Source organism: Vitis vinifera, chromosome 6 (assembly GCF_030704535.1).
Source record: "Vitis vinifera cultivar Pinot Noir 40024 chromosome 6, ASM3070453v1".
NCBI lineage: Eukaryota > Viridiplantae > Streptophyta > Magnoliopsida > Vitales > Vitaceae > Vitis > Vitis vinifera.
Window position 1 is genome coordinate 18018591 of NC_081810.1, and position 288358 is coordinate 18306948.

The 288358-nt window shown below is 34.8% G+C and overlaps 10 protein-coding genes and 1 long non-coding RNA gene across 21 annotated transcripts; 8 read left to right on the forward strand and 3 right to left on the reverse strand.

Annotated features, from left to right (window-relative positions):
• The first annotated feature begins 5697 nt into the window (after window positions 1–5697).
• On the forward strand, window positions 5698–7324 carry LOC104879682 (uncharacterized). Its single transcript, XM_010653378.3, has one exon. It carries the CDS (start codon window positions 5698–5700, stop codon window positions 7048–7050), a length of 1353 nt encoding a protein of 450 aa, XP_010651680.1. The 3' UTR covers window positions 7051–7324.
• Window positions 7325–8513: 1189 nt separating this feature from the next.
• On the forward strand, window positions 8514–18212 carry LOC104879681 (uncharacterized). The gene is made up of 2 exons (XM_019220450.2): window positions 8514–9968; window positions 16659–18212. Exons 1-2 carry the CDS (start codon window positions 8583–8585, stop codon window positions 17943–17945), a joined length of 2673 nt encoding a protein of 890 aa, XP_019075995.1. The 5' UTR covers window positions 8514–8582; the 3' UTR covers window positions 17946–18212.
• Window positions 18213–19387: 1175 nt separating this feature from the next.
• Window positions 19388–24715, reverse strand: LOC100246221 (transcription factor GAMYB). 2 transcript variants are annotated; one of them, XM_059737595.1, is made up of 4 exons: window positions 24575–24715; window positions 23540–23879; window positions 20002–21028; window positions 19388–19928 (listed from the first exon to the last, which is right to left on the reverse strand). In XM_059737595.1, the coding sequence occupies exons 2-4, from the start codon at window positions 23873–23875 to the stop codon at window positions 19717–19719; spliced, it is 1575 nt and encodes a 524-aa protein (XP_059593578.1). In that variant the 5' UTR covers window positions 23876–23879; window positions 24575–24715; the 3' UTR covers window positions 19388–19716. The 2 variants fall into 2 exon arrangements, with proteins under 2 accessions (XP_059593578.1, XP_010651548.1); XM_010653246.3 differs by having other exon boundaries at window positions 24214–24713.
• An 8928-nt stretch (window positions 24716–33643) lies between these two features.
• On the reverse strand, window positions 33644–41760 carry LOC100266725 (urease accessory protein F). Of its 2 annotated transcripts, XR_786061.3 has the most exons (3): window positions 41568–41760; window positions 38785–39734; window positions 33644–33895 (listed from the first exon to the last, which is right to left on the reverse strand). XR_786061.3 is itself a non-coding variant. In XM_002265771.5 (2 exons), exon 2 carries the CDS (start codon window positions 39716–39718, stop codon window positions 38987–38989), a length of 732 nt encoding a protein of 243 aa, XP_002265807.1. In that variant the 5' UTR covers window positions 39719–39734; window positions 41568–41759; the 3' UTR covers window positions 38675–38986. The 2 variants fall into 2 exon arrangements, 1 of the variants encoding a protein (XP_002265807.1); XM_002265771.5 differs by lacking the exon at window positions 33644–33895 and having other exon boundaries at window positions 38675–39734; window positions 41568–41759.
• Window positions 41761–74368: 32608 nt separating this feature from the next.
• On the forward strand, window positions 74369–75674 carry LOC100244402 (early nodulin-like protein 18). The gene is made up of 2 exons (XM_002265666.4): window positions 74369–74768; window positions 75067–75674. Exons 1-2 carry the CDS (start codon window positions 74570–74572, stop codon window positions 75564–75566), a joined length of 699 nt encoding a protein of 232 aa, XP_002265702.1. The 5' UTR covers window positions 74369–74569; the 3' UTR covers window positions 75567–75674.
• Window positions 75675–80127: 4453 nt separating this feature from the next.
• Window positions 80128–199775, forward strand: LOC100244477 (uncharacterized). Its single transcript, XM_010653244.3, has 35 exons — window positions 80128–80417; window positions 89400–89567; window positions 89702–89791; window positions 110316–110452; window positions 110550–110640; window positions 110809–110891; window positions 111011–111117; window positions 116959–117111; window positions 120659–120723; window positions 125304–125391; window positions 125510–125588; window positions 125705–125813; window positions 135877–135936; window positions 136102–136220; window positions 137516–137897; window positions 137976–138160; window positions 138276–138348; window positions 155866–156016; window positions 156124–156293; window positions 156419–156769; window positions 157461–157628; window positions 157729–158022; window positions 158287–158463; window positions 171762–172025; window positions 179183–179281; window positions 179500–179684; window positions 185290–185625; window positions 188254–188407; window positions 188550–188660; window positions 188900–189067; window positions 196001–196124; window positions 197613–197771; window positions 198199–198311; window positions 198399–198458; window positions 199127–199775. The coding sequence occupies exons 1-35, from the start codon at window positions 80241–80243 to the stop codon at window positions 199319–199321; spliced, it is 5445 nt and encodes a 1814-aa protein (XP_010651546.1). The 5' UTR covers window positions 80128–80240; the 3' UTR covers window positions 199322–199775.
• Window positions 199776–204686: 4911 nt separating this feature from the next.
• On the forward strand, window positions 204687–230093 carry LOC100249625 (replication factor C subunit 1). Of its 2 annotated transcripts, XM_059737596.1 has the most exons (23): window positions 204687–204833; window positions 206409–206551; window positions 208332–208463; window positions 209467–209838; window positions 209928–209995; window positions 210268–210343; window positions 210426–210487; window positions 210569–210717; window positions 211396–211547; window positions 211663–211851; window positions 211968–212089; window positions 212183–212390; window positions 214102–214155; window positions 218504–218673; window positions 219399–219489; window positions 221911–222092; window positions 222462–222501; window positions 223431–223555; window positions 228454–228526; window positions 228624–228716; window positions 228783–229029; window positions 229543–229599; window positions 229713–230093. In XM_059737596.1, the coding sequence occupies exons 2-23, from the start codon at window positions 206537–206539 to the stop codon at window positions 229859–229861; spliced, it is 2826 nt and encodes a 941-aa protein (XP_059593579.1). In that variant the 5' UTR covers window positions 204687–204833; window positions 206409–206536; the 3' UTR covers window positions 229862–230093. The 2 variants fall into 2 exon arrangements, with proteins under 2 accessions (XP_059593579.1, XP_010651545.1); XM_010653243.3 differs by lacking the exon at window positions 204687–204833 and having other exon boundaries at window positions 206257–206551.
• Window positions 214163–217928, forward strand: LOC109122807 (uncharacterized). Its single transcript, XR_002030309.1, has 2 exons — window positions 214163–214418; window positions 214510–217928. It is a non-coding gene; the product is annotated as an uncharacterized LOC109122807 (long non-coding RNA).
• A 1249-nt stretch (window positions 230094–231342) lies between the features above and the next one.
• LOC100249562 (uncharacterized) lies at window positions 231343–241351 on the forward strand. Of its 8 annotated transcripts, XM_059737598.1 has the most exons (7): window positions 231421–231552; window positions 231707–231773; window positions 231861–232114; window positions 233589–233710; window positions 240548–240618; window positions 240711–240797; window positions 240882–241351. In XM_059737598.1, the coding sequence occupies exons 4-7, from the start codon at window positions 233620–233622 to the stop codon at window positions 241137–241139; spliced, it is 507 nt and encodes a 168-aa protein (XP_059593581.1). In that variant the 5' UTR covers window positions 231421–231552; window positions 231707–231773; window positions 231861–232114; window positions 233589–233619; the 3' UTR covers window positions 241140–241351. The 8 variants fall into 8 exon arrangements, with proteins under 8 accessions (XP_010651543.1, XP_019075856.1, XP_002264937.1 ...); XM_019220311.2 differs by lacking the exon at window positions 231707–231773 and having other exon boundaries at window positions 231387–231552; window positions 231866–232114; XM_002264901.4 differs by lacking the exon at window positions 231707–231773 and having other exon boundaries at window positions 231390–231552.
• Window positions 241352–256297: 14946 nt separating this feature from the next.
• LOC100259858 (uncharacterized) lies at window positions 256298–266599 on the forward strand. The gene is made up of 6 exons (XM_002265772.5): window positions 256298–256474; window positions 260327–260380; window positions 260501–260570; window positions 261655–261695; window positions 266249–266308; window positions 266397–266599. The coding sequence occupies exons 1-6, from the start codon at window positions 256409–256411 to the stop codon at window positions 266463–266465; spliced, it is 360 nt and encodes a 119-aa protein (XP_002265808.2). The 5' UTR covers window positions 256298–256408; the 3' UTR covers window positions 266466–266599.
• Window positions 266600–267755: 1156 nt separating this feature from the next.
• On the reverse strand, window positions 267756–272003 carry LOC100254674 (10 kDa chaperonin, mitochondrial). The gene is made up of 3 exons (XM_002264804.5): window positions 271795–272003; window positions 269302–269441; window positions 267756–268082 (listed from the first exon to the last, which is right to left on the reverse strand). The coding sequence occupies exons 1-3, from the start codon at window positions 271897–271899 to the stop codon at window positions 268034–268036; spliced, it is 294 nt and encodes a 97-aa protein (XP_002264840.1). The 5' UTR covers window positions 271900–272003; the 3' UTR covers window positions 267756–268033.
• Between the last annotated feature and the right edge of the window lie 16355 nt (window positions 272004–288358).

A 288358-nucleotide genomic window follows, 5' to 3' on the forward strand; every position in this document is an offset into this window, starting at 1 on the left:
AATGATGATGAATGGCAACAATGAAAAAAGAAAAATTTAAACCATTCTCTATAGAATTTCTATGCCCGTCTCCACACCTTTCATTATTTACCTATATTTTTTCTCTCTTTCCTCAATTTCTTTCTCGTATAACACAATACATTTCTTAGTTCTAACCACCCTAGAGCTATAAGAGAACTTGGCCCCCAGTTGTTCATAAGAAAATAGGCTTTCTTTTAACCATATCAAGATTCTGATGGAAGGTGGCAAATAAGCTTATTAAGTGGTAATTTTTTTAAGGCAAATGAGTTGAAATTTGACATGAATAAAATATAAATAATATGAATGATTTATATAATAAATATTGTGATGAAAAGGGATGGTGGTAATGATAGAAAATTAAATTAAAGATATAGATTATAAGAATGATTTCATAGCATGTTTTATATTATGTCTGTTGGACATTTTATTATGTCCAATGATTAGGCTTGTTGTCAAACTCATGTCCTTCATATTCTTTGTTTTCTTCTTGTTAAGGGTTTCATGGCCAAAGTTGTGCCTTGAGGCAAAAAAAAGTTGAAAATTAATCTAAATAAAATATAAATAATAAATATTGTGATAAAAATGGGTGGTAGTAATATTAAAAAATTGAATTAAGTAAGATATAGATGATGAGAATGATTTTAAAGTATGTTTTGTATTATTTGTGTTTCATGTCTTGTTGTGGTTCACTAGAAAATATGTTTTCTTTGAACCTTATCAAGATTTCAATGGGAGGTGATGAAGAAATTTATCAAGTTATATCTTGTGAAGGCAAATGAGTTGAAATTTGATATCAATAAAATATAAATAATAGGAATGATTTGTATAATAAAAATTGTGAAAAATGAGATGATGGTGATGTTGGAAAAATAAATTAAAGAAGATATAGATGGTAGGAATGATTTCAAAGCATGTTTTATATTATTTGTGTTGGATGCCTTGTTAGGTTATATAATGAAGCTTGATGTTAAATGTTGTTTCCTATATCTTCTAGTTTTCTTCTTATGAAGATAAAAGAGTTTAAAAAAAATGATATAAATAAAATATCAATAATATGAATGATTTATATAATAAATATTGTGCTAGAAAGGAATGGTAGTAATGTTAGAAAATAAAATTAAGGAAGATTTAGATGATGGGAATGATGTCTTGTTACGTCTAACAATGAAGTTTTTTGTCGAACTCTCTTTCCTATATCTTTTGTGACTTCAAAACATAATATGAACTAGTTGAACCTAGCTTCACTTTTCATTTGTGTACAAATTAAAAGATTTTAACTTTAACAAACATATTGGAGTATCTTGTTGCTTATTACTTTATATGGTAATACCATTTTATATAATTTCTACTTCTAGGGTTTTTTACATGTTCTATTAAATGTGATATAAACTAAATGAATGTCCTTGTAAAATAATTTTGAAACTATCTACCATTAATATATATTTTTACAAACATATTTTGACAATAAAATAAAATTTGTGGCAAAATATGTTTTGCTATAAAAATATTCATAAATTTGTGGTGTAATACATTTTGCTATAGAAAAATACACATGACCAATAGTCACATTTCATCATAAATATATATATGTGGCAAAAGTTCACATCCAATATAAAAATTTATAACAATTTCTCTAGTTATCATAATAAACATCACACTAAAATGTGAAGTATTCACTAGACTTCGTTATTTCTTATTTTTTTATAAAGATATTTCTTGATCTATTTATGATCATATTATCGTGATAAACTATAGCACCACTCTAAGCAAATGATGCTATCAGGAAGGTATGATTTAGCATCACTCTAAGCCCAAATAGCTATGTTTTCTAATAAGCAAGTGGAGGACACTTTGACATTTAATTAAGTAATCAATGGATTTTGGGCAAATGAATACGACACAAGGAAAACCACAAGCAATGGTATGATAAAGATTGAATATAAAAATGTACAAGAAAGACAATGAAAATTACACAAATCGACTTAGAGTGTGTTTGACAATATTTTTTAGTGCAAGTGTTTTCTCTGGAAGTGTTTTTAGGCGAATCATCTATCAAGCATTTTTCTAGAAAACATTATAAGTAATTTTCCAATCATATAAATGTTTTTTCAAATTTTCAAAAGTGTTTCTTAAATTTTGTCAAACACCTAATATTTTTCAAAAACACTTTTTAGACTAAAAGCGCTTTCTAGAATCACTGTCAAACAAACTCTTATTAAACTAACTAAAAAGATGATTTGACTTTCACAATTCAACACATTTTTAGAATAATTAATATATATATACACACACATTTAGATCTCCAATACAATAATTTTTATAATTTTATTTACAAAAAATAATCCCAATCCAATTTTATGTACAAGATATCATTTCACAATTTTTATTAAAATTTTTAAAAATTAAAAAAAAAAATACCTTTTAGAATTTGATTTAAAAAATATTATTTTTACAAATTTGTTTAAAAAATTATTTTTAAATTTATTTTATTTACAAGTCTAATGATTGGGAAAGTATTTCTTTTAGCAAAATTATTTATGAAATCAAATTGCTATAATACGATAAGCATGATAATGAAACAAAATGAATTGAATGGTCTAAATGAACCAAAGAGCCTAAGCCCAAAGCAATACCGATGTATCAATTAAATTCATCGTGTTCAAATAAATCAAATGAAAACCCAACCCAAAGACAAAGACTTAAGGCCCAATAGCAAAATCTAAGTGCCATTAAGCTCTGGCTGACGTAGGTCCATAAGCATAAATCAATGAATGAAAGCCCAAATAAAAGCCCATAAACAGCCCAAATCCTCAAACTAACATTGTAGAGATGAAACACACTTTTAAACCTCAATCAAGAGTGAAACGTCAACCATGGTTGGAGTCTTGGAAAGGACAGTGGTGTAGACTGTGGACATGGGGTGGCTCCGTGATTGACGTGTGAGGGAGTGGCGGCCACTAGCGAAACGTGACAATGCGAGCAATAAGGAAGATGGTGAGAGTAGGGAATGGCGTGGAGAGAATTGTGGGTGCGTGAGTGGTGTGGAGACGAGGTATATTGGATCTAGAAAATTCTTCGATGGCAATCACGTGAAGAAGGGGATAATGGTAGCGCTTTGATGACAAGTATGGTGGGCTCCACCGACTATGCTAAGATAGCGAGGGGGCGTTGGTCGTGGTATCAGTGGCGAACGAGGTGTGGCGGAGATGCGGCGCTACTGCGAAAGTGTGGATGTGCATCAGAATCTACAAGCTTGCAATGAAGATGGAGGTACAGAGTGATGGTGCATGCCGCTTGGTTTCGATGTGTCATTCTGGTATAAAATTTTAGGAGGATACTCTATTTAACGTGATAAACACTATGGAGTTGGATTTTAATTTTAATAATTGAATTAATTTTTTGATATGAGGTAATATTTTTTTTTATAAAAAAATTATGAATTTTGTTATTGGGAAATAAATAGGTGTTATATGTATTATTTGAAGTGTAATTATTATTATAAGTATTTTTCTTGGTGGTTTATGGATTCCTTTTATAAAAAAAAAATTGTGATGTTTGAGATGATTTAATTATAAATAAAAAAATCATTGTGTTGAGTGTTAGAAATTATTAAGCTTGTCAAGAATAAATAAAGTTTATATGATTAAGATATAAATTGTGTTTTTGTTAATATATAGATTATTGAGAATTTTATTTAATGGTTGTGGTGATTTAATTGTAGAAAAACTGTTGCCTTGGGTATTGGAATGTTTTAGCATGTTTGGATTAAATAAAAAATTATGTCCTACAAAAATTGTGGATGATGATATGTAAATTTATTACATTTCATATGCATCATGGTTGTGTGAAGGAAAATGAAAAAGAAAAATATATTGAAAGGTTTGTATGAAATGGCCAAAAAAAAATGATGATAAAAGTAAAAGATTCGTGAGAGACATATTAAAAAGGGAGTGAGATCCCTAGTATGAAAAATACAGAAGCTTACCCTGAGAATACTCCAAATGAAGAGTATATTTGAAAACAGATGCATATCTTCAGTGAAAGTCCAAGAATAAGTGTACATTTATGGTTTAAATGCTCATTTTGTTTATCCTTAAACCATAGTAATACCAATTAATCCCTTTGGGTGTAAGACACCCATGTGAAAATGCTCACCCCCTTTCATCTTAAAACTTTTTAGATACAGATATTATTTCTAAAGACTAGCAGATAGAGCAAGAAGGACTCCAAATTGCCCAAGAAGGTTCTGAAGTAGTTAAAAGGGTTTTTAGCATTTTTGCTTTGTTGGTGTGAAAATATATAGGTGATACCACCTCATTGGTGGTGTCTTTCATATTTCTATAAATAAATAAAAATACATTTTTATATTGTACCATATTTTTAATTTGGTAATGAGATAGATAAAGGAAATTTTGAATTTTTTTTTCCAAGAGTATATATATAAATGAAAATTGATTATTTATTTATAAGATTGATTATTTATTTATTTTTCCGATTATTATGAGTTAGTGAAAAATGATTATTTAATTATAAAATTATTTATTTATTTATTGGAAATTTTGATTTTACCACCACTTATGTTTTTTTTAATAAAAAAATAAAACTCGGAAGTGAATTAATTTATTCTTAAATTCACATCTTTACCACTTTCATTGCTATTTGATCTCTTTTATTCTAATTATAATTTATGAGAATATATTGATGATTTAAAATATATCTTTAAGGTAGTTTTATCAAACAATCTTAATATTTAAAGTAAAAATTAATAAATTTTAAATTAATAATTTAAATATAATTTAACTTAAAGTTAATTTAAGTTATTAAGTAATAAATATTAAGTTTTACCAAACACCTCACTTAAATAAAAAATAAAAAATAAAAACAAGCCATCTATGTATATGAGAATATATGTATATCAATTTGATGATTTAAAATATATCTTTAAGGTAATTTTGTCAAATAATTTTAATATTTAAAGTAAAAATTAATAAATTTTAAATTAATAATTTAATTATTATTTAAATTAATAATTTAAATATTATTTAAATTAAAGTCAATTTAAGTCATTAAGTAATAAATATTAAGTTCTACCAAACACTTCCCTTATAAGGGAAAAAAAACAACCTATCTATTACTCTAAAACCGTATCTATTAATGAATTGAGGTGATTTTAATATTTCATTAATTAATGCATGGATTTAAGAAGAAGCCAGAAGAAAGTCATGAGAATTACATAACTGAAAAACATGATGTTAATGATATCTTGAAACTCGTCATATTTATCCTCAGGATTTCTCAAAAAATCTTAAAGAGATTTTCAAGTCTTTTATTTAAGAACAAACTGCACAACATAAATTTAATTATTCAGAATAATAGAGTGGGAAATAACTTAGTACCTTTAAATTAAGATGGAGATTAGATTAGGGGATAAAAATAATTATTGTTATTATTTAATACCCAAATAAATATACTAGTATATTTTATTAAGGAAAGGAGATCGGTAAGAATAGAAACTCTAGGGCCGTAGGTTTCTATTAGAATTATATAAGATAGGATTCAAGAAAGCAGAATAGAAACCATTCTCCTGATCAAATCTTTCTCCGGCTACACTTCTTTCAGTCCACTTCTCACAACCAGGTTCCAGGTTGTTTTTTTGTTTTTTTTGTCAAGGGTCTGATGGGGGAAGCTGTACCTTGTGACGGCGAAGAGAGGCAAGGTTTAGGCTCCGCTGGTTTACCGGAAAATTGGCTTTCTTCGAAGCCAATCAACACTCCGATGGGAGGTGGCGACGAAGTTGATGATGGGAAAAGTAATAGAGTAATAGTGGAGGCAAGACTGGAATGCAACATCAGCAGCAAAGGGTTGGGTTGTTCAGAAGGTTTCAAGGGTCGGATGAGAGCTCGCCTTGATGATCAGGGCAACAGAGTCAGTCGTTCCAACAAGAATAAGACTTGGAACCTCAAGAACGGATCAGAGGGTGGTGTTGCTGAGAATATTGGTGGAACTGATCAAGCCAAGTGCCCTGTTTGTTCCAAGAATTTCCATTCGAAGAAGGCCATGTACGGGCACATGAGGTGCCATCCTGAGAGAGAATGGAGGGGGATCGATCCTCCGCCCTCCGCCAAGACTGTTTCTTGCTCCTCTGTGTCGCAGGGAATTGATGGTTTGAGCCATGCGTCCATGACATCGACCGTGGTTTCATCTGATATTAGTCCTTCTCAGCCTCCTTTGCAGTGGACGAAAACTGGAAGGAGGGGCCAGAATCGCATCATCAACTTATATTCTTCTTCGGGTTCGTCCTGTAATATCAGCTCATCGCAGAACAAAGGAATTGAGGAAAAGCATCAAGTTTCTGAACGTGCAGGCCTGCAGAAGAGGCAACAACTTAAGATGTTACAAGTTGGGAACCTAAGGGATTATCCATCCAAGAAGCTGAAAATCCATGAAAGAGGGGCTTTGGGGTTCAGAGGCCAAGAAGATGCTGGAAACAAAAGTGGTGCTTCTTGGAAGGACTTTCTAAAAATAGGGTTCAATTTGGGACCAAAAGAAGTTGATACGGACAAGAAGAGTAGTGATGATAGAATTATACCTGGGGGACAACTTGATGATCAGATTGCAAAGAATACAAAGAAGAGGACTCCAAAGTTCGTAAGCTATATGGATGTTTCTGATAATAACCGGTTTCTGAAGACATTATTACCGAGGAAATATAAATGCGGCACTTTTCCGACTTACCAAGCCTTGACCATGGGGAATAAATATGCATCATCTTCACATACCGCAGCTTCTGAGGAAGAAGGCCAAGCCCTTGGCACTTCCAAGCATGCCAAGCAGGTGGTGCAAAAATCCCACAAGTGCCGGATCTGCAACAAGAGCTTCCCCACGGGTCAGGCTCTTGGGGGCCACCAGATAACTCACCGGCCGAAGCCAGCCCAATTAGCTACAACCAAGCAAGAAGCCAGCCAGAATGCAGGTCCAAGAGTTTTGGATTTTGATCTCAACGAGCTTCCCCCAATGGGAAAAGAATGAAGGTGGTGCAGTGTTCTCCCTACAATTCAGTAAGTTGCACTTATTGAGTAAAGGCTTATAGATTTTGTAATTTTCCTTATGGGATGATTTTATTGGTCCGAATAGAAGTAAAATAGTTTTGAACTCTCCCAGATGGAACTGCTGAAATTTATTTGTCTGCTGTTGGATTCAGCCCTAGAACTGATAGAATTGGATTGGAATGTAATGGCTTTTGTACACATGCATCGTCTCCTAAAACAATCAATAAGAATAAGAACAAGCATTGGGGGGTGGTTTTGTGGCTTCTGTGTACCTTACAAAAGTTACTTTCTTTTGTATACGTATAATATGAGATAGGATAAGAGAAAAATTATCATATCCTTTCATCCTATATTTAATCAGATTAAACATGTGATAGTGAATTAGATATATTATCCACTCACTTTCTTTTATTCATTTGATACAAAATATGTTAATCACGATAGACATATATCAAAAAATTATTTCTTATCAATTTTTTATTTTTAAATATACTCATTTTACAAAATAAATTTTTTTATTATAAATTAAATTTATGATTAAAAATGAAAAACTAAAAAAAAAATATTTAATTATTTATTTTTAAAAAATGATTTTACCACTACTTACTTTTTTTAATTAAAAATAAAACTCTAAAAAATTAACTCGAGAAAGTGAATTAACTTATTCTTAAATTCACGTTTTTACTTTATCTTTTTACCCCTATTATCTTAATTACTTTCACCATATTCATTGTTTCACCCCCACTTTCATTGTTACCTATCTCCTTTGTTTTGGTTATAATTTATATATATATATAATCAAACAACTTTAATATTTAAAGTAAAAAATAATAAATTTTAAGTTAATAATTTAAATATAATTTAATTTAAGTCATTAACTAATAAATATTAAATTTTACCAAACACCCCACTTGAAAAAATAAAAAATAAAAAGAAAAATGACCCATCTATAATGTTACTCTAAAACCGTTTCTATTAATGAATTGAGGTGATTTTAATATTTCATTAATTAATGCATGGATTTGAGAAGAAGCCAGAAGAAGTTCATGAGAATTACATAACTGAAAAACATGAGATTAATGATATCTTGAAATTCGCATATTTATCCTCAGGATTTCTCAAAAAATCTTGAAGATACTTTCAAGTCTTTTATTTAAGAACAAACTTCACAACATGATTTCCTTAGTAGATGCAACATAAATTTCATTATTCAGAATAATAGAGTTAGAAATAACTTAGAACCGCTAATTTAAGTTGGAGATTAGATTAGGGGATAAAATAATTATTGTTATTATTTAATACCCAAATAAATATACTAGTATATTTTATTAAGGAAAGGAGATCGGTAAGCATAGAAACTCTAGGGCCCTAGGGTTTCTATTAGAATTATATATATCAGCAAAATAGAAACCGTTCTCCTTATCTACTCTTCCTCTGCCTACACTTCTTTCAGTCCACTTCTCACAACCAGGTTCCAGGTTTTTCTTTTTTGTTTTTTTTGTCAAGGGTCTGATGGGGGAAGCTGTACCTTGTGACGGCGAAGAGAGGCAAGGTTTAGGCTCCGCTGGTTTACCTGAAAATTGGCTTTCTTTGAAGCCAATCAACATTCCGATGGGAGGTGGCGACGAAGTTGATGATGGGAAAAGCGGTAAAGTAATAGTGGAGGCAAGACTGGAATGCAACATCAGCAGCAAAGGGTTGGGTTGTTCAGAAGGTTTCAAGGGTCGGATGAGAGCTCGCCTTGATGATCAGGGCAACAGAGTCGGTCGTTCCAACAAGAATAAGACTCGGAACCTCAAGAACGGATCAGAGAGTGGTGTTGCTGAGAATATTGGTGGAACTGATCAAGCCAAGTGCCCTGTTTGTTCCAAGGGTTTCCATTCGAAGAAGGCCATGTACGGGCACATGCGGTGCCATCCTGAGAGAGAATGGAGGGGGATCAATCCTCCGCCCTTCGCCAAGACTGTTTCTTGCTCCTCTGTGTCTCAGGGAATTGATGGATTGAGCCATGCGTCCATGACATCGACCGTGGTTTCATCTGATATTAGTCCTTCTCAGCCTCCTTTACAGTTGACGAAAACTGGAATGAGGGGCCAGAATCGCATCATCAACTCGTATTCTTCTTCGGGTTCGTCCTGTAATATCAGCTCATCGCAGAAGAAAGAAAGTGAGGAAAAGCATCAAGTTTCTGAATGTGTAGGCCTGCAGAAGAGGCAACAAATGAAGATGTTACAAGTTGGGAAGCTAATTAGGGATTATCCATCCAAGAAGCTGAAAATCCATGAAAGAGGAGCTTTGGGGTTCAGAGGCCAAGAAGATGCTGGAAACAAAGGGGGTGCTTCTTGGAAGGATTTTCTAAAAACAGGGTTCAATTTGGGACCAAAAGAAGTTGATACGGACAAGAAGAGTAGTGATGATAGAATTATACCTGGGGGACAACTTGATGATCAGATTGCAAAGAATACAAAGAAGACCCCAAAGTTCGTAAGCTATATGGATGTTTCTGATAATAAGCGATTTCTGAAGACATTATTACCGAGGACATATAAACACGGCGCTCGCAATAAAGCCTTTCCGACTTACCAAGCCTTGACCATGGGGAATAAGCATGCATCATCTTCACATACCGCAGCTTCTGAGGAAGAAGGCCTAGCCGTTGGCACTTCCAAGCATGCCAAACAAGTGGTTCAAAAAGCCCACAAGTGCCGGACCTGCAACAAGAGCTTCCCCACGGGTCAGGCTCTTGGGGGCCACCAGACATCTCATCGGCAGAAGCCAGCCCAATTAGCCACACCCAGACAAGAAGCATTAATATTGTCTGATGAAGAAGCCAGCCAGAGTGCAGGCCCAAGAGTTTTGGATTTCGATCTCAATGAGCTTCCCCCGATGGAAGAAGAATGAAGGTGGTGCAGTGCAGTTGTAATTGTGCATCTTTTTTCCTACAATTCAATAAGTTACAGTTGCTGGGTAAAGGCCTATAGATATTGTATATATTCTTATATTTTCCATATGGGAACCATACAGTTCTAAGCTTTCTCAGGTGGAACAGCTGAAAGTTATTTCTTTCCTGTTGGATTCAGCCCTAAAATTGATAGAATTCGTTTGGAATATTGTTAGGGCTTTTGTACGCATGCATTATCTCCAGAAACAATCAATAAGAATAAGAACAAGAACTGGAGGCTGGTTTAGTTTCATGACACCAAAACTTACTTGAATATTGTTACTGATCAGCTCCATTGTTTGCTCCATACCATACATACATACATCATACCATAATTGGATGAATTGTTTTTACAAATAAGTTTTCTATTCTGATTTGTAAAATCACTGTAAATTTAATTTATACAATATTAATTACATTTAATTCAAATATTATTAAAAATGAAATTAGTTTTGTAATTATAAATAAATTTAAAAAATACATAGTTTTTAGTAAAAATGAATGGTAATGTTCTAATAAAAAAAATATATATTTTTTATATTAAAAAAATATAATATTTTAATATATTTTTAAAAAATATGGATATTAATATCTTTAAAAGCACAACTGATTTCCTTTTTATTAAAAACAAATTATAATAATAATTGTTAGTAAAATTTAACTTTTTTAATATGTAAACAAGTCAAATTTTTCATTACTTGTACATATTTAATAATTAATTACCAAGTATTTTAGAATGTCTTGATTTAATATGTAATTAATTGGACCAATTTTTTGAATTCTAAATTATTCTTAAAATTTAAAAGATTCATTAAAAATATTAAATTATTAATTATATTTCACTTAATTTAGAATTTATTGACCCAGTAAGAAAATTTAAAAAATTTAATTGTGCATATGACAAAAACAATAAGGTTAGGAATCATAATATATTAATTTTTCTATATTATATTTTGTATTGATTACATACATCTATGTTTTGAGTTACAACTTATTTTTAAAAAAAAAAATTGAAACCCATTAATAAATTCAATACAAAGTATTTGTTTAGTTTGAAATTCATTTATCTAAAGAAAAAATTTACAAAATATATAATTATATGCTCAAAAAAAATAATAGAGTCCTTATAAATCAATTTTTATTCATAAATTTGTAGTATTGATAGTTGTTTATTTTGTTTTTAAATTATTAGACTCGGTTTTATCAAAGATTCGATGGGAGGTGGCAAATGCTGATGATGGAAAAGTAGAAGAGGAATAGCGGAGGCAAGAGCGTTTTGCAACACCAGCAGCAAAGAGTTTCGAGGGGTCAGATGAGATCTCACCTTGATTATCAGGGCAACAGAAACATTGGTTCCAACAAGAAGCAGGTCTTGACAACAACATAAAGGAGGAATCAGGTAGCAAGCACACTACTGACAGAAGCAAAAACAGAAACAAGCTCGATCAAGAAATAGAAAGCGAGTCGCTTCTTGTGGCACCCAGGGAGTCTAAGTGCAGCACTTGCCATAAGGTCTTCCCAACTCTCCAAGCCTTAGGTGGACACAGGTCCAGCCATAGTTATAAGAACAACCTCCAAGCCATGGATTCAGCCCTAGAACTGATAGAATTGGATTGGAATGTAATGGCTTTTGTACACATGCATTGTCTCCTAAAACAATCAACAAGAATAAGAACAAGCACTGTGGGGTGGTTTTGTTGGCCTAGTATAAAATGAGATAGGATAAAAAGAGTTTTGGATTTTGATCTCAACGAGCTTCCCCCAATGGAAAAAGAATGAAGGTGGTGCAGTGTTCTCCCTACAATTCAGTAAGTTACACTTATTGAGTAAAGGCTTATAGATTTTGTAATTTTCCTTATGGGATGATTTTATTGGTCCGAATAGAAGTAAAATAGTTTTGAACTCTCCCAGATGGAACTGCTGAAATTTATTTGTCTGCTGTTGGATTCAGCCCTAGAACTGATAGAATTGGATTGGAATGTAATGGCTTTTGTACACATGTGCGCATTGTCTCCTAAAACAATCAATAAGAATAAGAACAACCACTGGGGGGTGGTTTTGTGGCCTAGTTTCTGTGTACCTTACAAAAGCTACTTCTGTACTTTTAGGATATGTTGAATATAATAGAAGATAGGATAACAGAATCCTATCCTATCCTCCTATATTTAATCAAACATGTGATAGTGAATTAGATATATTATCTACTCTCTTTCTTTTATTCCTTTGATACAAAATATGTCAATCTCGATATAATTATATCAAAAAATTATTTCTTATCAATTTTTTATTTTTTAATATACTCATTTTACAAAATAAATTTTTTTATTATAAATTAAATTTATGATTAAAAATGAAAAACTAAAAAAATATTTATAAAATAATATTAATATATATATATTATTTTTATATATTAAATAACATAATATAAAAAAATTATTTGTAAAATTTAAATATTCTAATCATGAATATTGTTAAACATAACAAAATTTTCATTTTTTTAAATAAAAAATATTTGATTATGATATAATTTTTATTTTAAACGCTGAAAATAATATATATTTCATATTATTTTTTATTTATTTAATAAATAAAATATAAATATAATATAATATAATATAATATATCTCATTGGATATGTTATCTTAAAATACCATCTTCATAGTATATACATATCTCATTGGAAATAATAATCATATCTTGCCAACCAAACATAGCTTAGGTAAAATCAATTAGTAATTATAATTGAATAAATTACATTTAGCAAGTTGTTTAAGTTAAAAGAATAAAAACAGCTTTTTAAAATTTCATAAAAATAAATAAATAAATAAAAGCTTTTAGTAAGTTGTTTTTAAAAATAAAAAAATTTGTTTAAATAAATTATTTTTGAAAATAATTGTGTTTTGATTTTGTAAAAATATTATAAATTTAATTCATATAATATTAATTAAAGTAAATTTAAGTCTTATTAAAAATGAAATTAATTTTGTAATTTTATATATTTTTAGTAAAAGTGAATAGTAATATTATAACAAAATCATAAATTATATTTTTTTAATAAAAAAAATACTATTTTAGCATATAACGCACAAAAAAAATATGGATATCAAGGTACCAAAAATAGACTGCTATATCGCATATTTTTAATTTGGTAATGGGACATAAATTATTTATTTATATGATTGATTTTTTATTTTTTTTATTTATCCAATTATTATTAGTTAGTGAAAATTGATTACTTATTTATAAAAATATTTATTTATTTATTGGAAATTTGATTTTATCACCATTTACTTTTTTTTTAAAATAATGAATAAAATTCTCAAAGGTTAGAGTCCAAAAGGAACTCAAATGACTTTTGAGGAAAAAAAAAACTCAAAATCATCTCTATTAATGAATTGAGGTGATTTTAATAATTTTATTAATTTTTTATTTAATTGATAGATGTAATGCATGGATTTGAGAAGAAGCAAAGAAAGTAGAATTACATGTATGAAATGCATGAAATTAATTACATCAAGAAATTCGTCATTTTTATTCTCAAGATTTCTCGAAAAAATCTTCTAAATATTTTCGAATATTTTATTTAAAGAAAAAGTTTTTTCAAACTATGTTTAGTAGTAATTTAGGAAGTGTTTTAACCTTTATAATATTTGGAAGATAAAAAACACTTCTTAAAATCTCTATTAATTGAATATTAAGCTCACAAGTGATGCAAAAAGCCCACAAGAAGCATTAATATTGTCTGCTAAAAAATAATTAAAAAAGAAAGGCCTCCATGAATTTGATTTTCAAAATAATTAAGAATTAGGGGTCATTTGGCCATATTTTCTTATGCTTAATTTTAAAGTTTGTTTTTAAATTAAAAAATATTTTTATAAGTTGTTTTTAAAAATAGGTTTTTAAAAATAAATAAAAAACTTATTTGAATGGATTGTTTTTAAAATAATTTTTCTATTTTGATTTTTTAAAAATATTGTAAATTCAATATTGATTAAATGTAATTAAAATCTTATTAAAAATATAAATAGTTTTTAATTACAAATAAATAGTTTTAATAAAATAAATAAATAATAAAATTATAAATTGAAGTTTCATGAAAATATACTATTTTAATGTGTTAAAAAAATATGAATAATAACATCTTTATAAAAGTATAATTAATTTTTTATTAAAAATAAATAATATCAAGAGAATAATAAAGTATCATAGATATTGCATTCTTATATTTTCATATGGGAAGATTTTCTTTCTAAATAGGGCTATAGTTTTAAGCTTTGTTACAGATGAGACAGCAGAAATTTTCTCTCTCATGTTGGATTCAACCCTAAAACTGCTAGAATTCGTTTGAAATGTTAGGTTTTCTTATGCAAATATCATCTCCTGAAACAATCAATAAGAAAATTAATATATAAATCTGTGATCTGTTGTAGCTCTCCAATGACAAATATGAGTTTAATTTACAATTTGTAATTTCCAATACTATTTTTTTTCTATAATTTTGTCAATGTTACAGTTTTCTTTAATTTTTTTCTAATTTTATGTCTAATTTGTGGGAAAAGGTGAAAAAATAAAAATAAAAAATCCCCTAGCTTCTTGGATGAGATTCATCCTCGATTATTTATTTACCCTATAGTAATATGTTTTAAAAGGGATGCGATAGTTTTATAAATATGGATATTATTATAAGATTAATTTCATTTACTTTCTTTGAGGTTTTAGCTAAATATATATAGCATCTATGGGTTTAAATTTGATCATACACTTCCTTTATTTTAAGTGAGAGGGGAGGAGGTGAGTAAAAATAAGAAATGAAAATGATAAAACGTATAAGGGTTAGAAGCATTTAATCGAAATATTAGGGGAAGTAAATGAAATAACCCTATCATTATAATCTTGTTAACCAAATAACCCTTAAAAAAAATATTAGTACTTATTAAACTTTAACTATATGTGCAACCTTGTTTGAACTACCATCAAAATGTGTTAGAATTAATTAGTTAATTAAAAGGGATGAAATAATTATCATATATATGAATTTAACGTCTTTCATGTTATTGCTTGAAGAGTAACTTATTTTTTATAGAAATGTCTTTAACTATTTCAAATATTTATATTAAGGTTTTAAAAGAAAGAGTTATTTTTATAAGAAAATAATAATAAGGTTGGCAATGGGGTGGGTTTGGGATGAGTCGGCCCCATCCTAGCCCCGTCTTATTTATTCAAAATATTTCTCATCCATATTCCATTAAAAAAATTAAACTGAGCAAGGTGAGTATGAAAATTTAAAAATAATAGTAATTTTTTTAATTACATTAATATATATATTTTTATAAATAATTAAAATATTATAATTTGTTATAACTTATTTGAAAAGTATTTTATTATTATTATATATTAAAAATAAGTAAATAAAAATTAAATTAATTTAATTTTTGAAGTTAAATTTTATATATAATTGGGTGGAGCAGGAGAAGACAATACTCAAACCTATCTTGGGTTTTTAAAAAAATCTCAAACTCATTTCAAATCTATTTATTTAAATTTCAAACCCGTTCCATTATGGGCAGGTACCCAAAAAAACTCCACCACATTACCATTCCTAAAAAATGACGATATTTTTGTCAAAATAAAAAGTATTGAAGATTAGATTTTCAAAATTGGATTTTCAATAGCCCTTTTAATCAAATAAGTCAATATATTATCAAGTCAAATTATATGTTTATGTAGCAAGGGTGATTAATAAAAGTATTTATGTTATATATATATAGTTCAAATGGGAACCAAAAAATTAATTTCTAAAGTTGGATTTGCTTTTATACATGTAGACGTGTCTCATAATTTAAATTTAATTATTGATGAAAGTAAATTAAGAAGGGGATAAGGATTATATGATAACAATAAGGTAATAAGATTATGTGATGGACTTTTAACTCCAAGATTGATGTTTATATAGAAAAGACAAGTTAAGGCTTACCATGGACAAAAATAAAATTAATATAAATCATATTTTAGACCTTTTCATCAATATCCTATCTCTACTCAAAATTAAACCTCTTGATTCCAATCATTTCACCTACTCTCTTTTTCTTTTATGTACTATATAAAAAAAAATTAAGAATTAATGGTTAAATAGAAAAAAAAAATTAATGCTACAATTAAAGAAAAGAATTTTCAATGTGCTTAATAATTTAATTACAACTAATTTTTATAAATATTTTGAAACTAGGGTTTAATTTGGAGTTCATCATCACCCACAAAAGCATTGTTAAATTTCAACCCAACCTTAATTAATTATATTTTAAAATATAAAAATAATTATTGTTATTTAATGGCCAATCAAATATAGTATATTTTATTATTTATGCAGAGGATTGGGAGGATGAATCAAAGTATGACCTTGAAATTTATAAGGAAAGGAGATTTGTATCTATAGAAACTCTAAAGGGTTTGTTTTCTATTAGACTTCTAATGGGATGGCACTGTTCTCTAACGGGTTTCTATATCCATCTCCACATCTTTCCTTATTTGTCAATATTTTCTATTTCTTAATTTTTTTTCTCTTATATCTCAGCATACTTAACAGTTCTCACTGCCTAAAGCACGGAGAGAAGTTTAGCAGTGGGATGGTGGTTTTCCTCTTGTGATAGGGTTTCATGGCTGATGATGTATCTTGCGAAGGCCAAGAGGGGCAGAACTTGGCCCCCGGTGGTTCACCAGAAGAAGGGCATTCTTTGAATCTTATCAAGATTCAAACGGGAGGTGGTGAAGAAGATTATGATACGGGGAAAAGGAGGGCAGTGATAATGAAGACAGAAGTGGTATGCAGCTCCAACAGCGAAGGGTTGCGTTGTTCAAAAGCTTTTAAGATTCAGACAAGAGCTCTCCTTGATGAGCAGGATTCCGACAAGAATAAGACTTCGAACCTCAAGAATGATGGATCGGAGGGTGGTGTTTCTGAGAAGAATACTGGAAGCGAAGCCTTGTGCCCTGTTTGTTCCAAGAGTTTCCGTTCGAAGAAGGCCGTGTACGGGCACATGAGGTGCCATCCTGATAGAGAATGGAGGGGGATCAATCCTCCGCCCTCGGCCAAGTCTGATTCTTGCTCCACTGTGTCGAAGAAAAATGATGATTTGAGCCCTTCAGCCATGAAATCAACTGTGGTTTCGTCAGATACTAGTCCTTCTCAGCCTCTTCTGCCCTGGACGAAAACTGGAAGGAGGGGCAAGAATCACCCCTTGAGCTCATCTTCTACTTCGGTTTTGTCCGGTGATCTCAGTTTATCGCATAAACATGGAGTTAAGAACAAGAAACAAGTTTCTGAATGTTTAGGAGAGAAGAAGAGGAAACAAGTTGTGGTGTTACAACTTGGAAGCTTGAGAAATTATCCATCAAAAGAGGTGAGCATTGATGGAAGAGGGACTCTGATGCTGAAAGAGAAGGCTTTGATAGATACTGAGTTAGGGCCCAGAGATGCAGGCCATGACAACAACATAGAGGAGGAATCAGGTAGCAAGAACACTACTGATAGAAGCAAAAACGGAAACAAGCTCGATCAAAAAATAGTAAGCGAGTCGCCTCTTGTGGCACCCAGGGAGCATAAGTGCAGCACTTGCCATAAGGTCTTCCCAACTTTCCAGGCCTTAGGTGGACACAGGTCTAGCCATAGTTATAAGAACAACCTCCAAGCCATGGATGCCGGAGAAGAAGAGTCTAAAGAAGGTAGCTCCAAGGTGGTGGTAGATGGGTTCAAGTGCAACATTTGCAGCAAAAACTTCCGGTCGGGTCAGGCTCTTGGAGGCCACAAGAGGGCTCACTTTCAGGGATCAACCCAAGCCACACCCACCCAAGACTCGGCCTCTGGAAAAGCCAGCGAAAGTATGGGAAATAAAGTGCTAGGTTTTGATCTCAATGAGCTTCCTCGAATGGATGAATGAGGATTATGGAAAATTTGAGTCAATCAACTTACTTCAATCAATATGTTTAAGCCCTTAAGTAGTGGACTGCTGCAGCTGGTTATTCATCTACCTCGTCTTATAATTCAGCCTAACACTTTTTTCTATACACTGATCATGAATTAGTTATATCATATGTACTTGACGATGGAGACTCTTTTTGAGATTTTTTTTTTTTTTTTAGCCCTGTACACAATGGGATAATTTCTTGGTGTTCCATTAGCCTTGATGTGAAACACCCCCATATGTTATTTTCAATCTAGTTTTGGTTATTGGTTTAATCTGATTTGGATTAAGTATTAAGCTTTAATTCCTATGTTTATTTCTGAGTATATTAATGTCTATGAAGCTTTAATTGGAGAGGTACTTACAGTTGAGGTTTTTGCATTGGTAGTGAAGAATATATACAGAAGCCAATCTAAAAGTTTAAAAGTAGGTTTGTGTTCCTCTTACAAATGTTTTCTTCCCATCATATATGGCCCATGTTACCATTCCTCACACTAACAATATTGATCAAAATTTTCCCCTTGGAGCAGTAAGGAAAGTCATATACAAGACAGAACACAAGAAATATTACCATTGTTTGGATTTGGAAAGGTAAAAGAAAGAAAAAGGAAAGCAATTTCAATTTCTGTTTTTGAATTACATTAAACAACAAAATAGAATTCAAGTTTTGGGTAAGAGAATCAATGCTAACTCTGAAAGGAGGTCACTAAGCACCATATCCCATAAATAAAAATTCTAGCAATATCTCTTAAACAATAGTTATTAAATCAGCAGGAGATTTGTTTCAGTCTTTATATGTAAATAATAATAGTTATTCCTTTATTATCCTGAAGATAAATTACACTCACCATCTAGGAGTGTACAGTGCCACTACAAATCCATGGTACCAGTACAAACAAATGGGTATAAATATATGAAATCAGGGAATGAATATACAGGACCAAAATACAAACAAATGGGATGTAAGTCTGAATACAAATCAATAGGATCAAATTATATACATGGCAATTGTACACATGGCATGTTGTGATTGGTTGTGTTTTTCGATATGTACCAATGTGGTACTATAGGAGGACCCTCAGGAAATATTCTATTCCTATAAACCCCGGTGAAGGAAATCTTTTTAAAATGAAGCAGTAAAAGCTTAGTGAATCCACACCTGCAAATGATGGAACAACAGCAATGGCAGAAGGGAGGTAATATCATATGACAATCTCAAAGAGACTATATATGAGTAGTGATGTTCCTAAAAAGAAGCTGCAGGTTTGCCAGATGCTCATAGAGCTGGGAAACCCAAAAATGAAATACAATTCATCATCATCTTTACAATAAATATCTCAAGGGCAGATCAGGAGTAAGTACCCTTGCTCTGCTGTATAAATATTTTAGTTAACCAATCTTTTCAAATCACTGAGAAATGGAAACAGAAGATGGGTGATTATAACCATAACAAGTTCACAAAATAGTTTGACAACATCGAATTCTAATATTCAAAAGCAAAACCCCAACTTCCAAAGACAACCACACAACACAATGTAAACATGTTTTTCATGGTTCTAATACAAGGAAAGTTTTCCCCCTGAAATACAGCCTAAGACCCAAGAGAAAATCTGGTAAACCTGAATAGGAGGAAAAGAAAATAAAAGCCACTACCATTTTCAGCAAGTTGGCTGTGCCTGCATGTTTCCTCTGCTGCATTAAGACCCAAGGCTGCATCCAGGTTTGATGTAACAAGTTAAACACCCATTTACTTCTTGTTGCTGTTGATATCTTCACCAAGAAGGGCATTTAGAGCATCTCTCCAGGTAGCTTGTTCCCTGCCACGCTCAGTATCCGGTCCAAACCAATCCGCATCAAGCAAACGATCAGGCCTGGATAAGTCCATCTGGTTTGGGGTTTCTTTCTTTCCATCATAGTGAGTAGCAATCTGATTAACTGGTTCTGGATGAACTTTGCACCCTGAAGAAGAATTCTCAAGTCCATTAATATACTGTAAGCTTCATTCTACAAAGTTAACACAAAATACTCTCACCTAGCAAGGTCTCAATCGACTGGGGCTCATCTGGCGAGCTTCCGCTGATAGGAGTATGCACATTAAATACAGATGCAGCAGAATTACCTAAAGGAGATGTTGGGTCAACATATACATTCCATTCTGCTTCATAGGGATTAAGAGGCAAATTGCCCACTACATCATTGCACTCAATAGCAGTATTTGAAGCCTGGTGGCATGAATCATACTTCCTTTTCAGATTCCGCGATTCATAAACTACTGCTTCCAATAGGCCACTTTTGGATGGTGAAAGACAATCTACCTGAATTTGCTCAGTTTGAGGGGACTGAATCAGAGTATCAACAGACTCAATTGAAGGCATTGGGAAAAGTGAGCCCCAGTTGCCAACTTGAGCCTCTGAATATTGGAGAGAAGGGAGCTCCACCTTCATAGCCCCAGAGATGGGCTCGGAAGAGAAATTGCCATTTGAAAGGGCATGGCTGCCAGGAAGTCCACCTAAGGATGTCAGGTTAGTGCTTAGATCAGGATCATATGAAGAAGACCACTCAAATGGCTGAGGATTCTTCTCACATGTATCATCATACAGATAATAAGGATTGTTGTCACATGTATCATCATACAGATCTAATGCTGGGAAAGCATTGCTGAAATCATCATTCAATCCAGAGAAAAAGGTCTCTGATTCTCGAAAGCGTTTGGGGGGATGCATTGCTGGAAACATAAAGTTCTGACCATCAGATGAACCAAGATTTTGCGTTAGCGACCCACTCGGAAGAATATCAAAATATGTCGGTGGATAAGGATAGATCCCTGGATTTTGCAAATTTTTGAATTGCACAGCAGGAATCTCAAAACTGTTTCCCTGCAACAGATCAGATGGGCTTGCCTCACCAGTGGTTAATGAACCCATGCTTTGGCTTTGCTGACTCCCATTCAGCGCTTTCATACTAACATCCGGAGGGTAAATCGGTAAGCCAGCACGCTGCAGTCTCTTGATCCGGGTATTCCAGTAATTTTTTATTTCATTATCTGTACGCCCAGGCAACTGAACCAGGGCAGAAGAGAGAGGAGGAATGCATTAGCAAAGCAATAAAGAACACTGAAGAAAGCAAGAAAGGAAAGTTTCCTGTTAATTTCAGAGGGAAAAGAAATCAGAAAATTAAATGTATCCGTGTCACTTGTTGAAATAATGTGATGTAATAAAGGAAAGCTGTCTTGTTGAAGAGTTGCCATATGTGATGAATAAGGAGGATATGCGCATTTGACACTAGCATCCAAAGTAAATAAAAAATGGAAGTCACCATCATTGTTAAAAAAAATGTAGTGTGGTTATTATAGGAACAAACTATCAAGCATTCGAGCTTCAAAACAAGAACAATGGGGGTTTTCTTCATTATATGCAATACCCAGAATTGACTTTCCACAAACACCAAACTGAGCCTCAGTTCTCTAATTCTAGGCAATAAAAGAACATTCAGGATCCATTTGTTTCAAAGGAAAAATGAAGCCTACAAAGAGGATGATTTCGAAGCTATTGATGCCACCGGATGGGCCTACCATTATGATTAACAATGTAGTTTGTTACTGAAGTAACAGTGTTTATTGGAAATGATAATTTCCTAAGAAAGTTTATACCACCTTTTTAGGATTATAAAATAATCTATCAATGCCCCCCTAATGCTGCAGAAATAAAAGCATGGTGATTTTCTTAAAAAAATCTCTCTCAAACTGATTTCCCTGACACCGAACAGAGAACTATTTTGGTCTCTGACATCCTATAATAAATACCACAACTATTCAATTCACATGAATGTGTGTCTGATGCAAGGAATTGGAAGTGAAATCCTTGAGTCCAACTCTTGTGTTTTGGGTGCAACCTTGGATTTTAAAGTGGGACTTCATTCCAAATCTAAGAATTTGAATCAATCAATCTTCTATAAAGGAAATGAACAACTTTCAAGGGGAAAAGTATTGATCACAAATCTCACTAACTATGAGACCAAGAAAAGGGGAAAAATCATACAAAAAACACACATATCACTACCACCATCCCCCATTCCCCATTTCTCTATCCCCATTATCATTATCACTACTGTTTCCATCACCAACACCACCTCCTTTGCCATTGTTGCCACCTCCTATTACCATTGCCACTGCCACCACCTGGCACTACCACTGTGACCACCGCTACTGCATTTTCTTTTCTTTCTCTTTCTTTTTCCCTTTTTCTTCCTCACAACCAAAAAGATCATGTGAGATGATTACCACCAAGACTATCAGCTTCACAGTAGAAAAAGGCACTCAATGGACGTGCTGATCTACAAGTCAACTCCATAAATTAGCCACTAAACAGCTCAGCATCCTAACAAGAAGTGATCTAAGGTACATCCTCTTAAAAATCGATAATTCCCCTCCTCCACACCTGCTTTTATTACTCTCCAAAATCAATAATCCTGTCAGTAAAGAATTGACCTCCCTAATTTTCTCAATACCAGAAGATCACTCAAAACAGGAAGCACTCTCCTCAGCAATCAAGACCCAAGCCAGACCTCAAAACCTAAGACTAAAGGAACTCCCCACTAATATAAATGAACAAAGAATTTATTTATTAATTCACAGGGTTACAATCCAATCTGCATGGATTTTTCTTGTAGATTCTTTCAATCCAACCTCGTGGTTTTGGGTTTCCATTCCCATTGGAAACAAGCAAGCAAAGAAAGAAAAAAAAGGAAATGGAAAAGGCCAGTGGTCACCAATGATATAACTGGTGATTTTGACAAATATCATCTTCGTTCCCACCTACACAATACTAATACTATTAATGTGAAAGGGTAACAAACTAAAATTAAACAACCTCCAATGATTCCATTCTCCTCATGGTGTAGCAAGATATATGCCAATTAGATTCTATTTGGGCCTCGAAGAAACCACAATATATCATACCTTAGACAGGCAGCTCTAAGTGGCAAAAGAAATGAAAGATAAGGCACAAACTTCGCCCAGAATCAAGTCTGAATGCTCTAAAGTTCACCTTCTAACATCAGGATAGACTTACTGTTCTTTTTCTTACTCCCACCACTCACTGTATGATGCAATCTAAAGTTGCAGTCCCCTTCCATGACTCCATTTCAGCCTAGGTTATTTTTCTAGGCTGTAAACTCACATTTTTGTTTGGTGTCGATATCCTCAAATTCTGCCAACCAAATACCAAAAAGGGTCTCAAAATTCTCATCATAAGGCTCTGGACTTCATTGAAAGCCAGATTGACAATCACCTAAAACACCAGAATTTTCCTCTCATATTGCCAAAGAGCCTACCTCCAAATAAGATTAGTTCTTGCATAAACTACAATCTTCTTGTTTCACCTTTTTTGTTTTGATTCACTAGACTAACACCACATAGAGCCTAAGGCAGAAAAGGGAACCAAACAATGTAATTCAGGTTTGAAAATCACATAATTCTCATGTATTTCCAAATTAATTAGTGCTAATACGAAGTGAAATGTGATTGATTTATGAATATGCATCTAACCAAAACATAAAACATGTGAACACACCTCAGCAGCCATCCGTGCCCATTTGTTTCCCATTCTGGCATGGAGTTCGATTATGCGGTGCTCCTCCTCGGGAGTGAAAGCACCCTTCTTCAAATCCGGCCTCAGATGATTTGCCCAGCGGAGGCGGCAGCTTTTCCCACATCTGGAGAGTCCAGAGTGCTTCATCACTGCATTCCAATTCCCCTCTCCATGCTTGGTGACATAATCTATCAAAACTGCATCCTCTGCTGAGGTCCATGGTCCTTTCTTCAGAGGACCCCCTCCCCCTCCGCCTGATTTTCCTCCACTTCCAACTTCTTCCTCACCCAATGGAGAACCTTCTTGATCACCGGCCATTTTCCTGAATTTTCCATCATAAACATACAACAATCACTTCTACTGATAACAGTTACATGATGACTACAAAGTCAAGCCACTTGTTTCAGGTTGCAACAAACTATCGATATTGCTTCCAAAGAAGCTATTTAGGTTGCTTCCATATCGGTATTCTTCAAATATCAAATTCCAGTATTCATCCAAAAATAAATAGAGAGAAATCGACACAGTATTGATCAGTAGAGATTAATGTTTCAAACAAGTCAAATAATTTTATAATCTTATTTCGAAACACTCATTTCAGATTTCCCCATTTCCCCATTCAGTAGCTACCTACAATGACAACCAGATGAACATACCTGAGATTATCAACCACTTCTCAGAACCATTAGCACAGCCAGTTGATATCATCCCAAAGACATCCAAATATCCACAAACAATCAAGACAATCCGACAAAACCCTCCAAAGAAATTTTTCAATAAAAAAAAAACCCAATCATAAACCTGAAAAAGAATCCCATAAACCCTATACCTTGAACCCTCAACCACCGTTTCTCACAATCCCAAGCCCCCTAACCATAATCTGTGACAGAGGAAGTACACAGTCCAATCATTTAGAAATAGCCCAAAAAATATATTGAAAATTACTTTTGGGTCCGAAAATTAAAAAATAAAATTAAAAAAAATGGTAAAAGAAGAGGGAAAATAGAAGAGATATACAAGGAGAGAAGCCCATGTAGATTTCATCCCTCCTTCAACCCCATACCATTCTCTCTCCTCTCTCCTCTCTCCTCGAATATGTGGGAATTGGAGAGAGAGAGTGGCTGACTGAATCAACTGTGGGATTGACTCAGACTCTGTTTTCTTGGGCCCCACTAACTATCACTTCGAAATGGGAATCAATCAGATCATCTCAAAATCAACACTGCTTTCGTTTAAACATACTCTGACTAATAGCTAATTCATCCACGCGCCTTGGCGCGTGCATATACGCCCCAATGGGGTTGCGAGTTACGACATCGCTCTATAGATATTTTTTCAAAGTAACGAAAATTTCTCAAAAGCTGTTTTTTTTTTTTTTTTTTTTTTGAAATTTTAAACATGAGATAATTAAAAAATCCACTAGAACATTATTATCTGACACAATTAATTTTATTACGTAATTAATTAATTTAATAGAGATAAGATAATTTTTAATCCACTAGAACTTTATTATCTGAAATAATTAATTTTACAAATTAATTAATAAATTTAATACAAATGACAGTTTTAATTATTTTTTAAATATTATTTTATTTTAATGATAATGTGTTGATTTAATTCTAAATTTACAAATCGCCAAAAAAAATAATTATTAAAATTTTTTGCTAGCCTCAATTTGAAATTAATAGATAATATAAATCTTTTTTTTCTTTCTATTTTAGTTATCTCTAGAATTCTCTTCTAAATTTAGCTTTCTTTTACTTCAAATATCTATATTTCTAATAAAAAATAAAAATAAAAATAAAGAATTAAATTTTACTTAAATAAAAAGAAAGCAAATTAATATATATAATTAAGCAATGTCTTCAATTGGATACTTAAAATAATTGAAGAACATAGAGAACTCGAATAAATGAGGCATAAGAAAATCACGATCACAAAAATTATAAATTTAAAATTTGATCTAGGTCAATAAAGAACGTGGACATGCACAACTTACATCATAAATGACAATGAATGATATCGGGTCTTATTCATGTCACGTCATGTTGATGCAAAAGTATTTTAAAAGCTTTAGTTAACTTAAATAACAACTTATTCAATATTTGAATCTAACCTCTTAAAAAATAATAGGAGTTATATCTATTTAATACATAATAGTAAGTCACTTATTGAACTTATAATAGGAGTTGAAAATAAATTATTTATAAATGAATATGATAGAGATGATAAATGAGTCAGAAAAAAGATTATTATAATAGGGTGCCATTAAATTCATGAACTTTGTACCATTGTTTAGTTGTATTCCTTAGTGCCAATTCCCTTTTTCTCTATTTTTATTTTTGGACTTGTTGATTCCCTATTTTCAAATTATAGCATATATAGTATTCAAAGAGAAAGCATGAATGACACTATCTCATGATTTCATTAAACTACATCACAACTAGAATGAATAAAATTATGATCTTGTGTATTTTTGAGGCAATCGAAAATAAAATATGAACCTTTCTATTATTTTAAAGACTAAAATTATTCAACCATTTATGAGACAAATAAGAACTTCGAGCAAAAAATATGCCCTTCTCCTTTTTCAAAATCTAGTAAAGAATAACTTTTATGTCAAAATCTTTTTACAAATAAGTATAGAGTTCATGTGTAAAAGAGAGATAAAGAGAGAAATAGAGAGATATTCTTTCTAAAAATCTCTCAAGAGAGCTTTGCAAGAACACAACTTGATGGAAACGACACTTAAAAGTAATATACTTTGTAAAAAAAAATGTTAAACTAATAGGATTAAGACGAACACCAAATATAATTCAATATGGTACAAACAAGTATCAAGTTCATGTGTAAGAGAGAGAGAAAGAGAAAGAAAGAAGAAGAGAGAGATATTCTTACTAAAAATCCCTCGCGAGAGCTTTGCAAGAACACTGTTTGACGGAATCAACACTTAAAAGTAGTATACTTCGTAAAAAAATGCTAAACTAACAAGATTAAGACGAACACCAAATAAAATTCAGTATGGTACATATGAGAGCTTAAACCATCGGTATTTATACTAAACATTTTATTAGTTGTTGATATGTTTGTATTAAATTCTATTTAATGTTGATATAATCCACCGTCCATAAATGGAAAATAAAAAATATTATGGCATTTTCAAAGTTTGACCGCAATAAGACAATTGACTCTTTAAATGTATTAGACGACCAAATTTATCGCTAAAGGTCAAAAATCGAAACCCTTGTTATACTAGTTACCATTAATTACAATTTTTTCTTTTTTGCCAAATAGTATTTATTGTTGGTTCCTTTATAAAAAAACGACAAACCAAACAATTATTTAAAAACCTTTATAATATAAATTTCTCACATAAAATTAAAAATAAATTTAAATATAATGAATAAATTTATTAAAGAAATTAAAGACAATGAGCGAGAAGTACAAAATGTTTAATATCAGCATTGATTGTTCTTGATTATTCAACATTGCATAAACTCACAATTTCATGACATTAAACTTGATCCAGATATTTTAATAATGTCTAAACTATCTAGCTTCATTTGAAAAGGGATAAGTTACGGCCTCCATATCTTGTTAGAGGTGTGTTGAATTAGACATTAGTCAATAGAGGATAATAATCATTCTAACATTTTATAAATTGTTCGGCCTTGATTAATAGGGGATAAGTTATTAACCTTCTGTGTCGTAGTGGAGGTGTGTTTAAGTAGAACTTAACAAGTAGTTGTAATAATTAATGTAACTCTATTTGAACAATCTAGTCCTAGTTGATAGGGAATATGTTCTCAAACTCCAAACCTGTGTTATGGTGTATTAAATTAAACCCTACTAATTAGAGGCTATGCTACTAGCCCTTGAGAGTGTCAATGACTTATTCTTTAAATCAATTATACTCTTAGAACACACTATAGGTTAGTTGCCCTATCTAATCATAACTAATAAGAAATTAAGCTATTTGTCTTCCATGTTTAGGATTTAAATGATGTATATCTTTGCCCTTAGGGTAAATTGTGGAAATGATCGCCAAAGGTTAATTTGATTTATTTAAATTTTGTAACTATGCATGTCTTTAATTAGACACATGAATTGAAGTAGTTGATGAATGTTTTTGAAGCAAATCACTTTTATTTCTATAATTTGAAATATATGATAATATTCCATTTTTAGGTGTCACTCATCTATCATACCAAAATATTTATGAATTAATAAGCTATGAGTTCATCCTTATATTATCCATTTTTAGGTGTGATGGACTAGGTGAATATTGAGTATGCATGGAGTTGATTTATGTTTTAGTTTCAATATGTGAACTCTAATTTTCATAATCTTATTTAGCCTTGTATTTTTTATCTAAGCATGTTTGGTGGATTATAGTTGCTTGTGTTAATTTTTGCAAGCTTAAGATTGAAGTTCGAACCTTAGTCATGCCATGATTGGATCTTTGATTACTTTTGTCTCAAAAGTTATGAAATCCCCAAAATTATGCTAAGAACTTAGAAAATTAGAAGCAAGAGAATAGGACAAAGAGACTAAAAATTACTACCCAACCTGTCAAATAATTACCCTAGTTAATCAATTGGCCTAATAGAAATAACCACTACTAATTAGGCCTTTTTGCAAGGTTAATAAATTATCTTCTAGTAATTTGACTGTTTTATGTATTTTGACTCTCAGTATGATTTTTTTGTCTCTTATTGATATTTTCATAACTATATGGACTCTATGAGTAACTTTTGAACTCAATGGATCGATTTGATCATGTTATTAGAATATAAAATATGAATCGGCATTTAATTGAATTAAATAAGCAATGTGAATTATCTTTATTGTCAATTATATTATTTTGTCAAACATTTAACTTAAGTACTACTATCCAAGCCTAAAAATTACAAGGTGACCTAGCCTAAGTTTGACTTGAGTCTAAACTTCTTATCTTCCTCAATCTTCCTTCTCATCTTGCCTCCTAAGGTCAAGCTTATTTATACAAGCCAATGTTTTTTTCTTCTTTTTTTCCCAATCGAACCAAAAGCCAACATTGAAAACCTTAGCTTAGATCAGCAAAAAAGCCTATTGAGATTACCCAAAGGCTATTAGAATTTAAATGTAATCTAATTATTATATAAATATGTTCTCAAGCACTATAACTAAGAATTTGTTTTCCTATATTTTATTAGGTTCCACTTGTATCTTGGAAAGCTTAAGGAATGTTAAGGATAATGATAAGAGAAAGTTATCATGGTAAGTTGCAATTACAAAAATTTGGAAGTTATGAGATTTTGATTGGATGATGTTTTGGTATTACATTTTCAAATCCTTTTATGGTATTACAGCTTCCTTGACTCATATCAACATGTTTGCTTCCTCCACTGCTACTCAATTAGATACTTAAGGAACTCCCTTTTCAAATAGCTTTAATTATACCTTAGACCAATCCAACTACTTGCTATGGAAATCACAAGTCCTTCCCTTGATTAAAGGACTTTTAGTTGAAGGCCATATCATAGGAACATGTTTATGTCCATTAAAGTATATCAAAAGCAGCACCAAAAACACCACAATAGCCTCATTGATCCAAATTATTAATCTTGAGTATGTAGCTTAGCATAAGCAAGATCAATTCTTTCTAAGATGGCTTATTTCCCCACTCTTTAAAAAATTTATTACCCAAATCATAGGTCTACACACTTCCTATGATATATAGGTAGCTTTTGGAAATAGCACTCTTGTAAATCCAAAGCTTGAGTTATTTAGTTTCAATCACAATTGCAAACTACAAGAAAAGTTAGTTTGATAATGAATGAGTACTTATCCAATAAGACTAATATTATAGACAATCTTCTAGTAGTAGCAATACTAATGTTAGACATTAACTTCATTCTCCATCTAATAGTTAGGCTAAGACTCAAGTGTGATGCACTTGTGTCCATCAAGCCTAAGTCATTCACTTTGTAAGGCATCTCTATTGTTTTGTATAGCCATGAGACTATACTTACTAACCAATTCGATATCCTCAAAACTAAATACCATAGGGTTGATATATTGGTTCATTTATATTCCTCGAGCAAAGGACAACCAAACAATTTCAATTGATTCAATGGTGGAAAAAATGGTGCTAAGAACAATAGGAATAACTAGGAAATAAGATGATGAGATGGAGACAAAAACTCATCTTCACAACCAAAGTGTCGAGTATATGGGAAACTTGGACATGATACTACTCAATGCTTTTATTTCTTTGACAAATCTTATCAAGGTAGAAGTTTAAGCTAAATGTTAGTCATGATTGTTTCACTGTACATAATACAACATAGTACATGAGCATAGATACAACAAACCATGTCATCACTAATCTTAATAATCTCAATATTTGATGTGAGTATGGTGACTTAGAAAAGCTAATAGCTAGAAATGGAGGAAGTATATATTAGGATAGAGCCTTAAAAGCATAAAATGATGTAGTAATAAACAATTTCATTAATATCATATTATGATTTCAATTTCAATTTACTATTATATTTATGCATTATATTTGTATTGAGCATTCTTATGGTAATGTAGAGACTAGAAAAAACACCCCTAAGTACATTTTTACCCTTAGAAAAGGAGCATTCTCATGGTTTTTGAAAAAACAAGTTGCAACATTATAGACCATAGAAGCTAAATATATGATAGTGACTTGTACAACATTTCAGACAATTTGGCTTTAGAGGATGCCTAATGGGTTTAAGCATGAGCAAAAAGATCCTATAAAGATTTCGTGTGATTATAACTTTGCTATTGTATTGACAAAAAATATAATGTTTTATGGTAAAGACAAATATATAAATACCAAGTTTCATTCTATTAAGAAACTCGGGGAAAATTGTGAAATTCGTCTTGAGTTTTTAGATGTGAGAGGTATATACTTTTACAAAATTATTAAAGATTGATGTGTTTGAGAAGTTGAAGATGATACTTGGTGTAATTAATGTTAAAACTTAGCTTACGGAAAACCGTTGAAAATATTAATCTAACTTAAGTCATATTATAAGAATTTAGGAATATAAAAAAGCTATAATTACTATTTATTTTATAAATCATAATTTAATTATAAATTAGAGTTATAGTTATGGTCATTATTATCAATTCCCAAAAGTGTCTAGTGTTGGTTCCAATAATTCTCCCATAAAACAATAAGCTTAAACTTAATAAATTCTCTTGCAAATATTTTTTAAAATTATTTATTTTCTTTTGTTATTCATATAAAGAATGAAGAATTTGAAAATATATAATTTTTTAAATAATTTTTATCATATTTGATTCTGGGTAGAAAATCAAATAAGAGAATAGGTAGATTTTCAAAAGAGTCTAATCTTCACAAATTCTAAGGTTATGTTTGACTATTGGAAAGTACCAAGGAAAAAAACTATTAAGAAAAATGATTTTCTCATGTTTGGTTTCAACATGAAAAATATGTAAGAAAATAAAATATAATTAAAATTAATTAAATATTTATACATTTTTAAATTATTTAATCTTTATATAAAAAAAGAAAAATAAGTAAAATGTGTTTGAAATAACATATAAAATAATTTATTGAATTTAAATCTATTTTTTATTTTCCTTCGCTTTTTTTTCTTTCACTTTTCCTTTTTATTTTTTATTTCTCGCACTTTTCTTCACATTTTCCAAAAACCAAACATAGCTTAAATGTTCTATGAATGATTCACCCATTTCCAATTAACATTATTAGACCACTTTGATTTTAACACTCTCTTGCAGTCAAATCCTGCAATGTGAATTAATACGAGTGAATCTTTTGTAGCTTAGACCTAATCACCTTCAATATAAAAGCCTGTCAACTTCCAATTCTTTAGAATTGGGTAAGCTTCTACTTTCAGAAGAAAAGAAGTAAAAGTCTTCTTTAGAATATCCAAGTAAAGAATACTATTCTTTTTTCTTTTTGAAAATAATATTTTAAAAATGATTTGATAAAAGACATAATAATTGAAGGGACCACCCCCAAACGCACACGTGGCAGCCTCATAGAGCACTCCTCCATTGGACACTTGGCACGTCAACTCTCTGTCCGCATTCCCTCAGGGGGGCATGCAACACCCTTAAACTCGTCATCCGGATGACCCCCACTCTCTTGTCCGGACGTCTTGTCCAAACCCAGTGCTAGTGTCTTAAACAAAAGTCTTGGCCGCAAAACGCGGGCCATCATTGTCTATACTACTAAAAGCATGCTCGACGAAACCCTCCTGAGTCACTTCAGGCAACCTGTCACAGCTTACACTCCGCCGCCTATAGAGCGAAAAGACAGGGATCACGGCAAGTCATCCCTCCCATAATTTATGACAGTCGCCTACAGGGCAATGATGGCTCTGCCACCACCTTAGCACCATCATGACAAGTCAAAAAGTCTTCCCACCATTAAGAGGGACAAAGCTCCTGACATTATAAAAGGTCCTTACACAGTGAAAGAAGATAAGTGTTCTTACCCAAAAGAGGAGGACCCAAGAGAGAATAGAAAAATGTTAAAGATAAAGGCTAACAAAACCATCGAATGGTGTGTACAGACCCCCTATCGGGACATCTTTTGCAGGTTGAATGAAGCGGGTACCATCTTCAGTTGAGGAGACGTGTCCATCTGGCAGCTGTAGTGGTGATACGAGACGTCAACAATAATGATATGGCCTTTTTTAAATTTTCCTTACAAAATCTACTTATCTAATGACATGTGAGGAAAAACCAAAAAGGATTTTCCAACACAAATAAATCACATCCAAAAAATATGGGACCTATGATTGAGAATTTTATCTAAACAATATAAATTATATTTTTTTAAATGATTTTATAAAAGATAAGAATAATGATGACATTTTTGTTAATTTTAATTAAATAAAAATCTATTTATCTAATGTCATTTCAGGAAAATAAAATTCCTCCGCAAATAAATCAATGGTTGAGGATTTTATCTAAACAACATTGCCATCAAAGGTTAGGATGCCTCATATTTCTTAGAGTGTGTTGGGCAGTATTTCTATTTAAAATATTTTAGTGAAAATATTTTTTTATAAGTGTTTTTAGAAAAATCATCTATCAAATGTTTCTCTAAAAATAAAATATTATAATTCAATATTATAAATGATTTTTTAAACTTTTATAAATATTTATTAAAATTTATCAAACGCATAGGGTTTATTTGGTAACTGTTTTTAAAAACAATTTTAAAAAATAGATTTTAAAAACCATCTAAAAAAAATTGTTCTCTAATGTTTTATAGAATAAAAGTTTGAACCTGAAATGTTTTCAACATGTTTTTAATATTTTTAAATATGATTTAAAAATAATCTTTATGTCTAATGTTTTATTTTAAACCATTTTACATGTTTATATAATTATTTTTTTAAATAGTCTTTAGAAAATTAGTGAAAACAATAGAAAATAACTAAAAAATATTCCCTTAAAAACACCTGTTTTTTGTTCTTAAAGATGTCAAATGAGTTTTTCTATTTTTTTATTTTGAAGGACAAAAAACTATTTTCAAAAATAATTACCGAACATGCCCCTAATTAATAAAAAAAGCACTTTTTAAAATAAAAATAATTCATAAAATCACTACCAAACAAACTTGTACTAAACCTTGGGATGCTTTATATCTCTTAATCATATACTATCTTACCTCAGGATGTCTAATATCTTTTAATAAACCTCAGGACGTTATCTTCCAAGTAACTTTATACTCAACCCCTGGAACTCTCCATGAAAACCAATGGAAACCAAACCTTACGATGCTGGCGCCAAAAGTAGCACCGACTAATACAGGGCATTCAACCAACCAACCATAGGATCGTGAGCATCCACCCAGCTGGGCAATGGGCTTAATTCTATGTGATCTATGACAACTCTCAAAAAAGGGTAGGAATTAGAATAAAGACAAAGATACAACTTAGTTGAATCCAAATATGTTTTCTATTTATGACTTTGTTATTTGCAAGCGCACTAGTTAAAAAGGGTCGCTCCATGTTCATTGAAATAATTCATTTCAATTGGAATTCAGATGGAGAGACGTATCTTAAATTTTCAATTGAAGATGCAGAACACTTGGGGCCATCTCATTCATACCACATTTCAACATCATGGCAAATACAAAAACCTACCACCGGTTCAAATACACAGGATGAAGCTCATTCGGCTTAAGAATCCAGAGCTGATCAACTTCTTCCATGAACAAAAAAAATATGCAGAAAAGAACCAAGCATGCTCTGGGCAAGTGCTGGCACCTCTAGAGAACATTCAGACACAAATCAATCCATCTTCTTCAAATGCATCCTGCACAAAATGAAACTACATTAGTATGGAATTTCGTGTTATCCCTAGAAGGATTCATGATTATTCTCAAGAAAATTGGTCAACATTCAATACAAAATATTGAGCAACCTTTTTCTAGTGGTACGCAAAATATGACTCCCATTGCTTCATGCCTACTCACTGAGGCAGAGACATCGTGAAAAACTCAAATAATGTATTGCATGAATACTGTAAGGTTGGGGGAAAAGATCAAGCTTTCCTGCTGGTAATTTTGGTGCTTAGACATCATAGAAAGTCGGACAGTTGGAGCACCTCATTTTAAGATCATATCAAATGGGACTTCAGAAAATCGGAGTACCCTGTGTAAGAAAAAACTATGTTGCTAAAGTAGGAAGAATAAGAGACAATTACTATTGCTTCTTTCTTTTAACTATACTAATCTATTGCTTGTCTCTTGCAACTAATCTTGTCATAACTACCTAGGGGGTGTTTGGTACGTCGGAACAGGGAATGGAAATAATATTTTGTTTCCTTTCCTATTTCTTAGTGGAATGGAATGAATTTGATGATTCCATTTCTAGCATTTGGGTGAACTTAGGAATGCAAGATTGGAATGATTATTTGTTTCCATTCCAATGTTTGATAATAATAGGAATGGAAATGAAAAAGAAATAAATTTACAATAATATCCTTACATATAATTTAAAATATTTTTTTATTTTTACTTTTATTTAAAAAAAAATAAAATTTGAGAGGTTTTTTGTTATTAAATAATAAGACTAAAATATATATATATATATATACTCAATAAATAAAAAATCGTATAACCCTAATGCACAAATATTCAATTATTATTTTTATTAAAAATTTGAATAATTTGTCAAGCTTAAGTAGTTATAAAATTATATTTTTCAAAAAAAAATTATTTATTATAAGCAAAATTTATCATTACAATACTCTTGCTTGGGAAATCTAGCAAAAATTAAATTAATCTATTTAACATAACCATATGTTCTGTTGACATTTTTGTATATGGTCAGAATCATGGTAGTCCTCACAATCATGGTAGGCATTACTTCTAAATTTATTGTTACTTGAATCATTAATCCCAAATTTTGGTCCGTTTATTCTGGCTACTGTTTCAATGTAGGCAAATATGCCTTAAACAACTAATAAATATTAAAAAGATTAAATATTCTATGTTTGACCTCACAATGATGGGTTTTTTAATCATTAAATTTATTGGTTGTTTAAATAATGTCCATAATTTGCCTTAATCAGATGCCCACAACAGAATGTCTGGGAAGATCAGTAGTGACAATGGTACAAAGCTCATCTTGACTTTTTCTTGAAGTTGCAGATTTTAATTTAACCCCACCTAAATATTTTATTACACTGTTGCTTGAATCTTTCTATGTGCCATCGGTCGGTCATTCTAGTAATCTAATTTATTGGATCTGGAAAGGTATGAAAATCATGTTTTATTGGCATTGGTGTTGTGATGTGATATGGCTTAGGTCGGGAGATTTGCATCATGCAAACCTCCTTGGGCTGTCTACATCAAACTTAAAGTTGGGCCGATATAGATCAATAGCAATTGGAATAAAAAAAATTAATCAATGTTGGTTTCTCGATGCTTAATGGTTTGTTTACTGTTAAATAGCAATGATATGAAGAGATTTTCACTGTGGCCCATGCTAAAGTTCCAAAATGAGCCGGAAACGCAGCAGATTTTCTGCGAGACGGCAGAATCCATAGCTTTAACTAGGAAAGGAAGACGCCGATAATAATAAACAAAGGGGAAAAAAAACCAAAAGTTTTGTTTTTGTTTGTTTTTTTCTTTTTATTTTTTTCCTAACCATTAAAAATTTTCAATATTGTAAACACGTGAAATCGAAAAATCTTTTTCCAACCATTTCAATTTTTCTCTCCAGTTTCCATTAATACAAGATAAAGAAACATCAAAGATTCCAAACATAAATTAATAAAAAAAAAAATTAATCGATTTATAGAGAAGAAGAAACACATATAAAGAAGTAGAAGAAGAAAGAGAAAATAAGGTAAACCTAATCGAAGATGTAGAAGGGAGTTTTCAGAACCTAGTTGCAGCAAACAATGACGAATCCTAGATCCAACAATCAAAATGAACATCCAAAACCCTATAAATTAGAAATTGATTTTTTTTTTTTTAAATATCGTGGAAGGTTTAATTGATTCAATTTGGAAGAATCACTTGTTGCAGAGAATTGGATGATGAGTGGGTCTCTAGCTTTGCAAAGAAGATAAGAAGTGGATGATGAATGGATCTCTACCTTTACAAAGAAGATAAACATCGGGTTTGAAGAACAAGATAAGAGGGTAAAATAGTAATTTAGGTTATTTTATATTATCAAATAGGTTTAATGAATCAGAATACCACCTACTTTTAATGAATGCAAATCCGACTCATAAGTTGGATTTGATTTCTGCCGGAATAATTTTTTATTTCATTTCTGCCTTTTTAACATTTATCCAAACATAGGAATAAGGGAGAAAAGGAATGAGATGTCTATTCCCACTCCCTATTCCCGTGTACCAAACACCCCCTTTAACTATACTAATCTATTGCTTGTCTCTTGCAACTAATCTTGTCAAAACTACCTAATGTAATCAGACACAATTACAAATAAACACCTTCCTTTGTACTTGTTCAATTGCATCATATTCTTCTGAAAAACTTCTTCTGCCAGCATACAGCATCAGAGCCCTTTTGACCAATGTCCTGACAAAGGAAACAGCTCCCTCCCCTCCCACAACCTGGGTACTTCTTTCCTACTTAATTGAGCAAAGAGTCTCCCCCTAAATTGGTAGGAATATGGCCCCTTCTCAAATCACATAGTGTGGGTTTAGCTCAGCTTATTTGGTTGCATTCCCTTCCACAAAACTGAGGTAAATGGCCTCCACGTCAAATTCTCCAGGCAAAATTCCCTTTCATCTAATTGGAAATGCAGGAAGGTGTGCTTCTTGGTTTGCTCCAATTCAAGGCCCTACTCAAATTCCATAAGGGCATACAACCTTGGTGCGACAATGCCTAATTAAGTTGACAGCAAGGCCTGAGGCATCCAACATGGACAAGGTTGCAACTTGGTGGAGTGGATCCTCCCACCATAGGGTAATTAGGAACTGTTGAGAAACTTGGTCTGGTGGATAGAGCTGGGCACTCATGCGAAATGAAGGGAATCTGCAAATTGAGAGGGAACAGATCCTGCTAATATTTAAGGAACATGTGTCAGCATCCACATGTGATATTTCTCGTCAAAAGCCAACCTCCTGCCATGGTAGACCTTGATTCTCCAACTAACCATGTCTTGGAGACCTTCCACTGGTTGGCTTTATACCCATTGGCTAAGCAATCCCTTGAATTCCTATATAAGAAGCCAAAGGCCAAAGCAAGATAACAACTACATACCTTTCAAACTCCTGCCTCAGAATTCACTAAATTCCTAATTCCTCCCTTCAGAGTTTCAATGTTTTGGATCTACGACCTCAATCTCCAACTCCCTGTTACCTCATGCTACTAGATCTCCTCTCAAGCCCTGGATGATTCACAGGTGCATGGCCAACCTCCTCCAAATAAGAACCTCGTATAAACAATCTATCAACATGAAAGGTCCAATCCCCAACCTTCTGTTTTCTGTTGTTCTTTCTTTTCCCCCGTTTCCAGCAATCAGTCAATAAGGTTCTAGATTGGGATTTATTTCCATCCCTACGCTAATGGATTGATTGTTTAGAAAGGAATAAGAAAAGTAATTTCATTTTGAATTGTAAGTAGAATGGTCCACCAACACATTCTAGTATGATTTTTAAGCCACAACTTGTGTGGCTTTACAAATATGAAATTTTGTCTTAGTTTTACAACACCTCATACCTCTAATGTCGCCATCAATTAACACTAGTTCTAGCCATTTGGAAGCAAATTAAAAGCATGATACCTACATTAACGCTCATAGGTCTCAAAGGCCACATGTGAAGGCACTGACTAGTTTTTCTAAACGGAGAAAGACATTTCACTTTGTCCTTGAGGTAAGTAGCTCAACCTTTTTCTTATCTGAGCACCAAACTGAGTATACTTCCAGTAAGTTACTTGACTAAAAATTACACATGTGCCAGATAGAATATATGGAATCACTCATTTAATTGTTGATATTCAATAGGTAACAATATCTAATGATTGATAAAATTTTAAGTAATCAACTTGTTTCAATAGTGGATGAGCAAAATTCTTCCATAATATTTAATCATTAAAAAGGAATCTATACAGAAAGAGTAATATACAAATCCATACACACCCACATAGAAAAGGGACACATGGAGATGCAGACACTGGCCACACATACACACTTATCTACAGGTACATACATATACACATAGCAACAGAAAATAATGTCTACAAATAATAACCATTGGTCACTAAAATTTTCAACAGATTAAATTAGAACTTTTTGTGCTATTTCACCAATCTAAATTTGCCGGCCCCATGGCTTATTCTTTTCATCTCTTTTCTGTTTGAGTGATGGATTTGCAGTAGCATCTCATTTATTACATGAAGTTATATACTTCTGAAAAATTCTTTTCTGATGAAAGAATAAGTAAAAAAAATTTAACATTTTAATAGCTGTATTAACAAATAAAACCTGCATCTCAAACAATTATTAATTATTAGACCGTAAATGATATCTGGACATAACATGGTAAGAAACTGTTGGATCTCCATCTTTTTGTTAACAAAAAAAATACAGCATTCAACAAAGCAGACAACAATTTCCCCTTTTCAATCCACTGATAAATAAATCCAACTTATATATATACATATATATATATCTGACAAAATAATTATTTAAAACACCACTATCAGTATGGAAATCACTTACCTGCAAATAGAGGATGAAAACACATGCTTCAAGCATAATGCCACTCTTTATGGTCATCAGCTCCTCAAGCTGGAAAATGAAACAAAAAAATTTGTTTTTGATTGACAACCACAATGCCATTCACTCAGAGCTTCAAAAACAATCAACTAGCTTCTGGCCTAGGAAGACTTCAGCATCAGCATAGAAGAACAAAGATTGACATTCAAGAGCAGAACAGCCTAGAAAACAAGTAAGCATGGCAACCTTGTACTGTGTCAAGCAAAGGAGCTGTTTGGCATGCTTCCTCAAATTTACGGTTCATCCATTTCTTTGACATTTCTTCAGCAGCAATAGCAATATCATGCTGTAATTTAGCTGCACCAAGGGGTCCAATTAAGTTCAGCCTTGTTGCAGCAGAAATAACATCTCTCATCGTTATAAACATATAAGCCCTCTGAGAGATTCCAACATCCAAGCCAAGAAGTCCACATACAAGCCCAAAAATAGGAGCATGATGGAAAGCAACAGTCCCAGAGCCCAGAGAGTTACTTCTCATCATTTTAAGAGATGGCACTTCTGAAAACACAGTTGCAGCTACCCTCATAAGTGCTGATCCTTGAGCAATTGAGGCCTTTCGACCCACTTCATTTGTAAGTGTTGCATCCAACATTCTGTCAAGTTTATGCCATGTTTCTAAGTTTGGAGACATGTTTGCTGAATACACAAATGGAAGTAATAAGCTCCCCGTGTTCTCCAACACATGAAGTACATAAGTTTGAAGATCTTCAGGCCCAGAGATCATGTGGGCCTGAAATGCTGCCTCAAGACCACAAGAATGGGCAAAGCCACCAGTAGGGAGAATGGAATCAAGCAGTTGCCACTGGCTCCACTGCAGTAGAGCGTTTGTAGAAGCAGGCCCATGGCTCCCTTTGTCTATCTCCATAGGAACCTCCATAAAAAATGCAAGTACTCTAGCATGGACAAAGAATAGGGAAATGCATATATTTTGAAGAGTAAGAAATCATGGTAACAAAATGGGACAAGAGATCAGACATAGTGGAGAAAATTTAGTATCAGATTGCAGCAAACTTTGACCCAACATCATATACCATGGTAACAAAATATTTTGAACAGTGAGAAACCAAGGTAGCAAAATGGGGCAACAAATCAGACTGAGTGATGAACATTCTAGCATCAAATTGCAGCAAACTTTGACCCTATAACATATACCATTTTCCTCTGGCAATTTTCCAAATATCTGTATGTGCAGAACATCACTAAACATAACATATAATAATAATTTTAGCACAAAACTCAAAACAAGCCCCTTGTAGATCACTAGAGTCCTGGTCTCACGGCCAGGAGTTTATATTAATGCTCTTTTACACAACCAGAAAACAAAAACAAAAACCCATCAATGCTGCAAGGGAGGTACCATTCGTCCATGCACCATGCATGGAACATGATTAAGTCCGAATTGCAGAATTGTAAACAAGATGTCATGTTGGCCCTCTCTGTAACGTGAGGCAAAATGACATTCACAAAATATACTAATTGTGGCCTTTGAGCAATACCAAATTATTCCACTTTCATGGGCAGATGCTTAAAATGCTCATTCAGGAGGCTTCTAGACTTCCCTAGAATGGCAACTTGCCACCCCAATTCCTTAAACAATGCAATGTAAAGGAAAAGGAAGGCCATTGAAGAGCAGCCACACACCAAAGAAACAAAAAAAAAATTGACAATGGAAAAGAAAAGAAAAGTTGGAACATACAATAGGCAGCATGTTTGGACATGACATGGCTTGAAGCTAGATGTGGGCACATCAAGCTTCCACAAGCCATATAGTGTTCTACAAAATAGTACCAGCAGTGCAACCAATGGATCCATGGACATCGTCCAGCAAATATCTGATTCCAATTGGTAGAGTTATGGTGGAACTTTGAAACAATTAATACACGTATATCCAATTCACATTCCAAATATGATTCCATTTTAGTATGAATATGATCATGTCTAGCAAGCAAACAACCCAGTTTCCAGCTTAAAAGGACTTTAGGCCATGTTTGGTTCCCGGAAAATATCAGGAAAAATCCGAGGGAAAGAAAATGAGGAAGAAAAATAGAAGGAAAGGAAAAGTGAAAAAATAAATAATAAATAATAAATTTAAAACTAATAAATTATTTTTATAGGCTACTTTAAACTCATTTCACTTATTCCCCTTATTTAAAATCTTTTATGTAAAAATCAAATAATTTAAAATTACATAAGTTTCTAACTAATTTAGATTATATTTGATTTTCTTTGTATTTTCTAAAACCCCCTTATTTTAAACCTCCTATGTAAAAATTAAATGATTTGAAACATAAGTTTCTAACTAAATTTGATAATACTTTATTTTCTTTGTATTTTCTAAAACCAAAAGAAATTATTTTCTGTATCAGATTATTTTTCTTTTCTCAGTACTTTCCGGAAATCAAACTAGCCTTACATAACTAAGAGTTTTTCATACTCCAGAGGATCAAAAAGGGGAAAAAAAATAAATCTCCCAAGCCTTTGTCATATACCCCCTAACAACCCAAAAACCCCTTACTCTCCTCACTGAAACAAGCACCCATCAAAGGGAAATTCACAGGGACATGAAGACACCCAACATTAAATTATACCCCCAAATACCACCCATAAAAAATTCAATTCAAAAAGTGCATTCAATTTGGCACAACACACAACCGAACTCCCATATTCCAACAAGTTAAAATCAACTAGAAAGCACGAGATAGAAATTGTGGAGGATGAATTCTCACCTCAAGCCCCTCCGCAGAGTGAAAAGTTCAGATCAGTCGCTGCACAATCTGCCGATCAGGGAGGTTTGTTGTACCGGAGAAATTCAAACGAGGAAATGTCCTTGATATTGAAAAAAGCCCTATGAAAAAAAATTTATAAGATAAAAAAGCAATTAAAAACATTTTAAAGCCGCCTTTCACATCTCTTTTTTCAAAAATAGTTTTTTTCAAACAGTTTTTCAAATTTATTAATTAAAATTTTGTTTCGAAACCTTTCTCCTATTTTTAATATATTTTAAAAATAATTTTTATATCCAATATTTTATTTTTACTCCTTTTACATAGTTATAAAATTATTTTTTTAAACATTCTCATAAAATAAGTAAAACCAATATAAAATAATTAAAAAATATTTTATAAAAACAAAAAATAGTTTTAAAATTTTTTATTTTTTATTTTAAAAAATTGTTCTACCAAACAAGCCATAATTCGCGGTTATAACAACTCTTAACTTTAAACTTATTATTAATTTGATTTTATTATGTCATTATTTTTATTTTTTGAAAAAATAATTGTTGTCTCTAATACATTATTATACTAAGTTAATGTTCAATTTTAATAGAATTAAATATGTCATTATATTAATTTAAAATAACTGTATTGTAATGACACTATTGCTAATTTTCATTCATAAACAAATTTTTCATTTTCAAAAATGAAATTTCTTAATTAAATATGCCTCTAAATTGTAGTAAATATTAAGACTATGTTTGGTTTATTAAAATTTGAGAGAAAATGTAGACGAAATAAAATAAAGAAGAAAAATGGAGTGAAAAAAAAAAGGAAAATAAAAATAAATTTAAAATTAATAAATTATTTTTAATAGTTATTTCAAACTAATTTCACATGTTTCAACTTATTGGTAAAAAGATTAAATAATTTCAAAATATATAAATTTTTAATTAATTTTCATTATATTTGTGGACCCCGCATTTCTACACTCATGTGTTTCCCACTCAAATGGCACGACTCGCTTTTTATTTTGAAAAATGATTTATAAAAAAAAATTGGAGTCGTCATTTATTTTTGTTTTATTTTTAAAGGGAAAAATAAAATAAAAAAGAAAAACCTTAAATATGACTCGTAAATGAAAAACGGGTCTGTAAAAAACCAAATTTGGGTCTGGGGGTCAAGTCACTTATTGGAAAGGTACGAGAAAAACCGTAACACTCATTTAAGCCCCTAAAATGGGTCTCTACTAATAAAGTGAAGCAAACATGGTAATTAACTAGGAGATCAATAGATACCAAAATGATCATGGATCAAAAGCAAGTCATAATAACGAATAAATAAATAAAATGAGAGTGATAACGTACCTTGGCAGCAGGTAATAAAGTGTTATCATAAAATACAGTTAATTCAAGTATAAAATTATTACATGCATATCCAAAAGCAAGATCAAGCAATATTCATTAAGTATAGCAGTTGACAATCAGAAGAGAAAACTCATATATAGGGCCTCCACCAAAGCTCAATTAAATTTGCATGAATTAATCCCACAAATTCCATTGTTTTGGAATTATGAAAATTGTCTTCATGCTTATTAAAAATCAAGTAAAGAAAAAAATTATTTTAAAATTAAAGAAATTTTGTGAAAGTGTTTAAATTGGAGGGAAAGTAGCAAGTGTATTTACAAACGGGATTTTTAGTGACTTAAGACCTTAATGAAAGAGAAAAAAAATGGTAGAATAAAAAAAAATATTGAAAAATGAAGTGGAATTAAAATTATTTGAAATAAAACTAGAGTTTTAAAAATTATTTGAAAATTGAAATCTCAAAAATTAAATTTAAAAATTGGAATTTTGAAAAATTATATGAAAATGAGAGTTTTAAAAATCAAAATTGAGAATATGAATTTTGGAAAATTATTTGAAAATGTAAGTTGTGAAAATTGAATTTGAAAATTGGAATTCTGGAAAATTATTTGAAAATGGAAGTTTGGAAAATTGGAATTTTGAAGAATTGTTTGAGAATTGGATTTCTTAAAAAATAAATTTGAAAATTGAGGTCTTGAAAAATAAATTTGAGAATAGGAATTTTGGAAAAATTATTTGAGAATGGGATTTTGAAAATTCGAATTTTGAAGAATTATTTGAAGATGGAATTTTTTAAAATTAAATTTGAAGATTGAAATTTTGGGAAATTAAACTTTGATAAAAAAAAATTAATGTAGAATTAAAATGGAAATGTGAGCTGCATGAGCATGAAAGAGGGTTAAAAGAAGCTTAAGTGGAGGAAATTGTGAGAGAGAGAAAAAAAAATAAAGAATGGGCTTGATGGTGGAATGAGTAGAGGTTATTAAACTCATTGTCTTCTTCATGGCCTAGTTTCCCATAATTCTTACAAATTAGAAGGTTTTGGCTGAATCAAATTGAAGTTCCTTATCTCCATTTTTTAGTGGGTTGCTGGTATGCCCAAGAAAATCATGTCTACCTCAAGTGCTTCCAACCAATCATTCGGATCATAAAACACATTTCCAAGAGCAAATATATTGTCTTTCGCCAAGCTTCCCAGAAAACGGCACAGAAGCTACCACTATCGCCAGGACCTCCTTTGCCAGCGGTTCCTTCTCCGGACTCCCACATGACTGTTCAAAGTCCGAAAGCAACCCATCCTCCGCCGCCGCACTCCGCCCACTATCGAGCATGCCCTTTGTGACTAAACAACCCGATCTCCTACAAAGAAAAAGAGAAGTCACAGTTGCAATGACAAAGCGCCCGCCATTCTTGCCCTCTACTTTGTACCTGTCTTTGGAGACCACCAATTCAATGAACTGAAAAAGATTTGTTGCATGAGGCAACATCAGATTGCATATCCTGAACCTAAAAGAGGATGGTGAGGCGAGCAAAATGAGCCATGCAGGTCTTACTAAAAGCATCGACGATGTTGCCGACCAGAAACTGGTGTATCGTCCCGATTTGCGACTGCTATTATAGAAACTTCTGGGTAGCGAGGTGGAGACTTATTGATGAAGGTGGTGGCGTAGGAACAGTAGTGGCTCTACCAAATACCTCGGCAGAGATCTTCTTATTCCTCCACAAAAATACATCAACGTGTTTTCCTCTGCCGAGAACTGTGTATCACCATCTGAATGTCATTTCTGACCCACGGGTCACTTAGATGGATGCACAAAACATCATTCAAAAGTTCACCTCTTAATGTGCACCATAGATAGACACCAGAAACAGAGGAAGACAACAACAAGGAAATAACCATAGAAACAGAGCTTAAAAGAAACAAACAACTAAGCCATCGAATGAGGCTTATTAATGAGCTTAAGAGCTCGTGTATGGAAATGACAAAGTGGGTTCAAAATACGAATGTAAATAATATCCTCAAATGTCGCACAGTGAGTATAAAACAGAGCTGAAGAAGACAAAACATAACCTAAAATGTGGAAGCATGAAAAACAATCTCAGACTCAAGAAAACATGACAGTTTCTAATACACACTCAATCGGCAAAATGAAACATAGAAACCAACATGAAACAGTGTTTAAGAGTGTGAAAATAGTTAGGAAAACATGAAGCTTGCAGTGATCAACCTGGACCAACTCCCCCTTTACTTCTTTCTTAGTTCTTCCAGCCCGTCTTACTTCCTCAAGTTGTCTTCTTCATGCTCTGTTTTTCTCTTTCAGCTTCTTTCTATGCAAAACCTCATTTCTCCCCCAGCTAGTTCCCTCCTCTCCAAGCTCTCTTTCTCTCTTTGGTTCTTCACAGGCCCCTCACTGGTAATCTCCCTCAAACCACCCCCATTGCAACCTCCTCTCCACGTAACCAACACACTCCCCTTGTCTGTAACCAACACAAAACGCTCCTCTCTCTCCTCAACGGCTTCAGAATATATCCCACAAACACGTGTCCTTCACCTATTGCCCCTCAGCCAAACCACCCATTTCCTTAACAAGCAAGATGCCATTATATAATGACCAAACTTGAGGCAACATGTGGCCCTCTAAAAACTTGCCATTTGGCAAAATGATACTCGCACAAATACATCCCAAAATGAGGGTCTACAATATTTTATTTTTTGATAATCAAATATGAAAAAATTATTTTCTTAGGTGGTGTTGATTTTTTTGGTTAAATAGAAAAAATCAAAATATTTTATTTTTTTATTCAACTTAATAACAAATTCACTTTAATTACATTTAATGATATTAATAAGTTACTTTTAACTTATTAGAAAAAGTCAAAATTATATTGGTTAGTATTAATAAGTTATTTTTAATTGAATAAAAAAAATAAAATATTTAACTTTTTCTATTTAATAAAAAAAAATACCGCCTAGTACTAAGCACTTTTGGATAACCAACAGTAACATAAGAGTTGAAGGAAGGAATATTTCATTCCCTTCTTCGTAAATAACACGAACATGTCATTAATTTATTAATTCAAATATACTTTCCCTGTTTTCTGGATTATTTGGGTTGATCGACTGGGTAGTCAGGTCAGGCTGAGTAAAACCTAGACTTTTGGGCCAAAATGGGCCTGTGGTGGAACTTAATATTGAAAGTGGGCTCATTTCCAAACTAATGTTCAAAATGACCCCTTGAATCCACATCAGCATAGAAATCAATTTTTTATACTGTTTTTACTTTACCATTTCCATCCTGGTGCTGCTGTTCTCTTTTCCCATCTGTGTGTGATTTTTTCATTCTAAACCCTAGCCCTCCCCCCAACCGACATATTGCTAGTCCCTTAGTAATGAAGGAGAGAAAAATAAAAATAAACAATACTATAATTTACAACATCATGCTGATCAAAAAATAATTTTCAAGTGGCATGATGATCTAACTCTCACATGGAACATTATAGAAATAAAACTCAAACTTCAACAAGAGTTATCAAATAACTTGTCTAATCACAATTCATAAAGAGAAGACATTATGCAAATTTAAGCTTTAAAAGAGTTTCCACTCCCAAAGGGTCAAACCTTACTCTTCCACAAAAATCTAAGTGTTACTTATTAGTTTCCGAATATAGTATGTTGAACTAATCTCTCCCCCAAACCTAGTTCTTTTTCAAAGCTTAGCAAACTAATCAACCTCCAATAGGCTAAGAACGCACCTCTTTTCTCACAAATTTTTTTTCATTGTAGGAGTATAAGGCTAAAGGTATTCTTTTCTAACTTGTCCATGTAACAGGGGTCCATCGATGACTCCCAACCAATTAAGGTTTAGGGCATCAAGCTTTAAGAATCTTTCAACCACTAACTCCTCGGATTTTACCCCGGACTTTTGAGAATGAATTTTAATACCTAAGCACCTACAGTATGTTAAACTCCACATATTCACCCTTGTAACGAGCATTGAGGTCGGTGACTCCCAACCAATGAAGGCTTAGGGCACCAGGTTTTAAAGATTTTCACCATATACCCCTCAGACCTTGCTCGGGTTTAAAGGCAAGCAAACATTTTCTTTCTTTCTTTCTTTATTCTTTTTTTTTTTTCAAAGGTTCATTGGCCTTTTATAAGGTGTCCCAACACTATTAAATGAGGTCAAAGGTACCAAGTCTAAAATTTTCCTAAGTCAAACGGGAAATAGTTTTTCATCTTATAATGGGAACCTATTGTGCACAGTGTGTAAATAGCTTAAAGTGGAAGAACTAAGGTTGAATTCAATAAAAGTTTCAACAATTCATCAACTTTAGTAAGCATAATACAAACTCTAAGTCAAGTAAAAAGACAAAAATTCAATTTCTCCCATTTCATTTTGAAAATTTTTCCTTAATAACCATGGAGAGTAGAATAAAAACTTTAAATTTTTTTTTTTAAAATTAAGCAAAAACAACTAAATTACCAAAATAACTTAGCATTAATAACAATACTTACTTCCTCAACTCTCCCTCCAACCAAGCTAAACATTGTCCTCAATGTGACAAAAGCGATTGAAAAATAGGGAGGAAGTGGTACCTCCTGAGTGACATGGAGTCTGAGTCATATAGGAGAAACCTCATGTTTCAAAAAAAAAACAAAAGAGTTAGTGAGTAGAGGAAATAGAAAAATGTCAAGTTTAAAAAAAAATGATGTCTATATATGATGCATCATCAGTAATACATCCAATCCCAGAATATAACACATCAAAATATGGAATTATTTATACTAATATAATATGCAAATACAAACAAAAATAAAGAGATGATCAAGTAATGGTAGGGTCATATGGAGCTGATGCATCTGTGGTGGCCTCTTGAATGGATTGGATCAGGACTTTGACCTCTGTTCTGGTAGTCTCCTTAGGTAGCATAGTGTCATAAGATGCTTCAAATGACCCTCCCCATGGCTTATATAGGAGGCGAGAAGCTTCTAGAGACCCTTGGAGACATCCACACTTAGCCACTAGTGGGAAGAGTGTGGAAGGTTCTAGAAATGCCTAGAGAAGTCCACACAACTCTACACTATGGTAGAAGGCATGAGAAGGGTCCAAAGCTTTCTAAAGAAATCTAGAAGTCTCTTGTATATAGGCTTGTACATAGAATAGTGTAGGACATTCTAGAATATTCATGAATTGTAAGGAACCCTCCAAGGTTCTAGAGAGTTCCATTGGTGCCTATAAATAGGTGAGGGCCTCATTTGGCCAAGGCACCAAACAAGTGAGCATCCAAGCACTTGTAAAGGCTTTCTTGAGTTAATAAGAGCTTCCATTCTTTAAGGAGTTGCCTACTAAGCTCTTAAGCTTTCGAGTCGCGAGTGTCTTAGCCGAGCAAGCTAAGCGTTGGGGATCAAGGCTGACTTAGCAAGATCAAGCGTCTTGACTTGCCTAAGTGCCGCACGAGCTTAGTGAACGACTAAGTCCGTGACAAGTGGTATCAGAGCGTGGCTACGAAGCGGGCATAAGGGAAGCATGTCGGGCTCTAACGTGGAGGAGACTAGCGAACAAACCCGTGGGAGGGAGGCCGAGCCTACTGCACGGGGCAGGGGCAGAGGTAAGAAGGATACATCTCGTGATGTTGTTGCCAACATGGAGGCAAGGTTAGCCAAGGTGGAGCTAGCCATGGCAGACACCCGGGAAGGGGTGGACTTGATCGAGCAAGGCATGGAGAAGGGCTTAGAGGATCTAAGGGAGTAGATCCAAGACCTTCGCGAGGGGATGCTAGTCTCGCAAGTTCAGCCGGTGTCACACGAGGAGTTCATGTCTTTCCAAGACAAGGTCATGAGCATGTTCGCTAGTGTGGAGTCAAGGATGGAGGCCTTGACTGCATGAGTGGAGGCCCGAGACCAAGAGATTCGACAAGAGTTGGCCATCTATAAGACCGCTGTATCAGCACGAGTCATGGCCACTCATGAGGCACCAAGGGTGGAGGTGCCCAAGCCACACACGTTCAGTGGCAAGAGAGATGCCAAGGAGCTAGATAACTTCTTGTGGCACATGGAGCGTTACTTTGAGGCAATTGCATTGACGGATGAAGCCACTAAGGTACGCACCGCGACCCTTTACCTCACTGATAATGCTACTCTATGGTGGCGTCGACGATTTGCCGAGCAAGAGTTGAGGAGACATGGTGTCCAAGACCTAGCCACGGCCATGGCAGTAGCCGAGTCCTTAGTAGATTATAGAAGGGGAGACTCCTCCAAGCCCAAGCCACCATCCAAGGGTAACCAGGCCAAAGATGGGGGAGACAAGAGGTCGTAGGGCCACACTCCTAAGGAAGGATCAAGCAAAGGTTCTAGTGGCAAGGATGGCAAAGGCAAAGACAAGCGAAAGGAGTTCACGCCCAGGACCAATTGCTTCTTGTGTGATGGTCCACACTGGGCACGAGACTGTCCTAAGAGGAAGGCTTTAAATGCTATGATTGAGGAAAAGGAGCAGGAGGGCGATGCTAAAGTGGGATCGTTGCAGCTCCTAAATGCCCTTAAGGCTAAGCCGATGCCTAAAATGCCTCAAAGCAAAGGGCTGATGTATGTGGAGGCCCTTGTGAATGGGAAGGCCACCAAGACCCTGGTGGACACAGGTGTCATTCACAACTTTGTCTCGAAGGATGAGGCAAGAAGGCTAGAGCTCCAAGCATCCAAGGAAGGAGGATGGCTCAAGGCAGTCAATTCAGCCGCTAAGCCATCACATGGAGTAGCTCGCGGGGTGACTATGCACATCGGCTCATGGGAAGGAAGGGTCAACTTCACAATGGCACCCATGGACGACTTCAAGATGGTGCTAGGAATGGACTTCCTACAGAAGGTCAAGGCCGTGCCACTACCTTTCCTACGCTCAATGGCTATCTTAGAGGAGGAGAAGCCGTGCATGGTCCCTACGGTCAATGAAGGTACGCTCAAGACCCCTATGTTATCCGCTATGCAAGTAAAGAAGGGATTAAAGAGGGAAGAGGTGACCTACCTCGCCACCCTGAAGGAAGAGAATGATGATGGGTCGGGAGAACCCATGCCTAAGGAAATTGAGGGGGTCCTTGATGAATTCAAGGACGTAATGCCGCCCGAGTTACCTAAGAGACTTACTCCTAGGAGAGAGGAAGATCATAAGATTGAGTTGGAGCCGGGAGCCAAGCCCCTTGCTATGGGGCCATATAGAATGGCACCACCCGAGTTGGAGGAGCTTAGGAGACAACTCAAGGAGTTGCTAGAGGCGGGGTTCATCCAACCATCCAAGGCTCCCTATGGCGCATCGGTTCTATTTCAGAAGAAGCATGATGGGTCCCTACGAATGTGCATAGATTACCGGGCACTCAACAAGGTGATGGTGAAGAACAAGTATCCCATCCCGCTCATTGCTGACTTGTTCGATCAACTTGGAAGGGCAAGGTACTTCACGAAGCTGGACTTAAGGTCAGGCTACTACCAAGTCAGGATTGCGGAGGGAGATGAGCCGAAAACTACATGTGTGACCAGGTATGGCTCATATGAGTTCTTAGTGATGCCTTTCGGACTCACCAATGCCCCAGCAACGTTTTGCACCCTCATGAACAAGATCTTCCACCCATACTTGGACAAGTTCGTGGTGGTGTACTTGGATGACATAGTTATCTATAGTAACACTCTAAAGGAGCATGAAGAGCACTTGAGGAAGGTCTTTAAGATCTTGAGGCATAACAAGCTATACGTGAAGAAGGAGAAGTGCTCGTTTGCTAAGAAGGAAGTGAGCTTCCTAGGGCATCGCATCAGAGATGGCAAACTAATGATGGATGATAGCAAGGTGAAAGCCATCCAGGAGTGGGATCCACCAACCAAGGTACCTCAACTCAGATCTTTCCTTGGTTTAGTTAATTATTACCGGCGGTTCATAAAGAGTTATTCGGGAAGGGCTGCTCCACTCACTGATCTTCTTAAGAAGAATAAGGCATGGGAATGGGATGAAAAGTGCCAACAAGCCTTTGAGGACCTGAAGAAGGTTGTGACTGAAGAGCCAGTGTTGGCACTACCTGACCACACCAAGGTCTTTGAGGTACACACAAATGCCTTAGACTTCGCTATTGGGGGAGTCCTTATGCAAGAAAGGCACCCAATCGCATTTGAGAGTCGCAAGCTAAACGACGCGGAGAGGCGTTACATGGTGCAAGAAAAGGAGATGACCGCTATCGTCCACTGCTTGCGCACTTGGAGGCACTATCTGCTAGGGTCTTACTTCATAGTGAAGACCGACAATGTGGCCACTAGCTACTTCCAGACACAGAAGAAGTTGAGTCCTAAACAAGCTAGGTGGCAAGACTTCCTGGCCGAGTTCGACTATACGTTGGAGTATAAGCCAGGAACCGCTAATCATGTGGCCGATGCCCTAAGCCGTAAAGCGAAATTAGCATCCATGACGAGTCAACCCCAAGGAGACATAATGGATATTTTAAGGGAGTGATTGCAACATGATCCAGTGGCCAAGAGCCTCATCGCCCTGGCTCATGAAGGGAAAACTAAGCGGTTTTGGGTGGAGGACGACCTACTCTACACCAATGGGAAATGACTCTACGTGCCTAAGTGGGGAAACATAAGACGGAATCTAATTAAGGAGTGCCACGACACCAATTGGGTTGGGCACCCAGGGCAACGACGCACGAGGGCATTACTCGAGTCGGCTTACTATTGGCCTCAAATACGGGATGAGGTTGAGGCCTACGTGAGAACTTGTCTTGTGTGTCAACAAGACAAGGTGGAGCAACGACAGCCTAGAGGCCTGTTGGAACCATTACCAATAGCGGAGCGCCCATGGGACAGCGTCACCATGGACTTCATCATCGGGCTGCCCAAGTCAGAGGACAACGACTCTATCATAGTGGTAGTGGACAAGTTCTCTAAATATGCGACCTTCATAGCAGCCCCTACTGACTGCACTGCGGAGGAGACGGCAAGACTATTCTTAAAGCACGTAGTCAAGTACTGGGGATTGCCTAAGTATATTATCAGTGATCGCGATCCGCGTTTCATTGGGAAATTTTGGACGGAGCTCTTCAAGCTTATGGGTTTGGAGCTTCACTTCTCCACCAGCTTTCACCCACAGACAGATGAGCAGACTGAGAGGGTGAACGCCTTGCTGGAGCTATACTTGAGGCACTTTGTGAGTGCCAACCAGAGGGATTGGGCTAAGTTGTTAGATATAGCCCAATTCTCATACAACTTGCAAAGGAGTGAGGCGACAAACAAGAGTCCGTTCGAGCTAGCCACAGGGCAGCAACCCTTAACTCCTCACACGCTAACGATAGGTTACACGGGGAGAAGTCCAGCAGCTTTCAAGTTCGCGAAGGGGTGGCATGAGCAAGCTGACATAGCACGCTCGTACTTGGACAAGGCCGCTAAGAAAATGAAGAAGTGGGCTGATAAGAAGCGACATCATACGGAGTACAAGGTCGGAGACATGGTGCTTGTCAAGCTCCTTCCTCAACAATTCAAATCCCTAAGGCCAATGCATAAGGGCCTTGTGAGGAAGTATGAAGGACCCTTCCCTATACTTGGAAAGGTCGGCAAGGTGTCCTACAAAGTGGAGTTACCGCCAAGGTTAAAGATTCACCCTGTCTTCCACGCGAGTTACTTGAAACCATATCACGAAGACAAAGATGATCCAAGCCGAGGGCTTTCTAAGAGGGCACCTACAGCGATTGTGACCTCCTATGACAAGGAGGTGGAACACATCATTGCAGACCGAATCATCAGAAGGCGTGGTGTGCCTCCTACTACGGAGTACTTAGTGAAATAGAAGGGACTACCAGAAAGCGAGGCTAGCTGGGAGCCAGCAAATGCACTATGGCAGTTCCAGGAGCAGATTGAGCGATTCCGGGCAGAAGACGCGACGAAGACGTCTGCGGCTTAGGTGGGGGAGAGTGTCACAAGATGCTTCAAATGACCCTCCCCATGGCTTATATAGGAGGCGAGAAGCTTCTAGAGACCCTTGGAGACATCCACACTTAGCCACTAGTGGGAAGAGTGTGGAAGGTTCTAGAAATGCCTAGAGAAGTCCACACAACTCTACGCTATGGTAGAAGGCATGAGAAGGGTCCAAAGCTTTCTAGAGAAATCTAGAAGTCTCTTGTATATAGGCTTGTACATAGAATAGTGTAGGACATTCTAGAATATTCATGAATTGTAAGGAACCCTCCAAGGTTCTAGAGAGTTCCATTGGTGCCTATAAATAGGTGAGGGCCTCATTTGGCCAAGGCACCAAACAAGTGAGCATTCAAGCACTTGTAAAGGCTTTCTTGAGTTAATAAGAGCTTCCATTCTTTAAGGAGTTGCCTACTAAGCTCTTAAGCTTTCGAGTCGCGAGTGTCTTAGCCGAGCAAGCTAAGCGTTGGGGATCAAGGCTGACTTAGCAAGATCAAGCGTCTTGACTTGCCTAAGTGCCGCACGAGCTTAGTGAACGACTAAGTCCGTGACAATAGTCTCCTCAGTTGGAGCTATGGGCTTTGATGGTTTTAGGATGTAAGAAATGGAGTGAGAGGTTTTGTGTGTGTGATCTCAGTGAGAGGGCTCTCATCTTTAGATGCATGGTACGGGCGCTGCGAAGTGGCACTCGTGTGCCAAATGGTGGTTTCGCAGCTGTGAAACACCCTTCGAAATGGTTCCCCGGCAATGGCGCCATTTGATTCGTTCCCAATTGGTGTCTTAGCTGATTCATGTCCTCTCAATGGTCCCTGACAGTGGTGTCATTTGATTCGTGTCCAGCTGATGTCCCTTGATTGTGGTCCTCAGAAGGGAGTAATAAACAAAATTTATAACCTATTACACCATGTATTACGATAGTCTTAGCTAGCATAGCATAGTGACTCTAGGGTCGTTCACTGGGATGAGTTTTCACTTCACAATTGATATTAATTCAAGAGCTGAATTGGTGTCTTTTCATTTCAAGGTTAGCTTTAAAAGAAAACATAATCTTTGGTGGAAAAAGGTTTGGTTTTAAACTAACCAAAAATAGTAACTGATTTTACTTACAAAGAAAAGTGTTTCTTGAAGTTTAGCTCACTAGGCTCAGATTCCTCATACAAAAAGGGAGTTCCGGTCACTTGTTTCTTTTCCTCGCATTAGAGAATTAACATATAGTTAATTCTCTAACCGGTGTGGTACAAATGCTTCTCCTTAATGGGTTCAAACACTAAATCCCTCTCATTGATGCATCTTGCAATGGCTCATGCCTTTCACCTAGCATTTACCATTCAAGGTGATCTTTAACTTTGGACTTCCCTTCTCAAGCTCGCAAGAGATAACTAATGGATGTCTTCTTAGAGTCCAAAAGCTTACCAAGTGTTGGCTATTCTAGAAAATCCTACCTTCAAACCACCTCCTAAAGGTTCGCAAGAGATAAACTAGTGTATCTCAATGGACGGAGACCACTTGCCTTATCAAGTGTTGGCCCAGGTGAATTGAAAGTGTTTTAAGTTAACTAAAAAGATAAAAACCATTAACGGGTTACACTTTCTCTTCATTAAACACTAAAACAACAAAACTTCCAATTTATGCATATGGAAACTTACCCGGCTTTCTTCACTCCAAGAGACGAAGAACCTAATCACTCATCCTCTGAGGAAAAATCCTCAGAGTTTGATTGGCTAGAAAGAAAACTAACGAGAAAAAAAATATATATATGAAAAGCAGAGCAAGTGCTATATAAAATATATTTCTTACTATTACAAAAGGTTGTCTCTCAGAACAAGCTCCCGAGAGATTCATTTTTTTTCAAAGAAAATTACAAACTATATATAAGAGGTTATTCACCCCTTTTGTTCTTGCTTAACGACTAAGGAATCCTATGATAGGTGGGTTACAAGGAGAGTTTGAAGATTTAGACAACAAATATCTAAAACAAAATATCTCAAAAAGTCGGTCGGAAATATCGGGAAGCTTCGAGAGAACACTACAGCTGTGCATGTCTGACTGGGTAAGCGCTACCAGAGGATTCGGACATGTCTGACCGGGGAAGTTGAAACGCCTTTCTCTTCCATCCAGCGTCAGGCGCCGGATGTAAGATATCCAATCAGAGGATTCGGACATGTCTGACCGAGGAAGTTGAAACGTCGGCCGGACAAAATTCTTCCCTGGGTGGAATGAGTTATGTCGGGCGTCGCTATCCGGAGCAACTCCAACCGGATTCCCCAAGAGGACACGTGGCGCGCTCCCCTATCGGGACTCCTTCAGGGAGAAGCACACGACACTCGCGAACATCACACCCCAGACGATAGCATATCCTATTTGGATATGTTTTCCGGATCATTGACTAAAGTGCGCAAGCCTTGCTACGTCATTCCGACAGCCTGCCACAGCCCATGTTCCGCCGCCCTCCGATGGTGTGTCCGGACGCCCTGTCCGGACGCCCTGTCCGGACATCTTTTGTCATGGATTCCAAAGAATCAATCTCGAATTGCTTTGGTGATCAAAAAGCTATCAAAACACCAAAACTTAACACAATTTGATTAGAATTGATTGCAAGGGTCCTTAATATGTTAATTGGGTTAAAAGGTGATAACTACTACACAAAAGTGTTTAAAATAGTTAATTACAAGCTATCAAATAACACTTTTTGAGTAGTAATCACCCTACTAGTGGGCCACTGAAAGAGACGTTGGAACTACAAAGTATCAAGTTTGAGGTGAGTCCTAATCTTCTTTTTGGCTTATTTTATGTAAAGTTTTTGGCACTTTCCCATTTTTTTCCTATCTTAGAATCTCGGTTTTTAGAATTTTTTTTTCCATTGTTGTGAATGATTGGTTAGGAAGTGTGGTTATGGTGAATTGATGGTTGTTTGTATCAGGTTTTGGGGCAGTCGTTGGGGAGGATTAGGTCTGCGGTGTCAGCATTGAGGAGCTACTCGTCTGTAGAAAAACAGGTGAGAAGTGTGGGTTGTGTTGATTGTGTTATCCTTGTTGCTCTGTTTGGTTGGTGAGAATTGGCTATAAGGAGAGTAAATTATTGTCATAGAAAACTGAGGCCTCCCATTGCAGTTGTTGGGCTTAATTAAAATGAGTTTTTAATGTTCTGAAAAATAGAACAAGAAAAGGAAATGAACATGAAAAGGATGGTTGTTGCTTAAAAAAGTGGAGATTTTGGGTTTGTTTGTTTTTTTTTATTTAAGTCCATGTTTGCAATAACCTTTTGTTTCAATAAGCAGCTGGCCACCAAAAAATTATCCAATTTCTACTTCAATAATTTAAAATTTGTATTATATTTTAAATATTTTTTTAGGTATCCCAAGATTAATATTTTGTGTGTGCATGAGTCATGACTCTCAATCAACTTAATTTTATATAATATTTGAATAGTAATAGGATTTATGATAATATTATTTATATACTAAATCCATCTCCATCATTTTTCAAAGATGAAATAAAAAAATAGGGTTAATTATGTAAATTTGTAGTATGAAATGGTTGCTTGAAACGGATTAGGAGAGGTTCAAATTGGTTTGGACTTTGGGTAGAAAATGCATTACACATAGAGATTAGAATGCATTTTTAATTTAAATTTTGAAATAACAAAAATATAATATTCTATAATATTTAAATAATAAAAGGATTTATGAGGATATTATCATATATACAAAATTAACTCATAAGATTTTGTAGTTAAGGGGAAAAAAATTAGGATTAATCGAAAAGAATTTTTTGAATTTATTATGGGCCATTAATTAATGATATTAATAGCCATAGATAACAGATTTTAAAAAAAATGAAAGTTGTAAATAATGATAAACATATATGAATGGAATGATTTTTAATTCTTTTTTCTTTTTTAAAAAATTTGAGTGGAATAGGGAATGTGTTTACTAAGAATTTCGACCGACTCAATAGATAATGTGAGTCTCCAAGCCATGTTTCAGAAATCTAGCGATATTCTGTTTTGTAAAGTGGTTGTGACCTTGGCTGAATCGATGATATGTTGGATTGAATCTGTTCTTAAAGATTTCTCCAACTTCTACTTGTTCTGAATGTGAGACAACACATTGTCATTAATATGATTGAATTTAGGATGTTTTATTTCTATGTTACTCTACCCATGCATTCACTTACACTCATTCCTTGTCTTTGAAGGAGAAAATGCCTCAACATTCAAAATATTTTATTTTTCGCAAACTAAAGTGAAGTATTTGATAGAAGTTCTACTATTATGGAAGAATTGTTATGAATTGCTCATCTATTTGAGGTTATAATATAAAATACTAGTTTTTTAAAAGTAACGAATTGAGGTCTGGGAAACGTGTTCTGTTAACTGTAGAAATATTTTTATATATTTTATGGTTATTTAAATATATTTTTTGGTTATCTAAATTTAATGTTTCTAGCATAAACTGGATGTATCTTGCATGAATATATATATAACATGTTTGCTAGCAAAAAAATGATTTTGGATATAAACAATTTCAAAGTAAAAAATGAATAAATAATTTTTTTCTGATCAAGAGATCTTGAATAATTTTGTCTCAACAACTCTTAAATATAAAATACTCATCTAGAATTTTTTTTGCCTTGATATCAAGAAAACTTCTCAAATATGAGTAAACACTTTTTTTTTTTTAAAAAAAAAAAGTCAGATTCTTAAAGTACAGACACTTTCTCTTTAAAAAGACTTTTGTATTTGGTTATATCCAAAAATTTAATTTTATTTAATTATATTTTTTAACGATATCAAAATTACCCATACTCTTAATAAAAATATTATTAAAATAAAATAGTAAAAGTATAAAATGAATGGTCCAACTCTAAAAAAACCTATTCTAAAATAGACCATATACCTCATGTTTGATGACTCCACTTAGACTACTAGATTGTGGATGTGATGGGAGTGGAGGAGGATGAAAGAGAGGCCAAAAGTGAACCCATCTGGAAAAACTTTGATTATGGGTTGGAGAAATTGAATGTGGGTAGGGACCATATTGTTTATGTGATCCTTTGTCAATTGGGTTCTACTTCATTTTCGTGAGTGCACACTAGACAGTATTACAAATGGTGTGGCCCTTGGACACGTCTAAATGTTCAAGTAGGGTGTGATGCCAGGGAATATAAAAAAAAATTGCCAAAAAAGCATTTTTATTATTATACTAGAATTTAGAATCACATCTACATGCTATCTACATTCTACAGTGCAAGCATAATAGCAAGGAAGGTTATCAAATATGATTTTCAGGATCTAATTTTTAAAATAACACTAAATAGAAGATCAAAGTTTTTAATTTTATGTTCCATATATAAAACAATATAATAACCTTAGGATATGGTTTTTATTTATGAGATATTGAAAATTATTTTTTTACAAGGTTCTTTAGAAAATCTCATTTTTTATTTAAAATAACATATTTAACATATATTTATTTTTAAAAATATATTTAACAGATAATTTTGAGTTGTAAAAAAGTTAACATAATTAACATATATTTATTTTAAAATTTAATTTTTAATATAAAAATATTAATTTCATTTTATCAAAAAAATATTAAAAGTTAATCTTATCCTAATTATGAAATTAGAAAATAAACTAAACATGTTTGTAACCCAAACACATGTAAAACATTTTATTGGACCACAAAAATAATATTAATTCATAATATCATCCTACTCTTTACTTATACACTTATTTGCTTATACATTGCTTTCATTTGAGTTGAACTTGGTATTTAGACATGAAGCTTTATTACATTCCAATATTTATTAGGTTTATTATTGTATTTTATGAATCATTGACCATAAAGTATTATTTTTTACTTGAATAAATATTATTTTTTATGTAATAACCTTTTGTTATTATTTATGTGAAGGCAATTATGATTGATTCCAAAGTAGAAGTGCTATGTTATTGGAATGGAACAATTTTGATGACAGAAATGGATTTGAGATATATTGGAAATAATGTAGAGAATCTAGAGATTGAGCCTATAGATGTGCCCATTCATACAACCTTTGTGGAGTTGTTGAAGATGATATATGAAATCATTGGTGTTGACAGAGACTATCAGTTAGTTTTGAAATGTCTCCATCCAACTGAAATGAACAAATTTCAACCATTAGTGGTGAGAAATGATTGGACAGTTGCACATATGCTACCAGTGCCATTGAAGTATGGAATGTCTTCAGTTCAATTATTCATAGAGCAAACTCCCAACCACTATCATTTGGGTAATGAAATGGGTCATTTGACACGATTATCAACAGGTAATACTGATGTTGATGATGAAAATGAGAGAGATGATGAAGATGATAGAGATGATGCAATCGACACAGATGAGATTCATTTACCTAATGATGATGAAAATTGTTGTCAAACAGAAAATATTGATTTGGTGATGGTCCAACAAGTTATGGAATGGGAAAGCACAAGATTTGTGAACCTTGAAGTTGGTGATAGGTCTAATAATCTTGAGGTTGAGTTTGAGGTTGAAAACACATCACTAGTTGCCTCCCTACATGGCACCCAATTTAATATCTCTAATGACAACCTAGAGGAAACATTTGTACCCGTTTCATACCATATGCCACCTACACCACAATTTTTAAATATGGATGAAGTAATTAATTGTGTTGTAAGTGATTAGACTCCATGGAAAAAGCCAACTTTAGGAAATGTTGATGGGGAATTATCAATTGGCCAAATATTTTCCTCAAAATCAGATTTGCAACATGTTGTGAAGATGTTTTCCATAAAGGCACACCAAGAGTTTATTGTTTATAGATCAAATGCAAGTGTGGTAGTTCTTCAATGTAAAAAAGCACCAGAGTGCCAATGGCGACTAAGGGCAATGACAGTGAAAGATACGGGTATGTTTAGAATCACAAAGTACAAAGGTCCTCATACATGTGTCAATCCATGTATTAATCAAGACCATTCACAGTTGGATTCTAGCTTTGTATCTGAGTATATTGAAACATTGGTGAAGGCATAAATGACCATTACAGTTGCTGCAATTCAAGCTGTTGTTGCGGAACAATTTGGTTACCAAATTTCTTATCAAAAAACAATGAAAGCAAAAAGGAAAGCAATGACTCAATTATTTGGTGATTGGTACAAGTCTTATGCAGAGTTGCCTCGTTTCTTCTTTGCCTTGGAGCAGTCAAATCCTGGATGCATTATGTATTCCAAAATGGTTCCTGGAAACAACACAAATGAAGAAATTTTTCAGCGTGTTTTTTGGGCATTCGCTCCATCTATTAAAGGGTTTGCACACTGTCGACCAGTTCTTAGTATTGATGAGACACATTTGTATGGAAAATATAAAGGAACTTTGCTGATTGCTATGGGATGTGATGGTAATAACCAATTGTTTCCACTTGCATTTGCCATTATAGAAGGAAAGAATACAAATAGTTGGAGTTGGTTTTTGGCATGTATCAGAGTTGGAGTAACACAAATGAAAGGGTTGTATTTGATTTCTGATCATCATCCTGGCATTATAGTTGCTGTCAATGAAACATATTCGGGATGGACTCAGCCAGATGCTTGTCATAGATTTTGCATGCGTCATTTAGCGAGTAACTTCAACACAAAGTTCAAAGATAAGACTTTAAAGGATCTCATGTGTAGGGTTGCTATGGAGAGTAAAGTTAAAAAATTTATTTCTCACATGGATACAATTGGACGGATAAATGTCGAGGCTTGAAATTGGTTGGAGCAACTTCCTCTTGAAAAATGGGCACTCTCACATGATGGTGGGCAGAGATATGGGATTACAACAACTAACATGTCTGAAGTTTTTAATGGTGTCCTTAAGGATGCTCGTAACTTACCAATAATAGCTTTAGTCCAGTTAACTTTCTATCGGGTTAACAGTTACTTCACAGTCAGGCGGGAGCATGGTACCAGCCGGCTCGCTTCAGGTGAAGAATTCACTCCACATATTGATGCCAAGATAAAGGTTAAAGTTGTTAAGGCGGGTGCACATGAGGTTCTTTTGTATGATCATGTGGCGGGACGTTTTCATGTTAAAACTAGACACTCTGTTGGAAGCAGTAATAGGAAACCTCGCACATATCATGTTACCCTTCAAACGGGGTCTTACACATGTAACAAAACACTTTTGTTAGGATTCCCATGTTCGCACATTCTTGCTGCTTGTCATTGTCGAGCAATTGATTTTCGACAATTTGTACAAGGTTATTACATCACACGTGCTTACCTATCAACATGGGCTCCCTTGTTTTATCCCATATTTGATGAGTTGGAGTGGCCTCAATATAATGGACCAATAATTGTGCCTTCAGACTCAATGAAACGACTAACTTGTGGTCGACCAAATCAAGTCGTTTGCATAATGAGATGGATGCAAGGGAAACTAGAATTGTACAAACATGTAGACTTTGCAAGCAATCAGGTCACAATCAACGTTCTTATCCTAATAGAGAAACCAATGATAGGAGGAGTTGATGTACTTCATGAACATCTTATTGTAATGTTTTTTTTTAATTTACTAGTATTGACCTTAATCGTTTTAAGATATATGTAGAAACTATCTTATTGAACATCTTATTGACGTTTGTTTGTTTGAAATTATTATTTTTTGTCAATTCATTCTTATTTTGCTTATATCAAGTTACATGAAAAAAATATTAATCTCTATTATTTAGGGGAGATGCTATTCAAATTTTTAAAATTTTAATAATGAAATTAATGTTGTTAGAAATTGATGTTTTTTGTCAATTCATTCATATTTTGCTCATATTAGGTTACATGAAAAAAATATTAATCTCTATTATTTAGGGGAGATGTTGTTCAAATTTTTAAAATTTTAACAATGAAATTAATGTTGTTAGAAATTGATGTTTTTTTTCAATTCATTCATATTTTGCATATATCAGGTTACATGAAAAAAAATATTAATCTCTATTATTTAGGGAAGATGTTGTTCAAAATTTTGAAATTTTAATAATGAAATTAATGTTGTTAGAAATTGTTGTTTTTTGTCAATTCATTCATATTTTACTTATATTAAGTTACATTGAAAAAAATTGAATCTCTACTGTTTAGGGGAAATGCTGTTCAAATTTTTACAATTTTAATAATGAAATTCATGTTGTAAGATATTATTGTTTCTTGTCAATTCATTCATATTTTGTTTATATCATGTATTGAGGTACATGTAGACATGGATACTCCATTGTTTCGTGCTCATCCTGGCCCTGATGATACATCTGTGCTTACTCTTCAACATCGACATCAATCATCCACCATTCGTGTTGATCCAGATATGTGTAGTGTTTTGACTTGCCGACACAAGATGCTTCGAGAGTGGGTTTTGGATTATCGTGTTTGGCCATACATTATACAGTCAGGATTTTATGTCTTTCATCGAGTGGGCCATGTTAAGGTTGATTGGCCTTTGATTACTGCACTGGTAGAGAGATGGTGTCCAGAGACGCACGCATTCCACATGCTAGTTGGTGAGATGACCATCACATTGTAGGACGTAGCCATCTTATTTGGATTACATGTACATGGCCATCCTGGCAGTGGTTTTACAGATATTGATTGGCATGCACTTTGTGAGGAGTTATTGGGTGTTCGACCGACAGAGACAGATATTCGTGAAGTATCCCTTACAGTTCGTTTTATTACTACCCATTTCTCTCACTTACCACCAGGGGTTGTATATGAGGTTACGTTACAGCGCCATGCTAGAGCTTATTTTCTATTGTTAGTTAGTGGTTCATTATTTCCAAATAAGAAGGGGGTTTACATCCAATTAGCAATTCTAGCCATGTTAAAAGATTTTGGTGAGACTGCACAGTATAGTTGGGGGAGTGCGACACTAACACATCTTTATCGAGAGTTATGTCGAGCTAGCTTAGATAGTGCAGAATTTGTTGCAGGACCATTACATTTGTTGCAGGTATAACTACAAGTCTTATTAATTATGTAATTTTTTTCATAATTATGTGCATTTAAACATAATTTTATTTCATTTTTAGCTATGGTCATTGGAGCGATTATAAGTGGATCGTCATAGTAGATCACTTCCCCATGCATGAGTGCCTGTAGATGATAGATTCCCACCAGATGCACTAGGGAATAGGTGGAGAGTTCCCTTATCTCATACAGACACTCCTCATCATGTGTTGGTCACATACAAAGATGAGTTTTGTGAAACCAAGGTTTGGTTAATCTTGATTTTGATGATAACAAAACAAGGTTTAGAACTAATTATCATATTTCAAGTGTGATTAGGCAAGACAACTTCCAAAGTGGCAATCCAAAGATAAATCAAGCCAATGAGAAATCATGAAGAAAAAGACCACCTCAAAGAGAAGAGTTTTTCAAGACCAAAGCTTCTTAAGATCTCTTTGTAAGGTTGTTGGTGCACTAAGACTTTCATGCATTTCATTCTTTATTTATGCACCAAAATCATCCAAGAATAATATTATTTTAAATATCTTAAGAATTGGATGATTTCATGTTTTCAACTAAAACCTTGTGTTAAATGATTTTCAAACTTGTGTTAAAAGGTTTTAAGTTGAAAAAGGTTGCGTGTTGAGCCAAAAAAATGGCTCAACCGGTCGACCGCTTGTGCTCGTCCGGTCGAGGACCGATTGAGGGAGGCCAAAAAGTTTCTCTCTCTCTCCCAGTGGCCTTCTCTTCCCGATTAAGGTTGAACCTCAACCGGTTGAGGTCCAGTCGAGGTCCGGTTGAGGTCCGGTTGAGGCCCAACGGTCACTTTTCCTAACAGCTAGTCAACCGGTCGACCCCTAACTCGACCGGTTGAACCCCCAACGGCTAGTTTGGCTTTTTTCTTCTATAAAAAGGCTCCAATCTTCATTGTTTCATGAGCTTAACCTTCCCAAATCATTCTTGATTATATTTGAGCCTTGGAAGAGTGTTTTTGAGTGCACCATTGTTTCATAACTTGCATATCTTTAGTACACCATTCAATCCTAGTTTTTCTTGTATCTTTGAACCTAAAGTTCTATTACTAGGATTTTGAGAGATCATTATTTGTATATCTTTGTGAGGAATTTTCTCAAGTGAGAGGTATCACTTGAGAGGTTGTTCAAGAGAAGGATATCTCTTGAAGAAGTGTAAAGGGTGTTTGAAGCCAAAAGTTCAAGATGGTGAATTGGAACCATAATCCAATTGGAAAGAGATTGGAAACTTGGTTGAAGCTTCAAGATAGTGGAACCCTCACTCAGTTAGGAGGTTGAGGAGAGTGGACATAGGCGAGGAAGTGTCGAACCACTATAAACTTTCATGTTTGCACTCTCTCTTCCCTAACTCTTTTAAATTATATGCAATTGTGTTTATTTTGTTTATTATACATTTGCATATAATTGTCTCTTATTTTTGCATAGTTTAAATTTGTGAAAAAGCCTCAAATTCCTAACAATTGGTATCAGAGCAAGGCTTCTTGTTAAGACTTAACCGTCTAAGAAGTAATGGTTATTCCATCAACCTCATCCCAAGTTGAAAGTTTTTCAACCACCCGACCTCCACTTTTCACGGGAACCGATTATCCCTATTGGAAAACCAAAATGACTTGGTTTATCCAATCTACTAATCTTGACTTATGGGATGTCATTGAAGATGGTCCCCACATTCCTTCAAAATTAGAAAATGGAGTGATGGTTCCAAAACTTAAGCATGAATGAGATGAACTTGATAGAAAGAAAGTTCAATTAAATGCCAAAGCCGTTTTTATCTTACATTGTGCTATTGATAGAAATGAATTTAATCGTATTTGGCATTGTAAGTCGGCTAAAGAAATTTGGAAACTATTAGAAGTCACTTATGAGGGAAACGACCAAGTTAAAGAGTCTAAAATCAATATCCTTATGCATGATTATGAATTATTTTCTATAAAGGATTTTGAATCTATTGTTGAGATGTTTTCTAGGTTTCTTGTGATTGTGAATGAACTTGAAGCCTTGGGAAAGACCTACACCGAAGTAGAGAAAGTCATGAAGATCTTAAGGTCTCTACCAAAGAAATGGGAAACAAAAGTGACTGTTATTCAAGAAGCGAAGGATCTCACCAAGCTCTCACTTGAAGAACTCATTGGGTCACTCATGACTTATGAGATAGAGTTGTACAATCATCAAAGAGTTGAAGAAATTGAGAAAAGTATAGCCTTTATGGCTATAACAAATGATAATGAAGAGGAAGAGAGTGAAAGTGAAAGTGATGAGGTAAACTCCAACTCTAACCATTTTGATTTTCAAGATGAGCTTCAAAAATTATATTTTAATCTTGAAAAACTTGGTTCCAAAAATATCCCTCTCAAGAAAAAGATTTCTTGTCTTCTAAATGAGCTCAATGAGGATAATGAAAATTTTGAAAATATTGAGAAGACAAAAATCCCTTTTGAAAAGGAAAATGAGGAGCTAAAAATTCTCAAATGGCCAAAAGACTTTTGATATGATTTTGGCAAATCAAAAATTGCATTTTTGATAAAATAAAAAAAAATAAAAAAAAAAGTTAGCCTACAAGCCTTTCAAAAATCAATTATTTTTTTTAAAGGAAACCTCTAGTTTTTCACCTTTAACTATTTGCGATTTTTGTGAAAGAAGAGGTCACTTTGGTGATATTTGAAAATCCCCTCATGTTCTTCAAAACTCTAAATTATTTTGAATTTCAAAGGAAAGAAAGACTAACTCTCTAAGACCCAAAAAGATATGGGTACCAAAGGTTTCTGAAAATTGTTTTGTAGGGATCCATGCAAAAAGGAGGATATGCTTACCTTGGAAAGAACGCATTGACAATATTGGTAACGGTATCCCTTTTAAAGCTAAATTTGCAATTGGTATCATTTTGCTAACACTTGGTATATCTTTTGATAATATAACTTTTGGTATCACTTTGATAAAATTGGCATATTTGTTAAACCAAGGTTTTAGATTTAAAAAGAAGATTTTTTATATACCTATGTAAAATTGAATGATCATATGCTTGTGTGCCCTAAAATTTTTATTTGATTCATGTTAAATATCTTTTAATGCATATGTTCTCCCAAATATTTTTCCAAATCATGCTTTAAATTGGGAATGCTTTAAAGATGAGCAAATCTTTTATTTAGAAACTATTCTCAAATGAAAAAGGGGGAGATTCATTTTTCATGAGAAATCATATCATGTTTATTGTTTTAAACTTTTGATAACATGTGATTCCCCTTATATACTTTATTGAAACTTTTTGTTAATGACAAAAAGGGGGAGAAGTAATGGTAGGTTGCTAACTTGGGAAGATATTTCAATATTGTTTTAGCAATCCTATTCATATTGATGCTATGTGTTTTATTGGTTATATTTGTATGCATCATTTTTAATAATAATGTCTTTCCAAATTGCTAAATGCTCTTTGTGCTATTATATAATTTTGAGCATCCTCAATATACTCCTTGAAGTTTCTAAACTTGAAATTTTTCTAAATTCAAAGGAGCATATATTGAAGGGGAGCTTTTTAACAACCTTGGTTTTGTCATCATCAAAAAGGGGGAGATTGTGAAACCAAGGTTTGGTTAATCTTGATTTTAATGATAACAAAACAAGGTTTAGAACTAATTATCATATTTCAAGTGTGATTAGGCAAGACGATTTCCAAAGTGGCAATCCAAAGACAAATCAAGCCAATGAGAAATCATGAAGAAGAAAACCACCTTAAAGAGAAGAGTTTTTCAAGACCAAAGCTTCTTAAGATCTCTTTGTAAGGTTGTTGGTGTACTAGGACTTTCATGCATTTCATTCTTTATTCATGCACCAAAATCATCCAAGAGCAATATTGTTTTAAATATCTTAAGAATTAGATGATTTCATGTTTTCAACTAAAACCTTGTGTTAAATGATTTTCAAACTTGTGTTAAAAGGTTTTAAGTTGAAAAAGATTGAGTGTTGAGCCAAAAAAATGGCTCAATCGGTTCAACTGGTCGACCGGTTGTGCTCATCCGATCGAAGACCGGTTGAGGGAGGCCAAAAAGTTTCTCTCTCTCCCAGTGGCCTTCTCTTCCTGGTCAAGGTTGAACCTCAACAGGTTGAGGTCCGGTCGAGGTCCGGTTGAAGCTCAACAGTCACTTTTCCTAACAACTAGTCAACCAGTCGACCCCTAACTCGACCGGTCGAACCCCCAACGGCTAGTTTGACTTTTTTTCTTCTATAAAAAGGCTCCAATCTTCATTGTTTCATGAGTTTAACCTTCCCAAATCATTTTTGATTATATTTGAGCCTTGGAAGAGTGTTTTTGAGTGCATCATTGTTTCATAACTTACATATCTTTAGTGCACTATTCAATCCTAGTTTTCTGGTATCTTTGAACCTAAAGTTCTATTACTAGGATTTTGAGAGATCATTATTTATATATCTTTGTGAGGAATTTTCTCAAGTGAAGGGTATCACTTGAGAGGTTGTTCAAGAGAGGGATATCTCTTAAAGAAGTGTAAAGGGTGTTTAGAGCCAAAAGTCCAAGAGAGTGAATTGGAACCATAATCCAATTGTAAAGATATTGGAAGCTTGATTGAAGCTTCAAGATAGTGGAACCCTCACTCGGTTAGGAGGTTGAGGAGAGTGGGCGTAGGCAAAGAAGTGCCGAACCACTATAAACTCTTGTGTTTGCACTCTATCTTCCCTAACTCTTTTAAATTATATGCAATTGTGTTTATTTTGTTTATTATATATTTGCATATAATTGTCTCTTATTTTTGCATAGTTTAAATTTGTGAAAAATATACCATCACCCTATTTACACCCCCCTCCCTTTCTCTAGGGTGATTACCATAGTTTGGATTAACCTCAAATTCCTAACAAGTTTGATAGACAACGATCTGATCAGGTTTGGGCTAAATATTAGTATTCTTTAACAAGATTATTAATATTAATAATATAATTTAAACTTTATTAAATATATACTCATCTATGAATATATCAGGTATTATGGCAGCCTTAGATGATATACTAGTGTTGCTTCTAGACATTTGTTTAGCTTATCAGGATATTTAGCGGACGATGTCACCACTTATTTATTTTTATTTTTTTTTGTTGAGTGGCATCGTCCTGAGCGTGTGTTGTGACAATTTGGACTCATATAGGGTATTCCTTCGACACCCCTATATATTCTGACCTTCACTTCATAGATCAACGTGGTCGACCTCAGTTTGATTGGCGGTTGTATCATGAGCACTACGTGGCATTATGGAAGGCTAGGGGGACCACATTGTCACTGCGAAGCCCATAGGGCCTCATATGGACTACCATGCTCCGTACATGACATGGTATCGTCGTATTACACGTCGTTTTATTACACCTATGGATGATTTTGGACCTATGCGGTACCGGGCTACTGCTTTATCTGCCCACTTATTGGTTTGTATCACTTTAATATTATGTATATATTGTGTATAATATTTATTCCAACAAATAATTGTATATCATTTTATGTGACAGGTTGAGACTATGACATCTATCATATCTCGAGGAAGTCATGCATTGGAGGACTCTGATACTGATGCTTGCCACACTGGTATTGTTGATATTATTCGTATAACCACTGATGTTATGTGCATTATTTGGGAGGATTATCATCTCCCACATGTAGAGCATAGAGGAGGTAGGTAACTAGCTCAATCGACAGTTGCTCGACCACCACTTGTTCGAGGTCAGTCGACATCTCGAGGGAGAGGTAGATATAGTAGTTGTCAGCCCATCACATCGTCAGTATCAGCATCATTACAGCCCCTTACCTTTTTATCCTCACGATTAGTACAGTCACCCATCTTTTCAGACGTACCATTAGTGCAACACCTTACTTCTTTAAATCCACCATCAGCCCAACCCCTTACCTCTTCAAACCCACCATCAGTACAACCCCCTACCTCTTTAGACCTACCTCCATTACAACCTTCTACCTCTTCAGACCCACCATTAGTGCAGATTGACAAATCTACTCAGCTAATTTACCTCCAGCCATTCCGAGGGGTAGGCGGGGCCTACTTTGACCTAGATTGCTGCCTCCACCACCACCTCTATTTCCAACTTTAGCCCCATCACAGACAGATGTTCTTCATGTGTCACATGCTGTACTTGGTACAGTTAGAGAGGAGCATCCAAAAAGGAAAAAAGTATCAGTTACACATAGGTTCTTTCCTTGTGAAGGCATGTGAGATTATATATGTTTTTTATTTTCCACTATATTAATGTTTAGTGGATATTTTTTGTGACTTTAATTAAACTATTAAAAATTACATTTTGTAGTAGACTTTTTGTAATTAATTTCATTAACTAATTTTGTAAAAAAATCTATATATGACAACTACGACTTAAGAGTATATTATTAATTCTTTAAAGATAAATTTGTCATAATACAAATAAATTAATATCTTAAAAAACAAAAAATTAAATATTTTAAGTTAATAAATTATACAATTTTATATATTATTTATATGTTATATAAATTATTAATTTATTAATAAATAAAACATTCATTTATAATATCTTCTATTTATTAATTTATGTTTGTTGAAGTAATACTAGATTCTTAAGTTTAAATATAAATAATTTATTATTAAAGTATATATTTTTAATTTCAATAATAAATTGTAATTTAATCATTTTTAATTAAATTTTAAAGTAAAAAAAAATTATATTTGAAATCTCAGTTACCAACTATGGCTTAAAAGTATACTATTATTTCTATAAAAATAAATTTATCATAATACAAATAAATTAATATCTTAAAAAACAACAAATTAAATAACTTAAATTAATAAATTATATAATTTTATATATTATTTATATGTTATATAAGTTTATTATTTTAAGATTATTAATTTATTAATAAATAAAATATTCATTTATAATATCTTCTATTTATCAATTTATATTTATTGAAGTAATACTAGATTTTTAAGTTTAAATATAAATAATTTATTATTTAAGTATATTTTTTAAATTTCAATCATAAATTGTAATTTAATAGTTTTTAATTAAATTTTAAAGTAAAAAAAAAATTATAATTGAAATCTCAATTATCAACTACTATACTATTATTTCTAAATTTATCATAATACAAATAAATTAATATCTTAAAAATTAACAAATTAAATATCTTAAATTAATAAATTATACAATTTTATATATTATTTATATGTTATATAAGTTTATTATTTTAAGATTATTAATTTATTAATAAATAAAATATTCATTTATAATATCTTCTATTTATCAATTTATGTTTGTTAAAGTAATACTAGATTTTTAAGTTTAAATATAAATAATTTATTATTTAAGTATATTTTTTAAATTTCAATCATAAATTGTAATTTAATAATTTTTAATTAAATTTTAAAGTAAAAAAAATATTATAATTGAAATCTTAATTATCAATTGCTATACTATTATTTTGATAAAGATAAATTTATCATAATACAAATAAATTAATATCTTAAAAAATAACAAATTAAATATCTTAAATTAATAAATTATACAATTTTATATATTATTTATATGTTATATATGTTTATTATTTTAAGATTATTAATTTTTTAATAAATAAAATATTCATTTATAATATCTTTTATTTATCAATTTATGTTTGTTGAAGTAATACTAGAATTTTAAATTTAAATATAAATAATTTATTATTTAAGTATATTTTTAAATTTCATTCATAAATTATAATTTAATAATTTTTAATTAAATTTTAAATTTAAATAAAAATTAACTAAAGTCATAGTTGTCAACCGTGGCTCTAGTTAAAAAATGAAACCGCGTTTGACAACTGCAACTTTAGTACAAAAATGAAACCGTAATTGCCAACTACGGCTTTAGTTAAAAAATGAAGTCACGTTTGGTAACTGTGGCTTTAGTACAAAAATGAAGTCGCAATTGTCAACTGTGGCTTTAGTTCAAAAATGAAGCCGCAGTTGTCAACTGCAACTTTCACTAAAATGACGAAAAAAAATATTTTTTAATGACATGTTGCCAATGTGACACTAAAGAGACCAATTTGAACATAAATTTTAAAAAGTGGTTAGATATTACAATTTTTTTCAAAAATGGACCATTTTGACCCAAAACTCTAAAACCTCCCCCAATACCATATTCATTGACGTGCCAATGTTGGGCCTAGTTTGTCCCATGGGCCCCAGCCCATTCGTGAGGGATAAGTGAGTATTTGAATTGGACGAGGGGTTTGCTTATGATAAAGTAAAAGAGAAAGGATAAGAGAGAGAGAGAGAGAGAGAGGGGGTAAGTAGGTCATTTTAAAATGTTCAGTGCGATTACATAAAAAATATAGAAAAATTAAAAAAAAAAAAATAGTGGTGAGGAGATAATCAACTCAAATATTGGACGATAGAATTAGAGCCACGTGTATTAGGTAGAATTAGAAAAGCAATCTTCCAGCTATTATATCACGTGCCGCACCCCAATCCCACCGACACGACCCTCATTAAAAACTAACATGGCCTGAGAATGCCTTGCCTGTTTTCGCTCTGATGCTGAACCGGTGCGCTACACAGTTCCGATGGACACGTGTCAGCATTACGTTCTCAATGCCCACATCACAGTGGCCCCAAACAGTTGACAATACTCAATCAAATCCGGCGGTCCACAACAATTACTTCAAGATCTCTTATGTGGGACCTCCATGGTCCAGATCTGTGTGTTCTACCGGCAGGTTAAAGCGAAAAAACAACTGAGAAGTACTCTAGATTTTCCTCCTCACCAAAATTCTACGGTTCTCCGGCCTTTGTAACATGCTACGACAAATTAGACATGACATTTGGAGAAAATTACAAAACCACCATTATTATTCATGCCAAGTCCAATTTCATTGGACTAAACTTTATCTAACCATCCGAACATGTTACTTTTCTTAAATCGTAGGAATCATGGACCAAGAAGGAAAAAAAAAAGTCGAGATATGATTGGGTGGCCTGTTGGCTCATCACAAGGCAAGTTTTATTCCACTAGGGCAACAAAGAGAGAAGGGAAGGGGAAGTCCTTGCAGGAAGCAACCCAAGTTCAGATATCTTGAAGAGAAATATTGGAATCATTACCATTTTACCTCTTTTTCTTTTCTTTTATTTTAAATTCCTTTTTTCCTTAGAAAAAAACACACATTTTAAGATCCATAGCTAAAATCATCTTATACTAAAATTTTACTAATCATTTGGCTTAAATTTTATTTCTAAAAAAGTAATGAGAAAAAGAAAAGTTATATTAATGAAAAATTATTTTCTCATATTTTTTTTGTGTTGTAGAAAATATCGAAAAAATCAAATATAATTAGAATTAGATAAAAATTTACATATTTTAAAATTGTTTAATCTTTATATCGAATAGTTAAAATAAGTGATATGAGTTCAAAGCAAAATGTATAAATAATTTATTGATTTTAAATTTATTTATTTATTTTTCTATTTTATTTCTCTTACATTTTCCCTTAAATTTTTCATAAACCAAACATAACCTATAATTTCTTGGTATAAGCAATACATTAATATTAATCAATCTCATAGTAGCATAAATAAATTATATGAATAAGTGATAGTTTTAACCAAGACTTTTAGTTAGGATTAGAGTCTGTTTAGCAATGACTATTCTTAAAATGCTTTTATACCTAATGTTTTTGTTGATAATATTTTCATTAGAAATGTTTTTCAAAAATATTTATTTATTAATATTTGGACATAAATAAAAATCTTAAATAACATTTATTTATAATTTATTATATAAAAAAATAATTTTTTAAAAAATTATCAGGTAATTGATTATTTAGAAATTACTTCAAATGATTTAGAATTCATTTGACAATAATTTTAGAAAATATTTTTAATATTTTTAATACTTAAAAGTTTTTAATATAAAAAAAATCATAAACGTTTTCTAAAACCACTAACCACCATTAATATTTAATTCGAGTTTGGTTTTAGTTTTTGGATTTGATGCTTCAAAATTCATTAATATTTCAATAATTAGTACTACTTAATTGGACCAAATGGAAGGCAATAACCAAAAGTTGAAGCTTCAGAAGCCTTGTGCTATATTTAAGTTGAGTTTGACCATGATGCTTCCTTGTACCTAAAGGCATATCCACATGATGCTTCACGTGAAAGGCACATGCCATGCACCAGTTGTAAACCAAAGTGGCCAACACATTAACACATGCCAGCCTTACCTTAGAAAAAACAATTATATCACATCAAATTGTTTAAAAAGAATTTCAAAATTTTGCACTCAGATTATTGTTTTTTTTCTTTTAATTTGAAAACAAGTGGAGGATACGTGGCGGGAAAAATGGTTCACGAAATTTCATATTATAGATTTTTTTTTTATATTGATATTTTCTCAAATGTTATTTCATGAGATAAAACTTATGAAATGAAGGAGTAAAAAAGTTTTAATACTTATTTTTTTATAATCATTTGTAAAATTATTTATTTATTTATTTCTAAAATATAAAAAGGGTGTTTTTATCAAATTAGATATCAAAAAACCAAAAAAAAAAAAAGAAAACAATAAAGGAGTCTTGGAAAATCTATTAGTCTATTTGACGATTATTTTCGAAAATAATTTTTTATTTTCAATAAAAAGAAAAAAAATAAACAAAAGAATGTGTTTGATAATTAGAAAATAAGGTATTTTTAGAGAGTAACTTTTAATTATTTTCACTTGTTTTTTAATAGTGGTTTTAAAAAATAATTATACAAATATATAGAATAATAAAAAATAAATTATTAAATATCAAAATTATTTTAAAAAATATTTTAAAATATGTTAAAAATATTTCATGCTCCCAAACAAATTTTTGTTCTATAAAATATTAAAGAACATTTTTCAAAAATTGTTTTCTAAAAACTATTTTTTAAAGTCTGTTAAAATTTTTAAATGAAACTAATGATAGGCTAATTAAGAACATTCTACCGATCTCTTTATAAAATCAAAGTATGTGTATAGAAAAAATATAATCGATCATATCAAACTACGTATATAACTCAGTCTCATTATTTTACGTTTGAGTTTCATTTACTTATACCATATAATTTACATTTATTTATTTGTTTCGTTATTTCATTTGTCTGTATCATGATCTCGTGTACTTGCAGTTTTGTTCAACGGTCGAGATGTATTATGTATTCTTAACAGCTTTGATATAATATTAATTTGACATTTAAGTTTCCATACCTTGTTCCTATTATTTTGTAACTTAATTCCATTCATATCTATCTAATCATGTGCATTGCTTTTTAAGTGTTACTTTGTAACTTCGTCAAACAGTGATTCCTTAGATTTAGTTTTGGTTATTATAAGTAAATGAAGTCACTGTGACGGGCCAAAAGTACAAATGGAAGACAACTTTGTGAATGTGCGGTAATGAGTGGAGCCATGTGGCGAATCTCTCCATACAAATATCCCTCAGTTGCAAAAATGAATTGGCCATAAAGAATGGGTAAGTACACGTCCTAATTAAATAAATCTACTTAATAATTGGGAGAGAGAGCATTTTGGTAATTCCAAGTAAAAGCAAGGGGTGATGTATAGAAAAGCTGGCAGAGCAGCATCTCAATATTCCAAATCAGGCGTCTCTGGCTGTGTGCTCTGCTCTGCCCTGCTCTGCTCAAACTCCCAGAAGAACTGGGAATGGAACAGAGAATGTTGAGATCAGGCTCTGCGTTTCTTCTTCTTCTTCTTGTATTTGTCTCTTTTTCAGGATATGTAGAAGCTTACAAGAACTACACAGTGGGTGACTCCTTGGGATGGTACGATAACCTCCATGAGCCTAGTGTCAATTACCAGAAATGGGTTGCTGGCAAGAACTTCAGCTTGGGTGATTTCCTCAGTAAGTTCTCCTCCAATACCCTCATCACTAATCCACTTTCTCTTTCCTCGATCCATTTCAGGAATTTCTATTATTACATGCTTTTTATGGGATGCTTCTTCCTTTTCGGCAAGAATCCAACCTTGCCTAATTGCTGAATTTAGACTTTCTATTTCTTTTTTATTTTTTATTTAAAAAACTCTTAATTCTTTCGATCTGAATTTCCCTGAATTCCACTGATTTTCCTAAATATTGTTGCAAATTTCTTGATGATAAAAGAAATTTCCTGATTCTGTTTTATTTTTTAATGTTAATGCAGTTTTCAACACCGATAATAACCATTCAGTGGTCCAAACCTACAATTTCACGACCTACAAGCATTGCGATTACGAGAACGCCCTAGAAAACGACACGTACCAGTGGTCGGCCACCGATCCCTCCGCCACCAACCCCGTGGCTGTGACGGTGCCGGTCCCCCTGATGAAGGAGGGAATGACCTATTTCTTTTCCAGTGACTACGACGGTTGGCAATGCAAGCATGGGCAGCACTTCAAGCTGAACGTGAGTCATGGGCAAGGCCTGCCTCCCAGCCTTAAAGACCCAGCAGATGAGGCCCCTGGTCCAGTGGCCCCTGATTCTGGAGATGAAGGAGACTCCGCCCCTGACACTGTGGTTCCGGCCAACTTCAATGACCCCAAACAGGAAAATGATACTGACAACACATCAGGGTCTGCTCCTTTGCTGCCATCGTTCTTACACCAGTTGGATTACAAATTCAGTGGAATTTTGGCTTTGTTAGGTGTTGTTTGTATTTTTTGATGATTTTTTTTTTCTGGGGTTTATTTGTTTATATTCTTGGCTTGTATCTTAGTAATTTTTTCTGGGTTTGGTGTTTAGAGCTAATAATATGATATATATATTTATATATGTAAATGGGTGTTTTTCTTGAGCAGTCAATTAGTGGCAGTGTCCTTTTGCGGGCATAATTCAAACTCAACAAATTGGAATCATTGACAAAATGTAGGCATGAATGAGTTGGTTGGGGTTGTAATCAATTAATGATAGTCAGTGGCATAATGCATTCACTGAATATTTTATTTGAATATTCAAGTTCGGGATGGATTGGTATGGTTCCTCATAGGACACCATAATATCGAACCATGAACAAAGAAAGATATAAGAGAAAACATATTAATCCGTGATTGCGAGGTCCCAATAAAAGTTGAATAATTTTAATTTCTATAGGAAATATGAACATATTAGCTTTTTTAATGTTCATGTACATTGTTATGGTGCTCCTCATAAAATTTTAAATTATAAGGTCACTACAAATAAAGATGAATCATCAAGCAACTGTCAATAAAAGACTTTAATATTGGTCTCTTGAGGATTAGTCATTATGCCCATATATATTAAATAAAATTTATTATACTCATTATGTATCTATAAAATCAAAATGACATGATCCTACTATATAAACTCTTCTCGGTTTAAGTCTTGCCTAGAAATTTTTTTGTTATAATTGAGTTTACTTGACATGGTTGTAGGATTAATTTCTAATAACCATAACACAAGATATAACACATTAACACAATATTGAAAAAATAAATGAATAAAAGAAGTCTTCATAGTAGACGAATAAAAAGAAGTCTTTTCCATGAACTATGTCGCACATGATCTCCTTCATCAGAAATTGACCTCTCCAAGTAGTTTGAGTGATGACATATTGAAACATGAATTATTGCATATGCAACATGCATAGCTAGTTACACAAGTTATAGCTCATCTTCTAAACATTTGTCACTCTTCGTTATAAGTCTACATGGTAGAAAAAGTAATCATACAAATTGTTTTATTATACAACCAAGTACAATTGTAAAAGTACAATTAAACTACAAAACCATTCTATTTATCCATTATAAGTCTTTCGATATATTCTCTAAGGTACGAATGCTAAAAATGGAACCAAACTAAAAGGACATATATATATATATATATTATGTGTTAAGGTAGTTAAGTCAACCAAAGAAGTTCATCAAGCTGTTAGGATTAGTTAACTTTGAAATTAGTTAGAAGTTTGAAACATGTAAAAAACTATTTAAGACAGAAGTTTAATATGTATTTTTTGAAGTCTTAATAAAAAAACTCAATTAGATTCTTTTATGTTTATGTTATATCCTCTAATATGGTATCAAAGCCATTGATGCCAACAGTGGAAGGTCCTTCAACTTCTACCACCATGCAAGCTACCTTTTCTTCTTCTTCATCCAAATTATTTGCAATTTCATTCACACCTTCTATCTCTTTGAAACTTGATATGAGTAATTTCTTGATTTAGTGGCAACAAGTTCTTGTTGCAATTAAGAGTTATAAATTGCAAAAATTCATTCATGATGTGAATGCTACTCTAGTAAAATTTCGTAGCAATGTTGATGAAGCTTCAAGGAAAGTAAACCTAGATTTTCTTGACTAGGAGCAACAAGATTAGTTTCTGGTTTCTTGCACACTTTCATCTATGTTTGAGGATGTATTAATGTGTATAGTGGATGTGAAATTGCATTCCAAATCTAGGAAAAGCTGAAGATTTATTTTGTCTCACAAACAAAAGTAGAGGTAACTCAATTCAAAACACAACTTCAAAGTGCTAAGAAATGTCCGTTGTCGATGAATGAGTATTTGTTAAAGATAAAGAATTTTGTTGATTCACTTGCATTAGTTAGCCATTTTGTTTCCACATTTGATTATATTAGATACTTGAATGGGGTCTTACAAGAAGTTTTCATGGAACAACTAGAGGAATTGTTAGGCCCAAGGTGTTTCTTACAGTAATAGAACCTAGAAGTGTTTTTAGTGGTTTATAGGAAATTGGAGGATTGCATTGATAGATGAATTCTTAGCTCTTTTATGAAATCAAACCTGGTCTTTGGTCACCCTTTCACTTAGTAGAAGAGAAATAAGTTGTAAATGGGTGTTTAAACTAAAAGGGAATCCAAATGGATCAATCCAAAAGTATAAAGTGAGGTTGGTTGCAAAAGGGTTTATATCAAGAAGCTAGATTTTACTTTAATGAGACATTTAGCCTTACGGTTGATCTTACCACAATCAGAATTGTGTCAACTTTAACATTATCACACGAATAGCTTCTAAATCAACTTGATGTAAATAATGCATTCTTAAGTGGGGTCTTACAGGAAAAGGTCTTCATGAAACAATTAAAGGGATTTGTTGATCCTTCTTCACCTTATTTGGTTTGTAGATTACATAAAGTGCTATATGGTTTGAATTAGGCTCCTTGTGCTTGATTAGGTAAGTTAAAAACAACTTCGGTTTCATTTGGTTTTAACTCAACAATGTTGGACCAATCATTAATCCTTCAAATTACGTCATTTCACTTTTATTCTTATATACATAGATGATATTTTAGTAACTGGTAGTAGCTAAAGTGAAGTTGTTGTTCTTATTATAGATTTGAATACAACTTTTGCTTTGAAGGATTTAGGAGAGATTAACTACTTCTTGGGTATATAGGTTAAGAATATAGCAAAAGGAATTCACTTATCACAAATAAAATACATCTTAGATTTGTTGGCTATAACTAAGATGCTTAATGCCAAGAGTCTTAACACTCTTAAGACAAGTGGGCTAAAACTTTCTATTGTTGAAAGTCACCCTGTCCATGATGTGCAACTATTTAGGTTTGTGGTTGGTGCACTTCAATATACGATAGTCACTTGATTAGAAATTGCATACAGTGTGAATAAGGTGTACCAATTTATGTATAATCCATTAGAATCCCATTTGGAAGTTTTTTTTAGTAGATTCTTAGATACTTGAAAGGGACTTTAGAAAATGGATTACACGAGGAAATCATCTATACTTAATCTGATGGAGTTTATGATGTTGATTGGGCATAAGACCCACATGATAGGTGATCTACATTAGGATATTATGTTTGTCTTGGTTCAAATATAATCTCATGACACTATAAGAAGCAACACACAATCTCTACTAATCTTTTCCTTCTAATATTGGTTAAAATCAATGAAATATTTGATCATACAACTAGTACATATTAAGTGTCATTACGTCCTACACCTTTAACAATCATTTTCTTATCACCATTGATATGTTTATTCTATAAACTTGACTTCCTTTTTTTTTTTTAACCATTTTATCACTTTTGGTGGTAAGGTGTGAACTTCTTTTTAGAAAAACAATGACCATAATAGATTTAAACAATTATTGTATACTAGATTTAAATCACATCCTAGTCTATGATCTTATTCTTAATCTATTACATTTATTTACAAGAATGGTTCCAACCCAATTGGACAAAACTAATGATTATTCACAAAAAACTCACTATTCTTAAATCATTTATATTGAACTTAGAGGAGGATATGGTCTTTTAGTTAGTATATCTTTATATATATATATATATCTTATTCTATAGATTAAAGGACTATTATATTTTAATTACACAAAAACTACATACAATAACGTGTTAAACATAAAATTAAAAATATTTAAGTAAATTTATAATTGTGAAACACTTATAACTATGTTTTTTCATGAAATATGAACAATATTTTAGAAATAAAATATAAAATTTAATTCTAGATATTTCAACTTGTATGCCTTTTACCCAAGAAGAAAAATAGATTTTTTGATAATAGATTTGTCATTTCAATGTTCTTTCTCTAAATTTATCCTTTTAGTGTTTCTTCCTCTACAAACACTCTTCTCAATGTTTCAATTTTTCACAAGCGCTTGTTTACAAAAGCTTATAGAAATAGAGTTACGAAAGAACTCTAAACTATATTTTTCATTGATCTAAGTCTTCTATTTATAGGAGTTGGCCACGTCTTCTGTTTATAGGAGTTAGAAAAATTAAAATTAAATATAATATTTAATTTTTTACGGGAATAACAAAAGTTTTTATGAATAACTATGAAGTGTTTTAGAATTATCTATACATATTTATGATAAAATTGAATTTGATAAATTATTTTTATATTTTATTTTAAACTTATTTAATTTATTTTAACTCTTCCATGTAAAGACTAAATAATTTGAAAATATATATATTTTTAGTTAATTTAATTATATTTGGTTTTTTTTATATCAATTAAACTAAATATAAGAAAATTATTTTTTTAATTTTTTTTTTCTCTTCAATAATCTCCTGTAACCAAATATATATATATTTGGTACATGCAATGGTACGTGTTAACCATAACACTGGGTACAAAACGCGTACTTCTTCTCCATTCTGTACCATACTGTATTAGGAAGATGGGCTGGGCTGAGGATGCTTGGATTGACCTTCAGCCCGGCCCAACAAAGCAAGGCCGCCCAGTGGTGCCGTACACAGTGGGCATGTATAAACCATTTCTTACCCTTCTTCCTCAGTTTCAACTTTCAAGCGCTCCCTCCTCGGTTGTCTTGGCGGAAAAGAAAAGAAAAGAAAAGAGGAGAAAGGAAAAGAAAACAATGGCGGAGCCATCATCAGCTCCGGCAAAATCCGATGCAGAGATAGAAGAAATTCTGGATCGGATGCTGACTCGATTGGCTCTCTGTGACGATCCCAAACTCGAAGCATTGCTCTCTAAGCTTCTCCCTTACTCAATCGCTTCTCTGTCTTCTCAATCCTTAGCCGTGCGGAAGAAGGTATGCTCTCCCCCTTTGTCCTCTGTTTGGTTTCTGAAAAAGCAGAGGAAAAGAAAAGGAAATGAAACAAATGGAAAGTCTCTGAAGTTTGAAAATTTTGATTGTTGGTGTAATCACGAAGGAAAATTAATTATGAATTGCAATAAGAGGGCAGATAAGAAAAATGAAAAACGGCTATATAAGAAATATTCACTGTCTTTGGTCCGGTAATTGCTGTGGACCTAGTGAGTGGTGGACCCTTGTTGGAGATGATCTAGCTTCTTGATAACATTTTGATGATATGTTGCAAGAAATGAAGATTGAAGATAATTGTTGAGAGGATTGCTGTGAAGGAAATGATAAAATTTATTGCTTACCGTAAATTGTCAAAAGCTATACATTTTTTATTTCTTTTGCACCTTGGCAGTCTTTCTTTTTTTTTTTTTTTTTTTTGTTTTCTTGTATCTCTGTAGTTTGGAAAATGATACAGAATTAGATTAAAGAACATGGACACTAGCACTCTTACACAAAATTACCAATGGGCGGAAAAGAAGAGTCAACTGAAAAATTTAATGCCTTGCCAACCGGGGCCCTTACTCTAGCCCATTAAAACCAATTAATCCTAGATCAATCAAAAAACATTTTTTGGAAGAACTCCTTCATAACCTAGCTGGATCTTGTTCCTGAAAGATTTTACCATTGTATTTAATCCAAATACCCTAAGAATAGATAAATAGGGTTGATATATTATCCGCTCAAAAGTGCCTACCCACACATTTATCGTGCCAACCTCAAATAAACTCTAATGGTTCTTGGTAATACCCTATGCAATATGGACAAAGAAAGCAATAGGCTTCAAAGCATTTGAGCCTTAACTAAGTGGATTGGGATCCTTACTATCCCTACACAAGTAGCTCCTATTTACCATATGCCACCCTCTCTTCATGAGCTGGTCAATTGTAAGTATCTTTTCTTGAACTTCTTCTCTCGTAAAAAAGTAGGTCCTTAAGAGACACTTTTGAGTTCCAAGCCTCATGAAATTGCATTGATATCTCATAAGATAAGGAAAAGCAGACGAACTTAACAGTAAAAGTTCATCCTTTGTGCTGTCCATGCTAACCTATCCACAACAACCCCTTGTGATGTTAGTGTGTGAATATGCCAAAAAAACACCCATTCTCCTAATACGGGAATATGCCAAAAAATCCAATGACCCCAATACTCTTGCTCCTTGTATGCCATCTACCTTTGACTTCTTTGAACTTGCATGCTATTACTCGTTTTCAAAGAAACTCTTGTTCATACATAAACCTCCACAAGCATTTTCCAAGTAAAGCTTTGTTCAAAATGTATAGACTTCTTGCACTTAACCTTCCACCTCTTTTATCCTTACAAATTTTAGTTCTCCTTACTAGATGGTGCCTTTTTTTTGGAAGATGAATTCCCTATAAGAAACTCCCTTTGAATCTTTTATGGACAAATTTCAACTACCATAAGAATGACAAAGAAGAACATGTAATTAATCAACAAACCGCCAAGAAACCCCCTTGCATGGCCCTAGTGATAAAGCAACTGAGAGCTTCTATAACCATTGTAAACAAGTAGGGAGAGGGTCCGCTACCTCATTTCCTTAGAGCTATGGGGAAAACCTATCAACGCTCTATTTACTAGTAAAAAAACCTAGTGTGTATATGCAAAATGTGTTCTTAACTTGAACATTTATGCTTGAAACTTGTTTTCTCCAAAATCAATAGCAAGAAATTCCAATTGACATGATTATATAAGCCTTCCTAATATCTAGCTCACAAGCAATTCATCTCCTTTAGGCCAGTAATTAAGGCTACGTTGAGAGCTTGTTTGCCTTTTACAAATGAATTCTCAATTTTTGAAACCACCTTGCCAATGACCTTTTTAATTTATTTGAGAAAACTTTAGCTGGGAGTTTGTAAAGACTCTGAACCAAATGGATATGCTTGAAAGTTATTAATATCCACCTTCCTGAACCCCCTCCCCCTAAACATTTTCTAGGAACCGACAGGTCCAACACCAAAAAAGTGTTGTTAAAGCTTATCTCAAACCTTATTTGATGGAATTCCTTTAGGAAAAAATTACCTCTTTCCTCATAAGAAATCAACAACTTTGCCTTAAAGCCATCAAGAACCCATTTGAACTTGGGTGACAATGGTAAAAAAGTTTCATTAAAGCTTCTTTATTCCTTGTTTCAGGAAATTACTTTAGGAATTCATTACCTCTCTCCTCACAACAAGCCACCAACTTTTCTTGAAAGCTAGCAAGAATGCATTCGAACTTGTGGTTTTGTTGTCACTCAAATTGGCTAAGGTAGTTAAAACTTCCTCCTTCCTATAAGAACACGTTAGACCTATTAAGTCAACAAATTTTCTAAAAGCTTAAGCTATTAGGTCAACAATATAGATCAAGCTTATTTAATTATTTTGGGATAAAGTTTTGATATCTTACCTCATTGGCGACCGTCTTTGGGACATACATGTGTTCAATAAATTGGGAGAAATAATATGTGATGAGGTTTGAATTCATGACCTCCCAACAACCTAGACTCTAATACTATGTTAAGCTATCTACTTTCCTAAAAGTTTAAGCGATTAAGTTATGGATCAATAATGTATTTCAAACTTAATTAATATGGGCTCAAATCTTAACAAGACTTGTTTGCGGTTGAAATAGTCGTGAATTGGACACCTTCAATGCTAGGTTTCCTAACTTGAGTGTTTGGATACAACATTTGGAAGAAATTAGAAAGCTCTATCATGTTCTCATCTTCCTCATACAAATATTTCCCATTAACCTTAAGTTGCTTATGTTGCTCATAACATGGGCATATGCCATTTAATGGAAAAATTTCAAATTTTTGTATCCTTCCTTAAATCATAAGACCATTGACTTTTTGATCAGGTTTCTTCCATGATGCCTGTTAAATGGATATAGGAAGGAAATAAATTATATTATTGGAAAGTTTAAATTCAAATTAGAATTTTCATTAATTGAACCACTTAGGAATAGAAAATGATATAGGGATTATAGAGATTTGAAGAATTTTTGTTAGTTGAATTACCTTGGAATTAGCATTTAATGATATGGAAGTTTTGATCTTGTGAATATAAAAGCAACTCTTTCGATTATAAAGAATAGAGACGGGTCAATTGTCCTTAAAGAAAAAATAATAAGTACTATACAAAATAAAATCAATGGAGCCCATAAGGATATGAGCCTAAACCCTATAAGCACTAAAAGAAAACATATGAACACTGAGGATAGTAGGAAAGAAATTTCCAACAAGTCTTTATCAAAAAACTTCTTTCTTACCTATTTTATTTTTTATTTTTTATTATTTATTTATTTTTTGGTCAAGAACAATATATATATATATATATATATATATATATATATATATATATATATATATATATATATATTAATGTTAAAGCAAACATGAGGACGATGAAAAGTCCTCCCCACAATTACAAAAAACCTGATCAAAATATGATTGAACTCCTCCACCATACAAAGAGTCTATATAAAAGATTTGGACTACAATACACATACAAAGATGTCATCTCCTCTTAAAAACCCTGATCAAAATATGATTGAACTCCTCCACCATATAAGTAGTCCATATAAAATGTCTAGACTACAACACAATATACAAAGATGTCATGAAGCCTAGAAAAAGGATTAGAAGTGAAGTAAATCCCACAACCCCTCTACCATCCTCCACTTATCATAAAAAAATCTAATATTTCTCTTTCGCCATACAATCTAAACCAAAGTGAGACAAACAATTTGCCAAAGAGTCTCACCTCTAATGGAGCTACCCAAACCCCTATATGAAAAGATCATGATATCACATATACTTTTGGGTGGAACCCATTCAATCTTGAGTCGTCTAAGTAGGTAGTGCCAAAGCCCTAAAGTTATCAGACAATGTAGAAAGAGATGGTCAATAGACTCCCCACTCTCCTTACATAAAACACACTAATTAGGCATAAGGGATTGGAAAGGTCTTCTCAATTGTAGAATGTCATTGGTATTTGTCTTCTTATGTGCCGCTAACCAAGCAAAGACTTTGGCTTTAGATTTCCATATAAATAAAGAACAATCTCTACTATATTAGAAAAAGCAATGAAAAATGATTTGATCGAGAATAATCCCTAATAGGATCATGCCTTTGCATCTGAAGCAGATGGAGACAAGTGCATATGAGTGAGGGTTGATAAAATCTTTCAAGGTCCTCAATTTTCGAATATATAAGGTAGTGACAAAAGTTAAAGTTCCATGAAAAAGAAGAAGAGTGACCAAGAATAGCTGAAATGGTGAGATTTTTAACTATCACAATTCTATAAAGCCTTGAAAATTGTGAGCACGAATGTTGATCCCCGCCTTAAAAAAAAAAAAATCCTCCAAAAAATGAATTCTCACCATGTCACTTACCACAAAATGAGTGTAACTTGAAAAAACCCAAAAGACTTGTGCAATAGCCTTCTGGGGATGTCGATGTGACCGTTTGCCTATAATTATGGCATCAGGATGTGTCCTATAATTGCTCAAAATAACTTGATGCCAAACCTCTAGATCTCTAAAGCCATTTCTCTGAGAAAAGGCGATTCCTTAGAGAGATAACTCAAATCCTAGTCCTCTAGACTCCTTAAGCTTATACACTAGTTTTCAACTAATGAGATAATCTTTTTTTACCCTCCTTAACTCTTGATCAAAGAAAATCTCTTTTCAATATCTCAATCTTAGATGCCATTGACATTGGAATCTTGAAAAAAGATAAAAAAATAGTTAGAGATATGGGACAAACATGATTGAATTAGAGTTATTCTACCTTTTAAAGACAAAACAACCTTTTCCTATCCATCTAGTACCTTGTCAATCATTGGACCCTAAAACGCAACTGCCTTTGGATTTCCTTGTTATGGAAGACTTAAGTAAGTTAAAGGTCAATTTGAGACTTTGCATTCAAGTCTCGATGCTAACTTGGCAATCAAATCCTGACTTATGTTAATTCCAGATAGAGTGCTCTTGTTTAAATTGATCTTTAGCTTTCAAATGTTCTTAAAAACTAATGGGATTAGTTTAAAGTTTTGTAGATCTTCCATAGAAGCTTTATAGAAAAAGAGGTATGCAAATTGTAAATGAGATGCTCTAATCCCTTTCCTACCTACTAGGAATCGCTTTAAAAGACCACTCTCAACACCATCCTATTTAATACATCAACTACTATAGTAAAAAAGAATGGGGAAGGAGAATCTCCTTGTCTTAAACTTGTGGTTGCTTTGACCCATCCTTTGGCATTTCCATTCACCAAGACTGCAAAACTTGCGAATGACAAGCAACCCTCATCTATGACCTCCATCTTGTACTAAACCTTTTTTTCTCCAGTACATGATCTAGAAAACCCTAATCCACATGATCATATGCCTTCTTAAAATCTACTTTGAAGACCACCCCATCACTTCTTGAATGCCTTTTCTCATCCACAACTTCATTGTCAATTAGAATTGCATCCAAAATTTATCTGCCTTCAACAAAAGCTCCCCTGGAGATGTATATGGTTTTGTGGAGGACTCAGGCCTTGGATATGATCTTATACTAACTTGTGACTAGGCTTATAAGTTTGAAATCCAAAATTTTGTGGTTTATCTCTTTTTTGGCATAAAGACAATGAAAGTTGCCTTAATGCTTTAGTTGATAACCTCATTGTTATGGAACTTTTAGAACACTCTCAGTAGATCCTTCTTAATCACATCCTAACACTCTTGGAACAATGCAATGGAAAAACCATTAGGCCTAAGGCCTTTTTTTTGTCTAATTGGAAAACGACATTGTGGACCTCCTCTTCTAAAACAGGACTATCCAACCAAATAAAATTTTTTGTTGCAATACACCTTTGAGGCTATAGCCTTAAGGTTGTTAAGGACTAGGCCTCAAATATCTAGTGGGTTTTTTTTGCCTTTGTGGGCTTTTGATGTATATATTTTGTAAGAGGTTTAAACCTCAATATTCAATGAGTTTTAATGGGTTCTATCATCTATGCTTTTATGGCCTTTTGATATAGATTTCATGAGTTTTACATTAGGTCTCGACTTTGGTTATATATATATATTGGAAGCGGTTTAAGCCTTAATATTCAATGAGTTTTAATGGGTTCTATCATCTATGCTTTTATGGGCTTTTGATGTAGATTTCTTCAGTTTCACATTAGGTCTCGACTTTGGTTAAACCTTCTATGAAATAAGGGCTGAGATAGCTTCCAATCCATCTTTTAAATAGAAGGGAAAATGAGAGATTAAGAAGAAAGAAGAGGGGAATTGTTGACCATCCAAGTGGTTGATCTCATAGATAATCATTATTTTATTATTGATAGATAAGAAAATAACACTGCAATTAGTGGACGAAGAAAAAGAATGGGTGGATATTATCACTGGTAGGAAGGCTGATATGATTATATTCTTTGGAGGATCCTACTAGTGATAGTGGCAGTAATGTTGAAAATAATGCAATGAAAGCATGAGAGAGAGCTAAATTCTAAAGGAGAGAAAAAATAAATTAAATTAGAAACTATTAACAATGACGAATAATTAATTATTTTTGATAAGAAACAACAATGTGATATATTGAATTTGGAATTAAGAAGTATAATAGAAGGATGAGGGACGAATAATTAATTATTGTTATGAAGTTTTATGTCTTTTTTTATTCAATTTTCTTCTTACTTTAAGATTATTTTTCTCATTTTTTCACGATTTTTTTTATTTAATTATTTGTTTAAATTTTTTTTTTTTTTGATTGGAAACGACACAAAGATTTATTGATAGATAGAAAAAGTACAAAAGAAGGATGAGGAATCCTCCTGCCAAAGAAAGCTAAGCTATAGAAAAATACACTGAAAAACAAGCAAACACTCTAAAAAGACCACTCCTTATGGAGAACACGCTGCTATCCAATCAAGATGTAACGCATTAAGGGGAGTCCCCTTAAAAACCTTGGAACAATAAGCCCAAAGAGAAGCAAGGAAAACAATAGAGTCCCATAGAGACTCTGAATTCCTTGCTTTATCCTAAAAAATCCTCGCATTTCTTTCCCTCCACACAATCCGAATAAGAGCGATGTTTGCCGCTTGCCACAAGGCTATCCCCCTCTTAGACGAACCAAATCCATTGAATTTGATGTACATCATGTCAAGGATGCTCCTCGGGGGGACCCAATCCATCTTAGCTAACTGAAATATCCTGTGCCATAACCCAATCGTCAAGGACCAATGAAGAAAAATATGATCAGCTGATTCCCCATGCTTCATGCACAGAATACAAATATCTGGACTAAGGGCTTTGTAGGGTCTTCTCACTTGTAGCATGTCATTATTTGTTTAAATTAAGGTTTACACCTTTTCTCATTTGGGCAGAACACCTCAAGACTGTCTTGAGTCTTTTAAAACATTGATTGCATGTGTATCTTGTATCTTTCATCTTCCCTCTTGGACGAAATGTTTTAGCCAGTGATACCCTCAGAATTTTCTCAGTGAGTTTATTTTCTAAAGCTTAGTTTCTCCTATCACGACTCCTTTTGTTGTTGCTAATTTCATGTAGAATTCAAAAGCTCCATCTAAGGTTAAGGCTTTTGCATAACTTGTGACTAATAAGAGGGTTGATACCAACAATTTGCTTTAGTTGATGGGGCCTTACTAAGCTCTCAACTCGGACCAATGTGTTATGTGTTTGGAGAGTAGTGAATAAGCTGATTACCTCTTTCTTCATTGCCCCACAACATTGGGACTTTAACATAGATTATTCCGCATTGCCTTGATTAACTGGGTGCCTACTAGAGTATAGTAGAGATGTTGGTAATCTCTTTTAAGGGGATTTTTTTAGTTAGACAAAAAAGAGTTTTTTGGTGAGTGGCTATCTTATCTTTGATATGGTTTTTATGGTGGGAGAGAAATACATAATATTTGAGAATATATGGAGATCTATGAATGCTATTTGGGAATTGATTACTTTGTGTCCTCCCTTGGGCCTTAGTTACTTGGCTTTTTGTTGGGATTCCTTTGAATCTTCTATTGTTAGATTGGAAGAATGTTTGCTACTCAAAGAGATGAGATTGGAAGACTATGGTTGATTAGTTACCCTTTAGTAGGTCCAGTAAAGTTAAACTGTGATGGTGTTCTTTGAATAATCTTGGATGATTAGATATAGGAGGTGTGATTAGAGATTATTTAGGTACACTAATGAGAGCTTACTTTAAACTTACAGGAGTGGTTTCAGCATTAAGGGGGATATAGTAGCATTATTGGGGGGTTTGCTGCAGGTTAAAGCTTTGCCCCTATCTAACCTAACTGTAGAGGGAGCTTATGCGCTATTGTAATATCTTGGGTATCTAATAGAGAGAGGGAGAGGCTCATGAAAGTTCTTCAACAACTAGATCGTAAAAGATTCTAGATGTTGCTAGTGAGGTGGGATGCTCATTTTCTTTGGTCCTTGTTCAGCTAATCAAGCTGCCAACTTGTCAACCAAGCAAGGAGTAAATGACTTGGTTTTCTTTGTTAGAGAACTTCTCCCTAGAGCGTATTAAGTTTCAACAGTTTTCTACCTTCATCTGTGCTGATGGTTTTAGTTTTTCTGGAGCGGTATACATGTTTGCTTTCTGATGAACAATTTGTATATTTTTGAAAGATTGTTTGTCTGTCTTTTTTACCTTTTAATGAATGAATATGTTTGTTGTTGATGATAAAAAATAAAGTGGGACTAGTGGGTTACCTTTTTTTCCGCGATGTGTTGTGTGTGTGTGAATTATTTCCCTTATGCTTCACATATCAATTCTGCACTTACTTTTCCTTATGCTGCACATATCTATCTTTGCTGATTGCATTGTGTTTTCCAGTTTCTGCATGTGGGACTATAGTGGACTTTTTAACTGTTGAATCATTAAATTCCCATATTACTAATTTGCCCTGGTCACTTATAGGTTATTGAGATCTTGGGCCATGTGAACAAGCGAGTAAAGCACCAACCAGAAATTGGTTTGCCTTTGCCAGAATTATGGAAAATGTATGTGGAAGATAATGCTGCTCCAATGGTTAAGAACTTTTGCATTGTTTATATTGAGATGGCGTTTGATCGCATTCATTTGGAGGTCTGTTTGGCTTTCTCTGGTATTTGAAATCTCATTTTAAAGCATTTATTTATTTTTCTTAATTTGGAATAGCTAGCTATGTACCTTAGGGGCAGTTAAGGAATTGACATTGATACCTTATTCTTCTATAATAGGAAAAGGAAAATATGGCACCTGTTCTGGTAGCTTGTATTTCTAAAGTCCCTTCTCAGCACCAAGAGATAATTCTAAGAATTGCTGCAAAGGTATTTTTACATTTTAACACCTTAAGCTATTCTTGAATCCATGGAAGGTTCTTTAAACTGTTCTATTCTTTCAGAAAATGTGTTGAATGATCTAGGTTTTAGTTATTTTTGTTGTATTTGGCTCTCCTGTCTCTTTTCATTTTTCGTATATTGATATACTATGAACCTTGCAATAGAGGAGGTTAGCATCCATTGTGGAAAACTCCAAGAGGTCTAGCTCCTCTCTTAGAAAATCCATGAACTACATTATTGGCTGATCTAGGCTCTAAGGGAATGAGGAGATGATGTTCCTAGGCAAAGATTTAACCCTCCTCTTCTGGCAACAAAGCTTCCAAAGGCCTCTACTTTCTGATTGAACTGAGGAATTATTGATTGTGGGATTCCCTTTCACAAGAAGGTTCTTGGTGCTTGAGCTTGAAGCTAAAATCAGATCCTTAAAGAGGGCTAAGAGCTATAGTTTAATGCCCATCCTGACTCACCCCTGTAGTCTTTTCTGACACTCCTATTGCTTAACTGACATGGTCAAAGTTAAGCTTATGGGTTTAGGGAAGATTGCTAGTCACACTTTGACACTTTGATTTGGATGTGTGGTGATAGAGAAATGCTAGGATCTTTGAGGATAAATGAAGTAAAAGATGTTATGAGATTTATCTTACTTCTTTTCTTCTTTTTAGGACTCTTGTATCGATGATTGTAAAAGCATTCCTCTAAATGTCATTCAACTCAATTGGCATTCGGTATATACACCACCAATAGGGCTGGACCAACAATAGGAGGAGCTACTTCTCTTCTGATTTAAAAAGATGATGTTTTGTAGAAGACCTAATAATTCTTTGGATACCAATGAAGGAAAAAATGTAAAATCTACCCTAAATATCATAATAAAACCCTTGTTATCTTCCAAAGATCCGAATGCTAATATTTTAGTCATATTACCTTGGTTTGTGCAAGGAAAGTTATTTGCTATGGTCCCTCTATCCCTCTCCATTTGGCTGAAGCCCTCAAGGGAAGTAACTAGCAAATAATAGACACCCTTAGGGGTTACCTATAGAAGACCTATCCGAGAAGAAAGGTGCAACCATAACTCAAGCTAAATAAGGATGGTTAATCAATGAATGCCAACATTTTCTTCACTTTTGTTCATGGTTCAAAGCCGCAGTCTCGGTCATTGACTCGGGAGGTCTTGAGTCACATTGGTCTTGATATTTCGAATCGATATCAGACGATAAGCAAAATATGTACAATTAAATATATACTTTTTATAAAATTTTAAGTTTAATTATATTTAATATTATACAAATAACTATAAAAATATGTTTTATCAGTTTTTAATATTAAAAATTCTTTTCTTTAATAACTTCATGTCAAATTTAATTAATTATAAAATTTTTAAAATTGCCTATCACCATTTGATTTAATGTTGATACAGGTAATTATTAATTTCTTTAGCAATATGTTATCTAACAAAATTTAATTTATACACCTTATTTAATTGTACTAAAAAAGTTAATAACTTATCTAAAATATAATTACATTAAATTTTTAAAAATTATATTTACATTTCTATTTATCTCACTATATTCATTACCCATTGTATAAATACCCAAATACTCATGGGGTAAACCATGAGAACCCAACACCACATTACCTAATACCTATTTCTTCTTCCCCATTTAGCTTCTTCTCTTTCAAACCCATTTTTTTTCTCTTTGCAATTGGGTGAACAAAACCATCTGCGATTGAGCGGAATAAAACCACTTTTCTAGCTCTAAAAAATACAGATTCCATTTCTAAATTAAACATTTTCTTTTCTCCTTTTTCTCCTCAAGTTCCAAGCTGCTTCTCATTGTACTCCTCAAGTTCTAGGTTGCTTCTCCTTTTGAATCAAACCATAACATCTTCGAATCAAATTCGGATATCGGTTTTGTAGCGGGCTTGGCCAAGGTGGATACTACTCGATTGAGTCGTGTTGGTCTCGATCGATACTTTGAACCTTGCTTATGTTAAGGCTAATAACCTTTTTTTTGATAGGTAACTAAGGATTGTAATATAGGAAATTAGAAAGTATATATGACATATAGAAAGCAACTAAAAACCAAAAAAAGTGTGAAGACACAAAACCCAACAACCACGCCCTACAAAGAGCCAACCAGTCCACAAAGTCTAACAGTGATGAAGAACCATCCCCAATATACATTTGAATCCAATCTCAAAAAAGATACAAAAAAGGATTTTTAATTATTGGTCTAAGCTCTCACAATTATCAAAGGTTCTTCTCCTATTTCTCTCTCTCCTACTGGTCCAAAACAAGCATAATGGAGTAACCTTCTGTTGAAAGAGAGAGAGAGAAAACCTTAATTCTCATTCATATGATTAATTTCTTACAATAGAGAAATATATATATACAAGGCTAGGTTGAACTAACTACCATATATATGACCTATATTAAGAAAGGAAAGAAAGATTGTACACTATAAATACATTATATTCAACACTCCCCCTCAAGTTGGAGCATACATGTCATATGCACCAAGCTTGTTACAAATGTATTTAATCCTAGGACCTCTGAGAGATTTAGTGAAGATGTTTGCTAGTTGATCATTTGAATTAACGAAACTTGTAGCAACACACCCTGATGCGATCTTCTCTTTAATGAAGTGACAGTCAACTTTAATATGCTTGGTCCTTTCATGGAAGACTGTATTGGATGCAATATGTAATGCGACCTGATTGTCACAGACTAGCTTTATCTGTTCATCTTTTCCAAATCTCAATTCTTGAAGGAGTTGCCTCAACCATATGAGTTCACATGTTGCCAAAGCCATAGCTCGATACTCGGCTTCGACGCTTGATCTGACCACTACATCTTGTTTCTTAATCTTTCAGGATATTAAGTTACCTCCAATAAAAACACAATACCCTGAGGTGGAACGCCTATCTGAGGGTGAACCAGCCCAGTCTGCATCTGTGTAACCAACAATTTGGGTATGACCCCTGTCTTCATACAACATACCTTGGCCTGATATTCCTTTAATACATCGAAGAATGCGGATCACAACATCCCAATAGTTGTCACATGGTGACTGTAGAAATTGACTAACCACACTCACAGGAAAAGAGATATCTGGCCGAGTGATGGTGAGGTAGTTCAGTTTGCCTACAAGTCGTCGATATCTCCCAGGATCTCTTAGAGGCTCCCCCTGTCTTGGTACAAGTTTGACATTTGGATCCATAGGAGTGTCAACAGGTTTACATTCTAACATACCTGTTTCTTTCAAGATGTCTAAGGCATACTTCCTTTGTGACATAACCACACCTGAACTGGATTGAGCTATTTCAAGTCCCAGAAAGTACTTGAGTTTGCCTAAATCTTTGGTTTGAAAGTGGTTGAAAAGGTGTTGCTTTAGTCTTTGGATACTCTCTTGATCACTGTCTGTAATGACAATGTCATCCACATAAACTACCAAATAGATGCACTGGCTCGAAGAGTTATGATGATAGAAAACTGAATGATTTGTTTCACTCCGAAGCATTCCAAACTCTTGAACAACTGAACTAAAACGCCCAAACCATGCCCGAGGAGACTGTTAAAGCCATATAGAGAGCGGCGTAACTTGCACACTAAACCAAACTCCTCCTGAGCAACAAAACCAGGTGGTTGCTCCATATACACTTCCTCGAGAAGTTCACCATGAAGGAAAGCATTCTTAATATCCAACTGATAAAGAGGCCAATGACACATAGCTGCCATGGAGAGAAATAAGCGAACAGAAGCAATCTTGGCAACAGGAGAGAAGGTGTCACCATAGTCACAACCATAAATCTGAGTATAACCTTTAGCAACCAAGCGGGCCTTAAGGCGATCAACCTGACCATCAGGACCGACTTTAATAGTGTAGACCCAACGACATCCAACTGTAAATTTACCAGGAGGTAAAGAAACAAGATCCCATGTGCCATTGGAGTGCAGAGCAACCATTTCATCAACCATTGCCTGTCACTACCCAGGATGAGAAAGTGCCTCACTAGTGCTCTTAGGAAGAGGAACAGAGGATAAAGTAGAGACAAAGGCAGAATAGGATGAAGATAATCGATGGTAGCTCAAAAAATTATAAATAGGATTAAGATTACGAGTAGATCGATTACCTTTTCGAAGAGCAATAGACAAATGGTCAGTAGATGATAGGGTCGAGGTAGGAGAAATTGGTGGGACAGGAGGTGAGTCATCAGGTACCTCAGTTGAAGAGAGAGGAGGAGCAACAACACGATGTCGACGATGATAAACTTGAAGAGGACGAGAGAGCGCATCTGAAGGGGGGGATATATAGGGAAGTGGCAATACTTCAGAAATGGGAAGAGATTTAGAGGATGAGAAGAATGGAGAGTCCTCAAAGAAGGTGACATCAACGGAGAGAAAATAACGATGAGTGTCAGGGGAATAACAACGATAGCCCTTCTGAAGTCGAGAGTATCCCAAGAAGATGCATTTCGTAGCCTTGGCGAAGAGCTTGTCCTGTCCAGGTGTGAGAGTATGAACAAAACAAGTACAACCAAAGACATGGGGAGGAAGGAAATAAAGAGGTTGGGTAGGAAAAAGGAGGGAATGAGGGATTTGGTCATGTAATATAGATGAGGGCATACGATTAATCAAGTAACAGGCTGTAAGAACAGCATCCCCCCAAAAACGAAAAGGAACATGACTATGAGAAGGAGGGTACGAGCTGTTTCAACAAGATGTCGATTTTTACGTTCAACAACCCCATTTTGTTGAGGAGTATGGGCACAAGATGACTGATGGAGGATCCCATGTTGGGACATAAAAGAAGTAAAAGGTGTAGAAAAATATTACCGAGCGTTGTCATTGCGTAACACTCGAATAGAAACATTGAATTGTGTTTGGATTTCAACATAAAATTTTTGGAAAATAGAGAATAACTTAGCTTAATTTTTCATTAAAAATAACCAAGTACATCTTGAATAGTCATCAATGAAAGTGACAAAATACTGAAATCCTAAAGTAGACGCGGTCCGACACGGACCCCAAACATCAGTGTGGACAAGTTCAAAAGGAGACTTTGCCCGATTATTCAAACGCTTTAGGAACGAGACACGAGTATGTTTCCCAAGCTAACACGACTCACACGCAAGCGACGACAAAGTGGAAAAACGAGGGACCATCTTCTGGAACTTGGAGAGACTAGGATGACCCAGACGACTGTGAATGAGAAGAGGAGCATCGGTGGAAATGCAAGCTGCAGGAGATGAAGGTGATGTGAGGTGATAGAGGCCTTGAGACTCACGCCCTATGCCAATCGTCTTCCCCGTACTTCGGTCCTGCAAGATCACAGATTTATCAGAAAAAGTGATAGAACAGTTAAAAGTGCGAGTTATTTTGCTGATGGAAATAAGATTAAAAGGACACTCAGGGGTATAAAGGACAGAATGGAGAGGTAGGGAAAGGAGAGGCTGAGCCAAACCAATACCTTTAGCCATAGTTTGGGAACCATTAGCTAAAGTAACAGTAGGTAAGGCAGAGGTAGTAGTAATAGAGGAGAAAATGTGTTTATTACCAGAGATATGATCAGATGCTTCAGAATATAGAATCTATGGGCCAAGAGAAGGGGACTGAGTAAAGCAAACAGAGACATTACCGGTCTGGGCAACAGAAGCAACAGAAGCTGATGTGGCTGCCTGATATCGGAGATAGGCATCATAATCACTACCAATAAGGGTGATACTCTGAGATGTGGAGCTCGCAGCGGAGTCAGGTCGAGATAGCAGAGGATCAGATGATTGAGCAATGTGGGCAGTGCGAGGAGGCCGTCCATGTAACTGATAGCAACGATCTCGAGTGTGACCAAGCTTATTACAATAGGTGCACTGAGGACGTTGTCCTCGACCCCAATTGCCACTACGTCCTCCTCGAGAGTTAGTTTGAGAGGCTAACACAGATGAATCTGAAGGACCATCAGTCGACAAGGTCTGAGTGGAGGAGAGGCGTAAGAGACGAGCGAACACATCATCCAATGATGATACTGATGGACTAGCAAGAATCTGATCTCGAACAGACTCAAGATCTGGACGGAGGCCAATGAGGGTTAACACCATAAAGAACTCATTAGTCTGTATTTGTTGAGCTTCAGCACCATTAGTGAAGGGCATCAAAGTTAAGAACTCCTCCTTAAGAGACGCAATCCTACCAATATAAGTAGACAGATCCATGTCCTGCTGTCTCATATGAACAATATCAGAAACCACCTTATAAAATCATTGAATATCATTTGTGTATAATCCTTTAGCCTGAGTCCAAAATTTAAAGCAGGTTTTGTAGGCACGATGAAGATGTAAAATTTTGGGATCAACAGATTGCCATAATACGCTGCATAATTGTGCATCGATTTTCTTCCATTTCACTTTGTCAACATCAAGTATAGCATCCTCAGGTGTAACAAGATGATCCTCATAACCTTGTCCCATAAACCAGAGTTCCATAGACGCTGACCAGGAGAGAGAATTCTCACTACCAATTAATTTTTTCGATGTGATAGTAGGAGGTCCAGAGATGACGGATGTAAAAATAGGATTTTTAGTCGCCATATTCACTTCACTTGAGATTGAATCACGTTTGGATCGAAGAGAGCCCTAAAGGGAGGTCAGATCACAGCTATGGAAGAAGAACCTGGTATGTCGGGACCTAAACAAAGGAGAAAAGTGACTAGAGATGAAGAAGAGGCCTTCCCAAGGCACACATAGGTCTCGGCCAAGGAAGGGAGCTGTTGTCAGAGGCCGGAGGAGGCTGAAATGCCAAAAAAAAAAATGGAGAAGCAAGGTTCGGAGAGGACTGACAAAGGCTTAGAAGTGCAAGACGGCGTCGGACGAGCCTGCTGGTAGAAGCTCGGCACCAGAAAGTGGGCCACGTGCCGACATGTGGGATTCAGGTCGTCGGAGAAAAACAGTGTGCGGGAGGCGCGTGGATCGGTTTTTGGCTCCGGTGCTTTGAGAAAAGTTGTAGATCTCCTCTTTGCGCTCCTAATGATGTGGTCGGTGTCAGAAAATATCGTCGGGAAAAAAAAAGTCGCCAGAAAAGTTGATGGTGATAAGGGTTTTCTGACCACGATATGGCTGACCGGAAAGCTTTGGGAGATGGAAAAGGTGACGGGGATGAAACACGGTCACTGGACGGATTCTCGGAATTAATTACACGGGTAAACCAGAAAGAATAAAGTTTTCTCTCTTGGCTCTGATACCATGTTGAAAGAGAGAGAGGGAAAACCTTAATTCTCATTCATATGATTAACTTCTTATAATAGAGAAATATATATATACAAGGCTAGGTTGAACTAACTACCATATATGTGACGTATATTAAGAAAGGTAAGAAAGATTGTACACTATAAATACATTATATTCAACACCTTCCAAACCTTTTTCCTTTTTTTTTTTCCAACAAAAGAGTCCTACTAACTCAAGAGAAACCCCTTAACTAAAGAGTGCATCATCCACTGTATACTAAATAGAGAAAAAAATACCTACCACAAAATGCGTGCTTTCGTTCAATGAAGGAGAATATGATCACTTGTTTCTTCTTCCACTTTGCACATGTAGCATCTATTAGGAATCCTCCAACCCCTCCTTTTGAGTTAATCTTGAGTCAAAATTTTGGCCCAAGTTACTTCCTAAGTGAAGAAACTAACTCTCATAGGAACCTAGGAATCCCATACTATGTCATAAAGGAATGACTATACCCTCTTGCTTGCTAAGGAGGAGTTAATAGACCTTATTGAAAAGTTACTGTTCTTTGTATCCAACCACACTCTAATATCATTAGTGCCCAAAGAAAGGAGTGCTCATACAACCCCCTCATAAAAGACATCTACCTTCTCCAACTCCTAATCATGCAACTGCCTAATAAACATAGAGCCCTAGCTACCGCTGTCCCAGACATTAATCACCCAAGCATATTTTGAAAAGGCTATAGAATAAAGATACATAAACGAATCCCTCAAAGGGTTGTCCCCATACCACATGTCCTTCTAGAACTTCACCATGTTCTCGGAACCAACCTTAAAGCTTGTTTTATCTTTGAAAGCCTCCTAACCACCTTTGATTGCCTTCCACACCCCCACTCCGTACCTCTCTCTCACTTCTTTAGTGCACCATCCCACTTCTTGCCCATACTTGCCCATAATAACTTGTTTTCAAAGAGAATTAATTTCACTTACAAATCTCCAAGACCATTTTCCCAAAAGAGCCTTGTTAAAGATGGATAAGTTTTTGATACCGAAGCCTCCTTTTTGGTTTATCCAAGCAAATAGTATACCAATTTGCCAGATGTGGCCTTCTCTCCCCAAAGGAGTTCCTTTGAATATTTTCTAATCTAATAACTCCTTTTTTAGGGATGACGAAAAGGGACTTGCAATAAATCAACAAGTTGTAAGGGGCTTTTCTGGAAATGTTCCTCCACCCCTCTCAAACCCTAGAGGACTTGTAAGGGGCTCCCAATGGAAGACCTAAATAGGTGGTTGGGAGAGTATCCACCTTGCAACCTAGCATCACAAAGAATGAAGGCATCATCTGCAAATAACAAATAGGTGACCTCCACTCCTTCTCCATCTCTTTCTTTAATTAAATGGCCATAACTAAAATCCCCCTCCTTTGTCTTGATATGAATGCTGAAAGGAGTCTCCATTGCTAAGATGAACAAATAAGGAAACAAAGGATCTCCTTGTCTTAAACTCCTAAAGCTTTGGCCCCCTGTATGCTTTATGGCTGTTTGCTTCTTGTTAATATCTTCCTTGCTTATTTATAAAAAAAAAACTCCTAAAGCTTTGGAAAAAGCTTGAAGGGAATCCATTTACCAAGACAAAGAAACATGCTGCATAGATACACCATTTGATCTAACTTTTCCACCTAGAGCCAAACCTTATTTTTTCCAAAACTATAAGGACAAGCCTCTCATTTATATGGTCATAAGCCTTTTCAATGTCAAGCTTGCAAATGATTCCTCTCAAGTGGTCTTTAATTTTGGAATCAATGACCTCATTTGCTATCAAAATAACATCCAATATTTGTTTGGCTACCACAAAGGCATGCTAAAAATCTGAGACTAAGTTACCCACCACCTTTTTAAGTCTATTTGCTAGGATCTTAGTAAAAAGCTTGTATAAACCTTTTACCAAGCTAATAGATCTAAAGTCTTTTAGGTTCCCCCCCCTTTTTTGGCACCAAAACTATAAAGGTGGCATTTAAACTCCTTTGAAAGGACCTTAAATCGTAGAATTTGGTGAAAAACCCTATAACCTCCCTTTTCACAAAATCCCAACAAAACTGCCAAAAGGCCATGGAGAAGCCATCTAGACGGAAAGGATCTTAAGAAGGAAGGAGTTAGAGGATTTGTTATTGAAGGAAGAGGTACAATGGAGACAAAAATCTAGGGTTAAGTGGATTAAAGAAGGGGATTGCAACTCTAAGTTTTTTCACAGAGTGGCCACTGGAAGAAGAAGCAGGAAGTTTATAAAGTCTCTGATTTCTGAGAGGGGGGAGACTTTAAATAACATTGAGGTTATTTCTGAGGAGATTGTAAATTTCTTTGGGAATCTTTATTCCAAACTCGAAGGTGATTCTTGGAAGATTGAAGGGATTGATTGGGCCCCTATTTCTGAAGAGAGTGCAATTTGGTTGGATAGGCCGTTTTCGGAAGAGGAGGTTCGAATGGCAGTTTTCCAATTGAATAGGGAAAAGGCCCCTGGCCCTGATGGCTTTACCTTAGCAGTTTATCAAGAGTGTTGGGATGTGATAAAAGAGGATCTCATGAGGGTGTTTTTTGAATTCCACACTAAAGGGGTAATAAATCAAAGCACAAATGCGACTTTCATTGCTATGGTGCCTAAGAAAAGCCAAACTTTCAAAATCTCAGATTATAGACCTATTAGTTTGGTTACAAGTTTATATAAGATTATTGCTAAGGTCTTATCAGGGTGTTTACGCAAAATTCTTCATGAAACAATCTTTGGCTCGCAAGGAGCCTTTGTGGAAGGGAGACAAATTTTGGATGCTGTATTGATAGCCAATGAAGTGGTGGATGAGAAAAGAAGGTCAGGAGAGGAAGGGTAGTTTTCAAAATTGATTTTGAGAAGGCCTATGATCATGTGGAGTGGGGTTTTTTAGATCATGTGCTTCAAAGGAAGGGGTTCAGCCAGAAATGGAGATCTTGGATGAGGGGCTGTTTATCTTCTTCTAGTTTTGCTATCCTAGTTAATGGGAATGCAAAGGGTTGGGTTAAGGCCTCTAGAGGATTGAGACAGGGAGATCCTCTTTCTCCTTTCCTTTTCACTCTAGTAGCAGATGTTCTAAGTAGGTTGATGATTAGAGCTGAGGAAACTGGGATAACTGAGGGTTTCCTTGTGGGGAGGGATAGGACTAGAGTGTCCTTGTTACAGTTTGCTGATGATACCATATTTTTCTTTAAAGCCTCTTTGGATCTTCTTCAAAACCTTAAGATTATCCTTTTGGTTTTTGGGCAAGTATCTGGTTTAAAAATCAACTTAGAAAAAAGCACCATTTCAGGTATTAACACTAGGCAGGAAATGTTGTCTAGTTTGGCTTTGGTTTTGGAGTGCAGAGTGTCAGAGTGACATTTGTCTTATTTAGGCCTTCCTTTAGGAGGGAACCCAAAGACAATAGGATTTTGGGATCCAGTGGTTGAGAGAATTTCGAGGAGGTTGGATGGGTGGAAAAAGGCCTATTTGTCTTTGGGAGGGAGGATTACTCTAATTCAGTCTTGTCTGTCTCACATCCCTAGCTACTTCCTTTCCCTCTTCAAAATCCCTGTATCTATAGCTTCAAAGATTGAGAAGATGCAAAGGGATTTTCTTTGGTCTGGGGCTGGGGAAGGGAAGAGAGATCACCTTATCAGATGGGAGGTTGTCAGTAGACCAAGGGAGATGGGAGGTTTGGGCTTTGGGAAGACCTCTATGAGAAATAGTGCCCTCTTAGGGAAATGGCTTTGGAGGTTTCCTAGAGAAAGGAGCGGTCTTTGGCATAAGGTTATTGCGAGTATATATGGGACCCATCCTAATGGATGGGACGCCAACATGGTGGTTAGATGGTCTCACAGATGTCCTTGGAAGGCTATTGCTCAAGTTTTCCAAGAGTTCTCCCCTTTTGTTCGCCTAGTGGTGGGCAATGGGGAGAGAATTCGGTTTTGGGAAGATCTTTGGTGGGGAAACCAAACTTTGTGTGCTCAATTTGCTGATCTCTACAGAGTTATTTCTGTGAGAAACCTTACTGTCTCAAACGTCCTTGGCAATTCCTTTCCATTGTCTTGGAATTTTAACTTTCGCCGCAATCTAACGGATTCAGAAATTGATCTCCTTCAGAGATTAATGTCCTCTCTTCATTCTGTGCTTCTTTCCCCTTCTTCATCAGACTCAAGAGCGTGGTCTTTGTCTTCGTCAGGCTCGTTTTCAGTGAAATCTTTTTTCTATGCATTGTCAAGAGATTCAAATCCTTTAATGTTCCTTCCGGCCAAGTTTTTATGGAGCTCAAAAGTCCCTTCAAAGGTTAAGGCCCTCGCTTGGTTAGTAGCACATGGGAAGGTAAACACTAATGACAAGTTGCAATTGAGAAGACCCTACAAAGCCCTCTGTCCTCAATGGTGCATTCTTTGCAAAGGAAATGGAGAGTCGATTGACCACCTTTTTCTTCATTGTCCTGTCACCATTGGATTTTGGCACAGGTTGTTCAATCTAGTAGGTGTGATTTGGGTTCCTCCAAGGAGCATTGAGGATATGTTGGTTATTTCTTTTAAAGGCTTGGGGAACTCAGTAAGAGGCAAGATTCTTTGGCAAATTGCTTGCCTTACTTTGATTTGGATGGTGTGGCAAGAAAGGAATAATAGAATCTTTGAGGATAAAGGGAGAGCGGAAGAGGTGGTTTGGGATTTGATTCGGTTTTACTCGTCTCTATGGGCTTCTTGTACTGAAGCTTTTAGAGGAGTTCCTCTAAGCATTCTACAAATCAATTGGATTGGGGTTTGCGTTTCAAGAGTTTGAAGTTTGTTGGGTTCTCTTTTGTTTTTAGTTTTCTATTGTTGGGTGTTTTCCTTGGTTCTTGTGTAGGAAGGACCTCTCATCCTTCCCTTGGTTTTTTTCTCTTTCTGTTGTTTCTTTGTTCTCTTCTGTATTTGTTCTTTTATTAATATAAGCTTTTTCGTTTCTGATAAAAAAAAAAAAAGCCATCTAGACCAATGACTTTATCTCCACTTAAGCTAGATAAAGCGGCTAGGACCTCTTCTTTGGAGAAGGGAATCTCTAGAGCTTCTGAATCAACATTAGGTAAGGAATCAAACACCAACCTGCCAATGCTTGACCTCTACTCCTCCACCTTAGACAAAATCATGTGAAAAGCATTTGCCACACCCTCTTTAATGTTATCCTTCTCTGATAGCAATTCACAATTCACCCTTATCTTGGCCAAAAAATTTCTCCTTCAAGTATTAGCCATTTTGTGAAATAAATTAGTGTTCTTATCCCCATTTTTAAGCAAAGTTCTTTTGATAGGAAACGACAAAGGGATATATTGAACGAAAAAAGAAGTACAAGAGAAGGATGAGAAATCCTCCCACAAAAGAAAACTAAACTACAAGAATACAAAAATAAGAAAGTACATTGAAAAACAAGTTAACACTCTAGATTAGACCAATCCTTGTGAATTACACACCGCTAACCAGTCAAGTTGTACCACATTAAGGGGAGTCCCCTTAAAAACCTTGGAGCAGAAAGCCCAAAGAGAAGCAAGGAAAAAATAGAATCCCAAAGATACTCTGAATTCCTTGCTTTATCCTAAAAAATCATCGCGTTTCTTTCCTGCCACACAACCCAAATTAAAGCGATGCTAGCAGCTTGCCACAAAACTATTCCCCTCTTTAATGAACCAAAACCATTAAATTTGATGGACATCATGTCAAAGATGCTCATCGGGGGGACCCAATCCATCTTGGTTAACTGAAATAATCTGTGCCGCAACTCCATCGTCAAAGAGCAATGTAGGAAAAGATGATCTGCTGATTCCCCATATATCATGCACAAAATACAAATATTAGGACTAAGAGCTTTGTAGGGTCTTCTCAATTGTAGCATGTCATTAGTATTTACCTTCTTGTGTGCCACTAACCAGATAAAAGATTTCACTTTGAAAGGGACTTGAAATTTCCAAACGAACTTAGAAGGAAAAACCGGAGGAGAACTAGAAAATTGGGATAAGGTTAGAAAGAAAGATTTGACTGAAAAAAGCCCTGAAGAAGATAAAGGTCAGGATCTGGCATCTGAAACCGAAAGTGATAGATGCAAACCATCAAGTGACCGCATGAGGCCTTCTAAATCTTCTATCTTAGAATCTGAAAGGTTACGACGAAAATTAAAGTTCCAAGAGAAAGGACGAGTAGAACCGAGAATTGAAGAAATAAGAATATTTTTATCCAAGACTACTCTAAATAGTCTTGGATATTGGGATCCCAAAGATTGGTCCCCCTACCACAAATCTTCCCAGAATCGAATTCTTTTCCCATTTCCTACCACAAACCGAGTAAACATGGAAAACTCCTCAAAGACTTGTGCAATAGCCTTCCAAGGACAACGATGTGATCATCTGACTAAAGTGTTAGCATCCCAACCATTAGAGTGTGATCCATAAATGCTTAAGATGACTTGATGCCATAGAGCTGAACCCTCTCTAGGGTACCTCCACAACCATTTCCCTAAGAGAGCGAGATTCCTTAGAGAAATCTTCCCAAAACCCAATCCCCCCCCTTTTGCCTTCGGATTTCACACTACATCCTTAGAGAAATCTTTTGATTTTTTTCTCCAAGAGATTTACTCCATCTTTGCCCATTTTTTAAAATCATCCACGACCCCCTTCTAACCTTTTTTTACTCCACTGTAAGAGGCCTTTCCCTTTCTTTTGCTTCTGAGAAATCTATTTGCGCCATGGCTGCTAGCTTCTAAGTAGAAATGTCAACAAATACCTCTTATTCCATACTTTTAAGATCCTACTTTAAGGCTTTAAGCTTAACTGCTAGAATGTGACTAAACAAGCCTTGTACATTGTACCTCTCCCACCAATTCCTGATCATCTCTTTGAAGCTTTCCACCTTCAACCACATGTTTTCAAATCTGTAAGGAGTTTTTTCTTTGTTATTCCTCCACCATCAAGTAGGATTGGTGTATGATTTGAGGTTGGATGTGGATGGGTGCTTTGGTACAAGTCGCTGAACTAAGTCTCCTGATCTTCAAAAACAAGTAAATGATACAGCCTAGAAGCTAGCTTATTACTTAACCCGCCACACCAAGTAAATGGTCCACCAAAAAGTAGGAGATCTTTAAGATCTAAATCCTAGATAAGCTCTGTAAAACGCCTTATATAAGCTAAAACTCTTTAACAATTCCTCATTTTCCCCGAGAATCTCACAACATTGAAGTCCCCTCCCACACACCAAAGATCATTTCAAAGACCTCTAGTAGCACTCAATTCATTCCAAAATTTCTCTCTTTAGTCAGAGTAGGAGTGTAAACCCCTTTAAACATCTAAACAAAATTATCCTCGTAATTTTTAAACCGGCAAGAAATTGAAAAGGCTCCTATCTCCATTTCAATAAGTTTTAGCACCCAGTTACGCTGAAAACCAAAATCCCCCCTGCTTGGCCCCTAGCTTCCATTGCCTCCTATTCCATGCATCAACCACACCCAAGCTTCTCACCAAAAAGGCTGACATCTATTGAACCTTTGTTTCTAGAAGATAGACAAGATCGGCCAAATGCGAGTGAATTAGAGACTTAATGATTCTACGTTTATCCCTCTCATTAATCCCTTTAAAATTCCATGAAAGAATTCAGAGCTTCATTAACGTACTTTGGCTAATTCCTAAATATTTTTTGCTCCTCTCCTCCCAACAACCAAGTTAGTCGTATAAATTAATAGAGTGTTCCAATTTGCAGAGCTTTCTCTCAAACTTGGATCTAGTAGAGCTGGTCATTTTTTAGCCATTGCCTCAAAGTCTTCCCTTTATTTCTAAGCTCCAGTATTTTCAAAAGGAATAAGATCTTCTCATCAAAAGTGTCTATTGGGAGCCCTACAAATTTACTAAAAGAAGCTAACTTATTGAATCTATCCTCAGGAAAGACGAAATCCGTTAGCGAGTTCTTTGGAGTGCATCTCTTGACTAAAGCAGAACACTCTTCCTCCTTCCTTGCCCTAGCTCCAATTTCATTAAACTCATGGTTTGCCTGAAGATTCACTGCCAACCATCCTTGAAGATCATTCTAAGGGACCACCCTTTACAACCTCTTCCACTAACAAAGACTTGATAGCCCTTGTTTTCGTGTCCCCTTAACAAATCAACCCTTCATTTTGTCGTACTTCACAGTCTACACCCACAAGTGGAGAAGGAGTAGAAGAAAGAGACCCCCACCCTAAAAAGAAGAAAGGGATTTCATCGTACGTTGGAATTAAGTCGTTTCCACCACCAAAGCTATGTCAACTGAAGAGAGAGTGACTCTCATCAAGGACATTGAACACCGAGGAGGTCCTTTATGTGAACCCATTATAGGCGCAAAGGTCTCCCCAGTAGGAAGAGAAAGAGCTCAACTGGGCCTTAACTCCTTCCAACTCCACCAAGCCTAGCGGGGCATGGTCTGCACAACACTCATGGGCCAAGAAGGGGAAGGTTTGGGGTCCTTTCCTTGGCAAACTCCACAGCTGAGACCTAACTCCCTAGATGGGCTATCAAAGTCCACCTTGCCCTCCTCTAAAGCTGCCCCTCCAATCGAAGACTGGTTGTCCTTTTCTAATGCAACCCCTTTAGTCTCCTACATCATTATTTGCAACTTTTCTGCTGAAAAGTTTGAAGTAGCCTTACCTCCTATAGCTTTCAACCGTGTAAAGTTTGATACCTCATCTGCTTTTGCCCCCCCCCCCCCCTTTGCAAACCTTCATACCCCACCCTTCTAGCCATGTATGAAGCTCTCAATGAATTTTCCCTTGCTTCTAGCCTTTCCTCATAGGGAATCACATGAACAACGTTAGGTGGGAGCTTCCACCACAAATGAACAATGAAATAGAGCTACCTTATAACCACTTGTAGCCTCCTTAACACCTTTCTCTCAATCCTTTTGATCAAAACCCTTGCCCATTATAAATTCTTCCTTCTCGCAATCTCCTCATCCACCTTTTAAAAGCTCCCAAAAGGATCACCCACTTGCTTGAAGAAATCTTTGTCCCAAAGGAAAATGGAAGACCCAAAATCCTCAACTAAGCATAATTAGCTTGAGCACCTTCTTTGAAACAACCAGTCTTTGGGCCTCAACTGTCCAACATTAGGGACTTTTGTTTAAAAACACACACCCCTTCTTGTAGCACCCTTTCCACCTCCCCTGCAAGTTCAAATTCAAACCAAATCCAGGAGCCTCCTAACTAGGACAATGTAAAGTTCCCTTTTTGTCTCTAGTGATACCTTGCCCACTCGTGGAGAACATCCCCTTTAGTCTCCAATAACCTTGTACAAAAGCTTATTTATACCATTGTTATTAATCTTCTTAAGGGCCACTAAACATGCAAAAGGCTCGAACCTTTGGGGGCCTTTTGTTTTCTGAACTAATTAGATAAAAGTAGTCAAGTTAGCACTTGAGGAGAGGAATAGAGGAATTGATGAAGGATTTGGAAGAGAAGATACTTCAACTGTATAGGTTCCAACAAGTTTCATCAAGCTAAAAAAATTAAATAAAAAAAACAAAAAACAAAAAAAGCAAGCAAACAAACAAAGAACTAAAAAACGGAGGTCAGATTGGTGATTTCTCTATCTTTAAGATTTATTTAATTTTGTTTTTTTTTTGGAAAATAAAGTTTTGGGAAAATGAAGTATTAGATTGTAGATGGATGTGAATAGTAAAATAAATTCTCCATTTTGAGGTCTTTAATAGGTTGGAAAAGATATGAAGTGGTTGTTCCCCCAACCTACAAAGAACTAAAAAATCCTAGTGGTTGGTTAAATCTGATGATGTGTTCGATATAAGAAGAGAAATAACTTTCCATGGATACCTATTTAATTTCCTCAATTCCAAAGGTTCTTCTTAGCCTCTTGCCATATCAAAGTCGTTCTTACTGAATAATTGTGAAGAACTTATAGAGAAATTTCCCATTTAATCCTACATTTTTGACTCATCTCTTCTTTCCTCATTAGGTTGTTAGGTTCTGATTTCCTCAAAACTTAAGGGATTTATGATATTTTGTTAAAAAGCTTTGCTTTTTAATAGGAGTCTAAACTTATTGCCTTGAAGAAAAGTAGCATTTTATCTTTCAAATAGCCAAAGTCCTTGTTACATTCTCTAGGGCTATAACTTCATTGACCTTCAGCTTATGCATGAATTTATGATCCTTCTAATTGTCAAACAAGAATACCAGCTAACCTCTTGATGGATAGCAAAAAAATTTAGATGTTGAAGCCACATATCTCAAAGCAAAAGGGATTACTAGAAAGAAAAAAAGGGAATTGAACCTTAATGAAAATAATTAGAAATCCAAATGAAACTTATGTTACATGGGCTAGGGTATGATTATTGGGAGCGTGTCTATCTAGGTGTTTGATCTTTCACATTTTAAATTTTAGGATGCAGGAACTCAACTAAAAAAAGGGTCTTGAATCAAGGTTCAAAGTATCGCTCGAGTCTGGTACGACTCAATTGAGTTGTATTCGCCGCGCTAAGCTTCGCAACAAGTCCGATACCTAATACATGTTTTGCACTAACTTGGCAAAAAATTGGTAAAACTCGTTTTGGTTCTCCAAAAGTACATTGAGTTAACTCGGATCCATGGTTTAAACCCACAAAACAATCTTCTTCGCTGTTGTTGGATTGAACAACGATGAGTGGTAGCACTAGGATTGGTTGAGGCATCGTTTTGATCTTGACCTTCTTCTTCAATCTTCAGTGCTTACTTGCGGGTCATGACGATGCCATTGAACATCAATATCATCTTTGTTGATGGTTGGCAATGAATTGGGTGGGTGGGATGACAATGCTTCTACATTTCCTCTTTCTTGGTTTGGAAGTGTTGGTGCTGTTGAATAGTATTGTCTTCATTGATGGTCAACAAGGAGTTGGGTCTTTGTTAATGGTTGGCGATGAGTTAGGTGGGACGATGCCTCATTGCCCTTTTCTTGGTTTGGAATTTAGGAATTAGGAAAGTAGCAATTGGAGTAGATTTAGGAAATTTTAACAATATTCCTTTTATGAAATTAAATATTCCTAATGTATGACAATTTATTTATAAAATTAATTATATAGGATATTTATATGGAATTAAAAACATAACAAATTGAAATATGATAAATGTTACAAGTATTAAATATGGATATATAATAATTTTAAAATAGATATGAATATTAATTATTAATAATAAATTAATTAATTTAATTATATAAATATAAAAATTAAATATATAATGAAATGCCATAAAACATAATAATAGAATTTTAGAATATTTTTAGTATATTGATATATATTTATAGTTAAATATTTAATATTGATTAATTATATTTAATAGTTTAAAATTATATGTTAATGTAACAAATATTAAATGAAAGAAGTTTATTTTATTAATTTGAGTACATTTAATTGTGTTTAATTTTTTTTTTTTTTTACTATTGTAATAATTTTTTAAAATATATTTTAGTTTTAAATTAGTATATTTTGCGTATCGGTCGATACTTGTCCAAGATGCTAAGGTTGATATGCCTCAAGACCTTTGAGTCAATTATTGATACTGCGACTTTGAACCATGTCTTGAATGGTACTTGAATATGACATAATAAAAGAAAAAAATCAATTATAAATTCATTGAAACCTAAAGAATAATATATCCTTGATTAAACAATCTCTTTCTATTTCTCTCCCCACATCGTTCCTCTTTTATCCCTATATTTTTCTAAGAAAAAAAAAGTCAATATTTAAAGCAAATTAGGAATATTTGACAAGAATGTCCCACTCAACCTTTGTTAGGTCGGGTTGACACAGGTACGTTAGTGAAGTTGAAGAGTATAGGTAATAATTGTCATAGGATGAAGGAATCAAGTCACACATACTTTGATATAGTATAGACCCTCTTGGTTTATTATTGGGACTCAAATGACATTAAAATTAACTCCCAAATACCAATATAGCGAGCCTAACCTAGAAAGAAGTGACATTTCATCCCAAAGGTTTGCTTTCAGGTGAGGCCTATTGGGGCTTGTAATCTATTTACACCCAGAGATCCTCTAGATCACCCAACTTAAACCTAACAAAAACCAAGAATGATCCTAAGACAAGTTCCCTCTTCTTAAGGGAACATGTATCTCAAATCACTATAATACCTTCAGAGGCTGCATAAACTGAAAAAAGGTCCAATCCTTGTATTTGGTGATGAGGATGAATCTTGAAGATATATATCAAGAAAGAGAATTAGTATGAGTTGCATTAAAGTATGATTAGTATTACTTGGTATCAAAGGGATGAATTGATATTAATAATATTATATTTTCTTTCATTGCAAGGTTGCAACCCTTAATGGTGAGACTCCATTGATTTTCTTTTAGGCGAGACTCGTAGAAGGCCTTAGTGAGACTTTAAGGTTTTCCATCTTTTCTTCATTGTTTCTTCTTTCTCTTTATTTCTTATTTTATACTTTTCTCTACCATAAAATTTATTCCTTGTTCCTCTCCTTACACCCTAAAAATATAACCCTAGTCCACCTACCCTTGAGTGTAGGCAACCATCCTAGGGTTGTCCTACATCATCTGACCTCTTAATTTTATAAATCAAACCTTCTATCAATGTATGCCAATTTCCTTTCTTGAAGCATGACCATGTAAAGAGAAGAACGTCCTATAACTATACCAATCACTCTTTTATTTCTAAAACCCAACTCTAACATTCCAGCGTCAAGGATGACCATTTAAAGAGAAGACTGGCCTATAGCTACAGCAATCACTCTTCCGTTGTTTCTAGAACCCTACCGTAACATTCCAGTAGGACTATGTAGTGAATCCAGTGACAGTTGGAGCAGATGTACCAGAATCAGAGCAAGGGGGTAGAGATCTAACATCTTCATTCATGTAATGGCTGAGCCCTAGTTGACCTGTCAGTGTCTCTTGAACTTTTCTCACTCAGATCAGTGACAAACAGGGTTGATCTCTTCTAAAGCAGGAGGGACATTCCCATGGGCCTCCATTAGCCTAATTGTAACCAATGTATTGGTTCTCTATTTTTCCAATGAAGTATAAAGCAAATGTATAACCAATTCAATAAATATTGCTGTTTTCTGCATAACCATTGTAGTTGGGGAGGCATCTGGAAATGTGGGGTGGGGCAAAAGGCTACTCATGGAATTGATCATCAACAAAATTGGCAGAGAACATAGCTAGGGATAGCTAGGAGTTCAATTCTTCTTAGTGACTACCTTTTGGTTTTTAATCATCAACCATTTCTTGGTTTCAGGTGATTGGTGAATGTCATTCAAGTAGAATTGATGATGAAGTTGCTGCAAAATATAGATTAATTAGTGGATCTCAGGACAGTGCGATATTTCTTGAATTTTGCCTTCATACAATTTTGTATCAACCACCAGCTCAAGGGTCTGGAATCCAGCTTTCTATGGAGCAGTAAATTGATCTTTGAACAATCCTTTTGTTGTACCTTAATTTTTTGTAATAGCTTACTCTTCCTTTGCAGTGGAGGATGTCCTGCTGGACTTTCAATTGCTCAAAGCAACCGTGTTACTGGAAAGCATCCGTTGAAAAGTGATGATCTTTTAATGAGAAAGGTGATTATAGGCACACCTTTAACATATCTTACTCTGGGGATTTTTCATGGTTTTTCCAATCTGTAATGTTTACTCTGTAACAATCACCTAAAAGTTTATTTTACCCAGTGTCAAGGAGCCAAAACAACTCAGGAGTTGTACTTTGTTTCTTTAATTTTCTGTCTTCAGTTAGGGATCCTTAATGTTGTTGAGAATATGGAGCTGGCTTCTGAGCTTGTTTATCCTCTCTATTTGGTTGCTTGTGCAGACTGGTACATTTTAATTTCCCTTTGTATTAACTTTCAAACTGAGCTACTTTTCTTTTTTCCATTTCATATTGTATTTTTGTTCTGTAGACCTGATATGTTGCTTAATCATTGTTATGTTCAAGGCAAGAGCCTGTTGTTAAGAGAGGAGAGGAGCTTCTGAAGAAGAAGGCTTCTGGTGCTAATTTAGATGACACAAACCTTATAAACAGACTATTTTTACTATTTAATGGTATGGAATGTGTACTTATTTTGTTTTGACTGAAAAGATACTTCATTTTTATTATTTCTTGTTATTTTTTTTGTTTAGCATATTCCTTGTGTTTTCCTTTTCTTTTCTGTTTTTATTAATATCAGATATCCCTTGTCAGTGTTCAGTTTCAGTCATCAGGTGTATTTAGGATATTTTAATTATAAATCTTATAGGAAGTGATGGGTGACTCCTAATTGGTGATAACTTATCTTTATTTACATTAAGTTAATGAACTTTTCAGCTCTGTATAAATGGTGGGAGAAAATGTGTACTTCTGTTAACCTACTTGTTGAAGTGAAATGTTTGAGCATAAACTTGGGTGTGACTATCTTTTTCTTTTATTTTTTTGAATTGGAAACAGGAATTCATGAGTTGTAAATCAAAGGCACAAAAGGATGAGGACCCTTTAAGGTCAAGGCACTAAAAAAGAGTTATAACTCAGGGATGCATGAAATCCCCCGCAGCCTATAGCAGTGAGGCACCTGCTTAGCCAACTTATTTGTTATCTACTTGGCTGATGAGAAATGGAAGTCTAAAAACCCAACTCTCTAGATCGTCCATTGATTTTGCAGAATTGATCATTCAATTTCTGAGGCTTGCTTCTCTTGTGAGACACATGAAATAATTGTGCCCAGGTCCCTTTCCATAAAAAAATAATTGATGCCCAGATGCATTGTCTGAGGCAAGTCTTCTCACAAGGCTAGAATCTTTGCATCTATAGTTTGTCTGACCTGAGTAGGCTTGGAAAAGCCTCTAACTACTCTGCACTAGTGGTCCTGAAAGAACCAACTATCTCTATTTATTCTAGGTTTCCCAAGGAGCATCCATCTGAGTTACACAAGGCAACTTATTGGAAGGGGTTTCCGCTTTGCACTCTCCTCCTGACTCTCTTAATATAGAAACAAAGTGCTCTTCAAATTGACATGATAGCACTCATTGGATACAAGGAAAACATGAGAAACTGATTTGGAAAGATAGAAAAGGAAGTACATTACGTTGCAGAATCACTTTGCAAGCCTCCATTTGTCCCTTGGCATTCCTTTCTAGCCAAATCACCTATCTAATAGCAAGTATAGGCACTCGCTAGAGAACCCTGGCCTTGGAATGTATTCTAAAACTCATAGAATCAATGACTATCATGTTAGTCACATTTCTAGGAATGGTCCAAGATCCTAGCAAGCTCAAATAACATGTTCCAGAATCCCAAAGTTATAGTACAATGAAGGACTATTTAATTGACTATTTCACCACAATCTGGACAAAGCATACAATGCTCATAGATAAGGGCTTTAAAAGTTTCATTTAAGTGCAACATTTCCTTCTTGTTTTCTTGTGGTTCACAAGTCAGGCAAAAGCAGTAACTTTAGGTGGTCATTTGGGATTTCCAAATAAATTGGTTGGAAGGAAAATAATTGCATCACGAATCATGAAAAAAGTATCTCAAGGAGAATAGACCTAATGCTATCAAAGATCACATTCTCTCATCAGGAAAAGACATTGAACCAATAGAGGTCATCAGTCTACTGTTATATGCCTATCAGTAAATAAATAAATAAATAAATAAATAAATCTCTTGGTCAAATACATTAAAGACTAAAGATGAAGATTGGTCTAGAATGAAAGAGGTGGAGAATCTTTGAACTTCACAACCAGAGAGAGGTTGGGATACTGGAATTAAAGTGGCTGATCTCCCTACCACAGGTTTTCCCGAAAATGAATATTTGAACTTGTCACCAACTGAAAAGTGAATGTACTGAGAGAAATCAGGGAAGCCTGGGGAAACTGCTTTGTATAGATGGTGGAATGGCTATCAAATCATAATGCTGGCATCCCATCCATTGGGACCAATCATATACTTTTTTAATAATCCTGTGCCATAAAGAGTCATCCCCTCTTAAAAATCTGCAGAATCACTTCCCAAGCCCAATCTCCCTTCATACTTTGACCAACACATGTGACTTTGATCTACCTTCCTTGATACTCGACCATTGGAAGTCTTGTTTGATTCTCTCAATCCTAGATGTGGCCTTGATAGGGATCCTGAAAACTGATAAATATTTACGAATATGAGCTGAACTAGATTGTACAAGTGTAATTTTTCTTTGTGATGCTTTTAAAGGTTTGAAGCCAAACAAGGATGCTTGTAAAGGTCAGAAATTCTTTTGCTTGTCATCTGTTGTCATCTTTCATATGGTCAGACATGAGTTTGGGTTCTCATACCATTGGTTGATGTTTGAGGACTAGCTGCATTTTCTGGTGGTTGTGTAAGGGCTAGCTGCCTTAATACTTGGTGATTTGAGGCCTATTATGTGCGTCTGCCGTGCTTAGTTATGGTTAGCTTTATATATTAGTTTGTTGCTACTTGCATACTTCATAAACTCTCAATAGTTGTTTGGGTTGTTCCCTGTTCCACAGAGCCCTTGAACTTGGAAGTGCCAGTTTGATTTATAGTAGGTCTTTGGTAAAGCATCTGAACTTTTGTAGTGATATGTTATGCTAGTGTTGATATGTCTTCATTTGGTGCATCTTGTGCTCTAAACAACAAGAAACTAAGAGAGAATTGTTTGAGTGAAAAATGTTATTTCATTGATTATGAGAATGAGATACACGTACACTACTTATAGGCCATACAAGGCGCTACAAAAGGAACAAAATAATAAAAAAGAAATTGAATAATTATACAACCAACTTTCCTAATTTACAGAGTTGACTAGGCCTATATTTAAACATAAAATACAACTAGGTAATCCTTAGAGATCAACAATAAATCTTAGCCGAATATTCTCATTTCCAATAATCCCTAGAGATCAACAATAAATCTCAGTCGAATATTCTCCTTTTCAACACTCCCCCTCAAACTGGTTTGAAGATATCTTCCATAGCCAGCTTGCCTATTAATTTCTTAATTGTTTCTTAGATAGTCCTTTTGTAAGAACATCTGCAATCTGTTCGTTCTCTACTTTCTCCTTGATGAAGTGCTTGTCTACCTCAACATGCTTGGTTCTGTCATGAAGAATAGGATTATATGCTATTGAGATTTCTATTTTGTTATCACAATATGCCTTTATCGGAGAGGGACTTGAGACCTTCAGTTTGTCTAAGATTCTCTTAACCCACATCACCTCACAAATTCCATGGGCAATTGATCTAAATTTGAATTCAACACTACTTCTAGCCACTACAGCTTCTAGGCACCACATTTGCTTTTTACTATGTCAAGTAACAAGGTTTTCTCCAACAAAAGTACAGTAGCCAAAGGTTGGCCTTCTATCGGTTTTACTCCAATCTTAATCTGCATCTATATATATTTCAATTTGTAGGTGACTATGCTTTTCAAACAGTAAACCCATCCTTGGTGATCCCTTTAAGTACCTTAGGATTCTATACACCGCCTCAAAGTGTTTTGGACCTGGTGAGTGCATAAATTGGCTTATCATGCTCACTTCAAAAGCTATATTTGGGCGGGTATGCGATAGATAAATCAGTCTATCAACCAGCTTCTGAAATTGTTCCCTATTCTTCACATCTTCAGGTTTAGCAGATTGGAGCTTCAAATTAGGTTCAATTGGTGTCTCTACTGCCTTGCAACCGAGTATACCTGTCTTTCCAAGAAGATCCAACACATATTTTTGTTGAGAAACACAAATGCCCTTTTTACAATTGGCAAACTCCATCCAAGAAAATACTCTATGGATCCCAAGCCCTTGATTTCAAAGTCATCAACAGGAACTCTTTTGAGTCTTTTGAGCTCAACATGATCATCACTTGTTAATATTATATCATCAACAAAAACAATCAAAATAGCAATCTTTCCTTCTTTTGAGTGCTTATAGAACATAGTGTGATTTGCCTGACTTTGTGTATATCCGTGACCCTTTACAACTTTCTCATATTGCTCAAACCATGCTTTGGGAGATTGTTTGAAGCTATATAAGGATTTTTTTTAGTCTACACACTTTCCTTTCACCAAGATGTTTTTCAAAGCCCACTGGTAGGCTCATAAAGACTTCCTCTTCCAAATCTCCGTTTAAGAATGTGTTTTTAACATCTAGTTGGTGTAAGGGCTGGTCAAGACTAACGACTAAGGATAGCAAGACACGGATTGAATTAATCTTTGCGATTGGAGCAAAAGTCTCTTGGTAATCAATATCATGTGTTTGTCCAAATCCTTTGGCCTCTAAACACTCCTTGTACCTTTCTACACTTCGATTAGCTCTACACTTAACCGTAAACACCCATTTGCATCCTACCGTTTTCTTCTTCCTTAGTAAGTTAACTATCTCCCAAGTCCCATTTTTTTTTTTTGAAAGCATTCATCTCTTCCTGAATTGCTAATTTCCAATTTGTATTATCTAAGGCTTGCTGAATGGTTCTTGAGATACACAGGTGAGAGATTTTTGAGGTGAAAGCTTTATGAGAATTAGAAAGCCTGTGGTAAGACGCATATTTAGCAATGGAATGTTTTGTATAGATTCGATCTCCCTTTCTAAGTGCTATAGGTACATCAAGATAAAAAATAGTAGGGGTGGAATTTGACAAAGAAGGATTAAAATTACATGGTTTTCAGTAGGCTTTGAAGGAGGGGTGAATCCAGATGAGACTTTAGACATTGTGAGAGGCTAGGATTTCAATTTGAGAGGAAAAAAAATGTGGAGTTTACCAAGGAATAAGTCTTGGTATTTTTTTCTAAATTCAGAAATAAAGTTCCTGTTTTGATACCATCTAAACAACAAGAAACTAGGAGAGAATTGTTTGAGTGAAAGATGGTATTTCATTGATTATGAGAATGGTATACATGTACACTACTTATAGGGCATACAAGACACAAAAAAAAGAACAAAATAATAAAAAAGGTGCAAAATAATTATACAATCAACTTTCCTAATTTAGAGAGTTGACTAGGCCTATATTGAAACATAAAATACTGCTAAGTAATCCCTAGAGATCAGCAATAAATTTCAGCCGAATATTCTCCTTTCCAATAATTCCTAGAGATCAACAATAAATCTCACCCGAATATTCTCCTTTTCAACATGTACCTTAACTTTTCTATTTGGAGAAGCTGAATGTGTGTAATACTGACTCTGAATCATCAGTATTCTGTTCACTACTGTTAGGTTAGAAGGTTCAAACTACCTGATGGAGTCATCAAAGAAATTATCTCTTGATGTGAAGGGGGGAGTTTGGGTATGCAAATGGGTCACAGAAGAGTCTGGAAGTTTTTCCATTCATGTTAGGAGAAGAAATCTGGTTATTTGATTGAGATGTCATAGTTAATCTTATTTATGCAGCTTGTGATTACCAGTACCTTTATTTTTGTAAGGACTGCTAAAGAGGTCTAGGATGCAGTATGAAGGTCTGAGAGCGGGTGTGGAAGCATGGAAGTGAAATTTAGAGTTTATTGTACCTTGCAGACTCTTCCAGGAAGGGTAGAGAACTGTCCCTAATGCCTCTAAATAAATATCTAAGACTTCTATAGCTGGAAATCTTTCAAATCCAAAACATGCTCAACAGTCTCTAATTAAGGAGCAAAGGAATAGACACCCTGTACTGAATAATTGTCGCATATGCCCATAAATCACAGTAAGATTATCTGAATATCACAATACTATATGCTAGTTTGCTTAGGCAGGAATTTGTTGTTGAGGAGTTCATTTATTTGCTATTAACAATTTTAGCTCTTGGCTATTTTAGTTAATCTCTTGGTTATTAGTCATTCAGTTTTTGCATTGGTTTGACAGAAGCCCACACTGGGGGATTGTTTCCTTTTTTTTACTCCACTCCTACGCATTTTTAGTTCATAATTGGTTTTATTTGCAGGGACTGCTGGTACTGAGAATATTGCTCCAGAATCTAAGGTAAATCCTGGGAATTCTGGTTTAAGAGGAAGACTGATGTCTATCTTCTGCCGGTCAATTACAGCAGCCAATAGTTTTCCATCAACTTTACAATGCATTTTTGGTTGCATATATGGTAAGCAGCATTTTCTTCTCTACAGCAAAAAGTTTAGACTTTTGTTTGTAGAGTAAAACACTTGACTAAATATTGGTGGTTCACTATGATTCTTAGGATTGTTTATCATGCTATATCACTTTATCTATTGACATTGGATTACAGATAATCTGTTTAGAGAGAATAACTCAAGTCTCCAAATATGATATAAAATTGTGTTCTATATTTGTTAACCTACCAACTTTCCCAAAAGCTTAAGTTGTTATGATGTAAAAATGTGCCTTTTCCCTAGCCAATTTCATTTGAAAGTTGAAAATCCTCTCAATTGGTTGGTGACTGATAGAAAAGTAAATATAAATAATCTACTTTAGCTTAGGAGGCCTTATCAAGTCATTAGCATGATCATTGTGTTTTGTGCTTGAGGAGTAGGGAACTTTTTGGCCACCTCTTTCTCCAATGTTCCCTTGTTGTAGAGTTATCATAGTCTCTTTTTTAAAAGTGGTAACCTAGGTAGTTCATGGAGGTGTTTTTAATATGATGCTCATGTCTTTTTTGGGGGTTTTTAGAAACCCTTAGATGCATGGATCTATGAGGAGGGAGCCATCCTAGCAATCTTGTGGGTTATTCGTTGAGAAAGAGATGCTAAGGTTTTTCAAGATAGGAGGACATCGTCATGTGAATTGTGAGAAAATATGTTTTTTCGTACGTCTCTTTGGATGTTGGTTACAAAAGAGTTCTTAGGAGTTCCCCTTAGCACCTTTTTGAGGGGTCAGACTTCTTTATGCTTCCTAGATAGTCAGTGGTGGATATAGATGTTGAGTTGGTTCCTTCGCCAGCTGGTGTTAAATTTGATGCATGTTATGTGGGAAATCCAGATGAGATGGTTATGGAAGGAATATAGATGAGATTATTTGAGTTTTTTCAAAGAGTAAGGGTAGATCTAGCTTTTGAGTTTGGAGTTCTTGCTTTTTGTGAGGGTCTCAAGTTGTAAGAGGGCTGGGGAGTGATCAATCTAAGGGTGTGTTTGGTATGCCAGAATACGAATGAGAATGGAGGTAAATCACAATACCATGTAAAAGAGAAGAATCAAAATATGATAATAGTGAGTTTGGTTTCCATGAGAATAGATCTTTGATTCCCATTTCAATTTCTGATAAGTAATTCAAATGTAGTAATGAATAAAAAATGGATTGAATTTCCCATTCTCACTTCCTATTCCAGCATTCTAACTTAAAAGAGTTTGACCTGTGGTTTTAGGTATGCTACTTTTGTTGTTTATTTTCTATTTTTTAAAGTAACTTTACTCTTTTTCTTTTATCAAAACAAAAACATATTCACAAAAAATATGAGATTACAAGAGAAGAATGAGAAATCTTTTCTTAAATTACAAAACCTGATAAAAAATAGAGGAAAAGAAGTATGCTCATATAAACATCAACATGACTTGAAATTGCTATTTTAACTCCTTGTGATCTACATATCAAAATCCAATCAAGTTAAATAACGTTGAGAGGAATGCCATTGAAAGTTATAGTAGCAGATGCCTAAAAAAATCAATAGAAATGGATTAGATCCCATATCATCTATGAAGCTCTCCACTTGTCTTCAAAGATCCTCACATTTCTTTCTCGCCATACTATTCAAGTCAATGTAAGACAAGCTATTTGCCATAGAATTGTGCCTTCAATAGTGCTCTTTAAAGCCCTAAAGGAAATGTTCAACCTGTCATTGATACATCTAGGAGGAACATAATCTAATCTGGCTAGTTTGAATAACTTGTCTCGTATCTCCAAAGTTGTTAGACAATGTAAAAGAAGGTGATCTATTGAATCTCCACTGCACATACACGAAGTGCAACAATCTGGACTAAGAGTTTTGAAAGATCTTCTCACCTTAAGTAAGTCATTGGTATTAACCTGCTTATTGGCCACTAACCAAGCAAATGCCTTGACCTTCAATGGGGCTTTTGATTTCATATGAATTTTGATGGAGAGAAGAAAATTGGAATTAATTGATTGGATAAGGAAAAAGAAAGATTTGTTTGAAACAAAGCCGGAAGATGCTAATGACCCAACTCTCACATCTAGGGAAGATAGTGATAGGTTTACACCATTGAGAATACACATGAGACTTTCAAGATCTTTTATCGTCAAATTGATGTAGATTCACCTGAAGTTAAAGTTCCAAGTTACAGGGGAAGAGAGTATAAGAATAGATGAAATAGGAGAAATTTTAATTGATGTAACTCTATAAATAATAGAAAGTTGAGAACCTAAAGGTTGATCCCCTCACCATAAGTCTTCTCAAAAATGGATCTTTGTCCATTATCCACTAAAAAACGGGTATGACTAGAGAAATCTTGGAAAGCCTAAGCAATGGATTTAAAGGGCAACAATGCAACCATTTTACTAAAATGTTAGTGTCCAAACCTTTTGGATCTGTCCCATAGATGCTCAAGATAACCTTGTGCTAAAGAACTATACTCTCCATAGGAAACCTCCAAAGCAAGTTCCCTAAGAGGGCCATGTTCCTCAAAGATGTTCCCTTGAAACCCAACCCTTCTTCCTTAAGCTTACACACTTGGATCCAACTAAACGGATGATCTCTCTTTCCCTCCCTAAATCCCGACCAAAGAAAATCCTTTTGCATTTTCTCAATCCTTGTTGCCACTGAGGATGAGATCTTGTACAATGAAAGGAAATAACTAGGGATGAACAACAAACAAGATTGAATTAGAGTTATTCTTCTACCTAAGGACAAAAATGTTTTTTTTTTTTTTCCACCCATCCAATCTCTTTGAAATTCTATCTATGACGGGATTCCGAATGATGGTAGCCTTAGGATTTCCCCTTAATGGAAGACCCAAATAGGTTAAAGGCCATTTAGAAACTTTACATTCTAACATGGAAACCAATCTAGAAATTTGATCCCAACTCGTATTGATTCCTAACAACGTGCTGTTGTGTAAATTAATCTTTGGTCCTGAAATGGGCCCAAAAATCATTAGGATAATATTACAATTTGCAACTCTTTTGCATTGACATTAGAAAAAAGAATAGTGTGTTTTGCAAGCTAAAAATGTAACACCATAGTTTTACTCCTCCCTAGTCTCTGTGAGGAACCTTTCCAGAGTGCCACTTTCCTTTGCTCTTATTTGTAGTCTACTTAAAATGTTTGTTGCAATGGTAAAAAGAAAAGGAGAAAGAGGATCTCATTGCTTTAATCCTCTTGTTGCTTTAAACCATCCCTTGGCATTTCCATTCATTAAGACTGCGGAACTTGTTGAGGACAAACATCCCCTCATCCATGATCTCCATTTAGTACTTGTCTAGTGGATGGTCCAAAAATTACACATTTTTTTTTTTTTTCATATTCCACTAATCATTGAAGAAGTGTCTTATCCCAATCAATGGGGGTCGGGTTAATGGTGTAGCTGACTTGATTTTTTTTTAAATATAGTTTTTATGTTGGTATAAGATATGTCATTTCCACGTTTTGTGTTGGGAAAGTAGTTTCAAATTTGTATTGTGATGCTTGTTAATAAAAAGAAAATTTTTGTTTGTGATAGGAAGTGGTACCACCTCAAGATTGAAGCAGATGGGAATGGAATTTACGGTGTGGGTTTTCAAACATGTAAGGGCCTTAGAATTTGTTTCATTTCAATTTTTATTTTTTTAATTTTTAATACTTAGCAAACTGATAACTTGCACATGAGAAAAGAACGAATGAATATTGATTTTGATTTCACAAAAAACTAATTAATTATTTGCATCAACACATCAGAAAGTTAGCAGACACAAATTACTATATCTTTTGAAAATCTTATCTTTATTCCTTTAAAATGACATACAATTGATCATCACTGTAATGGAAACCACTTAGACCAGAAAACTAAGTAATTAATTATTTGTATCAACACATCAGAAAGTTAGCAAACAAAAATTATGATATCTATTGAATATCTTCTCTTTATGCCTTTAAAATGACATAAAATTGATTATCACTGTAATGGGAACCATTTAGACCATAAAGACCTTTAAAGAAATCTGTATGAAGTCCTAGGATTGCTTTTTACACTCCATTTGAGAAGCTTTTCAGATGCTACCTATCAAAGGAAAACAAACTATAAAAAAGGCCATAAGAGGATTAAATGATGATTCTTCCAGGTCAAAATTATTGGCACAAAACCTCTGTTATATATGCAGAATGCAAAGGCTCCAGCCTTATGAGTTCCCCCACTATGTGCAAATAGATGATTTTCATGCTCCTTTAATACGAAAAAAATAATTATTAATAGAAGAACAGAAAATAAAAGAAGGATGCTAGATTGTTAAAGGAGAAAGAACAAAAACAAAAAACAGTGATTACAAAGAAATATGACTGTCATCCTTTCCTTGACTCAGATGCATGATCTGCATGTCTGGCTATATATCTTAATAAATGACATGAAAATTCTATTTAGAGCCATTATCCAATTAAATACTTAAACTTAGGAGGAGCTAGTGAAATGTTGATCACCTTTTCCAGGAGAGGTTTTGTTGGGTAGAGGTATTTTGTCCTTGTAATGACCTCTCAAACAGGAATTGGGACTGTCGAATATTATATTGGCTATTTTCATTTCTTTACCATTTTCTGTTATTCTTCCTCATCCCTGACTCCTAGAATCCTACTGCCTCTTGTGCAACAGTTGTTATAGTAATGTCATCCAAAAATGACACAGCATGCACAACACGTGTCATGGTAATGCCCTCCAAAAATATGACTTGGAAGGATGCATTTGGTCCCACAATGAAGCTTTATGCTTATGTTCTGGGTGCCTCCTTGTGGGGAATCTTTGGATGGCATTACCATGCACAACATATGTCATGGTAATGCCCTCCAAAAATATGACTTGGAAGGATGCATTTGGTCCCACAACGGAGCTTTATGCTGTCAACTTGGCCTCTATACTCTGTGATATTGACCACCATACAAAATAATTAACTGTCTTACCTTTATGTTTCGGGTTTTGCTGTATGTTCTGGGTGTCTCCTTGTGGGGAATCTTTGGATGCAATTTTTGCAAAATATTTCTCTTTTGTTGGAAGGAGCTTCATATGTTCTTGTATGAGGTCCAAAAGCTGTACCATTTTGCAGCAAAAAGTAGTTCCTGCTCCTGTGTGCTAGGTTTTGAGCACTAATGTCTGCACCATTGTTCTTTTCTATAGTTAGGATAGTGGATTTTTGTTTTGCCAGTTTAAAGGTGTTGCAGTACTTTCGTTATCTCATTTCCTTTAATATGGTTTGTGGTTGGTTATCTATATTGTTTTTGCTTTTCTTTTCTTTTTCCCGAACTTTTTTTTTTTTTCTGTTGATTCTACACTTGAGTTGGTTGATTTCCTTTCATGGACAATAGATAATCCGATCATCCATTGAAGCTATTGGGGATTTGAAAGTTTCATTTGCAAGGTAGAGCAGGCCTATATCATGATGAAGATCAATAAAATGATTGTGTCTTGATTGGCAATTGTCAACTGTCATTTGCTTTCCTGTCCGTGTGTGGCCATGGTGATTTGGTAGAATGGTCCCCCCAAGTTAAACACCATTTTCCAGAATTGTGCTAGGGAACTCCAAGGAGAAGGATACTGGTAGTGCCCTGAATTTAGATTTTCTGTCAGTATATCTTGATGATATGAATGATTCTCTTGTTATCAAGGTATCCCCTTGGTAGTAGGGATGTTCCATGGAAAATTTTTGCTCAAGATTTTGGTTTGATTTCTAAGTATCAGATATTTTTAGATGATGTGAAGCCACTGTATGATACCTTTGTTCTGAGATGATGCAATCCAGATACATCCAAGAAGCTCCATAAATATCAGGCAAGCCCTTCAATGTGGTTGAAGTGCCAAGTAGAGTTCTTTCATTCTTCTTTGGAGGAAATTCTTTTCATCCTTGGTTATCAATATTCAGGAATTAGTAGTGGCAGCCAAATCTAAGTAGGCTAGGTTGGATTGGGATCTTTTTGAGGTTGGGGTTCATAGGGAGGTTCTTGTCTTTGGAGGAATATTTCCATGTTTAGTTTATTTTACAAAATTGGGTTGGGTTTCTTGTCCATATTGTATGATGCTGGAGGTTTTGGTTTGACCTTTCATGTCAGCACTTATTTTTGTGTCAATTGTTTGGTAGATTTTTACCATGTTTTAAAACTAATGATTTGGTCTATATTGTTTATCTCAGATTCAAAACTAAAGTTATTTTTTACATTGATGTAAGCCTTCAGGATTGGAATTCCATTCTCCAGAAAACATCTTGCTTCTGTGGTGTAAGCATAGAGCATTTCAGTGTTAGGAGGTTAGAGACAGATGACTGTTTTGCAAGTTCTAGATCTCCATGGTCGGATCATTTCAAGGTGTCTGATGGAGGGATTTGTCGTGGAAAATGTTATTTGAAGACCCTGTCATGTTTATGTTGTAGAAAATGTGATTGGAATCATTAAAATTAATGATTTGTTAGCAGGAAGCGGATGATCCTAATTGATGTCTGGTATTCCTGGATTTTGGAGTGTTTTTATGTGCTATTTTTTGTTTTCATGGTTCCTTCTCTTGTTATGCCTCTTCCTGAACAAGCTTTTATGAAAGAAGGATGGAAAATGAGAGGCCCTGAAAGATAAAAGGTGGTTGTGCATTGTTGAGAGCATTCATGTTATAAATATTAGCAATAAATGGAGAAAATCATTTCTTGCAATTATACTTGGTAAATTAAAAGATGCCTATACATTGTTGGAACTAATGGGTTTAAAGTCATATCAATGAATATGAATTGTCATATTGTTACTACTGCTTTTGTAGAGTTGTTCTTATATAAAAAAAATTGAGAAGAACATTTTCCCTTGTATTACTGATAGATAACTTTTGAATTTAACTGTTACTATTATTTAAGTTTATCAATTGATTTAAAAAATTTGATGCATGAGTTATAATTTTAGATTAATAATTTACTTTAGAAAGGGTTAGTACTAAGGTAGCAAAGGCTAGAGATGGGTGGGACACAAACCACTATCCTGTATGGCTATTGTTTGCTTTGAATCTATTTGTCCTGACAGCTTTAGAGGGCATCTACACATTCTAGTGGAGCCATCGTTTGTGAGTGCTAAGAACTCCTCTCCCAGGCGAATCAAATCTCCCTGTACTTCCCGAAAGGTTTGAATTTGATACCATAGGTCAGAACCTGCTGTCCTATGTAGATATTGTCAATGTGAGTAAGCATGCTAGAGAAGTCACCTCTTATGATTGCCAAAAATTTCTTTCCTCACCCCTTGACGAATAGAGATCTCACTTGACTTTTTTAACCCTGGGTGCACAAGGTTCTCTTGGTAGTGAAGTCCATGAAATCCTAGGACAATGCTAAGATAGTCCCCTAGTTAGTGGTTTCTGTTGGCAAAAGAGGCTTAGGGGGAGGGAGTGGTGGGTTTGGGGTTGTTTCTGGAGAGCTGTAATGAGTATGGCACTAGACTTTTGTTCAATTCTCTAGGAGGAATCTGATGTGCTATGGTTGGAATCTGTTGACTGAATTGTTCTCGTCTCTAGCAGATGAAATAATCAAGGGTAGAATTATAAAGGTAAACAACATCCTCATTGAATTCTTTTTTACCTTTTATCATCCTTGTCGACTTCGGCCATTTTTTGAAACAGGAATCAGGCTGCAGGGATCTCTACTAAAATTTTGCCCTCATTATATGTCCTACATGCCTATTGATAAGATGTACTTGATGGGTGTCTCCAACAAAGAAAGACAAGACAAAGTCCTATTTAGACTCACATTGGATATATACATGTCAATCTGGCCTAGGTGATAGAATGAGAAAAGGAGATCATTTAGCTGTGTGCCTATTTCCTAAGATCTCAGGTTTAGAATTTGATACTTAAATAAACAACAGTACAGGACATTTGTCCTGCATCCATGTAATAAAGGTTACAAATCACATGTTCCAGTAACTTTCAAGAATATCAGGCACTGACAAGTTAGCTTCTATGTTGCCTCAAATATCATTATGTTTGCTTGGAGAGTTTTCTTATCAGTTGCAAATAGAAGTTTAAAGAAAACAAAAGGAAATGTAGCTTTATTTTGTATCTTGTTGTCTCATCTTTAGATTTTATTTTTATTTTTATTTCTTATTTTTTGCTTTTGAACCTCTTATTCTCTTTTTCTTATATCACTTTTTATTTCTTGATGTAGGCAAGAATAGATCAGTTGAAGCTTATGGGCCCTGTCATACTGAATGGAATTTTGAAGTCCTTAGATGGCTATTCAACTTCAGATTCAGGTTTGCTCTTAATGGAATCTATGCTCTTTGAATCTTGCTCCTGTATTCAATAATGCCTTGCTGCTAGTGGTTGGAATCTATATAAATCTATATTTATCCAAATAGCTATTTCATGCAGATGCTATTGCTAGGGAAACCAAAACCTTTGCCTTTCAAGCAATTGGTTTGCTTGCAAAGCGAATGCCTCAACTTTTCAGGCATTTTCCTCCTTAAACTATGTTACATTTGCTTAATCTTTTTTACTTGGCTTTTATTTTTAGTTATTTTGTTTTTTTAAATGGATAATCTGAGGGCCATTGCCTCCTTCTCTTAGAGATAAGATCGACATGGCCATTCGGATTTTTAGTGCATTGAAATCAGAGGCTCAGTTTCTTCGCCCAGTTATTCAAGAAGCAACCATTTCCCTTGCTTTTGCATACAAGGTAACTCAATATTTCAACTCTCTTGTGGTTAGATAGGGTGTTCATTTCCTCGTTCTCATGTAATGCCAACTTATTGGCAAGGAAGGAAAACTTCTTATTTTCTTGTGTACAACAAATAGTGCATCTCCATCAATATTGGTTGCAAATCATAAAAGTATTTTGATCATGAATTTTGTTGAAAAATGTTTTGACTTTTTTAGGAGCTATTTTCTAGGATAATTAGTGGTGATAAGTCGGTTTGGTTACTTGTAGTCTTGTTTTTCTTTGATGGGAGGATTCCTCATCCTTCTAATTGTACCTTCTTTTTATCAATATATTCCTTTGTCGTTTCCTATCAAAAAAAAAAAAAAAAAGTCTGTTTGGTAGACCTACAAATCATGGATAGTTATCTCCTATTTTAAATTAGTTTCCTCTTCCAAGTAGGATTACTATTGTAATAAATTCTACTTCTATATGTTTGTAAAGTCTATATATATTCCGTATCTGTTGTATTCATTTTTTTTTTTCTGTATCAATAGCCTTTTAAAACACTATATAGCATGATTGGTCATTTCAATGAAACTTGATATTGGCCACGCATACTTTTCTTTTCAATGGAAAAATAGATGTGGGATGCCATGGATTCAAATGGGGAAAACTTGGCTCAAAATTTTGGGATAAGAACTAAAATTCGTGAAATGAAATAGGGCAGCCAAAGCGTGACCTAATATTACAGTCTGTGAAGGTGTCTATGGGAGGAACCAAACTACTATTATGCTGTTGAATGGCATTACACCAATGATAGTGCTTGGTATAAGAAGATGCTTGAAAAATATAGGGCTTAGATTAGATGAAGCTAAGAGGGGAGTTATTGGCAAGGGCCCTCTTTCCTCCTATCCGTGGACTGTTTGCTATATTAGGAGGGAAGAGAGCAAGAGGAATGTGATGATTGGAGGACAACAAGTCAACTAATCAACAGAAAACTCTGCTTTGATTTCTGTAACACCTAAGCATGCCTTGACAAGTGGATAGAAGGCTTTCAAGAAGGGAGAACAGAGGAGTGACAAAGTTTGGTGCAACTATTGCGGCCAGCCAAGGCATACTAGAGAGACACGTTGGAAGCTTCATGACAAGCTTGCAAATTAGAAGAACACAAAATTTTGCAACAAGAACAATCATACTTTCCTAGAAGGACAAGATTATGTAGTGAACTAGTGTTCTTCTTAATCCATTGAGGATGAATTCATGTTGTAACATTGTAGATTCGAGCACCCTAAGGATGAAATCATGTTGTAACATTGTAGATTAGAGCACCTTAGTTTTCCTTATTTGGCAAAAGTTGTTTCCTTTGTTATTCAAAATAAGTCTTTCTTTGTATCAGTGCAAAAGTTGTGAATTATCAAAACATCAAAGAGCTCATTTTCCATCATAGCCTCATGAAACTGGACCATTTGTTCTTGTGCATATAGATATTTTGCACCCTTCACATGTGACTAAAATTTCGAGAACTAGATGGTTCATTACTTTTATTAATGATCACATGTCTTTATTGACCCTATTTGCTTAAAGAAAAATCTAAGGTGAAATTTCCATTCCATGGTAAAAAAACCAATTTGGAATACTTCTAAGAATAGATAATGGGAATGAGTAATTTTCAAATATCTTGGGGATTTTTTTGTCAGAAAATTGAGTTGTTCACCAATCATCATGTGTCTATGTACCATAACAACATGGTATTGCTAAGAGAAAAAAGCTAACATTTATTGGAAGTTGAACGCTCATTAATGTTCACCACTTGGGAAGCAGTTCTCTTAGCTTCCTATTTTATAAATTGCATGCCTACACGCATTCTGAACTTTCAAACTCCTTTGAGTGCATTCATAGAAATTTATCCTCAAACTAAACTCTTTACCTCTCTCCCACTCAAAGTCTTTGGTTATGTAGCCTTTGTTCATATGTATAATCACCTTAGAAGCAAATTAGACCCAAAGGTTGTCAAATGTGATTCTGTGTGATTTTCACCTACTCAAAAAGGGTATAAGTGCTATGATCCTGTATCTAAAAAGTTGTTTGTCATTGTTGATGTCACATTCTTTAAAAAGAAGCCTTTCTTTCCCCAAACATCTTTTCAATGTTGGGGGGGGAGGAGGAATTCTAGGGAAGATCAATTTTGGGAAAATCTTTCTATGCCTATTGTTCAAACCTCGAGTGTCTAACATGAATTGCCACTAAGGGTGACAAAGTTTGATACGATTCACTAACATGACTCAAATCTAACATATTTTTCATGGGTTTGGTTTCAACATTATCATGTTTTGTTCATATTATGAGTATCGTCGTGTTTGGATCGTATTCGTGTCAACTTGAATAACCTATTTAGTAAATAAGTTGTTTTTGGGTCAATCTGAAACACGAATTTGACCTAAATTGACCTATTTAATAATTATGTTGATTAACTTGATCATGACTATAACCTATTTAACTCACATTTGATTCATTTAAAATTTGATTTTGAATAAATAGGTCAATTGAACCAACCTTTGGGAACCCAATATCCAAGACTATTTAGAGTAGTCTTGGATAAAAACATTCCTATTTCTTTAGTTCTCGGTTCTACTCGTCCTTTCTCTTGGAATTTAATTTTTCGTCGTAACCTTTTAGATTCTGAGATAGAGGACTTAGAAGGCCTCATGTGGTCACTTGATGGATTGCATCTATCTCCTTCGGTTCCAGATGCCAGATTTTGGCCATTATCTTCTTTAGGGCTTTTTTAAGTCAAATCCTTCTTTCTAGCATTATCTCAATTTTCTGGATCTCCTCAAGTTTTTCCTTCTAAGTTCGTTTGGAATTCTCAAGTTCCTTTCAAAGTGAAGTCCTTTGTCTGGTTAGTGGCACACAATAAGGTGAATACTAATGACATGCTACAAGTGAGAAGACCCTACAAAGCCCTTAGTCCTGATATTTGTATTCTGTGCATGAAGCATGGGGAATCAGCAGATCATCTTTTTCTTCATTGTTCCTTGACGATTGGGTTGTGGCATAGATTATTTCAGTTAGCTAAGATGGATTGGGTCCCCTTGAGGAGCATCTTTGACATGATGTCCATCAAATTTAATGGTTTTGGTTCATCTAAGAGGGGGATAGTTTTGTGGCAAGCTGCAAGCATCGCTCTAATTTGGGTTGTGTGGTGGGAAAGAAACACGAGGATTTTTTAGGATAAAGCAAGGAATTCATAGTATCTTTGGGACTCTATTGTTTTCCTTGCTTCTCTTTGGACTTTTTGTTCCAAGGTTTTTAAGGGGACTCCTCTTAATGTGTTACAACTTGATTGGTTAGCGGTGTGTACTCCATAAGGAATGGTCCTTTATAGAGAGTTCGCTTGTTTTACAGTGTAATTTCTTGTAGTTTAGTTTTCTTTGGCGGGAGGATTTCTCATCCTTCTTTTTGTACTTCTTTTTATCTATCAATATATCTCTGTGTTGTTTCCAATAAAAAAATAAAAATAAATAGGTCAATTGAGTTCTAAACATATTGGTTTGAGAAGTTAATCATATTGATTCAAACAAGACCTAACTTGATCTGATTATAAATAAATCCTAATTACTAAAGGGGTTATATGATGTGTTACCTATTTAATAATTTTGTCATATTCGAGTTCATGCTTTTAAACCAATCATTATTTATGTCGTGTTTGGGTTGGCTATTTAATGGAGTGCCTGAGTTTTGACATGACACAAACATGACCTACCGACATGAATTGCAATCTCTAGTTTCCACTTTCATCTCCCAATTCTTTAGTGCCACAAACTATGATTGAAAGACAGGTTGTAGATGAAGTCCAACGCCTTGAGCTTCATGTCTATTCTAGGCAACTTAATAAAGAAGGACAGAACATGATCATCCTCTATGAGTGCACAATCATTACTTAGATCCAAATGCTACAAAATAGAAGTTATAGGTACCTCTATCACTTGATAAATTGTTGAATGAATATTCTTATATATCTTAAGGGTATTTATACAAAGTACACAAGACAAATTTAAGATAGCCGATTACACAAAATAATTGACAACTATATAGAATAAAAATAAATCATAACTACACAATCAGTTGTACACATACATCACACTGTACGCAGATTTGTACACAACTGACTCTCTCTTTCAAGTTGGTGCATAGATATCGCACAGTCCCAACTTTGATAATGATGCATAGAATGGACACTAGTAACAACATGAGTTATCATATCCACCATACCTTGAGGTAGACTTTCTATCCAATCTAGATTTGACAAACTTAACCCTTAATATCTAGATGTCCGTGTTTAGAGAACATAATACCTTTGCTTAGAGAGGACTTCTAGGCTGGGATATAATTTACCACATTCATGTGTCGGTCACTCGGATTATGTATGAATTGACTTACAATACTAATTGCATATAATAAGTCAGGTCTAGCGTGGGTCAGATAGATTAATTTTCCTACTAGTCTTTGACATCTTTCTTTGTTCATAGGAATCTAATTCCTAGTAAATGAACAAGCCATGATTTATCTCAATGGGAGTATCTATAGGTTGACAAGTGGAGTTACCAATTTCATCTAAGAGATCTAATGTATACTTCTGTTGTGAGAGGAAGAGTCGTTGCTTGGACCAAGACATCTCAATACCCAAGAAATATTTTAGAGCACCTAAGTCCTTCATTTCAAATTCCTTGGCCAAATAGCTCAAGAGCTTCTCTATTTTTGTAGAGTTACCACTTGTAACAATCATTTTATCAACATAAACAATAAGCAAAGTAATGTTATCACCATCTCTCTTATAAAACAAAGTGTAATTTGTCATTGCTTGTTTAAAACCATACTCCTTCATCGAGTAGCTTAACCTACCAAACCATGCTCTTGGCGACCGCTTCAATCCATAGAAAGCCTTTTCTAGCTTCCGTGCCTTGCCTTCTTTTGGTGTAAACCCCAGATGGGGGTCCATGTACACCTTCTCTAACAGATCATCATAGAGAAAGACATCTTTTGCATCAAACTCTCTTAGTTGCCGGTCCAGATTGACCACAAGAGAGAGTATGACTCTAACAATGTTCATCTTGGCTATATGTGCAAAGGTCCCTTGATAGTCAATTCTGTAAGTTTGGGTGTATTCCTTAGCAACTAGTCTAACTTTATACCTGTCAATTATCCCATTTGAATTCTCCTTTACTGAAAACACCCACTTACATCCCACTGTTTTCTTTTCCTGAGGGAGCTCAACCATCTCTTGAGTAGAGTTCTTTGGGAGAGCCTTCATTTCTTCTATCATAGAAGACTTCCACTTAGGATCTTCAAGGGCTTTTTAAAAATGACTAGGAATAGAGATAAAGGATAACTGAAGAGCAAAAGCAAGGTGAGTCTTAGATAGGCGATGAGAAGAGATAAAATAAAAAATGGGACAAACAACATTAGAGGATGATTTTGAGAAATTCAACCTATCAAGCTCTTTACAATCACAAAGAGGATATCTCCTACCTTGTTCACCATCTTATGGATTCAAGGTAGTTGTTTCAGAAGTTAAAGGTAAAGGAACATGTACCTTAGGATTAGTTTCGGGAAGAGTCATCCGATGGCATGGTAGCATCATCAAGAGGAGTATTGGAGCCTAGAGGGGGTATGACAATAACATCTTTGTTCTTACTTGTATAACCTTATTGAAATAATCGAGTTGGTCTTCCATCCCTTCTTTTCTCAGATGCAAACTCAGTTGCCACAGGGTTGGGAGTATCAAAAGACTCCCCCTTTCTCAAATCAATCGAATCTTCCCCCTGACTTGAAATCCATAACCTCTTCTCTTTTAACCATAACATGTCCTCTTCCTTACCACTAATCTCTACCTGAAGAGGAACTAAAGATACATTCCTAGAAAAAATAAGACTCCCTTTCACAAAATTAAACATCCATATAGACATAGTATTTACTAGTAGGATGAAAACATTTATAGCCCTTTTGGGAATTATAGTAACCAACAAAGACACATTTAAGAGCACGAGGATCAAACTTATCCCTTTGATGAGTGTATATGAACATAACATACAAAAGAAAAAACTTTAGGATAAAGATTCAAGTAGAAGGAATATTGTGAAACCATGATATTATTCTCAAAGGAGTTTGATAACCAATGGCATGAATAGCAATTCATTTGATGAGAGAGACAACAATCATGACAACCTCAACCCAAAAACATTTTAGAACATGCATAGTAAAGCATAAAGCCTGAGCCACCTCTAGAATGTGGCGGTTTTTATGCTCTTCTATGTCGTTCTATTGTGGTGTGCATGTACACGTTGTCTGGTGGAGGATTCCATTTTCTTTGAATAAATCAGCAAGGGACTAATTCACAAACTCATGACCATTGTCAAAGTGAAAAACCTTAACCTGAGTATTAAATTGTGTGGCAATCATTTTGGAAAATTGGGAAATAACATGTAGAACATCATTCATAGACTTAAACAAATATACCCAGCTCACTTTAGTACAATCATCAATAAAAGACACAGTATTTATGATTTTGAAGCAGAAGGAGTAGAGAAAGGACCTTAAACATTTGTAAAAATAAGGGTAAAGGGAATTGGACTTTTATTGAGACATATGTTGAAAGACACAATGATTTTTAACATAAATGCATTGCTCACATCTTAAACTAAAAACTAAAATATTTCGAAACAATTGAGGAAATAAGCGTTCTAAATAAGAAAAAAATGGGTGACCTAATTGACAATGCCATAAAAGAATCTTTTCTCTACCAGACATCTCTCTTGCTACTTGAAAAACACAGTTAGAGTCATATTGTAACTCCTTTGCCCCTTCCAAGTAGTAAAGACCTCCCTCTTCCCTACCAATACCAATTGTCATCTTTGTAAGAATGTCCTAAAACACACAATAAGTAGAATGAAAGGTTACAAAATATTTAAGATGTTTGATAATCTGGCTAATAGAAAGAAGACTATTAGAGAGACTAGGCGCAAGTAAGACAAAGGACATGGAGAGTGTGAGGAAAGTGAGATATTCTCAGCTCCTGAAATCAGCATAGGAGTCCCATTAGAAACTTGAACAAACTTAACAAGTGAGGGCATTAGAGAGTTAAGTAAGGAAGAATGAGTAATCATATGATCAGTGGTCCTTGAATCAATAACCCAAGTGTTAGAAGTAGTAGAAATAAAGGCCAAATCAGAATTAACTTCTTGAGAAGATAATTGAGAGACCTGAGAAGCAGAAGCTGGAGGAGTAGCGTTGGTGAGAGCAAACCTAAGCTGATTTCTTGTTCTTCCTATCAGCTTGTTTACGCTTGTACCACTCCAGATAACCATCCATCTTCCACCAAACATCTATCTATGTTTGGTGCTATTGCAATGAGTGCAAAAGCGAGAAAAAGAGTCAGTAGAGGGAGTAAAAGGTGTTGGTCGTATTTTATTCTTATGGACAGCCATTGCAGAAGCCTTGAGTGATCTTCTGTTCCCATGGTGACCTGCCTCTGCCCTTAATGATGGACTAGTGAATAGGCTTCCTCTAGACTTGGTAAAAGAGAGGTGGCCAAAACACAATCACTAACTTGATCCAAATTGCAATCAAGACCTACAAGAAATATATAAACTCGATCCTCAGCAGTATGCTTCCTTTGTTTCTCAATATTGGCTACACATGTCATATCATTGGGTCTTTGATAATCAAGCTCCATGAATATCAAGTTTAACTCATTGTAGTATTTTGTGAGAGTACTGCCACCTTGGCATGATTGAAATGATTTCTTCATCAATTCATATGCTTGAGAAGAGTAAGAGACATCAAGATAGCTCCTTTTGACTGTATCCCATACCTCCTTAGCTGTTCTAAACTGCATGGAGTGTAACATCAGTTGGTTAGTCATGGAATTGATGAGCTAAGACTTTACTAAAGCATCTTCGGCCTTCCTTTCATCATAGTTTGGATCATCCTTTGCAGGTGCAACCTTCCTTCCTGTGATATATTCCTTCTTCTTTTTGCCAATAATATTCATTTTCAAAGTTTGAGACCAAACACGATAATTAGTACCATCCAACTTAATAGAAATTGTTGGAGAGGTAGTCTCATGATTGGTCACCATGGATGACTTTTTGCTATTAGAAATACTCATTTATTTTTTGCAAACATTATATGGTAACAGAGAGGGTGAAAAAGAATGGAAGTAGTGTTAGCTAGGCAGTACCGGAAATTCTCTGCTTTCTCTTTGATACCAACTTAATAAATTGTTGAATGAATATTCTTATATATCCCAAGGGTATTTATACGGAGTACACAAGGTTATTTTAAGATAGCCAACTATACAAAATAATCGACAACTATACAAAATAAATCACAACTACACAATTGGTTGTACACAACTGTACATCATAGTTGTACATACAACTGTACATCACAGTTGTACACGCAACTGTATATTGCTGACTCTATCCATTATAGTGCATCCATTCTTGAAAAAATAAATGACCTTGATGTGCCTATAGCTCTTGGAAAAGGAGCTAGGCCATGTACTTTTCATTGCATTTTAAAGTTTGTCTTACTACAAGTTGTCATCTTCTTATTGAGCCTTTACTATAAGAACATAGAAAAGAGAAGGAAACTCAAACTAACCTAGCCACTGGAGCTCCACTTGAATACTAGGATTGACGTCATTTGCTCTTTGAATGAATAATTTCTGTAACTCAAGTATCTTCATCTGTTTCAAGCAACTCAAAAGCATGCCTTCTCAATGTGCCCTTCATTTTTCTCCCAAAACCTTTCTCCACATTCTCTGACAAAGATCTTCTGCAGATTCAACAGCACAATTAGGTGCTCTTGGCTCCATTTTGTCATTCTCAACCATGTTTCTCCTTAGACACCTTCCTTCATTTTGAATGTTTTCCTTTGGGTTGCACAAAATCTTTATTCCAGGCTCATCTTCTCACAGGGTGTGAAGAAGAATTTCCTGTATTCAAACAGATTCATATCTTAAATAGACCATTAAGCTACAATTTCTTATCAATTCTAGATTACATTGAGTGAGCATATTGTCTATGCCAAGATTTTGATGGCTGGTAATCAGAAACACAGAAAGCTTAAAATTTTGTAGTAAGTGCTGACCAATAGGCAAATGGGTTGCTCGAAGAAATGGAACTTCTAGGAATTTGTGAGCTAACTTTCTTGTACCTGCTGCTATATGTTTGCTGCTTTTAATGTCTGGTTGATGTTCTGACTTCATCTTATTTTTAAACCCCTTTTTCATCTTGTAAGCCTCTTGAACTGCTGCACCATTCATGGTATGAATCATCTAGAAGCTAAACTCAAAGAGATTAGTGAGTTTAATCCCTGGTAATATTTGTGTTATGCCATGGAAATTCTATGTTTGTTACCAACTACATACTTATGCATATTTCTTGGCTGGAAATTTTGACCTTGTTATGAAATTCAATTCTTGACTGGAGGAACAATTAAGCACATGCATGTGGTAGAGGAATTTAGGGATAAGAAAGTTGCATAACTTTTTGTTCATTGAAGATGTTCTCATGTTAATTATTGGATGAATAAGAAGGGGCTGGCTGATGAATTTTGTTGGACTTACAAGAGACAATGATGTTGGACTCTATAGGATGCAATTGTCTCTGTCATGACAAGTAATCTATCCTTGTAGTTTGCATCATTTGCATTCTCACATTCAACCGTGGAAGTTGTTCAGCATGAGTACTAGTTCTGTTGACTCTCTCCCTTGTTGACTTCATTTTGTTCACCTTCGACAGTCATTATTATTATCTAGATTGGTTGGGGGTTACAAATAGTTTTAGGCTTCTGAAGAGGATATTGCTTCTCTAACCAATTTAAGGTCCATGCCTTTATTCTCTGTCACAAGTTCATAATATGATCCTTAAGTTTAATACTTACACTGGCATAATTTTGCTCAATTCTAAAAATTCAACACTTTATTTACTTATGCACTTGACCTATGGTTCAATATGCATCTGGTCTTAAAAGGTTTTATAGAGTTGAGTTTCATAATTACTTCTATTTTATTGGTTTCTTATCTGAGCACCAGGGTGCACCAACAACTGTTTTAAAGGATTTGGAAGTGCTCCTGCTAACGAATTCTCAAGTGGTACTATACTTTTTCTATTTTCTTTCATTATGTGTCTAATGTTTGACCTGTTTTTATTATGTTATTTATTGATGGGACTTTTACTAGCTTGTTTACACTAGCTTTTGTTCCTGCCCTTCCTGCCTTTAACTGATGCTCATTTGTTTGCTTCTTTTTGCTCAAAAGGAACAAAGTGAGGTCCGTTTTTGTGCTGTGAGATGGGCAACATCTTTATTTGATTTGCAACATTGCCCGAGCCGATTCATTTGTATGCTTGGGGCAGCAGATTCTAAGTTGGATATAAGGTCGCTTAACTTTAACTACTCTTAATTTAATAGAGTACATCTATTTTTGATCTTGCTGAAACTTTTATATTTGGATTTTATCATTAATGGATCTTTGTGTTTGTGTTTGTTTGTATGGCTCAAATTGGTACGTGCTTGAGCCATTCTTGGAATACTGCTGTTTCATTTAGGTCCCTTTTTTGGTTAGGAAATATCTTTTGTCAATTTAAAACTAATTCCATGCTTCAATTCTGCCTTGTACCATTTTATTATCCTACTTTCTTTTTGTTTTGGTGAGTTCTTAGGGTTATTTGAAATCATATTAAGATGAAGTGGTTCCATTTCATTTTGTTTTGGAATTCTTGGTGAATTTATTTTGTTTCTATCAGTTAATCAAGTGTTAAAAGTCACTTTCAGATATTTTAAAATTTGAGGTGGTAAAAATTTATTGATACATTATTATTACTTTTTTTAACAGTTTCTAAAATCATTACTTTTTCAATTTATGTCTCTAAGAGTTCTGCTATCTTATATAAAAATTACTACCATTTTCTGATTTTAAAATAGAAAACATGAATACACGGGCACTAAGTGGTGTTTTTTAATGATCAATTAAGTACCAGAAATTTTAAAAATTAATGCATATATTTGTTGCATACTATCATTTTCATGATAAGGTGGTGACTGCATTTTATATCACTAATTTATTCTGGAGAATTTAGAAATCAAATCTTATTGAAAGAAAGGAATAGGAAAAATCAGAGGTATAAATAGTTTTCTATTAAAGTCATATAGAAAAAAAATGGTTCTGAAGCATTATAAATGGTTTTTTTTTTTTTTTACTTATTATTTTTTAGAAAACTTTGATAATGTATGCAATGCTAAAGGAAAAGTCAGATTTGTTTATACCATTATGATATGTTTCTGAGGAAATTCTGGGCTACATTTTCCATTAGGTTGCATTGGGATTTCCTAAACACCAATTGCTAACTCTCTACGTGGGTTGTGTCCCCCAGGCTCTTTTAGCTTTAATTTCTTTTCTTGTAAAGGAATAAAATTAGATAATCTGAATAGGTTTTGATTCTTAAGCAGTGTATGTGGTTGTTTTCCTCTATTTTCTCAAACTTTGGTGTTGTATGCAATGCTAAGGAAAAATCAGATTTGGTTATTAGAATTGGAAGTGTTTTTTTGTTACTGTGTTTTCACTTTATTTTTTGAAGTACCATTATGCAATCTGTGCGGAAATTCTTGGTTGCATTTTCTCTGAGGCTTTAGTGGGATTTCTTAAACACAAATTGAGGTTTTCATTTTTGTAGGGAAATGGCACTTGAAGGCCTGTTTCCTGTTAAAGATCAAGGACAAACTATGAGCGAAAGTATTGACCTTAAGTATCCAAGAATGGGAGACATACTAGATTACATTCTTATGCAGCAGCCAAAGTTGTTAGATTCTGCAGAAATAAGAGAAGAAAAGCTTCTTTTTCCATCAAAAATGTACTTGTCTATGATTAGGTTTCTGTTAAAGTGCTTTGAGGCAGATGTGGAGCCAAGCAGTTCTATGGAGAGAACATCTGAATATTTGTCATCAATCGAAAAACTGTGTTTGCTGCTAGAACATGCTATGGCATTGGAAGGCTCTGTTGAGTTACATGCCAGTGCCTCCAAGGCATTGATTACAGTTGGATCTCGTACTCGAGAGGTTACCTCCTTTGGACTATTATGCTTTTTTATCCACTATCCATGTTTTTCTTTTTGACATAATCTTTTCTCTACATAGATGGTAGCATCACGCTATTCTATGAAAATATCATGGGTAAAGCAATTATTAAGCCACTTGGACTGGGAGACTCGTGAATCTGCTGCACGCTTACTTGGAATAGTTTCCAGTGCTCTTCCTATCTCTGGGTCATCTGCACTTATCTCTGAACTAGTTTCCTCAATTAGTGGAACACATAGGTTAAGGTTTGTGACTTTTTTTCTCTGCAATCAGTGTCTTCTACAATGATTTTTTTTTTTAAGTTGTGTTCATTTTCTAGTTAATGTTTCTGACTGGGGTTGACTTAAACATATCCTTTAGGTTTGAAGCACAGCATGGAGCTTTATGTGCAATAGGATATGTCACTGCAGATTGTACGTCCCGAACACCTGCTGTAAGTTTTAGTTATCCTTTACTGTAGGTTGGTGATTTCATTCATCCAATCTGTATAGGTTTGGCATATAAGCCAAAGGGTTTAACAACTACTTGGCATTCATGTTTGCAAAATATTTTTCTTCTATCTCAGTCTATACTTGCATTATCCTGTATCAAAACATTGCATGTACTTTTGTGCTGGATTGAACTTTGTACATCATGTTAGAGTGCATGATATACATTGTGGGCTCAAATCCTACAAGCTTAAGCTTTTAGGAAAATCGGTAGTTCAACATGGTATTAGAGCCTTGTTTGGTGGGGTTAAGTGTTCGAACTTCACCACTTCATGTTTATTTGCCCAATTTATTAAGTTCACGTGTCAGCCCAAAAAATGGAGGCTACACATGAGGGAGGGTGTTCGAGTGCATAATATACATTGTGAGCCCAAATCCAACAAGATTAAGCTTTTAGGAAAATTGGTAGTTCAACACATCATTACATTGACTGTGTTCTTGTGCTGGATTGAAATTTTGTAATGTTGCTTACTATTTATGTCTCCACAATCTCTTTAATCTTTGATTTGCCTCTTCCTCTGTGATTCTCTCCTGATGAGTTAGCAAAATTCTTATCATAAAATTTATTCTCTTTGGTACTGTTGAGGATATTGTGCTGATTCAATTGATAAGATTATGTTAATTCCTACTGTAAATGAGACTTAACTGTAGATATTTTTTATGTACTCCTAGGAATCAGAATGTAATTAGAATAGGCTGGATGCTAGCTGTTTTTCCTTATTTAATTCTACTTAGTCTAACTATTTTGTATTATTTAAAGTATTGTACTCATTCAGAACAGTGAGAAATTTTCCAAAGCTCTTTGCAGCTTTCTTCATGGTATTAGGGCCCATCTAGGGAATTTTTTTCACTACTTTTTTTTTTTTCCTTTTTTCTTTTTTCCAGTCTTCTTTTCAATTGTCTGAAATAACTTTTGAGTTATCTAGTAATTCAATAGGGCAATTTGCAATCTCCAATGATAGCTCTAGAATTCAGATTACCTCCCATAAACACAACTTCCTGCAATGGTCTCAATCTATGAAGTTTTTTATTGAGGCCTGGGATGCAGAGAACTCAATGGCCATGTCTTGGATCGTAAACTCAATAGAGCTCAATGTCAATCAATGTTACATATTCTTTTCCACAGCTAAAAAGATACAAGCAGCGGCACTTACTCTGATCAACGATGACTCTTAGTTATATGATTTGAGAAATAAAGTTCGTGAGAGTAAACAAGGAGAAAGAAATGTGATTGCCTACTATAATGCCCTTAATTGACTCTAGCAAGAGTCAAATATCTATTAGGGCTATTATTGGAGATGTCCAGAATATGGTGTGAAGTTCAAGTGGATACCTGAAAAAGAAAGGGTATTTAATTTTTTGGCAAGTCTAAATCTGGAACTCGATCAAGTTCGTCGTCGAATTCTTAGGGAAAAATTAATACCATCTATTAGAGAAGTATATAATGAGGTTAGAAGGGACAGGAGTAGATTATAAGTCATGGTGGGTATCCCCAACATTGAAAATTTGGCATTGGTCAGCATCAAACCTAAACCACCCCAATCAGTGGGCAACAAAGTGGTGGCAAAAAGATCAGTGACAAAGATAAACTGTGATGTGATCATTGTCACAAGTCATGTCATACAAGAGACATGTGTTGGAGGTTACATGGAAAGCCTCAAGTGTGAGGCAAAGGGAACAAACTTCCTAGTAATAATGGACATGACCTGCAACTCACAACTAAACCAATTAAGAATCAAGATGTTGGGAACTTAGGGAATCCAGAATGACATTTTTGTCACTGAGGAACAACTCAACCATTTGTATAGGTTTATGAGTCAAACAGAAATCTCTTCTAATCCTACCTCTTCCTTTAATTTGGCACAGGCAAGCAACTTCCTTACTGCCTTGCATACTTCAAACTTAAAATCAGACCCCTGGATCATTGATTCAGGGGCCACATATCACATGAGTGGGTCATCCAACTTATTTTCTTCCTATATCCCATGTTCTGGTGATCAAAAGGTAAAGTTGTTGATGAATCCTTGTCTTCTATCGCAAGAAAAGGTTCTATATCTATTTTAAAACCCTTACTTTAAATTCTATTTTACATGTCCCAAAATTTTCTTGTGATTTGGTTTCTATTATTAGCAAACTCACAATTGACCTAAATTGTGTTGCTAATTTTTTTCCAAATCATTGCCAATTTCAGGAGTTGTGTATGGAGAAGAGGATTGATAGTGGTGGATGGTTTGTTTATTCTGGAGAAGAAGTCTAAAGCTCTAGGAGTCATTTCTCAAGTTCTAAAGTATGAAACTTTTTTGTCTTTGTCTTGTGAAAAAATAAACAAATAAACTCGTGGCACATTAGGTTAGGTCATCCTAGTTTTTACCTATCTAAATATGTTATTTCCCTTATTGTTCTAGAATAAAAAATGTTTCTAACTTTTGATGTGAAGCTTTTGAACTTGCCAAACACCACTGAACTTATTTTCCTACACAAAATTATATGCAATCCAACCCATTTGCTCTTGTGCATAGCCACTTATAGGGGCCTTCATGTGTTCCTAGGTGGTTTGTTACATTTATTGATGACCATACTAGAGTGTGTTGGGTTTAACTTCTTAAAGAAAAATTCGAGGCTAAAAAGACTTTAAAAATTTCCACAAAATGGTTTAAACACAATTTCAAGCCAAAGCATGTATCATAAAAATTAATGACGGAAAGGAATACTTCTCAAAATTATTGGGGACCTACCTTAAGGAAAATGGGATTATCCATTAATCATCATGTGTTGATACACCTCAACAAAATGGGATTGTCAAGAAAAAAAATTGTCATTTACTTGAAGTTGCGAGAGCCTTAATGTTTCAAATGAGGGTACCAAAACAATATTGGGGTAAAGTAGTTTTGACAACTTCATACTTAATCAATGGGATGCCTACTCGAGTGTTAGAATTTAATACTCCTCTTGATAAGGTGTGAGCCTTTTGTTTATGTTCACAGTCATAATCCAAGCAAATTTGACCCTAAATCCATAAAGTGTGTGTTTCTTAGATGTTCTCCAACACAAAAAGGATATAAACGCTTTCATCCTCCTTTTTAGAAATAATTTGTTTCTATCGATGTTAATTTCTTCAATGACAACCCATACTTTGCCCAAACTTCTCTTTAGGGGGAGAGTAGAGTGGAAGACCAGTTTTGGTATGTTCTACCTATTCCTATGCCCAAGAGTCCCTTACCTATGAGTCCTAATTCTATGCAACCAAAGAGTTAAAAGAGAGAAAAATGTTGGTGTCAATTGTGAGGGGGATAACATTTAGATTTCTAGTTAACCACAACTTCAGGTGTACACTAGAAGGAATAAAGAGGTTGAAAATCTTCCTTAACATGGCCAATCCTCTACCCTTGACATGGTGGAACTGAACTCTGGTGAGTCACAATTTGATTCTCTCATTAATAAGTTTGATCTCGATGTGCCAATATCCTTTAGAAAGGGTGTTAGGTCTTGTACTCAACACCTCATCACCAAGTTTTTCTCTTACCATAGACTAAATTCATCCTTTAACACCTTTACTACTAACCTTTCCAATGTGAATACTCCTAAAACTATACAAGAGGCTTTAGAAAATTAAAAATGGAAAGAGGTAGTAATAAAAGAAATAAGAGCCTTATACAAGAATTGGACATGGGATCTTGTAAAACCACCCCATGGTAAGAAGGCAATGGGTTGTAAATGAGTGTTTATAGTAAAATTCAAAGCAAATGGAAGTATTGATAGATATAAGGATAAACTTATAGCAAAAGGGTTTACTCAAACCTATGAGATTGACTATCTAATCTTTTTGAGATTCTCTCAATCACTGGATCCCAAAAGCCACAAGCCTTGGGAGGGAGCCTTGGGATTCCCTCCCAAAGGAGGACCCAGATAGATTATAAACCAACCAGAAGCCTTGCAATCAAGCAACTCGGCCAACCTAGAAAGATGATTCTGATCAAGATTGATGCCATAAATATTACTCTTGTCAAGATGGGTGGCAAAAGGCTTATTTATCTTTTGGAGGGAGGATAACTCTTATCCAATCTTGCCTCACCCACATGCCCTGTTACTTCCTCTCCTTGTTTAAGATACCCACTTCAGTGGTTGCAAAAATTGAGAGGTTGCAAAGAGATTTTTTATGGTCAGGGATTGAGGAAGGAAAAAGAAATCATTTAGTTAGTTGGGATGTAGTGTGTAATCCGAAGGCAAAAGGGGGATTGGGATTTGGGAAGATTTCACTAAGGAATCTCGCTCTCTTAGGAAAATGGTTGTGGAGGTACCTTAGAGAGGGTTCAGCTCTATGGCATCAGGTCATCTTAAGCATTTATGGATCACACTCTAATGGTTGGGATGCTAACACTTTAGTCAGATGGTCACATCGTTGTCCTTGGAAGGCTATTGCACAAGTTTTTCAGGAGTTTTCCATGTTTACTCGGTTTGTGGTAGGAAATGGGGAAAGAATTCTATTATGGGAAGATTTGTGGTGGGGGGACCAATCATTGGGATCCCAATATCCAAGACTATTTAGAGTAGTCATGGATAAAAATATTCCTATTTCTTTAATTCTCGGTTCTACTCATCCTTTCTCTTGGAACTTTAATTTTCATCGTAACCTTTCAGATTCTGAGATAGAAGATTTAGAAGGCCTCATGCGGTCACTTGATGGTTTGCATCAATCACCTTCGGTTTCAAATGCCAGATTCTGGCCTTTATCTTATTCAGGGCTTTTTTCAATCAAATCTTTCTTTCGAGCCTTATCCCAATTTTCTGGTTCTCTTCCGGTTTTTCCTTCTAAGTTTGTTTGGAATTCTCAAGTCCCTTTCAAAGTGAAGTCCTTTGTCTGGTTAGTGGCACACAAAAAGGTAAATACTAATGACATGCTACAATTGAGAAGACCTTACAAAGCTCCTAGTCCTGATATTTGTATTTTGTGCATGAAGCATGGGGAATCAGCAGATCATCTTTTCCTATATTGCTTTTTGACGATGGGGTTGTGGCATAGATTATTTCAGTTAGCCAAGATGGATGAGGTCCCCCCGAGGAACATCTTTGACATGATGTCCATCAAATTTAATGGTTTTGGTTCATCTAAGAGGGGGATAGTTTTGTGGCAAGCTGCTAGCATCGTTTTAATTTGGGTTGTGTGGTGGGAAAGAAACGCGAGGATTTTTTAGGATAAAGCAATGAATTTAGAGTATCTTTGGGATTCTATTTTTTTTCCTTGCTTCTCTTTGGGCTTTCTGTTCCAAGGTTTTCAAGGGGACTCCCCTTAATGTGTTACAACTTGATTGGTTAGTGGTGTGTAATTCCTAAGGATTGGTCTAATCTAGAGTGTTAGCTTGTTTTACTGTGTACTTTCTTGTTTTTGTATTCTTGTAGTTTAGTTTTCTTTGGTGGGAGGATTTTTTATCGTTTTCTTGTACTTCTTTTTTCTATCAATCTATCTCTTTGTCATTTCCTATCAAAGAAAAGATTGACTATCAGGAAACATTTGCACCAATGGCTAAGATGAATACAATATGGGTACTCCTATCTCTTGTAGCCAGTTCGGAGTATCCATAACACTAGTTAGATGTAAAGAATGCTTTCATCCATGGTGATCTTGAAGAGGAAGTGTACATGAACTCACTCTAAGCTTTAAAAGAAACCTTCAAAAGAAAAATGGTCTATGAACTAAAGAAATCATTCTATGGTTTGGAACAGTCCCCAAGGACATGGTTTTAAAAATTCACTAAATCAATTTGTAAGATAGAATATGTTCAAAGCCAAGGTGACTATATTTTGTTCTACAAGCATGGGGATGGAAACAAAATTACAATCTTCATCATGTATGTTGATGAGATAATATTAACTGGTGATGACATGACTGAAGGGGAGTTGTTATAGTGGCTCTTTGTATGGGAGTTTGAAAATAAAAATTTAGGTAACCTCATATATTTCCTTGGAATTGAAGTTGCTAAATTAAGAAAGGGAATTTTTTAAGACCTAGAAAGATACATGACTTTCGAGATGCAAACAAACAATACACCAATAGATGTAAACCACAAAATTGGAGCATCAACAAAATATACTATTGTTAATAAAGAAAGTTATCAAAGGCTAGTTGGTAAGTTAATTTACTTGTCACACACAAGACCTAATATTGCATTTGTTGTGAGTGTTATTAGTCAATTCATGCATGCTCCATATCAAAAACACACAAATACAGTGGTAAAGATATTGAGGTATTTAAAGGGGACTATTGGGAAGGATCTTCTATTCACTAAGAGGAACCATCAAGAGGTTAAAGCTTACATCAATGTAGATTAGGCGAGCTTTATAATTGATATAAGATCTACTTCTAAGTATTGCACCTTTACTAAAGGAAATTTGATGACTTAGAGAAGCAAAAAGCAAGTTGTGGCTAGATCAAGTGCTGAAGTTGAGTTCAATTTTATGGCATAAGGTCCTACAAGTGGTATCAGAGCCGAGATCATGGGTTCAAACCCCAGGGGTGTCATTGGGGGAGGAGGAGATTGTTGGCAGATTGGAGGGTTGGCCGCGTCCATCAACTCCCCTTGTGTTTGAATGTCATGGGCACTTGAGTGAATGCACTATAAAGTTAGGGTATGTGCCTTTCCTGACAGTAATTGCTTTTAGGAGAGTTGGTAGCACCTAAGGTACTACAAATGGTATCAGAGCCAAGGTCACGGGTTCAAACCCCAGGGGTGTCGCTGGGGGGAGATTGTTGGTAGATCGGAGGGTTGGTCACGTCCATCAACTCCCCTTATGTTCAAATGTTGTGAGCGCTTGGGTGAATGCATTATAAGATTAAGGTATGCGTTTTTCCTGATAGCAATTGATTTTGGGAGAGTTGGTAGCCCTTGAGGTCCTACTCGAAGTAATATGGCTAAGGTCTCTAATGAAGAGACTAAAAATAGCCAATGAAGGGTTCATAAGGTTGTATTGTGACAAAGAAGGTATTAGCATAGCTCACAACAATGTTCAACATGATAGAACAAAACATGTTGTGATAGATTGACATTTCATCAAGGAAAATCTAGATAATGGCCTGATTTGTAAACCATTTATCTCAACGAAAGAATAATTAGCATACATTTTCACTAAAGGCCTTCCAAGGCAACTATGTTGATCCATAGTTAGCAAGTTAGAAATGATAGATATATTTGAACTAGCTCGAGGGAGAGTGTTGATTCTATTAAGAAGATTATGTTAATTCCTAGTGTAAATGAGACTTAATTGTAGATATTTTTCTAATGTACTCTTAGTAATCAGGATGTAATTAGGATCAACGAACTTCTAGCTATTTTTCCTTATTTTACTTTACTTTGTCAAACTATTTTGTATTATTTAAAGTATTGTACTCATTCAGAAAAGTAAGAAAGAAATTTTCCAAAGCTCTCTTCAACTTTCTTGAAGTTCAGTTGCACCACCAAATTTGAATCAGAAAAAGGTCAAGTATTACTAGTTTTGATTTTGTTTAGTCTTGCCTTTGGATGCTAACATTAAGGAAGAGGTTACTAATACCTATTCATGGGGAGCCTTCTTGAAGTGGATGGTAGGTTACAAACCCAAGAAATTGATTAAATTGGATTTAATCAATTTTCATTTCAATGTAATATCTTAGGGTATTGAAGTGCAGTTGGCACATTTTAGTGGAATGTCAAGTTAACTTTAGAATTGGATTATGAAGGAACCAATATTTTTCCTATGGGTCCTACTGGCTTTCGCTTGAGCTCAAAATCTTTGTTAGCACAAAGATTTGAGGGAAATTGGAGTTTTAATGATATGTATGCATAAGCGTTTTAGTAAAAGCATAAGGTTGCATTGAAACTTATGATTATTTGTTTTAGGTTTTATTAGATTAGGAAAACTAATTAATTGAAGCCCATTAGGGCTAATTAATTTATTAGAACCCTATAAGCTAGACTAAGTGACCCAAGCCCAAGTGGGACCAAAGTCACTTAAGCCCATAGAAGAGTCTATATAAAACCTTAGGAATCCTAGGGTTTTAGGGTTAGATCTAACTTTCAAATCGGTGGTCTTTTACAGAAAACCCTAGCCTTCATTGCTCTCCCTCTATAATTGTGTAGCCACTGTACACAAGTGCTAAGGATCAAAGGAGCGATTAGGTGGAAGGATGCAAGGTTTTTGAGATCCCTGCATCAATTGGACTAGGATTTGGGAACATTGAAATGCAAAGGTACAATTTTAGATACTAGATCTAGGTTTTATTGCCAAATATTTTTGGTTCCATTGTTGATAGATCTAGTGGCCCTAGGATCTTAGATGCAATCACCTTTGATCTTGTTCCTAAAGAAAGAGAATGTAGTACTAGATTATTTCACTGAAGAAGACTACAATACTAAATTGTTTCACTGGGTGGCTGATAAAAGTTAATCAAAAGGCAAAGGGTAGACGATCAAGACTTAATCTAGATTGGAGATTGATGGTTATTATTATTATTATTTAAATTGTTTCATAGGGTGGCTGATAAAAGTTAATTAAAAGGTAGGAAGGGTACACGATCAAGACTTAAATCTCTTGAGAAATCAGTTATTATTATTGTTCTTCTAAGATTGGAGATTGATGGTTATTGTTATTATTATTATTGATTATTATTATTATTATTATTATTATTATTATTATTATTATTATTAGGGTATAGGGACTATTAGATTGGAGATTGATGGTTTAGAGTGGCCTTACTTTATTATTATTATTATTATTATTACCCTTAACTTTTTTAGGGTATAGGGATTGTTAAATTGGGAGATTGATGGTGTGGAGTGGCCTTCCATTTATAAGTCTAGTGCAAAATGGCAACAAAAACCTTTTAAAGAAAACGAAATCGGGGATGCCTATTAGATTGGAGATTGATGATTTGGAGTGGTCTTCCATATGAGTCTAGTGCAAAATGGCTAGATAAACCTTTTGAAGAAACCAAAATTGGGGATGCAATTTTCCAAATGGATAGAGATAAGGCTTTAGGCCTAGATGGTTTCAAGATTGTTGGTCCATCTTAAGAGAGTTTTTAGTCCATGTTCTTGAGGAATTTCATAATATATAATCAATTGGAGTAGTAATACAACATTCACTGTGCTTGTTCCAAAAAGGGTTTGTAATATTCCGATCAAAGACTTTAGATCTACCAGTCTAGTGTCTAGTCTTTTATAAAATTATAGCAAAGATTTGTTCTTGGTACCTTAACAATGTACCGTATGAGAATATCTCATTCTCTTAAGGAGTCTTTGTTTAGGGAAGACAAATTCTTGACGTCATGTTAGTGGTAAATGAATAGTAGATGCAAAGCAGAGATTCAAGTTGGTCCTTTAAAGTAGATTGTGAAAATGCTTATGACTATGTTGATCTTGGTTTCTTAGGTCATATGTCCTTTGAAGATAAGGTTTTGGGTCTAGGGAGAAATTAGTTTGTTGATTTTGTAGTACTCATCTGTAAGATCCTAGATTACTTGGGTGGGGGGAGTTCTCAACAATTACAAGTGGTAAGTCCATAATATGTAGACACATTTTAAAGCAATGAGTGCTAGTGGGCCTATTATAGTGCATGATGTACATTGTGGGCCCAAATCCTAAAAGCTTAAGCTTTGAGGAAAATTAGTTGTTCAACATGGTATTAGAGCCTCGTTTGGCGGGAGGTCACTGTTCAAACATCATCACATATTTATTTCCAAAAGAGGCTATTTTATTTTCTTAATTTATTAAGCCCATGTGTAATTCCAAAGGAGGCTACACATGAGGAAAGGTATTAGAGTACATGATATACATTGTGAGGAACTAAAATGGTTTTGGTTTTTGTTGCCGATTTGCCTCTTCCTCTGTGATTCTCTCCTGATGAGTTAGCAAAATTCTTATCATAAAATTCATGGAGAAAAAGATGAAGTGCAAAGTTGAAAGGATTATTGTGGAGAAAAAGCATTTTCAGGTAGAGTTTGAAGGTTTGAATGGTGGAACTTGGGTATCGGTAACAGAGAGGAGCCGAGGTTTCGTAGTTTCATTAGGATTTGACATGGAGGAGCTGGATTGGTTGATGGAGCATTTGAAGAAAGCTGTGGAGGTGGAGGCTTCCAGGGGTTTTGTAAGAAAGATCAGGGGTAAGACTAAGACCCTCTTGATGGAGATATGCTTCAATAACAGAGGGAGGTTCATGAAAATTATAGAATTTGTTACAAAAAGGAAACCTTTATTTCTTGTCGTCCCCGAGGGCGTCAAAGGGAAAGGATGGGAAGATCTTAGGAAGGCGATCCTATCAGTGCAAGAGTACTCTGAACGAGACGGAGGAGCTTCGAAGGAGAAGAATGGTGATATCCGGATGAATAGGGACACTTTTAGAGGAGGAAGGTCATATGCAGAAGTGGTGGCAGAGGCTGGTTTGAGGACTGGAGGTACGTTGTCAAATGGAAAATGGGCCAGAGTTGTAATATGCGAAAGCCAAGAAAAAGTCCAAGACTGGACTCACGAAGGAAGAGCCATTGCGAGGATGATGGGGATGAAAGGAATGGTGTCCATAAACCTCATTTTCGCTTTCAAAGGATGCTTCTTTGTGAGTTCAACAAGGAGAGCGGAAAGAGTTCATGATCAGGGAAGACTTTCAGTGAAAGGAAGGACGATTCTGCTAAGGAAATGGTCGCCCAAGGAAAATATGGTGGTTCAAGGAAAGTTCAGGAGAGGCTGGCTAGTATTGAAAGGTCTCCCTTTCCATTTGTGGGATGAAGTTCAGTTGAATTTCATTTTGAAGAAATGGGGGAGGGTAACGAAGGTGGAAAAGGAAACTTTGAAGTTGGTGGACTTGACGAGGGCGAAGCTGTGGGTGGAGATGCTTCCAAACGTCGTGTTACCAGCGTTGCTTGAGGTGGAAGATGAGGAATGGTCCTATACAGTAGCAGTTTCAGTCACCGGAGAAGACGAAGATGTCGACGCTGTCAAGTCTGAGATAAACCATAGCAGGAACGAGTGGGTGAGAGTGGGTGGTTGCGTCTCTCAGTCGTCAAAAGCTGCAGAAGGGCTACGAGGTAGCGTTAGGGACATTGAGTGCTAGAGAAAGAGGCGTCTTCCCCGGGCACGTTATCGGCAATCAAGGACGTGTTTGGCGGATAAAGGGGAGACAGGAGGGAGAGGGAGCAGATCGGGCCAAACTGAAGCAGATTTTATTGGGCCCGAGCATGAGTCCTCTTTTAAAGCCCACAAGGTTAGGGCCCAAAGTGGGATGAGGCATCGTGGGCTTCATGATGGCCCAGATGCCCCTCAAGCCCACCGGTCTGCATCGGCTTCGTCCATTTCTCCCCAGCGAGCTGCTTCTTCTACAAAGGCGATCGCGACGCTCTGTCCAGACGGTGCAAGGGCCGGCGCCGAGGTTTTCTTTGGTGAAGAAGGTCGGGTCGTTGAGATAAAGGCCCAGTTCCTTCCCAACCCTAGGCCATTGTCAGACAACACCGTGGGCTGTAAGTTTAAAGGCCCGTCGGGGTTGGGCCAAAACTTAGGAGGAACGAAGCCCTCTGGTATGGAAGTCTGGTCGCGAAGGGAAGAAATTGAAGCGAGGAAGGGGAAAGCCCCCGAGGTTCACATGAGAGATGCTACGCAGGAGGAAGAGACGGCAATTTCAAAGAAGACGTGGTCTACCCTCTTCCCTCCAAGCGCCGATCGACGACAGGGGCATCGATGCTGCAGTGAGCCTATTTTCACACGGGGCTCGTCGTCGTCAAGTGAAGACCGCAACATGGAAGAGGAGTTTGGGATGGGCTTTCAGATGGAGCGAGGAAACAGAGTGAATCCTCTCTCCAGATGTCCTCTGTCTGGTATTCTTTCGAAGGAGGACACCTCAGCGAGCCGTGTTGAAGTCAAAGGAGGGCTAACGGGACGAGTGGGGTTTGATCCTCGTGGCTATTCAGTCATGGGTTCACCTTCTAATTCAATAATCAGAGGTAAAGGACTCATCTTTGAGGGGTTTTGCGAAATTCCGGGAGCCAAAAACTTGGAGGTATGTCAGCCCTCTTCTTCTCAGCCTCCCGAGTCACCTTCTTTTCCTTCCTGTAGTCCGGATTCTCCTTTGACGCATCCCTCTGGTCCAATTCTTCCCAATTCAGTCCCTCTTCCTCAGTCTCCTACGGAAAACCAAGGCATCTCAAAAAAATTTTATGAAAAAGGTGGTGTTGACTATTTAAATCATGGTGACATACCTGACCATGTTGAGGAGGAGAACCAGTATGCTTTATCTAACCAGATGTCAGAGAGCTGTAACCCTAAGGATTCTATTGTTAGGTCGCATAAGGAGGTTTCGGGTGATTTCCTTATTGATGGTTTGTCCCCCGGGAAAATGGCCAAAGTGCGAGAGGTATTATGCTCTCTTGACATTAATGTGTATTCTAGGAGGAAGAGCAGAGGCCCCACAGGGCATTGAGACATGTTGGTTCTGGCTCGGAAGGTTAGGGTCTTTGTGTTTTCCCATGAAAATTATTAGTTGGAACGTTAGGGGTTTGGGTTCAAGGAATAAGCGTAGGATGGTTAAAGATTTTCTTAGGTCAGAGAATCCGGATGTTGTGATGATTCAGGAAACAAAAAAGGAGAATTGTGATAGAAGGTTTGTGGGTAGTGTCTGGACGGTTAGAAATAAAGACTGGGTTGCTCTTCCGGCGTCTGGGGAATCAGGTGGGATTTTGATCATCTGGGATTCAAAAAATCTGCGTAGAGAGGAGGTGGTAATAGGATCTTTCTCGGTCTCAGTTAAGTTCTCTTTGGACGGTTGTGGACCTCTTTGGATTTCTGCTGTTTATGGTCCAAACAGTCCCTCACTTAGGAAGGATTTTTGGGTGGAACTTTTTGACATTTATGGATTAACCTATCCACTATGGTGTGTGGGCGGTGATTTTAATGTCATAAGGAGAAGTTCAGAAAAAATGGGGGGTTCTAGCCTAACTCTAAGCATGAGGGACTTTGATAGTTTTATTAGAGAATGTGAATTACTTGACCCACCTCTTCGGAATGCTTCATTCACTTGGTCAAATATGCAAGAGTCTCCCGTGTGTAAGAGATTGGACCGTTTTCTCTACTCAAATGAGTGGGGGCTGCTCTTTCCCCAAGGCCTTCAAGAAGCCTTAATCAGAAGGACATTGGATTACTGGCCAATTGTTATGGATACCAACCCGTTTATGTGGGGGCCAACACCTTTTAGGTTTGAGAATATGTGGTTGCAACACACTAATTTCAAGGAGAACTTTAGAGATTGGTGGAGTGGGTTTCAAGGAATCGGATGGGAAGGTCATAAGTTCATGAGGAGGCTTCAATATGTTAAAGCTAAATTGAAGGAGTGGAATAAGTTTTCCTTTGGAGAGCTTAAAGAAAAGAAAAAAAGTATTCTCAATGATTTAGCTAACTTTGACACCATTGAGCAGGAAGGGGGTCTCAATCCTGTTTTGTTAAGCCAAAGAGCCTCAAGAAAAGGGGAGCTAGAGGAATTAATATTGAGGGAGGAAATTCATTGGAGACAAAAAGCCAAAGTGAAATGGGTCAAGGAAGGGGATTGCAACTCTAAGTTTTATCATAAAGTGGCTAATGGCAGGCGAAATAGGAAATATATCAAGGAGTTGGAGAATGAGAGGGGCTTAGTGCTGAAGAATGCCGAGAGTATCACAGAGGAGATCTTACATTACTTTGAGAAGCTTTACACAAATCCTACAGGAGAGTCTTGGGGTGTTGAAGGATTAGATTGGTCCCCCATTTCGGAAGAGAGCGTGTTAAGGTTAGACTCCCCTTTCACCGAAGAAGAGAGTTCTAAGGCCATTTTTCAGTTGGATAGGGACAAGGCTCCGGGGCCAGATGACTTTACTATTGCCGTATTCCAAGAGTGTTGGAATGTGATTAAGGAGGATTTGGTGAGAGTGTTTGTTGAATTTCATAGGAGCGGAATTATCAATCAAAGTACTAATGCCTCTTTCATTGTTCTAATTCCCAAAAAGAGTTTGTCAAAGAGAATATCAAACTTTAGACCCTTTAGTTTGATCACTAGTCTCTACAAGATAATAGCCAAAGTGCTCTCTAGGCATTTAAGAGGGGTTCTACATGAGACCATCCACTATACTCAAGGTGCTTTTGTTCAAGGGAGACAAATATTGGACGCGGTTCTTATAGCGAATGAGATAGTGGACTAGAGAAGAAGGTCAGGGGAGGAAGGCGTCGTATTCAAAATAGACTTTGAAAAGGCATACGATCACGTGAAGTGGGATTTTTTGGATCATGTGTTAGAAAAGAAGGGGTTCAGTCCTAGATGGAGGAAATGGATGAGTGGATGTTTATCTTCAGTATCTTATGCAATCTTGGTGAATGGTAGTGCTAAAGGGTGGGTTAAGGCATCAAGGGGACTAAGACAAGGCGACCCTTTATCCCCTTTTTTGTTTACTTTAGTCGCAGATGTACTGAGCAGGATGCTTATGAGAGCTGAGGAAAGAAATATGATGGAGGGTTTCAGGGTGGGTAGAAATAGAACTAGGGTGTCCCATTTGCAATTTGCTGATGACACCATATTCTTTTCTAACTCAAGGGAGGAAGAGCTGCAGACTCTGAAGAGTCTTTTGTTAGTGTTTGAGCACATTTCTGGGCTCAAGGTCAATCTTAACAAGAGTAGTATTTATGGCATCAATCTTGATCAGGCTCATCTTTCAAGATTGGCTGAGATGCTTGATTGTAAGGCGTCTGGATGACCTATTCTCTATCTGGGTCTCCCTTTGGGCGGGAATCCTAAGGCGTGTGGATTTTGGGATCCTGTGGTTGAGAGAATCTCAAGTAGATTAGATGGGTGGCAAAAGGCCTACTTATCCTTTGGGGGGAGGATAACTCTTATCCAATCTTGTCTTACCCATTTGCCAAGTTACTTCCTATCCTTATTTAAAATTCCCGCTTCAGTGGCTGCAAAAATAGAGAGGATGCAAAGGGATTTTTTATGGTCAGGGGTTGGGGAAGGCAAAAGGGATCATTTAGTGAGGTGGGATGTTGTGTGCAAACCAAAGACAATAGGGGGTTTGGGTTTGGGGAATATTTCTTGGAGGAATCTCGCTCTTCTAGGGAAATGGTTATGGAGGTATCCTAGAGAGGGATCAGCTATTTGGCATCAGGTCATTTTAAGCATTTATGGTTCACATTCTAATGGTTGGGATGCTAACACTTTAGTAAGATGGTCACATCGCTGTCCTTGGAAGGCTATTGCTCAAGTCTTTCAGGGGTTTTCTTTGATTACTCGGTATGTGGTAGGAAATGGGGAAAGAATTCGGTTCTGGGAAGATTTGTGGTGGGGGGACCAACCTTTGGGAACCCAATATCCAAGACTATTTAGAGTAGTCGTGGATAAAAACATTTCTATTTCTTCAGTTCTCGGTCCATCTCGGCCTTTCTTGTGGAATTTGAATTTCCGCCGTAACTTGTCAGATTCTGAGATCGAGGACTTAGAAGGCCTCATGCGGTCTCTTGATGATTTGTATCTCTCTCCTTCGGTCCCAGATGCCAAATTATGGCCATTATCCTCTTCAGGGCTTTTTTCAGTCAAATCCTTTTTTCTAGCACTATCTCAATCTTCTGGATCTCCTCAGAACTTTCCTTCAAAGTTCGTGTGGAATTCTCAAGTTCCTTTCAAATTGAAGTCCTTTGTCTGGTTAGTGGCACACAAGAAGGTGAATACTAATGATATGTTACAAGTGAGAAGACCCTACAAAGCCCTTAGTCCTGATATTTGTATCCTGTGCATGAAGCACGGGGAATCAGCAGATCATCTTTTTCTTCATTGCACCTTGACGATTGGGTTGTGGCACAGGTTATTTCAGTTAGCTAAGATGGATTGGGTTCCCCCAAGGAGCATATATGACATGATGTCCATCAAATTTAAAGACTTCGGTAATTCTAAGAGAGGGATAGTTTTATGGCAAGTTGCGAGCATAGCTCTAATTCGGGTTGTGTGGTGGGAAAGAAACGCAAGGATTTTCGAGGATAAAGCAAGGAATTCAGGGTTCCTTTGGGACTCTATTGTTTTCCTTGCTTCCCTTTGGGCTTTCTGTTCCAAGGCATTTAAGGGGATTCCCCTTAATGTGATTCAACTGGATTGGATAGCGGTGTGTACTCCTTAGGGATTGGTTCTTAGTGGGAGGTCGTTTGTTTTATGTGTATTTTCCTGTAATTTAGTTGTCTTTGGTAGGAGGATTTCTCATCCTTCTTCTTGTACTTCTTTTTTATATTAATATATCTTTGTGGCGTTTCCAATCAAAAAAAAAAAAATGATATACATTGTGAGCCAAAATCCTACAAACTTAAGCTTGTAGGAAATTTGGTTATTCAATAAGGCCCAAGAGCACAATATCCAAACAAGATGGTACATATCAAAAAATAAAAAATATATCCATACAAGATGGTGGATTGTGAAATAGATTTGTTGTTAAAGTGGTTTTTGAGTTAAGCTGGAACTCTTTGTTAGTTTTCGTAGTTTCCATGTTAGGAGTTCAGGTTGAATTAGTTGTCTACTCTCTCTGTGTGTACCTTGTTAGTAGTTCAGGTTGAATTAGTTGTCTACTTTATATATATATATCTGTATGTAATAGTGTTCTTATTAGGGTGGTTTTCTATTTTTTGTTTTCCTTCATCTGATGCATCAGCAATCTAAGACAAATGGGAATTGGAGATATCTTTTAGGGAAATTTGTGCAATTTGGTTAGAGCATTTACAAGCCTTCCAGACTGGATTAACCATTGAAGCTGAGATTTTATCTTCATTGAAAAGACTGGTAGAGGCAACATCCACAGGCACCATTGATTTGCACAGAAGGGGATTAGTGGTTGTTCTGTCTTCAGTTTCTAAGGGCAAGAGAGGACCATGGAGGTTGGGCTCAGGGATCCACAAGCTTATAGATATGATAAGGGTATTAGGTTGCTCTTCAGCTGGATTCCTATATTGACTATTCAGACAGTTGACTAGTTAGTCAAGTTTGACAGGGGATTGCATGCCTCCTTGATACATTTTTACTAATGGGTCTTCCTGCATAATTTTTGCAACCCTAGCTGTCTCTGTTATTGCAACTTTCTGTCTTGTTTTTCTTTTAATTGGCATGAGGGACTGCCCACCTTCCTGTACCTAGCTATTTCCTTAATGAAGTGTTTATTTCTTATTAAAAGAAAAATTACACTTGGAATCCAATACTTGGCAATTATTGTATCACCCAGTAGTTAGTAACACTTCATATTCTTTTACTGTCCATGCCCATGCGGTTCTGCTCTTTTTGTTTTTAATCTTTTTTTATAAAGAATGAAATATTTCTTTGGATTTTGAAATTTGCTTCTACTTTTGTTTTATTTAATTATTTTTGTGTAAAAAGGAATTTTTTTTATTAGTCCCAGAATTCTCTTTTCTTTAAAAAAAAATATGTATCAGATAATTATATTTGTTGTATTTCAGATCCCAGAGACATTGCTTCAAAGTACAATTAAATGCCTAATTGATATTTTTAATTCTGAGTCTTCAACATTGGCTTCCATTGTGATGCAATCACTGGGTCATATTGGACTTCGTAGTCCATTACCTCTGCTTGTTCAGGATTCGGGTTCAGGTTAAGTTGTTATAACCTTTCTGGAAGCTTATATATTGCTTAATCTTTATGCATTTTATGATTTCACACTAAGAATACTGAATTGCAGTACATTGTGTACAATGCAGTTTCCATTTTGACCGTTTTACAAGCGAAGTTGAGGAAGCTACTCTCTGGTGATGATCCTAAAGCAGTACAGAAAATTGTAATCTCTCTAGGGCATATCTGCTTTAAGGAAACATCACCATCACATCTAAATATTGCCTTAGATCTGATTTTCAGTCTTTCCCGATCAAAGGTGACTATGCCATTTCCTTTTCATTAATTTTTAGTAGAGAAACTTTTGCAAGACACTTTCTCCAGGTTTAAATGATACATATGAATGGAAGGGCCTCTCATATCTGTAGTTTTGGAGTTGTTCAGGTTGAAGATACCCTGTTTGCTGCTGGGGAGGCTTTATCCTTTTTGTGGGGCAGTGTTCCTGTGACAGCTGATATTATTCTCAAAACTAACTATACATCACTTTCGATGACTTCAGACTTTCTTACAAGAGATGTATCATCATCTCTATCAAGTTATAGCTCTAATGAAGAAACTGAAGCCAATGAAAATTGTCGTGTTATGGTTAGAGATGCAATTACTAGAAAGCTTTTTGATGTCCTTTTGTACAGTAGCAGAAAAGATGAGCGCTGTGCCGGAACTGTCTGGCTACTATCACTAACAATGTATTGTGGCCATCATCCAACCATCCAAAAGATGCTTCCAGAAATCCAGGTTTGTCCTTCATGCTAGTATAGTCACAAGGCAAAAACTCTGCCAATTGTTTCACACACATAGAAACACACACAGACATAAAGAAGCAACAGCGGAAGCAAAAAAGATGGGATGTGTGGATTTAGAAGATTTTAGATATGTTGAAAGGAATGGTTGTTCTTTCATTGGATTCTTAAGTTCATGAACAAGGTAGCAGATCAGTTGGGCTGAGAAAGGAGTATTGTTATGGGAGGCATTTCAGGAACTTTCTTCTGCTTTAGTGTTTATATAAGTCTCTGGTGTATTGCTAGTATTCTTAGTATTATAGTGTCCTATTTTGTCTCTTTGCTTATAAATCTTTTCTTACACTTGCCTTGTAAGGGTGCTCTTGCTTCATGCATCTCCCCTTTTTTTCCTTTTATGGTTAATGAAATATTTGTTCTTCTTGGGAAAAAAAAAGACATTAATGTATTTTCTATGATGGTAATTTTCATGATAAGTATTTCCATGGTTTCCTGGAATCAGTTGTGAGGTCATGGTACTCATTAAATTATTCCAAAAGTTCCATGAACTGCATATATATGTGAGATTCGGAGGTTCTTCATAGATTTCCTGATGTTACCAATGTTTTTAGTCCTAGTTAGTACATAGCGCAAGCATTATGAATAAGAGAATTAAGTTATGTTTGTTCCTTTCTTTCCCATGAGTGCAGGAAGCTTTTTCACACCTTTTTGGTGAACAGAATGAACTTACACAAGAGCTAGCATCCCAAGGCATCAGTATTGTTTATGAACTTGGTGATGCATCAATGAAGAGTAATTTAGTAAATGCACTCGTTGGCACCCTGACTGGTTCAGGGAAGAGAAAAAGAGCAATCAAGGTGTTTTCTCTTTCTAAAAATGCATCCTACTTTTTGTTTAACTTTTATTTCCACTTTGCTTTCTCTTCTGTGAAGAAATGTCAGGGTTTTTGTTATGCAGCTGGTAGAGGACTCTGAAGTCTTCCAAGATGGGGCTATTGGTGAAAGTCTCGGTGGAGGGAAACTGAACACTTATAAGGAGCTCTGTAGCTTAGCCAATGAGATGGGGCAGCCAGACTTAATTTATAAATTCATGGATCTGGCTAATTATCAGGCTTCTCTAAATTCCAAGAGGGGTGCTGCTTTTGGGTTTTCTAAGATTGCCAAACAAGCAGGGGATGCTCTTCAGCCACATTTACGTCTATTGGTTCCAAGACTTATTCGTTACCAGTACGATCCCGATAAAAATGTGCAGGTTGATATCCATGAAAGCTTTGAACTATAAAAATATTCATGAGGCTCTTCAAGCACAAAATCTTTCCAACTTTCATATAAATCTGATTAACTGAAGGGAGGTTTTGATAAGCCATTCTGAATTGTGTATGCCACCACAGATACTGTTAAGCCTTTTTCTTTTCTATTTTGACAAATTATGGAAAGTGTATTTATCCATCATTGATTTTTTAGCATATTTAACACTGCCTTTGCTCATCGCTGTTGGTTAATGCTGTATCTGTAGGATGCCATGGCCCACATCTGGAAGTCACTAGTGGCAGACTCAAAGAAAACCATTGATGAATACTTGGACCTTATTATTAGTGATTTATTGACACAATGCGGATCCAGGCTCTGGCATTCCCGCGAGGCTTCCTGCCTTGCCCTTGCAGATATTATCCAAGGACGCAAATTCAACCAGGTTTGAAGCAATTGCAAATTGTATCTTGTAATTTCATCTGTCCATATTTTTGTAAATTAATTGTTATTATTTGTTAGTAAACTGGAAAATGCAATGCATAAATCCTAACCTTCAGTTCTTTTAACAGTGGTGAGCCAACATTTCCAACTTTGTTGAAGCACCATTCAGCAGTACAACTCAATTTCAGTTTCCCTTTACTCATGTCATACAATTCATCAATATGTATTTTTAGACATGTAGTTATTCAGAGATCTTTTACGCTTGTAGTCCTTTATTTCATAGCTTTGGTCACCACAACTTACTTGAACTACCATGCTTTGATTGATTCTATTACTGGAAAATGCAAGGGATAGTTCATCATAGTGGTTTGCAGTTCTTAAGATGTTATTGTTGATTATAATTTTGTTGAATTAGGCTTTGAAAATCAATGAGGGTAGGGCTAAACCTTTTATGACATTCAATATCACACCCTAGGGCCTATTCTAAAAACTATTATTTATGTGACCTACCCCTGAGCATAAGAGTGGCATTCTCTCCCCTAAAATGATAGTCTTGTGACTTGAACCCATGACCCTTGGCTTTGATATCAATTCTTAGATTGGGCTTTGACTATCTTATCTGAAAGCCAATTGGAGTCTAGTGAGGGTAGGCTAGGGGCAGCAGTGACTGATTCCTTTATGACACTTGACATCACACCCACAAGCCTGTTCTAAGAGTCATTGTTTGAGTGACCCATCCTTAGGCTTGAAAGCAACTTTGTTGCACCCTAACAATAATGTTTGATGTGTAGTGTGCAGTTGGAAGGAAGAGTTCTTTTCCTCTTTATGTTGTGCCCTTTAGTTTTTAGTTGATGGCAGCACCTTTTTCTCCTTGCTGGTATGGATAGGGTAGTCCCTTGGTAGACCAGCTCCATAATGGAAATTCATGTCTCAGCTTTCTGGAGGGATGAGAGTGGAAAGGTTTATGGTTTGACTACACTAATTATGTTCAAGGTGCTTCAGGGGCACATAGATCAAGGAGCATTTTAAGGGGCAGAGCCTCGAGTGGGTTATAGAATAGGATGATACCATGATCATTTACTTGTTTTTTCATTTCAGTGTCCAAAAAGTTTGATGATGTCCCTGGTGCCCTTAGCCAACTAGATTTCAATTGCTCTTATGGTGATAGCTATGCAAAGGATATTGAAATAGAGCCCCCTCTGGTAAGAAAAATTAATCAGCTCCAGCAGATGCTATTTGGGAAACCTTTTCATCAGTTGGTGTAAGAATTGGAAGGGATTATGGGGGCAGAATCACTTTTACCCTCTCCATGCCTACTAGATTCAGATATACAATTTAAGGGAATTTATAGATGTGTAGTGGAGGAAGATGGATATGGTTACTTCTTCATTGAGAGAGATTCGTAGCCTCTTAGAGATATGGGTATCTGATGAAGGAAATCTAGTAGCTTCTCACTCTGGAGGTGAAAACTTAGTGGCTTTCCAAGAGAGAGCAGCATTGGAGCAGACCTCCCCGAGAAATCTTACTTTTGAGGATTTAAAAGGAGATATTGAACCTACTTAGCTCCCATCTTTCTGCCTTGTTGAGTAGTTGGCGACGTCTCATTTTCCCTTTTGTAGTGGGGTGTGGGTTCTGGATGATTCTTTGTGTATTATGGCTCAATTTTTCTGCTGATTTCCTGTGTAAGAAGGATGCTGCATTCATCATCCTTATTTGTGATTCCTTTATCCTCCCTAATAATTTCATTAACTAAAACAAAACTATTTAATGTTTAATTACAGACTATACTGATAAATTTCAAGAAATTTGAAAAACTTCTGCCAAGACCTTCTTAGAGGCTAGAATATATTTTTCTCTTAACAAAAGAAAAAAAAATACAAAATGTAAGAAAAGCTGTTTTTTTTTTCCAAAATCAATCATGTTTTGTTAGCAGAAACAATAAACTAAACCACAGGATCTTTTCTTTTCAATACAGCAAAGCTTCTGCCGAAGTATTATCAAGGAACACCATTCTTTTGGCAACCCTTTTGTAGAAAAGGGAAAAAAAATGCCGTATATTAATTAAGGAAGGGAAACATGCTTCCTTTTATAGAAAAGCTACAACAAATCAAACTAAATCTACAACTGTACACCCAAATTTCTAGGAACAAAATAAATTTAAAATATACAAATTATCCCTAAAAAATAGGTAACAACCAGATCAGAAAAATTCTGATATGATTGAGATTCTCAACACTCCCCCTCAAGCTGGCTTGAAGATGTCATTCATGGCCAGCCAGCTTGCTTACTAAATCATCAAATTGCTTATTTGGCAATCCCTTAGTGAGTATATTTGCAACTTGTTCAACCGTAGGTATATAGGGCATAACAATCAGTCCATTTTCCAGTTTTTCCTTGATAAAATGTTTATCAACCTTGACATGTTTAGTTCTATCATGAAGTACTGGATTATGTGCAATGGCAATGACAGCTTTATTATCACAAAAGACTTTCATAGGTAAAGGGCTAGCAGCCTTAAGTTCTTCAAGTAATTGTTTAATCCACAAAACTTCACAAATGTCATGGGCTACGACTCTAAACTCAGCTTCAACACTACTTCTAGCCACAACATTCTGTTTTTTACTTCGCCAAGCCACAAGATTGCCTCTAACAAAAGTACAATACCCTAAAGTTGATCTCCTATCAATTACACTTCCTGCCTAATCTGCATCAGTAAACATATCCACTTGGAGATGTCCTTGGTTCTCATGTAGAAGTCCTTTTCCTAGAGTCCCCTTTAAGTACCTTAAAATTATGTACACTACATCAAAGTGTTCTTGATTTGGTGAATGCATGAATTGACTCACCATGCTTACAGCAAAAGCAATATCAGGATGAGTATGAGAGAGATAAATAAGTCTCCCAACTAGGCGTTGATATTTCTCTTTGTCAATCACCTCTACTAAACTTGTTGGTTGGAGTTTCAAATTCGGTTCTATAGGAGTTTTTGTAGCCTTACATCCAAGTATACCCGTTTTACTTAATAAGTCAAGCATATATTTTCTTTGAGAGAAATGAAAATACCTTTCTTGGATCTAGCAAACTCCATACCAAGAAACTATCTTAGGGAACCCAAATCTTTATCTTAAATTCACGAGTTAAAGCTTTCTTCAATCTCTCCAGTTCTAAACTGTTATCACCAGTTAGAATAATGTCATCCACATAAACTAGCAACACAACAATCTTTCCTTCTCTTGAGTGTTTATAAAACATTGTATGGTCAGCTTGACATTGAATATATCCCTGACGCTTGATTACTTTTCCAAATCTCTCAAACCAAACCCTAGGAGACTACTTAAGACCATACAAGGACTTTAATCTGCAAACCTTTTTTTTTTTTCTAGCTTTTCTTCGAAACCTGGTGGTAAATCCATAAACGCTTCTTCCTCCAAATCGCCATTTAAGAAAGCGTTTTTCACATCTAATTGGTGTAAAGGTCAATTAAAATGTACTGCAAGACAAAGTAAAATCCAAATGGAATTGATCTTTGCAACAGGTGCAAAGGTCTCTTGGTAGTCAATTCCATAGGTTTGTGTGAAACCTTTGGTAACCAACCTTGCTTTATATCTTTCAATGCTACCATCGGGCTTACACTTGATTGTGAAAACCCACTTGCATCCCACTGTCTTCTTCTCCTTAGGTATCTCAACAATTTTCCATGTTCTATTTTTCAAAAGGGCATTCATTTCTTCTTGAACTGCTGATCTCCACTTCGAGTGTCCTAGTACTTCTTATATAGTTCTAGGAATGAATAAGTAAGAGATATTTGAAGTGAAAACTCTATATTTCTTGAGAGTCTTTGATAAGACAAATATTTGGCAATGGGATATTTGGTACAATTCTCAACTCCTTTTCAGATTGCAATAGGGATATCAAGATCAGAAATAGGTAAAGGAGTGGAGTCCATAGGAAGATTATCTGGATTTTGAGAACTAGGAGTTGATGATTGACCATGCTCAAGATTGACTTGATTATTCTCAGTATTAGAATTAAACCTGCACCTGGTATAAACACGAAGCTCAGTGGACATAGGTTGTAGAGTTTCTCCCCCTGTTTGTGATGCAATTTTATTTGGCATAGATAAATCAGTATTTCCCCCTTTTTCACTAATTAAAACATTTGTTTTTTGATTTATTTTAGGAAGAAAAATACTAGGTTTTGGTTGTTCTTGTTGCCAAAACCGATCTTCATTAGAGCTCTCCCCCTGAAGAGTAGTTTTGTTATAAAATGGAATATTTTCAATAAAGTTGACATCCATACTAGCATGAATTTTCCTAGTGGTAGGATTAAAACACTTATACCCTTTTTTATTAGGAGCATAACCTAGAAAAATACATTTTTTGGTTCTTGGATCAAATTTGGATCGAAGATGAGTTGGCACATGGACGAACACTGTGCAGCCAAAAATTTTTAAGGGTAAATCTGAGGTGAGGTGTGTGTTTGGAAAAGTATTCTTAAGAGTTTGTAAAGGTGTTGCACAGTTTAGAACCCTTGTAGGCATTCTATTAATCAAATAACAACTTGTTAAAATTGCATCCCCCCAAAGGTGTGTAGGAACATTCATATGAAACATAAGAGCTCTACCTATTTCAAGTAAATGTTTGTTTTTACGTTTTTTAATTCCATTTTGTTGAGGAGTGTCCCTACAAGTTGATTGATGTAAAATACCTTTCTCTAACAAAAAATCACCTAAACAATCATTATAAAATTTTGTTCCATTGTCACTCCGAAGAATACTTATTTTGGTTTGAAATTGGTTTTCAACCATAGAATAAAAATCCTAAAAGAGTTTTGCAACCTCAGACTTAGAGTTCATTAGATAAAGCCATCATAGGCGTGTGTGATCATCAATAAACGTCACAAACCATTTTTTATCAGTTAAAGTAGTAATCCTAGAAGGACCCCAAACATCAGTATGTATCAAATAAAAAGGCTTTGAGACACAATACAATTTTATTTTATAAGAATTGCGATGGCTTTTGGACAAAAAACAAGTTTCACAATCAAAAGAAGTACAATTGAATCCTTTAAATAAACCTGGAAACAAATGTTTTAAATAGAAAAAACTAGGATGTCCTAATCTGTTATGCCATAGCATTATTTGATCATGCACAGGGATTGAACAAACACTATCAATAAAACCCTGAGTTTGTTTATTCTCAAACTAGTTGTCATCAAAATAGTAGAGATTGTCTATCAATCTAGCACTGCCAATCATCATCCCCGAGTTCAAATCCTAGAATTCACAAAGAAAGGCACAAAAAACATGACAATTAGAATCTTGAGATAAACGACTTACGGATAAGAGATTACAAGAGAGTTTTGGGACATGTAAAACGGATTGTAAAACAATCTTATCAGACAAACAAATAGAGCCTTGCCCAACAATAGAAGATAAGCTTCCATCTGTAATACGTACTTTTTTTATTTCCAGAACAAGGTGTATAAGAAATAAACAAATGAGATAAATTAGTCATGTGGTTAGAGGCACCTGAATCTATGATCCAAGGTGAAGATAATGAAAGAGAATCTGCACACAAAAGACTACCTGATTGAGCTAGAGATGCTATAGGAGTACCAAGAGTCGGTGAAGCAGGTTTTAGCAGCTGTAGCAGTTGGTCTAATTGTTCTTTGCTCAATGAGGGTGTCTCAGCAACATGTGCTTTAGCAAGGAAACAATTAGAGTCACTTTGCTTATTAGTCTTCCATTCAACGGGCTTCCAATCAGTTGGCTTCCCATGTAATTTCCAACAAGTTTCATGAGTATGGCATGGTTTATTGCAATGATCACACCAAACTCTTGGCTTGTCATCCGAACGACGTTGGTTATTAGGATTGCTAGAAGTCGTTGTTGCAGTGCCCAATAAGGTTGAGTTTTCCACAGGTCCAAAGAGCTTCTTCCCAAGCATAACATTCCTCCGGCTTTCCTCACAATGCACTTCAGAGAACACTTCACCTAGAGAAGGGAGAGGTTGCCAACCAATGATTCTACCCCGAACTTCATCAAACTCAACATTAAGCCCAACTAAAAATTTGAATATCTGTGAACTTTCTACCATCTTCTTAAAATAGTTACAATCATCCGTAATTTTTCATTCATAGTCATTGAATAAGTCAAGATCCTACCATAAACCCTTAAGCACATTAAAATATTTGGTAATCGAATTCTCACCATGACAAATATCGCCCAGTTTGAGTTGTAACTCATAGATTTGGGATTGATTCCTAAGGTTTGAATGCATCTGAATAATGTCCCAAAGAGCTTTTGTAGTAGGATAACACATATAATTCGAGCTAATCTCGTCCTCAATGGAATTTACCAACCATGTCATGATCATGGAGTTCTCTGCATCCCAAGCGGCATAGCTAGGGTCCGTCTTCGTTGCTTCTTTGGTGTCACCAATCAAATAACCAATTTTGCCTCGGCCCCTAATGTACATCTGAATAGATTGTGATCATCTAAGAAATTGTTCTCATTAAGGCGAATTGTAGTGATCTGGATAGAGTGGCAATGAGAATTGGATGTGGGTAATTTTGAGAAATTGGAACCAATAGTGATGGAAGGAGTAGATTCAAAAATTTATGACATGGTAAAGAGATAGCAATAAAAACGAAAAGAGAAAAATAACAGAACTAGAAAAAATGAGAGGAAAAAGAAAGGGAATAGCTAATTAACTTGGCTCTGATGCCATGTAGAAAAGGGAAAAAAACTGTCATATATTAATTAAATAAGGGAGCGAAACATGCTCCCTTTTTTAGAAAAGCTACAACAAATCAAACTAAATCTACAACTGTACACCCAAATTTCTATGAACAAAATAAATTTAAAATATGCAACTTATCCCTAAACAACCAGATCAGAAAAATTCTGATATGATTGAGATTCTCAACACCTTTACTGGGTCCACCCTAAAACCACTTTAAATTTCAGAAGTTCCCATTGCTTGATTGTGTAAAGCACCAAAGTACATGCTTGTACCTAAAGAACCAATGTGATAGGTATCTAATGGAGAAATATTATTGAATTTCAAGAATTACAAAAAAAAAAAAAACCAAACTGATACTAAGATAGCTATTCAAGAGGCTATCACTCTCCCACTAGATTCACAGAACAACCAGCCCTAACTAATTCCACTTTTTTCCTATTTAAGCTATTCCAATCTATACCAAGATTGTTACCCAACCTATACTAGTTGGTAGCACACTTCTTTTCCCTTTTCTGGCATACCCATAACATATAGGAGGCCTATCATTACCCCCCTCAATGTGAGACACCTTGTCCTGAAGGTGGAAATTAGGAAAACGCTCCTTAATTGTGTCGGCCGATTCCCATGAAGCTTCAAACCGAGGAAGTTCTTTCCACTGGATAAGTACTTCAATAACAGGAGGATTGTTATTGAGAGACTGGCGAATATCTAAGACCTGATCAGACTCCACAAGCCACTCCAAATCATCAGCAAGAATAAGGGAAAGTGGCTGACATAAATCAGCTGAACCAAGAGCCTGCTTGAGCTGTGAAACATGAAACACAGGATGAATAGTTGTTGAAGAAGGAAACTCTAACTTGTACGCCATTGAACCAATTTTTTGCACCACCTTGTAAGGGCCAAAATACTGTAGGGAGAGCTTCTCATTGGGTCGCTTAGCAAGGGAACGAAGATGGTAAGGACGAAGTTTGAGATAGACAAAATCCCCAACTTCAAATTGAACTGCACAACAATGGGCATCTGCAGATGACTTCATTTTGGACTGGTCACAGTAGAGATGGTCTTTCAGTTCATTTAAAATTAGATCATGCTCTTGCAATAACTGATCCACTGCCAAAACAAAGGTGGAATCCGATCCATAACGTAGCAATGGTGGGAGGGTCTCGCCCGTAAATGGCTCGAAACAATGTCATATTAGTGGTGGAGTGGAATGTGGTATTATAACAATACTCCACCCACAGAAGCCATGTAGACTAACGTCCAGGCTTGTCATATAAAAAGCATTGAAGGTATGTTTCCACACAACGATTGACTACTTACGTTTGTCCATCTATTTGGGGATGGTATGCGGTACTATGACAGAGAGAAGTACCCTGCAACCAGAATAGCTCTGTCCAAAATCGACTAAGAAATACTTTGTCACAATCACTAATAATGGAACGGGGAATTCCATGAAATTTGACAACATCACGAACAAAGACAACAACCACCGTTTGAGCTGTGAAAAGATGCTTGAGCAGTGAGAAGTGAGCATATTTGCTCAATTGATCCACAACAACTAAACTGGAGTTATAACCCTCAGACTTAGGAAGCCCCTCAATAAAGTCCATCGTCACATCATCCCATATTTTTTCTGAATAGGTAGTGGTTGTAGTAATCCAACAGGTGACAAAGTCAGGACCTTATTTTGTTGGCATACTATACACTTTTCCACCAACTCTTTGATGTCATTCTTCATGACAACGCAAAAAAAATCTCGTGTGAGCCGTTTGTAAGTCCACAAGAACTCGGAATGACCTCCAACCGCGCTAGCATGGCCCTCTTGAAGAAGTGCCGGAATAAGGGGTGAGGCCTTGGGAAGAACTAAGCGCCCTTGTAGAGAAGGCCATGGTCCAAAGAATACTGAGGATAAGCATTTGGATCGGCCAACAGCCTTTGCCGAATCTTAGCAAGGTGTGGGTCAGCTTCAACTTGTGAATTGATCAACGAAGTGTCTAAGCGATTGGGAACAATGAGGGCAACTAACTCCATAGAAATGGGGATGCGAGATAGGGCGTCAGCTGCTTTATTCTCCAATTCAGGCCGAAACTGAATTTCAAAATCGTACCCAAATAACTTTGCAACCCACTTTTGGTACGACTCATTCACCACTCTTTGCTCTAGTAGAAATTTCAAACTACTTTGATTCGTTCTCACAATAAAGTGGCGACCAAGCAAGTAGTGATGCCAGTTCTGAACTACTAAGACAATAGCCATTAACTCTTTTTCATATATGGACTTTTGTCGCTCTCTTACTGAAAGGACTTGGCTAAAATAAGCCACTAGTCTTTGAGTTTGCATCAAAACGGCACCCAAACCATACCCTGAGGCATCAATCTCCACAATGAAGAGCTCTCTAAAATCAGGCAAATTCAAAACAGGAATTGTTGTCATAGTTGTTTTCAATTTTTATAAGGCAGCCTCAGCCTCTTGGTTCCAATTAAAAGCATCCTTTTTGAGTTGTTGAGTGAGGGGCCAAGAAATAGCTCCATATCCCTTGACAAATCGACGGTAGTACCTAATCAATTCGAGAAATCCTTTCAATTCTTTAGGGGATTTGGGTGTGGGCCACTCTACCATGGCTGAAATCTTGTAGGGGTCAGCAACAACCCCCTTGGCAAAAACCAAATGACCCAAGTATTCGAGTTGCGGTTTAGCAAAGAGACACTTCTTCCCATTGGCGTGCAGCTAGTGGTTAGCCAGAATGGACAACACACTTTGCAAATGATCACAGTGCTCCTTCAAGTCCTTGTAAACCAATATGTCATTAAAAAATACAAGCGCGAATTTCTGAAGGTGTGGCCGAAATATACAGTTCATTAATGACTGGAAGGTCGTTGGTGCATTGGTTAGCCCAAAAGGCATCACCAAGAACTCGTAATGACTTTCCTGGGTGCGAAATGCCATTTTGTGGATGTCTTGTTGTCGAACTCGAATCTGGTGGTAGCCCGATTTGAGGTCTAGTTTGGAAAAAATGGTTGCGCCATGAAGTTCATCAAGTAACTCATCGATCATCGTAATGGGGAACCAATCCGGAAATGTAACTTTGTTAAGAGCATGGTAATCTATACAAAACCTCCGCTCTCCATATTTTTTTTCAATCAACAACACTGGACTAAAAAATGGACTTAAGCTAGGCCGAACAATTCCTGCCTCAAGCATATCTTGCACCAATCTCTCTATTTCATTCTTTAGAATATGTGGATACTGGTAGGAATGGACGTTAATCAGAGATGCACCCAGAATCAATTAAATGGCATGGTCAATATCACGACTTGGTGGTAACCTCGACATCGGCCCAAAAACTCGTTGATGTTGAGCTAACACTTTTTTGTCTATTTTCGGGACCTTATGTACTCCTTCACTCAATTCCGAAGTGGTGGAAGTCTGACAGAGTTCCACCCATACCCCTTGGCCATGGTGCTGCAATGCTCTAACCATTGCCTTAAGAGACACCTCAGTCCGACTAAGGCTCGGGTCTCCCTTTAACAATATCACTATCTTTCCCAATTTGATCTTCATTGTTAGCATCTTCCAATTTACTTTCACGTCTCCTAAAGTCCCCAACCAAGGCATTCCCAAAATTACATCAGTGTTGCCTAATTCAAGTGGAAGAAAATCTTCCACTACAGTGAGCCCCTGCATCGAAATACAAACTCCCCTACAAATGCCCTTCCCTTTCACGGATATCCTAGTTCCCATCATCACCCCGTAACTGGTTGTTGTAGTTAATGGAAGTGCTAATCATTGAACCAAATGAAGGGATAAAAAATTGTGGGTAGCCCTACTGTCCACAAGGATGATTACCTCTTTTGACCCGATTGTCCCTTTGATCTTCATAGTCCCCGGCGTAGTTAAACCAACCACAGAATTTAGAGATAATTCCATAGCGTCTTTCAACTCAATGAGTGAAGGTTCCATAGTTGCTCTCTCGTCAAATTGATTATCCTCCTCCCTCTCATCTTCGTGCACCAATAAAACCCTTAATTCTTTCTTACAGCGATGACCAAGTGAGAACTTCTCATCACACTTAAAACAGATCCCCTTCTCTCTACGGGCTTGAAGCTCCGATTCCGTCAGTCTCTTTATTGGAATCTCGCGGTGCTGGTTCATCATTTTCTCCCTAATAGCCACTGCCCTAGTCTGAAAATTTTCCCCAATCTTCCAATCACCTTGATTTGCAGATGACAACATTTTGGTGCTCTTTGGGTCCCTTGGTTCACGGGCCGCCCATAGGGTTAAATTTCTATTTTCGACCCGTTGGGCCATTTCCATCAAGTGGCCCAGCCCAATATGGTTGCAGAAGACGTATCTCAACCCGAATCTCAGGAAGCAGCCCATTCACAAACATGCTTTCCATTACCTGCTCAGAAATCCCTTTCAAGGGAGCCATTAGAATCTCAAATTCCTACCGGTACACTGCCACTGCCCCCCGTTGTCACACTACAAGAAACTCCTCACAAAGGTTCCCTCCTTGAGTCGGACGAAAGCGAAGCAATAGCCGTCTCTTCAAATTTTCCCAACTCCCAAACGCCTCTCTCATATCAGTCCACTGGTACCAAGAGAGTGCGTCCCCATCAAGACTCATTGCAGCGGCTACTAATTTATCCTCCTCTTCTGTGAGTCTATTCTTTGCGAAGTATCAATCGGCTCGAAAGATCCAACCATCCGGGTTTTCTCCCGTAAATACGGACATCTCCAAACGCCATCCACCATGCCATTCCCCGTTTCCGCCTCACCTCGTCTCATCCGTTGCTATCCAACCCCCACTGGTTTCCCCAACTCCAGGGATCCATTTTGCATGGTCTTCTCGTTGAGCAGCAGCCACCGTGACCTGCCTTGATGACAATGCAGCCACCGCCTTCTGTGTCTCTTCCAGCAACTACAGAACTCACATTACGTTCTGGGCAAGGCCCGTCACTATCCTTTCCATTCCCGATAAGCGCTGCATCTCCTCTCTGATATCTCCAACTTCCTTCTCTAGAGAATCCACCCAGCCATCATTCTTTTTCTGAGCCATTTGGATCGATGCTCTGATACCAAATTGATAGGTATCTAATGGAGAAATATTATTGAATTTCAAGAATTACAAGAAAAATGACCAAACTGATACTAAGATAGCTATTTGAGAGGTTATCACTCTCCCACCAGATTCACAGAACAACCAGCCCAAACTAATTCCATCTTTTTCCTATTTAAGCTATTCCAGTCTGTACCAAGATTGTTACCCAGCCTATACTAAGACTATTACAACGAACTACCTGTTGGCAGTACACTTCTCTTCCCTTTTCTGGCATACACATAACGTATAGGAGGCCTATCACAATGTTTTTAATCATATGCAATATGTATAAATATGTTTTCTTCAACAGTTATATAGGTAAGAAAAACGTTTAATAGTTTAGTGTACCTTACATACTTTACGGTTAGATAATGAACATATTTCTATGATTGAGTTATTATTGTAAAGTCAAAGTACTACAAGAAGCAAATAAGAAATCTGAAAGCTGGAATTAGGATTCTAAATAATTCATTCTCGTTGATTTGATTGAATTACAACCTATTTATACAAGTTGTACAGTAAGGGGAAAATGGGAAATAGGCTAAGGAAATAAAATTAAATTCCTACAATTACTCTTAACTTTCCTATCTTGCTATAAATATACAGATCTGATTTGATTTTCTATTCAAATTCCATGATTTTAGTCCATAATCAAATCAGAAGAAATATTCCATGCTTTCCAATAGTATCTATAGAAATTTGCATTATAAGAAACCTTGCATATCCTTATATTCTGTCTTAACATATCATATATGGCCATTGTTCCCCACTAACATGTCTGATTTTACAGGAATTCTCTATACAATAGTCTAAGTTTTGAGTGTGTTGATATTCTTTTTTTCCCTCATATTTCTTGAATTTTATTTTTTTAATTTGAATATTTTCCATGATTTTCCACATTTACTGAGATACTACAATTGATTTTTATTCTTTTTTTCCTCTCCTCCTCTCCATCCCTTCCCCCACCACACCCCCCCCCCCTCCTTCTTTCAATTTTTGGTACACTTTCTTCTTATTTTTCGAATGTATGATTTAATACATTTTCTTCTAAACAGTCACTATAGAAATGCTCAAGGATTATTATCACCACTTACAAAATATATGTCATTTTCCAGTCTCATGGTTTGATGATTCTGTTTTATATTAATGGGAAATATATTTCTACCACTTATCCTCACCACATATGGATTTTATGCAGTACAGTCGATATGAATAGTGCTGGTCCATCACTATCGATATCACATACAATACCTCTATATTTCTATATCCTTAGCAATAACACCGTAATATCCGAACTGATTTTTAATGGTTGCCTGATTCCTCTTATTTGTGACTTGCATGACACTCACATGGTCCCGTTCTCATATCAGTTTCTCTGAAGTATCTTTACAGTGTGATCAGATTAGCAGTTTCATATCACTCATATGGTTTAGGTGTATTCCTGTTATATAGGTTGGAAAGAACTTGAAAGAAATATGGATAGCTGCATTTCGTGCTATGGATGACATAAAGGAGACTGTCCGAAATTCTGGGGACAAGTTATGCCGTGCTGTAGCTTCACTCACAACAAGGCTATGTGACGTCTCACTTACTGGAACATCAGATGCGAAACAAGCAATGGATATTGTTCTGCCATTTCTGCTAGCTGAAGGCATAATGAGTAAAGTTAACAATATCAGTAAGGCATCTATTGCCATAGTCATGAAGCTTGCAAAGGTTAATTCTACTTTACAATGCTATATACTGGTTTTGAGTCTTTTGACAAATAATATCTGGCTTCCAATAATATTGTTCTGGTTTCTAATAGAACAGAGAAAACATTATTTGGCTGACTATATTTAAGGCTTTTTGGAATAAAATAAAATAGTTGTGGTTTCAATGTTACAGATTTCCTGAATTTAATTAATTGAGCCATGTGACAGTAAAAAGTTAAATTGTGTAACCTTTTAAAGGATGAAACATTTAAAAAAAAGTTTAATTGTGTAATATATTCTCTAGTTGATTGGTTTCATCTATGCATGATATAGTCATAGTTTTAAAAGACAAGAGAACATAAAGCCTTTTGTCCTTCTGTTGCACCATGCACAAGCTTTGAAGCATAAGGTATAAAAGTCTTAGTGCCACCCCCTTTTTTTCCCATTGATCAATTAAGTTTTAAAAAATATTTAATTGATGAAAATTTTTACGATTTCAAAGCTAAATGCCACAAAGAAAACTCATATTCAATTACTGATCAATATTGGATTATATATATTTTGCGTACAAGTAATAGATCTTGAGTATTGAAATGAACATATAATGAGAGCCCCATACTGCAAAATGTGAGCCTTTTGTCACAGTCTTATATAATTTTTAAACACCCATATGACAGACGACTTCATGTCTTCTTGAGTTGCTACGTCAGCTTGTCCCAACCAAATGCTAGACAATGCCCTGGCATGTGAAAGCTAATAAAGAGCAAGCAAGAGAATACTTGGAAACAAGAAATCTACAAGTGTATTACCAAAGGAAGCTTTATAAAATGTTAGATCTTAAATGCCTAAGCACTCTCAACTCCAAGGTACTTTGGCCAAATGAGGCCTCCACCTATTTGTAGGCATCTATAGAGAATGCTAGAACCTTGAGGTCTCTTGAGACCCTCCAATACCTTCAACACTAGCCCTAATACAGTACTATGCCGTTCTCAATAAAATTCTAAAGTATTCTAGATACTCCCAGTCTCTACATAGTCCCGTAGTCTTCCACACTGTTATGGAGTCTCCGACTCAATGCTTGAGAGATCCACACATCTTTTGAGAATTGCACACTTCTGGGAAAGCTACTAGAGCATTTCAGTGTTCTCCTGAAAGCTTAAGTAAAGGTTCTGAGCGGTCTTATATGCAATTTCTTGAGCAGATTGTGACTGTCTCTAAAACCTTTTGGCCCCATCATCTTTTGTGCAAAGCAAGACTAGTAGGTTGTTAAGCCTCAAAGTTCTGCAAAGTGTATGTCTCAAAAGCCTTCTGTAACCATGATTTTACTAGATTTTAAGGCTTATGGGTGCCATTATAAATGCCAAGGATGTTTGTAACATATGGAAACTCATTGTTTCTTGTAATAGAAGTCTTAACAAATATTTCTGAAGGTAGAAAGAATTGAATTGAATTCTATTTTGATCAACCAGGTTACAGAGCTTATATACACACCTACCCTCCTAGAGTAAAATGGAAATAAATTATACAAGGGAAGTGTTACAAAGACAATCCATACAATTACTCTAAACTGTTGACCTATTCTAAAATATATACAATCATTAATTGATTCTAATTTAAATTAATTAGACTTAAAATAGAAACTAGAATCAGGAAATCAGCCACATTTTCTGACAATTTCTTTAGCAATAGACACAAAACTCATGGTTTCTTTCAGAAATATGCACACAAAACAATGATTAAAAATGCTGAACAAAATGATCCTATCATTTCTGTCATATGCATCCTCTGATTTTTGTAAATAATGAATTTAAATGCATGGAAATTTCAAGTCATATTTTAGCAATGATTATGCATCATAGAAAACAAATTACAACCTATTGATATGCTATGCAAGGATTGCTGAATGTACTGAATGCCTTAAATGGAAATGTCACCAGGTATGTTGAAAAAAAAAATACAGATATAGTGATGCATATACTGGTACTGGATTGATGCTAAATAAGTATCTGACTTCACAGAAGTTCTTGCCAAAAATATATCAATTTCATAGTATTAGAAATATTTATGAAGAGTGTCAATCAACAAAGAGAACTCATGATACTGTTAAAAGGAATATGCATAGCAAGAATGTTGTGTTTCATAGTAAAATTAGGGAATTGATCTTCAATACTTATTATGAGAAACTCTTTGTATTGTCGGCATTGAAAGGTTGATCTACATTTATACTGCAGTTTAGCAAACTAGAAAAGTAATATGTAGAGAAAAAAGAAAGCAAAGATATACAGCTGTACTGTAAAACAGAGAGTAATGTTGTTGATGCAAAAATTGAATAGTTTAGATACCAAATGAGAAAAGATGGATGATATAATTGTTTGATGTACAAGTTAGTTTTGAATGTACTGTCAATGTTGACACAGCAAGAATCAATCATCCTTTGGAAATGCCTGAGATATCATGTATTGCAGAATTAACCAAATGATGACAACTATAACAAAGCCATGCAATAGAAAATAAAAATGGAAATAAAATGTTATCAATGATATAAGTATGTTTTCAATATGCTCAGACATAAAAGAGTATGTATATTGATACACTGCAGATGTAGACAAAATATCTACACTATTATGTAAAACCTACTCTTTTTATAGGTTACTATGCAGAGAAGGCCAGCCCATTAGATTCCATAAGGACCCTGATTTCTTTGTCCATTCTGGGAAATTAAACATATAAGAGAATTCTTTAAATGGGTGCAAGGAAAGAACTGCATCAAAGTGAGAAAAAAAAATCAAATTTTGTCACATATTTTAATTTCTAGTAAGTTTCATCATAAATGAAAGCAGGACATGTGAAACCCTAGATTTATTTATTTTATTTATTTATACATTTATTTATTTATTTATTTTGACAATGTGGCGACCCATCATTTCACTTTGCAAAACTCAGGAAAGCCATATAAACATGCCCTCTCTATCAAGATTCATATATTAGGCAACTTTGGGACTCAAAACTTGGGAGGGCTTTCTATTTGAGCTACTTGTGGGAACACAAGGGTTTAGAGAACGAATATCATAAAGAATGAAAAAATGTATGAATAAAAAATTTAAAGAAAACCTGATTATTTCCTAATAGAAGCTTTTAAGAGGTTGTGATATGACTAAAAGCTTTTAGGGCTACATACGGTTTCTTACTGTAGATGTTCTTTTCCTAATAAGTCATCCTTTACCATAAACAAATCTGAAGACATGCACGGAGCATGCAATGCTTCTATAAATTAGAGCTTTCTTTTCTCCCACATCTTCTTATGTATATTAGGGTGCCTAGACAATTTGTAAGAAAAACCATGAAATTACCTTTTATGTTCTCCTCTACAATTAACTAAAAATAAGTACTCAAATTGGAAATGATACAAAAAATGATGCTTAATATAAATGCATCAATCAATAGTGCCTTATCCTAACTGCACAAGTTTGAGTGAAATGTTTAGGAGCCAAGATCTCAATGCTTCATTTTTATCTATGGTTTGTAAAGACTAATTTGTAGTTGAAAGTGGAAGGGTTCAAAGAACCTATTAGAAATTGGTAGGTGGGCTATAATGTCAAGGATTCATTTAGCCACATCTTAGCAATCAAACTAAAAGAGTTGAAGAAAGATCTAAGAATTTAGAATAAAGAGGTATTTGGGAATGTCACAACCAATAAAATTGCAGCTCTAAATCAGATTGCCTTCTGCATTGTCAAGGAAAGGGAAGTTGCTCTGCTCTTCCATTAGAGGAGCCAAGCTAGGAGGGAGGCAGTGTTTAAATTTTTTAAGTGGGCAGCAATGGAAGAAGTCTCTTGGGCAGAAATCAAGAGAACTTTTTCTAAGAAAGGGAGATAAAAATATAAAGTTCTTCTATATGATGGCCAATGCTCATACGAGAAGAAACCATTTGGCTAAAATGCAAATGAATGGAGAAATGTTATTGGAAAAAACAAATATTAAAGAGGAGCTTTGAACAAAGAAGATTATGTTAGGATAGAGTTCTTAAAAGCATGACATGATCTAACAATAAATGGATTTTACTATTATTTATATTATGATTCCAGTTTTCTCTTTCATTATCCCATTTTTGCATTGTGTATGATGAACATTCAAGGTTGCATCACTTGCATTGTACATGACTTGAGTGCTTTAAGAAATACTCAGAAGATCCAAATCATGAGTTCCTTTCAAGTTGATAAGTATTTCACAGCAAGTTCATGGACTTAAGCAATCCATTTGAGACTATAGTGCACCACCTCCTAATTGAAGGGATGACTTATCTTAGTCATCAAGATGGGTTTCCCATGGTGAGTGTACTAATGTATATGGTTACACGTTGGACAAGACTTACAATGAGTCATAACATGTACTATCGGGTAATCATGACTTCACTAAGTTACTATATTGCATGATCCCATAACTTTGAAAGAATATTGAGCTAGTGTTAAGGTGTCCAATGGCTTTGACTTACGGGTGAGACCCTTACAAGATCATATATTCCTTATAAATTGGGTTACTATTGATTAAGGCAAGTAGCAATGGGTATTCTCAAGATAGGCACCATGATATCTCATGGTTTGAAACAATGTATCCTCTTACGTACTCATAAAGAGATGTGATCTTGAAATATGTGACCACATTAATTCCTTAAGTGAAATTTGACATATGCTCTTAAAGAGGGGTAGAGTATGTCAATTAATCACATAATAAGAGGATTTGAGATTCAATGATTATAAAGGTAATCTTGACAGGTTGATAGCATTCACCTTGGTAGATTGTGGATTTTAATTCATAGGGAGCTTGAATGCAATCATTAGTAGGTCAATGACTTGAGTTTTCTATCTCGATCTAATATTATAAGATATTAGAGTACAATTAACCCTTTTTAGTGGTATGTTGAGTCAACTTTAAAATTGGATTTTGAGATAGTTAATATTTTCCTATGGGTCTTAATGGTCCTTACTCAAGCTCATATTCCTTGGTGGTACATTATTGAGGAATGGTTGGGTTCTTTATTCTTATGTGTGTATAAGGGCATTTTAGTAATTACACAAGGTTGCATAAGAGTTTATAAATGGTCTTTCTAGATTGTGTTAATTAATTAATCGGAATCCAATAGAGCTAATTAATTGTATAATGAATAGGGCAAAAAAATGAGGTTTTATCACAAGTTTTGCAGTTAATGGAAAAGAAGGTCTAGGAATGAAGGTATTCTATTTGTTGTTTGTTGATGATTCTTTTATCCTTTATGATGCCAGTCAAGAACATATGGAGCGCTTGAGCTGGTCTTGCAAGCAGTTTGAGGCAATCTTGGCTTTAAAAATCAATTTGGAGAAAAGTGAATTTATCCTAATTGGAGGGTAGCAAATGTTGAGGAGCTAATTGGTGTTTTGGGCTATCAGGTGGGTACCCTCCTCACTATTAATATGGGTCTATTGTTGGGAACAACATTCAAATCGTCATGAATTTGGGATGTGGTGGAGGAAAGATTTTAGAAATGACTGGCTTTGTGGAAGAGACAATATCTATGAAATTGAGGAGTGCTAACTCTAATAAAAAATACTCTATGTAGCTTCTCAATATACTTTATGTCCTTATTTGTCATCCACAGAAGGTGATCTTAAAATTGGTAAAGATCCAAAGGGATTTCATTTGGGGGAGAGATGTCCTTGAGAATAAACCACATTTGGTGAATTGGTTGACAATTTGTATGGACAAGAGAAATGAAAGCTTAGGTATTAAAAGTCTTTCCATTCTTGACAAGGCATTTTTCGACAAATAGTGTTGGAGGTTTGCTACTGACAGATTCCTTTAGAAAGCAGGTGGTTACAAGGAAGTATGGGGAGGAGGTGAGCAGATGGTGCTCAAGAGGATGGAGGAAGGTTATAGGGTGGGTTTTTGGAAGGCAATTAAAAATGGGTGGGAGGTTGTTTGCAATGGAAGGGGTTTTAAGGTGGGCAATAGGCAAATGGTGAAATTTTAGAAGGATAAGTAGTGTGGTAGCTTACCATAGGAAGAGTCTCCTGAGTTGTCTTCCATAGTCATTGCCAAAGATGCATGGGTAATTGATGTGTGGGAGCAAGGGATGAGGGTTGTTGAAATCCTCATTTCTCAAAACAAATCCATAACTGAGAGTTTGAGGAGGTGGAGACTTTCTGTAGGAGACTACATGGTTAGGGAAGTAGAGGATAAAATGTTGTGGCTAAGTTAAAAGTGTGACAATTTTGCAATTAAATCTCCCTACCCCTCTTTGTCTAATAAAAGATTTGAGGTTTTTCCTTTGAACGCAGTTTGTAATCCTTAGGTTCCATTGAGGATTGAGCTTTTTTCTAGGAAGCTGAATGGGGAAGGATCTTGAAGTTGAACCAACTCAAAAATAGGGGATGAAATATGTTGAATGGTTGTTATTTCTATAAAGAAGTTGATCACATCCTTTTTCATTGTGCGATGACTATTATCTTGTGGTAATTCATTTCTACTTTATTTGTGGTAAAGTGGGTCACACATTCCTCAGATAGAAGCATCTTTTTGAGTTAACATGGATCTTTTGTTGGGAAAAAGAGGAAAAAATATTAGAGTGGCTCCTTTGTGCTTATTTTGAACCATTTGAAAGGAAATGAATAGGAGAGCTTTTGAATACACTGAAAAAGTGGATCAAGCAATCAAGCAAGCCTTTGTGTGTAATTTTTTAAAGTGGGTTAGAGTGGATATAGGAGATTCCTCAATGTTCATGGTAGACTTCATTGATTGATTGAGTTATAAGTAGGGAGAGGTAATTATTTTTTTTTTATCTCTCTCCACTTTGTCTAGCCTTTTGGTGCCTTTTTCTATCCCATGTATGCTTTCACATGCTCTTTTGTTAGGTGCTTTTAATATATTTTCTTTTTGCCTATCAAAAAAAAAAAGGCATTGGGTAAATGTTCATACAGAATGAATTTCTTATAATGTTTGTGCTTAATGTTTGTGAACATGGGCATATTCATTAGGTTCTCTGTAGCTTATTATGTTAATCATCTACTTGTCTTTCTGATTATGTTAATCATGTATTTCTCTTTCTTGTGTTTGGGAATTGTAAAATATATTTTTCTAATTTAATAGTGTTGTAAAACTATGTTTATTCTTTTACCAATATACCAAGCTGTTTTGCCTGATTTGCAGGGTGCAGGCAATGCAATACGTCCACATTTATCTGATTTAGTTTGTTGCATGCTAGAAAGTTTATCAAGTCTTGAAGACCAAGGGCTCAATTATGTTGAGGTGTGGCAGATATTATTTGTTTCTTAACTATTTTCTATATTAGGAATGTGCCTACATTTTAAAGTGTGTTTCTTAACATTATAGATGGCATCTTGTGCTTAATTAGCGTCCACATTTTTTAAGGTCTTATCAGTTGATCTTTGATCTGATGAAGATTTTCCTATATCAATTTTGTATGCATTAGTCCTGTTTATTCATTTATTTTTATTTTCATTTAGTTGCATGCAGCAAATGTTGGAATAAAAACAGAAAAGCTTGAAAGTTTGCGAATTTCAATTGCAAGAAGCTCACCAATGTGGGAAACTCTTGACATTTGTATAGCAGTTGTGGATACTCAATCATTAGATCTGTTGGTTCCTCGTCTTGCTCAACTTGTTCGATCTGGAGTAGGCCTTAACACAAGGTATATGGCAAATTCCTAAGCAATTTAATAATGCAATAGTTATTCAGATCTTGAATGTTTTCTTTTCTAATTTGCATAGGCTAAGCAAATTCTGTTAATATTCTTGGAGTGGGCAGAGTATTTAGATGTTTTCTCTGTTATTGACCACAGATAAAGTAAGTAGTTACAACTTAAAGTTATGAGAATTCTATCCCAAAATAAAAATGGTGTTTGTTTAGGAAACATTTTCATCTTGGGATGAGCGTACAAAAAATACTTGTAAAAAAGTTGGAATGTCATTTTTCTGTTCCAGGCTCCTTGCAGGAAAAAGTAAATAAGATGTGTGGTCTATTCAGTGTTGTTCCATCTGTCAATATCAATTATTTCCAAAGATTTGACATTGTTCATTATCTCCCAAGTTGGCTAGCTATGTGAACCAAGCTAACTTTATAAACTGTTCATCATTTGAAATTTTTTGTTGGTTTTGATCAACCTACTTAGAATGTCCAAAAGGAATACATGTGTGCTCTAAAGTTTTATGGAAATGGTTTATGTTATGGTCCTAATCGTAAATCAATCAAAACTCTTCCTACTTTCTTCTAATCCGTTCTCCTGGATGTTCTAGGGAATATTGCAAGTATGGACATCACCTATAAAATTTGGCAAAGGACAATGCTTCCTTCTAATTATTCTATCAGCTTACCCAGCATATAAGCCTCCCATCTGGATCATTTGTACAACAAATGAACTATACTGCCCTTGTCAGCCTAAGAAATAATCACGGTTTAGTCCTCTTTTGTAGGGATATCAATAGCAACCAATGCATTAGCCTCTCTAATGCCTTCCAACAATGCTAGGATCTCCACCTCCATTGTCAAAACATGGCCAATCGGTTTTGAAAAAGAACTAATGTTGCCTCACTGGTCTTTAATAATCTCCCCAACACCTGTTTGGCCCAGAGTTTTTCAAAGAGCGTCCACAAAAGGATGGTATGAATTCCTTGTCCCCCTGCTATTCCTCTCAGGCCACTTTTGTCTTCTCTGTGGAGTTCTGCTTACTTCCATGATCCCGTTGCTGGAAATCCTGATGAAGAGTTGTTCGTTGATGGCTCTCCTAGCATCCCTGATACTGGTTGTGTCACTGCTCTCAGTTCTGCTTCCAGCATTGATGAGGTGGCTGTGTCTCTTCAAGGGCACCCTTCTAAAGATCTTAGTACTTTTTCCCTTAATGGCTCATCTCCTCACATCACATCCCTTGTGCAGAAGTCCTGAATTCCCAAAGTCCAAGGGAATGCATATTATTGGAGGAAATACAGATAGACCAAAATTAAAGTCTATGATAGCCAGGTAGAGCAATAGAGGATATTCCAAACATCAAGTTCATTTATGCCAAAAATGTTTTTCGGATCAATGTCAACCCTACTCATCTCAATAGTTTTGGCTACATCTGGCTGTATGATTTCTGTTTGGCCCCTCTCTTAGTTAGGACCGACCCCCCATAGGAGGGAACCCCAAAGCTCCCCACTTTTTGACCCGGTTTTGGATAGAATTTCTAGAGGACTAGATGGATTGAAAGGAGCTTATTTATCCTCAGATTGGAGAATTACTTCAATACAATCTTATCTAGCCCATTTCTACAGATTCTTTTTCTCAGTATTCAAGGTCCAAGGCAAGGTAGCAGTATGGATTAAGAGAACCCAGAAGGATTTCCTTCCATCCAGTTTTGGGAAGGATAGGAGAGATCATCTAATAGGATGGAACCAGATTTGTGAACTAAAAGATGAAGGTGGTTTGCTATCAGTAAGGTCAACTTGAGCTATTTTATAATAAGTGGTTGTGGAGATTTCCAGGAACACAGATGCTCTTTTACAGAGTGTTAATAAAAGTATCCAAGGGCCAAACTTTAATGATTAGGATGTGAACACTTAGATTAGGTGGTCACACCATTGCCTATGGAATGCTATTGTACAAGTCTTTCTTGATTTTGTTTTTCATTGTAAGAAGGCACAAAGATCTTTTTTTCAGGAAGATCTTTGTTGGGAAGTCCAACTTTTGCACTGTAACTCTTAATCTCTATTTGCTTTTCTGGTGTGAGGATGTTACCATCTGCCTGATTTCAGATCCTTATGCACCATCTAAATCATGGAATTTCAATTTGTCCTCTGTTTGGACCATGGAATTGATGAACTTTCTTTTTGTTGCTATCTCTATTTCAGAAGCACCTAGAGCCAACATTTCCTGGCATTCGAGTATGGTTGCTTATCTTTTTGGGTTCTTTTTCTCCCCTGTTCTTTCTTTTTTGGATCTTTGTAAATCTGAGCTTCCAGAATCTTTTCACCCATCTAGACTCATCTGTAAAGCCAAAACTTTGCCTATAGTGAGGCTTTTTATTGGCCTGTGGTAAATAAAAGGTCAATTCTATGTTACTACAACTCGGAAGGCCTTTCAGAGCTTTTGAGTCCTAAGGATGTAGTATGTGTTTTGAAAGTGGTGAAATAATTTGTCATCTATTCTTTCACTGTCCAGTAGGGACATGGCACAAATAAAAATTGCATAGTACTAAGGACACTTCTTTGCTAAATCAATTGTTTCATCTCTAACTGCCCTCCCATACAAGTAGGTTTTATGTAATTTCTCTGTCAATTTACCACACAAAGTAATTGGCCCATACAGGCACATCTTATTTAACTTTGTGCCTCTGCTATCATTATACTTTACAAATTAATCTAATCTTTTATCTTCCTACGGTCTCTCTCTCTCTCTCTCTCTCTCAAATCCATGCTTTTAGCAAACTCATCTCTTCAAGGTTAATAAAGATTTTCATTAACACTAATGCCAGTACTTCAACATGCAAGGCTGTCATGATCTTCAAAGCAAGAAAAAAAAGAAACTTGTTTTTATGCGTTTCCAAAAAATATCAGTGTTGTGTCTGAAGCGAGAGTCATATCTGAGATGGATCCCATACCCACAACTATATTTTTTCATATCAACATGAGTACCTTATGAGATAAAAGAGTCCTTCTATCAAGAACTTGAGATTAGGGATCAATCCAATCCTTCTACACAGAACCTTTCAGTAACCTTGGTCCTATACAATTGCTAGAAATTTCAGGATCTCTCTCAATCACTCCCACCACCAAATAAAAAATAAAAAATAAAAAATAAAAAATAAAAAACCATGACAAATATCGCTATCTACCACTGCCTCAAAAGACTTAGTGAGATTCTCTTTGATGAACCTTTTCTTTTTCTAACTACCATCCACTCCTTCAAACAATTTGGAATATGATCTCGTTAACTATCTTTTATGAAATTTTTTTATCTCCTGCTCACTTCTTGGAGTGATCTCATCAAGCTCTGTTTCTGATTAAATCGAGTACTTCTGAAATATTCTTCCAACAAATGAAGACCTCAAATTGCATTGATATTCTCAATGTCCTACAAAGATTTCAATTTCCTCATATGAAGATCACCAAAAACATAAGGGCCTATTTGGGAACGTTTTCAAAAACAGTTCTCAAAAAATAGTGTTTGTTTGGGAACCTTTTTTCAAAACAGTTTTCTATTCTTTAAAATAGAAAACAGTTTTTCAGACTCAAAAACACGTTTAGTAAATTTTTTGATAGAAAACAGTTTTCTAAAAAAAAATTTTGCAAACAGGATATTTTCTGATAATATATTTTAATTGTTTTGACTTGTTTTCTAAGGTTTTTCTATAAAATGATTGTACAAATCTAGAGAATGATTGAAAATAAATCATTACAAATAAAAATTATTTTTAAAAAATATTTGAAAACCTAAAAGGCATATTGAGAACATTCCAAGTTCCCAAACAGATTATTGTTCCAAAAAACATCAGAGACTGTTTCAAAAGCTATTGTAAAAAAATATGGGTTTGTTTGGGAATATTTTTCCAACCAATTCTCAAAAAAATAGTTTTTGGGAACAATTTTAAAAACCAATTCTCTTTAAATTTCTAGAATAAAAGTCTATTTGAGAACTTGGAATACTCTCAAAAAATGCTTTGTTTTCAATCATTCTTCATATTTATATAATTATTTTTTAAAATAACTCATAGAAAACAAGTTAAAATAATTGAAAACAATTAATATATATTCTCAAAAAACACCCTCGTTTTACAAGTTTTCAAAAAATTATCAAACGTGTTTTCTAGTCTGGAAAACAGTTCTTTATTTTTAAGAATAGAAAACTATTTTTAAAAATAGCTTCCAAATAGGCTCTAAGGCTTCCAATCCCTAAGGTTACCTTTTAGAAGCCTTAGTTTTTGCATATACCTATGTCCTCCCAAGAACACAATTAAGTTAGAACCACTTGTTCTCAAATTGGAATAGCATCAGTGCTAATTAGATGGGATAAGACTCTCAACTACTAGGATATCCCAAACAGTGCTAGGTAAAACTTCATGAAGAATGTCATGAAAGATGCATCCAATGTGGTGAGGTAAACAAGAATATGTCCAATATTTGATATTCAAAACATGTCTTAAAATAGAAATGAATTGGCCCGAGTTGAAAAAGATTAGAATCCACCATTGTTAGGTTGTGGTCCAAAACAAGTCCTAGGTTAAATTTCCGAAGAATGTTAGGAAAGATGTATTCCCATCATGAGGTGAACAAGAATGTTGAACAACCAATTTTCCTAAAAGCTTAAGCTTGTAGGATTTGGGTTCACAATGCATATCATGCACTCTGAACACCCTCCATGTGTAACCTCCATTTTGGGCTTACATGTGGGCTTAATAAATTGGGTAAATAAACATGTTATGGTAAGTTCAAACACATGACATCCTACCAAACAAGGCTTTGATTACCGTGTTGAACAACCAATTTTCCTAAAAGCTTAAGCTTGTAGGATTTGGGTTCACAATGCATATCATGCACTCTTAGCAAAGAATATATGTACTGTTCTATATTATATACAAGGGATTCTTGCATATTGGACCAAGTAAAAGACCCATTTTTTAGCAGCAACCTACAATATCTAATGAAAACATCAAAGTTCCTTTTACTACAGTTAATCAAAGCACCCTAGTATGTGGTTGCTTCAGTCAAAAATGCAATGAATGCATAACTTATGGCTGCAAGAGTTACAAATCAATTAGAAATTGCAACCCTCTAATTGAAATTGTTTGCTGCTAGGATTCTCCAGTTCTGTCTTTCTTTTTTCAGAACATCCAGGTTTATATTGTTCAATTAAATGATGAAATTATTTGAATGATACTGTAGATTTCTTTTTGTTAAATCATCCAAAGCATCAGTAATCTAGAGATAGACACCTGACTGACATGGATATGAAATCACCTGTACTGTTGACATTAACAACCCATAGAGCTCAAATTTTTACAGCCCATATCATCTAAGATGCATTATAGTTTTATTACGAAAAAAGTTGAAAAAAATTATCCAAATATGCAATTATTACTTTTAAAAACGTGTAAGAGGATGTAATTAGGGGTTCAAAAAGTGGTTATGGTTTCTTTTGAGTAGTATCTTCATGCATCCAGCATGAGCAATTTCAGAAATTGAAGTGACCTTGTTAATGTGGATGAGTGTTAATGAGCTCAACCAGTACTGATATCTGCTTTACTCTTACTACTACTGTAACAGGGTTGGTGTAGCTAGCTTTATTTCCTTATTAATTCAGAAAGTTGGCAGTGATATCAAACCATTTACAAGCATGCTATTGAAGCTCGTGTTTCCAGTGGTTAAGGAAGAAAAAAGTGGGTCAGTGAAACGTTACTTTGCAAGTGCTTGTGCAGTTGTGTTGAAGTATGCAGATCCTTCTCAAGCACAAAAGTTAATCGAAGAGAGTGCAGCTTTGCACACTGGTGACAGGAATGCCCAAATTTCATGTGCAATTTTATTGAAAGCCTATTGCTCTGTGGCTGCAGATACAATGAGTGGATATCATGCTACAATTGTTCCAGTTATTTTTATCTCAAGGTTGGAGCCAAAACTTTGTTTCCTCTCTGCTATTTTGACATAGGATTGTTTTATCTATAAAAATTGAAAATTAAAAAATAAATAAATAAATACTAAAAATAAAAAACATTACGATCTTTATAGGGCCTAAGGTTATGTTAGTATGATTATCATAAATTTTGACATCTTATAGTTTGTTACATAAATTGCATTTGGCCTGATGATATATACAGCATTTTTACTAAGTTAGAAATTACCTCATGTGCTTTCAACAAAACAGTATAAATATTAAAGACATAAAAAGAAAAATGTTCCAATATATATGGAAATCATGGAGGAACCACCCCAAATTCATTTTTAACTTAATTCTTTAATGAAGAGAAAGTCCCCAACTTCTTTCAGAATTTAAATTTTTGACGAAGAGCTAAGAAGTGTCTTAAATTGTAAGTATGAGATATGTTACAAGAACTTGGGAGCATGTGTGCATATGGGCTCATTTATCAGAGATGTCTAACCTCATAGCTCAAGACTGGAGCATGATTGGGTTGTTATGGTGTTTGGCTTTTCTTTTTCTCTGCCCTTGACAGTAGAATGAAGTGCCCATGTAATACAGTCTGGTCATGGTAGAGGATGAGATGGCTGAAAGTGTTTGGATTCTAGCATTGCGATCATATTCTTATTTCGTTTTAGCACTCAGATGGATTTTAATAGCTCAGTCAAGTGACCTATGATGATAATTGAACTGATATCTGTATTATTCATACTTCCTCTCTTCATCAAGACAAAGATTAGCAATTATATTGGATCCTTCCTCATCTGTTTCCATACTAGGGTTGTTTATTTTTTTTATGGGTAAAGAAAAAATCTCATATAAAAAGAGACGCCAAAAAAGCGACTCAAGGTATACAATACCTATACACCCACCGCCAAAAAGGCCAAAAAAGAAAAAAAAAAACACTCAGCTGGCCCAGCAAACAACCTTAGTTAGAGCCCAACCAATCAATAAAATTAACTATAGTTAGAGGGCAGTCAACTATAAACAACTTAGCCTTTGACCAAATAGAAAGAACAAATGAGTATTTGAGTCTCTGGATTGACAACACATCATCCTTGAAGGCTAGTCTATTTATCGCCTTCCAAACCGTCCAAAAAATGTAGAGAGAAGCAGCTCTCCACACCTTCTTGCACTTTTTGCCCACAAAAGAACCATGCCAGCTAAGGAGAGTCTCTCTAACTGAAGAAGGCAGCACCCATGACACCCCAAACAAAGTAAACAGTAAATCCCATAAGACCCTTGTTTTTGAACAATGAAGAAGAAGATGGTCTATGGTCTCCTCTTTCTCAAGACACATACTAGGGTTGTTTATAGTTTACACAGTTTCCAAATTTCTGTTGAACATACCAATTGCAATTGGAGTGATGTTCTACTTATTAGTTGTTACCTTATTCATCAACTTTTCTTTTCTATTTGTTCAGGCTAAGTAGACACATATTTCTGATGATCTTCTATTACATTAAATGGTAAATTATATAAGATGGCATTTCATGTTATTAACTATAAATGTAGTAAAAGAAAAACTTTGCTAGTCCATTTTTGGATGCAGGACCTACTTGCTTCCAATACACAGCCACACACACAAGCACCCTTGTCTGCTAGTGTTCTTGCAATTGCAAAGTCATTCAGTTCCATTCAGTTGGATACTATTTGTTCCAAGCCATCCATCTGTTATATTTATTCCAGCTAGAGAGAGTTGTAAGATATCTAGGTAAATCCATGCACTTGGATTGAAACATAATCATGCTGCTGTTTATGTATAGTATTTAGAACCTCCTCATAGAGCTTGTGTACAATTATCTGCGTTTCTCTTTACTGTGTCTATTTTTTCTCTTCTCACTTTCACTTCCTTCCCGAATGCCAACCCAGTGACAATTATGTATAAACTCCATTGAAATTCTAAGTCATTGAGCACTCCACAAACATGAAGATGCTTTAGATTCATTTCGCTTTTCTAAAATTTCCACTGGAAATTTGCTTTTGTCATGATGAAGTATAAAGTAACAGCATTTTACATGTTCTATTTGAACTTTTTCCCCTGTTTAACAATAATTAATTAAAAAAAAAACCCATTATTATCTGCAATTTCTTTGAAAACTGAGGTCAACATGATTAACAGAGAAACAAACAATGTCAGGGGTAGAGGGTTGACTTTGAAAGCTTTTTCCTGTCATTGATCATCAAAAAAACATGTATTCATGCTCATGTTTTGCCATACCATAAGTGGGTTTACTGAGGTATTTCCATACACCTGAATTAGTTCCCTTAGCTATGTTACAAGTTTTGTGCCCAGTAGTGATAAAATTATTCTCGGCTCGAAGATAAAACTTATGCGTCTTTTGGTAATTTTGTTCTAACCATTCTGACATTTAGCTTTCAACTTCTTTACAACTATTCCATCCATTTTCTTTTTAACTACTATTTCTTCTACCATCCTCTATTATCAAGAATATAATTTGGTGAAGAAAATTTACTTTCTCAATATATCTCCATTCAATGGAATATTTGATGCATGATTCTTGAGTTCTGCATTCTTAATCCCTAAACTGAACTTGGTTATGTAACTGAAACTATATATTATGATTCTTATGCAGATTTGAGGATGACAAGCATGTTTCCAGTATATTTGAGGAGTTGTGGGAAGAAAACACCAGTGGTGAACAGGTCACCCTTCAATTATATTTGCAAGAGATTGTTTCTCTTATTTGTGAAGGCATGGCATCATCATCCTGGGCGAGTAAAAGAAAGGTATCCTTATGTTCTTTTTCTCCTTCCAAGTAATTGTATGTCCCTAGGAATAGAAATTTGACCAATTCTATATGTTAATCATATTCTCGAGATTTGTTTTTCTTTGCTGATATTTTTTCTTTGATTATTTGTACATGTGCAGTCAGCCCTGGCAATTAGTAAGCTTTGTGAAATTCTGGGTGAAAGCCTGTCTTCTTGTCATCCTGTTCTGCTCAAATCTCTTATGAAAGAAATTCCTGGTCGATTATGGGAGGTAGGAATATCCCATTCATTAGCCTCCATAAGAGAAATATACAATTTAAAGTAAAAAACATAAAAATAAAAAATGCTAAATAAGGAAAGGCATTTTACCTTAGTGCCCTGTCAGTGATGCACTGGATTATATTATAGATGTGTGCTTAATTAGGTTCTTAAATGTATTACAAAATGATGAGGTTCCTATAGTTTTTGTTGTTTCAAACTTTCAAATTAATAATTATTAATGGGTGGCAGGGAAAGGATGCTATTTTATATGCAATTGGTGCTCTGTGTAAGTCTTGCCATAAAGCAATGTCCGCCAAAGATCCTACCACTTCCAATGCCATTTTGAGTGCAGTATCTTCTGCATGCACAAAGAAAGTCAAGAAGTACTGTGAAGCAGCTTTTTCCTGTCTAGAACAGGTATGTATATTGCTTCTTCCAAAGTATCCCTCACGTGTTTTTTGATAAGTAACTTTTCCGCTTGTTGGAAATTGAACTGGAAACCTCCCAAATCCCTACCCAACCCCTTGCCACTCAGCCAGGCCTCAGGGACTATCTAATGATCCTTTTTTGAACGTCAAGTTCTTCCCACTGTTCAACATCCAGAATTTCTAACTTCTTCTAGTGTCTCCAATTATCATGTCAGATAAACAATTAAATGCTGGAAAAAGTTCAAAAAATTCTTTTGAAGAAGTATTTAGGGTTTCATATGAATCTCAAAAAGAAAAATGCAAACAGAAGGAACATGCCAACAGTAGCTTGAGAAAGGAATTCATTCTAAGTTATTATCATCATTTTCCATTCCTTCCCTCTTTTTTCTGAACCCAAATGGAGCCTAAAAGTTTCTAAGAATGGAGAAGAACACATTTTAAACGTTTCTTACAAAATTTGAAAAACGGCCCTTCTCTGATCTCTTACAATCAAGGATAAAAAAAGAAACACCAATCTGGATGAATTAAGGCCAACTGCTGCTAGTGTGGATTGTGAGTTCTGAAAGATAAGATATTGCACTTTCCAGGGAGATATCTTCTGGGCACCTGAACTCTGTTATTACTTGTCCTATTCTGCCAGTGGTAGAAATTTTGACTTCTAATGTATCAAGAGACACCACATCTAGATAGAAATTTATTGCTTAGCTCTTGAACCAAATTAGAAGTATGCACCCATCTATATTTGAGGTGATCAATGGTCAAAAATTGAGCTATTGTGTTGTCCAACCACAGAAGGAAATTTTGGGAATAACTACTGAATTCCAAACACTTGTGGCTGGAATAGGCCTTCTTGTCATTTGGAAAGCTTATCATAGAATTCCAAACAAACTTGGCTGGAACAGGCCTTGTTGTCTGTTAAGAGAGAGAGAGAAGAAAACCTTGATTCTCATTCATGTAGTGTCTACTTACAATTGAGAAAATATATATATACAAGGCTAGGAGTCTTAACTACCATACATGTGACCTATAAAAAAAAGGAAAGATTGTACACTATAAATTCATTATATTCAACACTCCCCCTCAAGCTGGAGCATATATGTCATATGCACCAAGCTTGTTACAATGTATTTAATCCTAGGACCTCTGAGAGATTTAGTGAAGATGTCTGCTAGTTGATCATTTGAATTAACAAAACTTGTAGCAACATATCCTGATGCGATCTTCTCTCTAATGAAGTGACAGTCAACTTCAATATGTTTGGTCCTTTCATGAAAGACTGGATTGGATGCAATATGTAATGCGGCCTGGTTATCACAGATGAGTTTCATCTGTTCATCCTTTCCAAATCTCAACTCTCGAAGAAGATGTCTCAACCATATGAGTTCACATGTTGCCAAAGCCATAACTCGATACTTAGCTTCAGCACTAGATCTGGCCACTACATCTTGTTTCTTACACTTCCAAGATATTAGATTACCTCCAATAAAAACACAGTACCCTGAAGTGGAACATCTATCTGTGGGTGAGCCAGCCCAATCTGCATCTGTGTAACCAACAACCTGAGTATGACCTCTGTTCTCGTACAACACACCTTGGCCTGGTGTACTTTTGATATATCGAAGAATGCGGATTACGGCATCCCAATAGCTATCACATGGTGACTGTAGGAATTGACTAACAACACTCACAGGAAAAGAAATGTCTGGACGAGTAATGGTGAGATAGTTCAATTTACCTACGAGTCGTCGATATCTCCCAGGGTCTCCTAAAGGCTCCCCCTGTCCTGGTACAAGTTTGACATTCGGATCCATAGGTGTGTCTATCGGTTTACAGTCTAACATACCAGTTTTTTTCAGGATGTCTAAAGCATACTTCCTTTGGGAAAGGACCACACCGGAACTGGATTGAGCTATCTCAATTCCCAAGAAATACTTGAGTTTCCCCAAGTCTTTGGTCTGAAAGTGGGTAAAAAGATGTTGCTTTAGTTTCTAAATATCATCCTGATCACTGTCTGTAATGACAATGTCGTCCACATAAACAACCAGATAAATACACTACTCCAAGGAGTTATGATGATAGAAAACTGAATGGTCTACTGTACTGCGAAGCATGCCAAACTCTTGAACAACAGAACTAAAACGGCCAAACCATGCTCGAGGAGATTGTTTCAAGCCATATAGAGAACGGCGTAACCTGCACACTAAACCAGACTTCCCCTGAGCAACAAAACCAGGAGGTTGCTCCATATAAACTTCCTCGGCAAGATCAGCATGAAGGAAGGCATTTTTAATATCCAACTGATAAAGAGGCCAAGAACACATAGCAGCCATGGAGAGAAGCAAGCGGACAGAAGCAATCTTGGCAACAGGGGAGAATGTGTCACCATAATCAGAACCATAAACCTGAGTATAGCCTTTAGCAACTAAGCGGGCCTTAAGGCGATCAACCTGACCATCAGGACCAACCTTAACTGCATAGACCCAACGACAGCCAACTGTAGATTTACCAGAGGGTAAAACAACAAGATCCCAAGTGCCATTAGAGTGCAGAGCATCCATTTCATCCACCATTGCCTGTCGCCAGCCTAGATGGGAAAGAGCTTCATGGGTGCTCTTTGGAAGAGAAACAAAGGATATAGCAGAAACAAAAGCAGAATAGGGTGATAATCGATGATAACTCAAAAAATTGTAAATAGGATGAGGATTATGAGTAGAGCGAGTACCTTCCCGAATAGCAATGGGTAGATCATCAGGAGAAAGCAGAGCCGGGGCAGGAGAAGCCGAAGGGATAGGAAGTGAGTCAGCAGGTGCCTCAGCAAAAGGGAGAAGAGCAGCGACACGAGGGCGACGATGATAAACCTGAAGTGGTCGAGGAGGCACAACATCAGATGGGGAAACAATGGGAAGGGGCAAAACTTCAGAAACAGGAAGAGACTCAGAAGTGGTGGAAAAGAATGGTGAGTCCTCAAAGAAAGTGACATCAGCGGAGATAAAGTATCGATGAGTCTCAAGGGAATAACAACGATAACCCTTTTAAAGTCTGGAATATCCTAAGAAAAGGCACTTCATGGCTTTGGCGGAAAGCTTGTCTTGTCCAGGAGTGAGAATATGAACAAAGCAAGTACAACCAAAGACACAAGGAGGAAGGAAATAAAGTGGTTGGTCAGGGAAGAGAAGGAAATGAGGAATCTCATCATGTAAAACAGAGGAGGGCATATGATTAATCAAATAACAAGCGGTCAGAACAGCATCCCTCCAAAAACGAAAAGGAACATTACTATGGAGGAGAATAGTACGAGCTATCTCAACAAGATGTCGATTCTTGCGTTCAGCTACCCCATTTTGTTGAGGAGTATGAGCACAAGAAGACTGATGAAGAATCCCATGATGAGACATAAATGAAGTAAATGGGGCTGAAAAATATTCCCTGGCATTATCACTACGTAACACACGAATAGAAATATTGAACTGGGTCTGGATTTCAACATAAAATTTCTGGAAAATAGAGAATAACTCAGCTCGATTTTTCATTAAAAATAACCAAGTACATCGAGAATAGTCATCAATGAAAGTGACAAAATACTGAAATCCTAAAGTAGACGCAGTCCGACAAGGACCCCAAACATCAGTGTCGACAAGCTCAAAAGGAGACTTTGCCCGATTATTCAAACGCTTTGGGAACGAGACACGAGTATGTTTCCCAAGCTGACATGACTCACATGAAAGCGACGACAAAGTGGAAAAACGAGGGACCATCTTCTAGAACTTGGAGAGACTAGGATGGCCCAAACGACTGTGAATGAGGAAAGGAGCATCAGTGGAAATGCAAACTGCAGGAGATGAATCCGAGGTGAGGTAATAGAGGCCTTGAGACTCACGTCCTATGCCAATCGTCTTCCTCGTACTCCGGTCCTGCAAGGTCACAAATTTATCAGAAAAGGTAATAGAACAATTAAGAGTAAGAGTGATTTTGCTTATGGAAATAAGATTAAAATGACATTCAGGAGTATAAAGGACAGAAGTGAGAGGTAGAGAAGGCAGAGGAAGGGCCAAACCAATACCTTTAGCTACAGTTTGAGAACCATTAGCTAAGGTAACAGTAGGTAAAGCAGAGGTAGTAGTAATCGAGGAGAAAAGATCCTTATTACCAGATATGTGATCAAAAGCTCCAGAATCTAGAATCCAGGGTCCAAGAGAAGATGTGTGGGTAAGGCAGGCAGAAGCATTACCAGACTAGGCAACAGAGGCAACAGAAGCCTGAGATGCGGAGGAGCTCGGAGGCTGAGGCAGCTGAGAATCAAAGGACTGGGCCACATGGGCAGTGCAAGGAGGCCGTCCATGTAACTGATAGCAACGATCGCGAGTGTGGCCAAGTTTATTGCAATAGGTGCAATGAGGACGTTGGCCTCTACCTCGGTTACCACTGAGTCCTCCTCGAGAGGTAGTGTGAGAAACTAACACAGAAGAATCTAAAATGCTATCAGATGGCAAAGTCTGAGTGGACGAGATACGAAGGAGGCAAGCAAACACATCATCCAAGGACGGAACTGATGAACTACCAAGAATTTGATCGCAGACAGGCTCAAGATCCGGACGGAGGCCAATAAGAGTAAGGACCATGAAGAACTTATCAAGCTGTGTTTGTTGAGCCCCAACATCAGGAGTAAGAGGCATCACAGTCAAGAACTCCTCCTTAAGAGAGGCAATCTGGTCAATATAAGTAGATAGATCCAAGTCCTGTTGGCTGATATGGACAATAGCAGAAGCCACCTTATAAAGACGCTGGATATCATTCGTATATAATCCTTTGGCCTGAGTCCAAAATTTAAAACAAGTTTTGTAGGCCTGAAGATGAAGAAGGATCTTGGGATCAACTGATTGCCATAATACACTACATAACTGGACATCTATCTTTCTCCACTGTACGCGCTCAACCTCAGGGATATCTACCTCCTGTGTAACCAAGTGATCCTCATATCCTTGTCCCATAAACCAAAGTTCAACAGAGGCAGACCAAGAAAGATAATTTTCACTGTCAACCAATTTCTCTGAAGTAATCATAGGAGATCCAGATATGACAGAGGAAAAAATGGAAGTTTTAGTGGCCATATCCACTTATCTGGAGAATGAAGTATATTTGGATCGAAGGGAGCCCTAATACAGCTTCAGATGCTGTTGAAGAAGGAAAAACTGAAGAATCGCCCGTGTGAGAGACCAAATAGAAAAGAAAAACAACCGGAGGACACTTCCCAAGGCACGTGCAGGGATTGGGGTTGAGAAAAAATAGTCGGAAGATGTCGGAAAAACTGTTCGGAGGGCCGGCGGAGGCAAAAGAACCCCAAAAGAGGCACGTGCAGGGCTCGGATGGCAGAAACAGGTATGAAGGGTGGCTAGTCAGCGTCAGGCGAGGCTGGAGAAGGAAGCATGTCGCCGGAAAGTGGCTCACGCGCCCTCACGCACCGGCACGTGAGATGCAGTCGCCGGTCGGAAAAACACGCGTGACCGGCGCGTGGGTGGTTTTCTGGCTCCGGTGCTTTGGGAAAAATTGGAGATCTCCTCCAGGCGCTCCTTGCGGTGTCGGAAAAAGACGTCGCCGGAAAATTTTGCCGGAAAAGTCGCTGGCAGTGAATGTTTTCTGATGATGATTCGACCGACCGGAAAGCTTTGGGGTCTGGGGAAGGTGACCGGAATGAAACACGGTCACAAGAAGGTTTCCCGGAATTGATGACACGGGGAAACTGGAAAGAATTAGGTTTTCTCCCTTGGTTCTGATACCATGTTAAGAGAGAGAGAGAAGAAAACCTTGATTCTCATTCATGTAGTGTCTACTTACAATTGAAAAAATATATATATACAAGGCTAGGAGTCCTAACTACCATACATGTGACCTATAAAAAAAAGGAAAGATTGTACACTATAAATTCATTATATTCAATATTGTCATTCGGCAAACTTACCAAAGAAACATAGTTATGCCACTTCTTGCCCCATACCATCAACACATTCCTATGTTTCTTACCTTTAGAAGGTCCTGTCATGTTCTATTATATTTTCTAGTACTTATTGATGGTTTTTTTGGTTTTCAAACTCAATGATTTTATTTAGTCAGCAAAATTTACAATGGAAAAGTTGGATGAATCTATTCAGTTAGTTTCAGAGCAATAAAGTTAGTCATTTTGCAGTTCAATTGAAAACAATAAAAAGTTGGTCTATGTGTTTTGATCACAAGAATCAAGGAAAAGAAGAATGAGGAGTTAGAAGAAGGGAAGAGATGGGAAAGAATGAAAGAGCATAGGATTTCTCTCTCCTTGATAGATATATCAGGAAGATGTTAGGCTCTCCAGTTCTTTTACCACCTTTTTAACTGGTCAATTTGTGGATGATGTGGTCACTTGATATTGCAGAGACGTGATATTGCCACATCAGTATATGAGACTGCCACATCATAATCTTGTGCCATCATTCAGCAATGAGAATGACAAAATTTCATGTTTATGCTGATGCATCTACAAATTTATAGAAACACCACCTGATCAGCTATTTTAAAGAGAGAGAGAGAGAGAGAGAGAAGAAGAAGAAGAAAAGAATGCACACTAACAAACATGCCCTAGCCTAATGTCCCCCAAGGCTGCTGCAAAGACGTTTCAATTGCCTGGCTTGCATGAAATGGTATATCATATTAGTCAAACCTTTGTTCTGCAGCTTAACATTAGGAAGTTAATGTCTGACTTCAGAAGCAGTGCACAAATAAAATCAGCACTTGTTGTCACCTTAATAAAGTTGCCATCTACTTTAATATCCTTTGCCCTATCATGATAAACTGGATCGCGTGCAATGCTGAAAATGCAGAAAAAAATTTAATCTGAAGTCCAACTTTTGCTGTTTCATTCTGTGCTAATTCCCTACTTTCACATGTTTTTCAGGTTATAAATGCCTTCGGAAATCCAGAATTCTTTAATATTTTATTCCCATTATTGTTGGAAATGTGTAATACAGCCACTCCCACGAAGTCAGGGAAATCACCTTTGGGAACTGATGCTAAAGCAGGTAAGTACAAACCTCTTGTTTTTCATTGGATCTCCATTTAGCTGTTAAACAAAATTTGAATATGAGCATTGCCTTGTATAATTTTAGAATATGTTCTCATGTATTGGCAACATGAATTTAAATCTTCCCACATATTTAAGAGGTAAAAAGAAGAGAAAGTAACTAGACTCCTTCGTAGTTTTGCAACTAAATATCAAATCAAATTAAATTTTCTCTCTAGCAATCTTTAGCAATCATGGATTGAAAAGGGAATCTTTCTCCGAACTGCCTACTCTCTTCCCAAAACTACCAGAAGTTACTCATCCCTGCCCTCTATTAAAGAAGGGCCTCCTTGCCATGACTCTTAGTTAGAAAAGCTCTTGATGTAGAGCTTGTCCATAGTGATTCATGCATATCTGCTTTTATGACCAGAAATTGTTTCTTGATTTCCATTTCAAATTGTTCAAACAAGTAAAATTTGTACATGCTTCACCAGGCGGTGAAGTAAATTTCTTTATTCACAGCTATTCTTCCAGAATCCTGAAGGACATGATTACAGCCTCCTGAGTAATGATAATACGAATTTTGCAGCATGGTTCATCAGTGCTAGTATCCTGTTGAACAAACATCCCATAAGATATATTCAAGCACAACTAGGAACCCCATTTCTGACAGTCAGATATTCCAACAAACCATAAGTTTGTTGTAGCTTGCAAAGTGTTTCATTGACTATTGCTTTTAATATGTTTTGGTGTTAATAAAACCAATAGCCTTTCTATGCTACTCTCCAGGCCCACTTCTGTTATATAAGTGATTTTGTGCAACTAGATAGAAGGAACATCCCTGGTTTATGTATACCGAAAGCTATATCAGATTAGATACTTTAAAGAGGTAGCCATCACAGATTTTGTGTCATATGTACCTTACAAGGTGTGACCTAGATGAGGTTTTCCCAATGAATATGCCTTGCAGTGCCTGTATCAATTCCATGAGATGATATGAAGTTTCTTTCTCTTGAATTTAAAGCACCTTTTGATTGTTTAAGACACTCATTTGAGATCAGAGGACCAAGACTTTCAGAAGCAAAAGTCCTTTTCTCCTCTTTCCTGATGCATGTAATTGCAATTGTCATCAAACTTGACTCATTCCTTTTTCGTCTTGTGATGGATGTTTATCATGCATAGTACTTAATTGTGGATGCTTTAGTAGTTCTAATTCCATTATTATTTATCTATCCATTGTTTCACATTGTTCTGAAATAAATTTGGCCGCTGTTGACTTTTGAGCGATTTGCTGCTGTTTCTTCTTTTTTTTTTTTTAATGGCAGACAATTGAAGTTCATATTTCCTGTATGTGACCTCATATTGCTACTCAGTTAAATATGGATGCTTTTGTAGTTATAATTCCAATTGTTTCTATGCTTCCCCTGCTTCCATTAATTTGTAATTTTGACATTAAAGCTATTTGGATGTGCTAGAAGTCTAAGCATATATACTTGCTTGTGTGCAGAATCAAATGAAGGGGAAGATATTTCTGCACCACATGATAAGATTCTGGGCTGCATAACATCTTGCATTCATGTAGCATGTGTAAATGATATTCTTGAACAGAAGGAGAATTTGATACATGTGTTCTTAGTTTCCTTGTCTCCTGGGTTTCCATGGACAGGTATCACCTTAACATTTTTGTTTTTCACCCCTTTTTATGGCCAGTTGCAGATTATTCAGTTTGATTTTGTTAGACAACCAATTTCCCTAAAAGTTTGAGCTTGTAAGATTTGGGTCCACAATGTATATAATGTTTTTTAACACCCTCCCTCACTTGTGGCCCCATACCCACACGTGGAGAAACCCATAGGGCCGTAGGCAAACAACCACAATTGGCCTCTTCTGGGCTCAATAAATTGGGGAAATAAATTTACGGTGAGACTCAAACGCATGACCTCCCCCCAAACAAAGCTCTAATATCATGTTAGCCAATTTTTCTATAAGCTTAAACTTATAGGATTTTGGTCTACAATGTATATCATGTGCTCTTTTAATAGATTTGATTTTTTTTACCAGTGTTACTTTACTAAATGAGTTATTTTGGGCAGTCAAAATGTCAGCATTTTCATCAATCAAGGAACTCTGTTCAAGGCTCCACGAGATTGTGGATGAGTCAGAAGAAACCTCCCTAGATGTTGGGGTGACTTCTTTAATTTATGAGGTATTTTACTGCATCCATTTCATTTGTCTTCCATCTTCAAAAATAATTGTTTGCCTGGACTCTGACTTATCAGTCTTCTACCTTCAGTTGTTTCACTCTGTGTCACCTAAAGTAGTTGAATGTATAAGCACAGTGAAGATTGCCCAGGTATGCTATTTGGTTTCTTTCTTTGGTTGATTCCTTTAGTGCCTCAAGCTTCACATATCTGTCTTTGAATCTCATAATGTAAAGTATACCTATGAATCAAGTGCGTTAATAGTTATACAATTTCTTCTCTTGGTATGCACTTTTGAAGGTTGAACAATTTAAGTAACCAAGTCTAAGATAATTGATCATTTTGTTTGTATCAAATTTCTTACTATTAAATTATGAGTACCTGAATGAATTCCAACCAACGCTCACATCTTAATGTGAACCCAAAATCCATAAGTTATGTGAAAAAAGCCCAAAACTCATAAAAACACTTTGTTTGAGGCTTAATGCATCAACAGCCTTGAGGTTTAAGCCTCAGGCTGTATACCTCAAAAAGGGGTGTGTGTGCCTCAAACACCTTTTAGAACACTGTTTATAATCCCACGTGTGAAATGGCATTGTCAATGTTTTACTTAAAGACTATTTTCCTGAATTTAGCATATATTTTCTTTGTTATCTAATTTAATTTTTTGAAAATTTTCTGAGAACATGATGGCGAAAATATTGCTCAAAGTCTTGCTGCTTTGACCATCAAGTATAAGGGATTTTGACTTTCAATATTTTTGGTTCCAAATTTCCAATCTCATTTATTTTCTTTTCCTCGTTATTTGTACCCAAAATAGGTTCACATCACTGCTTCAGAGTGCCTCTTGGAAATGATTGAGCTGTACAAAAATCTCCCATCAGTGCAGTGGACAGATGGAGGGTTTAAGGATGAGCTTCTTCACCTTTATGAGATGGAAAAGAATGAGCAGGCCAAGTCGTTGTTAAAAGCTTGTATTGACGGCCTTAAAGGCCTGGAAAAAGAAAACGCCTAAACAGCCTGAGTTCATGTAAAAGCATGAAGCTGATGAAGGCGTTGCTGCTCATAAGCAGAAATGATTCAACCAGCTCATATGCCATTTGCAACATGATACCAATCATTCACAGATGAGAAGACCGCCAACAGAAAACAGGGGACACTAGAGAAAATTGCAAATGGTTGAAACTCAAATTCACCGAATCGAACTGATTATTGACATAATTCACGAAATGAGATCCTAACCCTTTTATTTGCTGAGATCTGAGATTTAAGGTGGAGTCATCCAATGCAAGCCCTTTTTTCCTTTGAAATTTACTGGGCATGACATTGGATGCGAAAGGTTAGATGTGAGCACTGAGGGCAGGAAATAATTTCATCAGGTATATGATACAACCCATGAAGGCTCTATCAGCAACTTATCTTTTACAGGAAATATATATGATCCAAAAGAGGTCCACTTTTATTGGTTATTGGTCTCTTCGTTTATATCCCTATTTAGTTAAATTCTCTTGTTGATTCTCTTTTACTGATCTCTTGTGAATGGATGACTTGGCTGCACGAACCATACGTGGACATTGGAACAGCTGTCTCGTCTAGATCTTGCTATACACAGTTGCACATCTGCTGATAATTTGTTTTCCTATAATATTAGTCACCTTCAATGTAATACAAGAGATGTAGAAGATGTGAGGGAGAGAGAGAGAGGAAAGTAAGAGAATGTGCGAGAGAGGGGAGAGTTTGAGAGAGAGAAAGTGAAGAGAGAAGGCGGGAGCATGGGAAAGAGAGAGAGAGAGAGAGAGAGAGAGAGAGAAGGAGAGGAGAGTTGTTAGACAGTGAAAGAGAAGAAGAGCATGTGAGGGAGAGAGAATAAGAGAGACCATGTGAGGGGAGCGAGAGGGTGACCATTTGATGCCGTAACTAAGGCCATGAGGTCCATAACCAAGAAAGCCATCTTGAACAAGAACTTGTCCTTAGTGTTTGGGTTGTATTCTATTGCTCTTCATCAAACTCCCTCACATCCTTATAAAATTTCCAAAAATAAAAAAAGAGATGTTGCTTTGGAGTAATGGAGAAACAAGTCCGACAATACAAGTATACAAGTGAAGAAGTAAGTGGTTTTTTTTCATTTTTCTATTTTTCACATTTTTTTTTTGAGTTGATTTAGGAGAGCATTCGTTGAAGGATATCCAAATCCAAATCTCCAAGCCCGAACACCCATCATTTGGTTTAGCAATGGAAATATGTATGTCATAGGGAGTGTCCAACACAAAATATCTAGACATACTAAGGCATTCTTTAAGATGTCTAAATATGATATGAAGAGCATTCAGAGCTCTAGGAACAACAGCCACTCTTCATCGTATTGAATTTGTATCCTTGAGCAACTTACTTTTTTTTTAAACATTTCTCTTAAGAGTGTGAAGCTACCCAAATGATAATGATTGAATGTTGGTTGTCAAATGCATAAAACATAATCATAGTGGAGCATAACATCTCTAGGGGCATTCTTTTGTTGGTCATTTAATTCAAAAACAAATTAGCATCCTAGTTGACATATGTAAGAGTAATGTAAAGCCAAAAGAAATTTTGATATGGTTTAAAGCAAAGAAGATAATTTAAATTATAGCTCCTCGAGGATCATATATTGTTAGCCCAAGGTTTCCCTACAGCAAATTTTGATTATTATAAAGTAAATGATAAATAAAATGTCACACTATTTCATAGCAACTCGAAAATTTTCAAACCATTAAAAGTTTGATTTTAGTAAAGAAATCAAGATCATGCACCATGGACGATTCACCAAGCTTAATTAAAGGTAAATGTTAAAAACAAATTTTTAAGATCTTAAAGTTGCAGGGTCAAGGTGCAGTAACTAAGAATTTATTAAAATGTTATTTTAAAAGTACTTAACAATTCAAAGGTTGATCCAAAACCATCCAATTAATACTTCAAATTGACTTAAATCCTTCAAAAATTAGAGGATGAAAAATTGATTTCAAACCAATGCAACCACGTCTTAAAAGGTTTTCTAGAAATCTCTAAGTTGCTATAGTCGATTTCACTAACTTTTTGTGCTTAAAATGACAACTTTTACCATTTTTTGGAATATGGGGTGAATCAATCGATGTGTTTGAGGTTATGTTCAAGAAGACTTTTAGGAAGTGGCAAACAACTAAGCAAGAATTGAGTTTTTACCTCAATTTGCTCAAACCTCAACTAGATATGGTCTCAAGTCTAATGCACCCAAGTCATGTACAATGTAAGAGATGTTTGACTAAAATGCTCATAAAGTATAATGCATATAATAAGAATAAATAAAAGTAAAATCAAAATATCATTAAATAAATAATAAATTTCAAATTTGTTATATCATGTCATGATTTTAAGGACTTCATCTTAAGAATCTCTCATTAGTCAAAGTATAATATTATCAAAACATACTAGATATACATCTAACACCTTTGTTATCTTTATGACCATCAAAGACTATCCTTGTCAATGTCATGGTGAAGGGATTCGTGAAAGTTCTCCATATATCTTTTCCACTGTTATGTCGCCCTTTTGAACTATTTTAACACTTTAGAACATAAGCATAGAATTCCTCATTTTGCTAAAATACTCGAGCATGTTCTTGACAACTATCTAGTATTTTTTACTTGGATTTAACTAATATTTATACACCATACCTTCAATAAAACAAATATTTGTTTAGCACATAACATTGCATACACATATCTCAATATTCAATAGAGGTTCTTTCTTCTCATTCTCTCAATTCTTTTATTTTCTCTATTATATTTTTTATTACATTTATAACACAAATTTAGTTTTAACCATTCATGTCAAAATGAAACGGCTAATAGAAAGCAAATTAAATCTTTTAGACTATAAATATATTACTATAAAAAAAAATTATATATGTAAAAAAGTAAATATAAACAATATAATGATTTTGAAAATAAATGCAACTAAATAAATCTTCGATAAAACTTAATACTTAATAACTTAAGATGATTTTAAATTAATTTATACTTAAGAGGATGATTAGTAAATTAACTTAATGACATTATATGACATAATAATTTAATTTGAATCGATAAACAGAGCAAAAATGTTTAATAAATTAACTTAATACTCAATTTAAAGTTAAAAATAACTTAATTAATAAGTTAAAATATTTCATTAACTTACTCTAAATTTAAAGTCTCTTTTGTCCATATCTAGTGAGAGTTTTCATTTTTTTACATCCATGACTCCACATCCACAATTTATTTATTATAATAAATATTTTATACTTATTTTGTACGTCTACAATATTTTAAAAAATAATATTTAATAAATAGATTTATCATCTAAGATTAATGAAAGTAAATATTAATTAAAATTAATGAGGTAAGTATTAGATAAACTTGATGAGTGTAAATATTTTAAAAAAAATTTTGAGTTAATTTGACCAAACAACTATAATCAATGTTTTTGGTCATTAAACTAAAAGAGTTATCTATTGATCATTCAATGGTTGGACTAATAGTTGAATTGTGATCAAATTGTGATGTCAACAAAATATTATAAATATATAATGTATATATTATTTAAATTAAAATAAATTATAAGAAAACAAAATTATATATAAATAATTAAAAACTTAAAATATTTCATCGAATATTACCATATTGAATCATAATAAGATATATTAATATTTTTATTTTATTAAAATAATAAAATTATAATATTTAATTATTAAAAATACATATCATGTATCAAAAGATGAAATAAAGTTTTATTGTTTTATTTTATTATAGTAATTTATGTCTTATGTTTTTGTTAGCACTTTATTAATATTGTATTTTCTTGTTTTCAATACATGCATAAAAATTTAATACATTTATTATAGATAATTAATATTACCCTCAAAAGCAATTTGGGCTAGTGGCTTGAATCTTTTGGAGAAAGCACAAGCTCAAAGCTTCCACCTACATGAGGATTTTTTTCAATTACTAAAATCAATTTGAATAAATTAATAAATATTAAATTTTACGAAACATCCTTATATTATGTTATTGAATTGATTTATTAAACACTTTGATAAGGGATTTGAAAAAATTTAATAAGTGTTTAATAAAACTTAATGATTTTATGTTAAATTATACTTAGATTGTTAATTTTATATTAAATTGTTTAATTATTTTTCAAAATTTATTTTTATCTGTAATTTACAATATTGAATTACTTTACTAAATATATCAATAACTTAAATTAAATTATTAAGTCATATTAAGTGATTAAATTGATTATCAACTATTCTCCTAGTAATGATATTTAATTTCTTAAGATGACTTTAAGTTAGATTATACTTAAATCATTAAATTATATTAAGTTATTAAATTGATTTATCAAACATCCAACAAATGTTTAGTTATTCAAATAAAAAGAATGTTAAAAGTATCCAAAAATGAATATTATAATTTTTTTAATGAAATTAAGATAAAAAAGATTAATAAAAAAATTAAATCTTTTGAAATATAAATGTAATGTGATAAAAAATATTTTATGTACATACAAAGAAAATATATTATTTTTAAAATTGATTAATTATAAAATTAACATATTAATGGGTATATACTAATATAAATTTTTAAAAATAAATTATTTTTCAATTTTCGAGTGAAACTGACTAAATCATGATTAAATCAAGCATGGATTGAAGATCTTAAGTTGGATTGAATTTGGGCAGTTTTCATCGTGAACAAACTAGGTTGGTGGAAAAATTATCTAGATTTATGACAAAAATTAGACCGGTTGCAACCCAATGGTCAATAAATTGGGCCGGTCCAGGCTCAGCCCACACGTAGGCCCAAAAGGCACTGATCATCCCTTCACCAAGTTCAAACTTCAAGGTAATGATGAAAATATCGGTAATCACGGATATATTGGTAACTTGATTTTACGGATATATCGGAGAAATATCGACGAATATTTTGGAAAAAAAATTTTGATAGGCAAAAAATTGATCAAAACTCATAAAAATATAACAAAAAACCTCATAACAATGTAATTAGAAGTATAATAGATAATTTAAATTTATTTTGTTGAATAATTTGATATATATATTATATGATTTGCGATATTATATGTAATTATATTATATGGGTCAATAAAAAATATGAATTTTGTAATTACGTATTCATTATCAAGCTTCATAAAAAATTTGATTTTATTAAATACAAATAATTTATATATATTAACTTGATTTCATTAAATACCAATAATTTATATATATTATCGCATAAGGTTTACTTTGGATCACATCCAAATTCACTTTGGACCGTCACCATGGAGTCATGATTTGTTTCCATTTTTTTTATTTTTTTATCTCTACTAAATTTTTAAAAAATCAAAAGGCCACCCATCCGAAAAGCCCTTTGCTGAAGGCCCGCTTCTCTCACTCGGGCATCAAAAAGCCCTTGACTGAAGCTGCCCTCCGGACAATCGGCCCCAATTTCCTCTTTCACTCTCAATCCTCGCAGGTTCTAATCTAATCATTTATTACTTTTTTTTTTTTTTTGCAACCCCTGTTTGATTCCCAAGAAAATCCATCCCCCATTCAATTTCCGGGAAAATCCATCCCCCATTCGATTTCCGGGAAAATTCATCCTCGTTTGATTTCCGAGAAAATTCATCCTCGTTTGATTTCCGAGAAAATCCATGCAAAACCCTCAAGGAAAACCAAAAAAAATTGCTTTTTTTTTTTTTCTCCCTGTGTTTTCTGATCTGTTCTAGGGTCGCTTTGCTTTTGTGCCATTGGATTTAAATTTCACGAACCCTAAATCCACGATTTTTGAGCCAGGCTGAAAAACAACCTTTGCCTGCAAGTCATGATCAGATTACCAAGGAACATCTTATGTTTTTAAAAATAAAAAATAAAAATTGGACAGATTTTGTATCCTGTGCGCGGCCTGGACTGGTAGGAAATATCGGGAAATTTCCCGAAAAATCGGCGATACAAACCGAAATTTCACCGATTTTTTATTGCAACCATGTTTCGGTGATTTTTTCGCCGATTTTAACAGAAATTTGGCGAAATTTCTCCCGTCGACATTTCGCCCCCCTCTTTCGTATCGCCGGCCACCGAAACCCGAAATTTCGGGCGAAATTTCCGCCAAAAAAATGGAAACTTTCATCCTTGCTTCAAGGTACCAATCACATTTTTATTTTTATAGTTAAGAAAAAATATATTAAGACGCTTGCAAAAAGGTCCAAAAAAAGAAAAAAAAACTCTATAGAGTTTACTATTTTTGAAAACAATTTTAAAAAATAATTTTTAAAAAATTGGTGTTTTCAAAAATAAAATTTGTCTTTGAAAACTGAATTCTAAAAACGAGTTTTTGGCCTTAAAAAACAAAAAATGTTTGATTGAGTTGATAATTTTTTTTTCAAATAAGTAAAATAAAAAATGTATTTAAAAATTATTATTTTAATCTAATGTTTTCTAAAAAAAAAAAATTAGAAAAAGATAATAATAAAAAGACGATGAATTTGAATAAAAATTCAATTATATTTAAAAAAAATATTATTAATTCAATAATTTATGATTTATAAGGATATGTTTATTTGAAAATTTCTTAATCATTTATCCTATTTTCTATCAAACCTTATATGTCCAATATCCTTTTCAATTATTCTAATTTTTAAAATAAAAATAATAAATATATTTTAAATATAAAAATAATTTAATAATTAAATTAATTTATAAATATAAAATCTTTTCAACATGTTTATTTATTTTTTAAATAATTTAAATATATATATTTTATCAACTTAATATTTTAAATATAAATAATTTTAGATAAAAAAATTTATATCAATTTTTAAATTAATTTTTATAATTTAAAATTTGTATGCATTTTTTAATATAAAAATTGTTTATTATAATAATTTTTTATGCATTTTATTTTATTTTTATTTTTAATAATCTCTCCCTCTCATGACTGTTGTGCACAGAATCCTCAATTCTCTTTTCTTTTTCATCTCATCACCTCCGTTTCCCCACTCCTCTTATCTCTCACACACACACACATATTTACTCACCTTCGTTGCCCCAGGTGATCGCAGCGTTGCCACCATCACCAACACTGCCGTCGATCAATTTTCTTAGAAAAAAATAAAATTTTGAGTCCAAGGTACACAAAAACAATCCATCTTCCCTTCTGAAAAGGCTGCGTCTCGGTCGATGGCTGCGTCCAAGGTACTTTCTTATCTCTATTATCAGTTCATTCAATCGACTTCTACGTCGATACAAGCGAAATGATGAGAAAATGAAAGAAAGTTTTGAATCCTAAAATTTTCATATCTAGGGTTAGGATACAGAAATTTTCACTTTACCTAAGACTCTTTGGCTTAATTGATCTGGTTTTTTTTTTTTTTTAATTTGTTTTGGTTGTGGATTTTTGACCGCAAAGAAAGTAAGAGAGGTAACATAGTAAGCAAAATGTGGGTTTCTTTTATTTTTCTTTCATTTTCTTGGTAACCAAATAGAGGGTTGGATTTCACTCTGAGTGCTTTATGAGTTATGCTATTGCTGGAAGCTTCAATTCTAGGGGTTCTGTTTGAACAGCCGTGGAACTATTGCCGGTTTGGATTACAGGCCGAAAATTTTGTTACATTAACAGTCTTTTCTATTTGGGAATGTTTTCTTGTATGAAAAATAGATTTAGTTTATATACAAGGAAAATATGAAGGAAGTTATTAAAATATTGAAATGTAAAATTTTCACCAACAATGATTTTAATCATATAGTTTTCACCGACCACTTTACTGAAAGTTCACACTGCTGAGGGGCCTTCTATTTTTTCCCTTTATGGAAGCAAAACATGAAAAATAAGATGTTTTCTTTTATTGCTCTATTTTCTTGGAAAAAATAGAGGGCTTTGGTTTCTCTTTGAATGCTTTTAACCAGACAATGCTACTGTTGAAAATTTTGGATTCTAGGATTTAATAATGGACTAAAGCTCAAGGTAGAATTTTTATACAATTAATTATCTAGGAACATTATCTTTTACAATTATATATATAAAAAAGTATGGCTTGAATAATTGTTCACTAATTTTACCAGGGAAGCATAAATGGTACCCACCATGGTAGGAATGATTCCCAATGTAAATGAAAAAAAAACCTCTTATGCTCAAAAATGCAAAATAAATAAAATGAATTTAATTTGATGAATAATAAAAAGGTGAATTTGTTAATGATTGTTATGATAGAGCAACAAAGATGTGAAATATAAGGGTAAATGATAGGGATGGCAACGGGGCGGGATTGGGATGGCTCGCCCCCATCCCAACCCCACTCTGTTTATTCAAATTAATTCCCCTCTCCGTCCCATTTAAAAAATTAAACGGGGCGGGGTGGGTATGAGAAATTCCCATACCCGCCCCACCCCGTTTAACTTTTTTTTGAATTTTTTTTTTAAATTACTTTTAAATTTTTTAATTATATTAAAATAAATATATTTTATAAATAATTAAATTATAATATTTTTTATAACTTATTTTATTAAAAATATTTTATTATTATCTATATATTAAAAATAGTAAAATAAAAATTAAATTAAATTAAATTTAAAATTTAAATTAAATTAATTTTATATATAATCAGGCCGGGGTAGGGCTGGGCGGGGCAGGGGCAATACCTGAACCCGCCCCGGGTTTAAAAAAAAATTCCCAAACCCGTCCCAAACCCATTTATTAAAATTGAACCCCATCCCATTAGGGGTGGGGTGAGGCGTGTATCTGAAAAAACCCGCCCTATTGCCATCCCTAGAAAATAAGTGATATAATGGGGTATTTGGGAAGAAAAATCTATCATACTTTTACACATAAGAGTTTGATATATGTATGTGTATATATATATTCTCTATTCTTTTATTGTGCTTTTACTTTGAAATACTTAAATTGGAACTGATGTCGTGGATTTTACTTTATTTTATTTTTTGTGAATAATAAAAAAAAGTATTATTATTGCTGCAGTCGGATATTAGGAAGTGGTTTATGAAAAAACATGACAACGACAATGGCAATCCGTTGAAGCCTGCAAAACCTGAGCCTAAAGCTTCACAATCAGGGAAACCTTCTCCAGCTACTGTGCAGCAGGAGAAACCTGTGAGTACATTATAGTTTTTGTGTCTGTGGTCTTCTCAAAATTCTGGATGTTATTTTGATGTCTAATTGGTTGTTTACAAAATGGTAAAAGAAAAGAAAATTTGGTTTAGATCAGGGCCTGACACCACAAGTCACAGTTCTATCTAATTACATAAAAAAATTTGATTTTTGATACTCTCCTTTGATGCAAGGGAAAATGCACGTAAGCATGTTTTCATACACTCTCAGTTGGTTCCAGAATTTAAAAAAATGTCCTATGGATATTCTTAATCCTTTTCCAAATTTTTGGGAGACATTTCCAGAAATGGAAAAAGGAAATGACTTCACAAAAAAATTATTTCCATGCTTTTTAAAAATCAAAAATCAAAAATCAAAACAAACATTATAAATGAAAAACATTATTTGGAGAGTTAAGATGGTTTTTTTCATGGTCATAGTTTTAAAAGGTGCAACATGCACCTAAGGCGCAAAAGTATCCTATAGCTTTGGCACAAGGCACAACACAAAGCGCCCCTAAGTGAAGTAAAACCTAACCTAGTATGCATATCGATTTTATAAAATATGATCCAAAACCCAATCCGGTCAATAAAAAATTTAAGATTTTAAACATTTAAAAGAAGCATTCAACAAAAAAAGTAATAAAATCATATAAATTTTAATATACAATTAGAAATTTCAACAATAAAAGTGTTTAAAAATATAAAGTAAAGTAGACGATGCATGCCTCTTCAACAAGGCGCTATAGCTAGGGAGTGGTTGTGCCTTGAGCCTAGGTGTGCTTTAAGTGCGCCTTTTAAAACTATGTTCATGGTAAACTGTAGAAAGAATCCTAAAAAACAAGTAAAAGTTGAAAATGAAAAACTTAGAACTTCATACTCATTTATGTCTGATTTTGCATAACAAGCTATGCATCTATCTTTTTCTTTCATCTATCATGAATAAACTGAAGTAAGGTAAGGTTTATGTTGTTATTATCATTGTCATAATTTGGGGTAAATATCAGGTGCATGGAGGCCAAGAAAGTTCTTGCAGAAGGAAGACTAGCAAGTATTTTCAAAAGCCTAAAGATGAGAAGGAAATGGAAGAACTCCCAGCTAAAAGAAAGACCCAGAAGGGTACTAAGGAATCATTGAACCCCCCACCTTCCAAAAAAATTCGCCGAGTTGTCGATGATGATGATGATGACTTTGTCTTGCATAAAAGTGATGATGAGAAAGTTGATAAAGATACAGAACCTCCTATTAAATCTGGTGGAAGGGGTCGTGGTGGAAGAGGTGCATTGGTAACACCAGCTGGTGGAAGAGGCAGAGGTGGTGGACGCGGTGGATTTATGAATTTTGGAGAAAGGAAGGATCCTCCACACAAAGGAGAAAAGGTATAAATCAGTTGGTAACATCTGGATTACTTAAATAAAATGATCTTTCTTCTCGTTATGTTGACATTGAAACTCATCTTGTTTGTCAGGAAGTCCCTGAAGGTGCTTCTGATTGTTTGGCTGGTTTGACATTTGTAATTAGTGGAACCCTTGACAGGTATTTTTCTTCTCACTATAGGGTCTCTGTTCTCTTGCTTATTATGCCAGGAGTTACATATGAAAATTTCATGGCTAGTATGTTATTCTTCTTGGTTCTTTTGATCACATCTTGCTGTCAAGATTACGTTTAAGTGATCATTGAGATTATTTTCTCAAGTGCCATGAGGCCGGTGTAAACTTTTTTAGGTTGCCAACTTATTTAGCATTGTATTTTATTAATTACCAGATGTCAGCTTGGTAGTTTATTTTGAATTTTGGTCATCCTTCCAGTTTGGAAAGGGAAGAAGCAGAGGATCTGATCAAGCGCCATGGTGGTCGTGTTACTGGATCTGTTAGCAAAAAAACAGTCTGTTCCTACCTCAATGTTGTCGTTGCTTGGGTTCCACATAATACTTTCGTCATCTGATTGACATTGTTTTTATTTGCAGAATTTTCTTTTATGTGATGAAGATATTGGGGGCAATAAGTCTGCTAAGGCCAAAGAGCTGGGGTTTGTCTTTTTTCAGAGTCTTCTAAATTCTTGTTTCTTATTTCTCTTAAATTATATCTTATAAAATATTTCCTCAAATAGCACTGCCTTTCTTACCGAGGATGGACTGTTTGATATGATCTGTGCATCAAATCATGCAAAAGCACCTGCACGAGGGGAACCAAAAAAGTCTTTGGATAAGGTTGTGTTGGCAACACCAAAGAAAAGTCCTCAGAAAGTGGAAAAGAAAGGTATGCCCCATATAACACCATATTTTGTTGTTTCATTTTCAAATTATGTCTTAGAGATATTGTTTTTTTTTTTTATTTTTTTATTTTTTATTGTTGTTTTTTTAATATGTTGGTGGTTTTGTTTATGCGTTTGTTATTCAGGGTTTCATTTATGTGGGTGCATTCATGGGTATGTGCATGCTGAAGTATGGATCACCCCACAATGATTAGGATATGATTCATTGGCTCTCTACAAATTTTTGCAAATGCACACTAGCTAGCAAAAACCCAAACCCACTTATTGTGTACTTACTCCACTTTTGAGTATAGATCAACCCACAATGATGAGGATGTGATTCATTGGCTCTACACAATTTTTGCAAATGCAGTACCAGCCAGAAAAATCCTACACGTGCGTCATGGGTGCTTCACCACTTTTGAACATTCCCTTCATTATAATGATACTTCTGAAAAAATGCTAATGCTTTTTCATTTTTCTAAAGTTTCTAAATCTTTTAGGATGGCACAACCATCCAAACTTCGAATTTTGGTTGCTAAGATAATCCATATCAATGCCCCCACTTGTGGTGATCCAATGTCTTCAACGTGCATTAATTTTTAATTTTTTTTTTATTCCTAATGTAATCAGCTCCATTGCCCTTCAAAAATTTCTTTTGAACTGTGTTTTGGTTGTTTCAGTGGATCAAGTGGTCAACTCTTCAGGAAAACGCACAGTTTTGGCAGCTACCACTCCTAAGCATATATATCAAACTATTGGACATGCTTCATTGACATGGACTGAAAAATATAAGCCAAAGGTTCCAAATGACATCATTGGGAATCAGTCACTGGTATGTTGTTAATCCTCATATTTTGCACCTTGCAGACCCAGTTAAACTTTTGTCCTTTTGCATATATGATATAGAGAAATGTTGTATGCAACCTTTGCTGGGTAATAATATGCAGGTTAAACAGCTTCATGAATGGTTGGCACATTGGAATGAGCAATTTCTTCATACTGGCACTAAGGGAAAAGGGAAAAAACAGAATGATTCTGGTGCTAAAAAAGCTGTACTGTTAAGTGGAACACCTGGTATAGGAAAGACTACATCAGCAAAGTTGGTTAGTCAGATGCTGGGTTTCCAGGCAATTGAGGTGGCAAACTAATTGATTTTAAGCATAAAAGCATTTGGATGAATGATTGCCTAATTTTATCTCCTAATACCATGATCTTACACTAACTATTTTATCATCCTATTAATGTCATTCAGGTAAATGCCAGTGATAATCGTGGAAAGGCTAATGCCAAAATTGATAAAGGAATTGGTGGAAGCAATGCAAATTCTATAAAGGAACTCGTCAGTAATGAAGCTTTGGGTGCTCACATGGATAGGTTGGTCTGGCTTTCAGAAAATTTCTTAATCAAATGCATTAAAATGTATTTGTCCTTTTTTCCCTGAAATTAATTGTAGATTGTGATTTTCAGGTCAAAGCATCCAAAGACTGTGCTGATTATGGATGAGGTTGATGGGATGTCTGCTGGAGATAGAGGGGGAGTGGCTGATCTTATTGCTAGCATCAAGATTTCCAAAATTCCCATCATCTGCATCTGTAATGATCGCTACAGTCAGAAACTAAAAAGTCTAGTGAACTACTGTTTGCTTCTCAGCTTCCGAAAACCTACAAAACAACAGGTGTCTTTTTTGTAATATATATATATATATATATATATATATATATTTTTCAAATATCAATTCTAAATTGTAGTTTCCTTTGGTGCTTATAACCATATTCTTGAATGTGTATTCAATTCAGTTTCTTGCTGCAAAGCTTCTTTCTTATGGTCTCTTGGGCTCATGCTATAACCTGGTTCTTAGTCTACATGGTAATGTTTGGAGGACTAAAGTTTTGATGAGAGGTGTTAGGTGAAAAGCAATTTGTTCTAGGATTTCCTTTGAGGGTTGGAGATCAAATAGGAACTAGAAAATGTGCTGAGTTTCAATCCAAATCTAGCTCTTTCTATATAAGTCATGACAATTTGTTTGTAGATGACAATCACTGAAATTGCTTTTAATAGAAATGAGCCTGCTATTAGCTGAGCAATTTAATATTGTGGAGCTCTCAAACACACGCTCAATTAACTTCCTTGAAAAGCTTTTCCTACCAATTGTTCATCTTTTTGGGGATAACTATGAAAGGGGCTTTCTCAAGAGATGTCTGATCTAGTGAATAGTATTGTTTTTGGTATCTTCCCTTTTTAGTTTTTTAAATGCTTTAATGCATTTTCTCGATATCCTAGCCTCCATAAGTCCTTTTAAACTATCGGTTCTTTTGTATGAGCTAAAGAGAAAAATATTGTCTTTGTCTTTTCCATGCATAGTAATTTCAGAGTTCACAATCCTATTTATTTACAGCACTTACTATATAGAATTTTATGCCCACTGGGAATTTAGCATAAGGATTGACTTAAAAAATAGGAACTGCTATATTTAAAAATTGTAGGAGATAATTTCAAAAATCTCTACTAATCTGCTGCTCCTATTCTGTTGCACCAGTCGCCTCATTACTGCACCAACCTGCCAACATGTTTCTAAGTGCAAATTCCTCTTTTGGTATTGTTTTGTTTTTTCAGGGAGCATTTTGGATAGTCATATTTTGGTGTTATTGCTTGATCCTTAATTGCAAAAAACTTATACATCTGGGGAGGAAGCATGAAGCTCCCTCTCCTGAGCATGGATTATACAATTGTTTGGACATAGATCATGCACCTTCCCCTGAGCTTAGATTATATTGTTGGTTGGACATAGATTATTGGTTGCCTTAAGAATCAAGGTTCCTTTAATGGTAGAGCTACTCCTCTTATCCATATAGGCTTTGTCAGCCCATGGTTTGATCAAAGTTCTGAATTTTAATTGCAAGTGTTTAGCCTAGTTTATTATGTTTGATATGTGCGTTTTTCTCCCTTAGTTTGTTATCTGTGCATGTGCATGTGAATGTATATATATATATATATATATATATATATATATATATATATATGCATGCATGCTTGCTGCATGCCTCAATCTTTTACACCTAGGACCAGCACTCCTTTTATCAATCTTCTGATATGTGGACAAGTACTCTCCTTATCCTTCCCAACTTTGTGATTCTGTGGTATGATCAATGTTTTGAAATTTGGTCACTAGTTTTTAGTTCTTTGCTTAGTTTATTTTGATCATTTGGTGAAATTTGGGCATTCTGTTAAACTGGTGAGCAGGTTGGTTTTTCATTGGCCTCTGAAATTGGTACAGAGTTCATTTATTTTTATGGAAAAAATAAATCCTTACCGTTGAAAATCTTTAATACTATGCAAGATTAATGCAAATTATGGAATAACTAACATTAGATTTTGGTATATTATAGATGGCAAAGAGGTTATTGCAAGTTGCAAATGCAGAAGGCCTTCAAGTCAATGAGGTATATTCACTATTAAATGCTGTAGCTTTAACATTTTTGGTTAGATGCTTGTACATGTTGCTTCTACTTAGATTGCATGTCTCTTTCTTATTAGATTATATATCCTTTGGAAATGATATAATTCCATTTCTTTTCCTTCCTTGGCTTTTTTTTTTTTTTTTAAATGCTCTAATCCTCATTTACAATGAATTATAAAAGTTGGAATCTTCAGCAAAATGATTAGGTTTGACGAGAAGATCTCGGTGGGAAAGATCAAAGGCAAGGTGAGTGTTAAGGTGGTGGAAAGGAGTCATGGTTTTTTCCCCCTTGATTAGGTTTGATAAAATGACCTTGCTTTTTTGTTGGAAAGGGCAGAGGTTTGCTATGATGACATCAATCGGAAGCTCTAGGGGTAGATTGGAGGGAAGGAGGAAGGGATTTCGTGTTGGAAATGCGAAGCAATAGCAGGGAGGTTCTTGCAGTATTATATTGTTTCAGTGGAAGAAAAGAGATTCACTCAGATTTTTCCAAAAGGGAGAGGATTTCCAAGGGTATCTCCTATTCAAAGGGTGGAAGGTGTTGGCTAAGAAGTTGAGAAGCTTAGGGGTATCTCCTATTCAAAGGGTAGAGTTGGTGACTCAATCTGTTAGTCTACAAGGGTGAGAGGGTGGGGAGGATGTACCTAAAAAGGGTTTTTCTTTTGCAGAATGGTGAACAAGGGCAAGAGTGAGGTGGTGGAAACAGTGTGGTTTAGATGGGAATGGAGGAAATCTACAAATACATGGAAAGCCTTGAAAATCCAATCCCATCTCTTATTTTGAATATATGATTACTTGAGTGATGATTCAACAAAGAAAGTATTGATTGATTTATCTAACAATTATTCTTGATCTTTCATTTCAAAGGTTGATTATACCATGTTTTAATTGAATTTAAAATTTTGTGGAAATTCAAAAGTTGGTCGGAAAATTTATAAGATTGGTCTCATGAAATGAAATCTCTGCACGTGATATTATTAGTTTTTGGTGGCTTCCAACAATAATGGGAAAGAATACAAAAACATCTAGTCATGAATGTAATATTTATATATTTTTTTTAAAGTAGAACTTCTAAAAAAATAATATTTTCCTAATTTTCATATTAAACTCTATTTTAACAAAATAAACATAATTTTTTTTTATTAAGCTTAAAAAGAGAGTTTTGGACTTTCCAAGAGTCCATCTAGATAATGTCACATGGAGTTTGCTTTAAAGCTTTTACTTTGATTTAAAAAAATTAATAAAAAGATCATCTATGAGGAAGAAAAAGAGAAAGAAAATAAGTTTTAATATATGGGTTGGTCTCTCAGATAAGATTTCAGACCTAGTTTCGCTAAAATCATGGGTAGTGTTCCATTAGCGCTTGAAGGGGAACATTCATTTGGTGTTGCTGGGTGGTTCCCTTGTTTTGTTTAATTTAAAAAAGTTGATGCTGAGAAGGTGCTAGGTTTGAGAAAATATGAGGTGAGGTTTCTGCATCTGGAGAGATGGTCTCTAAAAGAAGGTTGCTTTAGGCATGGTGCTTGCGCTAAAAAAGTTTGGGTTTGTAAGGTTGCTTATCCACTTTGGGGACGCTTGTGGGGGATTTATGGCTGTGGACGAAGACACAACTCTTCCTTACAATTTGTAGGGGGTTAAGATCATGGTGAAATCCCATGGGACAAGGGATCCAGATACCTTTCATGCATGTGGTGGTGGGGGTTTTGAGTTTCTCCATTCTGTTTTGGTGGAAAATTTTGTTGTGGGTGATTTTGGTTGAACCTAAGAGCAATTGCAGAGGGTGGGAAGACTAATAATTAGTGGGGTCTCCACATGCTAGAAGGAGAGTGGGAATTGCTGACGAGTCTCTTGAAAAGGAGGAGATTACGTTGTGGATTTGGGGCTATAGCCTCTTGTAGGTTAGGGGCTAGGCCTGGCTTTTCGAGAGCAAGTAGGTGGGGAGTGGGCCAACTTATGTGCGAAGCAAGGAAATGATTGCACAGGAGGACCTTATGGATCTTGGCATCATCCCTTTTAAGAGAATGGGTAAGGAAGACCTGAAGGAGTTGGGTTCATTAGCCTGCCTTTTTTTCCATGTGAGGCTTAAGACAACTTGTTGGGCTTTAATATTTGTGCTAGAGGCATTTAGAAGATGAAGACCCCTTCAATGGATCAACCTGGTCTGGTTACTTAAAGCCACTTGTTGTTCATCTGTTTCCCAACTTAAAGTGGGTTGGGCTTCAGTTGATTTGAGCAAGCCTAATGCCTCTCTTAAAGGGAAAGAGAAGGTGGGCTAAAGTAACTGTATTTAGATCTCTCCTTTTGGTGGAGAGAGTGGAGCAAGTGAGCACTATGATGCTCTCACCGATGTTCCTTGTGCGGGCACAATTTCAAGGCTTAAAGGGTTCGGTATCTGGAGCAATGAAGCCCTTCTAGCCGAAGTTGCTTGTTACAAAGGTATGTCTTGCTCTTGTGGTGCCTCATCAAGGGGCGAACATCCTCTTTCTTCGTTTTCTTCTCTTTTGGAGATTAAGCCCGTAGATTTTGGTAATGGGTCATTGTGCTAGTTATTTGATGATGTTATTAGGTGGGAAATTTGCATCAGCCAAAGCAAGGTCTTCCACTGTTCTCATGGGAGTTGAAAATTGGCCGTTGATGATGGTGCTTTAATATGACATATTTGAGTGTTACCAGAAAATGTGTTGAGGGGATGACCGAGTAAGGAGGCCGTGGAGAAGCCAGGGGAGATGGATGGTCCGAAGAGTCTCTAAGTAGTTGGCCAATGGAGGAAATTTACCCATCCAAATGTCTGTTTTGCAAACTGACGGCTTTTAATAGTTTCATTAGGATGCCAATGGAGGGCTTTGAGAAGGAGGTAATTTCCCTTTTAAGTGAGATGGAGGCTGAGATTGGGTGTAGTGCTTTGTCTCTGGAGATTTGCTTTTGAGTGTTGGTGTGAGGGAGGTGAGGAATGCTATGGGGTGGGGTTGTGGAAAGCTATTAGAAACATTCAGGAAGTTTTTAGAAGTAGAACTTACCTAGTTGTGGGTAATAGCTGAAAAATAAAATTCTGGAAAGACAAATGGTGCAGTGAAAGTTCTTTTGAAGAGTCTTTGTTGGTGCTATTTTCTTTAGCCATTAATAAAGACTCTTGGATAGAAGAAATGTGGGAATAGGTTAGGGAGGAGGGGGGTTGGTGGAGTCCGTGCTTTCATAGATAGTTCCACGATTGGGAATTAGGAGTAGATTTTCTTTGATGACTGCGATCAATTTCAGTTAGAAGAGATTACGAGGCTAGATTGGGTTAGAAGGAAACCAAGACTAGCAAGTTCTTAGTTAAATCCTTCTATTTTTCCGTGGCTTAGAGAAGAAGTGAACCTTTCCCTGCAAGCATAGCATGGAACCTGTGGGTGCTAAACAGGGTGATTTTATTTACTTGGGAAGCTATTTGGGAAGGAATTTTAACTCTTGATCAGCTTAGAGGGAGGGGTTGGATATTCCACCTAGATGCTACATGTGTAAGGGGGATGAAGAGTCCAACCACCACTTGCTTTTCCATTGTCCCAAAGCGGTAACCCTATGGTATTTGGTTTTCTCTTTGTTTGGATGGCTTGGGTGACGTATTCTTCTGTTAGAGGCATTCTTCAAAGTTGGTATTGTTCTTTTGTAGGAAAGAAGAGGAAGAAGGCTTGGAGGGCCGCTCCTTTGTGCCTGTTTTGGAGGTTATGGGGGGGACAAAATAGGAGATCTTTTGAAGGAGTTGAATAGTCAGATCAAGCAATCAAATTTTCATTTATGCGTATCTTTTTAGAGTGGTCTGTAGTGTACATATATGATTATTCTATGTCTATGATAGACTTTGTGGATTGGTTGAGCATGAAGTAAGGAGAGGGAGATTGTTTTGTGTTCTTTCTTCTTCCTTTTTGTTTGTTTGTTTTTGGCTCTAACTGCATATATTGTGTGTACCTTGTTTTGCCTAATGAGACAATATAATGCATGAAATACAAATGGTCTTCATAGACTTCAGTATGCCCTCTAATTTCTCACTTTTGTTCCCTCTTAAAGTTGATTGTGGCCATTTTTTTAGCATTTTTGTTAATCTATTATGTTTTTGGAATTTGTGATGTTGGGAAAATCGTGTACTTTTCTATATAGGTGTTCTGTCTACTGTATGTTCTTTTAGGAGTTTTAAATAGACAATTTTCTCATTATCCATCCATTTCATATCTCTGTGTTCTTACACAGAGGCACTCATTTATTTTGAATGGTGTGCAAGGTGAGCTCTTCTGGTTGTCCCTTTTTTCAATCATGACCAGTAACCATCCTCTGAGTTTGCTATCTGTTATCCATAGATTGCCCTTGAGGAACTTGCAGAAAGAGTTAATGGAGATATGCGCATGGCACTAAACCAGTTGCAGTACATGAGCCTCTCCATGTCAGTCATTAAATATGATGATGTAAGGCAGCGGCTTCTGAGCAGTGCAAAAGATGAAGATATTTCACCATTTGTGGCTGTTGATAAGTACGAATAATTTCACTGCTGTTTCGACACAATGCTGTTCCATATTTCTTTACATGCTTTATGCTTTCTCATAGAATACCACTGATGGTATTTGTTTGCTTGACAGTATGCTTTCTCATAGAGTACCAGTGGATGGTATTTGATTGCTTGACAGTATGCTTTCTCATAGAGTACCAGTGTATGGTATTTGATTGCTTGACAGATTTTACTTTGTTACAATAAGAGTTTCCTTCATTACAGTAATTATCAATTATGTTAATTGAACCAAAACTTCAGCCACTATAGGGGTGAGTGGAGCCCTTTAAAGTTTATTCATGATCAGGAAGGAAAGGAAAGAAAGAATCAGTTGTGCTATTCAACTGTATTTTGGTAATTCTGCAGTTTTGGGATGTCTAAATTCAAAGTTCTGGTGATTATTTATTTAATCCTATTTAGAATTTGCAAAGCCCATTTCTTTGCTGGAATTTCTTATCATAAGATATATATATATAAATACTGAAATCTATAAAATCTAACCCTTATGATGGTATACATTTTTGTGATTGTATAGTATACAGCTTAATGTAACCGATTTTGTATCAGTCTGTAGCTTATTTCTTTAATATAAAGTGAAAGCTTATGTGATAGGACTCTCATCTTTAATAAATTTGAATATCCTCAGGATTTTAAAGTTTCTAATTATACCTAAAGGATATGTTCTAAATACCTTATCTTTCTGCTTGTAGGCTGTTTGGTTTTAATGGGGGAAAGCTGAGAATGGATGAGCGGATTGACCTCAGCATGAGTGACCCTGATCTAGTTCCACTTCTTATTCAGGTTCTTTCCCAGCTTGTGCAAAAATATGTTAGGTTGGCATCACTTAAATTCAGCAAAGAAATTTAAAACCCTGCAGTTTGATCATTGTTTATTTATTTATTTACATCTATTTTTAGTTTGTATTTGGGGTGGGATGCAGGGTCGTTTATTTTATACTGCTGTTCCCTCCCCCACCCCTCTTTTTTTTTCAATTTCAAAATCTAGCAAGAAATGATTTTGCTACAGTTTAAATTGTTCTGCTATGTTGTTAGACTTGACCAGCATTATCCTGTTCAGTGATTTTGGCCAGATGTCACACTTTGTCTTTATCATTAAATAATTGAAAATATAAATAGTTATGTCTGTAAATGCTTTTGAGGTGGTTGTCATGAAGTACCACTTTAGAACCTCAAAGATGGAGTTTACCAACTTCACTGCCCCCTCTTTTTTTTCTTGTAGGCTTTAGGCAATATGATCTTTAAGAAAGTTGCATGCTGATTCTAGCTGCTTAGTAATAATCTGGAGCTTGAATTGTTCTTTTTTCTTAATTCATTAGTGCATGTGTGTGTATTAATTTGTAAGGGAAAAAACGATTTCTTTATGCCCTTGTGTTCTTTTTCTGCCTTTAAATATTCACTCTTTTCCAAATTCATTGCCAAGTTCATGTCTGATGTCCATGATTCACATCTGGACTGATGTTTTGCCACTGTAAGCAAGGATTAAAATTTCCCTGAAAATCGGAGAAAATTTGGGCTGAAAAAACAGGTTTCTGTGAGACCTGAAACAGAAAGTGGTATATAGACAGTCATCAACAATTTTCCCCAAAAGAGCGCCAATTTCTGATTTTTGTGGCGATTTTCTCAGCATCGGTGATATTTTGCCAATTTATCCCTGATTTTTCTGGATATGTTGGTGATCCATTGCTGATTTTTCTCAAAGCTTGGCCCCTTCACAATTGTTTTTAAATTTAATAGTGTAAGGTGGGGGCCAAACCTGAGCCTCCTAATAAGTCTAGGGTTTTACCACCAAGCCACTTTTTATTTGTGTATTATTAATGGACATAAACTATATACATTTAGTTTATCTCCATTAAAACTTACCTTGAAAATAAAATATTAAAAATAAAAATTTAATAAAAAAAAATCTTAATTATATTATTTTTAAATTCCATTAAATTGTGTGATAATTTGTTAACAAGTTTTTTTTTTAATATCTTTTATATAGTAAAGCATAAAGTTTTAAACAAACTTAAAAACATTTTAAACAAAAAAATAAGCATATGTATATCATCATTTTTTTTATATCCTTAAACACATCCATACTAAATAGATCATTATTTTAATATTAAATATGTTTTTTAAGTTTTCATATTGTTGTCTGATCATATATATGTATGTATATATGTGTGCATGTATGTACTGTTTTCTTAAAAGGAAAAAAACCTCAATGTATGTTATTGCTTGTTTTATCATTTCTTAGAATTTTTTTGCCCAATATTTCTATGAGTTTTGATTAATTTCCAACTAAATGAAACAATTTTTCAGAATTTCTGTCTGATATTTTCATAATATCTAACTACTGATATTTTGCAAATTCCTGATATTTTCATCCTTGACTGTAAGTTGCTTTAATTCTTTAGTTTCTTTTGCATAATTCTTCATGATTTTAGGAATGCTTAATGTGTATGAATCTAGACATAGAACATGTCTTAATGTGGCTTTCCAGTTCTGACACCTGGTAAATTTTTTAGACACTATTACCTGTATCTGTAGCAGTGCAGCATAACTAGGGGCCTTTTGGTGGAAGGTGTTCCTTGGAGATACAATCAGTGGATGTGATAGATATTTTATTTGTCTAAAGAAATGATTTCCTCCTTAATTTCGAAGCCAAGAGCTTTTGTTAATAGGGGAGTGCCATCCATAGTTGAGGTTGTTAGGGATTTTCTTCTCTTAGTCTTTTGGGATCAGTTTCTCCTGTTGTGGTTTCATTATGTGTTTGTCTTGATTGTGTTCTTGGTCTTTTTGTTTCTTTGCCTCTTCATTTTCTTGAAGGACTGAGCTCATCTCTATTTCATTTTTCCTTTTATTTTTAGAAGACATGACATGTATCATATGTGATGAGGAAAATGCTTAATGATGTCAGTGGAAAGTTATGGGAAGGTCTGGAAGGGAATAACTTCCCAAAGGTGAACAATAAGGAGAGAGAGAAATGAGATATTGTTTGACTTTTGTACAGTGTGGATTTTATTTTATTTTATCTTTACTAAGCATAGCCAGCTAAATGGGAACATGGGTGAGGGAAGAAATTTCATATTGTGCAAACTAAGTGATTGATGCCAAAGTGGGGAACCTAAGGTGTGGCTTAATTATGAATGTAGATGAGTTGAACAATTCTTTGAAAAAAATTAAAGACTAATTTTTATTTGTGAATTTTTTATTGCAGGAAAACTATATCAATTATAGGCCAACTTTGGCTGGTAAGGATGACAATGGGGTGAAACGGATGAGCTTGCTTGCTCGTGCTGCTGAGTCTATTGGTGATGGGGATATAATTAATGTACAGATTCGAAGATATCGACAGTGGCAACTCTCTCAAGCTGGCTCCTTTGCATCCTGTATAACTCCGTATGTTTCTTGATTTGGCTTTGAAGAATGTTAAGTGCCTGTTAGAAGCAGAAACGAGAACTGTTCTATTTTCCAAAACAGGAAAAAGGAAAATGATAGAAACATGTTTGGTAAAACAGAAAGAGGGAAAATGATAAAGACATGAGATTTCCTAAAAATGGCTCATTTTTATAAAAAAAAGTCAAGATATTATTTTCTGCATTTTACAAAATGCAAGCACTTAAAGAAATGAGAATGATCCAAAAATCAAAAGTATATTGTTATTATTGAAAAAGGCATTTTCCTTTTCACTACAAATTCTAGGTTCCAAATTCCCTGGTTTCTTAATTGCCTTTTTTGTTATTTTGTTTTGTAATCTGTTGTCTTCAGTGCTGCACTCTTGCATGGGCAAAGGGAGACACTTGAACAGGTATGGATGTCCAGGTGATGGACATGTAACTTGATTGCCTCACATGCTCTCTTTTTCCTTAGGGAAACTATTGTTTTTCCATTTGCTATTCTTTAGTGATTAATATTGATTTTTAGCATCCATCTACTCAGCTCATTTAAGATGATGAATTTTATTTGCTCACTGTTTGTCTTATTTATTTATTTATTTTAAATTAACTGCAAAACCATAACTTATGTAGTCTTTAAAAGGATTGCTATCATTTATGGATTTAGTATGTTTTGTTGATGGGAACAAATGTGCCTATGATCAGTAGCATAAAATTTAGTGCGTTAGAGAAAAAAGAAAATGGTTTAACCATGGTTAATCCACAGTAATGTGGACTGCAATGAACCATAGTTTCTAGCTTCAAAAAGGATGAAACTAGGCAAGTGCTTTTGTGTTGGGTCTCTCAGTGAGCTTATCTTTATGTCATATAATGGGTTTTAAAGACAAATATTGTGGGGGAAGTTTTAAGGCAAGTATCGAGTTCTTTTGGGATCTTTTTCACAAACTCTACTTGTAAATAAAGTATGTTGACTGTTGCAATTGTTGTCTGGAAATATTAGTTGCTATCAAAATTTTTAAGCCAGTGCTTCTCTCTCTCTCTCTCTGTTTTTTTTTTTCTTAAACAACTTTCATTAGAATTAACTTCTGTGTTTCCATCTATGGAAGAACTATTTAGAGCACTGTGGTTGGATCCATTGCCTTCTTGGTCACCATTCAATGGATGGTTATACATCAGATATCAGCACTTTGAATTTTATTTTTTTGTGGCTGACTTTTATTTTAAAAGTGTTGGATTGAGATATTGTTTCTTTTGAAACCAGAATCATTTTGTCAAAGTGAATACGAGCTATTTGGGCTCTTATTTCTTTACATAATTGTATGGGCTGGCTTCATATTTGCAGGGAGAACGCAATTTTAATAGATTTGGTGGCTGGCTGGGAAAAAACTCAACAATGGGAAAAAATAAGAGACTCTTGGAGGATCTGCATGTTCATCTTCTTGCTTCTCGTGAATCTAATTCTGGAAGGCATGTTTGTTCGATATTTAAGCTTCTGCATGTTACTAACCTAACACACATGTATATCCGGTCACTAATGCTGATATTTAATTATTAAAACACCTGAGCATTAATTATATTCATGATGTCTTTGCTAATGATTTGGGTTCAATTATTGATGCAAAATAGTTGAACAGAAACTGCTTAGTTATCATTGACTAGGATGATATTTTTACAAGTGAAAAAGTTTTAAATTAGACACTACAGTAAGAACTATGTGGAACCAAGTTGTCTGGATCTGATTCTGAGTGAATGAAGCTCTTAGTGTATGTGTCAAGTTAGAAGCTATGATATGTCTAGATGGATAAAATGTGTTAAACATGGGAAGCTCCTTTGAAAGCTTGGCTTGATGGCCTACTGCACATTAGAACAACAAAAAATCAATTAAAAATTAACATAATTAACAGTCATTGAAAATATAAATGTATCATAATGAGCGCTTTTGTGGCCAAGGAAAAAGGAAAAAGACTTCTTTTGTCAATGTAGTGAACTAAGATCTTATTGTCCAAGTTTTATCAGGATGATGGTCTTTAAAAATTTCTTTTTTCTTTTTTTATGTATTGCTTGGATGTTCTTAAAGCACCATGGAATTCAGTTTCTAAAAAATAAAATGGGAGAGTGACAGGCATTTCTAGGGTGGGATTAGGTGGTTTTTTTATGGTTGCCATGAACTTCCTTCAAACATTTCGAGAGAAAGGCAGTGAATTGTAGTAGTTAGGTTCAGTAGATGGGAGTTACCTGCCCTTGGTTGGCTATAGCTGAACATAAATGGTAGTTCAAGAGGGAACACAGGAAAAGAAGGTCCTGGAGGTTTGATTAGAATGGTCAGTGGTTACTATAGGGATCTTACCTCGTGTACACTGTCTATTGCTTACCGCTGGCAATTTTAGGTAACCATAAAGTTGGTAGGGAAGCATACGGTTCAAGCTTGTGGAAAGCTATTAGCAAGGGTGGGACTGATTTTTTCTTGAGGTCAAGATTTGCCATTGGCAATGGTGTCAGGGTCAGATTTTGGCAAGATCCTTGGAATGGTGAGAATCCTTTAAAACGATTATTTTCTGGGGTTATTCAATCTTGTAATCCATAAAGAGACTTGGCCAGCAGATTATTGGCACAGGATTTGTTGGAATCCTAGGTTTAGAAGGAATTTTTTGGATTGGGAGTGGCTTTTGTGTATTCCTTGTTGCAGCTATTAAGCCCTTTCTTTTGTTTCAAGCTGCTTGGGGGACAAGTTAGTTTTGAAGATTACTCAAGACTCGATCTCCGTCAGATCCTATACTTTCCTCTGCTTTCCAAAATGCTTCCATATTCCCTTCTAAGTTGATTTGAAATTCCAGAGTGCCCTCCAGTGAGGTGTATTTTGGTTTGTGTCTGTAAAGGGGGAGGTGTGGGAAAGGGGATGAGAAGCAGCATGAGAGAAAATTCTGACAATGGACCAATTCATGAGGAGAGGCTGGAGTATAGTTGATTATTGCTGACTTTGCAATCAAGATCTTGAGTCTGCTACTCACATCCTCATCCATTTCTGGGCTATGATCTTCGGTGTTCCCTAGGTGCTTCTTTGTTCAGTTGGAGATGTTCTTTTTAATTGCCATGGTACCTTTGTGGGAACTACAGTTGATTCCTTTATATCTATTTTAGATGACTTGGAAAGAGCACGATAGTAGAACTTTTGAAGGAGTGGAATAATCATGCTTGGTGGTGAAAGTTGTGCTTCTAAGATATTGTTTTGTGGAATAATGGGGGATTAGGTTCTTCTAATTTATCCTTTTTAGATTTTGTTGATAGTATGGGGGTTTGTTAGCTAGACAGAGGTTTAGGTTTGTCCTCTTTGATGTGTTGCTTGTACATATTATATGTACATGGGTGGTTACTGACCGTTAATCTCTGTTATTAATATACTAAAACCTAAATACATGACAACTCCAGTTAAGAAAAACTAGGATCACCATGGCTTGTAGTATCTGGATTGTCGTCCTTTGGGATCAACATTAATGTCATCCTTTGGGACCAATACGAGTGAAGATCTAACAATTATTTAAAATATCTAACAAGACTAGGTAATTTAAAGGAATGCATCCAGAGAGTTTCACAATTTAGTGTTAAATTCATGAAGAAAAAACAGTTTCTGATGTAGGGTTTATGATCAAAGTTTGTTTGAGATCAAATTAAATCTTAAGATCAATTCACAACCAAAACTTGAATTTTTACCTTGGAAAATAAATCTCTTAAACCAATTAAATATCTTAGTTTAATTTCATGTTTATGCAATCATAACCAAGATCCATCTTGTAGATTCGCCTGTTGGACTTTTTTCACAACAGATCAAATAAAGTTAACTAGTGATTAGGGTGTTCATGAGCATCACTAGTACCTCGGTGATTATCTATTTTACCTAATCTAAGCCGAACTACATAGAGGATTGCTTCCAACCCATTAAACATAAAAACATAGACAAATCAATCAAAGTTTTATCAAGCTATGACTACTCTTGTGAATTCTTGACCTTTATTCTACCTTCTCTGGACCAGAAAAGGAAAGTAGAAGAAAAAGCTAATGCTTTATTGAAAACTAAAGAAAAAAAGAAATCCTCTATGTATTTCCAATATACATTGATGTCTCTAATAGCAATAGTGCGTGTACACACGTACAACCTTATTCCTAATTGGTAGATTCCTAAAATTATACAAAAACTAATGAAAAGTCATGGAAGAACAACTCTCGGAGCACTACAATTCAAAATGGTCTCAAAAATGTTGGAAAACAAAGTGAAATGCTCTTGATATCAAAATTTTGATAGCACTAAGTGAACTGCAGGTTGTATTGAAATTGCATCAGAATTTCAATACAAATCCAATATCAGGTACAAAGTTTGCTGGTATATTTTTTTTTTTTGATAGATAAAAAGAAATGTATTCAACAAAAAGAGGAAGCACCAAAAACAGTGCCCTCAAAGTATACAAGGAGTATACAAAAGCAACCCAAAGGCTCGAAACCCCTACTTAGAGCCTAGCCAATCCAAAAAACTAACAAGAGAAGAAGGGCTCAAAACTACAGACGCCCTAACCCAAGACCAAAGATTACATACAAAAGAATATTTTAATCTATGAAGTGAAAGCTCCTCATTCCCAAAAGCTAACAAGTTCCTTTCCTTCCAGACTGACCAAAAAATACATAAGGGGGCCATTTGCCAAGCCTTTTTACGAGTTTTCCCCACAAAAGCTCCATGCCACCTAAGAAGAGTTTCCTTCATTGAACACGAAAGAACCCAAGCCACACCAAATAGGGAGAAAACGAGATTCCACAAAACCCGCGTCTTTACATACCCCTCCTTTGAACTTGCTCCAAAGTTAAGATTTTACCTTAAGAAGCCTCCCAAGCAAAGAAGATTACCTTAGGAGGTGCTTTCACTCTCCAAATACTATTACAAGGGAACAAATGAGAGTCTCCGGGCTCCAATATAGAATACAACGACTTGATTTCACTCTCCACCCATTACCCACACCATATTTCTGATTGATAACTTGCTTCCAAAAAGCCTCTCTTTCATTGGCACAACAAAGTTTGCTGGTATATTAAAAATGGCGTCAGAATATAGATGAAAAATCGATATGCACATCTAAAGATACTGCCAGAAATCAATACCAGACTTTTGGCATAAAAAATTGGGTAGAAAACCAATATGAGCAACATAGGTGCTATTGGAATGGGATTTCAATATGGAACTCTTTTTACCGAAATTCTGATATGGCTCACTGAATATGACACAAGGAACTCTGGTATAAAAAATTCTAGTGACATTGTAATTTCGATATGACTGATCAGGCTCCAAAAAAAGCACAGTTCATTACACTAACATGATATCAAAATTCCTCATTTCCCTTTCTTCTCACTTTGGAATTATGAAATAGCCACCAGAAGACACTTTTCACATTGAAATTTATATCTAAATTACAATGTAGACAATGCTTCTTCATTTCTTCATTCCTTCATTCCATGCCTTGAACCACTAAGTCTCCAGCTGCTGCTTGGCTTTTCTTTCACTAACCTTGGTTTCTTTGCTACCTTAAACTCGCCCAAATCACTTTTTTTTTCTCTTTTTTTGTTGCATTCTTCACTAGATATAAACATTAGTCCTCAAATGGGACTTAGCATACATCCAAGTTTAAAATAATGATTTAACACTCAAAAGTGTGACATAAGAAAAGACACATTTTTCCTCTCTAACTTGGGTTTGTCTCCCTCCACTAAGGTCATATTTTCTAGAATCCTTTCTATGAGATTACCATAGAGAGATTAGGTGGCTGGTTGTTATTGTACAAAGATCTGGGAGTGAAGACCCTGGAGTTTGAGAAAATTTGTCTAAAGGTATGGGCAAAGAAGGGTGAAGGAGTAGACGGATGGTCATACTTGATGCTTCCTTTGGTAAACTGGTTACTCAAAACCACAAGACACCGGAAAGATTATTTAGTATTTATAGACAATCACAATGATTTTTTTATTTTATTTTATTTTATTTTTTATGAAGTGTTACATTAAGATGATGTCATTAGAGGTCGATGAAACCCTTCCAATTTATAGGTTTTATGGAGTGTTGTAGCAAACCTGTAGGTAGCCTTTTTTTCTTGGATGGGAACTAGAAATCAGGTTTTTACAAGGGGCACTTAATTCTAGGATTTTCTAAACAGGCATTTTATGCAGTGGGAGTCTGAGTTGTTTGTATTTGCTATCTTTGGGTTGTCATGGATCTAACCTTCCAATGTTTTGTAAATGTTCAAGGGTTGGCATGTGCCAAGAGTTCAATCAGATGTCTCTCTATTCTTTCTACCTGCAAGATGCTTAATCATTCCTGTGCTTTAAATGTGCAGGGGAACCTTGCGAATTGATTACCTTACTCTAATTCTGAAACGGTTGACTGATCCACTACGCATGCTGCCTAAGGTTGGAAGAATATTGTTGACTATCATATGCAAACTTGGAATAGTTCAAGCCAAATATTAATTGAACATGCTTCTTTTCTATGTTACATCATTCCTAGGATGACGCTGTTCAGAAAGTTGTGGAGTTCATGGATTTATACTCTATAAGTCAGGAGGACTTTGATACTATTGTGGAGTTATCTAAATTTCAGGTATCCTTAACTAATTTATGTGCAGCATTTATATGAGAAACTGCTCTCAAATGAAATATGCATCAGGGGCACCCAAGTCCACTGGAGGGCATACAGCCAGCTGTCAAGTCAGCTTTAACAAAGGCTTACAATAAAGGAAGTAGCTCTCGCTTGGTGCGTGCAGCTGATTTAATCACACTTCCTGGAATCAAAAAGGCCCCCAAGAAGCGAATTGCTGCAATTCTAGAGCCAGTAGATGATGAATTGGCAAGAGAGAACGGTGATGCATTGGCGGAAAGTGAAGAAGAAAACTCTTCAGACACAGATGACATGGGTAATTTTCTCTCCTGAGCACCACCTAATACTTTAATCTGCTATCTCTTTATGTTTGTTCTTGCAAGTTGATATGGAATGTAAAATACAAACTGCCTGTCGGGATCACCAAAGCATTTAAATTTGGGCATTGTATTTCCAGATAACTTTAACAAACATTTCAGTCTTAGCATTTTCAAAATTATGTAAAAATTGGAATGTTGTGAACATCTGATAATTTTTTTTCTTCTTTATTTCATAACTACAAAAAGAATATCCTTTACATAATGTAGAAATTGCATGTATCTTCCTGTTGATCTGACTCACATGTCCACCACTATCAAAACAGTTATCTTGAGACTTATGAAGGATGTTCACTTTTTAATTAGTAGATTATTTCATGTTCTACACCTGAATACTTAAGTTTCCAACAAAATGGATTACATATTTCAGGATCCTTATATCATGTTCCAATTATTAATCATGCTGTTGTCTGACTCTTGTATTTACTTTTTGTTGTGACTTGTGGTTGAAGACACTGCTAATGGTGATAAGAAGCTGCCAGTGGATCTCCAGAATCTCAACTCTAAAGGTGGGCAATTTCCCTTATATCCTCATGAGTATTGATAACTACTGAAAAGTATGAACATCTATTGTTGCACGACTGATGTGTTCTCTCAACAAACACGCTTAATATTTTTGTAGGAATTAAAGTAGAACTAGACTTAAAAGGTGCTGGGAGTTCTAGTGCCAAGAAAACACCAGCAGGCAGAGGAAGAGGAGGAGGTTCTGCATCCACAGAGAAGAAAGGGGGCAGAGGCTCAGGGGCTGCTGGTGCCAAGAGAAAGAGGTAGAGAGTTAGGGATGAAAGTGCACGAGTAATAGTTTTGAAAGTTGTTTAGGAACATTGTACATAGTGTCCACCACAGTATTTGATTTTGGGCTACTTGGGGAGGGTTTGCAGCAGGATGGTGGATGCTTCTTGCTATTTTTGTGCACTCAGAGCCTGCTATTTTAGGATGGTGTGAACTTTTGGACCAATCTTTTTGAGTTATTATGAATCTTAAATGAGTATCTTTTTGCGCATATTATGAATCTTAATTTTTGGTTCTAAATTTTGGCAACATTATTCTCTTGCCTTTTAAAACAAAAGGCGAGAACGCATCAACTAGTGCTGCACCTGATAAAATAATATTTAGACGAAATGTTTTCTTGGGTTCAAGTGAAAATAATTGATTTACGATTGGCTAAGGAGAATTTGTATGGGATGGTTCTTAACCGCCCATCCGTTTCATGTGTTTTCTTGTGGAGTGTCAAGAGGAACAATTGAAAATATGTAGAATATTTAAGAATTTTGTCTATTAAAAGTGACACTGATGTGATGATTACATGGGATTTGGAGGTACTTCCAAATGAGACTACAACAACTTTTCTCTCGAGATGGAGAGCTTTGATAACGGAGTGGAGCTGAGCTGAGCTGAGCTGATCCAAAGGCCTCAGGAGAGTGATCGGTACAAAGGAATCTATTATCTAGGATTTCAAATCGTTAGTTCAAACAATATTTAACATTGACGAGGGTATTGCTAGAGGATTATGGGTGGAGAGTGGAGACTATTGCTTCATTTTTCCCATGTCTTCAGGGGAAGAAGGTGATGGGTACCACTAGCCGACATGGAGAGGTCGGAGGCATTGGTGCTTATTCTAGGAGACATGCTATGTGGTTTTTCGTTTTTGCCTCAAATTCAATGAATCTAGGGCATTGGATTTTCTGCATGTCCAAACCTAGAGTATTCGTTAATATAAGTGGTGAAGTACTTATACCCTACTCATACATGAACATTAAAAGGTTCACATATATTAGGACGCTCTAATTCCAAACATTATTTGACTCTGTCTTTTAGTAGTAAAAGTCATCTTGGCTTTTTCACTTTCTATATAAGATTTATAGATTAAAAGTTCTTTTGGAGTTGAAGTGCCCAATGTCCTAGGCATCCAATCTTTCAATCCTGTTTGGATTTAACATAATTCAGGCTTAGATACCAAATGATTTGTGTTAGGTTCTCTCAGTTTTAGTAAAATACGATTTTTCTCATTGCTTTGTAAAAGTGGTAATGAAATAACACATAGAAGGTGCATATTCATTATTTGCAATTAAGATAATAAAAATAGTAAAATGTGAATTAAATCTTTATAAATATAAGAATTCATTTCATAATAATTTTTAAAAATGTTTTTACCTCTTAAAAACACTTTAAAATATTTTTGAGATAAAAATAAGGTGTTTGGTAAATTTTAAAAAACACTCCTAAAAATAAAAAATATGAGAAAACACTTCAAAGTGGTTTTTATACAATCACTTGAGAGATGTTTTTCTAAAATAAAATACTTCAAAAATTTTGAAATATTCCAAAAATGCCCGTGATTCTCGATATCTTCCTTTCCCTTTCACTCATACCTCTCTCCTTCAGTCTCTCCTCCACAGCTCTCCGACTACACGGTAGGAAAGACGCTCCACTTTCATTCGACATCGTTGATCGGATCGAAGGTAACCCTCTGTTCTTTTGTTGTTTTTCTGTTCCTTTTTTATTTTAATGTCTGATTGTCTTGAAATGTTAGTTAGGGTTTTGGGTTTTAGGATTGTTTGGTTAGGAGGAAAGTATGAGAAAATGAAATCTGTAAATCCTCAAATGTTTTTACAGGAATTACTTCCAAGCCTTAACAATTTTAGATCTATTTTTCAATAGAGCAGTCGAGTCTCATTTCCCAGTACTTCTCTCTCTAAAACTCTCATTCTCTATTCTGGTTCACATATGCAATTACTCTGTTTAGGGTTTTTGAGTTCAAGTGTTGCAGGTCAGTTTCTTTTTTAAGGAAGATATTCGAAATCAGTCCACTTACGGCCCAATTGCTTAAAAATTAGGCCATCTCAGGCTCAGCCCATTATTACGTAGCCCCGATCTCTGTTTACACACGTGCATTGCATCATCCCTACTCCAAGCATTTCGGTTGGTCTCCGAGCTTAATGTGCCCCGCCACACAAGAGCCTTCAATCAATCATCCCGTCCCTTTCTTAAAACGGTGCGATTCGGTCGATTTCTGAGTTCGAGGTACTGTTCTAGTCTCTAATCCAAATTCAATCAATAGACTTGTACCCTTAGAGACAATCGTTTGGATGCTGAGAAAACAATGAAAAAACGAAAAAGAAAATTTTGAATAATAAAATTTTCACCATCTAGGGTTCGAGAATACAGAAAATTGCACTTTACCTAAAACCCATATGACTCTCTGGCTTAGTTGATCTGAGTCTTTTTTTTTTTTTAATTTAAATTAAATTATTATTATTATTTTATTATTATTTGTTTCTTTTAGATTTTTAGCAGCAATGAAAGTGAAGAGATAACGTAGTTATCATAATGTGGTTTGATTTATTTTTGAGGGTTGGATTTCACTTTGCGTGCTTTATAAGTTGGGAAAGCTATTGATAGAGGTTTTGAATTCTAGGGTTTCTCTTTGAACAATCAAAATGAAATTTTTGTTAGATTATCGGTCTTTGTTACTTGAGAATGTTTTCTGGTATAAAAATAGGTTTAGTTTAGACAATGAAAAAATGAACCAAAAAAAAGACCTAAATTTTTTATTTGACCTTTTCTGCAACGGTATTTCAGGGATACAGAAAAGTGCCACTTTACTTACAATTCACACTGCTGAGGGATTTTTCTTTATTTTATTTTTATTTTTTGGAAGCAAAAGAAGAGAATAACATAGGATGAAAATGTTGTTTACTTTTATTGCTCTATTTTCTTGGAAACAAAATATAAGGCTAGGGTTTCTCTTTGAAGGCTTTTAACCTATCCATCTGGGAACGATATCTTGTGCTTACATATAAAAAATGATTTGGCTTGAATAAATGTTTACTAATTTGACCATGGAAACATAAATGGTACCGACCATCTGCCAATGAATCCCAATGTAAGTGGAAGCTTTTGGAAGAAAAGGAAGAGCAACAAAAAGAAGTGAAAGCTTTTTATCTTTCAAAAAGGAAAAGAAAGAACTTTAGAGTGCAAAATCAGTGAAATGAATTTAATTTTAGTGGTTGTAATTGATATATAATAAAAAGATAAATTTATTATGATTATTATAGTTAAATAATAAAGACGCCAAATATGAAGGGAAATAATTGATATAATAGGGGTGCTTTGGGAGGAAAAAAGTCTACAAAATTTTTGTAAAATATGGATAGGTATAGATATAGATGTAAGTATAGATGGATTGCTTGCTCTTTTTTGTGTTTTGTTTATTTATTTATTTATTTTTGAGTTTGTTTTTGTTGGATTTTATGATTTTATTATGATAGATCAGGAGAAACAGGGGCATGATGATGATGCTTTACTTGCGAGGGTTACTTACCACTGCAATGTATCTTGTTGTTGGAAAGATTGTAATTATATTCTTAGAAAACTGTTGATATGATGATTATATTGCAAGTAAGATTTTCAAATGTTGGTCTAGGTTTATTGACAACTATAATTAGAATTATTTTCTTTTTAATTTATATTTTATTTTATACCTTTGGTTTTGCAGTTAAATTGGGTTGTGCAGTGGAGTAAAAATAATGGCTAAGAAAAAGCAAGTTGCTAAAGAGGGGAGCATGGAGGAGCCCAAAATGGACATGAGGAAGATTATGAAAGAAATCGAGTTTTTGGGTAATTAACTTATCAATTAATTACTGCCTTTTTGTTAATGTTAAAGTCTTATGCAATCTATTTTTCTTGGAAGTTTGATGTTTCATTTTGATGTCATATAGATTAAAGTTCAACCCAAGAGTTTTCATGCCAATATAAATGGATGTGATCCAAAAGCTAGTAGAGAAACAACAAATTGCTTTTGTGATCTATCTTTGCTCCATACTTTGTATGAAAGTATGGTTGGGAAAATCTTAGACACAATTTATTTTTTGAAAAAAAAAAAGGGAGAAGAAGAAATAGATGCTAAAAGAATCAGACTCTCTACCACTAAAAAAATTACCATGAAAAAAAAAAGTTCAGTGGCTAGCTGAAACACATATGTTTCCTCCCTCTTTTCCTGTGCACATATTCTCTAGTTTGATCAGCTGTTTAGTTTTATGTATCTTTTGATCAATTAGGGGAAGTTGAAAACCATACATCTCTAACACTCGAGAGGGTTTCCTCCATGTAAGTTAGTTGTAGGAAACATGTCATTGTAAAACTATGTTACATGGTTGAGGTACTGGCATTAGGTGTGTGTATGTGTCTAGGTGTTGGATCATTTGCATCCCAAAATTTTAACACTGGGATTAGGCTTAAAAGGATCTCAACTATGGCCACAATTTACTTGGATGTAATATTAATAAAAAATAAATTAGCACTAAACATAAGCACAAGGAGAAAAATATAAGTTATCTTTAATAACACTTGGTTAATTGTAGTTAGAAAATATATCTGTTATATCTTTTCTATTTTAATAAGATGTTAAGCGTTATATTACAACTAATTGTACATGAAGAACCTATTTATTATAGGCCTTTTATTTTAATAAGATGTTGGGAAAAATATTTAAGAAAATATTATACCACAATATTAGTGAACTTTGACCAGTTTAAAACTTTAAAAATTTATATTGATTTTATTATAAAAACGATGTTGATAAAACATAATTCATGTTTTTTAGATTAATTATTAGAATTTATCTTTAGTTTTTTTTTTTGATATCTTAATTTCAATATTTATCATTAAATTTTTGTGCTATTAATCATTCTATTTATCTTTAAATTTACATGATATTAATTATTATATTAATCTTTAAATTTTGTCTATTATAATTTTAAAACTAAGAAAGAGATAAAGCAGTTCTTAAAGTACAAGAGTTAAAAATTATTTCAAAAATTATTTTTCTTTTATTCCAATTTATTTTATACCATTATATTATATAATTTTTTTTTAAAAGAAAGAGATAAAGCATGAACTAATTGTATTTGATGCAATATAAGTATAATGAAAAAATTAAAGAAAAAATAAAGCAATACTAAGGTAAACAACTATATTCGATGCAATATAAGTGTATTTGACATGCACCTGTATTATATCATGTCAACATGCACCTGTATGGTATCATGTCAACATGAACCCATATCATATCATGTCAACATGCACTCATATCATATCATGTCGACACACTCATATAATATCATGTCAACACACACTAATATTGTATCATGTCGACATGCACCCATATCTTATCATGTCAACACAAAAAAAAATTGTGTCGCATCATCTCAACATGAAACGATGTTGTATCATCTCAATATGAAACATGTTGTATTATGTCAACATGGGTATATTGGCTGAAATTAATGTATCCGTGTACCACAACTATACACTCTTTGTTCACAAATTCTAATTAAAGCTTAACAAAAAGCTATTATATGTGCAACTTGCTAAATTTTAGACAGTACAAAATAATAAAGTGGGTGGTTGTTTCCCTACTTGCAAGGGCCAAAAATTCTTTCACAAAATAATCCATCTTTTTCCAGTTTATTAGTTTTTTAATGCAAAGTATAGGGTTTGTAACCTCTCCAATTATCTCTCCATTAGGTTGGATTTTATTGGCCCAAGCACAAATATAACAAGTATACAACAAGAAAGAAGCATAACAATAAAAATTGGAATTAAATGGATGAGAAAGCAATAAGTTTAGAGTGTTTTGGAGAAGGTTATCTTTTAGTATTATTTACTGTTGAGTTGTTATAGTGGTTTGGTCCTTTTAAGATAATAGTTAATTGCATGTGAAAATTGAGTGAAATCCTTAAGGCCCTGTCCTTTTTCTGAGAGTTGAGTATATGTCACATGGTAAGGTAGGGCAGAGGAAACTATGCATGGTGGTATGTGAGGTTGCATGCAAGAAATTGTAGGATTGAGTGTTGTTATCCATGTCTCCAGACATGGTTTTGCGTCCCCATCAATGAGATTATTGCATTAGCAAGAACTCCAATCAGATTCAAAACCTAAATGGCTTTCATTTCAGGGGATGAAAACAAAGCTGGGATCAAGAAAGGCAAAATACTGGAACCTTCTCATTTTTTTTTTTTTAATAATTATAGAAGTTGGATTCAAACTGGAATTTTTTGTAAAATAACTAACCCAAGTTTTCAGAATTAATTCTAAACCATCTGAACAGTTCTGGTAAGTCACAATCAAGATTTCAGGTGGTTTCTTGATGTTGGGATTTTTCTGGTTGGACTTAAAAGGGGAAAAGTGAAGCCTGAAGGTCTGTTAGTTTTGTTAAAGTTCTTGCTCTTAATTTGTAAAAGAAATGCAATAGATTTTGGGAAGACCAGAAGATTTTGGGAATTGGATTATTGTATGTTGTATGGGGTGATGGAGGAACTGAGAACCCAAAGGAAAACGAAAATAGGGTATTCAGAGAAAAAAATATTTAGTAAGACATTTGTGTGATTCTTGTCTGGTATGTTGAAGAGTTTGACCAAGGATTTTTTTTTTTATGGGTAAAAGGATATTATATTAAATAAATAAAGTATACACGAAACAACCAAAGCCAGAAGGGGCTAATACACAAAAGTAAGCAACCCCACCCTATGTGGAACTTAACCAATTCACAAAATCTAACATTGATATAGAACTATCCCCAACGTACAATTTAATCCAATTCTAAAATAGATACAAAAAAGAACTATTAATTGGTTGTTCCAAACTTTCAAAATTCTCAAAGGTTTTCCTTTTTCTCTTCCTCCAAATGGACCAAAAAAGGCATAAAGGAGCTATTTTCCAAGACTTTTTCCTTTTTTTGCCAACTAAGGAGCTGCCCCAACTCAAAAGCACCTCTCTCACAGAAGAGTGCATCACCCATTATACATCAATTAGAGTAAAAATCAGCTGCCACAACATGTGAACTTTCAAATAGTGCAGGAGAATATGATCACTTGTTTCTTCTTTTGCTTTGCACATATAGCATCTGTTAGGCATCCTTTATCCCCCCTTTCTAAGTTGATCCTGAGTCAATATCTTAGCACAAGTTGCTTCTCAAGCAACAAAGCTAGCTCTTACAGGAGCTCAAGAGTTCCAAACTATACTATAAGGGAAGGGCTTCGTTCTCCTACTTGCCAAGGAGGTGTAGAAGGACTTAACCGAAAAATCATCTTTTTTTGTCTCCAATCAAAGCATAACATCATCAATACCCGAAGAGATGGAGTGATTATGCAACTTCCCAAAAAAGGCATCTAGTTCCTCCAACTCCCAGTCATTGAATTGAACCGTGTATTAAACCTCAGACCCCAACTACCCCCATCCCAAACATCAACCACCCACCCAAGGAGAGTTAGATCTTTACCAATGGAATTGGAGATTGTTGCTTCACTGGGTGCAATCTGGCCTTCCTAAAACATTCCAGTGCCTAAAACTGTCTCAGGACTAGATTTTACGTTCGTGTGAAAATTCAAGTGGCAATTCCTCCCTCTTCTTACTTTTGGATGATGGGTGTCTTATATGATTCCAGGTCACTATTCTAGTAGTATGTTTGTCTCTGTCATACAACCAAGCGGTGCTTATGTCTTTATTGTCCCACTTATTGGGAGAGACTTCCCTTTTATGGAACATGAAAACTGAAAGTATGATAATTTGCTGAACTTCAAAAGAAATCAGTTATAAGATACAAGTAGTTGTTATTGGCCATAAAAAAAAGGATACAAGTTCTTACATTTAGTTTAGGCAAAAAATAAAAAATAAACAAACAAGAAAAGGACACTGGAAATTTGATTGCAGAATTTGCATTAGGCAAGAGAACAAAGACATGGTTTTTGATTCCTCTCATTCCTCTATGGTGGGTTTAGACTTTTGTCTATTCAGCATGTTTGTTCCAATGATTCTTGAACTGAGGACTCTGTTGCATAGATTCTCACAGCATAAATGCTCTCTCTATAGGGACTTTGTATGAATGGCATAGCTAGAATTTATGAGCAACATGATGTTCTTGTTGTTCTATGGTTATGTGGGTGGTTTTTGATCCAATTAGAATTGTTTATAGATAATTTTTCTCATTTAGTTATTTGCCAATAAGTTGCAAGGGTAGTATTGGACTTATTTTTCTGTTCTTTTGAGACTCCACTTAAGTAAGATTCTCTCATTATAAATTTCTGTTGGCATCCTTAGTTATGATTCTAAAAGCACATGTTCCCCAATTCTTCCCGCAAATTCATTTTCATGGGAATGTCAAAATTGTTTTCAAACACTCAAATCTTAAGAGTAATATCTTGTATCAAATGCTAAGCTCTAGAGCAAGCCACCACAGACACATCAAGTGTGGGAGTGCCTTTTATTTACTTCTTCATATCCCTATCCAAAAATTTAATATTATCTGTGATTTATTCATTGTCAAACTTGTATTTATTGCTAAACTTAAGGTATTACAATGAGATCACTAGTTCTTTAGTATGGTTTATATATTGATGTTTTTTTCCCCCAAAAATCTGTGATACTGCAAATTGGTTTGTTGGGATAAATGAAGTAGTTGCTAAAAGTTGTTCAAAAGTCATAACTCTAAATCTCAATGTCTATGTGTGGAAGTCTGAAAGTGTTTGCAGAAATTCCTTTCACTGTAATTTCTGAGGATTGGAGTTAACATCTCACAAAGTTTTCAGAAATTCTTTTTTTGCTGATTTCTAGTGATTGGCATTGAACTGTTGTGCCATTGTGGGAAGGAGCTCCATCTCCTGTTAGTGCCCTCCCTTCCTATTGGTTGTCTCAAGAGTCAAGCTCTTAGTTTTATGGATGCACAATGATTCAGGCCACCTTGTATTGAGAGCATTTTAGAGACAACAGGGAAATGTTGATTTGGGTCTTCACCAAACTGGCTGGTTGCAGATGGTTCATTGAGGTGGAGTTGCTATTGTTATTGTAGAGAAGAGAGGCCGCCTTTAATGGGGTGTATGAGTCTCATTGTCAAAGAGGACACTTCTGATTCTTATCTCTTGGGCTTCCACATGGAGCAGAGGCTTGTGGAGGTATGATCTTTGGATTTGTTGGATCCTTTATTTGTCAAGGAATGTAGTATCCTCCATGTGCGAGCCCTGACCAGCTCATCAGGAGGTTGACAGTCTGTGAAGAGGGGACCTTTGTGTTCCTTTGGGGGTGTGTGTTCTTTGATGAAGGGACTACCATCCTTCTTTGTATTCCTTTATTTCTTATAGCTACTACCAGTTTACTATCAAAAGCAGAAAAAAGAATAAAAGCTAAAATCCACAAAAAGGATGTGGTATCACCCCGTTGTGAAAATCATAGTAGTTGTGCATGGCCTACCACCAGCTAGTAGCGAGTTCCTTCATAAGGCAAATAGTAGGGTTTGATTCCTTCTGTTTATTGATGAAATTTTGACAACCTCTAAACATTGTAAATTGGAAAACTATTATGAGATTCAATAATTGATATTCTGTAGAAAGTGGAACAAATTGAGAGTTGAGATTGACATCAATTGTGGTCATGAATCTACCTAGAAAGATTCCATGACAAAAGTAATTAGATGGAGATGATTGTCAAGCAATTCATTGAGGTTTAAATTTCGGCTAGAATATGGAACAACCAAATCGAGTATGATGCAGGTCAGCCCTAGAACACAGAAGAAAGGTTGTTAGTAATCAATTTAGGTTGAAATGGGCTTCATGGGTTTAAAGTGAAAAATTGGGATATATTGATAAAAACCTTATTAGAAAAAAGAACAAGCCATCTAGGGGAAGGTTGAGGCATCTCACCTTAATAGAATAAATAGAATCCCACTTTTTTTTATCTAGGTTTGTGAAATCTCACCAGAAGAATGGATGTATCTAAGCCTACAGTATAGAGTGTACCAAAATAGTTAAGTTTCTCCTAGATGGGTGGGGTCTGGCTTTAGATTTCACTTCTCAGCCAGGATTGCATTGAAGGTTTCTCAAAATTTCACCCACTTCTTAGCAGTGGTGGTCTTTCTTGGGCAGTGCTGGGCTTCTGTGCACGTGTCTGGTGGGGGTGGAGTTGTGTAATGTGGTCTTGGAATGCAGATGCAGACACTGGAGAGAGAAGGGTTGGTTGGGCCATCATTTCACAAAGTTTCAGTGTATTTTAACTGAAATTCATCAAGACTGGCAGGATTTTTCCTTTGTTTCGATAAATGATTAAAATACTCATGGTGCTCCATGACCCTTGAGTTTGACATGGTAACAAATCTGATTAGGATGACTTGTTTTAAAATTGTTACATCCAAGTTCTCATGATGGTACAATTCTGATAGTTTTGATTGCAATCTAATTGAATTTTGAGTTGATATATTTCTAAGTAGTTTGATGTAAAGATAAATGTAGTTCCTATTCAAACTTGACAGTTTTTTTCTTCTGAAATGAGAACATTTATCAGATGTATCATCGTGTTCATATTTGTTCCATGGTTTTTGGGTACCTTTGATTTCAGTCCCATTCCATTGCATAGTTCTTTATGCAAGTTTCGCGAGTCAAAGCTTACTTAAATTTAATTCCATTTCAGGCTCCTCACGAATGACCTGGAAGGAAAGAAAGGAGTTGGAAAATAAGAAGATAGTTTCTTTAGGTGGAAAGGTGAAAACATTTTTTATCTGTATTTATTTCTTTATTATTTTAAAACTGTAACTTATATATGTAATGTGATTAAAGTTTCTTGGATGTTATAGCCTCCTAAGAAGCAGAGACTGCCATTAAGTGTAGCACGAGCACAAATGAAGAACCAAAAGGAGAGAGAACAGAAAATGTTGCAAGAGGTGATTGATGTTTTGTTCCGCTTTTCTAGTTGATATCTCATCTGACCATTTTGCAAAACTTGTACTAACTATTTTTGTTCTTAGAATTTGATTCTTGGACGATTTGAACGGAAGCTTGGTGGTGGAACTAAAAGAGCGGTGGAGAGGCGCATGCCTGAGGACAGAGTGCTGAAATCAAGTGAAGGTCATTTCAGAAACGGTGTATTAGATGTGAAGCATTTGTTACATTCTGGTCCATCTAGAAACAACGAAAGCAGTAGCAGCTATATCAGTAAAGGAAAAAAGAAAAAGGGTGGTGGAAAGAACAAACGAAGTAAGGGAGGTGGTATAAAGCTCCACTGAGCTGATCTATCAAAAACACTTGTTCTTTAGTAGCAGATGGAAATCAATTTTGTTTCTATTAATATCTATAGAAAATGTGTTGGTGATTTTAACTCCTTGTAAGAGGAAGATGTGTGTAGATTAGTTTTAAGAATGGTCAGTGATCTGGCTCGTCGGTCTTCGAGGCTCTTGCATGACTTGCATTTAATTAGTTGAAAGAGATTTATTCATAATATATTAAGTTAAATTAACCCTTTCGCATAAAATTTCTTCAACAACACTAAACTTTGTCCAAATTAGACCATTTGTTGGGGGAGTGTCTGATTACGGTTGTCTAGCAATGTCTTCATTCTTGCAAAACCTATGAAATTCTCACTCTTTTGTATGCCCAAGCAAACATATGCAACAATTTAGTAGTGTGTTAAACTAAATAGGAGGCAGAAATTGTAGCTAGACTTGGAACTGTACTACCCTATAATACATGAAGACAATTGCCTTAGCACGTTGAAGGATGACCTCTTCTCATACATAATACTAGGTTATTGCTCCCATCTTAGGTAGGAGACATCCATTGAACGTGCTTGGTAGCATGGTGCTCAAATGCTTTATGCCTAGCCAAGTTGGAAGCAAGACTAGGAAAACCCAATTGAGTTTGCTGGATCTTGGTTGTGGGCTTAACCACATAGTGCGACATGTGTAATTGCTACCATATATTTAATTAGTGAGTCACTTAAATGTACATGTGATGACATATTATTAGTCCATGTACACATAATATCACCTCTTTGGTCTATGTCCGTATGGAATCGTTTCACTAATCTATGCTATGTCATCTAATAGGGCTCTTAGTCAATAAACTTTCGATAAAAATAGGCCCCAAGTGTCATCGTTTGAAAGGGCTGAAAATTTTGCTCTCTCAAACCATTGTAATTTGAATTCAATTTTGCTCTCTAAAACCATTGTGATTGACTTCAACACCTCTCTCTCTCTCTTTCTCTCAAACCATTGTGAAGTCAATAAAAATAGGATATTGACTTCAATAACCTACCATGGCTGCTATCATTGAAATTCAACTTCATACATCCTTCAACAAAACAAAAACAATGCAAGGAAGAACATAACAAATGAAATCCTGCTATTTATTATTATCATTATTAGTACTACTTATTACTTATGATTTTAAAGGAGAGTCATGGAGTGGGGCTTTGGAAGGCGATTAGGAATGGGTGGATGGAGTTTAGCAAAAGGGTGGCTTTTAAGGTGGGAGATGGTAGAAGAGTGCGGTTTTGGAAGGATAGGTGGTGTGGAGAGAATTCTTTGGAAGAGGCTTTTCCAAGATTGTACTCTCTTGCCTCCTCCAAGGATGCTTGGGTAGCTCAATTATGGGATCAGTCCGGGAATTTGGGTTATTGGAACCCCGTATTCACAAGACTTAACAATGATTGGGAGATGGAAGAGGTGGAAACTTTTTTCAGTAGGTTACATGGTCATGCGCTTAGAAGGGGGAATGAGGATGTCATGTATTGGAGGGTTTCAAAGAAAGATTTCTTTACAGCTAAGTCTTTCTTCTCATCCTTAGTTCCTTGCATCGGTAGAGAGTTCCCTTCAAGCTTAGTTTGGAATCCTTGGGTTCCAAAGAGAGTCAACTTTTTTGCTTGGGAGGCTATCTGGGGAAGAATTCTAACTATGGATCAACTAAAAAGGAGGGGTTGGGCCTTAACAAGTAGGTGCTATTTGTGTAAAGCGGATGAAGAATCAGCAAATCATGTGCTTATTCATTGCCCCCAAGGCAGCTATGATTTGACACCTTATTTTTGCTCTTTTTGGTGTTCATTGGGTTTTGCCCAATTCTATCAAGGATACCATTCTTGGTTGGAATGACACCTTTGTTGGAAAGAAAAGAAAAAAGGCGTGGAATGCAGCCCCTTTATACTTATTTTGGACTTTATGGAAGGAAAGAAATAGAAGAATCTTTGAAGATACTGAATTAGTAGATCAAACTCTTTTATAATTTTTTTTGTACATGTTTTCGGATTGGGTTAGGGTGCATGTAGATTGTGCTTCATGGTCCATTTTCAATTTCATTGATTGATTGGGTTGTAAGTAAAGGTTTTTTTTGTTTTTTTCTTTCCCTTTGGCCTTGTTGCCTTGTATACTTCATGTATACTTTCAGGTGTACTTTAGACTTTCTTTATACAATTGCTTTTACTTATAAAAGAAAAGGGTCATAGAAGATGTTCTTAACCCTCTTTATTCTTTAACAATTAGAAAATAAATATAGGTCCAAACACAATGAGGTAGGTTGTCCGGTAGCGACGAAGATATGGTGATATATTTTCAAACTTTTTAAGGAAATCAGTTATCTCATGGTCATGAGAGGCAACAAAAACATGACTTTACAACCTATGAAATCATCATTGTCCTCCCTTATTTTTGGTTGCACAACATGCCTTCCCCTCCCATCCTAGTTTGATTCTTTAACTCTATGGGAATGGATTGATTCATTCCCTCTATTCCTTCTTGAGATCATGTTGGTGGGAAAATGAGTTGTTTTATCAAATCTCATTGGTTCATTCTGCTATTAGGTTTGGTGAGCGAGTTCATCATCATCATCAACATCCATTCGAATAAAAGGTTGTGACCAAGTTGGCTCAATTAATAAAATCACCATCACTCTCCCACTTTTGTTGCACTTTACCGTCCAAATTTTCTAAGGTTGGTTTAGGACAACTAAGGAACTCAAGCTATCTAAAGAAGCTTTGATTTCCTTTAAATCTTGGGTTCCTTGGGCATTCAAAATATTTTGGCTAGCTAATCATAAAAGTTTTCCAATTTGCTTACAGATATTGGTAATCCTAAAAAATGGTTTGATGATCATTATAAGGCAAATGTCTTCTTACGCATTGGGAGAGACAGGTTCACCCTCCCAATTAAGGCCAAGATTACCGTTCCAACTTTAAGCATTTTCAGCCATATATTCAAAGAAATCAAATGCTTCATTCGATTCCATGTTATAAAGTTGGCCTCCATAACTCAAGTCTAAAAATTGGTGTGTTTCAGGTGATAAACCTTCTAGGAAAAGTGAAAAAACATGCCAATCTTCCAACCTAAGATGTGGTTGGGCACACAATAAATCCTTGTACTTTCCTCAACATTGGTAAAAGTGTTCACGCTCAAATTCTTTGAAATTCATCAATTGGTCCATGATAGAAAATGGCTTGTACAAAGGAATAATTTATGGGTATTGAAACAAAGGTTAAAAAAGCATAGTATTGAAAGACTACTTTACTGATCATGAGGTTGTAGTAGAGAATCATAGCCTACTCAAACTCCCACAAAATGATTCTTCAATAGGTTGACACCACCTTGCAAGTGGCACAGAAAAAAATGCTTGCATCAAGTCCCCATGGGAAAAACTTTGGATTTGTAGTGCCCAATATTGAATATTAAGGTGTCAAACCCAATAGAGTGATTGAAACGAGTTCAAGAAGGAGATAGAAAGGAATTTTTGGGTTTATTATTGAATTTGGAGGGGAATGGAGTTAGAAAAATGAGCATCAAAGTAAGAAAATAGCTAAAATTATGAGTTGGCTTAAGGTGTCCTCTACATGCATGGGCAACAACCTCTCATCTCAAGTGCAAGGCCATAAAATTCAACACATTCCCTTGTTAAATTACAGCCCAAAAACATACAACTAAGATTTTACTTCCTTTCATTTTCAAATCAATCTACATAATGTGGGGGTCGAATGTACTAATTCTTACTTAATCATCAATACCTCAAACTCAAGGTGTTCCAGTAGTCAAGGGTTAAGAATGCAGTAACAAGAGACTATTTTAAGGTGCTAACTGTTATTCTGGAATTATCACAAATTTATGGTCAAATAATTATGTATAATAAATAAACGAGAAGGTAAGTAAATATTGAATCTTACAAACGGTTGATCGAGGCCAGAGTTTGACTCTATGTCTTTAAGATGAATTTGTCTCGCATTGGTGCTTACGGTTTGTTGATAATCGTCTCCCAGGATACAACGATCACTTTCTTGTGATAGTAGCACTTTAAATCACAAGAAACAACGAATCACTTGATGACTTGAACTCTCTTGAATACCAAGCACTTGGAAGAAAGAAAAAGAAATGGAGAGAATTGATGATGGAATGAATGAGAAATGTCATGGGGAGGGGGGGCGAAAGGGCGAGGAGGGTTATTTATAGGTTTTTTGGTGACTCTTAGAAGAGATGTGTCTTAAATACTTGACATATCCTTTGACACAAGTTGTGTCAATTAGGAAGAGTTGTGTCTAATTGAAACGATATGTATTAATTTCCATTCACCTATAAATATCCCAATAATCCCCCACATGAATGGAAATTGACTTAAAAAAAGGCAAATGGAAAACTAAACAATCAAGAAAGTACAAAATTGAAAGTGATTGCATTAAGATAGGTAGTTTGTGGCTTTGAACATTCTATAGTGAAATACTATTGGATTTACTAGCTAATCAGTGAATGTGATGTCTTGAACTGTTCGGCTATTGATGTAAATCAAGACAATAGTATTCACACAATTCAGATCACATTGATTCTCACAGTATTGTTCATTTTGGCCCTAAACAATTCCCGGTTTCATGAGTGCTTTAGAGAATTTCAGCCTTAAAAATTCTCATAGAAACGACCCCATTTCACACTCACATAGGTGATTCCTATGGTGAGTTTTCTACCATACTCCACTTGAACTCTTTCAAATTATTAGAATCATTAAAAGCATAGCTTATCCTAAACACATCTTGTATAACACTATTTCACCATAGGAATGGGTAGGAATTTATTTTTCCTTAGTGCTCTTCACAAAGTATTTCATAATTTAGTTGTCCTCATTGAACCTAGATATTGGGATTTCCAGACAACTAGGTTGGGTTTCCATTATGAAACTCTTTAGTGATAGGCCTTAATCCCATTCCCCTCGATATGCAGTTTACTTGATCTCTAGACAATCCTTTAGTTAGTGGATCCGCTAGGTTGTCATTTGACTTAACATAATCAATGGAAATAATTCCATTTGCAAGTAACTGCCTTACAGTATTATGTCTGCGACGGATGTGTCAAGACTTACCATTGTACATGCTACTTTGTGCCCTTCCAATTGCTGATTGGCTATCACAATGTATACATATTGCAGGCATTGGTTTTGGCTAGCATGGAATGTCTTCTAGAAAATTATGACGTCATTCTATTTCTTCCCCTGCTTTATCTAAAACAATAAATTCAGATTCCATTGTTGATCTTGCAATACATGTTTGTTTAGATGACTTCCATGATATCGTAGCGCCACCAATTGTGAATACATATCTACTTGTGGACTTTGAGTCCTTTGCATTAGATATCCAATTTGCATCACTATATCCTTCTAGTAAGACTGAATACCTTAAATAATGAAGTCCATAGGTTAGGGTGTATCTTAGATATCTAAGAACCCTAACCAACACCTTCCAATGGTCTTTTCCTAGATTATTGGTGAACCTACTTAGTTTATTAACTACGTAGGCTATGTCTGGATGCGTGCAGTTCATGACATACATTAAACTACCAATGCTACGAGAATATTCCAATTGGTCAATTGTTGGACCATTATTTTTAGCTAAATGTAGATTTAAATCTACTGGTGTCTTAATTGGACTATCATCATATTGGTTAAACCGTTTAAGAATTTTCTCAATGTAATGACATTGAGATAATCTTAGTCCACTAGATGTCTTGGCTATTTTTATACCTAACATGTCTTTCATATCAAAATAACTGGTCAATATTTTCTAGCTTTAATGACATCATTATTGCTACCAATAATTAACATATCATCCACGTACAAGCACACAATGACATACTCACTTTGCGTATTCTTTATATATACACATTTATCACATTCATTAATTTTAAAGTCATTTGACAACATTACTTTGTCAAATTTCTCATGCCATTGTTTTGGTGCTTGTTTTAACTCGTATCCACTTTATTAGCTTACACACCTTCTTTTCTTATCCAGGAGCTACAAACCCTTCAGGTTGTTTCATATATATTTCTTCTTCTAACTCGCCATTTAAAAAGGTCGTCTTAACATCCATTTGATGAATTTCCAAATTATGCAATGCTGCAATTGCAATTAACACTCCAATAGATGTTATTCTCATAACTGGTGAATATGTATCAAAGAAATCAAGGCCTTCATTTTGTTTTAATCATTTGGCTACCAATCTAGCCTTGTACTTATCTATTGTTCCATCAGGCTTCATTTTTTTCTTGAAGATCCATTTGCAACCCAAAGGTTTATTTCCTGGTGGTAAATCCACCAATTTCCATGTGTGGTTATGCATGATGGATTCAATTTCACTATTGACAACCTCTTTCCAAAATGGGGCTTCTGGTGTTGACATTGCTTCTTTGAATGTCTTGGGTTCGTTATTTAACATGTAAGTTAGATAATCCAGACCAAAAGACTTTGTCTTCTTGGCTCTCTTATTGCGTCTTGGTTCTTCTTCATTTTGATGATTACCATTTGTAGTGTCATAAGTTCTCTTATTTGAACTTACTTCTTGCTTTTCTTCACAAGGAAAATATTCTAAAAAAATGATGCATTCCTAGACTCAATAATTGTATCTTCATGTATATCAGGAATGCTAGACTTATGTACAAGAAAACGATATGCACTACTATTGTTTGCATATCCAATAAATATACAATCAATAGTTTTAGGCCTAATCTTAACTTGTTTAGGTTTTGGCACTCCTACTTTAGCCAAACACCCCCACACTTTCAAATATTTATAAGAGGGTTTATGACCCTTCCATAACTCATTTGAAGTTACATCCTTATTCTTGTGTGGTATCTTCTTAAGAATGTGGTTTGTAGAAAGAATTGTTTCTCCCCATAAGTTTTGGGGTAGATCCGAACTTATCAACATAGCATTCATCATTTCCTTATGTACGATTCTTGCGCTCAGCAACACCATTTGATTGAGGTGAATAAGGAGTAGTAGTTTGGTGGATTATTCCATGTTCTGAACAAAATTCTCCAAAATGAGTTTCATACTCTCCACCTCTATCACTTCTTATTGCCTTAATCTTTCTGCTAAGTTGATTTTCAACCTCATTCTTGTAGAGTTTAAACACATCTAAGGCCTCATCTTTGCTTCTTAGCAAAAACACAATAGTATCTTGTACAATCATCTATAAAGGTAATAAAATACCTTTTCTCTCCTCTTGTTTGTACAAACTTTAAGTCACAGATGTCACTATGAATTAAATCCAAAGGTTCTGTGTTCCTTTCAATTGAATGAAATGGTGGCTTAGCCATCTTGGCTTCCACACACACTTCACATTTATGTTTAAAATCAATGCTAAAAGAAGGCAACAAATTCATGTTAATAAATCTTTTTAAAGTTTTATTGTTAACATGTCCTAACTTATCATGCCACAAAGTAAACTACTCAAAGCAAATAGAAGTACTTGCTTTATTATTATTGAAATCACGCTTAACAATCATTACATTCATCTTAAACATGCCATTGGTCATATACCCCTTGCCCACATACATCTCATTTTTCATGAATACAAATTTGTCAGACTCGAAAACTAACTTGAACCCATTTTTGCTAAGCATAGAACCAAAAACAAGATTTTTGCGAATATCAAGCACATTTAGCACATCTATGAGAACAAGTTCTTTTCCAAAAGTCATCTTTAACACCACTTTTCTAATTCCCACAATCCTAGATATAGCAGAATTTTCCATGATCAAATTTCTACCATTGACTGCTACATATGTAGAGAACATGTTTCTTTCTTCACAAACATGACGGGTGGCACCTGTGTCAACCCACCATTCGTTTGGGTTATCTACTATGTTGGCTTCAAACAGTACCAATAAAGAAAGCATGTTTGGCAACTCCTCTTTCTCAGTCACATGTGCTTTATTTTCCTTACTTTGTTCTTTCAAGAGATAATCCTTGGCCCGATGGCCTTGCTTATTGCAACTGTAACACTTCCCATCAAACTTCTTGTATTTGCTTTTCCCTTTACTTAGACCTTCACCAAAGTGCTTTATCTTTTTATTAGACTTTGGTTCCACCAAGTTTGCCTTGGACTCCATGGGATGTTTTCCCACTTTCTTCTCAGAGACACGATTATCTTCCTCAATTTTTAATCTCACAATCAAGTCCTCAAGCCCAACTTTCTTGCGCTTGTGTTTCAAATAATTCTTGAAGTCCTTCCAAGATGGTGGTAACTTTTCAACAATTGCTGCAACTTGAAAGGACTCACTTAATTCCATCTTCTCAGCATGTAATTCATGAAAAATTATTTGAAGCTCTTGGACTTGGCTTGTCACTATCTTGGAGTTAACCATTTTGTAATCTAGAAATCTGCCAACTATGAATTTTTTCATGCCAGTATCTTCATTCTTGTATTTCTTCTCCAAAGACTCCCACAACTCTTTGGTTGTCTTCACTTGACTATACACATTATGCATCGTGTTGTCAAGTCCATTGAGGATGTAATTTTTGCATAGAAAATCTGAATGTTTCCATGGTTCAACTACTGCCACAATTTGCTTGTCAGTCTCTCCCTCCTTTAAGATAGATGCATCTTCATGCAACACTTTGGCCAAGTTAAGTGTTGTGAGATAAAACATCTTTTGTTGCCACCACTTGAAGTCCAACCGAGTGAATTTCTCTAGTTTCTCACCATGGGTAGTAGTAGGTGTAACAACAGGGGTATCAATAATATTTGTAAAGGTCATGTTATTAATTGTATTAAAAACATAGATATAAGCAAAAGATTAAAAAAAAATTTGTCTTAAAATTGTTATTCTGGAATTATCACAATTGTATGGTCAAATAATTATGTATGATAAATAAATGAGAAGGTAAGTAAATATTGAATCTTACAAACGGTTGATCGAGGCTAGAGTTTGACTCTATGTCCTTAAGATGAATTTGTCCCGCATTGGTGCTTATGGTTTGTTGACAATCGTCTCCCAAGATACAACGATCACTTTCTTGTGATAGTAGCACTCCAAATCACAAGAAACAACGAATCACTTGATGACTTGAACTCTCTTGAATACCAAGCACTTGGAAGAAATGAGAAGAAATGGAGAGAATTGATGATGAGATGAATGAGAAATGCCATGGGGAGGGGGGGAGGCTATTTATAGGTTTTTTGGTGACTCTTAGAAGATATGTGTCTTAAATACTTGACATATCCTTTGACACAAGTTGTGTCAATTAGGAAGAGTTGTGTTTAATTGAAACGGTATGTCTCAATTTCCATTCACCTATAAATATCCCAACACTAACTATGTGAGTTAGAGCCTACGACGAGATGAGCATGCTAAATCAGCAAGTATCACCAACGATTGAGTTCCTCAAATATATTGAAAACAATAAGAACCAAGTAACCGACCTTTCCCTCACCTTAGCTTTGGAAATTTAGCCACTCATGATGGCAACACAAATTGAGACTTGAAAACGAAAACTAAAATGGAAATTGAAATGTTCATGAATGGAAACAAAGGTTTACAACTACACTACTTCCTCTTGAAGAGGATGACACAATTAAGCTACATCTCTTCCTCCTTACTTTTACATGTTTAACTTGTCCCTAAGTAAGCTATTTATAAGATGTGCAATCCTAGGCAAGAGTGGTACAAGGTGGGTTTTTTGAGCCTTCAATTGTTGTCCTCTGTTACACCCACCTTTGGTTGTCCTTTCCTTCATGATGATTGGTTGCAATGCTTCCTCATTTCCAAGTTTCAAAGGTCTCATGCATGGCTTTGCTTAGCTGTCATAGAAGCCAGAGTGAATCCGTTTGTTAGAATATTATTAGATATCTAATACGATAAAAGTTAAAATTAAAAAAAAAAAAGTCTCTTAAGGTTTTAAAGTCATGGTTTTTAATCTTAAAGATGGCACCATATCCTTTCCAAGTGCAAAGAAATATTATTATTTGTACCATACAAAACCGCCTTCCAAGAAAAAGAATTAATGATGTTTTACTTTTTTTTTTGTTTTTTTTAAAAGAATTTGATAATAATGATTTAGTACTTAATTGAAATTACCCATGACAATAATGAAAATTTGACATCTACATAAGTTAGAGAGGTTGGAAAACAATCTAAAAATATTCATATGCTCAATTTGCATGAGCAAATTGCAGATGAATTAGTTGATGGTTGAGTTTGAAATTTTTTTAATTATTTCAATTATTTAGGTTTTTTGTAATAGATATTTTTAGCAAACAATCTTTTAATGTATTAGTTTATGTTGATAATTTTGCTCTAAAGATTACTGGTTGGAGACCACTTCACTAATGAGAAGTCTTATATTGATATGTTTGAGTTGAAGCCAAAAAATTTGAAGTTTATATAAGTATATCTATAGTTTGAAATTATAATAAAATAATAACATTATAAAATTCATAATTTAGTCATAACTCAAGTGCCCTCAGTAATTTTAGATTTTTTAAAATTATTTTAAAAAAAATATTTTCCTAGTTTTGGATAAAAAGGTTTAAAACTTCATTTTTGGGTTAAAAAAAAATATGAAACCTTTTAAATCTAAAGCTTGTCATCATTCCATCATAGTTCCATAAACTTTCAAAATCAAGATTTTGGTAAGAGAACTTGAAAGCAATTTCAAGGAGGAAATATAGAGGTTTATAAGTTTCTAATTTAAAGGTTTTTTTTTTTTTTTGTTCAATAATGTAAGTAACATAGTCTAATGGAATGAGAGTTTCTAAATAGGCCTTGTATAGGGTTTTAAGCCATATCGGCTATTTTTTAAAGTTTCAAAATTTAAGATAAAAAATAATGGATTTTGTTATTTTCATATTGGAAATTGTCAAAAGAATTTTTTTTTAATTTTTTTATACCTTTGATAATTTTATTAGGGCGGACTTTTTTCAAAGAAATTTAGTAAAATCTATCAATTCATAACTAAAATTGGAAAATCATATTTTTATTTACTTGGAATTAGGCTATGAAAGTATTTTGATTGAATTTAAAAGAGAAGTATTTACTTATTTACACTGTAAACTTAAAGTAAATGGAGATATAAATGATAATATAACAAATGAGGACATAAACTTAAAATAAATAGAGATATAAGTAACAAAATAATAAATGAGTTAAAGTAAATGGAGATATAAATGACAAAATAATAAATGTGGACATAAATGATTACAATGTAAATATAACACTTAGAAAATAATTATGTTGGGGCATTGGGGCAAAAGTAACTCAATTGAGGTAACTAAGTTGAGTTAAAAGAAAGGGGTGCCACTTAAGTAAGAAATGAGGTGTGTCACTAAAGTCGCACACATTTAGTAAAAGAGTTCACTTAAATGATAAATGAGGTGCATCACTTAAGTTGCACACACTTAGGAGAAAAGGTGTGTCACTTAAGTGAGAAATGAGGTGCACTGCTTAAGTTGTGCACTTTTTTGTTTACAACCTTGTAACTACATACTCTTAGTAGAAGAGGTGCACCACTTAAGTTGCAGACCCTTTTATTTTATTTTATTTTATTTTTTAAAAAAAGTTGTGCACCTAAGGTAGTAGGGCACACTAGAACTTGGCATACCTCAACATTGGCCCACCCAATACCTCTGCCAGATCTTGAAAATTTCTTGTTTTCATATTTTCTCCATTTGTTCATACTTGAAATTTTTTAAAATTGCCTTTAAACTTTTATTAAAGCATTTTAAACCTTAAAATTTATTTACAACTGAAAAATTAAATTTTGATAATTAAAATCAAATTTATTCACATCCAAAAAAAATGAACTTCTATCCACCGGGTTCCTACAACAATAGTTATTTTTACAAAGTTATGAGTACATTTGTTTTTTTTCATTTCTAGTTGGCTAATAGTAGAGAACACTCAAAATATGTTAAGATACCATACTTAGCACTACCAACAAAAAGTCTTCAAGCTTTACATAATTGTTTAGTGTTTTTCATTTTCTATACACCTCCAAGTTGGTCTTAAAAATCAATTTTCAGAAAATGGGCTGGTTATAAGTTGATAGAGAAGTAAATTAATATGCAAAAATTAATTCATAAATCAAAATTTTAAGGGATAGTATCATGATTTAAACCATCTTGTAATTTGTCTGTACTTAAAACTTTTAATTGAAACATCATAAATCTACCTAAAAGTAATATTTGTAAAGATGTAACAAAATTTATTTAGATCACTTTCCCATTTGCTTCCCTATCTTGTGGTTGCTTTCTCCAAATTTTCTCTTCAAACCCTAGCCCTACCAATGGGCCATTGTGACAAAAATATTGTTGGAGCTGCAAAGCATCAAGGTTAAGGTTAGTCACAATCTTCCTTTTGGCTTGTTATTGCCTCAATTGACAATTACGACTTCAGTTCAAAAACCAAAACCTTATTTGGTAATTAAGGCTTCAATTCAAAAATGAAATCTCAGTTGACAATTGAGGCTTTTAAATTTTGAAAAAAAAAATATTTTTATGACATGACTCCTATATAGCAATAAAAAGACCAATTTAAACATAAGTTTTATAAAATGGTTAGATTTTTTTTTCTATGGGCCATTTTGGCCCAAAACTCATAGTAATGACTGCCAGTTCATGTGCACACTTTTTAGTCTAGAAAACAAGGTTTTTATATCAAAAGCCTAGATGGATATATGGAGTAGGTTTTTTGAAAGCAATTTTACCAAAATGTCTAATGAAAATATAAAAATTGGACTAATTGTAATGATGATTCAATTTCTATTCAAATATTATTATGATATAAATTAATATGCAAACATTGATTCATAAATCAAAATTTTGAGGGACGTTATGGTTTAAACCATCTTGTAATTTATCTATACTTAAAACTTTTAATTGAAACACCATAAATCTATCTAAAAATAATATTTGTAAAAATATAACAAAATTTATTTAGAACAATATTTGAACATAATGTATTCTCAAAATTATTTGTGGATAAAAAAAAATTATCGCTTTGATAAGAATACCATATGTGGAGACATTTAATATTAATAATAACAATTATTTTTATGTAACTCAAAATTTTAGAAACATGAAGAAAAAAAAACGTGCCTTAAAATTTTGACATATAAAATCAAATATGTTAATTGTATGATGAAGTCACATATATTCAAAATTAAAAAAAAAATGTTTTTAGAAAATTCAATCATAATTCAAACATATACTTCATACATATTTGTTTGAGTTTTCATAGGTTTCAAATATATCAAAGTAAAATCTCTGTTTTTCTTCCAACATGGTATTAAAATACATACACTAAACTTAAAAAAAAAAATCTTCATACCTTCATGTTATAACATCAAAACAACATTATTCTATCAATCTCAAATATTCAAATACAATTATCAATCCTCTCACAAAATCATTCCATAAAAAAATAACATCGAAACTTAATGTTTGATGAGCGTGAGGAGAGAAAAGATCATAAGGGAGATCATAGAGGAGACGATCAACAATCAATACTAGAGAGAGAAGAGAAGAACATGGATTCAATGTTAACAAGTGTTAGTGAGGTATCTTGCACCAAAACTATAGCAACTGTTGAGAAGTTCGTAAGTATAACTACAAAGACAAGAACATGAGTTTACATATAAGTAGTGTCAAAAGTGGGAAATGAATTGGTGCTAAGTGGAGGAATGTATTAGTGTTGAACTGATGTCAAAAGGGGATGAATGAGAGAGTGGATTAAGAGGGAATGAATGAAAAAATGAATTGATATCTAAGAGGGAATGAATAAGAGAGTGGATCAAGAGAGGATGAATGAATGGATTGGTCACGAAATGTATTAGTGTTAAAAGAGGATGAATGGGAGAATGAATGGGTTAAGGAATGTATTAGTTTTATGGGGAGGCAATATAAGTATTAAAAGGAAATATATATCATGTTTGTATTTTTTTTAAGAAGTCAAAGAAATTAATATTTATCTAAATATTATTTTTGGGTAAAATAATTATCAATTTTTTGGGGAGGAAAATTTTTATCATCCTAGGGAAAAATGATCTAAATCATTTTTTAGATTGTGTTATATGTTTAGGAAACTTGTGTTTTCATGGGGCCATTCAGGAAATATATGTTTTCGAAACCCAACTTTATAAAATATGAGAACCAGATTTTAATATGGAAAGCAATATTGCTTTCATGTACTTTGAGCCGACTCCATTTTTTGTGCCAAGATTGCCCTTCGGGTCCAAGTCTCCATTACCGATCAAAAAAATAGGTTACAATTGTGGCGGCGGCGATGGACTAATGTGGAGCTACGATGGCCTTGGCACCTTCGAATTTTTCTTCCACAACAACATCCAAGCCTCCATATCAACACCGATCAAAATTTGAAGAGGTTTCCTTGCTCATTTTTTTTATTTCTCCTCTTCCTTTGTTATCTTTTTTGTTTTCTGGGTTTTTCAACTGAAAAAGAGAGAGTTGAAGCATAGCCAACATGCGATCACTGCACGGGGTGAGCATCGACCATTGTCCCATTAATCACCACCGATTTCCCCTCAATCGCGGCCAGACCCCACCATCATAGTTTCTTCACATCTCTAATTCCGACAACTTCCAACTCTAAAACCATATCCGTCTTCACCACACCAAATTCCAATCCTTCAACACCTATTTGCCTCTTATCCACCTCCATCTTAACAATAACTGTAGCAGTTGAAGGAAAAGAAAAATTCTGAGGTGCCAAGGTCATTGCCATCACAGCTTAGTCCATCGTCACCGCCACCATTGTAACTTTTTTTTTTATCGGTATTGAAAACCTGAAAGGCAATCTTGGCACAAACCTAAAGGGCAACCTATTTTTACTTTTCATATTAAAATTTGGTTATCATATTTTATAAAATTGGGTTCCGAAAACCATATATTTCCCAAATGGCCCCATCAAAACACAAGTTTCCCTATATGTTTTCATTTTTTGAAATAAAAAAATTAACATCTATTATTTTTTCCTGAAATTTTGGTAATAATATTTAAATTTTCATATAAAAAAGATTTTAATTAAATTATTATAATTGTTTTTAACGAGGAATATTATCTACATCCATTTTTAGGTTGTCCTTATATTAATTAAATAACATAAAATAATGATAGGTTGTAAAAGAAGTGGAGGGTTACATTTGGGATTTAAGGTGGTTTCCTCCCTTAATCAAATGACCATGAATAAATAAATACAGAATAAAAGCAAAAACTTTGTCTGTGAGGAAGAGTGCAGCCATGGACGAGGACGAATTTCATCGGCTTCTCGAGCTCTTCCCGATCGTCAGATCTCGCGACTATCACGTAATACCCTCTCTCTTTATTCTACTTTAATACCCATTTGCTTCTTTTGCTTTTTCTGCTGTTTGTTTTGTCGGAAAATTGTTTTCTTTCCCGAGAAAATAAATGGAAAAGATTAAATTTTCTGGGCTGTAAGTGAAATTTATTTAATTTTATTGATATGGGTTTTGTGAATTGAAGGTGGGTTTTTGCTAGAGTGGTGGTTTTATGGTGGGTTTTGTGTAATCGTTCGAGCTAGTTTTTCTTTCCTCTCATTTCTGCCAATAACCCCATATTGATTCATAGTCGAATAACAGCTATAAACCGATAGAGTAATGTTTCTGCATTCCTTTGATGATGTTAATTGCGGATTTTGATAAAAAGAAGGTAAGCTAGATTTGCCTGAAAGGTTCTTTTTCCCCTGTTTTTTATTTGAAAAAAAATTGATGTATAAATGTCCTTGGTTTTTTATTTATTTTGAAAAAAAAAAATTAATGCAATGCTGCTGAATTTGTAAGAGAAGCAGTATGGGAGGCAGCACCATAGGGCTCAGTTTGGTTGCCAAAATGATACCCTTTTCTGTTGGATATAAGAAATGAAAGTGAAATAAAACATATGCCGGAAGGCATTTATAAGAGAGCATTTTCTAGAAATGAGTGAGTTTTAGAAGACACTTACACATTGTTTTCCCATGTTTTCAAAAAATTAAAAAAAAAAAAAAAAGTCACTTAGTGATTGAAACCTAACCAAATGACAGTGGCCACTGTTTTCACTTCAAAAAATGAGATTATTTCTTAAAATTTCTGCTACTGAACAGTATTACTGCTTTTGGCTTGCACCAAGAATGTTTATTTGAGCTTAAACAAATTTTCCGACAAGATTAACTGCATAAATATCTTTAACTTGTTACATGATTTCATAGAGGCTACCAAAATGTGGTAAGTAGAAACAATTTTTTTTTGGATAGACAACAAAATCATGTATTAAGAAGCTCCTAAAAAGTGGGGGTGTGCACTACGTATACAGGTAGTATACACAAAACATCCAAATTATTCATCAAACAAAGCTAGCCTGAAAAAATAGGGTAAGGCTAACCACAATAAAGAGCATCTAAGAAATTCAATATAGAGGGGGTCTCCAACTCTAAAGAATCCTGAGACCATTCTAAAAGTAATCGAATGAAGAAATCCTTTAATCTTTGATTTGATAGTTCTTCGTGTTCAAAAGTCCTTCAGTTGCAATCTTTCCAAATACATCAAAATAAGCAAATCGAAGTCAAGCGCTAAACAATGCTTCTCTTCTTATTTAGCCCCTTAAATTTCCGTTCTATGAGTAGATTTCTCACTGAGGTCGAAAACACCCAAACCAAGCCAAATACTGCTAACGAAAAGGTCCAAAGCTCTCTAGTCTTGTCACAATGAATCAAAATGTGATCAGTTGATTCTTCACTATCTTTACAAAGGCTACATCTATTGGCCATTTTCCATTCCCGCTTCATTAATGTATTTACAGTTAAAATCTTTTCTCAAATAGCTTTCCAAGCAAAAAACATGTTCTAAGAGGAGCACGGGATCCCCATATCTCTTTGCTTGGAAAAACTAAGTTATTCTCAGCCCTTAGGGAAGTATAATACGACTTGACATTGAAACTTCCCCTCGTATCATCTTTCCAAATTAAAGTGTCTCTCTCACTCTTGCACTTATAACGGGTGAAGTAGCTCCAAAAAAATGGGTCACCTCCTCTATCTCCTAGTCTTGAAAGGGTCTTCTAAATTGAACCTCCCATCACTCCCCTTTGCCACCTCCTCTTTCCCATAAGTCTACAACTGTAGCATTTTTGTGGGATGCTATCTTGAAAAGAGTAGAGTATACATCTTTCAACTTAAACTCCCTCACCCACCTATTCCACCAAAATCTTGTATGTCTACTATCTATTCAGGTCGAAATTCTGACATTGAACTCTTCCTACCCTTTTCTAATGTCTTTCCCAAGGCTCATCCCAAAAGAGGCCCCCCCCCCCCCCCCCCCCCCCCTTTTTCCATCTCCCCAAATTTTCCAAAAATGATCTTTCTCCACAAGCTCTCTTGCTCAAAAGAAAACTTCCATAATTATTTGCCTAGCAGGGCTTGATTGAGACCCTCCAAAAATGATCTTGGCAGCTTTTTTGCAGCATTTACATAGCTTACACCTGTTTTTACTAGGGAAGACCTTTCCAAACTTCCTGACCTGGAGTTGCTTTCTCCCCCAAACGTCAACACCATCTAAGGTTATCTCTCTTAACTGCTTAGTTATGTCCCAAAATATCCCATCCTAGAAGGTCAAAACCCTTTGGAATGATAATGAAATATCTTTTGTCGTCTTCTAAGAGAACAGATACCCAGAGATAACACCAGATTTGTTTTAATGCATTTCTATCTTAAACCTTCTGCCACGGTCTTTCAGTTCACTCTTGAAGAGCTTTTCCCCTCTCCAGTTATGGCATGAATCCAAGGACTTCAAAAGTCAATCCAACACTCCTCTACTCACTTTTCCATCTCTGATAACCTTTGCCTTTTTCCACTGTCTATACCTCTCTCCACCCCTCGACCTGTCCAGCTCTAAGCTCAAAGGACTTGGAATCAATAAGGTCCAACCTTGAGTTTTCTACACCCCTTGGATCCGTCTCCTTTCTCTCTATATTCCTCATTACTTCTAGACATGCAACACCAGCTAGCTACCTATGTCTAGTTTTCATTGAGACAAACACAAACACCTTTTTTTTTTTGATGAATTTGATACAAACACAAACACATGCAACCACAAACATATCTAGGTATACCTCAGGTTAATGATGGTAGTAGATGAGTTGATATGGGTGGAAAAAGGAAAGAAATAAATAGGTTTGAAATGCAAAACAGCTTTGTTGTGAGCTCTACAAGACTAGACTGCACATCACAAAACACCTTTTTCTTTTGGAAAAAAAGGACACAGTTCTTACACATGTCCACGTTAGCAGAAACATTTAAACAAACTCATTGCCTCATTAAAAGAGAAAAGAGTAGACTTGCCATAATGTTTCTTGGAACTGAATTTCCAATGAGGTTGGTTGCACAAATGCCCTTACTTTTGTCTAAACTATGTTCAAGCTAATGAGTCAGTTGGAGAAAATTGTCAAAGAATTTCTTGTTTTCTGAGTATTAAAAACCTAAGATTATCTCTTGATGAAGGCTTTCTTGGCCACCGCCTAGTAGAGGAGAATCTGAACCTGTGATGCCACCATACGTGCAAAGTGGCAATGTAAAAAAAACTTTCATATATTAAAGGTTGATTGTGGAGGAGAGTTGCAGAATATATGATATAGCTAAATTCAAACCCTATTTTAATTTGTAACTGGGTCAGGGACACAGGGTAATTTGATGGCACATATGCTTGAACAGTTTCTGAACTTATTCTTAGCCATGTATATACTTGGTCACCAAGAATCATGGGTCTCTCTAACTTCCCAACAAAGAAAAAAAGTACTATAACAAAGTGATGTTGCATCAGGTTTGTATTTTAAGACTGGTTTCTGCATCAATTGTGTTTCAAGTTGTGATAAAAATAAAAATACTTAACAATATCATGGATTGGACTTGTATGTTGGAGTTGATTTTTTTTTTGGAAATTGAGATATGAAAATATTTAAATTATTCAAAATTGGCACTTGATTTTGATTTTGATTTAAAAATATTGTGGAAAACTTAAAATCTCTATGGATCTTTTCCGTGATACAATTCAATGGTATCACATCTGTGCAGTTCTCTTACCACTTACTGTTCTAGTTTGAAGTATATTGTCCAAATTTGGAAAGCTTATATCTGCACTAACTTTGTTTCCAACTCACTTTTCACAAGTTCAGGCGGACTTGGAATCATCAAGACAATCAACTTCCCAGTCATCACAAGATGGGGCGGTATCATTGCAACTGTTTTATATGATTTTCTGTTGATTTCTATCTATTGGATGCTAGATTGGCTGTTGCAAATAGAAATGTGGAAGTTGACTGTTCTGACATTCAGTCTTATCACAACAGTTGAAGGGGCAAAATTCTTTGGATGAAGGGAATGGAAGGGAAATTGAGATTCAAGGAATTAACTTACATGGTATGCCATCCACTCATGAAGTTCATTTGTATAATTTATCTATTGGCTAAACATGATCTATTTTTCAAGTTGATAACTTGATATTGTGAGATTTCAGAATCCATTTTGGTTGGAAATTAATTATTTGATTTGGGTAGTCTATTGGAGCCTACCTAATAGCTTGTAAAGTGCTAAAAATACCAAAATAATAATAATAATAATAATAATAATAAACCAGTGTCTGCCCATTTGTTATGTTTGGTATTTTGCACAAATGAACACAATTCAATAGGAAAAGTGTTGACTTAATGGAACACTAATTTCAGAAGATGCTTAGTGCTTGAGGCTTTTAAATCTCAAAAATGTCACACTTAGATGACATTTTTGTTCTTTGTTTTTTCAATTTTGCAAATTCCACAGATCCTCAGCACTATAAAATCAACTGCTTGGTTTCCAGCTCATTGAAAGCTAGCCAGTCATTAATTGTTCATACAACATAGTTCTTTATATTTGGTAGTTATTGGATGTAATAGAAAATTTCTTACTTATTGCATGTAGAAGCAGAGTTTAACCCATTTTTCTATAAAATGATATGCATCAATGATGTTTTAGAGGCTTAAGCACGTTCAACAGATTGTATGGAGGTTTCTTCTGTTCTAAAAGTTTGTTGGATCCAACTGCTTTTTCTGAGCTTTATAGCTATGGTTAAAATGTTACCAATTGACTCTTGGGATCTTACTCTAATTTTAGTTCCCCTATTATTATAAAAATATATTTTCCTTGATTTTCTTTTGGAGCTTCAACAGTTGCATCTAAAGTTTTTTTTTCTCAGTTTATTTATTTATTTTTGTCCTCCATCAGGACTTGAACTTGGAACCTCCTACAAACCCATCCCAACCCTTTATCACTTGAGCCAGGCCTCAAGGACTGAGTTTCTATTAATAATTTTTCTTGCACTTGAAAGCCTATGTGAAAATCAGTAGAGAAAAAAAAAATGGAGATTGCTAAGGGGCTTATTGAACTTTGCTGCAGGCCTATTTTTAGCTCATAGTTCAGCTGGCATACAAATTAAATTAATCTTTATTTATGTGGGTGTGTTTTGCAGATGCATTTTGGGAGAAACTAAAGGTGGTTGCAGAGAGGAAGGTGTGTTTTTCATTATATTTAGTGTACTTTGAACCACTTACAACATTCAATTCTATGGTCATGATTAAGATAGCAAATACACATTATTGCATAAGGGCTTTCTTTTGATAGGCTATGTTTATGCTATGCCTCATTTTTGTTGTTCTTTAAAACTTTTATGATGTGCTTGGATGTGCCATTAAGCAAAAATCACTGAAGTATGTTGTACATTAACATACAACAACTCACATTGTTATTCATGTAGCATTATTTTGAATTTCCATGGCATACTATCTTTCAATTTTTCTTTCCCTATTGAATTTCTTGATCACTCCATTATTTGTGTAGGCTCCATCTTTGGATGGATTTTTCGACTTGAAATATATGAAAAAGACATTGAATTGCTTCATTTTATTGGATAATCCACTGTGCTTATTCTCTACTTGAATTTCTATATATATTCTAAGAATATCAAGGTTGGGTGGGATGCATGTACCTTAGTTTGTGTTTAAGCTTCAAACATTTCAGTGTTACCCTCGTATCGTAAAGATTAGGTTATATATGGCCATTAGGTTTCTAAGGGGGGTTAAGGTGCCTAATTATTGTACTTGACAAGAGCATCTCCCTTATCTTCTGAGATATCAAGGTTTTGGGGAAGAATGAAATTTTTTAATATTACCTTATAATGTAAATTGCCTGTCATAGTGAAACTCAAATTTCTCTAACTCACTGTTGATGAAATCCAATATCCTATCTAGTAATGATTGTTTGATGCTATATTTTCTTGTGTGTTCTAGATGGAATTTGGGAAGTACAAGGGTCTTATCAAAATTGGCTATGCTTTATGTAGTAATCATTAAGCTCTGGATATCACCATCTGTAAATTTGTTTCTTGTATGATTTAAATACCACCGTGATCCATTCCCTATTTGAAATGCTTTGACCTTAGTCTTCAAATGTTTGTTTCTTTCTAGAGACAAACTCAAATCCCGTGGAAAAATGGAACTCTATGATCAAAGAGTTACATTTCAGTTCTCCTATTTCAACTCCCTTCTTGAGTGCAACCTACATGAAAAATAAATCAATAAAATAAAAAACAAACCTGTGCATATGCTGCTCTTGACCGAAAAAGAGAATGGGAAACTATTTTTTTCATTGATATATTGGCTGAGAAATACAGAAAAATGCCATATTATGTTATAAGTCTTAAGTTCATGCTATCTGTTACTTTACTGCTGGGAAGAGAATCTCCTCCCATGTATGTGTGCATGCACGTGTTGAAAAATGTTAAGTTCATGCCATATTATGTCATAAGTCATGAGTTCATGTGTTGGACTGAAAAGTGCAGAAAATTGCAATATTATGTCATAAATCTTAAGTTCATGCTACCTATCACTTTACTGCTGGGAATATAACCCCCTCTGTGTGTGTGCACATGTGTCTGAGTGTTTCTGTGCTTGTGTGTTTCTAATGGAGAAATCAAACATACTACATTCCTTTTTTTTCCTTTCAAAATTTTAATGTGATGTGAGTTTGAAAGATGATGTATTTTGAAGTCAAGTCCAAGAAAAATTCATATGACAGGAAAGGGATTGGTCTCCCACTTTTTGTGTTTTGGCAGTTCAAGTACATTCTAACTTATAGTGCTTATACTTATAAAATTGGTTTATGATTTTTCTTTTTTCTCTTTTTTTTTTCTTTTCTCTCTCTCTCTCTTTCTCTCTCTCTCTTTGCATTAAACATGTCTTTAACCTTTAGTCACACTGAATCATTGTTGTCATGTGCTTTTATTTCATTTGGTACAAGATATATGATATGTTCTGCATATAAAACTTTATGCACTGTCGATGTGCAAATTAATTGTATCTTTTGGAAAACATACAAAACATTTGATGGGTGATACATCTTCAAAATTGACAGTTGTTGCTTATTCATAATAACAATCAATCTTTGACTTCTTTTATTTCTAAAGATGTATTTGAAATGTACTCTTTTATTATGTTTGTTTGCAAGGTAATTCAACATTAATAAAAAGCATTTAAAGACTATTTCACTATGTATTGCTTGGAATCCGATGCCATTTATATACATTCTTTACATTATAAGAAACCCAATCACAATAGTTTCTTTTAACAAGAAAAAGGCACATTGCATGAAAGGCGAGATTTTATTAACTTTGAATTTTGAAACTTCATTGGTTTACTAGCACATCCTGATATAATTGATAAAGTGTATAATACTTGTGCGTAGTTGAACTTGTGAAACTCCTTTTCTTTTTTCCTTTTTTCTCTTCTAGTTTTTCAATGTGGACAATTGGAAACTCATAACCTTTTTTTAATAGTACTTCTAGACTTTGAGCCTGGGAGCTAAAGGCTTAACCGAACAGAACTATACTATTGGGGCACACCTCAATAAATTATCATACTTTGGAAGTATATTTGTTGGTTGTATGACGTCCTTTGTGTCCTTGTGGACTTTGGTGCGCTTTTTACGAAGTGCTTTTTACTAATACATATATTTTGTTATAAAAAAAAATGAGAGTATGTGTTTTATAAATGATTCCTGCTTTTCACAACCCTTACTCATGAATATGATTAATTAGAAACTGTAATTTTGAATCTCCTTTGTCATGTTAATGAATGCTTGTTCTTTATTTGAGTTTCCAAGTATTGATATGGTTGCATATATTTTTCTGTTTATTTCAATTCATATTAAAAATTTATGGTGTTGCTCAGGGTCAATGATACATAGAAAATGAGAAATTGCTACTTTTTTTGGTAGATCATTTGACAAGTATGCATATCCCTACAATAAAAATTGATTAATGAAACTTCTTAAGTTTCATTCACATTTGCTTGCACTAATTATCCATGCGGTTTCTGTATGCTATTTATTTCTATTGTGCATTTTGTTTGCATTTAAATAAGTCTTTTTTAATGATCCCTTACATTCTTCATCTATTTTCCACGTTTCTGTACAATTTTGGACAGTTTTCACTTTTCATAATGCCTATTATCTTTTTCATGTTTATTTTAACAAATCTTCTACAAAATTAATTCTTGAACTGTGGGTCCGTTCCTCACATTTTAATAAGTGCTAAAAATATCATGTTGTAGAATGGGAATCATAAAACATGAACATGCCTAATAATTTTGATGCCTGCTTGAACAATGAATTCTACCTCTCCACAAACAAAGTCCACTTGAACAGTTGAACCTTTGGCTCTAGACTTAAGCATTTCATATAATTTTTATTTAATCTTTATCAAAGTCAAACTTACAAGCGATAATGTCAGTGTCATATTATTCTATGTATAACCTGCACAATTTTTTTTAGCTATTGCTTGGAATTTCAGGTTGAGTTCTTCCATCTATTATATTTCGTTGACTTTACTAGGGAATGAAAGATCTTTTTGTTGAAGAGCAATATTATGCTGTATGGTTGTTACTTTAGGATTACAGAGATAGGTGGTTTTACCACAAATTGCTTTTTCCATGGGGATGAAGGGTGAAATTTGAAGAGCAAAGAAATTGATTTGGCTGCTCGGAAATTCCTTTTTGTGAAGAGATTTCACTATTTTTGTTGTTGGGTATTGATTATTTTTATCATCAGAGGATTGATTCAGTAAAGCAAACAAAGGTGTAGTTATAAAAATATTTTTTGATAGGTAGGTGTCATTATAAAAAATTATGATAAAACTACACATCAACATGTTTATTAGTTGATATTGTACTACATTTGTTCTTTATTAATAGAAGTTTGTAGTATTAATACTACTTTGGCCTATCAAAAATATAAATTAATACTTCTTTGCATTATTATTTATATTCTAAAAATCATGTGTTGTATTGTTTTTTTTCCTACATCCTATTAAATGCTCCATCTTCTAAAAGAGGCTTGTTCCTTTTTTGGTATTTCTCTTCTCTATGTTTCACTTTTTACTTGAAAGAAGTTTCTGATTTTTCTATAGAATTTATATGGACTTTTATGCTTTAGAGTCAGTTCCTCTTTCTTCCCTCCCTTTTTCCTTTGATGGCATCCACTTCTTAGGGTAGAGCATTGATTAGAATATAATCTACAATGTGAACCATCTATTCTCATTAAGCTGTGACTACTTGCATGCAGATCATTATGTACGCGACTTATAGGGTCTAGGCCATTGCATGACTTCCTTTCCCATATTAAACCTTTCCATTAATGTTTCTTTTACCAATGAGTTAGTGGGTACATGGATTTTTTCAATTCAGTATGTTCCATTCCTAACTGGCCTGACTATGATCACCTTACCGCAATCTCAAATGAAAAAGTCCTATCACTTTATTCTGAAGAATGAACATGGCATGGATCTCAAATGATGTTTCATTGTAGTCATTTTTTGAATTGAGGAATCGTTTGCATATTTGGAAAATGAAGGGAATAATGGTCTACATTTTTTGTTGGAATTTGTGATTTGGGTTAAAATGGTTGTTAAAAATTCCTGAAATTACTTCTGTTTGAGAGTACAACAAAATAAAAAATAACACATAAAAATAAAACAAGGGAAAACTAACTATCGGTGCTTGTATCTATTATAGGTGGGGCCGGTGGAGGCGGAGAGATTCTGCAAGGCTTTTCAACAAGTCCATAGGAAACTTGTATGCTTCTTACCTGCAAATTGTATAAGAAGATCTGTTTTCCTTTTATTGATGTGTAGTGGTAATCTCTGATTTTGTTTATTTCCAGGTGTATGAAGAACTGAGCCTAGAAGCTGCTCGGAACTTTGTAAACTCATCGAGAAGTTCAAAAGAATAGACCCTTTCCATGTTTTCTGGATTTTCTTGTTTGTGTTATAGCATTGTGTACTTAATACTTATAGGTTACTTTGAAATACAGGCAAGGTAATTAAATTTTAAGGGCAATGATCGTTGAACTTGATGCTTTTAAAAGGTGCCTTTGGATGTTTTTCTCAGGGTCTTTGTGGTACTTGGAAATGAATCTGTATTTTATCTTTTCATGCTATTAAATTTCAGGCATTCAAGATACATGTTAGTTGGATGATGAGTATATATTTTGTCAAAAAAGAATATTTATGTGGGTGGCTTCCATTTTGTGCAAAGACCCCATCCAAGAGGTCTTGATTGATGAGCAAGTGTTGTGGAAGAGACATGGGCCAACCACTCGTGGCTTACCTATAAGAAAAAGGGTCATTCAAGGGTGACACCCCTTTAGTTGATGGCTGAATGATGATGGGAATGAGCAACAGTACAAGCTTGAGGCAGATAGAACTTGGAGGTTTCTTTTATGATTTACACAAGATCACAGATGTGGGTAGTTTGGTGAATATTTGAATTAAGGAATTTTCTGCCATGCATGCACCAATATGGGGGTGGCTAAACTCAAGTGGTTTTTAGCAAGGGACACAACATAAGGGGATGTAGGGTCAGATCTAGTAGCAGCAAGAATGATGAAAGGCATTTGAATATGGAGAAATAAAGAGATCGGCCGACAATTTTGGTGTTTATCCAAGTTTTTTTGACCTAATAACCAAACAAGATTGAAGGGAATTTGAACTCAAGTCTTGTGCCAAGGCTTCTGATAGATGACAATCTGTTATAGTTCACCCAAAAATTTGAAAATTGGATAGAACACAATAAGATCTAGACTTCTCCTATACTGGATGGATATAATAATATGGACTGAAAATGCAGTGCAAATTTCAATACCCAAAAAATGAGGCCAGTCACATTACATAGGCAGTTACATGACCAACTTCTCATCTCTAAATCATGCCTGTGGGTGCGGCTCAAACCCTATTATGCTTCCTTACCTGTGAGGGAGCCAAATATTTTGGTTTTTCTGGTTTGGACAAATCAACTGTGATGGATTTGTTTGATCTCTCCCACAACATTTTCATAATTTGCTCCCTCTAGTTTAAGAAGAAAAGAAGCCAACATGTTCAAATACTGCAACAATCCAACCCAAACATTTGTAAGATCTAACACAATTTTCCCCCATATTCTTCCCAGCCAAAGTGAAAATAGCAATGATAATGATAACAAGGATGCCTTCTTGCTCGCTCTCCTAGTTAAAGAAAATCCAAGCTGCAAAAATTTTCCATTATGCAAAATATTATTATGTTAAAAGAAAGGATAAATCCCCAGCCTGCAAAATTTTCCATTATGCAAGACACTTTAAATTCCTGGTCTTGTTCCCTCAAGGATAGAAAAACAATGAGACATTCAATCCAAATCTTTTATAGCAATACAACAGTAGTCAATCAGAACAACCCCATAATCTAAGTCTTTTGCATGCCTAGAGCTATCTCATTCATATAGAATAGGATCTCTTTCTTTATCCTGATCGGAGAGCCACAACATACATCAGTCATGAAGAGTTCCCAATATATCATCATCTCTAAATAGATGATACCTGCAACAATACACACAAACAGAAGGAAGCAGTGTCAGTAACAGAATATTCATAAACCCATCAGTCTTACATGGCATGAGCTACAAACAACAAAACTTAATGCAAAATAACAAGAAAGCACCTGCAAAATACTAACTGCTAAAGGGTGCTTTGATAGCAAAACTGAAAAGGAAAGGCTACCACTGGAATGATTTCTAATGGCTCAATTTAGAGTGTTAAGGGGAAATGAGCAAATGGAGGTTGAAGCATTTAAACCAGATACCCCATCAAGCTCTCCAAAATGGCCTGGTTCTATTTGTCTCAGTAAGCACACTATAAAATTGCTTGGACTTGATCGGCAAGATCAGTATCTATAATTTCTAATTTCAACAGGCGCATTAGTGCATTTTATTATTAGTAACATAAAGAATGTACCTCCAGTGACAGAGATGTCATCTCTTCCTTAAAACCCCCACCCTGCCATATATATATAGAGAGAGGTCATTGGGACATGGTCATCTTCTCAAAAAGTGGCCTCCCACAAAATAAAGGAAGAAATTTTCATCTATTCATATTCTGTGTGACAATCTCATGATCTTCTTCTCCCTAATATCAAATGAAGCCATAATAAGTCAGTACCACCCCCTATCTTAAGATTCTTAACTAATTACCTACAATTCCCAAAGAACCTCCACATATAATCAATCTGCGAAAGAAGTTGGAAGTCTGCAGCTTTTTCTCTTGCATTTTGTCAGCAGAGGTCACCTACTTTTAGTTTAGAGATTTGCAAATTGACTTCTGCATTTTCTATAGTTTTAAACCTTAATTTTGATATATTAATTTTACATTTAAAAAATCAGCATCTAAACCTTAATTTAAAATAGCCTTTTAAAGCACTGTTTAATATATTATCCAAGCACCACCTTTAGTCCTTCCTGTGCAGTGAAATTAACACTTTGGATTCATTTCCTCCACAGGCATTAATCACAATGAAGTATTCCACCAAGTTTCCCCATCACAAATTCAAAAGTAGACAATAGAAATCACGTCGCTAGAACCAAACAACAATAGCAGATGAATAATGTAAAAAAAATCTGCAAATCAACAACATGAGCAGCCCAATCAAAATGTGAATAAATATATGTCATTTGACTGGTAATTCTCATGTTAAATAGACTTTACTGCTATTCAGAAACTTAAAAACCAAGTTAAAGATAGAAGAATAGGAAGCTACACGCACTCTTTATCACCAAGCTTCACTTGATTTCCTCCATATTCAGGCAAAAGAACAGTGTCTCCTTCCCTTACACTAAGTGGAATAAGCTTTCCATCTCTGTCACGGGCTCCAGGACCCACCGCAACCACTTTTCCAGAGTTAAGCTGAATCATTAAGCACCCAACCATTTCAAACCAAAAATTAATAAAAGTAAACAATTACTTATTTAAATTCGTAATTTAGAAAATAAATGATAATTAAATAAGAAAAGTTGACAAGGAAAAGAAACAGATGGATGATCTAACCCCGATATTTAGACAGAAACACATAAATGAAAAATTTTCAAAGCTGTAGTCTGGGAGCAAGCTTACCACATGATGAGGGAACTGGCAAGAAAGAACACAATGCAGAATAGAATATGCCTAATAGGGAAATGCCAAAAAGAATCATTGACCAAAGTGGTCAAACATATCAGATCTTCTACCTAATGATTAAAAACCGGGAAATATCAGAGATATTCCAACCATATATCGTGCATTTGGCAGCTCTGACACGAAATCAGTGGAGAAATTTTGTCCAACAGTTTTTCATCATTTTTCACTAATTTTTTTCCTATTTTCGATTTTTTCATCATTTTTCAAATTTCATTTAACTCATTATCAATTATTAAAAAATAAAATGTAAAAATAATTAAATTTAAAATAAATATAAATTTATAATATAATTATAAATATTTTTACTAAAATACAATTGCAATTATATCATCATTTTTTCATATGGTTTATTATTTTAGTATAAAATATATTTTCAAGTTCTATATATTATTGTTAAACATATATTTTAATATGCATATATCATTTTCTTCATCAAACCAACTTCAATGTGTATTATTATTTGTTTTACCCTTTTTTTGGAGTTTTTTTTTTTTAATATTTATGTAAGTTTCATAAATTTTGGTTTAACCAAATATTTTTTGTCCAAATCTCTGTCCGATATTTTTATAAAATCTAACTACCAATATTTCTATAATTTCCAATATTTTAATCCTTGGTTTACCAAAAACAGCAAATGGTAGAACCGCAGAATTCTGGTTCAATGCTCCAACTTCTAACTGAAAAGTACCAAAATTGAAAAACAATACAAAGGCAAAAACATAGTTTTAAAAGATGCAAGGTGCACCTAAGGCGCAACACAAGATGTGAAGTGAAATGCTACTTATGATGCATGTCAATTTTATAAAATATAATATAAAATCCAATCCAATCAACAAAAAATTTAAGATTCTAAATATTTAAAAGAAGCATTCAACAAAAAAGTAATAAAATTATATAAATTAAAATATATAGTAAAAACTTTCAAGAATAAAAGTGTTTTAAAAAGGAGTAGACTAGGTGCACTTCTCCAACAAGGCACCCTAGGCACACAAGGCCCTATAACTTGGGAGTGGTTGTGCCTTGAGCCTAGAAGTGCTTTAAGCATGCCTTTCACAACTATGGGTGAAAAATGAATTGATGCTTCATTTAGAAACTAAGAAAATGCTGCAAAAGAGAAGAAACAAGAATCTTAACTTTGGCTTCTCATTGTTAAATTTTCTTTCTTTTTTCCTCCATTTTTTTTAATGGCAACAAAACAGGTGGTGTAAAAAGGGGGTTGCAAAATGACTCAAATAATAAGCTATGGTGAAGCTAAGATGGTTCTTTTATGAATGTGAGTCAAGGTAGATTACCCACATGACATATACCAGCAAATCACTGAAAGGACAGAAAATGATTATAACCCAATATAAAGTACTCCAATCAAAACAAAACCCGTATTGACAAGCAATAAAAGAGTCATCTTCACCTAACAATCACCGAAAGAAATCTGTAAGAGATAGAGAGGTCATGCTACTTTCTTTTAGATTAACAAAAAAAGGCACAATAAACGAAAATGATCAAAGCCCTGATGAGATATTCCAATCAGTCTATATACCCACAAGCAGACAACAGTATCAAGTTGAGTCAAACAATAAACAGTTACGGACGGGACAGAGAAGCCACGATGTTCATTTATGCCCCATTTGGTGCTGGGGAAAGGAAGAACAATAAAATAAAATAACTAAAATAACATAAAGCCTGAGGCTCGAACTTCCTATTTCTTCTCTTTTCTTTTCCTAACAGCAACCAAGAACCGATTTATCTAAGAAAAAACACGATACAAAAGGGCGAATCCCCATAGGAAACATTCCACTCAGATTGTAATGAGAAAAATCAGTAGGAACTTTCACTCTGTTCGGTACATAACTGATGGAAAAGAAAATAAGACAAAAAAAAAAATCGAACTTTGTTGATTTGGGTTCATAAAAATTGAAAACCCACCAAGCCCAGATCCTCGACTGAGATACAAAATGATATCCAAGTTCAGTTCGGCAGGGTGCTCAGATTTCTGAGTCCCGCACAACTAAATGTCAATTTGTTTGATTTACATTTAGTTTCTCAGCAACCAAACAAAAAAGGAACAAATGGGAATTGAAATCACCTGGGCGGTTTTCTCAGGAAGCAAGATTCCAGCATTGGTTTTGGATGGAGGAACAATTTTCTCAACCAAAATGCGGTTCAGAGTTGGGATCAGACGCTTTGCCATGGGAGAGAAATGCCAAATCTAGAGCCTTCTTATTTTGCTTTTGGGCGTGAAGCGTGATGAAATGAAGAGTAGGGTTTAAGGTGGGTTTATTATTTGTGACATGATGAATTTACAAGATTGGACATTGAGACATCATTATGGGCCTGAAATTAGGAAGAGCTGGACTGGACTAAAAGCCCAATTTGAGCCCAGTACTCATCTTGAATGGGCTGCCTCTGTATGCGACAATCTACCGTGTAAAAGAAGTCATTTATGGGCTGTTTGCTTGGTTCCAGCCATTTCCGTTGTTTATTTAAGAACAATAACGTAGGTTTTTGTTTGTTTGTTTGTTTTTGCTTTTTTTTTTAATTCTTACAAGTGGTTTTTGTTGGTGCATGACCAATAATGTTTGTATTCGGCTAACCTTCTTTTAGCATGGATAACAAATACACTTGCAATAAGAAGTGTTTGGATGGTTTTTTCAAAAACAACCCTCCGTTAGGCAGAGGAGATTTGGTGCAAAAGGTCAGGGTTTAATTGCATACCTTAGTTCTGATAATCGATAATATTTATCCTCCTTGCCCAACAATAACATTCCTTCTGTGTTTTGATTGTGCCTTAATTGTCTTATGTCAATAATTGGTTGGCTCATAAGCTTAGTTCTAATGATTGATGGATATTTATCATTACCAAGATTCCTTATGTGCTTTGATTGTGTCTTAATTGTCTTTATGCCAATAATTGGTTGGTTCATAATGGTTTTTGAACCTTAAAGTCTAGCGTTTATGCTTAGTAACAATTTGTGACATTCAATGTACTTAATGTTTCTTCATATTTAGTGCTTGACAGGCGGTAATGAATGGTGTCTCGGTAGTTTTTATCCATCCATATTCTTAAATGCAAGAACAAAGATATGCACAAAACAAGAGTCATGTTAGACGGAGGTGAGCATCCCATAGTTTTAATGTGTAATTTAATAAATGTAATTTAATGATTTTATTTAAGAGATGATAAATTAACAAAGTTTTATGGCTTAAAACACTTTTAATTTTAATTATTAATAAATGGTGCCTTGGCAGTTTTTATCCACCATATCCTTAAATACACGAACAAAGATTTACGACACTGCACAAAACAAGAGTCATGTTAGACAGAGGTGAGCATCCTATAGTTTTGATGTGTAATTTAATTTAATAAATGTAATTTAATGATTTTATTTAATAGATGATAAATTAACAAAGTTTTATGGCTTTAAATACTTTTAATTTTAATTATTAATAAAATTAATGAGGCATTTCATATGATCAAAGTTATTATAATTCTACTTTGCCTTAGATTTTAATATTTATGTTATATTTTGATAAACAAAAAGTAAAATATTAACTTTGCGTGTAATTGTCTTGACTTATATTTTATCGTCATTTTTTTTTTAGTGTTTCTTATAGTTTAGGCACCTTAGAAATTATAAGTTTCAATTAAGAACATCGAAACCAAGAAATTAAATTATATATTTTTTAAATTTAAAAATTATAGATTTAGATTAAAAAATATGATTATAAATTATAGATTCCAATATAATAATTTATTATAAATTATGACTTTTTGTAACTATAAATTATAATTTAATTTTAAAATCTATTAAATATTTTATGAGATCAAAACAAAACTTAATAATTAAAACTAGCTTAATAATTTTAAACTAACCACGAAACAAAATAAATAATTTTGGACCCAACAAAATAAATAATAGATAAACTTGTATATTTCAGTTGTAATAAAAATTTACTTACAATGATTCTTACAAAGATCTTTAATACACAACACAAAAGAAAAGATAAAATATAAATATAAATATAAAGAGTTTACAAAGAAATCTTTCGTCTTTTCACCCAGCCCTTGTCAGATTGAAATACTTGGGACTTGAGTTAGTCTTGGATGAAGAGCAAATTAACTTTAAACTCCATTGATGTATGTCTATTCAATGCAAAAGTATTAACTATACAGTTTTTGTTCGTCTTGACTTATATTTGATCCATTTTTAGTTTTTCTTATAATTTACATAACTTATAAATTATAAATTTTAATTAAGAAGATTGAAACTAATATATTTTATAAATTTAAAAATTATAGATTTATATACAAAATATAATAATAAATTAAAATTTTCCACATAATAATTAATTTTAAATTATGAGTTTTTATAGCTATAAATTATAATTTAATTTTAAAATTTATTAAATAAAATTTAAGTTTAAAATAAAATAAAATATACGAGCCAAAGGTTGTGCTTGAGGCTCAATCCAATGCCCACAAGCCAAGCTTCTAGGCCCTAGATATAAGAGTGGGTACATCTTAGTCTTACTTAAATCCCCTCTCCTTTGGCTAGCTTGGAAGTTGGGAATTTTTTTTTTTTTAAAAAAAAAAACAATAAATTTAAAAAATATTTTTATAAAAATTATGGTAATTCAAAAAATATTTCCAAATCTAAACTTAAGGAAATCCAATTTGAAATTATCTTTTAAAGTGATAACTTTCAATTGATGAGATAAAAAGTGTCATAGATTCAATAATAGTTTCAAAACTGTCATAATTTATTTTTTATTTTTTTAAAAGATATTTTTGTCAAAATTCCCTTAAAAGTTGGCCACCCTAAAATTACGCTCCTATTAGTGAATCATTGAATGCATCATATTAATTATTGAATTCTAGACAAAAAGTGATTAAAAGACTGAATATTTTTAGATTGTTATAAAACGAAAAACAAATTAATGAAGTATAAGTTGTAAAAGGGAATTGAGAGGAAAGAATGAGATAATGAAAAAAAGGAAGTTCATAATGAACTTTTTATAAGTTGTATAAGAAAATTCTCGGGATATCACTTATACAAGGTAGAAGAAGCCCTTTATAATAGACTTCACACAAATGACTTCCATCACTCATTTGTAAGATGAGTAAATGGAAGTTCATAATGAACTTTTTAATTTTAAACTTTAATTCCTTAGTTTATATGGTAGTCATTTACAACTGCATTTATAACATGGATTACTTAATTTAAATTTATTTGTCTTATTTAATTAAGTACCCAAAAAAGCTTAAAATGTTCCTCCACCAGAGTGATTGTTCTCCGTTAACTCCTGTGAAACCAAGGTTTGGTTAATCTTGATTTTGATGATAACAAAACAAGGTTTAGAACTAATGATCATATTTCAAGTGTGATTAGACAAGACGACTTCCAAAGTAGCAATCCAAAGACAAATCAAGCCAAGGAGAAATCATGAAGAAGAAGACCACCTCAAAGACAAGAGTTTTTTCAAGATCAAAGCTTCTTAAGATCTCTTTGTAAGGTTGTTGGTGCACTAGGACTTTCATGCATTTCATTCTTTATTTATGCACCAAAATCATCCAAGAGTAATATTGTTTTAAATATCTTAAGAATTGAATGATTTCATGTTTTCAACTAAAACCTTGTGTTAAATGATTTTCAAACTTGTGTTAAAAGGTTTTAAGTTGAAAAAGTTTGAGTGTTGAGCCAAAAAAATGGCTCAACCGATTCAACCGGTTGTGCTCGTCCGGTCGAGGACCGGTTGAGGGAGGCTAAAAAGTTTCTCTCTCCCCCAGTGGCCTTCTCTTCTCGATCAAGGTTGAACTTCAACTGGTTGAGGTCCGGTTGAGGCCCAACGGTCACTTTTCCTAACGGCTAGTCAACCGGTCGACCCCTAACTCGATCGGTCGAACCCCCAACGACTAGTTTGGCTTTTTTCTTCTATAAAAAGGCTCTAAACTTCATTGTTTCATGAGTTTAACCTTCCCAAATCATTCTTGATTATATTTGAGCCTTGGAAGAGTGTTTTTGAGTGCACCATTGTTTCATAACTTGCATATCTTTAGTGCACCATTCAATCCTAGTTTTTCTTGTATCTTTGAGCCTAAAGTTCTATTACTAGGATTTTGAGATATCATTATTTGTATATCTTTGAGAGGAATTTTCTTAAGTGAGGGGTATCACTTGAGAGATTGTTCAAGAGTGAGATAACTCTTGAGAAATGTAAAGGGTGCTTGGAGCCAAAAGTCCAAGAGGGTGAATTGGAACCATAATCCAATTGTAAAGAGATTGGAAGCTTGGTTGAAGCTTCAAGATAGTGGAACCCTCACTCGGTTAGGAGGTTGAGGAAAGTGGACGTAGGCAAGGAAGTGCCGAACCACTATAAACTCTCATGTTTGCACTCTCTCTTCCCTAACTCTTTTCAATTATATGCAATTGTCTTTATTTTGTTTATTATATACTTGCATATAATTGTCTCTTATTTTTGCATAGTTTAAATTTATGAAAAAGAGACCATCACCCTATTCCCTTCCCCCCCCTCTAGGGTGATTACCGTAGTTTGGAGTAGCCTCACTATTCCTAACAACTCTAATGACTGCAATTATAGCTACAAGTACCACTTTAATTGCTAGTAGAGTCTCTTTTCCTAAAAAAGTGAAAATTGATGTCGTTATTATCAAATAATTATATAAAAAATGACAATAAATGAACATTACTATGTCATTTGTAATCATTACAAAGGTGTATAAAATGAAAAATGTTGATTAATGGCAACAATATTGATTAGAAACAAAGAATGAATGATGGGAAAGTGCAATAGGAGGGTTTTACTTTTGATCAAGACATTTAAGACAAAAACTTGCTCATGGAATTATATATCATACATGAGTGTCCTCTTTCCATTGTTAATTGTATCAACCTTAGGGATTTATTTAGAGTCTATGTGTGGACCCCGCATTTTCGCTCGATGTGTTCCCATTCGATGGCAAAACTTGTTTTTTTCATTTATTTGGTGAAAATTTGCTTTTTAGAAAAACACTTGGATTCGCCATTTATTTTTGTTTTATTTTTTTTAAAGGGAAAACAAAATAAGAAAGAAAAACCCTAAGTGTGACTCCTCATTTGGAAAAGCAGGTTTGTGAAAAACCGAATCGGGGTTCAGGGGTTAGGTTACTTATTGGGAAGGTACGGTAAAAACCGTAGCACCCCTCTAAGTCCCTAAAAACGGATCTCTACTAATAAGATGAAGCAAACATGACAATTGGTAAGGAAATCAATGGATACTAAAGTGATCACAAATTAGAAACAAGTCATGATAATTAATAAATGAACAAAGTGAGAGCGAAAGCGTACCTTGGTAGCATGTAATAAAGCGCTATCATGAAACAGAGTTAGTGCACAATAAAAAAAATTCAAAATATATGTCATGCATGTCAAAGATTAGAACAAAAATCAAACAATATTCATTAGGCATAACAATTAACAATCAGAAGAGAAATCTCATATGTAGGGTCCCCACCAAAGCCCAATTTATATTGTATGAATTGGTCTCACAAATTTCATTATTTTGGAATTATGAAAAATCAATTCTTATTTATGAAAAATCAAAAGAAATAGAAGATTATTTGAAAATCGAAGTGGAATTAAAACTGTTCGAGAGAAAACTGGATTTTTGAAATTTATTTAGAAATTGGAGTCTCGAAAATTATTTGAAAATTAGAGTTTTGGGAATTAAATTTAAGAATTGGAATTTTAGAGATTAAATTTGAAAGAAATTGGAATTTTGAAAAATTATTTAAAGATGATTTAAATAAAATAATAATAATAATAATAATAATAATGAAAATAATGATGATTAAATAAATGAGAAAATTGGAATTTTGGAAATTGGAAATTAAATTCGGAAATTGGAAAATTTGAATTTCAAAAATTGGGAATTATATTTGGAAATCGAAATTTTGAAGAATTATTTAAAGATGGAATTTTAAAAAATAAATAAATAAATAAATAAATAAAATAATAATAATAATAATGAAAATAATGATGATTAAATAAATAAATGTGAAAATTGGAATTTTGGAAATTGGGAATTAAATTTAGAAATCAGAATTTTAAAGAATTATTTAAAGCTGGAATTAAAAATAAATAAATAAATAAATAAAATAAAATAATAATAGTAATAAAAATAATAATGATTAAATAAATAAATGTGCAAATTGGAATTTTGGAATTTGGAAATTAAATTTGGAAATCGGAATTTTGAATAACTATTTAAAGATGATTTTTTTTAAATAAATAATAATAATAATAATAATAACGAAAATGATTAAATAAATACATGTGAAAATTAAAATTTTGGAAATTAAATTTGGAAATCAAAATTTTGAAGAATTATTTAAAAATAGAAGTTTTAAAATTAAATAGATAAATAAAGTAATAAAGTAATAATAATAATGAAAATAATAATAAATAAATAAATAAATATGAAAATTGGAATTTTTGAAATTGGAAATTAAGTTTGGAAATTAGAATCTTAAAGAATTACTTGATAATGGAATTTAAAAATAAATAAATAAATAAATAATAATGATTAAATAAATAAATATGTAAAAATTGGAATTTTGAGTTTGACATAAAATAATTCTCCTTATTTTCATATTAATGTCTTTTTAATTGAAATTATTTTTATTAAATTGGATTTACTTATTAACATTTTATTAAAAGTAAGAATTTAATCTATTAGATTGTTTTTTTATTTCCTATAGGCAAGTTTATTCCGAGACAAAAGGACAACAAAACAAAAAAAAAAAGTAGGTGAATAGTAATTATGATAAAACAACATAGCAAAGGAAAAATGGGTGAATAGTAATTATGATAAAAAGCTAGGGGCATTTTCTTGAATGGGCTTCTACAACTACAGGTTGCAAAAAAGCACCAAAATTTATTTGGAAAATAGGCTTCCACTCTCTCCTTTACTGCGCTTCACGGGCCATCATTGGCTTTGTATCAGTTGGAAATGTTCTAAGGGCAGCATCTTTTGTCCTTCAAAATCCCATTTAAATGATATAAACAAAATGAAAAAAATAGCAAGCACTGACACTATAGTGGAACATATCTTTCTGCTTGATTGAGGGGAAAATGTAGATGAATGAACTGATATAATATAAGGATTCATTATCTCAAGAACCAAATAATAGAGGGAAAATGGAAGAAACTGAGAGAAGTGGAAGGTGATGAGATGGGGTGGCTATGACAGTGGGCATGAGTAGAAAATGGGCATGACGGGCATGGAAGGTGTGATGGGTGAAAATTTTAGAGAGAAAAATGGGTATGAGGGGTTCGGTGGGTGTGAAGGAAATGACGACGACCATGCATGCATGGTTCTTTTGCATGAATGAGAAATGAGCAGCAAGGTAGCTAGGTGTGATGGGTAGCCCATGCATGGGACTTCATGCACGTGAGAAATGGTGGGAATGAGCTGAAAATGAGTATGGGTGAGAGAAATGGGTCTCATGGGTATTTGAAAAATGGGAATGCGTGGGAAGTATGGTGGATGGCCATGTATGGTGTAAGAAATGGGTATTAAAAGGTGAAGGTATGGTGGTGAGAATATGGATATGGTGAGGGGTGTGATGGCGAGTTTTGATGAGGTATGAGAATGGAAATGGATGGTGGACATGTTAATGGGTATTGGAAGATATGGGATATGATTAGTGAGATGAGTAGTGGGATATAGTGAGAGAAACGGGTGGTGATGTGTTGGGTATGAGGGGTGGTGAACATGAAGGGTGGAAAACCGGTGGGTTTGAATGGGGGATGGAAATGTGGTAGTGAGGGAAAAGGGTATGATGGGTATGGTTCCGCGTGGGCTATGGGTATGGGAGAGTATTTGCATGAATGGACATTGGTGGGACATCAGAATAGTTCAAAGGATAAAACTAACAGTGACCAAAACTTCCATCAAAATATTCAATGAAAACCAAGTGACACACAAATGGGGTTTCATGCATAAAACATGAACCAACAGTATCAAAACCCCTTGATAACTCAGACTTCAGCTTGAGATATATAGAAGACCAACTACCCGCATCCAAACCAAATGAACAGTAACTAGTAATAACAAAAAAAAAAAAGAAAGAAAAAAGAAATGGAGCTATCAGATGATAAGGAAAAATAGGGAATATAGAACGTCATACCTAAGAATGATCCCTTCGTCCATTTCAACTTATTTTTTGCTTGATCCCTTCATTTCCTTCTCACTTCCAGATGGTCCTCTTTCCTTCCAAATATCTCACATCTCTCATAGGAGTAGTGGTAGCTGTAGTAACAGTCTTAGCTCACTGCCTTATGCCCTGTTTTTTTAGTTCTAGTCCCATCTTGCCGCCCCAGAACAGCGCATTCTCGGGGTGGTAGGAAAAAAACAAAAAAAGTCATTTCCCTCTCTCTAGGGGTCTACAAATATGCCCCTCTTCAGTAGAGTTCACGAGTGCAAGAAATATGAACACCGGAGTGAAAAGAAAGTGTGAAAAGTGAGTAAAATGAAGTGAACTCTACCAAAGAAAAAGAAAGACCCTCAAAGGTACACAAGTAGAACACAAACTTGCTCAAACCAACAAATGAACAAAAATGGCTCTAAAATCCCTAAGAGAAGGGTAATCCGCAGAGTGTCTCTAAAGTTGCACTATGGATCCAGACTCCCTCTAAAAATGTCTCCAGAAATGACTTGAAGATCAGTGTCAAAGATGAGTAACGGTCGAACCATCTTGGAGTACAGAAAAGAATACGTCCAAAGGGAATTGTCCTATGTGAACTACATGAGAACACTAAGTGTAGGGTGCCCCAACAACATGACCAAAATATGTGTCGTGAACTCAAATGACTAAGTCATGTGCAGTGGAAGGGGTTTAGAAGAACGCGATGAACAAATGATAAGCATGAGGTAACGAGGTGAGGAAAATGAAGACGAACGTAAAATCGTGAAAGCAAGATGTGCAATGCCAGCAAATATGAATGCCAAGAGCCATGCCTATGAATGAAAAGACTAGGGAAAACAACTCTGAACACCAAAAAGAGGAAAGATGGTGACTTTAAATGCTTGAATGAGTATGTACGACAACTCTGAACGCCAAAACTAAAGAGAGATGGCGACACCGAATGCCAAGTAAGACAATGACTCTGAATGCCAAAAATGAAGACATGATGGCTCTGAATGCCAAACTGACTAATGGCTCTAAATGCCAAACCCTAGATATGATGGCTTTAAGCTTCAGGAACAAACAACGGCTCTGAACTCCAAATTGTGAACGACGGCTCTGAATACCATGAATGTAGCTCTGAATGTTGAAAATGTGGCAATGAATACCCGATCGTGATAGGATGATGGCTCTGAACGCCAGATTGTGAAATGACAATGACTCTGAACGCCAAATTGAAGAAAGATGGTGGCTCTGAACGCCAAAATAAGAAGGGATGGTGGCTCTGAACCCCAAAACTGGAGATACGGCTCTAAACACCAAACTGAAAAGAGATGGTGGCTCTGAATGCCATAACTGAGAAAAGATGGTGGCTCTAAATGCTGAACCGATGAGAGATGGTGGCTCTGAATGCCGAACTGAAGAAAAATGAAGGCTCTGAACACCAAACTCTGGAGAGATGATGGCTTTGAATGTCTAAACGTGAGAACGATGGCTCCTAACGCCAAATTGTAGATGCGACTTTGAACGCCAAATTGTAGAGAGATGATGGCTCTGAACACCTGAATGTGAACAATGGCTCTGAACGCCAAAATGAAAATGTGGCTTTGAACGGCAAACTAAAAATGACATGATGACTCTGAATGCTGAACTAAAACCATGGCTCTGAACACCAAATCGTGAAGAGATGGTGGCTCTGAACGCCAAAATGAAGATGCGGCTCTGAATGTTGAACAGAAGACATAGCGACGGATCCGAACACTGAAACTGAGCATGCGACTGTGAATGCCAAAATGAAAATGCGACTCAAAATGTCAAATGAAAAAGAGACATGATGGCTCTGAATGTCGAATTAAGGATAAATGACGGTTCTGAATGCCAAACTGAGAAGCGATGATGACTCTGAATGTCGAAACTGAGAATGATGATGGCTCGGAACGTTGAAACTGAGAACGATGATGACTCTGAACGCTGAAGCTGAGAACGATGATGGCTCTGAACGTCGAACTGAAAATGCTAATGGCTCTGAACGTCGAAGTTGAGAAGCGATGATGACTCTGAATGCCGAGATTGAAGATGCAAGGAGATAATGAAGGGGGGATATGCCCCAGTGTAGCATGCTACTACAGTTCTCAGTCCACGAAAATGGTCTGAAAGAGACTTCATGAGTCTCAAAGGATGTTTTGCTAGCGAGTCGAAATGGTTAAATAAACTATAAACATAGTCTCACAACCCATCTAACTAAAACATGAGGCCTGATGAAACGTCATAACAATCCAGATGCCTCTTACTCGAGATACTCCACTAGGGGAATGCATCATCGTATCAAAGGAATGATCCACTAGGGAGTCACAAGAGAATAGTCCGCCAAGATAACTACTACGATCTCAATGTACTGAAGAGTCACGGATAGTAGGGCAGTCAAACCTTTGAGGTCATGCTCTACTGAAGGCTCATCTCGGCGAATGTCATCGAGACTGTAACCCTCAACGTGAATAAACATCTCTCGACCGAGTAATGTGGGTTGTAACAAGCCTTTAAGAAAACAATCATTTCCACAACTGAAAGGGGGGAATATATGCCCTAGTATAGCTACTAGGGCATCTAGTCTGCCATGATAACTCAAGAATGACTCAATAGGGACATATAAGAGAGCGGACCTGTACTTCATCGAAATAATGATGCGAGAGTCTATGTATCTGAGATAACTACATCCAAGAATCATGACAACATCAGACAATATGGGCCCAACTGAATGACTCAAGAAAGGCTCTACCGGAGAATCAAGCCAAAGTGAAGTCAAATCATCAACCCAACGTGCATCTCGTAACTGGGGATGGTCATGCAAATCAATGGAGATCTACAAATCTCAATCGAAGAAGGAATATGCCCCAATATGGAATCAGGTGTGTGATAGGTCGAAAAAAAAAATCAAATGACCTCAAATCATCCATCATCGAATGTGCAGTCATAGTCATCCACATCCATAACTGAATCAGACTCACATATCAAAAAGGCGTACCTCAGAAGGGAAAGTATGACGACATTTAAATGTCAAAAAGTGCGGGCCTGACTAAATGGCTCAAAGAGGACTCCACTGGAGGATCATGATAAAATAACGAACAGGTCCTCGTCTCGGTGTGTATCTCATAAGTGGAGACGATCATGCGACTCCATAAAGATCTGTAAATCTCATCCGAAACAGAATATGCCCCAGTATGACAACAGATGTGTGATAGGTCAAAAAAATCAAATGACCTAAAATCATCCATCATCAAATACGTAATCCCAGTCATCAACGTCCATAACTGAATCGGACCTACATATCAAGAGGCGTATCCCGAAAGGAAGCATGATGACATCTAAGTGTCAAAAGGTGCAAGCTTAATTGGATAGCTCCACAGAGACTCCACTGGAGGGTCATCGTCTCGATGCGTATCTTGTAAGTGGGGACGAGCATGCAACTCCACGAAAATATGTAAATCTCAATCGAAATGGAAATATGCCCTAGTATGGCATCAGATGTATGGCAGGTCGGAAATCGGGTGACATGAAATAATCCATCATCAAATGTGTGATCTCTGTAATCCAAACCCACAGCTGAATTGGACCTACGTATCAAAATATACGTATCCCGGATGAGAAGTATGACGACATCTAAATGCCGAAAAATGTGAGTCTGACCGAATGACTCAAGATGGACTCCGTCGGAGGATCATGACAAGATAACAAATAGGTCATCGCCTTGGTGCATATCTCGTAAGTGGAGATGAGCATGCAACTCTGTGAAGATATATAAATCTCAGCCAGAGAGGAAACATGCCCTAGTATGGCATTAAATGTGTGATAGATCGAAAGATCGGACAACCTCAAATCATCCGTCATCAAATATATGATCCCAGTAATCCAAATCCACAACTGAATCAGGCCGACTTTGACAACCAAATTAGTGTTGATATGTGGACATCTGAAAGGTTACATGCAAGTACAATATATTTTATTGATGAGTTTTTATCATTATAACATTGGATTATGAGATTAATATTGTTTGTTTTAGTTATTCTTCCTCTTGTGTGGTATTTTATTCTTTAACGATAATATTGCATTTATTATATGTTTATACTTTTTTTTATATGTTTGTTTATGTGTCTCATTCAATGAATAATTGTTCAAGTAATCATGATATGATTGATATTCTTTTAGAGAAATTATGCATTAATAGTTCACTTTTGTTTGATGAAAAGCTACTCCATATAATATGATGTGTTGCACATATATTGAGTAAAGGATGGTTTGAATGTTATAAGGATATAAATTGAAAAAAATTCCTTGGTTGGTAGCACCATCAAAAGTTGAGAAATTTGAAGAAGTAACTTCACAATTGTGAATTCTATTTACATTTTTATTATGAAATATGATGAAATTTTACATACTTTATGCTTGTCAATAAAAAAATACTAATAAAGATGTATTCTCATGGTTGAAGTCATTGGAAAAATACTTCAAATGTGTGCTATTAGAAGAATGGATATATATGGCCAAAAAATATATAAGAAAATAGAGTTTCCATTTCATGCAAGGGAGTTGTTTTTTTTTTTTTTTTTTTTGTGTGTGTGTAAGAAAATACCTCAATACTGCAAATTCATTTTTTTATTCAAATTCGTGAAATTATAGAGGTTTTGCATGGTTGCTTACCTTTTCCATCGATGTTCTAAGAACGATGACAAACTATTTGATTGTATTAGTACATGTCATCTAATAATGACAAACTAACCTAACCTGATCTAATCCATTTACCAAAATCAAGACTGGATAGGATGAGATAGAGTTGCAAATGCATTTGGATGCCCCGCCCTCTCACATGTTAATTTTGAGGATGAGATCTTTCCTATAATGTAGGTCAGGCTTGGGATAAGGATGCCCCATTTTAGACCCACCATGTTGACATTTCTAAGAGAGAATTTTCATTTTCTTTGTCTTAAATGCCGGTAAGTGTTTAGGAAATCTCAATGATTTAATGAATTAAGTTCTTAAGTATAATCAATAAAATAATTTGATATTATAACTTAAAGTTAAAAATAACTTAGAATAATGAATCAAGATAATTAGCTTTTTCTAAATCTCTCAAGTATCATTTACCTTAATAGCTTATTCTCTTTTCCATTATTTAACTTCTACAACATTATTACTTAATATCAATGAAGGCAATGTGTCAATTGTTAGTTCAAAAAAAATTTTAAGTGGTTTTAGCAAATAATCTTAATTTAAAGTAAAAATTAAGTAATATGTTTTAATTCAATAATTTTAAGTATAATTTAATTTTAAATCATTTTAATTCAGTACCAATGCCCAATGATCTTTAACTTATCATTACAATTAAAATACTTATAACTTATTGAATGATAATCTTCTTACCTTTAATTAATTGATTTGGAGTACTATACTAATGTGATTTAATTAACGGAAAAATGGTGTTTAGTAAATTAATTTAATAAATTAATATGATTTGGTAATTTAATTTAAGTTGTTAAATATATCAAATATATTTGGTAAAAAAATTAATTTTTTCAAAATCTCAAATATTTTGTTCATCTCTTTTCTTCTTTTCCTCTCTTGTAACTTTATTACTAATTATCAGTGGGAGTGGATTCATCAATTAGTTTAGAAAACATTGTAAGTTGGTTTTAATAAACAATTTGAATATTTAGATTATATTTGGTTGGTAGAACATCTGAAAGAAAGACAATGAAGAGGAAATATATAAAAAGAAAAAGGTCTGAAAAATTTATAATTTTTCCTCTTGTTGGCTGTTTATGAAAAAGTGGAGGGAAAAAAAATTAAACTGTAGAGAAATGCATTTTCCCAAACTTTCCTCACATGTATACGAGGAAAATGGGGATTTTTGGTATTTTATTTTTTGTTTCATTTGGTATTTTTTTTAAGCATCTAAGAAATTTATATTTTTAACATGTATTTTTTTTCTTAACACTCTCTAGAAACTAAACATAATCTTATAAATATTATAGGTAATAAGTTTTAAGTTAAATAATTAAATATTAAGTTTCATTAAGCATCATATTATCAACTTATTATTATTATTATTATTATTATTATTATTATTAAATAGTTTCTCATCCCACGTAAACATGAGAGAATAAGCAAGTTGGCTTTATTCCATCACCAATGAACTCTATTGAGGGTAGTAATATTAACAGATTTGCAAATTCGATTAAAAAACAACATTGATTTTTTTAAAAAAAGTATTTGATAAAATTTAGAAAACACTTTTAAAAATATTAAAAATTATTTATAATATTAAAAAATCATTTTTAGTGTTTGACGAAAAAATACTTTATCAGTAATTCTCATAAAAACGTTTTTATTAAAAACACTTTAAATAAAAATACTATCAAATGCAGCCTAAATGGTTATATATGTTATAGATATGTGTTATTTCTATAACACATGTATGATGTGGGTATAAAAAAATTATAATTACTACACTAGTCTAATTTAGATTGAGTAAAATTTATGATGTTTTTTCATATGATACAGACAAGAATTTAATGCCAGACAGCCCTTTACTCGTAGTACTACCCTAGTCTTGATCGGGGCCCTAGTAACAGTGAAAATATGGTCACGGGTACTGTAGCCCACATGGGACTGAGCATGATATGATTTTCACTGCATTTTCCCTCGGCTAATTCTGCTATCTGTGCAGGGAGTCAAGGACCAATTCCCACAGCCGCAAGGAAACGCTTTGTGCACAGATAACAAACGTCATGTTCCAAAAAAGAAAGGAAATCAAGATGAAGAAATACTGGTTTTGCAGAAATAGCAAATTCCTATGTTCCATAACCCTCTCTCAGTCATGTGAAAGAAACGAATATATATCACAAACAAACAGAAGGGAAATAAAAAATGAAAATAAAAATAAAACCATATCTTGTACAAGGTGAAGATACCAATGCTATGGATATCAACATATTCACCAAAAGCTCTAATCACTATGAAGCATGCATTAAAACTAGCATCCATAAGATTAGGAGAACAAAATTTAGAACTCATCAAACCCTAACCCAATTAACATCTTCCTTTTGGAAGTCGAATAAAAGTGTTCTTTGTTATATAAAGGCTTTTGTGAATGGGAAAAATAATAAATATTTATTTTTAAATATATTTTTTTAATAATGATTGTGGTAGTGTTTTATACAACAAAATATATATATATATATATATATATTAATAAGAGTTGATTTAAAAATTATTTTCAGATTTTAGATTGTTTGTTTTTTAATTTTTCATGACTTATTATTTAATTTTTAAATTTTTTGACTGAATGAAAAAAATCACCATTTTAAACTCTCTCAAAACACAATTGCAACACTTCAACCTTAACCCTCACCACATCCTTGTCTATCTCGTTTGTACATGGTTCCACAGCCATGACCAAGGTCCAACTTTTTCAAAGTAATTTTTTTTTTTTCATTTTCTTTCTCTATTTAGGTTTATCAAGGTAAGTGTTTTTTTTTTCTCCTAAAATTTTAGAATTTTATACATTACTTTTTTTTTTCACACTGTCAAATATTAGAAAACACTTACAGTTCTTCCAAAATCATTTACAAACCAACATTTATTATGACTTGTCCAAACTCCTATTTCAAAATGTTCATATGATTTTAAATATTTCTATAAAAATTATTATTATTTAATTTTTTTTATATATTGCATTGCCTTCTAAAAAAAATTTGTTCATCAACAAGAAGGAATAAAAATAATACCTGCATGATGAAGTAATTAATAATGGAGACTGGCAATGAATAAGAAGAAGGTGAATATATATGACATTTAAAAGTAGAAAAAATTCTAGAAAAAACCTTTTTAGAGATTCTTGGTAGGCATAAAAGCCCCCAAAAAGGAAGCATACATCAGATTTACAAAAGGTGGAATCTGATCTTTAGTTGCTAGAGTTCTCGTGAGGTTTAAAGTACTTAAAAATCAGCAATAACATTGGAACTGTAGCTTATATATGGACTCCAATATTTTATGTATCATATATTCTCGTGCTCTACCTTTTTTAATCATGATATATTTGTTTACTAGTTCCAATCATTCGTCTCATCAATTATCTCTAACCTGAAGTTGCCCGGAAGCTTCCAAGCTCCCCCACCCTGATTCCATATAAATTATGTACTCTGCATTGTCTCCATCCTTATCAGAAATCACTCACTAACACTCTTGAGAAAAATGGCCACAGCATCAGAGCTCACGAGCAACCAAGAAGAAGCTCATCTACTGCCCATCACACCTCAAGAAGTGGATCCAAAGGCAGTCTTCAAGGCTGGCTTACTACCTATTCTGGTCACTGTTTCCGGGACTCTCAACCCTCTACTCATAAGTGCTGCTGCTACTGCCCAGGAGTTCCATGCTGATATTCTCTCCGACGCCTTTCATTTGACTACCT

What these genes read in the sequence shown, in the direction of transcription:
- LOC104879682 (XM_010653378.3), top strand. Translation starts at nt 5,698, where the DNA reads ATGGGGGAAGCTGTACCTTGTGACGGCGAAGAGAGGCAAGGTTTAGGC.
- LOC104879681 (XM_019220450.2), top strand. Translation starts at nt 8,583, where the DNA reads ATGGGGGAAGCTGTACCTTGTGACGGCGAAGAGAGGCAAGGTTTAGGC. An exon ending in TTCCCCCGATGGAAGAAGAA is followed by an intron (nt 9,969 to 16,658) that starts TGAAGGTGGTGC and finishes CTCTTGTGATAG; the next exon opens with GGTTTCATGGCTGATGATGT.
- LOC100246221 (XM_059737595.1), bottom strand. Translation starts at nt 23,875, where the DNA reads ATGGCCGGTGATCAAGAAGGTTCTCCATTGGGTGAGGAAGAAGTTGGA. An exon ending in GGGCACGGATGGCTGCTGAG is followed by an intron (nt 21,029 to 23,539) that starts GTGTGTTCACAT and finishes GCCCTGGTTCAG; the next exon opens with TTGCCTGGGCGTACAGATAA. An exon ending in GTCGATTGAGACCTTGCTAG is followed by an intron (nt 19,929 to 20,001) that starts GTGAGAGTATTT and finishes ATTCTTCTTCAG; the next exon opens with GGTGCAAAGTTCATCCAGAA.
- LOC100266725 (XM_002265771.5), bottom strand. Translation starts at nt 39,718, where the DNA reads ATGGAGGTTCCTATGGAGATAGACAAAGGGAGCCATGGGCCTGCTTCT.
- LOC100244402 (XM_002265666.4), top strand. Translation starts at nt 74,570, where the DNA reads ATGGAACAGAGAATGTTGAGATCAGGCTCTGCGTTTCTTCTTCTTCTT. An exon ending in CAGCTTGGGTGATTTCCTCA is followed by an intron (nt 74,769 to 75,066) that starts GTAAGTTCTCCT and finishes ATGTTAATGCAG; the next exon opens with TTTTCAACACCGATAATAAC.
- LOC100244477 (XM_010653244.3), top strand. Translation starts at nt 80,241, where the DNA reads ATGGCGGAGCCATCATCAGCTCCGGCAAAATCCGATGCAGAGATAGAA. An exon ending in TATCAACCACCAGCTCAAGG is followed by an intron (nt 110,453 to 110,549) that starts GTCTGGAATCCA and finishes CTTCCTTTGCAG; the next exon opens with TGGAGGATGTCCTGCTGGAC. An exon ending in AAGGACGCAAATTCAACCAG is followed by an intron (nt 158,464 to 171,761) that starts GTTTGAAGCAAT and finishes CCTGTTATATAG; the next exon opens with GTTGGAAAGAACTTGAAAGA.
- LOC100249625 (XM_059737596.1), top strand. An exon ending in ATTAGTGGAACCCTTGACAG is followed by an intron (nt 209,996 to 210,267) that starts GTATTTTTCTTC and finishes TCATCCTTCCAG; the next exon opens with TTTGGAAAGGGAAGAAGCAG. An exon ending in GAAAACCTACAAAACAACAG is followed by an intron (nt 212,391 to 214,101) that starts GTGTCTTTTTTG and finishes GGTATATTATAG; the next exon opens with ATGGCAAAGAGGTTATTGCA.
- LOC100249562 (XM_010653241.3), top strand. Translation starts at nt 233,620, where the DNA reads ATGGCTAAGAAAAAGCAAGTTGCTAAAGAGGGGAGCATGGAGGAGCCC. An exon ending in TAGTTTCTTTAGGTGGAAAG is followed by an intron (nt 240,619 to 240,710) that starts GTGAAAACATTT and finishes TGGATGTTATAG; the next exon opens with CCTCCTAAGAAGCAGAGACT. An exon ending in AACAGAAAATGTTGCAAGAG is followed by an intron (nt 240,798 to 240,881) that starts GTGATTGATGTT and finishes TTTTGTTCTTAG; the next exon opens with AATTTGATTCTTGGACGATT.
- LOC100259858 (XM_002265772.5), top strand. Translation starts at nt 256,409, where the DNA reads ATGGACGAGGACGAATTTCATCGGCTTCTCGAGCTCTTCCCGATCGTC. An exon ending in AGTCATCACAAGATGGGGCG is followed by an intron (nt 260,381 to 260,500) that starts GTATCATTGCAA and finishes TTATCACAACAG; the next exon opens with TTGAAGGGGCAAAATTCTTT. An exon ending in TCAAGGAATTAACTTACATG is followed by an intron (nt 260,571 to 261,654) that starts GTATGCCATCCA and finishes TGTGTTTTGCAG; the next exon opens with ATGCATTTTGGGAGAAACTA.
- LOC100254674 (XM_002264804.5), bottom strand. Translation starts at nt 271,899, where the DNA reads ATGGCAAAGCGTCTGATCCCAACTCTGAACCGCATTTTGGTTGAGAAA. An exon ending in TTCCTGAGAAAACCGCCCAG is followed by an intron (nt 269,442 to 271,794) that starts GTGATTTCAATT and finishes TTAATGATTCAG; the next exon opens with CTTAACTCTGGAAAAGTGGT. An exon ending in GTGAAGCTTGGTGATAAAGA is followed by an intron (nt 268,083 to 269,301) that starts GTGCGTGTAGCT and finishes GTATTGTTGCAG; the next exon opens with GTATCATCTATTTAGAGATG.